This window comes from Watersipora subatra, chromosome 4 (genome assembly GCF_963576615.1).
Source record: "Watersipora subatra chromosome 4, tzWatSuba1.1, whole genome shotgun sequence".
In the NCBI taxonomy this organism is placed as follows: Eukaryota; Metazoa; Bryozoa; class Gymnolaemata; order Cheilostomatida; family Watersiporidae; genus Watersipora; species Watersipora subatra.
Window position 1 is genome coordinate 29,093,245 of NC_088711.1, and position 276,049 is coordinate 29,369,293.

Sequence of the window (276,049 nt, forward strand, 5' to 3'; positions counted from 1 at the left end):
GTATAGTGTCCATCAGTTTGTATATTGTATTATAGTAACGATTAGTCTGCCTTACCAAGGAAGGTAACAACAAATCGATTTTGCGGTGTCGCTTGTCAGGTGTCTTTGTTTGAAACAAAGTAGCCTGACAGACTTGTATTAAAGAAAAATTGGACTTTCTAGATAGGTTTTAGTTTATCTTATATATATGTATTTCTCAAAATTGGTCTGTCCGTGTGTTTGTACAGCTATAGCTATTAAAATCTTAACATAAAGAATTCATGGCACGGAAGATTTGATCTCAAACCCTTCCATTGGTCAGATGAATGCTTTACCAATTCAACCACATGAGCTTAATAGATTCACTAGGGGATATATGTCGCTATATAAGAGCAAATACGCTACCGCTCTCTGTTTTGATGGCACAACGTGATGGAAAGCGGTAGAATAATTTTATGCGTACTCAATCGTGAGAGCAAATAGTTAGTTCTTATTAGTTAGCTTACTCAATTTATCCATTGGCAATGTGCCAGGCTAATAGCAAGTGGCAGGCAACTACATTGCTTCTCATCTTTTATAAGCTGATTTTCAATATACGGGCAACATCGGGCATCTATTTAGTCTTATATATTGTATACTTTATGCCACTCCAAGGTTCACTGACGAGTTCTATCTGAAGGTTGTTTATTTGATTGTATTCTGATCATGATGACATGTATTAGCTCAATTTATTTATCAAGCAACCCTTAATTTTGAAAGTAAACATAAAATACATCACGGACATCTATTTATTGCTGGAATTTGATAGATTAGTGATTAGTATTTCTTTCGCCAAAATGAACAGTGCTTTGATAAATACCTTACTATGATTTACAGGACCTTAAGCTATGCAAGATAAGGACACAGCCAACAAGACTGCCATGGTACATGAAGTACTGAGGTTAGCCTGCAACCTTGTCAATCTTTCCCTAATGTCTTCATATCGGTCAAAGCAACATTAAACTTTTCATAACACTGTTCTATTAATCTTTTATATATTGTTTAGATGTGTACTTGCGAGTATGTATTGCCAATACTTACAATGACAAATTAACTCAATGTGTTTTTTTATAAAATAATTTTAATAAGATAATTGATGCAGTTTAAACAATGGTATATTTGCTGCAGGTGGAGAACTTGCCATTGTCATTTACACGTAGGTGAAGGTGCTGTGTGTAGTTCCAACCAAACATTATGTCTATGATTGAATTACCTGCATACTGCCTATTTCTGGGAACATTTTTTAAGCTATGCAAATGGCCAAAGAATTAATAACTACCATTTTATCTGATTGGAAAGCTAGTGCAGCAGCTAAACAGTTATGTACACTGTTACGAGAATGAACCAGCGACAGCAAAAGAAACGCTTAAGTAACTACATGTATCACTATAATTGTTAAGACTTGCTAAGAGAATGGACAGTGTACAGATATGATTTAATCAATTGCGTACTACAATAACCACTCAATTAGTCATTCCGTGCAGATCTGGCTATACCAGTAGTCAATCTGTATAAATATAACTTATGGAGAATATCAGAAAGATTGGCTGGTTGTCATAGCTTGCTAGATTTGATTGGTTCAAAGCTTGCACTCTATCTGCATTTTAGACAATGCAAAGTAAAGTATATTACCTATGGTTATTCGGTATGTATGTAAGCACGCATGTATGTATTAATACACATATGTACATGTGTGCGTATACATACACATACGTACACAGGTATGTATGTGTATGTATACGTACACATACACATGTATGTATATATACACATACGTACATGTGAGCATATGTATATATTTTTATTGGGCAGTCCATAATCAGTTTTAGAGAAAAAATGTTTTACATATGGTGCCACAAAAATAGCTGATGTGTGTGCAAAGACAACTCCTATTGGCATCGAGTTATCAAACATGTATCTTATTCGCTTATGCTATCTTTCCAAGGCAGACATCCTAAGTTACCTTACAAGTAACGGAACATTTGAATGGCTGTATATACTGTAAATCGATTCCAAACTTGTCGATAAAGTCACTGAGCTGAGCTGCATTTGAATCATTCCGGAAACCTGAGTCAGTAATTTAATAGAACAAGGAACATAAAATCAACTTATCAACTCTAAGTGCTGTAACATGCCCTCTATTTATTCGTAATATAGTAATATCTAATTGGGAGCTCAAGCTAATCATATGATGCAAATAAGACAATTAAGGCTAGCTGTAGCCATCCCTATAAAGAATGATGAGACACGGCCAGGAAGCTGTAGCCAATATAGGTAGGTGTACTAATTAACTGTCTCAAAGCTGTGACTTGTTGAGTCACAGATTTGCTTAAAGCATGACAATCACTTTTTGCATCAGAGCAGGAGGGAATCTATAAAACTATGATGAGATCACCACACGAGTATGTTATAAGCTGCAGTGTGGATTAGATAGTCTGCAACACGCTAAGAGTTATGTTTGAGAAGTCGATCTACCCACGCCCTTCACGCAGATGTGTGTTTATGGGCTTTGGTCTATTATATTACATATGCATTCTGTCCTTATTTAAATGCCTGCTTTTAGTTTGACAAATTGTATTGACGGCTGGCGTTTCTACTATTGATGATGTTTATAGCCATTGCAATCAGAAAAGCTTGGCCAAGGAATACACAGCGCAATCGACTTTCATCGAGCAGCTTATTTTTCCAATAACTTAAACGGCCAAAAATGGTGAATAAATTCTGCTCGGGAAACTATTTTAATTTTAACTGAAATTTACATAGTTCTTTTTTTTAATAAGCTATAATCAGAGTGAATGATGGGGTGAGCATGGCAGTGGTGGTTGGTAGTTGTCTCCTCTATGATGCAGACATAACGTATAAAAGCTATTTCTCGTTTAAAAAAAAACCACCTTAACTACCTGTATTTGTGTGTCTATTGAGACATCTTCAACACCATCAGAAGCTGATAATGATTAAATAATATATGTACCTGCACAATCAATCAAAAACCAGATGTAGTTGGCTAAAAACCTATTTAGCATCATTTGTTCAGCTTAGCTATCCATATAATGATATTCAGTGATGTAAAGCTCTACTGTCAATATGACTAATATTTAATGATGTTGAAATATGTCAGGTTTACTCAATATTTAACCCAAAGAAAGGGACATTTTATAGTTTAGATTTTTTTTCAATTCCAATACTTCATAAAATTACAGCTACTCATGAAGTCCATTTTTAAAAGCTGTGACCATGAAACACCTTCTAAGCATTAGTAAATTACACTTGTATGTGATCAGCTTGAATTATTCATGTGTTATAGTAATAATAATAATAATAATAATCATAATAATAATAAGTAGATAGAGTACAAATCTCTGCTCAACTAGCCTCAGTGAGGATACTGAGAAAGGTGTTGGATATCCCAGGTTAGGGGCCCTAGCCCGATACCGATGTATCATTGGCTGAAGAGCTGAGGAAATCAACAAGGACAGTAATAATAATAACAATAATAATAGTAATAACAGTAATAATAGTAATAATAATAGCAGTAATAATAGTAATAATAGTAATAACAGTAATAATAGTAATAATAGTAATAACAGTAATAATAGTAATAATAGTAATAACAGTAATAATAGTAATAGCAGTAATAATAGTAATAATAGTAATAACAGTAATAATAGTAATAACAGTAATAATAGTAATAATAGTAATAACAGTAACAATAGTAATAATAGTAGTAATAGTAATAACAGTAATACTAGTAATAATAGTAATAATAGTAATAACAGTAATAATAGTAATAATATTAATAATAGTAATAGCAGTAATAATAGTAATAGCAGTAATAATAGTAATAATAGTAACAATAGTAATAACAGTAATAATAGTAATAATAGTAATAACACTAATAATAGTAATAATATTAATAATAGTAATAGCAGTAATAATAGTAATAGCAGTAATAATAGTAATAATAGTAACAATAGTAATAACAGTAATAATAGTAATAATAGTAATAACACTAATAATAGTAATAATAGTAATAATAGTAATAACACTAATAATAGTAATAATAGTAGTAATAGTAATAACAGTAATACTAGGAATAATAGTAATAATAGTAATAACAGTAATAATAGTAATGATATTAATAATAGTAATAACAGTAATAATAGTAATAGCAGTAATAATAGTAATAATAGTAACAATAGTAATAACAGTAGTAATAGTAATAATAGTAATAACAGTAATAATAGTAATAATAATAATAACAGTAATCATAGGTCTACAAAAAAGTTAGTCAACTGCTCTTCTACTCTCTGCATATGATTCTACTCACTTCTTACAAAGTAACCTTATACTTATTTTGGTAATACAAAAGCTGAAATATGTCAATAAAAACTCAGTGAATTTGGAAGTGAGGTACTGCGAAAAGTGTAGGACCTGCCCCCCACCACTACCGATCAATAAGAGGAGCTGTAGTCGGCTGTTCCTACTTTTCCTACCTCCATGTATGAGTCATAAATAGTGTAACAGACGATGTACTAAACAGACGATGTACTAAAGGCTGTGGAAGCCTTTATAACGATGTGTCCGTTTCTATATTTGACATACACGCAGTCCATAATAACTGACCTAACTGAAGCGTGTAACACTTCTACTCATCACCATAGGATTAGCTTACCTCTTATCAGCGATGATACACGAGGGCTGGACGAGAATGAGTGCTCCATATATTCATATAATTGCTAATTGTTCCTCAAATCTAGTATATAAATGATATTCCAAGTCTCTAGATGACATATCTGGCTCTCACACCGTTACACAAGGTTCACTCTTTTGCTTGAGTTAAAATGTATTCAATTATAGTTTTAGCGCTCGCTCTTCTTGCTGGTATGTTCTTCGACATAAGCTAGTCTTTGTTTATAAGATAAATGCTTTTCGTATTTATTACCACTTTAGTACAATAAAAGATTGTTATTATGTTGTGTATTAATCATCTCGTTTTAATCTTTTTGGCATAGCGGAATATTATAGTGTAATCTGGTAAGGTTGGTATATACATGTACATGGAGCTGTATATTCTGCTGAAAATAGGTAATGGAAAATTAGGCATTTGCTTGACAACACGTCTTACAGTTTTGTTAACTCTATAATGTTGTTTTATGGTCATTTCTGTAGTACTCTGTTGATAATACTCGTAGAGGAAATTTCATAAAATAGACAATGGCAACTATCACCTAAAATGTTTCTTTCAGTTGACACCCTAGAGTTCAGTAAAATAAACTTTTACCAGTGTTTTTTCGATTTCAAGTAACCAAGCACTTCTGGCCAGGTCAAGTTTTTTGAGATAGTGAATTTGGTGCTTTATACATCTCAGTGTTTAGTGCGTTTTGTCTGTCTGCAGCATGCGACGGATTTTCCATAGTAAGTGGACCAACAACTACCACACAAGAAATTGGCTCTAGATTTACCCTGAAGTGCGCTGTTGCTGACAAGACCAGCTCTGACACCGTATTCTGGAAGTTGGTACGAGCTGCTTATTTACTATCTCCTTCAACTGATCCATTTTAGAAAACATTCAAGTTTTTTAAAACACACAGAGGCGAATAGGAATATGCAGTAACTCGTTATTTCCATAGCTCTGCTGATTATTATTACTGTTAGCAATAAAATGTAAATATAACTACAGCTAACACAAAATGTTATCATCAATTAAAACACCTTGTCAGTTGTAATGTTATGTTATGTCATGCATGGCTATTTAGTACCCTTTTAGCTCATAAAACAAAGTAAATAGTGAAAGATAGCCAAAGACCATTTGAAAAAATAAAAATTATTTTATATTAAAATTTTTGTACGGCGTTTTTGCTGCAAGTGTTATGAATGGGGAAGTGAAAAACGGTTATTAAAGTTTTACTGGTCACTAGTTGGGCTACATGAGAGCTTTTACCCCACAAGCCATCTGTAAGGATGCTTTACCATGGACAGGCTATGTGTAGTTAATAAATAAAGCATATGGCACTAATGTTGTTGCATTTGTATATTATAATGCATCAGGTATTATATAGATGTCTGCGAAAATATGACTAAATGAATAGCCTAAACTTGATGAGCCGTATACAATGTGTCTTAAACTTATTTCTAGTAGTATCTCATCTCAGGTACCGTTAACTAGATTTATCGATTATATCATTAAACCAAATTTAAATTGTTTGCAAAACTAAACTAAACTTTTTAAAAATTTCATTTGAGTCATTCTTTTAAATGCTTCCTGATTCCTTGTGCGTTATTGCTTTAACATTGATCACTTCTCCATGAAAGATGCATTGACAGGAAGTTGGTAACAGTTTGGTCTATTATCTTTAATAAATTTTAGCCTAGCTTATAAAAAATTTGGATATTATATTTTCATAGCATAATGTTTGACCCCTTGATCACTGACAACTAATGTACTTTTGACAGAAACCTGAGAACACAGCAGGCACGAAATTGCTGACCTTTAATGAGAACTCAAACAATGCGCCCTTCTATGAGATAGAGACGGGCACCTTCAACTTGATAGTAAAGAACGCCACATACGAGGATGATGGAATGTTTGAGTGCGAGGCTGGAGCTAATGTTGTTAGCGCTAGAGTATATGTCTATGGTATGTTACATATGCTATGTAAATGACATCTATGACAAGATACCTACTAGCTACCTACTGTCTTCCTACCTCAGACTATTTCTTGGAGACCTTTTGAACCAATCGAAAGCTTTTTGAATAATCTCTACCATGAGGCTAATTAAAATAAAAACAAATTGTATCAAAATAAACAGACTAAAATAAAGTAAATCAGCAACATGAAAGTCCCTAAATTCATTTTTGGTACAATTACAGCACTCTGGAAATTTTGAAAATTCAACCTAGAAAATTCACTTTTTATTGCTAGTGAGTCTTTTTTAAATAACTGTCATGGAAATTTATTGAAATATTCCTGTTTTAAACAATTTATCAAACTCAAATAATAAATGGACTCAAAAATTATTTTTATAAATTATAGCTTATTAAGTGATCGCATTTTAAAAAGCTGATGGTTATAGCTAGTGGATAGCATAACCAAGCCTTCCTCTCATCAAAGATTCTATGGCAAAACTCTTGTTGGTTTTTCATTGCGATTAAAGGAATTAAATTGTAAACTATTGCTATTTTCAGATAAACCAGAAAGCATGACCTTAGATTGGGAACACAGCATCAACAAACCTGATGCTGTAAAACCAAACGAAGAATATAAGCTAAGATGTTCAACCATCCACAGCCATCCACCAGCCACACACAGATACTTCAAAGATGGAGTCGAGCTCAACGGCTCTGGAATTGTCTACACATACATGAATGACACGGATACAAGTCAGTACTTGTTGTGGCCTAATTTAATGATTCAGCTGTAATTATTTTTCAAACAGAATGCATAGGAGTTTCTGCATCTTTGCTGACTCCTATGTAATAGCTTAGGTTGACTCGCTAGCCTCAAGTTCAGAGGTTATTAAGTGCCCTACAGCAAAACAGAGTTTAAAAATGTCGGTTGAAAACATTTTTACAATATGAAATACTTCCTTTTATAAAAGAAAGACTGCAGCGAGATTTGAACCTAGAACTCATTGCGGATATATTGGCTAGTCAACTTCCTCAATCAATCAGTACCCGTTGAACTTTGGGACATACATGTAGTTGCAATCTACTGTAGATTGCAACTGTGTCCCAAAGTTTAACTGCTGACATTATTTAAAGCTACCCTTGATAAAGTTTATTCACGTTCGCACAGGTAGAGGCTATGGGGATGTGACTAGCACTCTTCCATTCACTCCAAGCAAGGACGATATTGACAAAGTCAAAACTATCAGATGTGTCGCTGATTTATACAACAAGCTGAATGTCTCACATGTCGCTTTTGGTATCAACTGTAAGTATTTCAACATTTCTTGGAGTCAAGATAACTTTCTGTAAATAGTATTTGTTAGCATTGCAATCGTGTTTATACTCAGAATACAGCTTAGCTCTAATCTAATTTCTGACAAATACTTAATGTTGGTGACTTCCAAGTTATTTTTTTAAATACTTGATTCTTTGGCAGTTGAATAATTTCACTAAAGCTTTAATGGAGAGAGTCTGGTTTATGGATTTACTCTTGACATTTAACAGGGTCACTCAAACAATACAGAAATATAGACACAAACTATATCATCTGCACTTATGTCCATTAGCTGCATCTTTGAAATAACTATTAATAGTATGTAATAATAATAATACATAATATAATCCACGTTGAATTCTAGTATGCTTTGTAAACAAATTTCAATCATTTACAATAATCTTTATATAAAAACCATTGAATTACTACTATTGCTATTTCTCTTGTCAAATTTTTATTTAAAGAATAAACAACCAAATTTTTGATAACTTTGAGAATTGTCTGCTCTCGAAGCATTATGTTATGACCTATTTGTAACCCTTCTTTATCTATTTTGTAGCTGCTAGCAAGTTCACCTCATTCAGTCTTTTTACTGGTATGGTGATGCTTGTTGGAATTCTGCTAAGAGCTTAACGACCTCAGTCTATACTAAAGAATATTGCAAATGCATACATGTGTCAGCGCGACGAGTTTCTGAACGATATAATCTATGAGAAGACTTGACAACCAACAATCATCTCTTAGTGACTCTAACAACTTACAACAGAGTCCGTCTCTTTTGATACATCCTTATTCATGAATGGATTTTGTGTTTCGCTGTTAACTCTTGTATGACTTGAGCACTTGATGCAGGCACCATAATTGTTTTCTATATATCCTATAGAGCCATATGACAGGCCTCAGTCATATATCCTATAGAGCCATATGACAGGCCTCAGTCATATATCCTATAGAGCCATATGACAGGCCTCAGTCATATATCCTATAGAGCCATATGACAGGCCTCAGTCATATATCCTATAGAGCCATATGACAGGCCTCAGTCATATATCCTATAGAGGCATATGACAGGCCTCAGTCATATATCCTATAGAGCCATATGACATGCCTCAGTCATATATCCTATAGAGCCATATGACAGGCCTCAGTCATATATCCTATAGAGCCATATGACATGCCTCAGTCATATATCCTATAGAGCCATATGACAGGCCTCAGTCATATAAAGATTTAACATATTTAGCAGCTTTAATTATCCAATTTTAATGCTTTGAACCTCTACATGTTCATAGAGTAAACATTAATGAAGTGTTTAGATCTATCTAAATACTGAGTTGTCTACTTTTTCTAATCATGGAAACTTGCAAATTTATTGTTGAGCTCAAAGTTTTATTATTTGCTTCAAGCAATTTTGCATTTGATAATAATAAAAAATGAAAATTCTGAATAATTTTATAGCTTATTGATTTCCAACTTAACCCAATAATAGTTTGTTGCTAGTACTTATGCGGTTATATATCTGCTAAATCCTAAGTATTGTATATGGATTTTGTTTCACAGTATACATTGATTTCACTGGTTTCCTGTTGGTGCTAATTTGGAATTTTTTTTATTTTAGTTATAGTTTGTTAGTTGCTAAATACATACTCTGCAGTTTGCTAATTGTCGACGTAATAGTGCATGATTTGCTAGTTACTAAATATATAGCCTAGAGTCTGGTAATTGCTAAAATTATGGTGTGTCGATTGCTAAATCCCTTTCTAATAATTCCCATACTATCTATGTTATTTTATTAAAGTTATTAAATCATTCATGTTAACTATGTTAGTTCTATTAATATACATGTCATCTTGATATATTAAAGCACATTTAGTTAGGATGCATTAAAACACATATATTTAATATATTTCAAAATACATGTAATTAGCATTTACTAAAATACTTGTGCTCATAATTAACATATATAGCAGCGAATTATATTAAACACTGTATTTAATATAATTCACTGTATTTATGTATCATTACACTGAAATAAACACAACACCCAGAATACAGAGAAACACTGAGACTTATATATAGACTAGGTGTGCTTCTTGGCGTTGCCCGGGTATTAAAAAGCAGCTTATAAAAATGAGCAGTAATGAGAGTTGCCTGCCACTTGCTATTAGCCTAGCACATTACCAATGGAAAATTTGAGTAAGCTTACTAATGACAATCATTTACGCAATCACCCTGCATAGTACGAGAGGCCGTTGGGTATTTGCTCCCATATAGTGACATATATCGGCTAGCAAAGAAATCAATCTTTATGGAATAATTGATATGGCATCTGACTGGTGAATTTGAGGGTTCGAGACAAATCTTCTACGGTATGGATTCTCCATTCCAAGATTTTAATAGCTATAGCTGGAGGGGCACACATATCCACACAAAGTTTGAGAAATATATACATGTATATACATGTAGATATGGTACAGGATTTTAGATTCTATCATAACTACACACTTTGTAAGTACTGACCAATTGAATATGTTTATTTTTAATTAGTTTTATGTACATATATTATATTTATGTATTGTAAAACATTTAATGCTGATGCTGAATGCTGCCAGTGTATGATCTGTTGTTTACCACTGGGTTTAGACAAAGGAACAATTGCTGTGGGTGCATGCATGAAGCTAACTTGGATGTACTTACGGACCGATATAGACCAATGTTTGCAGGTTTTAACTCGAACCCAACTAGTTATGTAATGTCAACTTTGAAAAGTAGTTCCTTTGTTTTATATTTCATCAAAAGTTATGTGCATCTAGTCACACATTTTTTGCTGCCTTTTAAAACGTTCCATTGCATATTCATATGTAATATAATTTACTCTATCAGTATGATAGAACAATGAAAGTTTGATCTGTTGCTGCCGTGCTATCTGCAGTCCAGACATCGACTTTGCATACTAAAATAGACCTTAGTAATATTACAAAGTTTATTAAAACGACGGCAGGTAACAAATTCCTTAGACACAATTCCTACCTAAATGTAAATAGCTTATATAAATACAATTATACCAGATGTTTATGTACAACATGTGTTTTCATCAAAAGCATGCCAAAAATAGAATTGACTATTTATAAGCATTTGTCTTTTGAATATAAATAGAAAACCATCTAACACGGTCAACCAACCACTGTTTCTACCTGGTACCACTTTAGGAGTTACCTCATGCTAGCATCAAGAATATTAGTCACAACTGGAGTTATCCAACTCGGTAACCCTGTAGGAGTTACCTTATTCTAGCATCAAGAACATTAGTCACAACTGGAGTTATCCAACCTGGTAACCCTTTAGGAGTTACCTCGTTCTAGCATCAACAATATTAGTTACAACTGGAGTTATTCAACCCGGCAACCCTTTAGGAGTTACATCATTCTAGCATCAAGAATATTAGTCACAACCAGAGTTATCCAACCCGGTAACCCTTTAGGATTTACTTCATCTAGCATCAAGAATATTAGTCACAACTGGAGTTATCCAACCCGGTAACCCTTTAGAAGTTACTTCATTCTAGCATCAAAAATATTAGTCACAACTGGAGTTATCCAACTTGGTAACCCTTTAGGAGTTACCTCATTCTAGAATCAAAAATTTTAGTCACAACTGGAGTTATCTAATCCGGTAACCCTATAGGAGTTACTTCATTCTAGCATCAAAAATATTAGTTAAAACTAGTAGATAGAGTCGACAACCCTGTAGGTGATAGAATAGCCAACCCTGTAGGTGATAGAGTTGCCAACCTTGTAGGTGATAGAGTTGCCAACCCTGTAGGCGATAGAGTTGACAACCCTGTAGGTGATAGAGTTGCCAACCCTGTAAGTGATAGAGTTGCCAACCCTGAGGTGATAGAGTTGACAACCCTGTAGGTGATAGAATTGCCAACCCTGTAGGTGATAGAGTTGACAAAACCTTGAGCAAATGGAAGAAATATGATAATTAATAAGTTTCAAAAAGGAAAATTTGTATATAACAACATATAATAAAATATATAATAATTTATAACAAAAATGTGTAGTAATTGTTACTACTAGCAAAGAAACATTTTATTTTAAGCTGTTTGATTTTAAAAATTAAATTACTTCGTTAATAAAAACAAAATACACTTTTTCAAATTTAGTCTAGAAATGATGCTATCGCTATTCAGTTTTGCAACTCATTCGAATAAGCTGTTCCAAAGATGATGTGTCTGTACCTTACAGCTTTGCTTGTGCAATGCTAGAAGGATACGGCCAATAAATCTACTGGCTGGTCTCATTTCAATTGTTCAATTGTATTAATATTTTAATTAGCTAAAAAACTAAATACCAACTTTTCGGTCAAAATATTTTGATATGAATTAAAATCTTGGCGCCTGCATCAGTTAACTAAATGTAACAGTAAATACTGATTGAAACTATTCAGCGTCGGTTTAATGCGTATAACATTATGATAGCTAAAAATTGGACAGCATTAGATGGTCTTTACAATATTTTAACACTGTGGACAGGTCTCTCCGTTTTCCAATAACTTGATTTTTCTTGATAGTTCTATGTTTTATCGAGTGATTCATGGTCAGTCTTGTTGTACAGAGTTATATACATGTGACACGCTTACAAACTGCTGACAAATCTATAGAAACAATACTGGTGATTTAATAAGTTCATGTATTTGTCTCCGTAATCGCTGATTTACACTAATTACCTGTAAGTCACTCAGTGCATTTTTCAAAATAACTTAATTTTAGTAATCTAGCTAACTTCGAGTCATATGTGACTAATATAACGTCGACAGCAAAGGGCAAGATTGGCTAATGATTGACTTGAGAAACATCAAGTCAACCCTCTATTGAGCAGAGGTGTGAGCACTTACAGAAAGACAGTTGAGTTAGAGAACAGAATTCAAAAATGTTTTGTATCTTGGTAACTTTTCTGACAAGCATTGTTGGTAAGTCATCTATATAACTTGTCTTAATTAATGGAACATTTCAAACTACTTTGTTCAATTTTTTAATGTATTTCTCAATTTTAGTGATTTCACTGTAGAATGGATAAGATTACAAATCTGTCTATTTCGTATTAAAACAAATATTTTGTTATTGCGCTTCCATCTGCTCAATGTGTACAGGAGTCAGTTGAATGGTATTGTAATATAAGATTGAATACGTAGCTGTACTAAAATACACAGCTGTGCTAAAATATACAGCTGTACTACAATATACAGCTGTACTAAAATAAACAGCTGGACTAAAATACACAGCTGTGCTAAAATAAACAGCTGGACTAAAATACACAGCTGTACTAAAATATACAGCTGTACTACAATATACAGCTGTACTAAAATACACAGCTGTGCTAAAATATACAGCAGTGCTAAAATATACAGCTGTACTAAAATACACAGCTGTGCTAAAATATACAGCTGTGCTAAAATATACAGCTGTACTAAAATATACAGCTGTACTAAAATACACAGCTGTGCTAAAATATACAGCTGTGCTACAATATACAGCTGTACTAAAATAAACAGCTGTACTAAAATAAACAGCTGTACTAAAATATACAGCTGTACTAAAATACACAGCTGTGCTAAAATATACAGCTGTACTACAATATACAGCTGTACTAAAATACACAGCTGTGCTAAAATATACAGCAGTGCAAAAATATACAGCTGTACTAAAATACACAGCTGTGCTAAAATATACAGCTGTGCTAAAATATACAGCTGTACTAAAATATACAGCTGTACTAAAATAAACAGCTGTACTAAAATATACAGCTGTACTAAAATACACAGCTGTGCTAAAATATACAGCTGTGCTAAAATATACAGCTGTACTAAAATAAACAGCTGTACTAAAATAAACAGCTGTACTAAAATATACAGCTGTACTAAAATACACAGCTGTGCTAAAATATACAGCTGTACTACAATATACAGCTGTACTAAAATACACAGCTGTGCTAAAATATACAGCAGTGCTAAAATATACAGCTGTACTAAAATACACAGCTGTGCTAAAATATACAGCTGTGCTAAAATATACAGCTGTACTAAAATATACAGCTGTACTAAAATACACAGCTGTGCTAAAATATACAGCTGTACTACAATATACAGCTGTACTAAAATAAACAGCTGGACTAAAATACACAGCTGTACTAAAATACACAGCTGTACTAAAATATACAGCTGTACTAAAATATACAGCTGTACTAAGATATTCAGCTGGACTAAGATATTCAGCTGAACTAAAATACACAGCTGTGCTAAAATATACAGCTGTACTACAATATACAGCTGTACTAAAATAAACAGCTGGACTAAAATACACAGCTGTACTAAAATACACAGCTGTACTAAAATATACAGCTGTACTAAAATATACAGCTGTACTAAGATATTCAGCTGGACTAAGATATTCAGCTGAACTAAAATACACAGCTGTGCTAAAATATACAGCTGTACTACAATATACAGCTGTACTAAAATAAACAGCTGGACTAAAATACACAGCTGTACTAAAATACACAGCTGTACTAAAATATACAGCTGTACTAAAATATACAGCTGTACTAAGATATTCAGCTGGACTAAGATATTCAGCTGAACTAAAATACACAGCTGTACTAAAATATACAGCTGTACTAAAATATACAGCTGTACTAAAATACACAGCTGTACTAAAATATACAGCTGTACTAAAATATACAGCTGTACTAAAATACACAGCTGTACTAAAATATACAGCTGTACTAAAATATACAGCTGTACTAAGATATACAGCTGTACTAAAATATACAGCTGTACTAAAATATACAGCTGTACTAAAATATACAGCTGTACTACAATATACAGCTGTACTAAAATAAACAGCTGTACTAAAATATACAGCTGTACTAAAATATACAGCTGTACTAAAATATACAGCTGTACTAAAATATACAGCTGTACTAAAATATACAGCTGTACTAAGTTATTCAGTTGGACTAAATATACAGCTGTACTGAAATATACAGCTGCACTAAGACATACAGCTGTACTAAAATATACAGCAGTGCTAAAATATACAGCTGTACTAAAATATACAGCAGTGGTAAAATATACAGCTGTACTAAAATATACAGCAGTGCTAAAATATACAGCTATACTAAAATATACAGCAGTGCTAAAATATACAGCAGTGCTAAAATATACAGCTATACTAAAATGAGCAAAACTCCTACTTAAGCATTTATGAAGAGCAGCCAAAGCACTCCATAACTAATAATGTCACATTCCACAACTACTGATTGGTTGTTATCATGTTTTTCGTTTTTAACAATAAAATTCCACCAACCAAAACCAATAAACTTTAGCTCAGAGATTAAAACACTACCTTTAAATCCGATATAATGTTATAAAACATATCTCAAACCCAAATTACATACGTTATATATATATATATATATATATATATATATATATATATATATATATATATATAGGTTATATATAACAGACACATTACACACATTATATGTAACAGACATATTACATACGTTAAATATAGCAGACAAATATATACATTATATATAACAGACATATTACATACGTTATATCTAACAGACATATTACATACGTTATATATAACAGACACATTACACACGTTATATATAACAGACATATTACACACGTTATATATAACAGATATATTACATATGTTATATATAACAGACATTACATATGTTATATATAACAGACATATTACATACGTTATATATAACAGACATATTACATACGTTATATATAACAGACATATATACATACGTTATATATAACAGACATATATACATACGTTATATATAACAGACATATTACTTACGTTATATATAACAGACACCTGGTGCGATTGATTACCTGTCTATAAACAGCCTAAAAATTAATGGGGCAATTGCTATATGATTCTAACAAGTTATATAGAGAAACATACCATATTATATTATAAAACTATACTATTACACCTGGCATGCATATTTTATTACTGCAGAGACTTTTGATTATCCATAACTCATTGCATGTACATACATGTAAGTTTTTACTTTGCTGTGTGTTTTGCTTTATCCTCAAGATTTGGTGACAAAGTGTATACGTTTGGTTTGCCGTAAGTAATCATGTACCATCAAACCGCTAACAAAAGACCACATCTACTTATTTAAATTTAGATCTTGTTTCCCAAGAATTGACTCTTCGGTACACATACAGAGATTTGAGATGTTAGATCTTTAGAGTAGCGTTTCGATTGGTTGGATAGCACCAGGAAAAATCTTGGTACAGTTTTGAAGATCGATGACAAGATTGTAAAGTTGCCGCAGAGCAGTGCTATGCAACAGGAAACCATTTTGGGTGAATACAGCTGAGTTGTAGAATGAGTAGTCTTCAAGGCTTGACAAGAGTTCAAGCTTTTAAATTTCTTGACGCTGCTTAGTCAACTTGAAGAAATGAAATTAGGATGTGAGAGTGTAATTATAATGTATTTGCAAAACTATTTTTAAACCAACTTTATGATAATATGTGTAAAAGATGATATGCAAATCATTTGTCCAAAATTGCTAGTAATGCAATGTTTATATGTACCGTAGCATATGTTTAATAGTTACGATATAAATTGTATCGGTAAATGACTCATTCACTTTTACATCGACATTTAGTGGGTCAACTTACATTAATATGTCGAAAAACTGATTATGTGTGCTGATTCATCTGTATTTATGGCAAATTAGTTCATATCATTAGAATTTACCTGTATGTCAATAATGCCTCATATTACTATAATTAACTAAAATAATTTGTTTATTTTGCTGATTTACACATATTTAAGCACAGCTCTGTTCTCATAATTATAAGGCAATGTTGGTTTGATTGCAGCTTGTCAAGGTCTTACAATAGCATCAGGTCCAACAAGCCAGACGAAGGAGGTAGGGTCAAATTTCACTCTACAGTGTAGAGTTACTAACAAACAGTCTCATGAAAGCGTTTTTTGGAGTTTGGTGAGTTGTCTTCTCTACTCTTACTTTATAAATGAGTACCTCGTTGGTTCAATAACAAGATGTCATTTTTAGTTGTAGGAAATCATATTTTTCCTGGCAGTTGTGCCGGTCAATTTGATAAAAGAGTGGAACAATGCATCAAGTCAATAAAAGTGTTATTAATCATTTTGAGAACATGAGATACTCACAAACATACTCAACATACCTAAATAGAATAGTAAAGTATGTGACACAAATAAGTTGTGGAGTTATGCTCTCTACGAGTGGCTAAAGCAAAAATAGTTAGTCACATCAGCAGATTTATAGAAGTTTTACCGATTGAAAAAACTGAGATGATACCTAGTGATGCGTTTTCTCTTATATAATACTAGTATATAGTTATACTAACTGTGCTACCTGGCGTTGCTCGGGTAATAAAAATGTATTTGCATAGAAAATTGATTTGTATTTAACATATTACATCATTTACCATTCTAGCTTTCAAACTACATATTATAAGTGCTTTGTCCAGTTAAAATAGATTGAAAGAAAAAACAACTGTAAAGGTTTTCAAACTTTTTCAAACAACTGTAATTTTTAAACTTCAAATCAGGAGGAAAATGTTTTGTGCATGTCAAATAAAAAAATAAATGAAACAACTATAAAAAGGTTTAAATGTAGATGCGAAACAATTAACAAGTAATAGCTAAATTAAATCAGTTTTGCTACGATTACGATGAAAGATGATTCGGTAATGATACGATTAATATGAACTGAAAAAAACAAAATAAAAATCATGAATATGTTGAATTAATAATAACAATTCTTGCATAGAAGTGAGTGTGTATAAAAAGAGGCTACTGTTTCACCTGAAACTATCCATTAAAACTTTGAATACGATGATACTGGTACCTCTCGATACGGGTACAAATGTGAAAATGAGATATCGTACTGCCTTTGTCTAACCGAACGGAGAGAGAATGTCGAGGCTCTTCCTACGAAGATAATACAATTGTACATTAATACAAAGAATTGGCTTTGACAGGGAATATAGCAATTGAACCTTACAAAAAACTGAAAGTAGAAGTTCAAGAAAACACGAAAAAGCATCGTATTTCATAAAATTAATAAAATTCATAGAGTTTCAAATAATGCGTCATTTAGCATGTGCATACGCTATGTAGTATATGATAATGTCTTTGAAAGTAGAGATAATGTCTTTCAGTGGTAGAGTGGTAGATTTAAAACTTGCAGTTGCATCTCTGTTAGTTCAAATCCATTAGAGTTTGATTCCAAGTTTGATTCCAAATTTTAATTCCAAGATTTTAATAGCTGTAGCTGGACATACACAGTCCCAGACACACAAGCTTTGAGAACTATATATATATAGATAATAATTCTAGTTAATACCCGTGCGCCATGAGATGTCGTCATGTGTAGTAACTATGTGCACAAATATTTTCAGCTGTAAAAAGGTGGGTGAGGGAGCTGGGAGTGCACTCGGCTGAAAGGCCAAATATTCACGTGTAATGCAGCAATTGTTTTTCCTAATGACGGATGGATGACCACAATTCTTATTTTAGTTAAGATTAATATTATAGTAAAAATTTGCCACACGTGTTTCTAGTCATTTTTTTAAACTAAAGACTGTTAATAACTTTGACTGATCTATAGCTGGTCGATCAGTTAGCTTTACACATTAAAAGCCAGTTGTATGAGTCACGAATAACTCAGCAGTTATAAAAATCATAACTAACTCAGCAGTTGTAAAAGTCACAACTAACTCAGTAGTTGTATCAGTCACAACTAACTCAGCAGTTGTATGAGTCACAACTAACTCAGCAGTTGTATGAGTCACAACTAACTCAGCAGTTGTATGAGTCACAACTAACTCAGCAGTTGTATGAGTCACAACTAACTCAGCAGTTGTATGAGTCACAACTAACTCAGCAGTTGTATGAGTCACAAAGCAGTTGTATGAGTCACAGCTAACTCAGCAGTTGTATGAGTCACAACTAACTCAGCAGTTGTATGAGTCACACCTAACTCAGCACTACAGGTAGCCAGGAAGTTTTAAGTCAGCTCCAGTTCAGTTATGACCAACATTCAGTGTAAGGTGTGATAGTGAGAATTGTCAAACATTCGTTGGATAAGATATAAGATACAGAGTTGCTTCTAACAATGAGAACATGTGCTATCTATTTGTTGAATACAGGGTGAACCCTATTTAGCAAATATAGGTGACAGCTAGTAAATAGATTGCAAATATACTATACACTATAATAGTTCTTTGCGCTGTGAGAGATCATCAGATGTAATAACCATACAAACAATTATTCCCAACACTGCAATGTGGCTGATAATTGTAGATGTTAACGTGTCAGCCTAGCAGGATCTAGAGCAAGAGTTCATACCCCCCGCCATGTAATCCTTTTTCCAAACCTTTCACGGTGGTTTCGTACAGACGGACTGGCATGGCTCATGTTATAGTAAACAAGTATTATCAGCTATGAACTATGAAATTGAGAATCACCTTCTCCTCCATTCTTGACTAATATCAAGTAAAAATTAAACAACTGTTTGCCTCTCTGAGTTGTATTTTATTGCTGCTCATCAAACTTATAAGAATATCTGTTTGAACTAATTCGGCTCAAATGGTCAATGAACAGACCACAAACTTGCATATTAGTCTGCTCTAGAATGATGACCAGACGTTCAAACACAATCTATCATGTTACCTAAAACCTCACTAAAACTATTTAGCAAATGCAAGTCCAACTAAAGAGAATACTTGGTAATGGCTGGTTGCGCACTTATGATTTTGCTTACAATATAAGGGTGTATGTTGGAGTGATATAGTTATGTAGGTACCTCACAAAAATAAATTTTCCACAGCCAATAACATGCAGTTACTAATCACAAGCAGTTGGAAGGGATAACATTAGTACAGAACTTTCCTCATCGCTGGTAGCTCTTACGTTAAAAAAAATCATTGAAGTTTACTCTCTCTACTGTTGGGTACTTACCAGAACAGTCTTTGTTTCAGAATATCTCAGAGGCAGTCTCAGATTCACTATTTCTCAGATACTGAGAGGTTTTTATACTGACCTTGCAGACCACTGTTTGACCTGATTGGTCCGCTATCCTTAGTTATCGTATTGTAATCTACTTCAGAACATGTAAAAGGAAATAGCTGCACTATAACGATATGATATAAATATGTTATGATCCCGAACAAATGATATGCTACCATTATCCGTTGTGCTGAGAACTTCTATTGAGATATGATAAAGTTTTTCATAGACAGCGCTCGTATTCCTACCTTTTTTTTATATGCCAGTTGTCAGAGAATTCAGATAAAAATCCACAGTTGTTGCTTCTCGACACCATCTCTAAAGAATCCGGCCACTATTCCTTAGAAAGAAACTCTTACAACCTTGTTGTAACCAATGCAACCATAGACGATGATGGTGTGTTTGAATGTGAAGCTGGATATGACAAAAGAACTGCCCGCGTCTACATCTATGGTAAGTCACAGGTTAAATGGAATGGTTAGTATGTATCTACCAAAAATATTATGATCAATAAGATATACGCGCAGGTGTATATGTATTCGGTATATATTTGGTATATGGTATTTGACAAGGTATGCAGAGAATTAGCCCATATAATTTATATGCAATAAAGTATTTAGTTCATGGATGTGCAGTAATATTAAGAATGAATATTGATTGAACTCATACTTAATCAGTTTATTGCAGTTATTAGACTGTTTGTATTATTCATATGCCGCCGACCAAAGTACATATTATATTGTAACTGTGTGTACAACTATAGTGTATTCGACTGAAAGAAATACTAGGTATGTCTGAGGTAGACACACATTCTAAGTTGTCCACTAGATATGACTAAGGTAAACACACACTCCAAGTTATCTACTAGATATGCCTAAGGTAAACACACACTCCAAGTTATCTACTAGATATGCCTAAGGTAGACACACACTCCAAGTTATCTACTAGATATGCCTAAGGTAGACACACACTCCAAGTTATCTACTAGATATGCCTAAGGTAGACACACACTCCAAGTTATCTACTAGATATGCCTAAGGTAGACACACACTCCAAGTTATCTACTAGATATGCCTAAGGTAGACACACACTCCAAGTTATCTACTAGATATGCCTAAGGTAGACACTCCAAGTTATCTACTAGATATGCCTAAGGTAGACACACACTCCAAGTTATCTACTAGATATGCCTAAGGTAGACACTCCAAGTTATCTACTAGATATGCCTAAGGTAGACACACACTCCAAGTTATCTACTAGATATATATGAGGTAGACACATGGCGCTAGGTATTATAATGTTGTATCCTAAAAGCTGCAGGATGTCTAAAACTCTAATATTAATCTAAGCTAGAAGGAGATATTACAGTTTGTTTTGTATTAACTGAGTAACAGATACACATAAAATCGCTTTATTTTTATTACTGTTAGTGTAGTAATGAGGAATACTATATTTTTATTAATGTTAGTGTAGTAATAAGAAGCATTATATTTTATTACTGTTACTGTAGTAACAAGAAGCAATATATTTTCATCACTGTTACTGTAGTAGTGAGGAACATTGCATAAGTTGTTTTAAAAAACAAAAAAAAATTGCATGAATTTTTAAAAACAAAAACCAGCTGTTTTTCACTTGGTTGAAGCAAGCAGAAAGCCTCATCAAACAAGCGTGCACACAAGCGACTGTTTTCTGACATTCATAGTATGACATCCTTGTGCTAAGACATTTGTCTTAAATGTTTAGGCAAAATAGCAAAAAATATGCTTGTGATCATTTGTGATCCTTGTGATCACATTTTTACAGGACACCATTTTATCTGGTAAAATGATTTTTAATCTTTAGATTCACCAGAAAAGATGACTTTAGACTGGGAGCATGGTATTAACAAACCCGGTGCTGTGGAAGCCAATGCAGAATACAAATTGAAGTGCACAACAGTCCGTAGCTACCCTGAGGCCAGTCATAGATACTTCAAGGATGGAGTAGAACTCAACTATGATAACATGATGTACATCTATGAAAATGAGACTGATTCAAGTGAGATTTTGAGGCCTATTTAATAAAATGATAACTTCTACTCATTGACTATGTACTGACAAGGACCTGCTACTTGAGAATATCGTAAAGGTACTGATACATGAGTGATCACCATGCCTCCAGCTAAAAAGCTCTTGCTACTGGTGGAAGTGTTTAGTACAAAGGCAAATGTTGATGTAATAACTGCGATCCTAGCTCAGGATGCCATTAGCTCTAGTTATAGCAGTTTGTTGTAGATTAGGAATGCTCTTGCATTGTTAGTGTCTTATTGACAACTACTTCTGTTGACTGAAACAATTTTCACTACAAAAGTTGTTTGAACTGATGAGCCTGAACTATGACTCATCACTTCAAAGGACTATGACTCATCACTTCAAAGGACTATGACTCATCACTTCAAAGGACTATGACTAATCACTTCAAAAGACTATGACTCATCACTTCAAAGGACTATGACTCATCACTTCAAAGGACTATGACTCATCACTTCAAAGAACTATGACTCATCACTTTAAAGGACTATGACTCTTCACTTCGAAGGACTATGACTCATCACTTCAAAGAACTATGACTCATCACTTCAAAGGACTATGACTCATCATTTCAAAGAACTATGACTCTTCACTTCAAAGGACTATGACTCATCACTTCAAAGGACTATGACTCATCACTTCAAAGAACTATGACTCATCACTTTAAAGGACTATGACTCATCACTTCGAAGGACTATGACTCATCACTTCGAAGGACTATGACTCATCACTTCAAAGAACTATGGCTCATCATGTCAAAGGACTATGAATCATCACTTCAAAGGACTATGACTCATCACTTCAAAGAACTATGACTCATCATGTCAAAGGACTATGAATCATCACTTCAAAGGACTATGACTACTTTGAAAACAAGAATGTGTACAAATAATAGACTTGAACACTAAGCTTCATTAGGCAATTATCCACTAGACTAGAGTCGCTACAGTATCAGCCCTTTCTCCTTCGCGTCTTGCAACATCAGCCTGAGTAACCTTGATTTTGGCTTTAGGTGCTCTATATTTTAAACATATAATTCGTCTGATATATGAGGGTATTGCATATTTTTACACAGCTTATTGCAAGATGCTTCCTTATTGTAGACAATAGTCATCTTTAAGTTAAAACTTGGAAACCTTAATGTATCACTGCAGATTTCTTGTTAATCTTGGACAGAATGGAAAAACTAGCAAGTGATTATTTTGTATTTACAAAGTGTAGAGTGGTACTTGTTATACAATGACAATATATTCGATAGAATAAAGATGCTTTGGCTTTAAAATCATGATGTAATTTCTGTGGCTCTAGTTGCAGTGATGTTAGCGCAAGAAATCAGATACATTTAATCAGTTTTTGTTAACAGAGAAAATATCCTGCAATTCTATTGCTTACTTAGTAGCAGCAGCTTATATTGCAGATTACGTAAATGTGACAAGTATTCTTCCATTCACACCAAGTAACAGAGACGTGAACGAAATGAGATCAATCAGATGTGTGGCTGATTTATACAACAAGAAAAACGTCTCTTCTCTTGCCTTTGGAATTAATTGTAAGAAATGTTGAATGCTAACCGTACATATCCTGTATGTCCTGTATGTCTGTATGTCCTGTGTGTCTGCATGTCCTGTATATCTGTATGTCCTGTATGTCCTGCGTGTCTGTATGTCTTGTGTGTCTGTATGTCCTGTGTGTCTGTATGTCCTGTATGTCTGTATGTCCTGTGTGTCTGTATGTCTTGTGTGTCTGTATGTCCTGTATATTCTGTGTGTCTGTATGTCCTATGTGTCTGCATGTCCTGTATATCTGTATGTCCTGTATGTCCTGTATGTTTATATGTATGTGTGTCTGTATGTCCTGTGTGTCTGTATGTCCTGTATGTCGGTATGTCCTGTATGTCTATATGTCCTGTGTGTCTCTATGTCCTGTGTGTCTGTGTGTCCTGTGTGTCTGTGTGTCTGCATGTCCTCATAGCTCTTAATACATGTCCTGTATGTCTGTATGTTCTAACAGCTAGTAATAACATGTTTATATAGCTAGTGATACATATGCTGTATGTTTTTATTTATATAGCTGGTAATACATACGCTATAATTTTTTAGCTGCCACAAGGATCCACCAAGTCCAACTTGGAACAGCATTACTGATGTTAGCATCAGCCCTCTTTGCAAGCTAACACTACGCAAGCTAACACTCACAAAAGTCAGACAAGTTGAAAAATTGTTATTTAAAAAACTGTTGCGAATCTATCAGCTTGTTGAAATATTGAGTATTAATTTTTTGTTGTTCTTGAACACAAACTAAATGCTTGTTTGTTAATAGAATTTATTGACATCCATTTAAGATGAATGTTAGTTGACATATATAATAAAGTTGCAATGATGTAAACAAGGAACCATTTTTCTTCCTTATTGTCCAGATTTTGACTGAGAACATTTGTCACAAGAATGAATGCAATGTCATCTATGTCCGCAAAGCAGCCAACTGCAAAGTGCAATTACTGTTCCCTAATATATACCAGTAGCTATCAGTTGTGAGATCACCAAAGAAAAACTCTTCTGTCTGAATAATAGTGATGGGGATCTCAATATGACAGTAACAAGGTCTCTTCTAGAACATATGTAATAATAGGCACACCATATATCATTACAGTATTTATGTTTAGCTGAATGTCCAGCGTTGCATTACTCATGCATCGCTGGGTATTCAGCTTGTTTATATATATACATGTAGGTAAGCGAAACATTGCAATTCTGTTAAATTTAAAGACTAGTCTAAGATATACTCAGGAATCTTTTGAGTTTCATTTGAACAATTATTTAAGTCTATGTCATTGAAAGAAAATTGATTGCCAATAAAATTTGTACACAATCATTTAGATCGATCAAAAAACTGCAGGGTTGAAGAAAACCAGGTCTTGCTTCTGATGAATATGAAATATTCATGAATATTAGCAAACCTTAGCAAAGAGATTTCGAACAGACTCTAAAGTTATCGGAGATTTTTTAATCTTAATGGGATTAACTAGCGAATGGAGCTTGTGCAGCTATTGAGATGCCTTCAAAAATGGTCCTCAAAGAGAAATGTCTTGGCAGGTCACCACCCTTGTGTACAGGATTGTAATCTGAATATTGCTTACTCTTTGGTTTACAAACATATATAAAATAGCCTCAGCTAGCAGACGTAATAACCTGTACACTCACTCAATGCTTTTCATTATTAACATTGAGCATGTTTTACCCTGAATTATTCTCTGTTAGATAATTTTAGTCTTTTGCCTACTTGTAATTGGTAATAGTAGGCATTCTACTACTGCAGTTTGTGTTTAATCTGAATTTGTGGAGTGAACCAATGAATGTTTACTCCTTGTGATAGTAAATTTCTCTCCTAGAGCTATACAAATTTAAGCTTGAAACCTATCCCATAATGCAGTTGCAATATTACAACTTTCAATAATAGTTTAAGCTATGGAAGAACAATTAGTGCTTGATTTGTAAGATCTGAAGTTATCTTCTTTTTAGAGAAACACTGATAACTTCATCTATTTGTTAGAAAGTCTTAGATAAACTGCTTATTCTTACAAAGTGAGCTCATCAACCTAAAAAGTTAGTACCATAATTACTGACAAGATAGCGACGGCGAAGCGAATGTCACCTATATTTTGCTCTCTTTTTCCGGTGAAATGATATTGAAACTTTTGGATGCAATAAATCTGCTAACTTACCTCCAACTTGTCAAAGATCTCTCAATAAATATGCATTGAGAAACTGAGAAATATCTCTACCAGTTGATATCTATTGTTTGCAATTAACCTGCGATGATATTATAGCCTGTGTCCTCCTTTGCAAGTTGTTGGCATTTTCAATTTTTATTTCATTCTGAATTAAAAGAAATATTTTTGTTTTCTATCTAAATTTAACAATGTCGCATATTGCACTTATTGATATCTTTGTTACAGTTTGCAGCCAAAGCTAACTTTTTTATGTGCAATAGAAGTAGAGTTATGAGCATCGATCCATTGTAAGCCGTGTTAAGATAACCGTAAGTATGCTAATAAATAATATGCTATAAATCTGCAAATTTATAAGTTATATAACGATAATCTATCAAATGATACAAATATGTAATCATGAAAAAGTGACCTAAACGAACCATACTTGTATTACATGTAGAACCAAAAATTAATGTTTTTAAAACAAAAATATTTCTATCGTTTGCTCAGATAGCTGCGTTCTGATTGTTGCTTTTGTTGGAACGAACATCTTCTAGTTGTCCAATACCTTTCACAATACGTTCTGGCCTCAAATCTTCTTCTGCATTTCTAAACTAGTCGATATTAGTGTCCAAACTATCTTTTGGCATTGCAAAACTTTTACGCGATGCATTTAACACAAATGCAAAACGTAAAAGTTTGCTCGCTATAAATAACCTTTGGACCAAAACTTGCAAACCGATTTTATATGCGTGTTCTTCAAAGTATTTGTAAAACCGCGTTAACCAAGTAACTATTATTAGCCTGAAACAATTAGTAATTATTTCTATGGCATTGCTTTCAAAGTTCATCTACCATCGTAAATTTAAACTGTTTTTTATAGATGTGAGCTACTTCGAAGTAAAAGACCGCGTTAAACAAGGAACTACTTATTAGCCTGAAACAGATATTAATTATTTCTATGGTGTTGCTTTCAAAGCTTTAACGAAACAAAAGTGAGAAGCTTTGGAGTTGGGCAACAAAAGAATTGATTGTTGTTATAGTGGAATGTGGGGTTCTCAATTACTCAAACTAACCAAGGGGTGAGAATTAATAACAGAAACAAACTGACCCACACTCTATTACAACACAGACTCCTAATATTGGAGGTCGCTTGCAGAAAGAGTTTATTCATTTATTAACTTATTCTTAAAAGACACTAATTATTTTTGTTTTTAATTGAAGAAATATTCAAAGGAACGATTATTACATGAATACATTTATTATTAAATTCAAAATGAAAGTATACAGAATTACAACATACCTGTTATGTAGTGAGGGAGCACAGTGAGTTGATCACTCTTTCTGGGATTTACGCAACCCGTCACGACAAGCGTGGATTTTTGGTTTTGACGTAGTCAGCAGCAGGATCTCACGTCTAGTCACTAGGCATGAAAAAGAGAAAAGCAAGAGACAAAGAGCATCCGTAAGAGGTCTGACTTCTCCGAGCATCAGATGGTGTAGACAGGATCACTCAATGGTCACGACCAAGGGGCGGGGTGCGGGGGATGAGAAGTATCGGTAGACTACTCCATCAAAAAAGAACTTGGCTATCATAAATGATCCAAGACCGCTGGTGTCATTCTATTGGCTAAAGACAAAAATCGTCAACGTTAGGTCAATTCAAACATCAATCGCGATGTGAGATGGATAGGTACCAGTACCGTAATGCAATGCGAGCGACGCAAAATAACCCGGTGACGGCGCATTGCTCTATGAGCTATCCAAAGCAAAATGTCAACTCCAAGTCTCAACTGATAACTGAAAACTACCGAAATCAGATATAACATTGTTATTAATGTAAACGATTCATCATTAATACGATATTGGGAACACTTTTCTACTGATCACTTGATATTATGGGCTCATGAAGATCAGAGATAGTCAAAGTGGTGGTCAAATGGAGGTGGCGTTCAAATAGAGGGTTGCGCTCTATTTTTGACCTTTCTCTCGTAGTGGCATTCAAATAGAGATAGCTTTCAATTAAAGGTTTTACAGTATAAATCATTTAATCAGTTCTACATACATATATATATATATGTATATATATGTATATATATATATATATATATATATATATATATATATATATATATATATATATATATATTTGTCCTAGCAAATAATAGATATAGCAGTACTCAATGACTACAATATAGCCAGCGAAGAAAGAGAAAAGGTAGAGAAATATCTCCCTATTGGAGAAGAGATTGAAAACTGCTGGGATGTACGAACAACTGTAATTCCAGTAGTCATTGGAGCACTGGGCACAAAAATGCGCATAAAATGTGGCTTGCCCAAATACCGACAGCAATCAACTCAGGTGAGTTGCAGAAAAGTGTGCTATTGGGAACAGCTAAGATCTTGAGGCGAGTGCTCAAACTCCTAGGTCTCTGGTAGGAGACCCAAGTTAGAGCAGAAATTACCACCTATATGGGTTAACCAGGGTGAGGAAACAATATATATATATATATATATATATATATATATATATATATATATATATATATATATCAGTCCGGTAGATAACAGACTGATAGCAAAAAGCTGTAGAGTGTCAAAATTAAGCGAGGCATCTATCAAGGTGACTCCCTATCACTGTTGGTCTTCTGCATATGCCTAAACCCTTTAAGCAATATGCTGGAGAAGACTCAATATGGGTACTAGTTCAAGAGTGGCACCAAGATAAACCACCTCTTCTACATGGATGACATCAAGCTGTACGCTAACAAGGAAAGGGGCTGTGATTTGCTAATACACCTTACTCAAGTATACAGCAAGGACATCGGAATGACCTTTGGTATTGGGAATGCGGAAGGCTAATTCTCAAGAAAGACCATTCTGTGCTCACAGATAGCCTAAAATGCTAAATGGTACCGTCAAAGATACAGAAGAAGGGTACAAGTACTTGGAGATTATGCAAAGCAATATCAAAAATAAAGCCGAAGTACGTCACAAAGCCATTGCCAAATACAAGAAATGCGTTCGGCAGGTCCTACGAAGCCAGCTCAATGCCAGGAATCAAGTCATAGCAATAAATACCTACACACTGCCAGTAATGCGAGACCCAGTGGCATAATAAAGTGAATTGAGGAAGCCATCAAGGAAACAGATATAGCAACTCGCAAACTGCTTACGATGCATGAAGCACTCCACCCAAAATCTGATACTACTAGATTGTATCTCTATAGGAAAGATGGAAGTAGGGGACTCAAAAGTGTACACCAGACAGTGAAAGAGGAAGAACAAAGCATTAAATCCTATGCAGCTTCCATGGCCACCTCAGATGAGTTGCTAACTGAATTTCAATCGGCTGCTCTGACAATGGGAGCTTTGCAGTGATGATGAGGAACTTGACTGGCACATCAAACCTCTTCATGGTGCTTACCACCGACAAATATCTAGGGTTGGCAATCTTCACCAGACATATATGTGTCTAGACAAAGGAAACTTAACGGCCAATACAGAGTCGATACACATGGCAGCCCAGGAGCAAGTGCTCCTAACAAAGCAACTCCAAACAAAAATCTATCACACTAGAAATGATCCTAGATGCAGACTGTGCAAAGATGCACCTGGGACCATCCAACACATCATCAGTGGATGCAAGCATCTAGCAGGAAACGCATACACTGAGCAGCATAATCGAGTTGCAGGTGTTGCGTTCAGAAGTCTATGTAATGAGTATGACCTAATAAACCACAACAGTGATGGAAAGCTCCTGATAAGGTCAATGAAAATGATTGTGCTAACATCATCTGAGACTTCTACATCTGGACTGACAAGCATGTCCTAGCAAACCAACTATAGTGGTGGTAGACAAAGAGAATAAGAGGGCTACTATAATAGGTATAGCAGTACCTATTATACTAGTCCTAGAGCGTAAAAGGGGCGGAACCTAATGAAGAAAAGCACACTATTTATATATATAAATCTCAAAGTTAACTGTGTGTCTGCGCGCGTGCGTGTGTAGTTTGGTTTGAACTACTATAACTATTAACATGAAGAATCCGTATCACAGAAGATTTGATCTCAGAACCTTCCGTTTGCCCGACAAATACCTTACTAATTTAGCTACGGGAGATTGATAGATTCACCAAGTGATATATGTTGCTATGTTGGTGAAAATACACTACCGCTCGTCGTTACCACGCAACATAATTTTATGCTTACTCTCATGGCTCTTATTAATAAGCTTACTCAAATTAGCCATTGGCAATGTGCCAGGCTAATGGCGAGTGGCAGGCAACTACTCTACCTCTAATTGTTTACAAATTGATTTTAATACCCGTGCAACACTGTGCTTTCTGCTGGTATATATATAGAACTGACAAAAGTTTTTAGTAGTTTTGATGCATCGTTCCTGCATGCTTGTTTGTACTTCAACTTATAACTACCGTAAAACCTCTAGTTGACCACCACCTCTATTTGAACGCCTCCTCCATTTGGTTGCCACTTTGACAATCTTTACTAATTTATAATATCAAGTGATCAGTAAAGTGTCCACAAAACAGTATTAATAATGATTCGTTAGCTTCCATAACAATTGATTCTCTTGTTGTCCAACTCTAGAGCTTTTCGCTTTTTTCCATTGAAACTTTGAAAGCAACACCATAAAAATAATTATTAATGATTTGAGGCTAATAGTAGTTTTTTGTTTAACACGGTTTGATACTTCGACGCACATGTATTATATATAAAACTGTTTACATTTATGATGGTTTACGAACAACGAGTTTTAAGCTAAAGGTTGCGCTTGGCGAGTAAAACTTTTATGCGTTGCACTTAGGCTAAATGTCATGCGCAAATTTTTCTCAATCAAAAAATTATTTGGACACTAATATTGACTAGTTCAGCATTGCAGAAGAAGAATTGAGATCAGAAAAAATTGTGGAAGGTATTGGACAACCAGAAGATGTTCGCTTCATTGAAAGCAACAATCAGATCGTATGAAAAACAAAAAAATGATGCAAATATTTTTGTTTTAAAAACGTAATTTGTGTTTCCGCATGTATTATAAGTATGGTTCGTGGTGGATAAACCCATTCAGATGATTTGGGTTAAAGTCAAAGTTACAGCTTGGAGTTAGGTCAAGGCAAGCCTGCTTTTATGTCAGCTGTAAATGTCAAAAACGTTCTGTAAGGATCTCGCGTGCCAACCAACTTCACGTGACTGGATCCTGTACTCGACTACTTCTATTCATGAACCTCTCGTGGTAAGTTCAAATATAACATGGTGCAGCGCAGCGGGATAAGAGAAACATAATTAAATATGCGCACTTTTTATATATATATAACTTGCGAACAACATAATTTTTTTAAATTTCTAATTTTCATAGCGCATTGCTTTGTTGAAATTTTTATCGTTTTCCTGACAGTTTTCGATGTGTTTCGTGCATCGATTCCTCCTACGAAGGGCTGGCGGTAATGTGTGCTCTTGTTGGTGGCGTTAGTGTTACAGGTGTAGTGGTGTATCGTGGTGTATCGTGGTGCCAGTGATGGTGTGTATTTGTGGTGATTGTGGTGTATAGCTTCGGTGTAAGTGTCTTTTTCTGTGTCAGTGATTATTTTGGTGTCGTGTTAGTGTAATATTTTCTTTGTTAAACTTTGTGCTTACTGATTGTGGTACTCTACTCATGCACATTGTTAGTGGTGTTACTTTGAGATTGTTTATAGTACCATGTTTAAGTGTTGTGATGTTGTACCGAGATTTTCAATTATTATTTAAAACTGCATTTGGAATTTTCCGTCATGAGTACTAGGAGAGATTTATCATCTTTTCCTACGCTAATGTTTTCCCCTTCTGATATGACTCGATTGTTCAAGTCTTGACTATCACAATTAAAAATTGCTTTGAACTGACCACTTTGTCACTAGGTAAAGAAACCGTTTTAGCCGGCAAGTCAATAAGTTCTGTGATAGAACTAAATTGTTAGCGTTACTGGGTGCCATAGGCAGTGAGGGTATTGAATTGTTAGACCTTAAGATTTGACATCGAATCTGATGGTGAAAATGCTTATGGAGATGCTTTGAAATTGTTGCAAGATCATTTTGAGCGTGAAGAAAATATTTGTGTTAGAACTAAGAAATTTGTTACTGTAACACACGCTATGAGGGAAAATGCTTTAGATTACTTGCTCAAAGTTGAGAAATTAAGCAGAACCAAGGGTTTTGGAGAAAGGGAAAATTTACGTGAGTGTTTTTAGTAGCTTTGGCTGTAAACGGCCCTGGAGATTTGTCAGCTCATATGCAGTTGCTGCAAGAAAGTACTTTGTCGTGGAAAGATTTAGCTTCTAAATTGAAGAGCCTGGTGCTAAAATTTCTCAAGTCACAAAATGGCCAATTGCAGAAAAGCAAATTTAAAGTTAGAAACTTGTTGTGAAATCAGAGAAAGGTCACTAGGCACCCTTTACCTACATTACCAGGCTTATAACTATCACTACATTCACATTGTAAGTTCCTTAGATCTCCTTGTACTATTGGAATCATAGATATAGTAAACCCTACATGTATGATATAGAGTTGATATGTATATGGTATTTGTTTGTATATGATATCTGATATGTATTGATATAGGATAGGGTTGATATATATGATATCTATGGTTTACTATATCTATGATTGGATTGCAAAAGTCTGAGACGTTTTTTAAGGACTTGAGTACTTTTAGTGCAATGACTCGGGTTTTTGAAAGGATTAACACACGTTTATTCATGTACGATGACAATGAGAATGACAAGGTAAACAGCAGATGTAAAGAACAGCAATGTCAGATTAACAGGCTGCATAATAAAACATTTTTCTAGCCCATTCTCGATGAGTTTCTAGAGGTTTTTTAGCACTTGAAATTAGAAGTTCCGGAATAGCAGCTTCATCTAATTGCTCGGCCATTGTTGAATGTTCTGAACAGAGCCGTGTGATCACATGACCCAAAAGCCTCAATTTGATTGGCTGCTCGAGGACTTCAGTACTTTGACTGCATCAGTATAGAAAGTTTTGGTTTACCTTTGTAATTAATACAGGACTTGATTAATTTTTCATGCTTTCATGCTTATTTTTGGTGTTGTTGGATTTAGGTGGGTATGCTTTAACATTCTACAGTAAAAACTGCAGTTGGCCAAAATTGGGATGTGAGTATTTTTAACACTAGGCTCTTCAATTAAAAGCTATAAATTTGGCCAAATCAGACAAGTTGAAAAGTCTGTTAACTGAAATAAAAGCTAATCAATTTAATGCTACTAGTAATGTATCAGAAATAGATGCTGATAAATATGCTTATGGTTTTAGTTGCGGCACGAGTGCTGGCAATGAAGCCGGTGCTTATTCTGTCTCAGTAAGGCCACATAAGGGGTCTTCTAATTATGGCTCACAACAGCAGGGTCATAGTGGATATCATAAATATGATTACCGCTCTGGTTACAGACCTAAAGATTCTAGCAGATCTAGTGTTGAAAGCAATGGTTCCGATGTGAATAAGAATAAATATCCCAACAAGTATAGTAAAGATAAACGCTTTAGTTATTCTCATTATCGTTCCCGTGACTTGAGTGCTTCTAGTAGAAAGCAGCAGAGGAGGTGATGACAGCCACAGGTCACCTAGCTCAAGGTATTACGTGCGTTACAACTATCCTGTGTGAGACAGTAGAACTTGTTACCACTGTAAGAAAGAAGGAAATCAGGTAAGAAATTGTCTAGATGCTCACTGTTTTACATGTAATGTACAAGGACACACTTCCAAAGACTGTTCGGAAGAAAAGCGATCTAGTCCACAGAGGCAAGGTTATCGCAGTGATACTAATAAGAGTCCTGATAGACATTATCACAGTCCACATAGATAAAGTCATAGAAGTTATAGGGATAATAGTAAAAGTCCTTGTAGAGTGCGGTTTACAAAAGAAAATCAATGACTCTATGGCAGTAGTAATACCATAGTTAGCACTATAAAAGTGAGTGGTATGGATATAGATTTCCCTTTTGATACTGGTGCCAAAGCTCCTGTTTTGACAGAAAAATTTAGTCAATTCTTAAAGGTTGACTTGCAACAAAATTCACATTACAGTTATTTGGTATCGAAAGGTTCACCATGTCTTACTCTGCTGTGTTGTAGGTGCAAAATCTGTAGAAATGTAATTACAAGCTCTTAAAAACTAAAAAACGAACAGTTGACCGCAGCCATCATAAAAATACCATAGGTTGGAATCTCTTTATTTCGATGATGTACTCCAACATTGTGGTTTTTGTTTGTTGACACGTGATAATATCATGGGAAATGAAAGGCCAATAAAAGGCTCAATATAAAACGCCTCGTAGCACTAATTTATAACAAACGCTTCACGTTCTACCGCAAAGCCCTTGCCAATTATAGATGCTTGCTACTTTACAGTTTTGTTTCGGCTTGGTCTAATCATCTAGTCGTAACCTGATCATGTGATCCATACTTCCTGTCAAATGGTGCGAACAATTTTTGCAGGATTTTTTTGATATCACAGGTGACCAACAGGCTCTTCATGTTTATTAGAGGATGATATGCGCTCTTTCGAGCTAAAGTTGAAAAGTTTAACAAATTTTTACGGCATGTTTTGAGATACCAGTGCTCAAAGTGACAGCATTACAATGATGATGAAAGAGACTTGTAAGGACAATAGACATGATTTTATTGAATGCGTGAAGTATATTTGTGAAAATATTTCGCCGAATGAGGTTGCATGAAAATGTAAACAGATGCTATCGTGTTCAACTACAGTCTATTTGAGCCGTTTTATGCATTTATTACAGTCCTATTTACATGGAATATTAAAAATGAATGTATATTGAAACTCAATATATCTATCATTGTAAGACAGTCAGCAGACTAGTGCGATTTCTGTGTTTGTTTGGAGCTGACCATAATTTTGATGTTAGGTGTTGTTGTAGATAGGGCACACCGTAGGTCAGCTTCTACTTCCAGACGGTTTCTAGATTTGCTCTGTATGGTTAGCATTACAGAAAATGCTGACTCGCAAAGATATGTGGAAGCAAATGGTATGAGCATCTTGAAAGTGGCCAGGTTTATGTTGGGATACAATTTTTGGGCCTGAACCCAAACGTTCTCTATTGATAGCTCTTTGAAGTCATCTTTTATTGCAGAGTTGTTTGTCAGCTCCAAAAACTCCTTCTGAAGCTGTTCCGCAATCTCGTGGACATTGCGCCTGAAAGGGTTTCGGGTAAGGCTCATCAATTGCTCTGTCCTAGGATCTAACTTTGGGAAATATCTCTCAAACTCTGCTATCAAGCTGTGCAAGTGATGCTTTATGTCGGTTAGCAAAGAAGCGGAAGGAGCTTTCTTGTCAACTAATGAATGCGGAACTAGAAATGAAACTCTTACATTCCCAGTAGCCAGTCTTTCCACCCAGAGTTTGAGCTTGTCCTTGAATGCATTGATACTATCAGTTACATTCAACACATTTCTCTCTCTACCTTGCATCTTTGTGTTCACTTCATTGATTGAACCAAATATGTCAACCAGGTAAGCAAGACACTAATGGAAGCCTTCCACCTGCATTGAAGCCAGTAGTTTGGGTTTGTTATGAGTTTTCAAGAACTCATTGAGCTCTGCTCATAGATAGAAGAAACGCAGAAGCATGGTAACCTTTGATAACCATCGAACTTTGGTGTGGAACAATAGTGATGAGTGCACAGCATCCATATCTTCGCATAAATTGTGGAAAAGACGTGTTTGCAAGGCAGAGCCTTTGATAAAGTTTACTACTTTAATCACTGACAAAAGGTGTTCCTGCAATCCTTTGGAAAGAGTTTTTGCTGCTAGTGCTTGTCTGTGAATGAAGCAACAGGTACTCACCACTAAAGGATTCTTTTCTTTTATCAACTGTGCAAATTCAGTACGACAGCCAAGCATGGCTGCAAACTCCAATTAGTTTGCCCCAGTCCAGGTGTTCTTTGCTGAAGAAGTCGGAAACCATGTTCATAACATCAGCAGCTGTGGTGGTCTCTGTTAGAGGACTGCAGAGCAGAAATTCTTCCTCAATTGTCTCTCTGTGTACATAGCATGCAAACACCATCAGCTGTAAAATGCTAGCAACATCAGTGGACTCATCAAGTCGAATGGCGAACATGGGAGATGACTTGATCTTTTCAATTACTTGCCTCTTTATGTCCGCAGTCATATCATCGATCCTCGATTTCACTGTGCTTTCTGAGAGGGATAAATCAGCTATCTTTTGAGCGGCTGTGTCTCCGAGAATAATCTGAGTACACTCCAGCAGACAAGGTTTAACTAATGTTTCACCAATGGTGTGTGGCTTCTCATCTCTGGCGATACGGTAAGACAGAGCATAGGATGCCTCGGTAATGGCCTGTGCCTGGATATGAAAGCTGCCAGTGGAATCCAGTTTTGCTCGCTTGAGTTCTCTCTCTTTAGCTTCAAAGAACGGCTTTGATTTATCCATGTGTTCTGCATGTTTAGTTCTTAAGTGTTGCTTAAGTTTATGTGGTTTCATGGAGTCATTAGCGAGCACTTTCATGCACAAGACACATTGTGGTACTTTGATGCCGCTTTTAATCATACAAGTAAATCCATAGTTAAAGTAAGAATCATCATATGTTCGTCTTTTTGTCTTTGACATTTCTAACACCTACAATATGGGATATGCAATCAAAATATTTGAATAAAATTTAATGTTTGAATGAAATTTCAATATCTACATGAGCAAAACATCATACAAATGTTAGGCTACAGAGCAAATTGTCAAGATGTTATACGTTTATGCAAACCAAGTCGGTAATTGAACAATTAATATTGCAGGTATGTATATGCATGTAGTGTAGCAATCCTTACTTTTCCACAGTTTTAGATCTTGGCTTTGTTGAAACTACTGAAATTCATTGACTCCTCGCTGCCCTTTATATAAGAAAAATTGGTGCCACAGAAATCCCCTTTGGCAAACTGCCTAATTCCCCCCTTAAATCCCAAAATTCCACCCCTGGGGGGGGGTGGGGGGGGGGTGGGTTGACTTACCCCCTGGTTAAGAACCACTGGCATAGTTAGACATTGTTGCAAAAGTAATGAAGTTGTCTCCTCTTCGTGACGACATTTCCGTGTAGGAGGATTATTTTAGTGAATCAAATACTGTAATTTAAGATACTATCCGGTTGGTCCGGGACTTCCGTTAAAAGATAAATATAAGTAGTGCCTACGGTTTGCTGATACGCATCAATTTCTTTTATTATTTTTATTTGGTTGATTACCAGTCTAAAGTTACGTTTCAAAATGGATTACTGCGATTTTACACTAGCAAAAGTTACTTCTTAATGTGTAATGCGATGCATATCTCTTAGTATTGGATCATTTACACACAGCGTATCAGACCTTCACACAACCTTCGAAACATCAATGTGTTAAAGTTTATTCTATACAGAGTTAGCAAATCTGTTTTAAAGTTATTTATGAATTTTTTTTTTCTAAAACTTCGATGTTGTGTTCTTTCATAACATCGATTATAAGTGCAACTTCGATGATAATCAGTATCACTTATAATTAAATTTATGCCCAGGTTTAGCTTACTATGTCATATGCATCTTTTGTGTTTTTAATTTTAAATCTTTTGTTGTCAAAATTGCATGGTCATAAAGTCGTTTCAACTATTAATGCAGTATTACCATAGCTGTAATCGTATTTGTATCAGTTTGCTTTTGAGTGTGTAAGTTTTCAGAAATAACCCAATAGCCAATTTCGAGTTTACTAAGAGCATGCTGCGCTATTTCTAGGAAAAATCAACTTTGTAGGCACTAGCTGTCGCGGAAACCTAGTGTTTGATTTGGCTTAGCGAGTGTGTAATAGGTCTTCTCAATAATATGATTTGATTAGATTTTCTTGCACTGTAGATGGACTCTTTACTAAATAGACTTTCATCTAGTTATTCTTGTTACAACAAAATTAGTTGTTTTTTACTAAAAGTATGTGATTTGCAGCAACCTACGAAAGAAAGTCTCTTTGTAGACTAAGCTTTAATTACACTTTATTAGATCTTAACATTCAGAGTTGGTATCAGAGTTGCACAGAAGTATCTTCTAGTATCAGAAGTAAATGAATATAGGTGAAGGGCATCTAATAATGTATTTAAAATAATGAATTTATTTTTGTACAATCCACATAGATATTGTCAAAAGCTGCAATATCATTAACCACACTAATTTTTTTAATGGTTTTGTCACAGGTGGAACTCTTTAATAGCTATTCAAAGTTAGAAGTTTAGAGAAATTTTAAATGTAGTTTTTGCATTTTTGTATAATTAAATCCCTAACTGATAGACAGTCTTTTTTCTAGAACATTTCAGTTTAGGCTTCATCACTGTTCTCAAAAATTGACACGTTGTTTGAACAGATGATGTTTCTAACAGGTACAGCTTGGTTTTTGAGATTGTTAGGGGACTGCAAAAGGTCTAGGTCAGTAGAAAGCGCATATGTATTATGTAGTTGCTATAGATTTTGTTGTTGCAACTTATCACTCTGTGAAAAAATTTTGTAGTCTTATTTTTGTCAAGGAGTGCTCATGGGTCAGCTACCATCTCCCATTTTGCTGACTCCACTTAGCTAAAACTCAACTATGTCTCAATACTCTTCATTGAGGAATCTTGGAAACTTCAATGATGATATGGACATCCAGTTTGACAAAGATGTCGAGATAGCAATAGAACTAAGTCGCATCTCTGCTGCCCAGGAAAATGAACGTAGACAAAAGTTAGTGATAGCAGTACATACAAAACCATTTAAACAAAATATCATTATTCTTGGCATCGCTTGTTTTTGTATTAAGATTGGAATAAACAGATGTAATTTGGTCATGGTTAATATTACAGATTGGGTCTACCTTTATTGACATCTGACAATGGAAGTGAATTTCCTCGCTCGCAGTCCTTTCCTGATGCATTAAATGCTGAGCCAGTTACAGTCAAGCCTGGTTCTAGACCAAGGATACCCACACCTACCTCTTTTAGTCAAAATAAAATCACCCCAAATTGCGAAACATCGTTGAACAAACCTGCTGCACGTCCTCGTCCACGTCCATCAAGCACAGGTCGCAGTGCTTCTCCAGCGACAGTATCAGCAAGACCCGAAGGCATTATAGTCAATGCTAACATTGATTCATCTGATACGTGTGTAAGAAAATCATACCCTTGGGATTCTTTCTCGAGAAGTCCCAATCCTGTTGCAAATAGCAAAACTACTAATCAAATGGCATTAGGGGAAGCCTTTGAGATGAGTTCTGATACAGACCCATTCGCAGTTTCTCAAACATTACTAAATCCATTTAAGGTTCCAACATCAACGGAGTCGGCCGACACTTGCCCAGCGACATCAACGTCAACTGCAACTCCATTTGATTCACTGAATTTGGATACAATGTTCTCAAACACTCCCTTTGCGCCAGAGTCGAGTATTTTGGAGGTATGTATTCTGGGCTGAATATTACTTCATATATGTTTTTGTTTCGCAATTTCAATGCTAATAATCGATGGAAAATAGTTTGACAAGTTTCAACCAAAATTGTTGCGCAAGGGAAATATTAACGATTTGTTGAGCTTGAAAGTTCTAGGTTTACCTGTTTTAGATAGTCTAACCTATAACTACAGTATATTTGAATTCTAACAAAATTGCACTTGCATAGAACGTTGGTGAAAATGAGAAAAAAACCACCTGGGATGTTATGCATAGCCTGGGTGGTGTTTTCCCAAATGGATCTTTTAGTATGTATTGATTAAGGTTTGTATAACACTGTCACTGTTGTTAAATAAAGTTATAATACCACAAATCTGCAAAAATACACCCAAAAATGGTTCTGTCATGATAATTAAGGTATTTAATATACTAAACAATTGATAAATACATAAAATAACTTCTAAAGTACTGTATTTGATGTCTTTGATGTCGTCTAATAAGTAATATATTTCACCTCGTACATCAAAGCACACTGGTATCCTTTGTTATTTTACAAGTATCTGCGGGTAAAAAAAAAGTTAGGTTGTTTGAAAATTCCAAAAGCTGTTCTAAACATATTGTTAATTATTGTGTGCATAGATAGCACAAGCTGAAGGCGAACATTTGTCAATCACCAGTGGTAGTTGAAATGTATTCCAACGTATTCCATGAATCCAACAGCCTCACTTCTTTCCGCCACTCTATGTCAAACAAAGAGCTGCGCTAAATTTAATAAACCACACTTTAAGCATCATTTTTCACTTTATTGGCTAACAAAACACTTTGAGAATAGTATATGGAACAGAAAGTGAAAAGCTAGTAATATCCTTTGCAAATGTGAACGGATTAAATGGTTATTTCCTTTCTGTTGATGTGAGTTGTTGTCTTTTGTTCTGTGAGCTCTATTAAATACGAAGTTAATATGAAATGATATGAGGCTTTGATGCCAAAATGATGACTTTTAATGACAAATTTACATTTGTACCTGTAGATATATACATGTGTATATAAAATAATTTAAAACAAGATAAGAATTTTGACTATTATATTTACACTACTAATAGTTTCGTGTTAAAAAACAGCTTTTCTCACCCCAATTTATTGTTACTTCGTACTTTTACTATTGCCATCAATTTGTGAATTTACAGTGCTTGCATGCCTCATTATAAGATCACTGCCTAGCTTGTATGTTCCTACGTGTGTATATATAAGCTTCTGAGCATAAATAAATGTCACCTGATGAGTGTTTTTTAACACGAAACTATTAGTAGTGTAAATATAATAGTCAAAATTCTTATCTTCTTTTAAATTATTCTATATGCACTGCCTTTACGGCATTGAGCACTTTTTTAGTCAGGAGATTTCCCCTAGATATATTAGTACACGTGTATATATGATTATATGTATACAATATATATTAGCTTTCTACTTCTTGTTTTATATGCTATTATACAAGTGTTTAAAGGATGGTTTATTTAATTATATACCTGTATATACACACTTCGTTAGGTATAAATCTCATTTCATCAATATTTTTTGCATCTAAATGCGCACAGAAATGTTCAGATATTGTAGACTTGTTAAGTACTGAGAAGTGTTTAGGTAAGTCTAGGCTAGAAACTTTATTCCATCTCGACATATTATTCAGACAGTTCCTAACCGACCCCGTGCCGATTCCTCTTCTAATCTCATTGCTCTCTCTCCGATGAACAAAGAAAAGATTCAAACTCACTACAAACTTAACCTTGACAGCTTGTATGCGGCATCTAACCGCAATTCTCTTGGTAGTAACATGACGGCATTAGCACCTCTGACTGAATCACAGCAGCCCACAGGAACCTTGACTCAGTCCATGAGACAATGGCAGACTACCAACCGTCAGAGTACTCCAGGGTCTTCAGTCTTTTCTACCAATTCCAAAAGTGGTGAACAGCCGCTGCTGTTAAATTTCTCTTCAAATGATTTGCTGCATCCACGAAGCTCAGAAGACTTATTAACTGTCACGGATGACCCAGTGATAGACGAACCTTCATTTCCGATGCCTAAAACCAGAGCTCCAGGGCTGCCAATTCCTCCACCTTTACCGGCTAGGATAAAAATAAAGCCATCTTTACCTAATGACGACCTTTTAGACTTGAAACAAGGACTTGACCTTGAGAAAGTAAGTTGTGGTTTGGTGGATGCATGATTTGTTGCTTTGTACTTGATGAAGAAACAAAGACTTTACATTTGTAGCGTTCCGACTTTTATCATGCTTTAGTCTTTCACAGGTTTCGAGTGTTTCCCTGTTTGACCCTTTATTCTCTCCACCGGAAGACCAAAAAAAAGATTTCGATGAGCAACTTACCGATTTGAATGCAAGAATGAGTGTTAAATCGGTTTTTAAAGTGATAAGTGCAGAAGGTAAGTGAATATTTTGACATCAACATCAAGTATGTTTGTGGTCTGTGCAATGACATATGCAGCAGGCAGTTACATATACATTATTCACACTGCTTTAAGGCTTTATGTACTACGTAAGTATGAGACTAGAGAGGACTTGCAATGGACCTCTTGTTTTGGAATAGCAGACTTCTGTTGAAAATTTGCTACATTGTGTGTATGTTCAACATGTTTTGGTGTTTTGAGCTTATTCAAAGTGGTCAATATAGCATGTTATTTTTTGTTGAAAAGCTTGCACAACTAAATGTATGCCATGAATCGTTCCGCTCTGTTATAGAAGATGAAGACATACCGGAGTCACAGCTGCAGGATCCCTTCTCATATGAGGAACTCAGCATGTCTCTAATGACAACAAAAGTGCTCAGTAAGCGTATTAATATAGTTCATTATTTGTAGTAATGAATGGAAAGGTTCTAAACAAGTCTGAATTTTCCAATGTTGTCAAACCGCGCTTCTTTTAGGGAGCCATACTACAGTAAATGCTCCTACAACGTACATAATCGGTTCTGAGAATGTTTACAACATAAGGATTTGACAATATATCAACATTAAAATTCATGTAAATTGCCTAATCAGCTCCAAGGTGGTTCCAAACTCACCTCTTTAGCCTGTCAAGTAAGAAAAACTAAACTAAACCTTTTAATTTAATGACTTTACATTAGATTAAAAGGTTGGTGGTATTATTGGTTTGTATTGACCATTTTTTTCCTTATGTCTTTCACTTGTTGTAGGGTTAATGATTACAGTATTTTTTTGCTAAGTTAAAAGGAGGGCACACTTTCAATGTCTATTTCAATTGATTTTTTTCACTCACCTCTTGACAGCAAGGTTTGTGCTGCAAAGAAAAAACTTGTGTATGTCTGAAATGAATTATAAAAAATATACATTTACTATCGTAAGAGCTGTCTATCTGTAAGTCTGGTTTTCTAAAACCAGGATTAGAGGTTAACATGAAAGATTGATTACATTGAAACTCCAAATTATGACATTCAGATTGGTAGATCGACACACTAACATCTTCACCAATTGACTCCTTTAGGTATTTTTGAATAATAGTGTAGCTACGTATTGTCATTGCTTTATTTGTACTCCTGACGATATTGCACGTCATGCTAGACTTTGAGAGTACTAGTATATATTGTATAGTAGAGATACACACCTATACGTCATTTTCTCTCCAAATGCAGCAAGAGAGAAAGCGACATTTTCAAGGTTAACTATAGGACATTCATTATTATTATTGTACTCTTGTTATTATTATTGTACTCTTGTTATTGTTATTGTACTCTTGTTATTATTATTGTACTCTTGTTATTATTATTGTACTCTTGTTATTATTATTGTACTCTTGTTATTGTTATTGTACTCTTGTTATTATTATTGTACTCTTGTTATTATTATTGTACTCTTGTTATTATTATTGTACTCTTGTTATTATTATTGTACTCTTGTTATTATTATTGTACTCTTGTTATTATTATTGTACTCTTGTTATTATTATTGTACTCTTGTTATTATTATTGTACTCTTGTTATTATTATTGTACTCTTGTTATTATTATTGTACTCTTGTTATTATTATTGTACTCGTGTTATTATTATTGTACTCTTGTTATTGTTATTGTACTCTTGTTATTCAAATTGAATTTGAGGACTTGCCCAAACTTGATGCTTATGTCATATGAAAGTTTTTACGTAGTACGGAGCAGAAACTCTACATGAATTCATTGCGTTAGTGTTAAATTCACACTTTAGGTTTATGTTCTATAAGCGCCTTAAAGATGTCTACAGATACATGTATAATGTTAACACATTTGCTTATAAGGTTTTTGCTTAATATAATATTTAAACGCACAAGCTTTTTAGGTGCCAAAGAGCTGAAGACCTCCGTTCAAGCTCAGTTGGACGCTTGAACCAAGGTCTTCTATAAACATTCACAACAATTAGCTATGAGAGATCACATGACAAATATAATAATAATAATAATAATAATATCCAGCTAACAAAAATGCTTTTGATCATCATAAATGCTTCTGAGGTAATGCAGTCAGTAAGCTGGTAATGGTATGCTCGTAATGGTATGCTCGTAATGGTATGCTCGTAATGGTATGCTCGTAATGGTATGCTCGTAATGGTATGCTCGTAATGGTATGCTCGTAATGGTATGCTGGTAATGGTATGCTCGTAATGGTATGCTCGTAATGGTATGCTCGTAATGGTATGCTCGTAATGGTATGCTCGTAATGGTATGCTCGTAATGGTATGCTCGTAATGGTATGCTCGTAATGGTATGCTCGTAATGGGAACTCATGTCCATTCGACAAAGGTCACTGTGACAAACTTGAATAGGTCGTGTTTTCAACTTGGTTAATTTATTGGTTTTGAATAATTTTTGAACTGTTGCATGCTGCGTGTTGTCTGGTACACAACTAAACCGCTTTGTAGAATATGTAAGATATGATGTTCAAACTTTTCAAAACTTTCGTTTTTAAGAGAAAAAAGGCGGTGAAAATAGAAAAGAAAAACGTAATACTAGCAAAACATAAACATATACGCCACGTTTAAACTTCTCATAAAATACATCATATCTTATCACTATAGCCTTCTAACCTACTCATATCTTATCACTATAGCCTTCTAACCTACTCATATCTTATCACTATAGCCTTCTAACCTACTCATATCTTATCACTATAGCCTTCTAACCTACCCATATCTTATCACTATAGCCTTCTAACCTACTCATATCTTATCACTATAGCCTTCTAACCTACCCATATCTTATCACTATAGCCTTCTAACCTACTCATATCTTATCACTATAGCCTTCTAACCTACTCATATCTTATCACTATAGCCTTCTAACCTACTCATATCTTATCACTATAGCCTTCTAACCTACTCATATCTTATCACTATAGCCTTCTAACCTACTCATATCTTATCACTATAGCCTTCTAACCTACTCATATCTTATCACTATAGCCTTCTAACCTACTCATATCTTATCACTATAGCCTTCTAACCTACTCATATCTTATCACTATAGCCTTCTAGCCTACTCATATCTTATCACTATAGCCTTCTAGCCTACTCATATCTTATCACTATAGCCTTCTAGCCTACTCATATCTTATCACTATAGCCTTCTAACCTACTCATATCTTATCACTATAGCCTTCTAGCCTACTCATATCTTATCACTATAGCCTTCTAACCTACCCATTGCTGGCCCACAGCTCCATATGCCAGTTCCTAAGATAAAGTAACAATTATACAAGCTTTATATGTTCATTATTTATTCATTAATTTTGTTTTTTAAATATGACCTTTTTGCACTTGGTTTTTATGTAGTTTTGTATAATGCATGTATTTTAATGCTCTGTAATTATTTGCAATATTTGTTCAGAGCTTTTTTAGGTTACAGAACAGAGGAAGCAGTTTGCAGTGTATTCCTATAGTAATATTTGCTTCAGCCTACATTCATACCACAGTACTACAGTACTACATACATACTACAGTACTACATACATACTACAGTACTACATACATACCACAGTACTACAGTACTACATACATACTGCAGTACTACAGTACTACATACATACTACAGTACTACAGTACTACATACATACTGCAGTACTACATACATACTACAGTACTACATACATACTACAGTACTACATACATACTACAGTACTACATACATACTACAGTACTACAGTACTACATACATACTACAGTACTACAGTACTACATACATACTGCAGTACTACATACATACTACAGTACTACATACATACTACAGTACTACATACATACTACAGTACTACATACATACTACAGTACTACATACATACTACAGTACTACATACATACCACAGTACTACAGTACTACATACATACTACAGTACTACATACATACTACAGTACTACATACATACCACAGTACTACAGTACTACATACATACTACAGTACTACATACATACTACAGTACTACATACATACTACAGTACTACATACATACCACAGTACTACAGTACTACATACATACTACAGTACTACATACACACTGCAGTACTACATACATACTGCAGTACTACATACATACTGCAGTACTACATACATACTGCAGTACTACATACATACTACATACACACTACAGTGCTACTTACATACTACAAACATACTACAGAACATATAAATCTGGCCTAGGAACAAATAACTTCATACATAGAAGTTTGACTATGTATGGTATTAGTTCAAATTTTCCTATGGTTTGTTTTAAATATACACCTAGTGACACTTGGTGACACCTGGTGATCCTAAAAGTTATACATAGATGGAAACATTCTTCAAAAGATGTCCTGTAAGTTAATAAAATGTTGAATTACGGCTGACAAGCTCAAGTCGCAGTCACTCACCTTAAAATATGTCGAGCACAATATTTTCAGAGCTTGTTTTCTATTGCTACCAGAATTGATCAGAGCGAACGAAGATGGAGAAGGAGTAGACGAGGAGACCGTTGAAAGGAACAAATCGAATATATGCGAATCAACCAAGGAACCTGCTTCTGACAAACTTTCGGAATCTAAAGACCTCCCAGTCAGTTTTCAAAGAGTTATTTTCAGTTTACTAGCACTCTAAAAATTAAAGCTGCTTTTAGATTGCAGACGTTTGGGAAGTGGGTCTATAGAGTACATGCATGGCATATAGAAGAAGGATTACTGTGGTTTTTGTTATGAATGTGGCACATGATGGTGTGTGATAACTACTGGGTAAACATATACCCAGCAGCATTAGAAAATGTGGCCTCAGATCTTTCTAAATAGCATTTATTTGTAGGCAGTGATTGACAGGCGTGTTCAACACATGCTAAAAATATTGTTGGATTAGCTCTGCAGTTTTTCTCTAAGTTCTGCAGTAATTGCTGTGTCATATTATTGAAACTAGCATCCTTGCCATTTACTGTAGCTTGGCAGGTCTAATAGCTATACATGGCCATTTACTGTAGCTTGGCAGGTCTAATAGCTATACATGGCCATTTACTGTAGCTTGGCAGGTCTAATAGCTATACATGGCCATTTACTGTAGCTTGGCAGGTCTAATAGCTATACATGGCCATTTACTGTAGCTTGGCAGGTCTAATAGCTATACATGGCCATTTACTGTAGCTTGGCAGGTCTAATAGCTATACATGGTCATTTACTGTAGCTTGGCAGGTCTAATAGCTATACATGGCCATTTACTGTAGCTTGGCAGGTCTAATAGCTATACATGGCCATTTACTGTAGCTTGGCAGGTCTAATAGCTATACATGGCCATTTACTGTAGCTTGGCAGGTCTAATAGCTATACATGGCCATTTACTGTAGCTTGGCAGGTCTAATAGCTATACATGGCCATTTACTGTAGCTTGGCAGGTCTAATAGCTATACATGGCCATTTACTGTAGCTTGGCAGGTCTAATAGCTATACATGGTCATTTACTGTAGCTTGGCAGGTCTAATAGCTATGCATGGCCATTTACTGTAGCTTGGCAGGTCTAATAGCTATACATGGCCATTTACTGTAGCTTGGCAGGTCTAATAGCTATACATGGCCATTTACTGTAGCTTGGCAGGTCTAATAGCTATACATGGCCATTTACTGTAGCTTGGCAGGTCTAATAGCTATACATGGCCATTTACTGTAGCTTGACAGGTCTAATAGCTATACATGCAATTATTGTGTAATGTGAGTAGGTGGTTGGTGCGGTTGTTAGAGTGTCGGTCTGCCATGTCAAAGGTTGTGTGTTTGAATTCCAGAATGTTAGAATCCTTTTCCAACCTTCAGCCGTGGCTAGGCCGGACATGACTTTTATTATAGTAAGGATTGGTGTGCGGAGGATAATTCTAAAGTTTATGGATGCGGGTTGGCCTCGGCAATTGCTCACATAGTACCTTCGTTCAATGATGATACTATTCTTGAGTATTGCAGAGGGAACTTGAAAGCTCACTACATTTAGCTCAGCTTGACAGAGCTGTCTCGATTGAGGCAGCATTAAAAAGTTATTATTGAACTCTTTATAATCTTCTTAAATTTGAAATATTTGTTTGTTGGCGTCTCATTAACTACCTGTTCTAGCTTATTAGTGATTCCAAATCATGTCTTTAGCTCAACTAAACTTTTCAAAATGGTTTACAAATAGTGGTGACTCGGAATAAATAGTTGTAAAAGTGCAGTCTTTTTTTTCTACACCCTTTTGGGTGAAAAATATAATTTAACATCTTAATTATTCACACGTCTCTGTAACACATGTTGTTTCCTACTAGACGCAATAGCTGCGATGCTCGCAAATGTGAGTCAGCATGAAATGATATTTGTAGAATGATCAACTGGATGAGGGAGATATGGATGAGCTCACAGCATTCTCTGTGATGGTTGCCAGGTAACCTCGCTAAACAACGTTATTGTTGAAAACCGTGATAACCACTCTTAAACATGTAGATTCTGATGCTAGCATTCCAAGAAATGTTAGCTTGCCATAATGCTTTTGATTGCGTTATCAATATGAACCATCATTGAACTATTGTATACCCTCACAGATGAAAACTGAGTTAAAAACTGTCAGTTTTAAAAAAAGTTACCAAACTAAGAGGTCGGCTTATAACTTAATTCTGATCACACTCAAATGAAATGATGTTATGCTAACTTAATTCCAACAGCTATGACTTAACCATGCCAAGCATGTGGCTGGGAGCCTGTTAAGGTCTGCTTTATACCGTACTATTGGCTTGCGCTTGAAAAAAAGCTGCATGTAAAGGTTCCTTCAACAAATACAACAAAATAAGCGCATTTTGCCTTCTTTTTCTGTTCAGCTTTTATTTTAATGATAAGAGTGTGCATGCACACATGCGAAGCAGCGCTTGATAAAAGTACGCTATGACAGCGATAACAATCTGTGATTGGTTGGTCATACGCGTGTTTGCTTGCGTGTTTAGACTCGTCACATACAACGTTACATGCAGTTTATTTGCATTAATAGTACTGCTATGCATGCATTGGCAGTACATACTAGTATCGTTTGTGCATTGAAACAATTCCCCGTTATCAATAAAAGTAAGGCATAGCAATAACGGTTATTATGTTTTCTAATCCTTTGCTGTGATCGGTACGTATGACTCGGTACGAGCTGTAAGGTCGGCTTATATGCCAATTTTTATCAATCCAGAATTTTAGGGTCGTTTTTCTAGGGTTGGCTTATATGTGAGGGTGTACGGTAATTCATCTAAGGATGGCCCATATTGACGGTGCACTTGAGGTGCACACACACTACGTGATACAATAACAGGCATCAGTCTCCTTGTGAGTCTTTGTGAAATTACACTATTTTCAGAGGTTGATTCAGTAATTTTAAACTTAGCTGGTTATCTTTGATTCAATCCTAACATAGTAGCATAATAATATCAATCCGTTCTTAATTCACAATAATTCGCTGTCGATAAATTTTGCTTATGCAGTCGTTTCACTGGTCGTGATTTTGATAATTTGCAAAAGAATTTGTATGGCTGGACCTAGTCGTATGACATTTAAGATGCGTTGTGTTTTAACAGTGTATCCAGTTGGAAAGGCATGAGAGCGTAAAGCCCTCAAGCATGCGAAGGCACATGTTTGCTAGTGAATTAATACGTACAATAGTAAATTTTTAATTTAAAAACAATTATTTATTTTGTATGTAGCAATGATACCTTGGAGACGAGTCAGCGATCAGATGTGGGTTCAATAGTCATTTGGGTCAAATCAAAGATTATTATTAGAGTTCAACTCGCGATTTTAGATTGGTTGCAGCTCCAAGTCGGACGCTACAACTTTTATCTGCATGCTTTTAAATAGTAGTGGAGATCTGTCTCTTCAAAATTGTGTTCAATATGTCAGGTTATGCCAATAGACGTTTAAATTGCTAGTCAGTATAGATAGCACCAGGTATGAACTGTTGTGCATGTTTTTCAAGTATTAGCCATGCTGAACACAGTTACTAAGTTGCTAGTTTTTTCTCCGTGACTGCTAGACTCAAATCAGATTACAAGTATATATGTATTTGTAATCACTCCAGTCTCTATCACCTGTAGACTCAAATCAGATTACAAACATGATGATAAATACACCAACCTGGGAATTCTCTTTAGCCCAACTGTCAATATTTCCACACCTGATGGTCTCACTGTAGAGGTTACCATCTACACCGAAATGGCCTCACAACCTATTCACTTTCGAACTGAGGGTAAGCGTTACCGTTTGCTTGTCAACTAGTCAACTAGGTCTATTTCTGTCTATATGGGTAAGTGGCTCACCAACCTAAATATTGAAACTTTAGTCATCAAGCAACCATTAGTTGACAAAACGGTACTTTCAGTAAGTAATGTAAAGCGTAATTCTAGCATTTTGTTAATATCTTTGTCTATCATAATTAATTTATTTGTGCTAAGGAGGTGTACTCACCACTCAAAGAAAATGTATTTTCTAGTGACTACATCTATCGAGATTCTGATATGGAATGTGATGAGCAACATCAGTGGCAACTTCCTTGAAGTTTCCGTGGATGACTATATCCTTAAAGTATTCAACTGCTCTGAGTACCTCGTAAAGTGAGAATTTCTCGTGCTCAGTACTCCTATGACTTAACTCTCTCGTATTCTTCAACTGTGCTCAATACTACTATGACTTAACTCTCTCATATCCTTTAACTGTGCTCACTACTCCTATGACTTAACTCTCTCGTATTCTTTAACTGTGCTCATTACTCTAATGACTTAACTCTCTCATATCCTTTAACTGTGCTCATTGCTCCTATGACTTGACTCTCTCGTATCCTTTAACTGTGCTCACTACTCCTATGACTTAACTATCTTGTATCCTTTAACTGTGCTCACAACTCCTATGACTTAACTCTGTCGTATCCTTAAACTGTGCTCATTTCGCCTATGACTTAACTATCTTGTATCCTTTAACTGTGCTCACTACTCCTATGACTTAACTCTCTCGTATCTTTCAACTATATTTTCATGTATAGTAGCTTTTATATTTAGGTGTTCTGATAATATGTTTTTCACTATGTATATGCTAGGGATATGCTGTTAATTTAATCACCCTGTAACTCCATTTCCCTACACTCCTACATTTCTTTATTTCTTTACCCTCCAGTAACTACATGTATGTGTGTACCTGCACCAGTTAGAAGTCTGATGGGTATGTGTGTACCTGCACCAGTTGGAAGTCTGATGGCTGTCTTACTCGTATTTCAGTGATTCCAACCTCAGTGACTATGTGTATACCCACAACTGTTTGAAGTTGAAGCAGCCAATTAAGTTCTCCTTGCACAAGGTCGCTGTCCTTGACAAACCTTTTCTCCGGAAACCCGGTGATGACGAAGAACCAATCTACATGATCAAGGTAGAGCTTAGCTTTTAGTGATATCTCTACTATCAAGGCTGACAAAAGGCTGGCGACATCCGTAGCTTGACGCATTAGGATCTTTTGGAATGTTGATAATTGTTTCGTTACTAGATTCTTTTTGCTAAAGACTGTCAGTTGGTCGGAAAATTGACATAGCGTAATTTTTTGTCTCTGCCAGTATCAAATACATAATACTGCTTGTATCAAATACATAATACTGCCAGTATTAAATACATAATACTGCTTGTATCAAATACATAATACTGCCAGTATCAAATACATAATACTGCCAGTATCAAATACATAATACTGCCAGTATCAAATACATAATACTGCCAGTATCAAATACATAATACTGCCAGTATCAAATACATAATACTGCCAGTATCAAATACATAATACTGCCAGTATCAAATACATAATACTGCCAGTATCAAATACATAATACTGCCAGTATTAAATACATAATACTGCCAGTATCAAATACATAATACTGCCAGTATCAAATACTTGTACATAATACTGCCAGTATCAAATACATAATACTGCCAGTATCAAATACATAATACTGCCAGTATCAAATACATAATACTGCCAGTATTAAATACATAACACTGCCAGTATCAAATACATAATACTGCCAGTATTAAATACATAATACTGCCAGTATTAAATACATAATACTGCCAGTATTAAATACATAATACTGCCAGTATCAAATACATAATACTGCTCTTAAAACAGTTTGTGTAGACTAGGGAATCTCTGGTTCACAGGCACCACCACATTTTATGCTCATTATTTACAACTGTTAAGCGCTTCTCGCTGTTTTCAATCGAAGCATTTTTAATGCAAAGGATCATTCGTGCAAGGTTTTTAAGCGGAACAATACTAACAGGCGATTAATTTAAAAACCCAATCAGCTCTAAGATGTACAACTTCCTGACTGGTTTGATTCGTGATGCTTAACTTCAATCATTTGCATAGCCTTTCCCATGTTTTCTATCTTCATGTTATCATCAGACTATGTTCAGTCAGCTCTTTTATGGTATTAAATTTAATTGAGTCATGGCCTTACCATTGCATCATCAAGCCTCTTGGATTAGCTAAGTGATGTAGCCTATCTAATAAACCAGCTCCCTGGTGCACATATGAGCAACGCTTTGAAATAGATGTAGATGAACTATTACTATAGCACAGGCTATTACTATAGCACAGGCTATTACTATAGCACAGGCTATTACTATACCACAGGCTATTACTATAGCACAGGCTATTACTATACCACAGGCTATTACTATACCACAGGCTATTACTATACCACAGGCTATTACTATAGCATAGGCTATTACTATAGCACATGCTATTACTATCGCACAGGCTATTACTATACCACAGGCTATTACTATACCACAGGCTATTACTATAGCACAGGCTATTACTATACCACAGGCTATTACTATACCACAGGCTATTACTATACCACAGGCTATTACTATACCACAGGCTATTACTATAGCACAGGCTATTACTATACCACAGGCTATTACTATAGCACATGCTATTACTATACCACAGGCTATTACTATAGCATAGGCTATTACTATAGCACATGCTATTACTATCGCACAGGCTATTACTATACCACAGGCTATTACTATACCACAGGCTATTACTATACCACAGGCTATTACTATAGCACAGGCTATTACTATACCACATGCTATTACTATACCACAGGCTATTACTATAGCACAGGCTATTACTATAGCACAGGCTATTACTATAGCACAGGCTATCGCTATACCACAGGCTATTACTATAGCGCAGGCTATTACTATAGCACAGGCTATTACTATAGCATAGGCTATTACTATAGTACAGGCTATTACTATAGCACAGGCTATTACTATAGCACAGGCTATTACTATAGCACATGCTATTACTATAGCATAGGCTATTACTATAGTACAGGCTATTACTATAGCACAGACTATTACTATACCACAGGCTATTACTATACCACAGGCTATTACTATACCACAGGCTATTACTATAGCACAGGCTATTACTATACCACAGGCTATTACTATAGCACAGGCTATTACTATACCACAGGCTATTACTATACCACAGGCTATTACTATACCACAGGCTATTACTATACCACAGGCTATTACTATACCACAGGCTATTACTATACCACAGGCTATTACTATACCACAGGCTATTACTATACCACAGGCTATTACTATAGCACAGGCTATTACTATACCACATGCTATTACTATACCACAGGCTATTACTATAGCACAGGCTATTACTATAGCACAGGCTATTACTATAGCACAGGCTGTTGCTAAAGCACAGGCTATTACTATAGCACAGGCTATTACTATAGCACAGGCTATTGCTATACCACAGGCTATTACTATAGCACAGGCTATTACTATAGCACAGGCTGTTGCTAAAGCACAGGCTATTACTATAGCACAGGCTATTACTATAGCACATGCTATTACTATAGCATAGGCTATTACTATAGCACAGGCTATTACTATAGCACAGGCTATTACTATAGCACAGGCTATTACTATACCACAGGCTATTACTATACCACAGGCTATTACTATACCACAGGCTATTACTATAGCACAGGCTATTACTAAAGCACATGCTGTTACTATACCACAGGCTATTACTATACCACAGGCTATTGCTATACCACAGGCTATTACTATAGCACAGGCTGTTGCTAAAGCACAGGCTATTACTATAGCACAGGCTATTACTATACCACAGGCTATTACTATAGCATAGGCTATTACTATAGCACAGGCTATTACTATAGCACAGGCTATTACTATAGCACAGGCTATTACTATACCACAGGCTATTACTATAGCACAGGCTATTACTATAGCACATGCTATTACTATCGCACAGGCTATTACTATAGCACAGGCTATTACTATACCACAGGCTATTACTATAGCACAGGCTATTACTATACCACAGGCTATTACTATAGCACAGGCTATTACTATAGCACATGCTATTACTATCGCACAGGCTATTACTATAGCACAGGCTATTACTATAGCACAGGCTATTACTATAGCACAGGCTATTACTATACCACAGGCTATTACTATAGCACAGGCTATTACTATACCACAGGCTATTACTATACCACAGGCTATTACTATACCACAGGCTATTACTATAGCATAGGCTATTACTATAGCACATGCTATTACTATCGCACAGGCTATTACTATACCACAGGCTATTACTATACCACAGGCTATTACTATAGCACAGGCTATTACTATACCACAGGCTATTACTATACCACAGGCTATTACTATACCACAGGCTATTACTATACCACAGGCTATTACTATAGCACAGGCTATTACTATACCACAGGCTATTACTATAGCACATGCTATTACTATACCACAGGCTATTACTATAGCATAGGCTATTACTATAGCACATGCTATTACTATCGCACAGGCTATTACTATACCACAGGCTATTACTATACCACAGGCTATTACTATACCACAGGCTATTACTATAGCACAGGCTATTACTATACCACATGCTATTACTATACCACAGGCTATTACTATAGCACAGGCTATTACTATAGCACAGGCTATTACTATAGCACAGGCTATCGCTATACCACAGGCTATTACTATAGCGCAGGCTATTACTATAGCACAGGCTATTACTATAGCATAGGCTATTACTATAGTACAGGCTATTACTATACCACAGGCTATTACTATAGCACAGGCTATTACTATAGCACATGCTATTACTATAGCATAGGCTATTACTATAGTACAGGCTATTACTATAGCACAGACTATTACTATACCACAGGCTATTACTATACCACAGGCTATTACTATACCACAGGCTATTACTATAGCACAGGCTATTACTATACCACAGGCTATTACTATAGCACAGGCTATTACTATACCACAGGCTATTACTATACCACAGGCTATTACTATACCACAGGCTATTACTATACCACAGGCTATTACTATACCACAGGCTATTACTATACCACAGGCTATTACTATACCACAGGCTATTACTATACCACAGGCTATTACTATAGCACAGGCTATTACTATACCACATGCTATTACTATACCACAGGCTATTACTATAGCACAGGCTATTACTATAGCACAGGCTATTACTATAGCACAGGCTATTGCTATACCACAGGCTATTACTATAGCACAGGCTATTACTATAGCACAGGCTGTTGCTAAAGCACAGGCTATTACTATAGCACAGGCTATTACTATAGCACATGCTATTACTATAGCATAGGCTATTACTATAGTACAGGCTATTACTATAGCACAGACTATTACTATACCACAGGCTATTACTATACCACAGGCTATTACTATACCACAGGCTATTGCTATACCACAGGCTATTACTATAGCACAGGCTGTTGCTAAAGCACAGGCTATTACTATAGCACAGGCTATTACTATAGCACATGTTATTACAATAGCACAGGCTATTACTATACCACAGGCTATTACTATAGCACAGGCTATTACTATAGCACAGGCTATTACTATAGCACATGCTATTACTATCGCACAGGCTATTACTATAGCACAGGCTATTACTATACCACAGGCTATTACTATAGCACATGTTATTACTATAGCACAGGCTATTACTATACCACAGGCTATTACTATAGCACAGGCTATTACTATAGCACATGCTATTACTATAGCACAGACTATTACTAAAGCACATGCTGTTACTATACCACAGGCTATTGCTATACCACAGGCTATTACTATACCACAGGCTATTACTATAGCACATGCTATTACTATAGCACAGGCTATTACTATACCACAGGCTATTACTATAGCACAGGCTATTACTATACCACAGGCTATTACTATAGCACAGGCTATTACTATATCACAGGCTATTACTATACCACAGGCTATTACTATACCACAGGCTATTACTATACCACAGGCTATTACTATACCACAGGCTATTACTATACCACAGGCTATTACTATACCACAGGCTATTACTATACCACAGGCTATTACTATAGCACAGGCTATTACTATAGCACAGGCTATTACTATAGCACATGCTATTACTATCGCACAGGCTATTACTATAGCACAGGCTATTACTATACCACAGGCTATTACTATAGCACATGTTATTACTATAGCACAGGCTATTACTATACCACAGGCTATTACTATAGCACAGGCTATTACTATAGCACATGCTATTACTATAGCACAGACTATTACTAAAGCACATGCTGTTACTATACCACAGGCTATTGCTATACCACAGGCTATTACTATACCACAGGCTATTACTATAGCACATGCTATTACTATAGCACAGGCTATTACTATACCACAGGCTATTACTATAGCACAGGCTATTACTATACCACAGGCTATTACTATAGCACAGGCTATTACTATAGCACAGGCTATTACTATAGCACAGGCTATTACTATACCACAGGCTATTACTATAGCACAGGCTATTACTATAGCACATGCTATTACTATCGCACAGGCTATTACTATACCACAGGCTATTACTATACCACAGGCTATTACTATACCACAGGCTATTACTATACTACAGGCTATTACTATACCACAGGCTATTGCTATACTACAGGCTATTATTATAGCACAGGCTATTACTATACCACAGGCTGTTGCTATCGCACAGGCTATTACTATACCACAGGCTATTACTATACCACAGGCTATTACTATAGCACAGGCTATTACTATACCACAGGCTATTACTATACCACAGGCTATTACTATACCACAGGCTATTACTATACCACAGGCTATTACTATACCACAGGCTATTGCTATACTTCAGGCTATTATTATAGCACATGCTATTACTATACCACAGGCTGTTGCTATCGCACAGGCTATTACTATACCACAGGCTATTACTATACCACAGGCTATTACTATAGCACAGGCTATTACTATAGGACAGGCTATTACTATACCACAGGCTATTGCTATACCACAGGCTATTACTATACCACAGGTTGTTGCTATAGCACATGCTATTACTATAGCACAGGCTATTACTATAGCACAGGCTATTACTATAGCACAGGCTGTTGCTATGGCACCACTGTGGCTAGCAGTTGTATGAATAAGTTCAAGTCGTCATGATTTGTTGTGGTCCAGTCCATTTGTGTCATCCAGCATTTTGCAGTAGTCTCTTACTTTTGGTCTCAATAAAAAGCAGCCACGCTGAATAAGAATGTAGTGTTTAAAATAGAATTTCAAGATGCAAGGCTTATGTTTAAAGGAAAGGTCAACTGATAGATGTTACTTACCAACTGTCTTAGGGAATCCCGTCTGCGAGTAAGCACTTCATAATCTAAGCTGAGGCGAGTGGCTGCATCGTAAAGGCAAAGTAGAAGTCTAATTTTACTATTGGATAATAATATTATTTATTTAAAATGATGAAAAGAAAGAATTTACATTTGAAATCCTTTGTTATTATAAGCATTAAGATATCACAAGCCTACCCGTTTTCACCTTTGATGTATTTATAAAAACTTTATAGATCTATTTTTAAGGTCATTCAGACTTTTAGTGTATAATGTTAAACATTGCTATATACAGGTCTGTCCTTTAAAACTAATATATTATTAATTTATGTATTTATTCTTGTCTTTTTAGGATGAACTTCACGGTGACAAATCATACAAAGTGAATCCTGAAGGTTTAAGGGTTCTCCATGAGATATTTACTAATCAATCCGAGTCACTTAACAATGATGCCATAGAGGTAAGTTAAGTTTATACTTAACAATGATGCCATAGAGGTAAGTTAAGTTTATACTTAACAATGACGCCATAGAGGTCAGTTAGGTTTATACTTAACAAGGACGCCATAGAGGTCAGTTAGGTTTATACTTAACAATGATGCCATAGAGGTAAGTTAAGTTTATACTTAACAATGATGCCATAGAGGTAAGTTAAGTTTATACTTAACAATGATGCCATAGAGGTAAGTTAAGTTTATATTTATGAAGGTACAGTCAAATCTTGACTTACAATCTCCTGTAGATGCGAGTTCTTCAACATGTGCATGTATATGCCTATAATTTTTAGCAACAATTTTATTTTGCCATTTGAAGTAATTTTTAAAATACGATGTTCAAAAATATTCAAAGACTACAATTCTGTAAGTAAAAGTCAAAGAGATTGCGGAAAATAACATGTAAAGATAATGAAATTTATAAATTAGGTTAATTTGAATTATGGCTCGCATATGTTAGAGTATTCAGTGTATTCCTAGCACTCTCTCTAGTAACTAACCTACATACTCTTCTCTTCATGCTTCTCTAAAATATGTTAATAATAGCAACCTCTTCAGTTTTTAATATATTATTAGTTTAGTTTGTACATGTAATTCATATATTTAAATTTAGCTTTTCACTTTAATATATAATTCATTGGTTGTAATGGTATATGTGATTAAATAATGTATTTATTGGTATTTTAATTGAAATAAGATGTGTTCTCATAAGAATCCTTTCTTCAATATATGACAGTACTAGCTGTACTTACCGGTGCTGCCCAGGTAATAAAAGGTCTTTGGACAGAAAGTAGATTTGTATTTAACATATAACAACATTTTCCATTATAACTTTCAAACTACATATTATGAGAAAAGTGTTTTGTGTAGTTGAAATAATTTTAGAGAAAATAAAAACAACTGTAATGGTTTTCAAACTTTGTCAAACAACTGTAACTTTTAAACTTCATGTAATAAGGAAAATGTTTTGTGCATGTCAAATAAATTAAAAAAATATAACAACTATCAAAGGGTTTAGATGTAAATGTGAAATAAAGCAAGTAATAGGTAAATTAAGTCAGTTTTGCTGCGATTACAATAAAAGATGATTCGGTGATGATACAATTAATACGAACTGAGAAAAAAAAATCTTGTATTTGTTGAATTAATAATAACAATTCTTGCATAGAAGGGTGTGTATAGAAAAGGTTACTGTTCCATTAAAAGCTCTCCATCAAAACTTTGAATACGACAATACTAGTACCTCTCGATACTGGTACCTCTCGACACTGGTACCTCTCGACACTGGTACCTCTCGATACTGGTACCTCTCGATACTGGTACCTCTCGATACTGGCACCTCTCGATACTGGTACCTCTCGACACTGGTACCTCTCGACACTGGTACCTCTCGATACTGGTACCTCTCGATACTGGTACCTCTCGATACTGGTACCTCTCGATACTGGTACCTCTCGATACTGGCACCTCTCGATACTGGTACCTCTCGACACTGGTACCTCTCGATACTGGTACCTCTCGATACTGGTACCTCTCGATACTGGTACCTCTCGATACTGGTTCCTCTCGATACTGGCACCTCTCGATACTGGTACCTCTCTATACTGGTACCTCTCTCACTAGTACTAATGTAAAAATGAAATATCTTACTGTCTTTGTCTGCCCAAATGGAGAGAGAATGTCGGGGCTCTTCCAATGGAGACAATATAATTGTCCGCGTGAGAAGAATTGGCCTTGAAACCAGATATAATAATTGAACCTTATGAGAAATATTTCTTAATAGGAGAGTTGTAACACGTGGGCGCAATGCTAAAATAATTAGCACACCCATACTGCTATATGGTATATGATAACGTTTTAAATCATTACGCCTTGTATGGCTCAGTTGTAGAGCGCCAGAATTTTAAACTTGCGGTAGCAATCTCTGTGGGTTCAAATCCATTAGAATGCGGAATATTGATTCCAAGATTTAATAATTATATCTGGACATGCATACACACATACATACGACAAACTTTGAGAAATATGGATACTAATAACTTAACTCTGTATGTCAAGGTTTGAATGTAATCCCTTTGCAATACAGATCGCCCGAAAACAGATGCGATGCTATATAATTATTAAAATTGCTCATTTTTCATGTTGGTTTATCTAAAAATTGTTTGTTCAAAATCCTTATTCATGAAAGTACAGCATGCATTAATAAGTTTTTAACAGATGATTTCCAAAAGTAGCGTGATTGGAGATTTTCTTGTTAGCGCACTCCACGAGATGTATGCTTAAGCCAATTGAAATACTTCTATAACCACCCAGAAGTTAATGCGGGACATATGAACATGGTGTCGACCTTTTCAGTACTTGTAGAATTTGCTTTGACCTCATGTTATAATCATCTGCCAGGTTGGGTAACCAAAACATGGAGCATTGTAATTTGATCGGAAAATGTATTAGAATAGCAGGTAATAGAAGCGCTTTTGTTTGGCTTTCACTCATTGGCTCATTGTCGGCATTGACATCGTATACTTGTATGTACATTCATGCTTTGGCGAAGAATTGACAGCTTTATGTCACAGTTTAGAGCATGCATTGTGAGTGTTTTTGTCTCCGAAACTGGAATTTTGGCTTTTAACATGAGAATCATTGCTGAAGATTGAAATATCATTATATTGACATAAATAGATGTAATTTTTAAGTTTTGTCAGTTAAACTTTAAACATGTTTTGTTTTTTGCTATTTCAGTTTTTTTTAAATAAATTTTGAGAATATTTCATAATTCAGCAAAAGAATAGGTGTTTCAGCAGATGATTGTATGCTTTTATTTATCAGATCTTTCAGTCAATCATGGCTCAAACTGTCGCTTGTTTTGCTTTTTGCTTCTACTAGAAGATTACTTAGCGATTTGGATAATTTGGTTCACTTCCGCTTGCAGCTGCATTTCCGCTAGTCTGGCATCTGCTGGGGACTCGTACCTTACTTATTATAGAGTTAGGTTAATGATTAGTGAAGAGTATGGCTGAATCATACGAACATGTATGTCTGTCTAATGATTAGTTATAAATGAAGTATGTTTACACAGAAAGGTCTCCAAAACATATGCTTGAGCAGCTTACTTCAATCTGTCAAGGCCATCACCACTTTTCTCCTTGGAGCCGAGACTCTTGAGATCAAACTGGCTATGAAACAGATGAAGAAAACACTCTCAGAAGCAGACGGTATCAGCTGGTGGGTACCCTCAAACTCTTCTCAAATAACAATAGAGAGTCTATTGTTATAGAGAGTCTATTGTTGTAGAGAGTCTGTTGCTATAGAGAGTCTGTTGCTATAGAGAGTCTATTGTCATAGAGATTATGTTGCTATAGAGAGTCTGTTGCTATAGAGAGTCTGTTGCTATAGAGAGTTTATTGTTATAGAGATTCCATTGTTATAGAGAGTCTATGGTTATAGAGAGTCTATGGTTATAGAGAGTCTATTGTTATAGAGTCTATTGTTATAGAGAGTCTGTTGCTATAGAGAGTATGTTGCTATAGAGAGTCTATTGTTATAGAGTCTATTGATATAGAGAGTCTGTTGCTATGGAGCGTCTGTTGCTATGGAGAGTCTGTTGCTATAGAGAGTCTGTTGCTATAGAGAGTCTGTTGCTATAGAGAGTCTGTTGCTATAAAGAGTCTGTTGCTATAGAGAGTCTACTGTTATATATAGTTTATAGCTTTAAGTTTTCAAGCTTGAATCCCTTAGAATAAAAGATCTGCGAATGCGAAATTTGATTTTATTGAGCTGGAGTACTAACTACTCAATAACAATCAACCATTTTTTTGAAATTTCCAAAATTTAGTTAATCCTTTTTCAAGGATTTATGGAACTATCATGACTTTAATAGATACTAATAAGAGTAATTTCATCAACTTACTCGAGGTTCTTAAGGTACTGCAGCTTTCTATGTAATACAAACAATGTTGTATACAGCAATATATTACCTGTGTCATATGTAGTCCATACTATCAAATAGTACTCTTGTCAAATATGATTTTTTTCTCTTTTTTCTACTGTTTCTCAACTTTTACTTGATAACACATTACTGAATATTTGCAGCAGTTATCCATAATATTCTTTGATGCATAGCTGCTTCATACATGATAGACAATGCACTAGCTCATCGCTATTAACAAACCTTAAAAGTAAGACAAATGAGCAAATGAGTAAATGAGTTTATAGGACTGTGAATTGCTCACCTCTACAGCGCAGAGATTTTTCTTAGGGGTCCTTGTACATGTATATTCATTTGTTTCAAACACTAAGTTTGCTTTGTGGAGTTCTCAGCCACCTCATTTTGCCTACTATTCTTTATTCAGGTGCATAGTATTAAGCACGGTCGTGTGTGTAAAAGCAAACTACTGTAAAACCTCTAATTGAACGCCACTTCTATTTGAACGCCACCTCCGTTTGACCGACTTTTTGACACTATTTGATCTTTTCGAGTCTACAATATCAACTGATCAGTAGGAAAGTGTCAGTGATCAGTATCAGTTAATTCTCTCGTTGTCCAAATCCAAAGCTTTTTGTTTTTTTCGTTAAGACTTTGAAAGCGAAATCGTAGCAATAATCAATAACGGTCTCAGGCTAGTAGTAGCTCTCCATTTAACGCGGCCTTTCTACTTCGAAGTAGCCTACATTTATGAAAAAGGCTTAAATTTATGATGGTAGATGGAACTTTGAAAGCAGCACCATAGAAATAACTACTAAATGTCTTAGACTAATAGTAGTTCCTTGTTTAACGCGTTCCTAATACTTCGAAGGACATATACATGTATATAAAAACCAGTTCGCAAGTTTTGGACCAACGGTTACGCAAGCAAACTTTTAGCAAGCAAACATTTACGTGTTGCAATATTGCTAAATGCAGCACATGAAAGTTTTCCTCTGCCAAAAAAATTGTTTGGACGCTAATGTTTACTAGTTCAGCAGTGCAGAAGAAGAGTTGAGGCCGGAAGATATTGTGGAAGATATTGGACAACTATAAGATGTTCGTTCCATCAAAAGCAACAATCAGATTGCAGCTATCCGAGCAAACGATGGAAATATTTTTTGCTTTAAAAATATTAATTTTTGTTTCTACATGTAATATAAGTATGGTTTGTTCAGGTCACTTTTTCATGAATTTATATTTGTAGCATTTGATAGATTATTGCTGTATAACATATAAATATGCAGATTTATAGCATGTTGTTTAATAGCATCCTTGCGGCTATCTTAACACAGTTTACAATGGATCGATGCTCATAACTTCACTTCTATTGCGCATAAAAAGCTAGTTCTGGCTGCAAACAGTAGCAAATATATCAGCGAGTGCAATGAACTTTTATTCAACAATGTCAAGTATAGATATAAAATAAAAATATGTCTTCAAATTTAGAATGAAATAAAATTCTTGAAATTCCAACAAATTGCAAAGGACACAGGCTATAATATCATCACAGGTCAATTGCAAGCAATAGATATCAACTGGTAGAGATATTTCTCAGTTTCTCGATGCATATTTGTTAAGAGATCTTTGACAAGTTAGAGGTAAGTTAGCAGATTTATTGCATTCAAAATGTTTAATATTGGTCCACCTGAAAAAGAGGGCAAAATATAGGCAACATTCGCTTCGAACGTAATAGGGCTAAATTTCTCTTGCAAAAATTCTGAGAAGCCATTTGAAAAATAGGCCGCTAGCCTTTATTTGAACGTCGCCTTGAATTCTCTGCCGCCATAAAGGAGAGGTTGAAAAATAGAACGCCATGGCGTTCAATTAGAGGTTTTACAATACTTGTAGTTATGTCTGCTCACTTATAATTTGATGTCTTTATAGTGCTGATGGAAGGTTCATAGAGCTGAATGAGCAATTTCAAGCAAACATGGAAAGTCTTACTACGGGAATAAGAAACCTTCTGATTATGTACTGCGAAACATTTCGCGTTAGATACACACATCTTGATTTTCTTCATAAACGCAAGGGTACGATCTAATAAAATATCTGATAAAGTGAGATAGGCAGAAAGAGCTGATTTCGTGAAGCATAGTGTGATACAGCAAGGTGCGGCATTGCATGGTGTGACGTAGTGAGGTGTGACATCGTAAGGTGTGATATTGTGAGGTGTGATATTGTGACGTGTAATATTGTTAGTTGTGATAGAGCCAGGTGTGATATTGTGGGGTGTGATATTGTGACGTGTAATATCGTTAGTTGTGATATTGTGAGGTGTGATATTGTGACGTGTAATATCGTTAGTTGTGATAGAGCGAGATGTGATATTGTGGGGTGTGACATTGTGAGATATAGTGAGATGCGATATAATGAGGTGTGACATAATGAGGTGTGACATTGTTAGGTGTGATATAGTGAAATGTGACATAGCGAGTTTTGGATATAACGTGTTTAATAAAATGTGGTATGGAAAGGAACTTACCATGATATGCTATGATTACAGAGACCATTGATGTTAACGACTATCACGAAAACATTATAATCTATGTCGGCTCAGTTCACCGAATACCCGCCAAGACAATAGAGAAGTTTGACAAGTACAAGGTTGTAGTGAGTCTCTATTATGCAGGCGTCAAGGTTTGTGAGCCAACCAGCACAAAGATTGACTCAAGTCTCAACGAAGAAAATCTCAGAGGCAATATTTACTTTGGCGAGCTGTAAGCAAGCATTACCTGATAATATTGAAGATGCTGTAGCGAAATGAAGTCATTTTACGATATACATAGTGTTATAATATATGTTATACATAGTGTTATAATATATGTTATACATAGTGTTATAATATATGTTATACATAGTGTTATAATACGATATACATAGTGTTATAATATATGTTATACATAGTGTTATAATATATGCGGTGAGGTGTATTGACAAGAGAACAACCAAAGTTGGCTGTAATCATCCGGATATGATATCTTTAAAGGCGTATGTATGTCTAGTAGGTAAAATATGTTAACATATTTTTCAATTGTGAACTAGGCATACATCTACATAGTTGAGGCAACATTCATCATGACCTGCAGTGCTACCTGCACGTAGGATAGCATTTTGCTAGGTCACTTACAGCTTTTCATATGAAAAATTTTGTTAAAGTTAAGCTGTTAACCTGGCTTAGCAGTAAATGCCTTGTTTAGAATTCCTTATGAACAGTGGACATGTCTGTGTACATTTTGCATCAATGCGCCTGTGCTCTTGGTATGTCATTCAGAGGAATTCAGTACTCTCATCTGTGAAGGATATACACTAGTGTTGGGCACAAGTACTTCTTGGCCAATGAGTTTACACTCGCCTCTTCCGTTCGAGTTTGTCGAGTATTGGGTAGCTGGTAGTCCTTGGCACAAGTACTTCTTTGCCAACGGGTTTTTCGGGTATCAGGTTTGTTGATACGGGTTTTAAGTCTAAAATTTCCAAACATCAGACATGTCTTAAAATTTACAATGCAATTATAATTCTATTCAATTTATTCATTATTTTTGACTATTTTATATCGACCGATATTTGTGCTCGCAGCGTTAACAGGCAGGTTGTTAAACAGTGCTTAGAGCGCAGGGCGTTATAATCCGAGTTTTTGTCCACTCTACTCAGCGGATCCGTTTACCAAAACCTAAACCCGCAAGATCGAAATGCTCAAAATTTCTATTACCGCAGACTCGAGAAAAGATAGAGCTGCGAGTTCAATGAGTTTTATTATCGGTGCCCAGCACTAATATACAGTATATAATAGTAGCCTGGCTAGTACCAAGATAATCAGGGTTTTTACTCCATAATCTTAAAAGGGAAATTTTTAGGGTTGAGTTGAAACACTGATAACAAATCCAATTATTTTTGTAGCCTGGCTCATAAAAATATTTGCTGTCAAGTTTGCAAAACGAGTGATTTAACACTCATTCTTGCATGGCTAAAACTATTTGTAGTCGACCCTGTTTTTAAAAGCTGGCCATGAAATGGGCATTTTTCAAGGCTTTTTGTACTGAGAAATGTACAGTCATTCAAAGTGGAGCAGAAACTGTCTTTTTGATGAGCAACAACTGACATATGGTGTAACATATTCACCACACATAAGTTCCTTGCTAACAACTGACATATGGTGTAACATATTCACCACACATAAGTTCCTTGCTAACAACTGATATATGGTGTAACATATTCACCACACATAAGTTCCTTGCTAACAACTGACATATGGTGTAACATATTCACCACACATAAGTTCCTTGCTAACAACTGACATATGGTGTAACATATTCACCACACATAAGTTCCTTGCTAACAACTGATATATGGTGTAACATATTCACCACACATAAGTTCCTTGCTAACAACTGACATATGGTGTAACATATTCACCACACATAAGTTCCTTGCTAACAACTGACATATGGTGTAACATATTCACCACACATAAGTTCCTTGCTAACAACTGACATATGGTGTAACATATTCACCACACATAAGTTCCTTGCTAACAACTGACATATGGTGTAACATATTCACCACGCATAAGTTCCTTGCTAACAACTGACATATGGTGTAACATATTCACCACACATAAGTTCCTTGCTAACAACTGACATATGGTGTAACATATTCACCACACATAAGTTCCTTGCTAACAACTGACATATGGTGTAACATATTCACCACACATAAGTTCCTTGCTAACAACTGACATATGGTGTAACATATTCACCACACATAAGTTCCTTGCTAACAACTGACATATGGTGTAACATATTCACCACACATAAGTTCCTTGCTAACAACTGACATATGGTGTAACATATTCACCACACATAAGTTCCTTGCTAACTCTTCCCCGAATGAACATTATGAATACGATGTCTTGGCCTATGTGATGTTGCGATGCAAATTTAAATAACTTAGGGGACAGTAACATACATTATATAAATCTCAGCGTTTGTCTGTATAGTTATACTGATTGAAATCTAGGGTTGAAAAATCTGCATCATACTGGATTTTATCTCAGGACTTTGATGTTTACAGATAAACGGGTCTAACCATTACGCTGAGCTGTCCTTTTAATTATTTATAATAATTGTAGATAATTATAAGTTATAAATGATTATAAACTATAGATTATTTTATAAAATCTAATGCCAACAATAGATTTTATAAAATAAAATCTATTGGTTTGCCATTGTTTTCCTGCATCGGGTTGGCATGTTAGATTTGTAATACGACTTTTACTGCTAGCCACGATTGCAGGTTACAAGCCAAATATGTACGTTTTATTTTTTATTAATATTACTTGTTGCATTTGGTCTTTTGAAAGGTTTTTCAAAGCCTTATATTCATTTTCTTTTTTTTAAGTTTGTCACTTTCAAATATGCCGTTTCAATTTAAATTCCTTCACTTTCCGGTCCTACTAACAATCCTGAGATGAGTCACTCAAACTACTGTAAAAATTAGAAACTTTTCACAAGGACAGTTGTATGGTGAGTTATCTTGAATAGGACTTGCCTCCAGATTCTCTCTCCGTTCGGTCAGACTTCAGAACGTTCAGTCAGATGCTAAATAGCCATTCAGCTAGCTCTGTCCAAGCTAGTTTTCAATCTTCTTGGCTCGATAAAAAATTATGTTTACAAATAACTTCTTGAACTGTACAAACCACTTTTCTCATGATATGAAGTTTAGAAATTAGAACGGTAAATTTTGTATACGTTGATTGAAAATAAAATTTGCAAAAACTTTTTTATTACTTGAGCAACACGAGTCATTCACCTAGTCTAACAATAAATTCAAAATGACTTCTTTAGACTGAATAAAGTTTTTATTTTTATATTTGTATTATTCCTAACTGTTAATTAGTTGATATTCTTAACTGTTAACTAGTTGTTCATTCATAACTTGTTGCCATTTCACCATTTGTAATGATTAGTAATCAACAGGTTACAGATAGAGAACTTTCCAGTGTCCAAGGTGCCGGCTGAGGCACGAATTCTGTTCACCCTTTGTGCCATGAACACGTGCCAGCCTGTGCAGAGCGGAGGGAGCAATGCGCGCAACAAGTGGGTTGCCATTGAATGGGTCTCTTTCATGTTCTTCGACTTTAGAAGGTTAGTTTTTAGTTCAAAAATATCTATAACTGCTTTTAATAAGTCACTCAGATGCCTTTGCATATTAGTCACACATCTCACTGACTTCTAAACGTCATGATTATTACTCATGACGTTGAGAACATGAAACATCGCTTAGTTTGGGCCTTCAAGGACATCAATATGTGTAAATATTTTGTTAAACATGAAAAGCTAGATAGACTGTAGTTATACTAAATTTTGTGATATGTTTTGTTGACTTTCTATCCAAGATCAGTATTTGTGTTGATGCTAGTTTGGTAGTTTATGAAATGAAAGTGAAATTTTTTTTATAAATTTGAGTGCAGTAAGTGATTTGCTATGTCAACCTACTATCTGACGAGTTGGACTAGATTGTTGTTATGTCAACCCAGTAGTTGGGAGCTATTGAATGACGACAATTTTTGGGTTTTTGAAAGAATCTTTATTGATCTTATTTGCAATAGCTGCCAAGGCTTGTCCGAGTCAGCAAGTCTGGTCAATCAGGCATCTCACAGTTCACTATGCCATGTTGAATTGCAGAAATGTGACACAAGGGAACAAGTTGCTGTCTCTTTGGCATGGTGAACCTGACATATCAGGGGCTACTGGCTCCAACATCTGGCAGTCAAATACCGTTATTCTACATATCAACATGGAGTTCGCTTATAATATACAATTTCCTCCTCCCCTGCCTCAGACACCCAAGTGAGTTTCCTGCTGACTACTCAATTCACTGCTTTCAACCTTCACCTCCCTCGCATATGTGTTGCTTAGCTTATCTGGTCCAGTATCAAAGATCTTACTTTATTCATCAATGAAGTCAACTGTCTACAGTTTGGGCACTTGTGTTGTCAACACGTTAGCTTTGGTGCTCGGGTATTCTAGGAGACATTAAACACGTTAGCTTTGGTGCTGGGGTATTCTAGGAGATAACAACATTAAATAAAAATTTTAATTGTTATTTTATAATTATTTTGCACTTTTTGTTGGCTTTTGATCTTTTTTTGCCACCACTCAGGAGTCTGGGCCCGCGATAATTCAGGAAATTGTTTTTCCACCTAATTTCACGCCCGAGTAAACTGATCTGCATAGTTTTCTTTTGTTTTTTTCGCACTTTTGGTGTATGGATTTGGAAATTTTGCTCGCTTTGTGCCTGATATGTTTCTAGTCACATTCTGAAGTTTTAAGCTGATTGGAATATCAGTTCTTTAGATACGGAGAGCACTCCTCTAACCGACATTAGTTTCTTAATGATCCACGGGTTGAAATTCTGAGTAATTAAGGATGAAAATAGACAAAGCTAAAAAGCTTCTCCTCAGCAACAAAAGCTTCACACTAAAACTGTTTGTTTTTCTATCCGTAAATATACACACTCTATCAGACTCGGTGTACAGCAATCATTATGTTTCTTCAGTTACCTCTAAAAACATCACTTTTTTTAAAGAATGTTGAAAAAGCTGCTTACTCTAGTCCATTTCGGTTTTTTCATGGAGTTCTGCAAGCTTGGACTTTCAATATGATATGATATTCAATTCAAAAGGATTTATGCTATTCTAACTTTCACAGTTGATGGAAAGTTTGTAAAACGGTCTAGTATATACATGACTAGGTCTAGTATGAGGAGACTTGTTTGTATATACATGACTAGTTCTAGTATGAGGAGACTTGTTTGTATATACATGACTAGTTCTAGTATGAGGAGACTTGTTTGTATCATGTCTAGTCATGTCCGAGCTTGTTTATACCTGTAAATGTCTAGTCATGTCCGAGCTTGTCTATACCTGTACATGTCTAGTCATGTCCGAGCTTGTCCATGCCTGTACATGTCTAGTCATGTCCGAGCTTGTCTATACCTGTACATGTCTAGTCATGTCCGTGCTTGTTTATACCTGTGCATGTCTAGTCATGTCCGAGCTTGTCTATACCTGTACATGTCTAGTCATGTCCGAGCTTGTCTATACCTGTGCATGTCTAGTCATGTCGGACCTTGTTTATACCTGTACATGTCTAGTCATGTCCGAGCTTGTCTATACCTGTACATGTCTAGTCATGTCCGAGCTTGTCTATACCTGTACATGTCTAGTCATGTCCGAGCTTGTCTATACCTGTACATGTCTAGTCATGTCCGAGCTTGTCTATACCTGTACATGTCTAGTCATGTCCGAGCTTGTCTATACCTGTACATGTCTAGTCATGTCTGAGCTTGTCGATACCTGTGCATGTCTAGTCATGTCTGAGCTTGTCTATACCTGTACATGTCTAGTCATGTCCGAGCTTGTCTATACCTGTACATGTCTAGTCATGTCCGAGCTTGTCTATACCTGTACATGTCTAGTCATGTCCGAGCTTGTCTATACCTGTACATGTCTAGTCATGTCCGAGCTTGTCTATACCTGTACATGTCTAGTCATGTTCGAGCTTGTCTATACCTGTACATGTCTAGTCATGTCCGAGCTTGTCTATACCTGTACATGTCTAGTCATGTCCGAGCTTGTCCATGCCTGTACATGTCTAGTCATGTCCGAGCTTGTCCATGCCTGTACATGTCTAGTCATGTCCGTGCTTGTTTATACCTGTGCATGTCTAGTCATGTCCGAGCTTGTCTATACCTGTACATGTCTAGTCATGTCCGAGCTTGTCTATACCTGTGCATGTCTAGTCATGTCGGACCTTGTTTATACCTGTACATGTCTAGTCATGTCCGAGCTTGTCTATACCTGTACATGTCTAGTCATGTCCGAGCTTGTCTATACCTGTACATGTCTAGTCATGTCCGAGCTTGTCTATACCTGTACATGTCTAGTCATGTCCGAGCTTGTCTATACCTGTACATGTCTAGTCATGTCCGAGCTTGTCTATACCTGTACATGTCTAGTCATGTCCGAGCTTGTTTATACCTGTGCATGTCTAGTCATGTCCGAGCTTGTCTATACCTGTACATGTCTAGTCATGTCCGAGCTTGTCTATACCTGTACATGTCTAGTCATGTCCGAGCTTGTCTATACCTGTACATGTCTAGTCATGTCCGAGCTTGTCTATACCTGTACATGTCTAGTCATGTCCGAGCTTGTCTATACCTGTACATGTCTAGTCATGTCCGAGCTTGTCTATACCTGTACATGTCTAGTCATGTCCGAGCTTGTCTATACCTGTACATGTCTAGTCATGTCCGAGCTTGTCTATACCTGTACATGTCTAGTCATGTCCGAGCTTGTCTATACCTGTACATGTCTAGTCATGTCCGAGCTTGTCGATACCTGTATATATTAAAACTAGTTTTACACTTCCTTAAAACTCACTCACACTTATACATACATTAGATGCCAACAAGTTTATGTGCTAAAACCTTTTTGGACTCGTATGCATGTATTATAACTTGTACTTACTTATCTATTATGCCTTCAATAAGTAAGCATCTGTTGTAACTTATCAGCCTGTTTTACAACCTCTCTTCACTCTTTATATATATATATATGAAATATTGATAAAGTTTACTTTTACCGCTTGCCAGCTTCAGTCATAGAATGTCTGGTGGGTATTTGCCACTCTCTTCGTCTCTGTGTTTATGACAACGTATTCGCTGTGTAAGTTTATAAATGTCCTGCTGCCTGGTATCATGTTATCCCAGACTGAAGCTATTGAACCGCATCACCTGTCGCTGTCCTTTCTTGTTTTCACCTTTCGCTATTCAGTTGCCCAAATGAGATCATGTTTTAATTCTTTGTCAAGGTGTTCGAGATAATTAACTAGCGATTTATGATAGATATCTAAATGCTAGGAGAAGCTGCTTGTTTCTCTTTCAAGCAATGTAGAACTTCAAGCTACTATCGATTTCTATGCTCCAGCTGTTCACATATCACTCATAGAGCTGCTAAGATCGTTCGAAGAGAATGCCACTCACAGTTTTTTGCTTTGCTGTTACATTGGTCAAAATGGTTAAACATGATTGGTAGAGACCTACTTTCCGTTGTCCAATGAGCTGGTTGCAAAGGTATATAATGTAAGTTATCTAATGGCTAGTTAACATTTCTGTTAAATTTTTAATGATAGTGTGCTGCCAGACTGTTGGTCTGCTAGCTGGATTATGGCCATGTTAGCTCAAATCTGATTGGTTGTAGCTGGATTATGGTTATGTTAGCTTAAATCTGATTGGTTGAAGCTGGATTATGGCTGTTAGCTCAAATATGATTGGTTGTAACTGGATTATGGTTATGTTAGCTCAAATCTGATTGGTTGTAGCTGGATTATGGCTGTTTGCTCAAATCTGGTCGGTTGTAGCTGGATTATGGCTATGTTAGCTCAAATCTGATCGGTTGTAGCTGGATTATGGCTGTGTTAGCTCAAATATGATTGGTTGTAACTGGATTATGGCTATGTTAGCTCAAATCTGATCGGTTGTAGCTGGATTATGCCTATGTTAGCTCAAAACTGATTGGTTGTAGCTGGATTATGGCTGTTAGCTCAAATCTGGTCGGTTGTAGCTGGATTATGGCTATGTTAGCTCAAATCTGATCGGTTGTAGCTGGATTATGGCTGTGTTAGCTCAAATCTGATCAGTTGTAGCTGGATTATGGCTGTGTTAGCTCAAATCTGATCGGTTGTAGCTGGATTATGGCTATGTTAGCTCAAATCTGATCGGTAGAATCTAAATTATGGCTATGTTAGCTCAAATCTGATCGGTTGCTTCATGTTATACAAACTTTTAATATTTATAAGTAAGGTACATATATTTATATGCAAGCCACAATTATCATTAGGTATGCCGTTGTGGCTTCAACTACTGCTCTATTTGAAGTTGCCTGTCGAATGTGTTTAATCTCTGTCTATGCAATGTTGAACTGAACGCAATTGTTTAACCTTCGGTTTCTACACAGGTTTATTGAGAAAGATGGGGAAGACGTGGAACTTCCAGCTGGGGATTTGGCAGAATTGACTTCAATACTAGCCAAAGAAGATGGAGCGATGACTAAGGAAGACAAAAGGTTCATGTGGTCAAAGCGTGAGACTTTGTCTGGGGTATCAGAGGCCCTCCCCAAAGTACTTCTATCAGCTCCCCTATTTGGCAGTGAAGGTGGTAATTTTAGCCATTAATATACCATAGACGCGCTTATAACATTTACGGCCCTTTACTTAAATTCTGCTTAACATAACGAATTTATGTTGTTTGTGCTTCGTATTATTTCAGAAATTTCATATAACGCATAGTGTTAATCAATTCAGTGCAAGTGCTCGAATTCGATTTGAATGAGTCCTGTAGTTAGTATTGAATTAGCGTTTTATCTCTTGCCACACTTGGGAGAGAAAACGGCTTATATGGGTGTCTGTATTGTATACCCTGGCAATGTAGTGTGTGGTTAATCGTTAGGTGTCATGATAAAGCAGAGAGAATAAGTATGTGCGCAATTATTCAGAAACACCCACATGCGATCGATTGGTGCAGGTGTCAGTGTCGGTCTACCAAGCTGAATGTCACGAGTTGGAGTCTCGTTGAAAGCATATTTCATCCTAATTTCTAACCCTGGTTACGGACAGACAGGCAGACACCATTCTTATTATAGTAAAGATATATTTTTGTTTTACTTTTATTTTAGATATATTTACTATTTTTTCTCTGAAGCACAGGTCTTACTGTCATATGTCTTACTGTCATAGGTCTTACTGCCATATGTCTTACTATCATAGGTCTTACTGTCATAGGTCTTACTGCCACAGGTCTTATTGTCTAAGGTTTTACTTTCATAGGTCTTACTGTCATAGGTCTTACTGTCATATGTCTTACTGTCATATGTCTTACTGTCATAGGTCTTACTTTCATAGGTCTTACTGTCATAGGTCTTACTGTCATAGGTCTTACTGTCATATGTCTTACTGTCATAGGTCTTACTGTCATAGGTCTTACTGTCATAGGTTTTACTGTCATAGGTCTTACTGTCATAGGTCTTACTGTCATAGGTCTGACCGTCGTAGGCCTTACCGTCGTAGGTTTTACTGTCGCAGGTCTTACTGTCATAGGTCTTCCTGTCATAGGTCTTACTGTCATAGGTCTTACTGTCATAGGTCTTACTGTCATAGGTCTTACTGTCACAGGTCTTATTGTCTAAAGTTTTACTTTCATAGGTCTTACTGTCACAGGTCTTATTGTCTAAAGTTTTACTTTCATAGGTCTTACTGTCATAGGTCTTAATGTCATAGGTCTTACTGTCATAGGTCTTACTGTCTTAAGGTTTTACTGTCTAAGGTTTTACTGTCATAGGTCTTACTGTCATAGGTCTTACTGTCACAGTTCTTACTGTCATAGGTCTTACTGTCTTAAGGTTTTACTGTCTAAGGTTTTACTGTCATAGGTCTTACTGTCATAGGTCTTACTGTCATAGGTCTTACTGTCACAGGTCTTATTGTCTAAAGTTTTACTTTCATAGGTCTTACTGTCACAGGTCTTATTGTCTAAAGTTTTACTTTCATAGGTCTTACTGTCATAGGTCTTCCTGTCATAGGTCTTACTGTCATAGGTCTTACTGTCATAGGTCTTACTGTCATAGGTCTTACTGTCACAGGTCTTATTGTCTAAAGTTTTACTTTCATAGGTCTTACTGTCACAGGTCTTATTGTCTAAAGTTTTACTTTCATAGGTCTTACTGTCATAGGTCTTACTGTCATAGGTCTTACTGTCACAGTTCTTACTGTCATAGGTCTTACTGTCTTAAGGTTTTACTGTCTAAGGTTTTACTGTCATAGGTCTTACTGTCATAGGTCTTACTGTCATAGGTCTTACTGTCACAGTTCTTACTGTCATAGGTCTTACTTTCATAGGTTTTACTGTCACCGGTCTTACTTTCGTAGGTCTTACTGTCATAGGTCTTACTATCACAGGTCTTACTTTCATAGGTCTTACTGTCGCAGGTCTTACTGTCACAGGTTTCACTGTCACAGGTCTTACTGTCATAGGTCTTGCTGTCGTAGGTCTTACTGTCATAGGCCTTACTGTCACAGGTCTTACTGTCATAGGTCTTACTGTAATAAGTCTTACTGTCACAGGTCTTACTGTCTAGAAAAAAAATGAAGAAAATCGATTTAAATTGACATTGAAATTGTGTGCTCCCTTTAACGTAAAATTATCGTAATCATGAACCCTGAACTTAGTGTTAGGGATATGAAAAAAGAGATAAGTTGTTGGAACAGGCCAATAATACCACAGTTACTGTAGTCATTTAATGAAATAGCCAAGTCTAGTTTTTTCCTTTTTTAAAGGGCCAAAGGTGTGAGTTTGGGATGATATTGGAACAGATTAGGCTATTTACATGTATTATACGCTCCATGTAACATAAGATCTGTATAATGTAAACAGTCTCGTTATATATATATACAGTCAAACATGGATAACTCGAACTTCACGGGACCGATCAAAAGTGTTCGAATTATCAGAGCGTTCAAGTTATCAGAGCACTATCACAAGTCCATGTATTTACTTATTTATTAGTAGATACATGTACATATACAAACTATAATATAAATCAAAAGCACAAATGGCTTGTTTCAAATTAAATACTTCTAATGTAAAGTTTAAAACGTTTTTATCAAAAAGTATAGAGATTTTTCTATCACTTGAGATTGGTTTGTTGTTTGAGGTGATGTTATTGCCAGGACGTTTTTTAGATTGACATTGGCAAGGCTTGATCGTTGTTGAAATGCTCAAAAGAAAAGACATCTTTTTCTTTTGAGCGTTTTACCCACGATCAACTTTGCGGATTTTTCTTGAAGTTTATGCAAAGATTACTTACTTTACCTGGGATTCGTTAAGAGCAACACTCCGAGGCAGTTCACTTAAAAGTTTTACGACGTTTTACGGTACATTGTATATCACTCACGCTTTTTGAATGGATACTTATTGAATGTACACACGTATTCTGTGTTTAGGTCAAACGATGAATAGTTTTTTTTAGCTAAGACAATGTATACGTTTAATCACAACAATTTTTAAGACGTTTTAAACATTCAACATTCCGACGTTGATTCAACACGGAATCAACGTCGGAAAACTATTCGTCACGGGCTAGCCGGGTCACGCACTCAAGGATTTTCGCCACGCACATACAAAACAAAAACAGCATGCTGTTTTTGTTTTGTATGTGCGTGGCGAAAATCCTTGCGCGCGTGACCCGGCTAGCCCGTGCTATTCATCGTATAGCAGTATAAATCAAATTTCACCAAACCTTTAGTAAAGTCGTTGACAAAAATATTTTGCCGATGCTGGTAATAACGACGCTTATGAATTACGAAAAGATGAGGTTTACCTCTATGGCTTTGAATAAAGTGATTTTCTAAAGCGATAACAACCGTTTCGGTAGCCGTTGGGCAAAAAACAGTTCGAATTAACAGTGTTGAGTTCGAGTTATCTATAGCCATTTATCATTACGTGGGAACAGACCAAAGAAACTGTTCGAATTAACCAAGTGTTCGAGCTATCCGTGGGCGAGTTATCCATGTTTGACTGTATATATGTATATATGTATATATATATATATATGTGTGTGTATATATATATATATATATATATGTGTGTGTATATATATATATATATATATGTGTGTGTATATGTATATATATATATATATATATATATGTGTGTGTATATGTATATATATATATATATATATATACTCATGCTACAGACAGTACTGTTTCGGCTATTGAAGCCTCATCAGTGCAGCTCAGAGCTTTGGCAAGGGACACAAATCCCATTACCAATGAGAGTTGACTTCCTGCCATGAAACAACTAGGTTGCCTCACAGACTTTAAGAAAGTTAATGTGCTGGCACAAGAGTGCTCAAATCACAAAAGTTATGAGCTTTGCACAAAGGCAAATAGTGCCGCACCTCTCACAGAGTGCTCAACCAAACCGAAGTGAGGGAGCATATACTCATGCTACAGACAGTACTGTTTCGGCTATTGAAGCCTCATCAGTGCAGCTCAGAGCTTTGGCAAGGAACACAAATCCCATTACCAATGAGAGTTGACTTCCTGCCATGAAACAACTAGGTTGCCTCACAGACTTTAAGAAAGTTAATGTGCTGGCACAAGAGTGCTCAAATCACAAAAGTGATGATATATATATATATATATATATATATATATATATATATATATATATATATATATATATATATATATAACGATTACACTAGGCCACTTGCACTCATGTTATATATATAACAATTACACTAGGCCATCTGCACTCATGTTTCTCAAAATCTATCTCAAATTATTTTTTAGGGACACGAGCCATTCAGGATGTTCTCAACTGCTGGACTCCTCTGAGTACATTGGAAGCGCTAAGGCTATTATTACCAGATTTCCCTTGTCAGCAGATTCGTAACTATGCCGTCAAATGTCTCAAAACTGTCTCTAGTGATGAGATGTGTGATTATCTCCCTCAACTTGTCCAGGTTGGCTCAATGTCTTTTCTTTTATGAGTACTGTTGTGGAATGTGGTCCACTGGGAGCTGAGCATAGGGCTGAGTTAAGCCAAGCTGTGTTTAGTCAGGCATGTTAATGAGGTTGGAGTTCAGCCAAGCCCACCCAGAGCCATGCCGGGTCCAGCCAAGTAGAACCTAGGCGGAGCTTACTAGCTATATAAGCTCGAACATTTGTGTAGAAGAGCAGAGCTGTTCTGGGCCTGTTCATTGCCTGTTACTTGATTCTTTCTTGTACACTTTGATGAACTAAGCAGAAATATATGTATTGTACTCATGCACGAGTCTTGTACTAGTGGAGGAAAGTGAAGGTCGCACAAAACCTTTACACTGGTGGCAGCAGTGGGATTGGTAACGATCTCAGGAACTCCACCACAGGACTCGCATCTGGATCTCTGGATGAACTGGGCTGCCTGAAACACGGTGACACTGCTCCTACTGGAAGAACTTCCTGGCAACAGGAAGAAACCCAAAGAGAGCTGTGGAAAGCCCTACAGGATCGGATTCAGTAGATGCACTGCTCCGGGAGCAGAACCCTACTGAAGGCTCCGACAGAACTTATCTGAGGAGGCAGCAAGCTCCTACTGGAAGATCTTCCTACGGGAAGAAACCTAGAAAGAAACCAGCGGCCGCGGACACAGTAGAGGCACTGCTCTGGGAGAAGAGCAGAAACCTACTGGAAGCCAGACATGGCCAACAGGAGAGCCAGGAGCGCTGACCCGGGATCCGACCGACTAGTCGAGGCATTAGAGCGGGTGTTACTGATGCCAAGAGCTCAGGAACCGGCACCACGCTTCAGGACTCCCCAGTATACTGGGAAAGGAGATGCGGAGTAATTTATTGCTCGCTTCACAGAGGTAGCCAACGCTAACCAGTGGACGGACGGAGCAACGCTATTGCACCTCCGGGAAGCACTGGGCAAACAGGCTGAAAAGTGCGGGCGGGCCGATGACCAAGAGGCCATTTTCAATGCCCTCCGGGCAAGATTCCGGCTATCCGCCAGGCAGGCGCTAAGCCAGCTCAACACCCTTAGGTGAGAGGAAGGGACGAGCTGCAAGAGCATGCTATGGAGGTCGAGATATTGGTGCGCATTGCGTACGGGGACCTACCGAATCACCTCCGAAATAACATAGCTATGGAGACCTTCTGCAGCTCGCTGAGGGACCCTGCCCTGCAGAGACATCTGTTAGCCGTACCTACGCCCAAACTGGCGGATGTTGTACGGGCCGGGAATGACTACCTCCAAATTCAAGGAGGCGAGCCTAGACCCACTGGATCTTCAGTACGAACACTGGAAAGAGGAGCCTCTAACAAGGTGAACTCAGCCAAGACCGATGTTATAGGACAACTAGCCCGGCTGGTCCAAACACTCGCGGACAATGTGGAACGGCTCCAGGAGCAGATTCGCACTCAAACCGAGAGGAGGAGCCAGCCAGCTACTCTTTGCTGGGGATGTGGTCAACCGGAGCATGGACGGAAAAATTGCTCTCGCCACACCAAACCGGCTTCGGGAAACGAAGGACGGCCACAGCAGTAGCTCCGACTACTGGCTGTGTCAAGGCCAAGCAAACACGGAAAGACAATAGGATTTCGCGGGACTCGGCGGCGGCTGACGGCTAGTCTCAACCAGCAAGGACTAGGCCAAGGGAAGTTCGTGCACAAGAAGGGCATGTAGTGACACGGAACTATTACCAGTCCTTGGGTAAGACTAGTCTGGACGGCTCCCTGTCCCGGACACGGCCTACGCCCCTCCGTGCGAACGGCAGGGACGTAACCCGAAACGCAGGAAGGTGACCCCCAAATCCCCCCACCCCAGACACTGAGAACCATCCCCACTGGACCGGACAGTCGGAAGCCTGCCTTAAAAGCGGCAGAACCGACACTTTCTCTACCTTGGGGGTGGCAATCACGGGAGCAGCAGATTTGCTCCGGACGTGGGACGGCTCGAGGTACTGACCTCACCCCACCACGGAAAGGAAGCCTTCTAGGCCTCACGGAAGATGTCCTGGAGGATACCACTAGGGCGCAAGCCCTCAGCTTACCCCACTCCACCAGCTATTTCTTCCCTGGAAAAGTGGAGGGGCGGCCCATCCAGTTCCTGTTAGACACCGGATGCACCACCAATCTGATCAATAAACAAATGTTTGATCGATTGCCAGGAGCCGTGCGGGACCGACTCGAGGAGAGTGACAGCCACGGACTATCGGCTGACGGGACACGGCTCCCCTTCTATGGGATAATTCGTCTGACTATCCGCTTTAGGGATGTGAAGACAGAGGAAGTATTTGTAGTTAGCCGACTGAGCGAAGATGCCATACTCGGAATGCCGTTCTTCGTGGCCCATCAATGTGCTCTCGAGTTTGAGCAACCGGAGGTCCGAGTGGATGGCAGACAGCTAGTCTGCACGGACCGGCATGGGTGGCTGCTACAGAGCAAAGTACAGGTGATAAGGGGGTGGTGGTTCCCGCCTGGACAGAGATGGCGATACACTGTCGCATCACCACGCGGAACTATTGCCCCATGGGACTAATCGAGGGGCTCCCCGACGGACCTCCAGTAGCCTGAACTAGCCGGGACCCAAGTGACAGGTCATCACTCGCTGCATGAACACTACGGAGCGACCTTTGACCTTCCGGTCCGGAGCCACTATCGGCACTTACACGGGAGTGGAGACCCCACAGGTCGAGGAGGACGATCCGTTATTGTGTGACGCCGGTCCGACTTCAATCAATGGAGTGCCGGCTCACCTTGAGGAATTGTTCCAGGCAGCCCGGCCGAACTGTGAGGACATGGGACAAACGTGAAGGTTGGCATCCTTGCTGTGTCGGTAGGCCAGTGTTCAGTACAGGTGACGACGACGTGGGAAAGACCTCAAAGGTGGAACATTCTAGCACCATCGCCACCATGCCATCGCCACAGGAGAGGAGGTGCGAGCAGAACACCTGGAGGTCGGGAGCAGAGAGCTGGACATCCTGCATCACATGTGGGGCTCTCTGCGCATACGACAGGACGGCGTGCTAGAAGCACGCGTGGCCCCGCAGGGCCACGCCAAATGGTGCGCCATCTGCCCCCGGCCATGCGGGAAACCACGGTGTGGCAAACGCATGCCCTGGCTCACTCTGGGGTGGGAAGGACGATAGGTCGTCTCCAACTGACGTGGTACTGGCCCGGACTGACGTCCACAGTCAGACGGCTCATCAAGAGTTGCGAGGTGTGCCAGGCCGCAAAGCATGGAGGGACAAAGGTGGCCGGAGGAAAAAGGAGGCTCTACGCAGGTCGACCCTGGTAGAAGGTGGCCGTGGAGCCATCTGGTGGGGCCATTTCTTGTCACGCCAAGGGGGAACAAGTGGGTGCTCGTTCTCGCCGACCACTTCACCCGGTGGCAGGACGCCTTGGCACTACCTGACGCCACCGTGGTCGCCAACGCACTGGATGAGCGGGTCTTCTGTTACCTGGGATTGCCTGAGCAGATCCACACGGATCAGGGGGTACAGTTCGAGAGCCAACTGATGGCCGAACTGTGCCAATTCTGGAATGTGGGGAAGACCCACACGACTCCGTATGATCCACAGGCAAATAGAATTGTGGAGCGGAATAACCGGGGACTCAGGGATTCCTTGCGAGCGCTGCTCTTGGTTGGGGATAGGACGAGTTGGACCTACTGCTCCCCCAGCTGATGAGGGCATACAGAGGCACACCTCACTTCGCGACTGGAGAAACGGCCAACATGCTAATGTTGGGACGGGAGCTGAGGTTGCCAGACCAACTGGAAAGCCACCCTCCACCGACCGAGTTCTTTCCTGCCCACGAGCATGCTCTGGAGGTGCAGCGGAAACTGCAGACAGTGCACGAGGCACTACGGCGAAGCCAAATGGAGGTGCGGCAAGACAGAGAAGAGCCACCGCTCTATGCCCCAGGCGACTGGGTACGGCTCACGAACAAACGCTGGAGACGGGGAGAAACTCGCAAGCTGCAAGCAAAGTTCGTGGGACCATACCAGGTCCTGAAGGCCTGGGGGAACCACACATATCTGGTGGAACGGCAGGGCCAGTCTTCCATCCAGAGTGAAGGAAGGCTAAAGCCCTATCATGTTTGCCCAGAGAGGTTGGGACAGGCCCCAGCCACTCTGGAGCCAAAGAGGGGTCCCAACATGAAGGGAGCTCAACACGGCAGGCCGGAGAAAAGGCAGAAAGAGGCCAGAGTGGACCCTGTGCCGATAATGCCGCCCCCGAACTGGGAAAGGTTGCTGCTGGAGGCTGCTGAAAAGCATGTTCAGGAAGTAACTCTGGAAGAAAATCTGGCCGGACCGGAGGAAGGAGAATGCCAGGGACGCCAAGGACACTGTCCAAGTTCGGTAGAAGCTAATCCGTTCCCACTAGAAGAAGTTCCGGGAGAACCGAAATCAAACCCGGAGGAGACCGGAACGGCTCTGACACCGGAGACTTCATTGGAACCTGTCCGCCACAACCCAAGGCCGGCTCGGATTACTAGAAGGCTGGACCGGTACAGGAACGGAGTGTGCTACTCGATGGAGTCACCAGCAAACAATCCGGAGGTGAGACAAGAGGACAACCAGGTAGTTCTCACGGCCGCTACTAGGGCCTTTCTGTTGGAGCACTCGCTCACCCCGGACCCCCTCAGTTTGTTGGAGAACTTGAATGATGCATGTGATGCGTCTTTGCCAGAACTATTGGCTTCGGTCACCAGGAGCTTGAAAGAAGCTGAGGAAGCCCTAAGTGCACCGAAGCCAGTCGGTGTAGCAGCAGACCAGGGAGATCAGAAGTGGGAGAAGGCGGCCGCCGAGGCCGACACGAGCTGCCCCGCGGCAGCTGCCTCAGACACGGATGTGGAGGACCTGGGCAGAACCCTGACAGAAGAGGAGGAGGTCTGCCACGTGGCTACCGTGAGCTCTCTCCCAAGGTCTAGATTGGCGACCATGGTCACCAATGGAGGGAGAAGAGTGTTGTGGAATGTGGTCCACTGGGAACTGAGCATAGGGCTGAGTTAAGCCAAGCCAAGCTGTGTTCAGTCAGGCATGTTAATGAGGTCGGAGTTCAGCCAAGCCCACCCAGAGCCATGCCGGGTCCAGCCAAGTAGAACGGAGGCGGAACGTACTAGCTATATAAGCTCGAACATTTGTGTAGAAGAACAGAGCTGTTCTGGGCCTGTTCATTGCCTGTTACTTGATTCTTTCTTGTATGTACACCTTGATGAACTAAGCAGAAATATATGTATTGTACTCATGCACGAGTCTTGTACTAGTGGAGGAAAGTGAAGGTCGCACAAAACCTTTACAGTACTGCGTAACCTTGCTGCTCGACCATAATTTGTTCGGATTTGGTGCTTGAGCACCGAATTGTTCGAAAACTGAAACCTATTTTCCCATTAGAAACAATGGTCAGCATTTTAATCCTTTTTCATCCTTAAGAAAAATACCTAAATACCTTATTTTGTTTTATAAATATACTTAACAAGGTTGTATAAAAGCCCATTCCACTGATTGATATCTGCTACAGTTTGCAGCAATAACTGGCTTTTTATGTGCAATAGAAGATGAGTTATGAACCTTGATCCATTGCAATCCCAGTTTAAATAACAGCCTTGCTGTTGTCGAATCATTTGCTACAAGTCTGAAACTTTGTAAGTTATATAATAATAATCTATCAAATGCTACAAATGTATATTCAAAAGCAACTGATATAAAAAAACGTTTATGATGCATGCAGAAACCAAAATAAAAAGATTAGCATCGTTTGCTTAGTCTGAGCACCCAGGTGCTCGGAGTGCTGCTTTTCGGCTCGTTTCAGCTTCCTTTGGTTGTTCTCTAGTTGTCCACCTGTTGTCCTCTAGTTGTCCTCTAGTTGTCCTCCGGTTGTCTTCTAGTTGTCCTCTGGGTGTCCTCTAGTTGTCCTCCGGGTGTCCTCCAGTTGTCCTTTAGTGTTCGTCCAGTTGTCTTTTACTTGTCATCCGGTTGTCCTCTAGTTGTCATTCCCTTGTCCTCCAGTTGTCCTCCGGTTGTCCTCTAGTTGTCTTCCAGTTGTCCTCTAGTTGTCCTTTAGTTGTCATCCGGTTGTCTTTTACTTGTTGTCCGGTTGTCCTTTATTTGTCATCCGGTTGTCCGCTAGTTATCCTCCGGTTGTCCTCTAGTTGTCTTCCGGTTGTCCTCTAGTTGTCTTCCGGTTGTCCTTTAGTTGTCGTCCGGTTGTCCTCCGGTTGTCCTTTACTTGTCATCCGGTTGTCCTTTATTTGTCGTCCGGTTGTTCTCTAGTTGTCTTCCGGTTGTCCTTTAGTTGTCGTCCGGTTGTCCTCCGGTTATCCTTTACTTGTCATCCGGTTGTCCTTTATTTGTCGTCCGGTTGTTCTCTAGTTGTCATCCGATTGTCCTCTGGTTGTCCAATATATTATTTTTTAGACTTTTCTGATCTGAAATCTTTGTAACTGCTAAACTAGCCCGCTGCCCAAACAATTCTTTTTAGCTCAGGTTTTATGTGTAGACATTTGGAATACTTTTTATACAAGAAAAGATATTAGCCTTGGAATACTAGTACAGATTGCACAGGTGTGCTGAGTACAAATCTTAGCCTTGGAATACTAGTACAGATTGCACAGGTGTGCTGAGCGCAAATATTAGCCTTAGAATACTGGTACAGATTGTATCATAATTACTCAAGCCGATTATTAATTGTAATATAACAAATTCATAACTAAATAAAATGATTTTGAGAGTCTATCGAAAAGTGAAACCACTCGTTCTCTGGCTCGACTCGGCTAATTGGAGCACCGAAAATTTTATTGAATTGTGATGCATTTTCTACTCAAACTTTTTGGTTGAACATTGATATGCATATAAGTAAGGAGGAGGTCAAGCACCGAGATTTGCATGTATTAGCAATGCAATAGCGTAACGTGTAAGGTGCCTCTAGATTTAAGAAGTTAACGGCATAAAGTTGTTATACAGGTGCAGTATAACAACTGTCAATTCAAAATTTAACTCCATGTGGGCACTGGAAGTCTATAATCATACAGTTTATGTTAAGTACTCTGATGAAAAATACTATGACTACATTTATGCGTAGGATAACTCTATGTGAAGGATAATTTGTGTATGGATTTAATGCCTCGTTTTATTTTTTAGTTGCATTAGTTGAAATCACTCTATTTCTCAGCTGAACTGTTTATTTTTCTACTTGATTTGCCGGATTGATTATATCCGCTATTGACCGAATGGACTGTTATGTACAAGAGAACACGACCCCAGCTTGGCAATAGTCACTTAACATCGCATAGCCAGTCATCTAACCAGTGCTTCCTCACATCTAATAATACTAGTGTAGATACATTGTATGTTTAATTCTAGAGGAGAATCATAGAAAGTGTAGTATATCTAGATGTCTCTCCTTGTAGGTAATAAAATGTAGTTAGGATTAATATCTCTCCTTGTAGGTAATAAAGTGTAGTTAGGATTAATATCTCTCCTTGTAAGTAATAAAGTGTAGTTAGGATTAATATCTCTCCTTGCAAGTAATAAATTGTAGTTAGGATTAATATCTCTCCTTGTAGGTAATAAAGTGTAGTTAGGATTAATATCTCTCCTTGTAAGTAATAAAGTGTAGTTAGGATTAATATCTCTCCTTGTAGGTAATAAAGTGTAGTTAGGATTAATATCTCTCCTTGTAGGTAATAAAATGTAGTTAGGATTAATATTTCTCCTTGTAGGTAATAAAGTGTAGTTAGGATTAATATCTCTCCTTGTAGGTAATAAAATGTAGTCAGGATTAATATCTCTCCTTGTAGGTAATAAAGTGTAGTTAGGATTAATATCTCTCCTTGTAGGTAATGAGGTGTAGTCAGCTTAGATATCTCTCCTTGTAGGTAATGAGGTATAGTCAGTTTAGATATCTCTCCGTGTAGGTAATGAGGTATAGTCAGTTTAGATATCTCTTGTAGGCAATGAAGTTTGAAAACTATCATGACTCGGAGCTTGTCAGGCTGCTACTAGAGAGGTGCATAACCAGTATCAAGCTGGCTCAACAACTATTCTGGTCAGTGCATTCGACCTGCAATGGCATCTTCTGTCGCTCATTTTTTGTTTTTGGCTGTCATTTACTTTAGTCCTTTGTGTTGATAGTTCAGATGCTGCTTGTTCTTTTTGATGATGCAACCTCTTTGGAGAACATGTTTTTAGAACATTTATTGTGTTTTAACTAAATGCGTTTTGGTATTTCCCAGTTTATGGCTATGAATAAATAAGCAATACTTTTCCTGCTACGGCCATGATCAGCTCAACAATTATCCCTAATGATTGTTTGTTGTTGCTTTCTGTTTTCCTTTATAACTTGTTCATTGTTTGTTTAGTACAGCATCTTTTAATTGTAACATTTTGCTTGGTTTTTTAATGAATTTGCGAAAAACTTGAACGCAATTTTGATTTAATAAGGGAGACCCTTTATACATCGACATAGTTAAACAAAGTTAGATTCACTAAAAGTGAACTTACTTTATACTGTTTTTTATTTGTTAGCAGATTTTCTGGTTGCGGCATAAAGTACCATAGGGTACCATAGGGTAAGCATAGGGTACCATAGGGTACCTTGATAATCGGAAGACAAGTAGTAACCATTTAACATCTTTTATCTGTTGACAAACAAAACAAATATATTTTTCTTAGCTTATTTACCTTCTGAGTTTCCTTAAATGTGAAATATTTCTATCATTATTTACAAATAGTTTTAAAGTTTATGTATTTTTGTTGTAAACATAGATTACTAATAAAGTTATACCATATTAGTCATTGCATGTTTATCTAACTATTAAATAGTTTTTTAAAAATTAATCAGTTTCACTATTTTTCTTTGCATTAGTTTATTTTATTAAAAAAAGAGGACTAAGCTCATTGCTTAGCCTGGTATCCACAGGTCACTCAAGGAAGTCGCAGCACAACCCGCTTACAGGGAACGGTACAAGCTACTGTTTGGTGGTCTGGTCTCGGTCATCGGCAAGTCTTTAAGAGAGGAGATGGAGAGAGAGGAAACTCTTGTCCACCACTGTCACAGCGTGGCTGAGAAGGTCAAGCAAGCCAGGGGGGACGACAAGGTAAGTCTTTAGTTTTTTATGTTGATCCTTGTCATCATCAATGATGGCAAGCTGCTAGCACAGAAGTCGGTTTTACTGTACCAAGGTAGCTCATACCAAATACAAACAACATGAGGCTAAACTGGGCTTTAAACAATGGAGTTGTGAGTGCACCAAGGTAGCTCATACCAAATACAAACAACATGAGGCTAAACTGGGCTCTAAACAATGGAGTTGTGAGTGCGCCAAGGTAGCTCATACCAAATACAAACAACATGAGGCTAAACTGGGCTCTAAACAATGGAGTTGTGAGTGCACCAAGGTAGCTCATACCAAATACAAACAACATGAGGCTAAACTGGGCTCTAAACAATGGAGTTGTGAGTGCACCAAGGTAGCTCATACCAAATACAAACAACATGAGGCTAAACTGGGCTTTAAACAATGGAGTTGTGAGTGCACCAAAGTAGCTCATACCTAATACAAACAACATGAGGCTAAACTGGGCTTTAAACATTGGAGTTGTGAGTGCACCAAGGTAGTTCATACCAAATATGAACAACTTGAGGCTAAAATTGGCTTTAAACAATGGAGTTGTGAGTGCACCAAGGTAGCTCATACCAAATACAAACAACATGAAACTAAACTGGGCTCTAAACAATGGAGTTGTGTTTTTATAAATGAAGGCTAAATGAGAATTTGATTTCCCTTTTGCTTAAAGGTTGAGTTGCAACAAAATTCACATTACCGTTATTTAATATGAAAAGATTCATCATGTCTTATTCTGTTGTGTTGTAGGTGCAAAATATGTGTAAAGGTGATTACAAGCTCTTAAAAGCTCAAAAACGAACAGAAAACCGCAGCCACACGAGACCGCCGTAGTTTGGATTCTTTTTCCAAAACCACTCAAATGTGACGTAGTTGTGAGAGATGGTTTCTGTTTACACTTTCATGCAATCTTATTCGTCGAAATATTTTCACAAAGATACTTACACAAAGATAACCAACAGGCACTCCTTCGAGCTAAGGTTGAAAAATTAAACGAGTTTTTACGGTAGGGTTGAGATATCAGTGCTCAATGTGACAGCATTACATAATGATGCAATATACACGTGAGAACAATAGACATGGTTTTATTGAATGCGTGAAGTATATTTGTGAAAATATTTCAACGAATGAGGTTGCATGAAAGTGTAAACAGAACCCATCTCGTTCATCTATGTCGCACTTGAGCCGTTTTGTAAAGAGATTCTAATCTACGGCGGTTTTGTGATGGCGGCGATTAACTGTTCGTTTTTGAGCTTTTAAGAGCTTTTACTCACATTTCCACATATTTGGCACCTACAACCCAGCAGAGTAAGACATGGTGAATCTTTTGATACCAAATAACTGTAATGTGAATTTTGTTGCAAGTCAACCTTTAAAAAGTTTTGTAAACGTTTTTGTGATGTTGCAGAGGTGCAGATAACAGTTTTGCGGAGTACACTCTCATGGATTAACTTGTTCTAAAAACTTCATTGAAACTTCTTCATGATTTGACCTGAATATAGCAGCGCTCTGTTTGAATAGGTGATGAGTAAAGCAGTGCTCTCCATATGTGATCTGCTTAGTACAATGACCCTACGCCTTCCCACCAACCCATGCTTTGAAGTGAATGGTTTGGACACAAAGCTATGCACGTCTTTCAATTCAAACACGTTTCCACTGAAGCTAGCGTTTAAAACTGTCGACCACTCTGCCCCCAACCACTCTTTGATGTATAAGGTAGGATCTTTGCTCTCTAAGGTTTTTAAGCAAAAGGTTGTTTATCATGTTGGAGGGCCCTAGGATAAATTCACTGAGTTATGCAAATTATAGTATATACTTTCATATGCTGAATATACAGAATATATACTGAATACTTTCATATACTGAATATGCTCTCATTGTCTGTTCTCCACCAGATTGGGGATGACTTGAGGCAGGACATGATAGTCATGCAGCTCATCAATATCATGGACAAGCTTTGGCAGCAGAATGACCTTGACCTCAAATTAGTCACATTTGTTTGCCTTCCTACTGGAGACAAAAGAGGTGAGGATTACTATGCAGTAGACTCTCCTAGAACATAAATAATCTGTTCTGGAAAGGTTTATGTTATACGAACGGTAAAATTCATGTCAAATACCTAATCTGTTTCAAGATCGTTCCAAACCAAACCCCTTTTGGCCCTACAAATAGGAAGAACTCAACACGACTTTCTATGTAATGGTTGTACAATAACAGCTGTATTGTACAGGTTGTACAGTAACAGCTGTATTGTACAGGTTGCACAGTACCAGCTGTATTGTACAGGTTGTACAGTAACAGCTGTACTGTACAGGTTGTACAGTAACAGCTGTATTGTACAGGTTGTACAGTAACAGCTGTATTGTACAGGTTGTACAGTAACAGCTGTATTGTACAGGTTGTACAGTAACAGCTGTATTGTACAGGTTGTACAGTAACAGCTGTATTGTACAGGTTGTACAGTAACAGCTGTACTGTACAGGTTGTACAGTAACAGCTGTATTGTACAGGTTGTACAGTAACAGCTGTATTGTACAGGTTGTACAGTAACAGCTGTATTGTACAGGTTGTACAGTAACAGCTGTATTGTACAGGTTGTACAGTAACAGCTGTATTGTACAGGTTGTACAGTAACAGCTGTTACTGTACAACCTATACAATACAACTGTATTGTATCAACAATTTTTCTCTTTTTTATCATCACTTTCAGTTGGGTCAGGGTTCATGATTATGGTACTTTAATGTTAAAGGTTGACTTGCAACAAAATTCACATTACAGTTATTTGATTTTAAAAGATTCACCATGTCATACTCTGTTGTGTTGTAGGTGCAAAATATGGGGGAATGTGATTACAAGCTCTTAAAAGCACAAATTTGAACAGTTAATCTCAACCACACGAGACCGCCGTAGTTTCGATTCTCTTTCTAAAACAGCTCAAATATGACATAGTTGTGGTAGATGGTTTCTGTTTACGCTTTCATGCAACCTTATTCGTCGAAATATTTTCACAAATATACTTTACGCATTCAATAAAACCATGTCTATTGTTCTTACGCGTTCATTTTATCGTCATTGTAATGCTGTCACTTTTAGCACTGATATCTTATAACTTACCGTAAAAATTCATTTAATTTTTTAACCTTGCCTCGAAGGAGTACATATCAGTCTGATAATCATGACGAGTCTGTTGGTCACCTGTGATAATCGAAAAGGGCTGCAAAAATTATTTTCGAAGTATTGGGTCACATGATCAGATTACGACTTGACGATTAGTTCAAGCCGAAACAAAACTGTATAGTAGCGAGCATCTATATTTGATACGGGGTCTTCGGTAAGACCCGAAGTGTTTGTCATAAACTAGTGCTACGATAAGTTTTATATTGAGCTTTTTATTGGCCTTCCAATTCACGTGAGAGCATCACGTGATAAGACAATAACCAAACTGTAATGACTACGTCAGAGAAATAAAGAAATTTCAATCTACGGCGGCTTTTCATTTTTGAGCTTTTAGGAGCTTGGAATCACATTTCCACATATTTGGCACCTACTACACAACAGAGTAAGACATGGTGAATCTTTTGATACCAAATAACTGTAATGTGAATTTTGTTGCAAGTCAACCTTTAAAAGAAACTTAAAGTCAACCTTTAAGTTGGTAGAAGTTTAAACGTTCAATGTCAATTTTAATCAATTTTCTTTACTTTTTGCAAACAGCAAAGTCAAAGCTGCAAAGAAAAATACAAAATATTATGTACGTTTAAGATGAAATAAAGCAAATATATATATTTACGATTGTAAGGCTGGTGACTGTCTGTCAGTCCATCGGTCCGAAGCCAGGGTTATAGGTTACGATAAAAGATTGATGTCAACGAGACTCCAATTCGTGACATTCAGATTGGTAGACCGACAGTGTAACACCTGCACTGATTGACCTTCTTTAACTGTTTCTGAATAATTGTGCAGCTACTTTTGCTCTTTATTTTATCGGCACATATGATGATCTCTCATGGCGTAATAGACTGAAAGGGTACTAGTATATATACATTGTAATAGAGATACTATTTCCATGATTATTACTTGCTTATATATAACTAATGCTGGATGAGTTGATGACTGAGCACTTTTTAATTCAATGTGCCAGTGAGTAAATGTTGTATGCCATCCACTTTTGGGCTAGTGTTGCATAGTAGTCTCGGTATATTATATCTTAAAGGTTTGCCCTTGAATGCCCCAACTCGAGTGTACAAGGTCATCGGAAATCTCCCATCAACTTGTAACTGAGAACACCACTTTATTACCACTCCTTCACTACTCTATTACTTCTCCTTCACCACTCTATTACCACTCCTTCACTACTCTATTACCACTCCTTTACCACTCTATCACCACTCTATTACCACTCCTTCACCACTCTATTACTACTCCTTCACTACTCTATTACCACTCCTTCACCACTCTATTACTTCTCCTTCACCACTCTATTACCACTCCTTCATCACTCTATCACCACTCCTTCACCACTCTATTACCACTTCTTCACCACTCTATTACTACTCCTTCACTACTCTATTACTTCTCCTTCACCACTCTATCACCACTCCTTCACTACTCTATTACCACTCCTTTACCACTCTATCACCACTCCTTCACCACTCTATTACCACTCCTTCACCACTCTATTACTACTCCTTCACTACTCTATTACCACTCCTTCACCACTCTATTACTTCTCCTTCACCACTCTATTACCACTCCTTCATCACTTTATCACCACTCCTTTACCACTCTATTACTTCTCCTTTACTACTCTATTACCACTCCTTCACCACTCTATCACCACTCTTTCACTACTCTATTACCACTCCTTCACCGCTTTATCACCACTCCTTCACCACTCTATTACTACTCCTTCACTACTCGGTTACTACTCCTTCACCACTCTATTACCACTCCTTCACCACTTTATCACTACTCCTTGACCACTCTATTACTACTCCTTCACTACTCTATTACCACTCCTTCACCACTATATTACCACTCCTTCACTACTCTATTACCACTCCTTCACCACTCTATCACTACTCTTTCACTACTCTATTACCACTCCTTCACTACTCTATCACTACTCCTTCTCCACTCTATTACCACTCCTTCACCACTCCATCACCACTCTTTCACCACTCTATTATCACTCTTTCACTACTCTATCACTACTCCTTTTCCACTCTATTACCACTCCTTCACCAGTCTATCACCACTCCTTCACCACTCAATTACCACTCCTTCACTACTCTATTACCACTCTTTCACCACTCTATTACTACTCCTTCACTACTCTATTACCACTCTTTCACCACTCTATTACCACTCCTTCACTACTCTATTACATCTCCTTCACCACTCTATCACTACTCCTTCACTACTCTATTACCACCCCTTCACCATTATGTCACTACTCCTTCACCACTCTATCACCACTCCTTCACCACTCTGTCATCACTCCTTCACTACTCTATAACCACTCCTTCACCACTCTATTACCACTCCTTCACCACTCTATTACCACTCCTTCACCACTCTATCACCACTCCTTCACCACTCTATTACCACTTCTTCACCACTCTATTACCACTCCTTCACTACTCTATTACCACTCTTTCACCACTCTATTACTACTCCTTCACTACTCTATTACCACTCTTTCACCACTCTATTACCACTCCTTCACTACTCTATTACATCTCCTTCACCACTCTATCACTACTCCTTCACTACTCTATTACCACCCCTTCACCATTATGTCACTACTCCTTCACCACTCTATCACCACTCCTTCATCACTCCTTCACTACTCTATAACCACTCCTTCACCACTCTATTACCACTCCTTCACCACTCTATCACCACTCCTTCACCACTCCTTCACCACTCTTTTATCACTCCTTCACCAGTCTATTACCACTCCTTCACCACTCTATTACCAATCTATCACCACTCCACCACTCTATGACTACTTTTTCACCACTCTATTACCACTCCTTCACCACTCTATCACCACTCCTTCACCACTCCTTCACCACTCTTTTATCACTCCTTCACCAGTCTATTACCACTCCTTCACCACTCTATTACCAATCTATCACCACTCCACCACTCTATGACTACTTTTTCACCACTCTATTACCACTCCTTCACCACTCTATCACCACTCTTTCACTTGCTACAGGTATGGTAGAGCTGATAACAGAATGCGAGACTCTAGCTAAGATACAAGGATTCAGTGGAATAACTGGTTCATTTAAAGATCAGCCTCTGGCTAACTGGCTCCAAAAGCATAACCCTTCACAAGCTGAGTATCAGAAGGTTAGTTATATCTACTGGCTATGTTGAATTGCTAGTCATGATGTGTAAATTGCCTGCAATAGAGGCATCATTCGTAAGCAGAGCATGAACTGTGTCCTTGTAATAAAGACTCAGGGAGGCTGGAACTCCTTGCAATAGCGGTAATAGCCTCTGAGGCTGAGTAGACGAGAAGTTCAGTTATAAATTCATCATTTATATATTATATTGATAGAATGCAAGGCTTGAAGTATACGCATTATTCCAAGAGAGCGGGAGGATTGCATCCTTACAATAAACCTATTCTCTGGAGAATGGGGGGCGAAACCAAGCATTTAATAGATGTCATTCCAATAAACAGAGAATCTGTTTTCATTTGACTTATGTTGTCTCGCAGGCTGTGGAGAATTTTACTCTCTCATGCGCTGGTTACTGTGTAGCCACCTACATTCTTGGCATCGGTGACAGACACAACGATAACATCATGGTCAAGCGTTCTGGCCACATTTTCCATATCGACTTTTCCAAGTTTCTTGGAGATTGTGAGAAGTTCTTAGGACTGAACAGGTACTATTAAAATGCACCAGATCTTGTTCTTGAAACCTTCAGCAAATTTCAAAGAAATTTAAAACAGCCATCAGATATGCAATACTACATAGATGGGGAGTTTTCCTATCCTGGCTTTGCATCGCTGCACAAAGGAACCTGCTAAAAAACTTCTATGTGTGGCTTTACACGTACTAAACTATTGTGTAGGTCTGTTTACAGTTGAAATGACAGGAGTAGACTTTCTCGATAAATCTGGTTATTATTTTTTATTGTCTGAAAGATTTGGTATCAACACTGGCAACCAATTACATTGTGTGTTACTAACATCGCTTTTTGTGTAAGCATGAGGTAACTCCAAAATAGCGTATTACGTTCATTTTGCTTCTTGAATTGTAAGGTACTCGAAGTAGCCTATTTTTATTAGCAATGGCTCATACCAGAGACTAGTGTGAGTCATTAGTGGGAGTTGTCAGGTGCCATTAGTCGATGACTCAATTAGGTTTTTGCTATATAGCCGTCATTTCTACTCAATCCATGCAGTGACTTATTCTATTGGATATATTCTAAAAATCCAGCCTAAGTTCCTTGTATGAATCGTATTAATGGTACATGATGCATTGCTTATAACTCAAGTTTATTGGCAAATTGATAGGCTGGTTACCGAGAATTAATAATATAATATAATTGCAACTTAACATGGTGATAAAACGCTAAAGGCATGGCTTTTTAACTCATAGAGTAATGGAGACAATTCAACATGCTAGCTAATCCTTGCTAATCCTTCTTTCACTCACGGAGTAATGGAAACAATTCAACATGCTAGCTAATCCTAGCTAATCCTTGTTTCACTCATGGAGTAATGGAAACAATTCAACATGCTAGCTAATCCTAGCTAATCCTTGTTTCACTCATGGAGTAATGGAAACAATTCAACATGCTAGCTAATCCTAGCTAATCCTTTATCCACTCATGGAGTAATAGAAACAATTCAACATGCTAGCTAATCCTTGTGTGAAACACGAAGCTAATTTTTGTTTTGGTCAATGGAAAACTTAGGGGACGAAAACCCTACAGTGTGTATTAAATTGCATAGCTGAAAGATCTGGTTCAAAGACGTCTGACTGCAATAGTAGAGATAATGACAATGACAGCTGATATTGGTGCTGACAGAACGGCAGCAGTTTATGTTTAATATCACTCAATAACCGGACAATGATCAAATGCTGCTCAAATCTTAAATACTATTGTTAATTTGGAAGGAAAGTTCATTAAGTAAGTTAGTATTATATGCATTCATACACCGGCAGTCTAATTTGCCATAAGAGATCGTCAAGCATAATAACTATTCATATAATTATTCTGAAATTTCGATGGGTAGTCGATTGGAGCAGTCGTTAGAGTGTCAGCCTGCTTACCAAGATCTTATATGATAGTCTTTTTTCCAACTGTGGTTGTGGACAGACGGACCGACACGGTTCTATTTGTATTGCTTGCGCTCTCTCTATTTGTATTGCTTGTGCTCTCTTTATTTGTATTGCTTGCGCTCTCTCTATTTGTATTGCTTGTGCTCTCTCTATTTGTATTCTTTGCACTCTCTTTATTTGTATTGCTTGTGCTCTCTCTATTTGTATTGCTAGTGCTCTCTCTATTTGTATTGCTTGTGCTCTCTCTATTTGTATTGCTTGTGCTCTCTCTATTTGTATTGCTTGTGCTCTCTCTATTTGTATTGTGTGCACTCTCTCTATTTGTATTGCTTGTGCTCTCTCTATTTGTATTGCTTGCACTCTCTCTATTTGTATTGCTTGCACTCTCTCTATTTGTATTGCTTGCACTCTCTCTATTTGTATTGCTTGTGCTCTCTCTATTTGTATTGCTTGCACTCTCTATTTGTATTGCTTGCACTCTCTATTTGTATTGCTTGCACTCTCTCTATTTGTATTGCTTGCACTCTCTCTATTTGTATTGCTTGTGCTCTCTCTATTTGTATTGCTTGTGCTCTCTCTATTTGTATTGCTTGTGCTCTCTCTATTTGTATTGCTTGTGCTCTCTCTATTTGTATTGTGTGCACTCTCTCTATTTGTATTGCTTGTGCTCTCTCTATTTGTATTGCTTGCACTCTCTCTATTTGTATTGCTTGCACTCTCTCTATTTGTATTGCTTGCACTCTCTCTATTTGTATTGCTTGTGCTCTCTCTATTCAAGAATTTCTTCAAAATTGTTACTCTTATAAGCTAGCTTATTTTCTGTCTTACATACCAACCCTGTTTTTTGTTACAATTTGATTGTATTGTTACAATGGTATTATAATTGTATTGTTACAATGGTATTATAATTGTATTGTTACAGTGGTATTATAATTGTATTGTTAGAATGGTATTATAATTGTATTGTTACAATGGTATTATAATGGTACTGTTACAATGGTATTATAATGGTACTGTTACAATGGTATTATAATTGTATTAGTACAATGGTATTATAATTGTATTGTTACAATGGTATTATAATTGTATTGTTACAATGGTATTATAATGGTACTGTTACAATGGTATTATAATTGTATTGTTACAGTGGTATTATAATTGTATTGTTACAATGGTATTATAATTGTATTGTTACAATGGTATTATAATTGTATTGTTAGAATGGTATTATAATTGTATTGTTACAATGGTATTATAATTGTATTGTTAGAATGGTATTATAATTGTATTGTTAGAATGGTATTATAATTGTATTGTTACAATGGTATTATAATTGTATTGTTACAATGGTATTATAATTGTATCGTTACAATGGTATTATAATGGTACTGTTACAATGGTATTATAATTGTATTGTTAGAATGGTATTATAATTGTATTGTTAGAATGGTATTATAATTGTATTGTTAGAATGGTATTATAATTGTATTGTTAGAATGGTATTATAATTGTATTGTTACAATGGTATTATAATTGTATTGTTAGAATGGTATTATAATTGTATTGTTACAATGGTATTATAATTGTATTAGTACAATGGTATTATATTGTATTGTTACAATGGTATTATAATTGTATTAGTACAATGGTATTATAATTGTATTGTTACAATGGTATTATAATTGTATTGTTACAATGGTATTATAATTGTATTGTTACAATGGTATTATAATTGTATTAGTACAATGGTATTATATTGTATTGTTACAATGGTATTATAATTGTATTGTTACAATGGTATTATAATTGTATTGTTACAATGGTGTTATAATTGTATTGTTACAATGGTATTATAATTGTATTGTTACAATGGTATTATAATTGTATTGTTACAATGGTATTATAATTGTATTGTTACAATGGTATTATAATTGTATTGTTACAATGGTGTTATAATTGTATTGTTACAATGGTATTATAATTGTATTGTTAGAATGGTATTATAATTGTATTGTTACAATGGTATTATAATTGTATTGTTAGAATGGTATTATAATTGTATTGTTACAATGGTATTATAATTGTATTAGTACAATGGTATTATATTGTATTGTTACAATGGTATTATAATTGTATTAGTACAATGGTATTATATTGTATTGTTACAATGGTATTATAATTGTATTGTTACAATGGTATTATAATTGTATTGTTACAATGGTATTATAATTGTATTGTTACAATGGTATTATAATTGTATTGTTACAATGGTATTATAATGGTACTGTTACAATGGTATTATAATTGTAATAGTACAATGGTATTATAATTGTATTGTTAGAATGGTATTATAATTGTATTGTTAGAATGGTATTATATTGTATTGTTACAATGGTATTATAATTGTATTGTTAGAATGGTATTATAATTGTATTGTTACAGTGGTATTATAATTGTATTGTTAGAATGGTATTATAATTGTATTGTTAGAATGGTATTATAATTGTATTGTTACAATGGTATTATAATTGTATTGTTACAATGGTATTATAATTGTATTGTTACAATGGTATTGTAATTGTATTGTTACAATGGTATTATAATTGTATTGTTAGAATGGTATTATAATTGTATTGTTACAATGGTATTATAATTGTATTGTTACAATGGTATTATAATTGTATTGTTAGAATGGTATTATATTGTATTGTTACAATGGTATTATAATTGTATTGTTAGAATGGTATTATAATTGTATTGTTACAGTGGTATTATAATTGTATTGTTAGAATGGTATTATAATTGTATTGTTAGAATGGTATTATAATTGTATTGTTACAATGGTATTATAATTGTATTGTTACAATGGTATTATATTGTATTGTTACAATGGTATTATATTGTATTGTTAGAATGGTATTATAATTGTATTGTTACAATGGTATTATAATTGTATTGTTACAATGGTATTATAATTGTATTGTTTGAATGGTATTATATTGTATTGTTACAATGGTATTATAATTGTATTGTTAGAATGGTATTATAATTGTATTGTTACAGTGGTATTATAATTGTATTGTTACAATGGTATTATAATTGTATTGTTAGAATGGTATTATAATTGTATTGTTACAATGGTATTATAATTGTATTGTTACAATGGTATTATATTGTATTGTTACAATGGTATTATATTGTATTGTTACAATGGTATTATAATTGTACTGTTACAATGGTATTATAATTGTATTGTTACAATGGTATTATAATTGTATTGTTAGAATGGTATTATATTGTATTGTTACAATGGTATTATAATTGTATTATTTTAATGGTATACTGTGGCAATTATTATATAATTCTTTGGCTCTATGTCTTCCTATTAAAGGTGCGAAACAGAAATCTGATTCAAGGCTCCCTAATTCCTGCCATGGCATTATTATTGCTTCTACGCTTCTACCTTCAATAATTTTGCATTAACACTAAAAAATTACGGGGATGTTGCCTGTTAAATTATTTTTCTCGTAGCGTTCTGCATTTTGTTGCAAAAATGATAGAAGCTTTATGATAATCTCTAAAAAGGCTGTTATTATATACAAATGTTATTCGCGATGAAAGCGCCATGAACAAAGCATATCAGCTGGTCAGGTGCCATTACCTGACCAGCTGATGGCATCTAGGCACCTTCATTCATATACATATACATCTATCCACAGAGTCCTAGCTTGTACATTTTTCAACTATATCCCTTGCCATATATTTGCTCTCATTGCCATAAGTTGAATACCGCAACTGGCTCTGTGTCCAGACACCCTCTGTTTTGCCGCATTGTTTGAATATGGAGCCGGGCTCTGTGCCCTGGCACCCTCTGTTTTGTCGTATCGGTTGAACAGAAAGACAGATTTTATGCCCTGATACCTTCTGTTTTGTCGCAGGGATCGGACACCCTTCATCCTGACCAAGGACATGGTCTATGTGATCAACGGCAGCGATAAACAGGGCCAGAACTTTCAGGACTTTGTGGATTTATGTTGCGAGGCCTTTAATATTATCAGAGAGCAAGCTGATGGTCTCCTCACCCTCCTTGAGCTGGTAGGTTACCAGCGGCTGCAAGCTAAAGTTTGCAGTAAGCGATTTATGATTGAGTACTAGAGTAGTTGTGATAGCAAGTAAAATTGAATGTTAAGGATTAATCTTCCAATTTCTAGCTAGCTGCTGTCAGACCACTACTACGGCTACTACCACATTACCAGACAACATGAAACCAAACCATGTTGGAGCAAATATATTGCTACAAATAGGTTATATTTTTGGTTAATCAGTTCCACAGCTCAAATACTTACCAGTAAGTACTTCAGGTATATATTATGGTTTGACTGTGACTGTACATGTCAAGGTTTGACTGTACATGTCAAGGTTTGACTGTACATGTCAAGGTTTGACTGTACATGTTATGGTTTGACTGTACATGTTATGGTTTGACTGTATATATTAAGGTTTGACTGTACATGTCAAGGTTTGACTGTACATGTTAAGGTTTGACTGTACATGTTAAGGTTTGACTGTACATGTTAAGGTTTGACTGTATATGTTAAGGTTTGACTGTACATGTTAAGGTCTGACTGTACATGTTAAGATTTGACTGTACATGTCAAGGTTTGACTGTACATGTTAAGGTTTGACTGTACATGTTAAGGTTTGACTGTATATATTAAGGTTTGACTGTACATGTCAAGGTTTGACTGTACATGTTATGGTTTGACTCTATATGTTAAGGTTTGGCTGTATATATTAAGGTTTGACTGTACATGTCAAGGTTTGACTGTACATGTTGAGGTTTGACTGTACATGTTAAGGTTTGAGTGTATATATTAAGGTTTGACTGTACATGTTAACCCTTTCGCGGGCGAATTTTCAAAACTAAATCAGACTCCCATGGGCGAATACACTTCAAAAGGTTCATACACTTTTCTGTGTGTTATTATGTGCATATATCTATGTTTAAAGGTGCATATGTATACATGTATATGTTCATAGGCATATAAATATATTATAAACAAATAAAAATGTATAACAGAAAATATATGCTTTTCATAATAATTGTCTATTTACGAATGATATTTCCGAAAGCATTCTCCTTTACAAAGGCCCACATCACAGTCTTTGCACCATGTACTTATTCGTGTAACAAAGAACTCCCACAAAGATGTATTTCCTGGATTGACAGGCTCAAAAAACTTTTCAAAATACTCTACTGGTTGAGCATCTACTGGAGTAAATATTAGGCCTGTCACTGCTCTAAACTGCTGAAGTGTAGGAGATTTATCTCTGTTTATGTTGGTTATATTTTTCCAGGCACTGGCATCACTCCTACTCACATCCTCATCATTACTGCTACCAGCCTTTTCATCACTGTCACTTCCAGATGTAAAGTCATTCCACTCACAATTCAAACCTGATTCACTGTCATCTCTTGCTACTAAATCTAAAAAGTCACTGTCAGCTTTGAATCTCTTAGTAATTTCGGTACTAGTACTTGCTTTATTAGAATAATCTCGGGAAGTTCTTTTAGAAGTCGCCATGACAGTAAACTAAAGTCAAACTCTCGAAAAATTCGGTAAATAAAAGCTAAAACCGAAGCAAGAAAACTGAAAGTTGATAAACTATTTGGAACAATTTTCTAATTTTTTTCGAAAGTTTATTTATTCATCACTGCTAAAAACGATCATTTTTTTTTCAACCTTAAAGTCAATTTTTGAGGCTAACCGAAATTACTATATCGTAGCTTGCTATTGGTAAAAAAAGTAAACAAAAAACGGCATTTAGCTAACCAAAAACTGCAATAATAAAATACGTTACCGAAACGACAAAAACGTCGCACTGCCCATTAGCAGCCGTATCGCAAAGCGACATAAACGTCGCTCTGCCCGCGAAAGGGTTAAGGTTTGACTGTATATGTTAAGGTTTGACTGTACATGTTAACGTCTGACTGTACATGTTAAGGTTTGACTGTACATGTCAAGGTTTGACTGTACATGTTAAGGTTTGACTGTACATGTTAAGGTTTGACTGTATATATTAAGGTTTGGCTGTATATATTAAGGTTTGACTGTACATGTTAAGATTTGACTGTACATGTTAAGGTTTGACTGTACATGTCAAGGTTTGACTGTACATGTTAAGGTTTGACTGTACATGTTAAGGTTTGAGTGTATATATTAAGGTTTGACTGTACATGTTAAGGTTTGACTGTACATGTTAAGGTTTGACTGTACATGTTAAGGTTTGACTGTATATATTAAGGTTTGACTGTATTTGCTAAAGTTTGACTGTACATGTTAAGGTTTGACTGTACATGTTAAGATTTGACTGTACATGTTAAGGTTTGACTCCATGTGTTAAGGTTTCACTTTACATGTTAAGGTTTGACTGTACATGTTAAGGTTTGACTGTATGTATTAAGGTTTGACTGTATATGCTAAAGTTTGACTGTATATGTTGATGTTTGACTGTATATGTTAAAGCACTTTAATTACATAATTTTTTTATTATATATTTCAATACATCAGAGTCTTGGCTTTCGAATGAGCCTATATTCAATACACAAAGAATAATAGAACTATGAAAAACGGGGTGTCAAAAGTACGTTCTGCAAAAAAAACACCTGGTTCAGGTACTCAAAATGTGGCGTCGTAATTCTCATTTAGCCTTAGGTCGTCGATCCCTTTCGCTGCCATTGAGGCTGCGTTTTTCTGTGACAATCGGTGCTGTTAAACCCGGAGAGCGCTAATAATAAACTGAGATTCTAGATAATCAACAATGCCCAGGGATCATGCTAACGCCCCGACCAATACAAACACATGTTCTGGGTTAATTAATTATGCTTCAATAAATGTACTGTTGTTGATAAAGGTAATGAAATCACATCGATTAAATTATGACCTGCGGTTGCTGGCCCTAGGACTAAATGTCAATCGCACTTTCGCGAGATCACGCAATGCTTGAAATTAATTAGTCTCAGTCGTCACCCTTAACATCGCATTAAAAATAAAGAGCTAGTGCATAATATCATCGGAAAAATATAGTATGGTTCTTGGAGTCTGAGGTACTTATCATAGAAATAATATGTACATGGAGAACTTATGACACTGATTTCTTTGTCATCTTCATTCGTTCTCTGGAGTTGTCCTACCTTCGCCTGCCACTAGCGTCATTATCGTCGTAGTTGATAAATAAGCGGTAAGAGCACACAACAACGAATATGAAAATTGTGATATCTCAATTTTTGAGACTATGCCAGTAAACATTTTCGCGGTAGAGCTCTGGGGAAATCCTATAAACACCAACCAATGTCTGTCTCACCATGGCAAACAATAGCTCATTCGAAAGCCAAGACTGATGTATTGAAATGTACAATAAAAAAATTATGTAATTTATGTGCTTTAAGGTTTGATTGTATATGTTAAGGTTTGACTGTACATGTTAAGGTTTGACATAACATGTCAAGGTTTGACTGTATATGCTAAAGTTTGGCTGTATATGTTAAGGTTTGACTGTATATGTTAAGGTTTGACTGTACATGTTAAGGTTTGACTGTACATGTTAAGGTTTGACTGTACATGTTAAGGTTTGACTGTATATGCTAAAGTTTGACTATATATGTTAAGGTTTGGCTGTATATATTAAGGTTTGATTGTATATGTTAAAGGTTGACTTACAACAGAATTCACTTTACAGTTATTTGATATCAAAAGATTCACCATGTCTTACTCCGCTGTGTTGTAGGTACAAAATATGTGGAAATGTGATTACAAGCTCTTTAAAGCTCAAAAATGAACAGTTAATCCCTGCCATCACGAAATCGCCGTAGATCGGAATCAGTTTATTTCTTTAACGTAGTTAATCCATTTGGTTATTGTCTTGTCACGTGATGTTCTCACGTGAATTGAAAGGCCAATAAAAGGCTCAATATAAAACTTCTCGTAGCACTAGTTTATGACAAACACTTCGGGTTTTACCGAAGACCCCGTATCAAATATAGATACTCGCTACTTACAGTTTTGTTTCAGCTCGATCTAATCATCTATTTGTAATCTGATCATGTGACCCATAATTCCTGCCAAACAGCGCGAATAATGTTTGCAGCATTTTTCGATTATCACAGGTGACCAACAGGTTTGTCATGTTTAACAGACAATGATATGTACTCCTTCGAGCTAAGGTTAAAAAATTAAATGAATTTTCATGGTAAGTTATAAGATATCAGTGCTGAAAGTGACAGCATTACAATGATGATGAAACAAACGCGTAAGAACAATAGACATGGTTTTATTGAATGCATAAAGTATATTTGTGAAAATATTTCGACGAATGAAGTTGCATGAAAGTGTAAACAGAAGCCATCTCGTTCATTTCATCTGCGTTCCATTTGAGCTGTTTTGGAAGGGAATTCTAATATATGGCAATTTCGTGATGGCGGGGATTAACTGTTCGTTTTTGAGCTTTTAAGAGCTTTTAATCACATTTCCACATATTTTGCACCTACAACACAGCAGAGTAAGACATGGTGAATCTTTTGATACCAAATAACTGTAATGTGACTTTGTTGCAAGTCAACCTTTAAGGTTTGACGGCATATCGCTGTCTCAGTTCTCAAATCAGCTAACTGTGAAAATGGAAAAATTGAGATAATTGCATTTTTTGGGTGTTTATAGGGTTACAAATATATGGACAAATTTTCTTTGCCTAGTTTTTGTTTTCCTCTGAGATCTCAGTCATACAAATCAGCTAAATGGGTTTATTCTACAATTTCGTTAGAGCTTAAACCCCTCAACTGGTTTGCTCAATACAGACTATATGCTGGGTGTCCGTAAAGTCCTGATACAACTTAAAAAAACTCATTACTAAGCAAGTTGAGATATGTTAATCAGATTTGTTTTATTTTTTATCAGTGATTAGTAAAGATTTTTTGGTCAGGAAATCCCTTTTCCTTTGCAGTTTTGGTTTCAGACAATTAAAATAGCATATAGTGTTTTGTAAAAACTGCTTCATTGCATATACGCAACTCCCAATCAACACTGCTTCGTTGCAAGACTTGAACAAGCAGGGGGGTTGCAAATAAGAAGCAAAAGAAAAATTGTATTGAAAAAAGTGAAGTTTTAAACCAGATATTTAGATGAGTAGGTTTTGTACTTTAAACCATATTATTCAAAAAAACTGAATCTAAACTTTTACAGCATTTTTCGTCATCAATATTAAATCTTGTTTTTGAATACCGCAAAATGGTACTCGTATTACTATCAGTTCTCCTTCTCTATATACACTGTAGCATTAAATATGGTATGTTGTAGCAAACCTTGCAATGATGTTGGTACCGACAAAAAAAATTTCATGTTATTCGCCACTTACTCAATACAAAACCAAACAAGAAAACTATGGAAGTTACCCTTTGGGAAAAAAAACTTCAAAAAGTATAGTGAAATTACAAAAATAGGGCATTATAATCTGGTACGCTACACCAAGGTGAAGAAGCGGGGAAGAAGCTTGTTTACCGTGCAGCTAAGACCTCAAAATGTTTCTCATGAGCACAGGAATAAGCCCAGTCTAAAATTGGATTCTGTTATAAGTAAAACCCTGTCAATAGGATGCTCATCTGAGATCAGATTAGCCAATGCTCCAGAAGACAAAAAGGGTGATAACGTTAGCTGAAGCAAAAGTGGAAGATCTCGAGTCAATGCTTCCTTTTTTGGCAGAAACAAACAAATCATATGTGAATTCGCTCCTAAAATAGACTAAGTTTACTATCGTAAATTTGTGCTTATGTACCTTAATGTCGTAAAACTATCTGGTTGTTCATCTAGAGAAAGCAAATACAATATTTGTAAACTATTATATAAGAACTAGAAATTCCACTGTCATACAGCCCACGACCAAAGTGATATTGAAAAAAAGAAAGGATGGTTGAGAAATGCAATATTAGCAGTCAAATGGCACTGCAGTGCAATAGGATAACTGCAAGGGTAGCTGTAATGTACTAGGTGTGGGTGTTATTATACACAACAAACAGCAATAATGAAAGGAAAAGATTATATGTTTATATCTCTCCCCTTGCAATAGGAGAAATGCAATATTGGCCAATATTAGAAGTAAAATGCACTGATATTATTAGAATAATTAATATTATTAATATAGTAATAATATAAAACCAATGCACAATTTTGTTTACATTTCAAAACGTCATAGCTAACAATTTCAAGAAGTGATATTTATATAGATTTTTAGAAAATCTATTTAAAAAAAGTTTGGTCATGACAAACAGCAATAATGAAAGGAAAAGATTATATGTTTATATCTCTCCCCCTGCAATAGGAGAAATGCAGTATTGGCCAATATTAGAAGTAAAATGCACTGATATTTTTAGAATAACCAATATTATTAATATAGTAATACAGTAATAATAGAAAACCAATGCACAATTTTGTTTAGCTTAAAAAACGCCATAGCTAACAATATCAAGAAGTGTCAAAAAGAATATTCAAACTTAGTAATTGTAATACAGTAATAATAGAAAACCAATGCACAATTTTGTTTACATTTCAAAACGTGATAGCTAACAATATCAAGAAGTATCAAGAAGAATATCCAAACTTATTAAATATCGTAATAATCTTATAAGAATCGTTAGAAAAAAATATAATCGTCATTTCCTTTACTTACACTGCGTTGGACATCAGTTAAAATACCAAAGTACTCAAAATTGTCTAAAATGTCAGTTACTTTGAAATCGGCAAAGATGAAACGATTTTAGTACTCCTACGTTAATTACAGAAACCTTCGGCAATTCGACAATGCTATAGACTGGTGAAATGTGCACATTATTTTTTCGTGGAATGCGCACAACTTAATCGTTCTATTCTCTGTTGCTGGGCGTTTCAATTTCCGGTCTTAACTTTTATAAAAGTGAGGCTTAGCAAGTTTTAATAACGATTTTCGTCCAAATAAATCTGTCTATTTGTGTATAATCCGATCAGATGGGTAAGTTTTAAGATGTCGACAGTTTACAAAGACTTGGTAACATATTTAAATAGGCTTATATGTGTTTTGTATCGTTATTATACTTTAATGACTCTACAAAACGATGGTTAAATTTGTTGATGAAACTTCGAGACAAGGGTTCTTCTGATTGTTGATGAATAATTTTCGGGAGTTGTGTGCACATGTGCATTTATCATAAATCTCTCAACCAATCGTGTTTGGTCGTGGGACTATTATAAACCAATGTAATTCTATGCGCTTGTGCATCTTCAGATGCATTGTTATGCTTCAATGATATACCAGTTGGCTGCTTTGTGCTCTAACTTCTAAACTAGTTTGTGAACAAACCAGTCAACTGGAATTATGAAAATGAGTTTTAGCCACAATGAATACTGATAGGATAAAAATATTTTACTTATTCATTGTCATCTTTGTCAGGATATTGTTTACTGGATTTTGAAAATTCTAACTAATATTAAAATAGAATTACAGAAGACCAAAACTTGTAATCCATTTTGTGAATGTAGCTTTGTGTCCCACATGACTGGTTTGAGAACTCAGCCAGCGATATGTTATAAGGTTTGACTGTATATGTTAAGCTTCGACTGTATATATTAAGGTTTGACTGTATATATTAAGGTTTGACTGTATATATTAAGGTTTGACTGTACATGTTAAGATTTGACTGTACATGTTAAGGTTTGACTGTATATGTTAAGGTTTGACTGTACATGTTAAGGTTTTACTGTACGTATTAAGGTTATGAGTTTACTTTGTATCATGGCAGCTTTTCCATGTTGATGAAACAGAAATATTCAGCTTTTGAACACTTAAAATTTTGATCACCTATATTTGCCATTGGTGATTAGCCTAGCATAAGATTGAGCACTATTGTTAGATTTTACAGCCATATAGTTTATTTACCTTTACAAAGAACTTTAGTGATATCATTGCAGGCAGTATGAAAATAATTACTAGGAACTTAGTGAAACCTTGTTTCATGTTTCAGCATGTCAGCATTACTACCCAGTGATGTTAGAGATACCTAAAGAGCATCTTGCTCTTCTGGTCAACGAGGCATTTATTTCTAAAAGTTGTATACACTTTTCCCTTCTCGCAAAAAGTATTCAAAAGCATCAGACAGCCTATGCTCTGCATGCTTACACCAAATACAGCTCATCGTTAGTGTCTGCTTTCACAGATGACCAGTAGTGGAATAATGGGCTTGACTTCGGAAGCTGTGCAATACGTGAAGACAGCCCTTCTTCTAGAACAGACGAACTCTGAGGCTACAGTGTCCTTCACAAGGTTAGTTATCGTTAGCTCTCCGCATGACCGCTATGGAGTGCAATGCCCCCTGAATATGCTTTGTCCCGCCCATAGTAGATAGCTCTTCATAGTGAGACAGTGACACGTGTAAATAACATTTATGTAGTGCCATCACCAGTTCTATCGTCTTGAAAATGATTAAAGCACATAAATTTATATAATTTTTTATTGTATATTTCAATGCATCAGAGTCTTGGCTTTCGAATGAGCTATTGTTTGCCATGGTGAGACAGACATTGGTTGGTGTTTATAGGATTTCCCCAGAGCTCGACCGCAGAAATGTTTACTGACATAGGCTCGGAAATTGTGACGTCACAATTTTCATATGCGGTGTTGTGTGCTCTTACCGCCTATTTTATTGCTTACCGCTTATATTTATCAACTACGATAGTGACGCTAGTGTCAGGCGAAGATAGGACAACTCCAGAGAGCCAATGAAAATGACAAAGGACTCAGTGTCATTAGTTCTCCATGTACAGGTTATTTCTATGATAAATAACTCGGATTCCAAGCACCATACTATGTTTTCCCGATGATATTATGCACTAGCCCTCTCTTTTTATTGTGATGTTGAGGGGTACGACTGAGACTAATTAGTTTCAAGCATTTCGTGATCTCGCGAAAGTGCGATTGACATATAGTCCTAGAGCCACGCAACCGCAGGTCACAATTTAATCGATGTGATTTCATTACGTTTATCAACGACAGCACATTTATTGAAGCATAATTAATTAACCCAGAACATGTATTTGTATTGGTCGGGCGTTAGCAGATCCCCGGGCATTGTTGATTATCTAGAATCTTAGTTTATTATTAGCGCTCTCCGGGTTTAACAGCACCGAATGTCACAGAAAAGCGCAGCCTCAATGGCAGCGAAAGGGATCGACTACCTAAGGTTAAATAATAATTGTGACATTACATTTTGAGAACCTGAACCAAGTGTTTTTTTTTGCAGGGCATACTTTTGACACCCTGTTTTTTATAGTTCTATTATTCTTTGTGTATTGAATATAGGCTCATTCGAAAGCCAAGACTCTGATGTATTGAAATATATGATAAAAGTACTTATGTAATTTATGTGCTTTAAAACCCTCTTACCTCACCCTGACAAAGCATTGTAGATATTTGTAAGCAACTGGATTTTTCTTTTCTTCCTCTCCAAGTTTCCTTCTCATTGCAACTCTTGGAATTGCAACTTCTCATTTTTTTCCTTGTATACCTGCACTAAGTTAGCTCAATCATTGTCTTACTGTCACTGTCTCTCGCTATCAGGGACTGACCCCGTAGAAATATAGGTTTTATTATAAGTTTGGATAAAGAATTTTAAATAAATGATTATATATTATATTATATATTAGTAATAATAAAAGCAATATGTAATATGTTAAGCGAATGATACTCATTAACTAGATGCAATAACATCAACCTTTCCTTTATGAATAACAAGAATTTTTCCTTGTTGGTCACCTGTGATAGTCGAAAAATGCTGCAGAAATTTTTCGTGCTATTTGGCAGAAAGTATGGGTCACGTGATCAGATAAATTATGGACGGTTAGGCGACAGTCAATAGGGCGACAGACACTTAGGCGAAACTTTCGGTTCGAAAGGCGACAACTTCAGACGGAAGGGCGACACAGCGGACAAACAGGTGACAATTCTGGACATTGAGGCGACAATTCTGAGGGCAGGATTAATTCAAAATATTAAGTCCTGCTATGGCCTGTTATGTTGTTGTGAATTAGTAGTGAACACTAACAAGACACCAACTTTATTGATGCCCAGATCGGAAATCTTGCATTAGCATACTTTTTACGCATTGCTCCACCTTATTTCCTTGGCATCTATTACCTGCTTATATCCTCATTAATCTGATTACATTATTCTTTTACACACAGTAGAATTTCATATTGTATTAATGAATGTACCAAATATTTATTTAATTGAGATAGTTATTATTTAAAAAACTGCCGAGACTAATCTGTCTTTAATCACCCAACTATTCTTCTGTTCATCCTTTTCCACAAATTTAACTCTAGAGTCTGTCAACACGCTCAGAAGTCATTTAGCCAGTCACTATTTTCTTTTTCACTTCCTTCCTTGAATGCTTAGAAAAACTGGCAAGTTGCTTATCAGTGTGGCAAAAGTCTGAGGTTCCTTACCGCCTAATTTATGACATCATAGAGGTACCAACTTTTTCAACCCCTTTGAAGCGATGCATTCTTGAGTCACTAGCATACCGCTGTTGATGAGTCATTATACTACCTTTGGCTCATGTATCATGTATTAGGACCCTCAGTAGTAGATCTCAAATTAATGTATATTCTTGTTCTGGTTGCAGTATGAAAATAAATACATACATATAAGTTTAGCTTTATACATTTTAATAAATTTGCTTTTTGGTATATTTATACAAATATTAAAGCTGATTTTTATCATATATAACTTTCAAAAAGACGTATATCAATAGTTTTCAGCATTAATTTTTTTACAATGACTTTATACTGATTGATACTATGTAGATAAACTCATCTAGCGATAGAACTTCTCTTTCCTATCTGGAATGATGAGATCAGGTTCACGGTTATAAATTGGCAACTGAATATTACTTTCTACTAATTCTAAAACTTACAAGAAAAGATAATTTGAACTGCAGGAATATAATTATACACAGTGACTCGTATGTACTCAAACGCATTGGCACTTCCAATCATAAACAAAGATATTAGCAGGAAATTCCCTGCACCACTCTTTAATAAAGTTATCATTAAAGTACAAGCCAATGGCTGTCTATGTAATATCTTTTAATCTTTTCTGAAGTCTGTCCTTTGTTAAAATAGTTGTGTATAAAACATATTCATAGTGCGTGTTAAAATGCAAAATATAGTATATGATGTGGCACATGACAGCATTAACCTGCAGCTGAGTATATATCGCAAAGGTCTTTGAGGTGTTGATCACTCCTCATTGTCTCAAACTACGAGTTGTGTGTGCCATCGGGATCTGTGACAAGGGTGATTCGGTCAAATATCTCAAGTGGCTCTAAGGGTAACATGGCATCAGGACCGGTTAATTTCTATGCTTTGGAATGGATCATTTCTCCATAAGCTTTCTGTGATGCTGTTTAGTCTTCTTGCGACAAGCTGCAGAAGTTAGTAAAATATGGATATATCTTAGACACCTATGTCAGAGAAAAACCTTCATTCTTCATACTCCAATAAAATCCCAACAAACATAGATCAGTGTGAATCCAATTTAGCCTATTGAGTTTGCATTATAATGACATTATTATCATAATTGTAAAGAAACAAGGATAAGGAAATCGTTCTTTCCACAAGTAAATGAGAAATCACAATAATAGGGAATTGTCTTTTCATCTCACACAAAGAGCAAATTTCTCTCTCAGGCTGCTATGGATTTCGACGATCGAAACCATAAAACTATTTCTTTTCGAGGTGAGACAACTCTAAAGTTTCAAAAATCAGAGACAAGATTGTCGACAATTCAGCTGAGAATGTGATTTTTCGAACCGTTTTGAACAAACATGCTGATACAAAAACAAGTTTTGGTGTTTTAATTGAATAAGCTAGATGCATTTTTATAAAAAATAGCCTTAGTATTTTGTTAAATGTCTGAACTAGCATGATCAGAGAAATCCCACCAATGGCGTTTAAAAGTACAAGTTACTATTTGGATTTATAAAAGGTCTTTAAAAATAAAACAATAACACTGTCAAGGTTACGTTTCAAAAATGTACGTAAGCATTGCACACAACGGCAGAATCTCATAGTTTGTCAGTACATTACATAGCCTTCAAGCAAACCAATTTGTTGTCTTTTAGTCTGGAGTTGTCGCCGGTTTGTCTGCCGTGTCGCCTTTCCGTTTGAAGTTGTCGCCTTTTGAACCGAAAGTGACGCCTAAGTGTCTGTCGCCCTATTGACTGTCGCCCAAAAGTCCAGTTACCGATCAGATTACGACTAGATGATTAGACCAAACTGAAGCGAAACTGTTAAGTATCGAGCATCTATATTTGATAAGGGCTTTCCGGTAAAACCCAAAGTGTTTGTCATAAACTAGTGCTGCGAAACATTTTACATTTAGCCTCTTATTGGCCTTTCATTTCACGTGATAACATCATGTGTCAAAAAAATTACCACGTCGAGTTGATTACGCCATCAAAATAAAGAGGTTCCAAACTACGTAAATTTTGTTGCAACTCAACCTTTAACAATCGACATCGTTTATTTTGTAATAAGAACTCACTGTGCATCTCGCATGTGCGCACAGGAAGTTACATTATAGTCTCAAACAGGAAGTACAATATGAATGTAAACACAACAGTATATATAGGAGACTCAAAGTTAAAGATAAATTCACCTCCATTCTCCTATTTTCCTCTACAGCATAACGCAGCTGACGCCTGCCAGCTCTAACCATAAGCTGTCTGCCCTAATCTTTAACCACCTGATGCTCAGAAAACCTTGAGTCACTCTCGCTGGAACTAGCGGTATAGTTACAATTCTGTTTTTTGTTAATAAAATGTGTTGATGCAGTAATTCATTAAATTAACGATCTCAATTAATTCAGTAATGCCTGATCTAGTGATTGAGTAAAATCCCTAGCATCTTCAAAATGAGCATCTTCGAAATCACAGACAGCGCGTTTTACGAGCGATAACATTTATTATGACCTATATAAAAATGTCGTGCTGATGATCGGCTAAAGAAGAGATCTTATATTGATCGCTCGTGGACTCTTTTCACAGGTATCACTATACACGTCAAGAATAAAGCACCTGCTCGAATTTGATCGTTTTAAAAGATGGCCTCACTCAAACGCATATATCTCTGGACAGGGTTGGTCTACAAAGACAAAAATGGCACCAAATTGTAGCTGATGTTTTAGTCTTTTATTGGTCTTAATTTCACTTGATCAACCTTTTTGACGTAATCACATCTTTAAGACAGCTGAGCAGAGGAACCTGCTGCGGTCTATCGATTATATGATTAACACGTGTTCATCATATGTAGGATGATAGAGGTGAGTCTAAAGTCAAGGTTCGTCCAGTTGAACTTCTTTGTTCACAACTGGAGACAGCGCAAGTCTTCGAGACGTGATAAGGAGAAGCTCCTTTCCTTTATCCCATCCAGTTACAGCATGGCCACTGATGGCCGTATCATCAATGTAGAAATATTTGACTACCAGAAAAGATCTCAACCCGAAAAGCACTATGTGAGTTAATGCTTTTTATTTGTTATATTCCTCTTCAAGCTTAGCTTTGAGTCATTTTTCTTTTTAAAAGTTTCCTTAAATTTACTTATTTTTTATTAAATTTAAAGGTAAATATACATGTTAGGCAGGGTTAAGACATTTCATCACGAAATGTTTATTTTTCTGTAGATATACATAATAAAGGTACATCGTCAAAACCGGAAGGATCCAACTCTCGTGCTTCGGAGGTATTCTGAGTTTCAAGAGTTTTATGGCAAACTAGTTGATCTCTTTCCACTGGCTAACGTTCCAAGACTGCCTGGCAGGTGGGCTCACATATAATTACTATGGTTTCTTGTCTCTTTTCTCCTTATTGGATGAGTTGATAACTAAATACATTATATCAGTCTTAGTTTCAGCTGTCTCAGAAGAATTATATAACAGTTGTATTAAGGAAGCTTGTATGTCTGTATTCTATGATGAATGCGTACTCTATGATAAAATACGTACTCTATGATGAAATACATACTCTACGATGAAATACATACTCTATGACGAAATCGCGTACTCTATGACGAAATCGCGTACTCTACGATGAAATACGTACTCTATGATGAAATACGTACTCTATGATGAAATGTGTACTCTATGATGAAATACGTACTCTATGATGAAATGCGTACTCTATGATGAAATGCGTACTCAATGATGAAATGCGTAATTTATGATGAAATACGTACTCTATGATGAAATGCATACTCTATGATGAAATGCAAGCCACCAAAGAGAGGCATCTATGATTGTGAAGACCAGAAGTCACCAAATTGTAATATAGAATTCCGTAAAACTTCATGAGTAATCTACAGAGGTGCTATACTAGAAAATCACTGTATCGTTCCTTGGAAGGCACATTCGGTAGTACCAATAAATACTTGTATTATTTCTTATTCTATATTATTTCTTATTTTATGTTGTTTTATATGTAGGTATCAAGACTGTGATTGCTTTTATCAGTTTGTGTAACAACTACAGCTAAATGCAATGTTTATGGGAAAATTGATAAAATGTTAATACTACGCACTGTGTGAAAGCTTCAACACCGCTATAACTACGCACTGTGTGAGAGCTTCAACACCGCTATTACTACTCCTTGTGTGACAGCTTCAACACCGCTATTACTACTCCTTGTGTGACAGCTTCAACACAGCTATAACTACGCACTGTGTGAGAGCTTCAACACAGCTATAACTATAGACTGTGTGAGAGCTTCAACACAGCTATAACTACTCACTGTGTGAGAGCTTCAATGTATGAGCCCCTGATGTATGAGCCCTTAATGTATGAGCCTCTGATGTATGAGCCCCTGATGTATGAGCCCCTGATGCATGAGCCCCTGATGTGTGAGCCCCTGATGTATGAGCCCCTGATGTATGAGCCCCTGATGTATGAGCTCCTGATGTATGAGCCCCTGATGTATGAGCCCCTGATGTATGAGCCCCTGATGTATGAGCCCCTGATGTATGAGCCCCTGATGTATGAGCCCCTGATGTATGAGCACCTGATGTATGAGCCCCTGATGTATGAGCCCCTGATGTATGAGCCCGTGTGTTTGTCAAGTGTTTGTCAAGTCCTTTCAACGATAATTGGTTAAATCTATTATTCCTGAAAGTAGTTCCCATATATTGAACTTACTCAAAATGGCAAATTCGAAAAAAGGTTTATTGAAAAATATTCTTTTATACGAAGATTTATTTAAAAATATTCCACAGTATGGGTATTGTAAAATTTTTTATGAAGTATCAATAATATTGATAAGCTTGCTTGTCTAATCTAGTTACCTAGCAACCTGTCTAATCACTACAGTATCAGCACTTTCTTGTTAGGGTCTTGCAACATCAGCATGTACAGCTACCGCAGTATCAGCACTTCCTTGTTAGTGTCTTGCAACATCAGCATGTACAACTACCACAGCATCAGCACTTCCTTGTTTGTGTCTTGCAACATCAACATGTACAACTACCACAGTATCAGCACTTTCTTGTTAGTGTCTTGCAACATCAACATGTACAACTACCACAGTATCAGCACTTTCTTGTTAGTGTCTTGCAACATCAACATGTACAACTACCACAGTATCAGCACTTTATTGTTAGTGTCTTGCAACATCAACATGTACAACTACCACAGTATCAGCACTTTCTTATTACCTTTTTCCAAGAATAATGAGCTGAAATCACATGTGTAGCTTTGATCGATGCTTTGTAGGTCAAGGTAAAGTGGGCGTTTTCTACTTAATCAAGCTTCGTGACACAAAAAATGTATATTTGAGTATGTCATAGGAAGAACTGCGCTTAAGGTTGCATTTATTTTATTGATGTTGTTTGTCATGTAAAGGCGCACTTTCTTTGCGATACGTGGGAAAGTGTTTTTATAGTTAAACTAGCTGTGCTACCTGGCGTTGCTCGGGTAATAAAAGTCTTTGGACAGAAAATTGATTTGTATTTAACATATAACAACGTTTGCCATTCTAACTTTCAAACTACATATCATGAGAAGTGGTTTTGTGGAGTTGAAATGTTTTTATTTTCTCTCTTAATTTATTTCAATTTTAATAATTATTAATATTTTACGTTTTATATTGAGCCTCTTATTGGTCCTTTATTTTGTGTAATAACATCACGTGTCAAAATACTAATCACGTGGAGTTGAGTATGTCATCGAAATATAGTGCAGGACAATTAAATAAATTCAATTAATTTAATTGTCCTGCACAAAACCTCTTCCTCATGATAGAAAGTTTGAAAGTTACAGTTGTTTGACAAAGTTTGAAAACCTTTAGAGTTTTTATTTTTTCTCAATTTAACTGTAAAGGTTTTCAAACTTTGTCAAAAACTGTAACTTTCAAACTTCATATCATGAGGAAAAGGTTTTGTACAGTAGAATTAAATTAAAAATAAATAAAACAACTGTAGGCGTTTTCAAACATTTGTAAGTTTAAAATTTCATAACTTGAAAGAGGTTTTTGTTGAAATAAATTAGAAGAAAAAGTATAAATGTAAACGTGTTTAAATGTAAGTGTGAACTCATTAGAGAGTAATGGCTAAATATAGTCTATTTCACTACGATTGCACTCGAAAATTATTTGGTATACAATTATATGATTTCAGTTCGTTTCAGTGTTGGCATGCGAATATTTTGTAGGCTATAGACGTATATAGAGCGGTATCGAAACCCATAGTCGTAATTTAATGCAATCACCTCTTGGTAAAAATCATCATCATTAAAAATAGTACCAAAATACTATGTTAAACTTAGTAACTATAGGTACCTGCAATGACTTTGGTGCATTTTGTGGTTATGACCTGCAAGATAATATAACATTACAATGTACTACGTGGGGAGTTCTTACCTTTGAGACAGACGTGCAACCTAAACGCTGAATCTAACTTAAATGAATTTAGTTTACTAAACACATACTTGAAGGAAGTTTTAGTATGTATTTTATATAGCTGTGCGATATGGATTTTCTGCATTTCGATACGATATGTAATAAATATTTATGATATTGATATTCGATACGATATTTGCATTGCTAATGACTAAAGAATGACGTTAGGTTTTTCAGTGAGATAAATGAAGACTGTATTGTAATGAAACCGAATGTTAGAAAACAACTATTTTGAAATGAAAACAATTTACTCCAAACAAAAAACACCAAAACAAACTACTGCTCAACACAAATGAATACAACAAAATGGAAATCCAAGTACAACTTTCTACAGTTACAACAAATTTTTTCGCGAGGAACAGTCATTGCTGATTTCTAGTATTGCAGTATAAAGCCAGAGTTCCATCTCTCTCTTTAACCTCATTGAAAAACTTTCATGGGCGTTCGATGACTTTCTTGCTGCCATGATTAATGTGTAGTGGTAATAGCATTTCTGGCTGTGCATCTAATTAGTTTTGACACTGCAAGCAATAAATTGTGCATAAAATGTGGTAAATATTTATTGTTTAATTATAAATGATGCTTTATTAACAATATAAACAAATTGGCCAAAAATATTGCCCTATCATTGCCCTAACAAAAAAGATGAAGAAGCATCGTGTTGTATATGCTTAGATTCCAAAATATTTCTTAACAGAAACATTGTAATGTGTGGATGCAATGCTAAAATAATAGCTATAGCTGGACAATCACCACACACGAATACACACACAAACTTTGAGAAATATAGATGCTTGGAATACCTTTGTAAACTAGTAAAACTTTTCAAGTTCATCATTGATATGGAAGTTGCTCAAAGAGAAATCTGAAAATTGTAATTATTCCATCAGTTTTTTTTTCAATATGGTTTCTCTCAACGGTGATTCCCACTTACCACTTTCACCAGAAGGTAGAAAGGGTGGAATTTTAATGTGATTTGTTGTACAGGGTTGTGCTTGGCCGGACTCATGTGCAAAAAGTAGCCGAGAAACGCAAGGTTGAGTTGGAGATTTTCCTTAGAGAGTTGTTGATGCTTGCCAAAGAAATATCTGAGGTAGGCTGGCATCTATCTACTAGTCGTTTCACCACAACCCGCTCAACTTATTGCAAGTATGGCTTAGACTAGCATCTTCCTTCACTGTCTGTCTGTCTGTCTGACCACCTGTTTGCATTGTATTTGACAGCATGATCTGCTCTACACATTCTTTCATCCGATGTTACGCGATGAAGCTGAACCCGTAGTCGCCGAGGCAACTGCATTCACTGGTAGGTTAGGTTTTGATTTTATTGTCCATACCTCTTCAGATCGCTATGAAAAATAGCCAGTATTATAAGTATATATCATGCTAATATTTTTTCACATGATGCCTTAGTTGTTTCTCTGATCAAATATAGAGTTTTCAAAAATCTAGAGCTACATGCTTCTGTACACAGAGTGCAAGATAATCGCAGTTCTTCGATGCATGTTGTTACAGAGTTGTAGAAAACTGACTGTAGTAATAGTTAATTGATCAACTCAGTTCTTCAAATGTCTCAGTCAAGGAACAATAGTTTGTCAACTGTTTGCATAAGTCAACAAACTTGGTTCGCAACATACTATTTACTTCTGGACACTTACTGATTGTGTGACATTCAGCTCAATTCTAAACCGCTGGCTGTTTGCTCTGTTCACCTTTATGTAAAATACAATTCCAATACAGTAATTTTAATTGGTTATGTACAGAGGCCACTGTGCATTTGAGGCATTTACTGTATGTTACCAAGTGATTGTCCCACGACCCAACGAGTGGAGTGAAGTTTGAGAGTTTTTATGATAAATGCATGTGCACACAACTTACGAAAATTATTCATCAACATCGTCGCCAACCCTTGTATCGAAATCTCATCAACAAATTCAACCATTTTTTTGTAGTCGTTAAAGTATAATAACGATACAAAACACATATAAACCTATTTAAATATGTTACCAAGTCTTTGAAATGTTACTGAAATATCTTAAAACTAACCCGTCTGATCAGATTATACATAAATAGACAGATTATTTCGGCCAAAATCTTTATTAAAACTGACCAAGCCTTACTTTTATCAAAATTAAGACCGACAAATGAAACGCCGAGCGACAGAGAATAGAACCGTCAAGTTGTGCGCATTTCACAGAAAATAAAGTGCACATTTCACCAGTCTATAGCATTGTCGAACTGCCGAAGGTTTCTGTAATTAACGTAGAAGTACAGAAATCGTTTCTTTTTTGCCGATTTCAAAGTAACTGACATTTTGGAAACTTTTGAGTACTTTGGTATTCTAACTGATGTCAAAAGCAGTGAAAGTAAAGGAAATGACGATGATATTTTTTCCAACGATTCTTATGAGATTATTACAATATTTAATTATAAGTTTGGATGACTATAATTGAAGTGTAGTAGTCACACTAAAAACATCGATGATGGGCAATATGTTACTGTTATTATTTTTTCTAAATAGTTTTGTTAAATAGATTTTCTAAAAATCTATGTATCACAACTTCTTGATATTGTTAGCTATGATGTTTTTAAATGTAAACAAAATTGTGCATTGGTTTTCTATTATTACTGTATTAATAATATTGGTTATTCTAATAATATCAGTGCATTTTACTTCTAATATTGCATTTCTCCTATTGCAAGGGGAGAAATATAAACATATAATCTTTTCCTTTCATCATTGCTGTTTGTCATGACTAAACACTTTTTTAAATAGTTTTTCCAAAAATCTATATAAATATCACAACTTCTTGATATTGTTAGCTATGACGTTTTGAATTGTAAACAAAATTGTGCATTGGTTTTCTATTATTACTATACTAGAAATTCCACTGTCATACAGCCCACGACCAAAGAGATGGCCAGAGATATTGGCAAAAAAAGAAAGGGTACTGATGGTTGAGAAATGCAATATTAGCAGTCAAATGACCCTGCAGTGCAATAGGATAACTGCAATGGTAGCTGTAATGTACTGGGTGTGGGTGTTATTATATACAACAAACAGCAATAATGAATGGAAAAGATGTTTATATTTTCCCCCTGCAATAGGAGAAATGCAATATTGGCCAATATTAGAAGTAAAATGCACTGATATTCTTAGAATAATCAATATTATTAATATAGTAATAATAGAAAACCAATACACAATTTTGTTTACATTTCAAAACATCATAAGTAGCAATATCGAGAAGTTGTGGTATTTATATAGATTTTTAGAAAATATATTTAAAAAGTGTTTGGTCATGACAAACAACAACAATGAAAGGAAAATATTACACGTTTATATCTCTCCCTTGCAATAGGAGAAATGCAATGTTGGCCAATAGTATTAGTAAAATGCACTGATATTATATTATTAAAATAACCAATATTCCCACGACCACACGAGCGGAGCGGAAGTGTGGGAGTTTTTATGATAAATGCATGTGCACACAACCTACGAAAATTATTCATCAACAATGAGACGAACCCTCGTCAAGAAATTTCATCAACAAATTTAAGCATCGGAATTTAAAGTCGTTAAAGTATAATAACGATACAAAACACATTTAAACCTATTTAAATATGTTACCAAGTCTTTGTAAACCTACGATAATATCTTAAAACTTACCCATCTGATCGGATTATACACAAATAGACAGATTAATTTGAACAAAAATTGCCACAAAAAGCTTGAAAAGCTCGGTTTAATAAAAGTTAAGACCGAAAATTGAAACGCCAATAAAGCCGTGCGACCAATTGTAGAACTATTTAGTAGTGCGTATTTCACGAGAAAACCGTGCTCATTTCATCAGTCTATGACATTTTTTACTTGTAATCGAATTTATTCAAAGGTTTCTGTAATAAACGTAGACCGTTTGAGGCGTAGACCGATTTACACGTACGAAATTGTGGTACACAGTTTATCAGCCTGTGTTTTTTTGTCCAATAACCGAAGGTTTCATTATTTGAAACGTTAGCCGAAATTCTTTACAACTTATGTACAAGCTAGGGCCGAACTTCAACACCCCTTCATGACGAGAACATTTTTTATTTTGCTACAGTTTTAGACGCGTGAATGCTCCTACTGGCTTTCCGTTAAAGATCGCTTATCAAAACCATTCTACATTCAACGCAACCAACTTTCAAACTGTGTATAGTACACAGTAGCTTGCCATTTTACTTCTAATTTTGCATTTCAGAGTTATAATAAACATATTTCTTTATTGTTGTTGAATTACATACATTACAGTAAATTAGGCCTACAGCTTTATAACACTTTTATAACAGCTTTTATTTTGCTGCAGTTTGCAGAAATCTTCGAGACGCGTGAACGCTCATAGGTTTTCTATTATTGCTGTATTACTATATTAAAAATATTGGTTATTTTAATAATATAATATCAGTGCATTTTACTTATAATATTGGCCAACATTGCATTTCTCCTATTGCAAGGGAGAGATATAAACGTGTAATATTTTCCTTTCATTGTTGTTGTTTGTCATGACCAAACACTTTTTAAATATATTTTCTAAAAATCTATATAAATACCACAACTTCTCGATATTGCTACTTATGACGTTTTGAAATGTAAACAAAATTGTGCATTGGTTTTCTATTATTACTATATTAATAACATTGATTATTCTAAGAATATCAGTGCATTTTACTTCTAATATTGGCCAATATTGCATTTCTCCTATTGCAGGGGGAAAATATAAACATCTTTTCCATTCATTATTGCTGTTTGTTGTATATAATAACACCCACACCCAGTACATTACAGCTACCATTGCAGTTATCCTATCGCACTGCAGGGTCATTTGACTGCTAATATTGCATTTCTCAACCATCAGTACCCTTTCTTTTTTTGCCAATATCTCTGGCCATCTCTTTGGTCGTGGGCTGTATGACAGTGGAATTTCTAGTTTTAATATAGTAATACAGCAATAATAGAAAACCTATGAGCGTTCACGCGTCTCGAAGGTTTCTGCAAACTGCAGCAAAATAAAAGCTGTTATAAAAGTGTTATAAAGCTGTAGGCCTAATTTACTGTAATGTATGTAATTCAACAACAATAAAGAAATATGTTTATTATAACTCTGAAATGCAAAATTAGAAGTAAAATGGCAAGCTACTGTGTACTATACACAGTTTGAAAGTTGGTTGCGTTGAATGTAGAATGGTTTTGATAAGCGATCTTTAACGGAAAGCCAGTAGGAGCATTCACGCGTCTAAAACTGTAGCAAAATAAAAATGTTCTCGTCATGAAGGGGCGTTCGGCCCTAGCTTGTACATAAGTCGTAAAGAATTTCGGCTAACGTTTCAAATAATGAAACCTTCGGTTATTGGACAAAAAAACACAGGCTGATAAACTGTGTACCACAATTTCGTACCTGTAAATCGGTCTACGCCTCAAACGGTCTACGTTTATTACAGAAACCTTCGAATAAATTCGATTACAAGTAAAAAATGCCATAGACTGATGAAATGAGCACGGTTTTCTCGTGAAATACGCACTACTAAATAGTTCTACAATCGGTCGCACGGCTTTATTGGCGTTTCAATTTTCGGTCTTAACTTTTATTAAACCGAGCTTTTCAAGCTTTTTGTGGCAATTTTCGTTCAAATTAATCTGTCTATTTGTGTATAATCCGATCAGATGGGTAAGTTTTAAGATATTATCGTAGGTTTACAAAGACTTGGTAACATATTTAAATAGGTTTAAATGTGTTTTGTATCGTTATTATACTTTAACGACTTTAAATTCCGATGCTTAAATTTGTTGATGAAATTTCTTGACGAGGGTTCGTCTCATTGTTGATGAATAATTTTCGTAAGTTGTGTGCACATGCATTTATCATAAAAACTCCCACACTTCCGCTCCGCTCGTGTGGTCGTGGGATTAATAATATTGGTTATTCTAATAATATCAGTGCATTTTACTTATAATATTGCATTTGTCCTATTGCAGAGGGAGAGATATAAACATATAATCTTTTCCTTTCATTATTGCTGTTTGTTGTATATAATAACACCCACACCCAGTACATTACAGCTACCCTTGCAGTTATCCTATTGCACTGCAGTGCCATTTGACTGCTAATATTGCATTTCTCAACCATCAGTATCCTTTCTTTTTTCAATATCACTTTGGTCGTGGGCTGTATGACAGGGGAGTTTCTAGTGTATTTACTTGTGTCACTGTATACGTTACCAAGTGATTGTGTATTTACTTGTGTCACTGTATACGTTACCAAGTGATTGTGTATTTACTTGTGTCACTGTATACGTTACTAAGTGATTGTGTATTTACTTGTGTCACTGTATACGTTACCAAGCGTAATGATATTTCATAGGCAAGCTGTTAACTAGCAAAATATAAACAATTTGTGGGTAAATACTTTGTCTGAATGTCTTATAATTGAATGACACCATTGAATAATTACCATGAATTTTGGATTTCTTCGTTCTTGTCTATTCACTCATGTCTGGGTTGTTCTCTGAAACTGTTATTGCCATGCTTGCCAAAGACTAACTATTGTTACATCAGTGTTACGCTGTTGTTACACTCACCTTATACTGTCGTTACGCTGTTGTTACACTCACCTTATACTGTCGTTACGCTGTTGTTGCATTGTTGCGAACACTATTGTTAAAATATTGCTACACTCCTGTTACACTGTTAAACCATTATTACACTATTGTTACACTGATCCAACTTTTGCAAATTCAGTTATTAGCGTTTTCTCTAGATAATGCCTTGAGACCGAACATTAAGAATATCAAAGGCGAAGTGCTCTTGTCCATGCAGTACAAGTGGAACGCTCTGCACATTTTGGTCAAGCATGCTAGGGATGTGGTGAGTCTCCATAAAGCCTTTTTCCACTATCAATGCTTTTGTCTGAGATAATTTGGCATATAGACAAATGTCTGTGTGTTTATATATGGAAATGCTATGGACTATCAACTTACAGTTTGTTATATTTCTATCACTGTTAGATAAATTACCGTATGTCTCTAGTAAGACATGTAACAGTAGTAGGAATGTAACAGTAGTAGGACATATAACAGTAGTAGGACATGTAACACTAGTAGGACATGTAACAGTAGTAGGACATGTAACACTAGTAGGACATGTAACAGTAGTAGGACATGTAACACTAGTAGGACATGTAACAGCAGTAGGAATGTAACATTAGCGAAATCTGTAACACTAGTAGGACATGTAACATTTGTATGACATGCAACATTAGTAGAACATGTAACAGTGGTGGGACATGTAACACTAGTAGGACATGTAACAGTAGCTGGACATGTAACAGTAGTAGGACATGTAACACTAGTAGGACATGTAACAGTAGTAGGACATGTAACACTAGTAGGACATGTAACACTAGTAGGACATGTAACAGTAGTAGGAATGTAACACTAGTAGGACATGTAACACTAGTAGGACATGTAACAGCAGTAGGAATGTAACATTAGCGAAATCTGTAACACTAGTAGGACATGTAACATTTGTATGACATGCAACATTAGTAGAACATGTAACAGTGGTGGGACATGTAACACTAGTAGGACATGTAACAGTAGCTGGACATGTAACAGTAGTAGGACATGTAACACTAGTAGGACATGTAACAGTAGTAGGACATGTAACACTTGTAGGACATGTAACAGTAGTAGGACATGTAACAGTAGTAGGACATGTAACAGTAGTAGGACATGTAACACTAGTAGGACATGTAACAGTAGTAGGGCATGTAACACTTGTATGACATGTAACAGTAGTAGGACATGTAACACTAGTAGATTAGTAGAGTGTTTTATTTCAATCTCTGGTAGAATCGCGTAGAGGGGAATGATTGAATCACATATGGCATTATGTTCTATAATAATTAATTAAGCATATCGTTGGCAGTACCATTATAGTCATTATTATAGGGCAATGAGAGTGGAGACCGGCCTAACCCATATGTCAAAATGTATCTACTGCCTGACCCTACTAAAACTTCAAAACGAAAAACAAAAGTGTCACGTTCAACGTTTCATCCAGTTTACAATGAGATGGTAAGTAGGTTGTTGTTTACTGCGCTCTCAGATGGCACAGGGTCTATGGTAAGCATGTTTATGGTTGCCATTGCGTGAGCCAGTCAATGCACTCTGTATGATAAAATAATATGCTTTCATTCTGGACCCTAAACCATTATTGCTGATCGGCGACTTTTTATGTACAAAATTTGATGAATGTCGATGATTTATCAAAGTTTTGCAAACCTTGACAAGTGCCAAAATCATCAGATTTTTGGCAGAAATGAGTTTTTATGGTGACACTGAAGAAGCAATTGTTTGCTTTGGACTAGACTTCTCTTTGCTTCCGTGTGTTCCATATACTTCTATGTACTCCATATACTTCTATGTACTCCATATACTTCTATGTACTTCATATACTTCTATGTACTCCATATACTTCTATGTACTCCATATACTTCTATGTACTTCATATACTTCTATGTACTCCATATACTTCTATGTACTTCATATACTTCTATGTACTCCATATACTCCTATGTACTCCTATGTAGTCCATATATACACCATATAATTCTATATAATCATGTATACACCAACATTCATCTTATACACATATATAATCCATATATTATTTACTCCATTTATTCCTGTATACTCCATACATATGTACTTTTGTTCTTACTGTGTTATGTAAATTCACATCAGAATGCTTTCATAATTCCCCACAAATTTTTTTTATAGACACGGTAAAGTGTTATACTTCAAGATATATTTAGAAGGGTGCTAAACTTTGAGATATATTTAGAAGGGTGCTAGACTGAGGTATATTTAGAAGGGTGCTAGTCTTTGAGATATATTTAGGAGGGTGCTAGTCTTTGAGATATATTTAGAAGGGTGCTAGACTTGGAGATATATTTAGATGGGTGCTAGTCTTTGAGATATATTTAGGAGAGTGCTAGTCTTTGAGATATATTTAGAAGGGTGCTAGTCTTTGAGATATATTTAGGAGGGTGCTAGTCTTTGAGATATATTTAGAAGGGTGCTAGTCTTTGAGATATATTTAGATGGGTGCTAGTCTTTGAGATATATTTAGAAGGGTGCTAAACTTTGAGATATATTTAATCCTTTATTAGTTTGAATACCGACTGCCTATGAGGGAGGTGCGTGAGCGAACCCTTCAGGTGACGGTTTGGAGTGCAGAACTAACAGGAAATGAATTTCTCGGAGCTGTCCACATAAGTCTCTATGAGGCAGACTTATCAAAAGAAGGGCTGGAGTGGCATAAACTGTCAACTTTGCTTTGCATCAAGACCTGATTATCACAGCTTTACTTAGATCTATTGAGTTACTTATATATTTCAAAGATATTCAAACAGTTTCATGGATGGAAAGGTTGGAAATAATAACAAACTTGCTAAAATTGTTTTCATTTCAATCTCCATTTAAATTTTGATTCTACGAATCCTATGTGTAAGAATGTTTTGAATACATGGATGTCTGTTGTTGTATCTTGTGATGTGATCCACAAGTTATGAACTAATCTGTTTTATTTATTTATTGTAAAACTGTGCTCATCTTTTAAATTTAAAATTTACTAGCCTCGTATTGCGGTTGTTTTTTATACTCTATCTATATTACTCCAAAGTGCTAGGGCATTGTCACGTGTTTCATGCATTTAAGCAATGCTCATTCAAATCAATGCTCCACGTTTTGTTTTTATTTTCCATCTATTTTTCATTTGTGCTTAAGAAATACAATTAACAAGCTTCTGCCTCTCCAGCTTCTATCATCAATTAAAAGTCACTTTGTTCAAGCAATTTTCATCTGTGCTATCTAGTTATATGAAAAGTAGAGTATATGATATTTTATTGTTAAATAAATTAGGCATATAAATATATAAAATTGTCGGAAGACCGTAGAATCTTCACAGAATATCAAATATGTTAACCAGCGAGTAAGATATTATCGATAAGAACATTAACAAGATCTGTTCATTATGCTTTTGGTAGACCCTTTTTCATAAGCCTTATTCAGAAATGGATTGTTGTGGTATATGTATGTACGCAAATGAAAAAAATAAAAAACCGTATGTAGAAATAAATATACATGCAGACAATAAGTCAGTGTGTAGAAATATTGGTAAGATAAATGAAGCTTTCTATGCATAGAGTAGAAGGATAAAAATCACTTCCTGAAAAGGAAGCATGTGTTCCGCTGTTCAGCACTATATAGCAAAACTACTACTGCCAACTCCATATCCCATTTGCTGTTGCCATGAAGGTCTCCTACCTTAATGAGGTCATGCTATAATAACTTTTCTAAAATTATAGAGCAGGAGCGAGGACGTGCGAATGTCTCGGCGAGTTCATCCCTACAAATGAAAAATAAGCACCGTGTCAATAAAGATGCTGGGTAATAAATTGCATAACCACATAAAATCTTTAGAATACTATCAACATTTTCCTATTAAGTTGATTAATAGGGAGGATTAGTGTTACCACAATTTTTAACAAATAGCTGTTCTATTGATGGCTACGCGCACTGTTCTATTGATGTTTGTTCTATTGATGGCTACGCGCACAATACGCCATAAAACCTAATGACTTGAACAAACGTTTAATAAATTTTACAGGTTTGTTTTTGCACCCCACCTCAATTATTTCTTTAAGACCAATAAATACTGTACAAACAGGTAGTTAACAAATCACAAGAGTAGTTAACAATCACGAGGGTAGTTAACAACCACAGGGGTAGTTAAAAAGCACAAGGGTAGTTAACAACCACAGGGGTAGTTAACTACACAAGGGTAGCTAACATGCACAAGGGTAATTAACAATCACGAGGGTAGTTAACAACCACAGGGGTAGTTAAAAAGCACAAGGGTAGTTAACAACCACAGGGGTAGTTAACTACACAAGGGTAGTTAACAACCACAGGGGTAGTTAACAACCACAGGGGTAGTTAACAACCACATGGGTAGTTAGCAACTACAGGGGTAGTTAGCAACCGCTGTGGTAGTTAACACGCACAAGGGTAGTTGACGCTTCTGTCTACCTTATCTGTGCTCACATGTATATGTTAGTCTAGCATGAATGTGTAGACTGTGTGTGCATATCCACTCTGCAGTATGTTCGTTCACAGCGCCCAAGGCTATGCAATACAGGTGCTATACCCCCAGCTAAGCATTGCAAAGTACTGGAGCCGCACAGAGAATAAAACTTATATAATTACCACCAACGCTTCAACAGGGTCGGTCAGAGTCACAGCATCACCACCATTGTTGTTATCCTAAAACATACATTCACAACGTATTTATAAATATAGAGATAAAATCATTATTGGGGTAAAATTTCAACGAATAACCCAATGTGTTGCGATTATTTTAAAGCCAGGACCAATGAAACTATTTGAAGGTGTAAACTTCACTTTTTATCATTATCGAATACAGAAAATGCAAGCTTACTATAATGGCTATGGAATGAATCCAAATGTATGATTAATAAAGTTTACCTTCCAACTCTTTTACACACAACTCTATAAGACACTTACAACTCTATAAGACACTTACAACTCTATAAGACACTTACAACTCTATAAGACACTTACAACTCTATAAGACACTTACAACTCTATAAGACACTTACAACTCTACAAGACACTTACAACTCTACAAGACACTTACAACTCTACAAGACACTTACAACTCTACCAGACACAACTCTACAAGACACTTACAACTCGATAAGACACTTACAACTCTATAAGACACTTACAACTCTATAAGACACTTACAACTCTATAAGACACTTACAACTCTACAAGACACTTACAACTCTACAAGACACTTACAACTCTGCAAGACACTTACAACTCTATAACACGCTTAAAACTCTATAACACGCTTACAACTCTATAACACGCTTACAACTCTATAACACACTTACAACCCTATTACACACTTACAACTCTATTACACACTTACAACTCTATAAGACACTTACAACTCTAAAAGACACTTACAACTCTAAAAGACACTTACAACTCTAAAAGACACAACTCTATAACACACTTACAACTCTATAACACGCTTACAACTCTATAACACACTTACAACTCTATTATACACTTACAACTCTATTACACACTTACAACTCTATAAGACACTTACACCTCTATAAGACACTTACAACTCTAAAAGACACTTACAACTCTAAAAGACACAACTCTATTACACACTTACAACTCTATTACACACTTTCAACTCTATTACACACTTTCAACTCTTACACACTTACATCTGTCTTGTCGGGTGTTTCCGCTCGTAACTGTTCTTCATCAGCCTTCGGTGCTTGCTCATTTCCAGAAAGTTCTTTTTCTGCATCTCCTTTTTCCTGCTCAGAATTGTCTCGCTCCCTGGCTGGAGTAGTGCTACCTGCTGTTTCAGCCGCCGCGGTTTGTTCAGCTACTTCTAACTCCTGCGCTGATGCATGAGTGTTATCTTCAACACTACCTTCATCTGTGTGGCTATTATCTGCAGCAATATCGCCAGCATTAACATTAACTTTTGCTGTATTCAAATCGTCAGCAACATGTTCATTTGCTGTGTTCGAACCATCTGCAACTTGTTGATCTGCTGCGTTCGCACTATCTCCAACTTGTTCGTCTGCTGCGTTCGCACTATCTCCAACTTGTTCGTCTGCTGCGTTCGCATTATCTCCAACTTGTTCGTCTGCTGCGTTCGCACTATCTACAACTTGTTTGTCTGCTGCCTTCACACTATCTGGAACATGTTCATCTTTGGTACTTGTGTTTTTTTCAGCGTCTCCTTGGTTCCCTTTACTTTCTCTAACATTTGTGTTATGTTCTTCTCTGTCAGTATAATCTGCAGAACTTTTTTCTGTTTTAGCGTTACTGTCTACAACAGAGTTTTCTGCATTATCAGTGTTTTCCTCTCTTGTAAGGCTTTCTGCTACAGTCTTATCTTCTACTACAATATTTCCATCATCAGCCTTCTTTGCCTCCGCTGGAGCAGCAGTAGCAGACATAGTTTCATTCTCGGAAGATGCCCTATTATGTTTCGAGTTTCCATCGGCATTTGTTTCATCCGCTACCTTGGCAGCCTCTTCAGTAGTTTCTATGTGATGCGACAGTGGTCTTTCATTCAAATCCCGTTCTGACGTTTTCTTCAACTCATCATCTTTGTGAGACTGAGGAGATAATTGGCTCTGCCTAGAGTCCACAAGAGATCGCGTTGAGTTATTTTCGTTGAATCCATGAGGAGATGGAGTGTCCATTGGATGGTCTCTACTTGGGGAGACATGTCTGGAGTCTTCTCCTGCTCGCTCGTACTCAGACTTAAGCTCTGAAAGTAAATAAATGATTATTCTAAAAGCGAAACATAAAGATTTTGAAGGAACAAACAGACTACACAAAAGTGTTAATGCCACTCAGCTGTTCATCAAATCGCTAAATCCATTAAGCATGCTTTCCATACCAGTTAGAAGATCTTAACATCAACTTTATGTCAAAAAACGCAGCGGTATGTGGCTTGGCAGCTTGTGTTTAAACCGATAATCCACATGGTGAGGCTGTTCGAAAACTTCAAGGGCATTTTGGAATTAGCTCCTTTCAACAGAAGACTAAAGTTGTTAAAATTATTCTCAAGTCTATCCATCCCAAAAAATTTGACAAATCTCGCCCAGTAAAGGTTATAAGACGTTTAAAAAGGTTCTGTCTGCTGCTTCTTACAAAATATGAACAAAGTTCTACTCTTATGATGGCCACCGGCAGTAATTGTGATATAGGTTTTTATTCTATAGCTGATAGCCCAACACCATTGTTTGTGGCCTACATGAAAGCCATGCAACAAGGTTAAGGCAAGGTACGAATATAATAATGCGCTAAACACAAGAGCAACGTTTGCTTTACAAATTACTAATTGTGTGGAAAGTTGAGGATTTAATCAGACAAAACAAGTCTTTCTCAGTAAACTTATTAGGTTCAGTCGAGGGAGATTTAATGTGCCAGTCCCAACTGTTCTATAATCCCAACAGTTATATAGTCCCAACCGTTCCATAGTCCCAACAGTTCTATAGTCTCAACAGTTCTATAGTCCCAACAGTTTTATAGTCTCAACAGTTCTATAGTCCCAACAGTTCTATAGTCACAACAGTTCTATAGTCTCAACAGTTCTATAGTCTCAATAGTTCTATAGTCTCTACAGTTTTATAGTCCCAACAGTTTTATAGTCCCAACAGTTCTACAGTCCCAACAGTTCTACAGTTCCAACAGTTCTATAGTCCCAACAGTTCTATAGTCCCAACAGTTCTATAGTCCCAACAGTTCTATAGTCCCAACAGTTCTATAGTCTCAACAGTTCTATAGTCCCAACAGTTCTATAGTCCCAACAGATCTATAGTCCCTACAGTTCTATAGTCTCAACAGTTCTATAGTCTCAACAGTTCTATAGTCTCAACAGTTCTATAGTCTCTACAGTTATATAGTCCCAACAGTTATATAGTCCCAACAGTTCTAAAGTCCCAACAGTTCTATAGTCCCAACAGTTCTATAGTCTCAACAGTTCTATAGTCCCAACAGTTCTACAGTCCCAACAGTTCTACAGTCCCAACAGTTCTACAGTCCCAACAGTTCTACAGTCCCAACAGTTCTATAGTCCCAACAGTTCTATAGTCTCAACAGTTTTATAGTCCCAACAGTTTTATAATCCCAACAGCTTTATAGTCCCAACAGTTTTATAGTCCCAACAGTTCTATAGTCCCAACAGTTCTACAGTCTCAACGGTTCTATAGTCCCACCAGTTCTACAGTCCCAACAGTTCTATAGTCCCAACAGTTCTATAGTCCCAACAGATCTATAGTCTCAACAGTTCTATAGTCCTAACAGTTCTATAGTCCCAACAGATCTATAGTCCCAACTGTTCAATAGTCCCAACAGCTTTATAGTCCCAACAGTTCTATAGTCCCAACAGTTCGATAGTCCCAACAGTTCTATAGTCCCAACAGTTCTAACAGTTCTATAGTTAGTGAAATACCAATAAATTCATGAATCTGGTTTTTGAGTCATATGATGGCAATCACTAAGGTTTGTATGCCTGCTAAGTTCCTGGGCTTGAATTGTATTTGACGGTTGGTATCAAACATTGACAAATAAAAATAACCATAAAGAAGCACTCAAGTCAATGTTTTTATGCAAATCATCCCCTACTATGAAAGGAAATCGCGGCTATCAGCAAAACTCTACTAAATAACCAGTACCATCTTCACCGTGTCCAGCAGTACTAGGAGTCTTTTGTTCTAGAATAGGTGAAACACGGCGATTAGTAGCTGAATTGTCAAGGTGTCCATTATGTTGGGCCGGTGGACTCTCTTCTCTTGTTACATGTTCTTCGGGCGATGGGCTCCTCAGTTTGATAGGTTTTCGACGTGTTCTCTGTATAATGTTAAAAGTTTTGGTAAATACGATGCATTAAATAATCATGCTGGTTACTATTGGTCGAACCAAGCTCTAGCCTGTTCTAGTGTTTGTGGAGGGATGGAAAGAGTGCGGTCACTAAGTCCAACACAAATATACAGATCGCCAAAATTATGTCACCGGTTTCGGTCAATCCATAATCCAATATATAAAGAGAAAACTGTAAGCATACAAGTATAAGGAATATCATCCCTTGGTGTGAGTAACCACCACGTCAATTCAATTTACGCAATTATTTGTGATCTCGGTTACAGGAAATGACAACTTTGAAGAGAATACTTGCAAAAAACAAACCATTTTGATCACGGGCTTACTACTATGCAAAAAAGGTTTAAACAAATTTATAAAGAACCTACAGTTACTTTTAAATACACAAGACAGCACATAAATGAAGGCAGCAGCCCTTTAAAACATAGGTTACTTTAAAAGAATCCACAGAAGTGAAATATTCATAAAATGTCGAGTTTACTTTGGCTTACGGCACAATGTCATGTTTTAAGCATTTTCGTCAATATCAATTGCTATCAAGAGTGTCGAACTGCCATATTTTTCATAAAAATGTTGATAACCTAAACAAAAGTAATACAAAATAATATGTAGATCGGTGCAGCAATGAAGTGGACTGCACATTGTTGTGAGTTATTGTAATATAAGGCAATTTATGGCTTTGATCTGCTGCATGAAGGAAAAATAATGCTTTGAGTGTTCCTGTTTGTAGATACTTGACACCAACAAGGTGGTTAACTGACATAGATTTACAGGTAATCTGGCATCAGCATACAAGTAGTCTGATTTATGTTAACATACAGATAAGTTGACAAGCGTAAATGTACAATGTATGAGTGGTTTGACTGACATAGACACACGTGTAATCTGATTGACATCGACACAAATGTAGTCTGATTGACATCGACACACATGTAGTCTGAATGACGTTGACACACATGTAGTCTGATTGACATCGACACACATGTAGTCTGATTGACATCGACACACATGTAGTCTGATTGACGTTGACACACATGCAATCTGATTGACATCAACACACATGTAGTCTGATTGACATCGACACACATGTAGTCTGATTGACGTTGACACACATGCAATCTGATTGACATCAACACACATCTAATCTGATTGACAGCGACACACATGTAATCTGATTGACATCGACACACATGTAGTCTGATTGACATCGACATACATGTAATCTGATTGACATCGACACACATGTAATCTGATTGACAGCGACACACGTGTAATCTGATTGACAGCGACACACATGTAGTCTGATTGACATCGACACACATGTAGTCTGATTGACGTTGGTACACATGCAATCTGATTGACATCAACACACATGTAATCTGATTGACAGCGACACACATGTAATCTGATTGACATCGACACACATGCAATCTGATTGACATCGACACACATTTAATCTGATTGACATCGACACATATGTAATCTGATTGACAGCGACACACATGTAATCTGATTGACATCGACACACATGTAGTCTGATTGACATCGACACACATCTAGTTTGATTGACATCGACACACATGTAGTATGATTGATGTCGACACACGTGTAGTCTGATTGACATCGACACACGTGTAGTCTGATTGACATCGACACGCATGCAATCTGATTGACATCGACACACACGCAATCTGATTGACATCGACATGCGTGTAGTCTGACTGACATAAACACACATGTAATCTGACTGAAACGACACACATGCAGTCTGATTGACGTCGATGCATATGTAGTCTGATTGACATCGACACACATGTAGTCTGATTGACATCAACACACATGTAATCTGATTGACATCGACACACATGCAATCTGATTGACATCAACACACATGTAATCTGATTGACATCAACACACATGTAATCTGATTGACATCGACACACATGTAATCTGATTGACAGCGACACACATGTAGTGTGATTGACATCAACACACATGCAATCTGATTGACATCAACACACATGTAATCTGATTGACATCGACACACATCTAATCTGATTGACATCGACACACATCGAATCTGATTGACAGCGACACACATGTAATCTGATTGACATCGACACACATGTAGTCTGATTGACATCGACACAAATGTAGTCTGATTGACATCGACATGTGTAGTCCTATTGAAATCGACACGCATGTAGTCCGATTGAAATCGACACGCATGTAGTCTGATTGACATCAACACACATGTAGTCTGATTGACATCGACATGCATGTTGTCTGATTGACATCAACACACATGTAATCTGATTGACATTAAAATGTAGAACCTAAATGGCACCAACATGCAAGTACTCTGACACCATATCACATCCTATTAGGAAACAGAGGCCAATATTCAACAAGGAAGTAGAGAGCTTATTTGCATACCTCAGAGGTGTTGTGGTCTGGTTTCTTCCCGGGAGGTGCTGAAATTAGGAGAATAGCAACGGATTGAACAAGAGAAAGAGTGTCTATACTAAGAGTGTCTTGTCAAGAGACAAACAAACAATGAATGGCTGTTGCTAAGGGGCCAATGAACTCACAAACCTCTAGCATAAGTCAGGCGAGTAGACATTTGCCGTAATATAGGGCTGTTATTGATCTATCCTATGTGACTGAGCAAATTTACACAAAGAGAAACAAAGAACCAGTCAAACCGTCACTCAAGAAAAAGTGTTGTAATCTGTATTGCCTTAATTAAAAACATTCCCTTCCCACAAACACAACACCCTCCAAGCTAAATTGGAACCTCATATATATACATATAATTTTGCTTCTCGAGTGGCATGCTAAGAAAAGCGAAATGGAGATGTGTGGGCTCGCAATGCGGAGCGATGACCTGCAAGAAGTCCTATGAGATAAGTTGCAAGACTTAATTTCAAGCTCGCTAATATCGATAGCAAATGCTGAGACCAAAATATTAGCTTATGGGATTGGATAGCATACGCTGAGGAGTGAATTCTTCTTTAGATTTCTCAGTTGGAGCGGAAAGGGTTGGCTTCGGAGGGACCCTAAAAGTAGAAAGCTAAAAGTAGAACTACATAGCGAGTCAAATGTAGCGAGTCAAATGTAGCGAGTCAAATGTAGCGAATCAAATGTAGCGAGTCAAATGTAGCGAGTCAAATGTAGCGAGTCAAATATAGCGAGTTAAATATAGCGAGTCAAATGTAGCGAGTCAAATATAGCGAGTCAAATATAGCGAGTTAAATATAGCGAGTCAAATATAGCGAGTCAAATGTAGCGAGTCAAATGTAGCGAGTCAAATGTAGCGAGTCAAATGTAGCGAGTCAAATGTAGCGAGTCAAATGTAGCGAGTCAACTGTAGCGAGTCAAATGTAGCGAGTCAAATATAGCGAGTCAAATATAGCGAGTCAAATATAGCGAGTCAAATATAGCGAGTCAAATATAGCGAGTCAAATATAGCGAGTCAAATCTTTAGTAATAAAGTCAAACTCTATTGTGAATGAAAGACAAACTTCGCCTAAAGGAAACCAAAAGCGTTAAAAGAAGGATCAGGTACAAGTGAAGATACAGTAGGTCTAATACAGCGAGTTGTTTACAAAGCGCATGAATCTAATAGCCATGTTAAAATCGAGTAAAGATGAGAGACGGCAGAAGTTCTGTATTTGCTAGTTTACACGTTTAGTAGTTGAGGGTTTAAACGTTTAATGTAAACTACCGAAGAGTCTACATCTACAACATACAATAGATATCTAATTCCAGACCTGTTTGCACTTGACATTAAATGACGTTTCCCACTTTTCACATTTCTATTTGCAGTAGCAACTGTTAAATAGAACAATTTATCAAGGCTTTTGTTGTCAACACTTGGCCTATAAACGCTATGCACTTAAAAAATACCTTTAAATACTGTCTATCGGCGCCACTGCTTTCGTCATTTTTAAAAGCTAGGAATGCGTTCAAAAACTAGTCTAATAGAGTGGCGTGTAAATGTACACTCATGGAATTATACAAAATCAATATACGTAGTGACCTACCACAGCATGGTAGGTTCACATGGTTCACTTATTTTTCCACACTGAAATCTTAAATTTTCACGTTTTAAATGTTCAAGTTTTCCATGTTTCATGATTTTTGTTCAAATTTATATCAGTTATTTTGCACGCTATACTAGGATTAGTATGGTTGCTACCGGATATACCTATGGAATTGATGCTTTAGTAATTTAGGGAGTGAGAAAGAGTGATAAACTGCCTAGCTAAGCAGATTCTGGGAGTTTATAAAATGATATTAAAATCCGAACTGACTAAAAACCGCGTTACATCATCATCAAATATTTAAGCTAGCATAGAAAGAGAACAAAAGAACTAAGACAAATGGGTACAACGGGATGGCTGGCATAGCATACCTCAGGGCTATATAGAAATGCACAATCATTTAGGATTAAACATCCACATAACATCTTTAATAAAACAGTGACTAGTGTGTGGAGACCATTTTTTATATACAAATATAACAGGGCAATATTTGGTAGGTGCAAGAATGTAAATCATTTACAACTTTCCAAATCCCTGATTGAACAGAATAATACTGTCCTATCAGTATACTAGTTATTGCATATTTGCAATTTTGCAAGACTTCCCATTTGACAGAATTTCATACTTCCGCAGATTTCCGCAGATTTCATATGAAAGTATCGTTATTTTTTATCTTTTGCAATTTTTTTTGATGTTTGAGGTGATCTGACTGCCAAGATTTTTTAAGATTAAAATCGACAAAACTTGATCGCAGTTAAAATGCTCAAGCTTAAGCGAAAGTGCGATTGTGACGACACTTTGGCAAAGAGACCGACAGAATGGAGACGTGTGCAGCAACTTGGTGTAACAGCGGATATCATTACAAGAGAGAGCAGTCGGGTAACTAGGGACGTCATTTCGGTGTCTATTTTCCTTCTGACCATTTTAACCGCGATCAAGTTCTGTCAATTTCAATCTTGAAACATCCTGGCAGTCAGATCACCACAAACATCTACAACGATCTCAAATGATAGAAAAATACCGATACTTCCTAATAAAAGCTAATCAAATTGTCTGAAAGTTTATTTTCAAGTCAAGATCACTTTTTATCATAAATTTAACTAAAAGAGCGATAAAATTAAGTCAAAACGCTTGGTGGTGCTTCAATGTCAAGGTTAAATGTCTGCAGTTAGAATCACTGCTGCTAGCTCACAATAAAACAGTTTTATAAGTGTTCTCAGTGCACCTACTTATCTGGACATGAACGCTTGGTTACTTACTCTTGCTTGTTTTTAGGCTCTACTGGTGGAAGTGTAGGATATCGTCTGCAATTATACATGTTTCGAACATAAAATGACAAAGGCGTTTGTAACAACAAAGGATAAACCTCACTCTAGCTGTTTAAACATGCATCAGAAAACCTCCTATTACTAAACATGCATCAGAAAGCCTCCTATTACTAAACATGCATCAGAAAGCCTCCTATTACTAAACATGCATCAGAAAACTTCCTATTACAAAACATGCATCAGAAAGCCTCCTATTACTAAACATGCATCAAAAAGCCTTCTATTACTAAAAAGTCAGACTTGTATTTTCAACATATGAGTAATAGTTGTATCAAGTATATAATAATAGCACAATCAGTAGATGTGCATATAACAATGTAACTATTCAAGCTAATAGCACAATCAGTAGATGTGGATATATCAATATACCTATTCTAGCTAATATATTGTCAGCACTAGAGTATGTTGTCAGCACTAACATATGTTGTCAGCACTAGCACATGTTGTCAGCACTAGCATATGTTGTCAGCACTAGCACATGTTGTCAGCACTAGCACATGTTGTCAGCACTAGAATATGTTGTCAGCACTAGCATATGTTGTCAGCACTAGCACATGTTGTCAGCACTAGCATATGTTGTCAGCACTAGCACATGTTTTCAGCACTAGCACATGTTGTCAGCACTAGCACATATTGTCAGCACTAGAATATGTTGTCAGCACTAGCATATGTTGTCAGCACTAGCATATGTTGTCAGCGCTAAAAGGGTTAATTTGGAAATTGTATTTTGTTTTATCAACTTTTCAACTTGCTTCGATTGAATATTAGTTGTTGTTTTAAAAACATAAAAATAGCAAAAATATTATTTTTATTGTAAATCTAAAAGATTGAACAAGCACAAATTAGTGAATAAAGCAGTAAGTCCTACTTTGCCATCTGCTGTTTTGGTGTGAACATGGTGGCACTCAGTCCATACTCATAGTCTTTAAACTTCTCAGAGCCACAAGCTACATAGTACTGTTGATCCTCGAGATCAGCTCCAAAGGAAACCTTAGACTTCGTACTTAGTTCAACTATCCTAAAATAAACCAATTAGAATAGTGTATAGTTAACCAGCGAGACCATTCAATCAGTTTTTTTAGTCTGTTTATGTCATAAAGATATGAGATATTCATAGCCTGTAGCTACTTTTCATGTGATCTCTTCAAACATTGCCAAGGCTGACAATGATGAAGAGATCAATTTGAAAGTTTGAGATATTTTTGCATTGATCAATCATTTGTTTTGCTGAGGCTCACTCTGCAAGAGAAGAATGGCATAAAGAAAGAGAGCTGTGAGCAACTCCTGACCCTACTCTTCCCGCTAGCGCTAGGACCTTACTTAAAGGTCAAACACTTTTTGGCAATGAGAATACAACAGTCACTTTTCATCAGAGAGATAAAAACATGGTTGTGTAAAAGATTTATTTTTTTCCTAACCATTGCAAAAAACTTGCTACTCACTATCTTAAAATAGAAGTGAGTTTTTTACACGCTCAACTTCAGTATTGAAGGTCACATTCGGGAAAAAACCTAACAAGTGAGAACTATACGCTACAAGAAGGTACTTTGCGAAATGATACTAACAGCATGATTTTGTGTATGAGAATCACGAGCTGTATCAACTCCATTCACTCCATCCACTCCATCAACTCCACCAACACCACCAACTCCACCAACACCACCAACTCCACCAACACCACCAACACCATCAACACCACCAACTCCATCAACTCCATCAACTCCATCAACTCCATCAACTCCATCAACTCCATCAACTCCATCAACTCCATCAACTCCATCAACTCCATCAACTCCATCAACTCCATCAACTCCATCAACTCCATCAACTCCATCAACTCCATCAACTCCATCAACTCCATCAACTCCATCAACTCCATCAACTCCATCAACTCCATCAACTCCATCAACTCTATCAACTCTATCAACTCCATCAACTCCATCAACTCCATCAACTCCATCAACTCCATCAACTCCATCAACTCCATCAACTCCATCAACTCCATCAACTCCATCAACTCCATCAACTCCATCAACTCCATCAACTCCATCAACTCCATCAACTCCATCAACTCCATCAACTCCATCAACTCCATCAACTCCATCAACTCCATCAACTCCATCAACTCCACCAACTCCACCAACTCCACCAACTCCACCAACTCCATCAACTCCATCAACTCCATCAACTCCATCAACTCCATCAACTCCATCAACTCTATCAACTCTATCAACTCTATCAACTCCATCAACTCCATCAACTCCATCAACTCCATCAACTCCATCAACTCCATCAACTCCATCAACTCCATCAACTCCATCAACTCCATCAACTCCATCAACTCCATCAACTCCATCAACTCCATCAACTCCATCAACTCCATCAACTCCATCAACTCCATCAACTCCATCAACTCCACCAACTCCACCAACTCCACCAACTCCACCAACTCCATCAACTCCATCAACTCCACCAACTCCACCAACTCCATCAACTCCATCAACTCCATCAACTCCATCAACTCCATCAACTCCATCAACTCCATCAACTCCATCAACTCCACCAACTCCATCAACTCCATCAACTCCATCAACTCCATCAACTCCATCAACTCCATCAACTCCATCAACTCCATCAACTCCATCAACTCCATCAACTCCATCAACTCCATCAACTCCATCAACTCCATCAACTCCATCAACTCCATCAACTCCATCAACTCCATCAACTCCATCAACTCCATCAACTCCATCAACTCCATCAACTCCATCAACTCCATCAACTCCATCAACTCCATCAACTCCATCAACTCCATCAACTCTACCAACTCCATCAACTCTACCAACTCCATCAACTCCATCAACTCCATCAACTCCACCAACTCCATCAACTCCATCAACTCTATCAACTCCATCAACTCTATCAACTCTATCAACTCTATCAACTCTATCAACTCTATCAACTCTATCAACTCTATCAACTCTATCAACTCTATCAACTCTATCAACTCTATCAACTCTATCAACTCTATCAACTCCATCAACTCCATCAACTCCATCAACTCCATCAACTCCATCAACTCCATCAACTCCATCAACTCCATCAACTCCATCAACTCCATCAACTCCATCAACTCCATCAACTCCATCAACTCCATCAACTCCATCAACTCCATCAACTCTATCAACTCTATCAACTCTATCAACTCTACCAACTCCATCAACTCCATCAACTCCATCAACTCCACCAACTCCATCAACTCCATCAACTCCATCAACTCTATCAACTCTATCAACTCTATCAACTCTATCAACTCTATCAACTCTATCAACTCTATCAACTCTATCAACTCTATCAACTCTATCAACTCTATCAACTCTATCAACTCTATCAACTCTATCAACTCTATCAACTCCATCAACTCCATCAACTCCATCAACTCCATCAACTCCATCAACTCCATCAACTCCATCAACTCCATCAACTCCATCAACTCCATCAACTCCATCAACTCCATCAACTCCATCAACTCCATCAACTCCATCAACTCTATCAACTCTATCAACTCCATCAACTCCATCAACTCCATCAACTCCATCAACTCCATCAACTCCATCAACTCCATCAACTCCATCAACTCCATCAACTCCATCAACTCCATCAACTCCATCAACTCCATCAACTCCATCAACTCCATCAACTCCATCAACTCCATCAACTCCATCAACTCCACCAACTCCACCAACTCCACCAACTCCATCAACTCCATCAACTCCATCAACTCCATCAACTCCATCAACTCCATCAACTCCATCAACTCCATCAACTCTATCAACTCTATCAACTCTATCAACTCCATCAACTCCATCAACTCCATCAACTCCATCAACTCCATCAACTCCATCAACTCCATCAACTCCATCAACTCCATCAACTCCATCAACTCCATCAACTCCATCAACTCCATCAACTCCATCAACTCCATCAACTCCATCAACTCCATCAACTCCATCAACTCCATCAACTCCATCAACTCCATCAACTCCACCAACTCCACCAACTCCACCAACTCCACCAACTCCATCAACTCCATCAACTCCACCAACTCCACCAACTCCATCAACTCCATCAACTCCATCAACTCCATCAACTCCATCAACTCCATCAACTCCACCAACTCCATCAACTCCATCAACTCCATCAACTCCATCAACTCCATCAACTCCATCAACTCCATCAACTCCATCAACTCCATCAACTCCATCAACTCCATCAACTCCATCAACTCCATCAACTCCATCAACTCCATCAACTCCATCAACTCCATCAACTCCATCAACTCCATCAACTCCATCAACTCCATCAACTCCATCAACTCCATCAACTCCATCAACTCCATCAACTCCATCAACTCTATCAACTCTATCAACTCTATCAACTCTACCAACTCTACCAACTCCATCAACTCCATCAACTCCATCAACTCCACCAACTCCATCAACTCCATCAACTCCATCAACTCCATCAACTCCATCAACTCTATCAACTCTATCAACTCTATCAACTCTATCAACTCTATCAACTCTATCAACTCTATCAACTCTATCAACTCTATCAACTCTATCAACTCTATCAACTCTATCAACTCTATCAACTCTATCAACTCTATCAACTCTATCAACTCTATCAACTCTATCAACTCTATCAACTCTATCAACTCTATCAACTCTATCAACTCCATCAACTCCATCAACTCCATCAACTCCATCAACTCTATCAACTCTATCAACTCTATCAACTCCATCAACTCTATCAACTCTATCAACTCTATCAACTCCATCAACTCCATCAACTCCATCAACTCCATCAACTCCATCAACTCCATCAACTCCATCAACTCCATCAACTCCATCAACTCCATCAACTCCATCAACTCTATCAACTCCACCAACTCTATCAACTCTATCAACTCCATCAACTCCATCAACTCCATCAACTCCATCAACTCCATCAACTCCATCAACTCCATCAACTCCATCAACTCCATCAACTCCATCAACTCCATCAACTCTATCAACTCTATCAACTCTATCAACTCTATCAACTCTATCAACTCTATCAACTCTATCAACTCTATCAACTCCATCAACTCCATCAACTCCATCAACTCTATCAACTCTATCAACTCTATCAACTCTATCAACTCTATCAACTCCATCAACTCCATCAACTCCATCAACTCCATCAACTCCATCAACTCCATCAACTCCATCAACTCCATCAACTCCATCAACTCCATCAACTCCATCAACTCCATCAACTCCATCAACTCCATCAACTCCATCAACTCCATCAACTCTATCAACTCTATCAACTCTATCAACTCTATCAACTCTATCAACTCCATCAACTCCATCAACTCCATCAACTCCATCAACTCCATCAACTCCATCAACTCCATCAACTCCATCAACTCTATCAACTCTATCAACTCTATCAACTCTATCAACTCCATCAACTCCATCAACTCCATCAACTCCATCAACTCCATCAACTCCATCAACTCTATCAACTCTATCAACTCCACCAACTCCATCAACTCTATCAACTCTATCAACTCCATCAACTCCATCAACTCCATCAACTCCATCAACTCCATCAACTCCATCAACTCTATCAACTCTATCAACTCTATCAACTCCATCAACTCTATCAACTCCATCAACTCCATCAACTCCATACTCCATCAACTCTATCAACTCTATCAACTCTATCAACTCCATCAACTCCATCAACTCCATCAACTCCATCAACTCCATCAACTCCATCAACTCCATCAACTCTATCAACTCTATCAACTCCACCAACTCCATCAACTCTATCAACTCTATCAACTCCATCAACTCCATCAACTCCATCAACTCCATCAACTCCATCAACTCCATCAACTCTATCAACTCTATCAACTCTATCAACTCTATCAACTCCATCAACTCTATCAACTCCATCAACTCCATCAACTCCATACTCCATCAACTCTATCAACTCTATCAACTCTATCAACTCCATCAACTCCATCAACTCCATCAACTCCATCAACTCCATCAACTCCATCAACTCCATCAACTCTATCAACTCTATCAACTCTATCAACTCCATCAACTCCATCAACTCCATCAACTCCATCAACTCTATCAACTCTATCAACTCCATCAACTCCATCAACTCTATCAACTCCATCAACTCCATCAACTCCATCAACTCTATCAACTCTATCAACTCTATCAACTCTATCAACTCTATCAACTCCATCAACTCCATCAACTCCATACTCCATCAACTCCATCAACTCCATCAACTCCATACTCCATCAACTCTATCAACTCTATCAACTCCATCAACTCCATCAACTCCATCAACTCCATCAACTCCATCAACTCCATCAACTCCATCAACTCCATCAACTCCATCAACTCCATCAACTCCATCAACTCCATCAACTCCATCAACTCTATCAACTCTATCAACTCTATCAACTCCATCAACTCCATCAACTCCATCAACTCCATCAACTCCATCAACTCCATCAACTCCATCAACTCCATCAACTCCATCAACTCCATCAACTCTATCAACTCTATCAACTCTATCAACTCTACCAACTCTACCAACTCCATCAACTCCATCCACTCCATCAACTCCATCAACTCCATCAACTCCATCAACTCTATCAACTCTATCAACTCTATCAACTCTATCAACTTCATCAACTCCATCAACTCCATCAACTCTATCAACTCTATCAACTCTATCAACTCTATCAACTCTATCAACTCTATCAACTCCATCAACTCCATCAACTCCATCAACTCCATCAACTCTATCAACTCCATCAACTCCATCAACTCCATCAACTCTATCAACTCTATCAACTCTATCAACTCTATCAACTCTATCAACTCTATCAACTCCATCAACTCCATCAACTCCATCAACTCCATCAACTCCATCAACTCCATCAACTCCATCAACTCCATCAACTCTATCAACTCTATCAACTCCATCAACTCCATCAACTCTATCAACTCTATCAACTCTATCAACTCCATCAACTCTATCAACTCTATCAACTCTATCAACTCTATCAACTCTATCAACTCTATCAACTCCATCAACTCTATCAACTCCATCAACTCCATCAACTCTATCAACTCTATCAACTCTATCAACTCTATCAACTCTATCAACTCTATCAACTCTATCAACTCTATCAACTCCATCAACTCTATCAACTCTATCAACTCCATCAACTCTATCAACTCTATCAACTCTATCAACTCTATCAACTCTATCAACTCTATCAACTCTATCAACTCCATCAACTCCATCAACTCCATCAACTCCATCAACTCCATCAACTCCATCAACTCCATCAACTCCATCAACTCTATCAACTCCATCAACTCCATCAACTCCATCAACTCTATCAACTCTATCAACTCCATCAACTCTATCAACTCTATCAACTCCATCAACTCTATCAACTCCATCAACTCTATTAACTCTATCAACTCTATCAACTCTATCAACTCTATCAACTCCATCAACTCTATCAACTCTATCAACTCCATCAACTCCATCAACTCTATCAACTCCATCAACTCTATCAACTCTATCAACTCTATCAACTCTATCAACTCCATCAACTCCATCAACTCTATCAACTCTATCAACTCCATCAACTCCATCAACTCCATCAACTCTATCAACTCTATCAACTCCATCAACTCCATCAACTCTATCAACTCTATCAACTCCATCAACTCTATCAACTCCATCAACTCTATCAACTCTATCAACTCTATCAACTCTATCAACTCTATCAACTCCATCAACTCTATCAACTCTATCAACTCCATCAACTCCATCAACTCTATCAACTCTATCAACTCCATCAACTCTATCAACTCTATCAACTCTATCAACTCTATCAACTCTATCAACTCTATCAACTCCATCAACTCTATCAACTCTATCAACTCCATCAACTCCATCAACTCTATCAACTCTATCAACTCTATCAACTCTATCAACTCCATCAACTCCATCAACTCCATCAACTCTATCAACTCTATCAACTCTATCAACTCTATCAACTCTATCAACTCCATCAACTCCATCAACTCTATCAACTCCATCAACTCCATCAACTCCATCAACTCTATCAACTCCATCAACTCTATCAACTCCATCAACTCTATCAACTCTATCAACTCCATCAACTCTATCAACTCCATCAACTCCATCAACTCTATCAACTCCATCAACTCCATCAACTCCATCAACTCCATCAACTCCATCAACTCCATCAACTCCATCAACTCTATCAACTCCATCAACTCCATCAACTCCATCAACTCTATCAACTCTATCAACTCCATCAACTCTATCAACTCCATCAACTCTATCAACTCCATCAACTCTATCAACTCTATCAACTCCATCAACTCTATCAACTCTATCAACTCTATCAACTCTATCAACTCTATCAACTCTATCAACTCTATCAACTCTATCAACTCCATCAACTCCATCAACTCCATCAACTCTATCAACTCTATCAACTCCATCAACTCCATCAACTCTATCAACTCTATCAACTCTATCAACTCTATCAACTCTATCAACTCTATCAACTCTATCAACTCCATCAACTCCATCAACTCCATCAACTCCATCAACTCCATCAACTCCATCAACTCTATCAACTCCATCAACTCTATCAACTGTGACGCCTAATAGGTGTGTCACAGCTAACAAATTAGTGGAATAATATTATACAAAAACCATTACTTGCGGTAATATTTAAGAAACAGTGAGAGCAATAAAAGCCAAGATAGTGGATGCATGACAAATAATATGAGCTAAAATTTCAACTACCAAAATTTAATAGTATCAGGCATCAAATATCACTACATGCAAGTTATCACTTGTATGTAGTACTCCAGAAACTGAAAAAAATTTGATATTCATTTGCAGACTTTTACACTCTTCTCTGTCATCATGGGTAACAGCACTCTTTAATCTACAAATAATACAACTTTTACAAGGACAAATGCGCCTGACCTATGACACGTTACTAGATCTGAGAATCACTATAAAGTAGCACAGCCGGACAACATGGGTGCCCTTTTAAAACAAGGGTTGTATTGACACTCCCACCCTTCTTAATACATGGATGGTAACAATACTTCTCACACATTATACAACAAATTACAAAGCTTAAGGAACTTACTTTCTAATGGCTGTTTTTATTTTCACTTTGGAAGCAATTTGCTCAAGGACATTGTCCCATGTTTTGTGTACCCATGGCTGCAACAACACCCTCTTGGCTGGTGTAAATGGCTCACCATTTACAAAAACACTAAAACAAAATAGTTCGCCTACAGGCTATGTAATGAACATTGGCTTTGGCTAAGTGATTTTGAAAAATATTATATATTATATGAGATATACCACGTATGAGATAGCGTCAGCGCTTAAATTAGTGCTAATATTTGTAGCTGTGACACTCTTACTTAGTATAATGTAGGTCTCACTACTATAATGCGGGTTTGATTACTATAATGTAGGTCTGACTACTATGTTGTAGGTCTGATTACTATAATGTAGGTCTGATTACTATAATGTAGGTCTGATTACTATAATGTAGGTCTGACTACTATAACATAGGTCTGATTACTATATTGTAGGTCTGATTACTATAATACAGATCTGACTCCTATAATTTAAGTCGACTTACTATAATGTAGGTCTGATTACTGTAGGCAGCCTTTTTATTTATGACAACAATCACATAAATATTTTTTGAAATATTGTATGAGCTATATTATCAACTGCGGATTTAGGGCAACTTATATTATCCTGCCATGAAATAATTTGAAATCTTATTTACTCTTGATAAAAATCAGTATATGTATAACATATGAACATAAATAAGAAAATATAAAATAAAATAAGCCTAAATAAAACTGCAGCAACGGTATTTTTAGAAAACAACACATAATTTACAACTTACTTGATCAATATAGGTTGACGAACTATTTTCCTTGCTCTGCCTGATACGATTATTCTTTTGAACTAAAAGGGAAACATGCAGCAATTATTAAAAGTCATAGACTTAACAGCAACAATTGTAATAGACAACAATAAGAAAAAGAGGTTTATCGTAGTCGCAAAAGAATACTAGAAAAGCAGAAATATTTGAAATCACATAAATTAACTAAAGAACAAAAAAGAAGCATGTTGATGGACTATTTACCTCTCCAACCATAGTGCCCTAGAACAGCAACAAATAGTATAATATCCAAGCTATATTACTAAGATGTAGCACTATACAATGACAATCTTATTCTAGATTAGAGAAAACATTTTAAAATTAATATGAAGAAAACTTTGCCTGCTAACAAACACCACAATTATCTAAAATTAAGGAACTATTATAGCAGTATAATTGTATGTTGATTCCATAAGTTTTGTGGTTATGCAATGTGCTCATTGCATAACCGCATGCTTACATTTGTTCAGCACCATTAACCTACCTCTCTTGGTGAGGCTAATGCATGTCCTCCTTGAGCAATTGTTTGCAGTCTTGCGGAGATGTCAGAATAACTGCAAAGACAAACTACTCATGCAAGCGTGACATCAAAAGCAAGTATATTTCTAATTAAAAGGTTTTTATTACCTCCTACTCTATCTGACTTGAAGCAAATTGTAGAAGACAAATTAGCTTTCACGTTGTAAAAAACATCATAATTTGGACTTACTCTAGAGCTTGAAACTTTTTGCCATATGCTACATAGTTAGCACCATTCTGTAGCTCCTCCAAAGATTTTACTTCCACGAGTCCATCTGGTGTTTTAAGATGCAAAACAGCACCAAACCTAGGATTCAAGATCTCTGTAAGTCTAATTAAAAGTGCCTCAAAGTTTCTTGTTGACTTGGGATGCACAACGACGGCTTTTGCCTCAAAAAAGATGTCTCCATTAATAAATACGTAAATAGTTTTCCCTTTTATAATCTCTCGGTGCGTGTGACTGTGCTGCATTGTCGCTGCCACACCAAGAAATTGTTTCAGTGAGAGGTTGTTCGTTTGTTATGTAAGTTTCCGAGAGGCCTATAAACGATTATTACCACGGTACTACACTTTATGTTTAAAAAACGGTAGCTTGTTTAAATGAAAGGCTGTAAATTTTCAAGTTCTGCATGTCTAAGACTTCAGCAAGCTCGAAGAACACAACACAAAATTTCGGCTATAAAGCTAATAAATTATAGCTAGCTATTCGCTCTATCAAGCACATGTACTAAGCGACGCAAAACAGGAAAACGGAACATTGCTTAGCAACATCGATTCCCTTGAAGCGATTAACGGCGAATCGGCCAATAAACTGAAACCATAGAAGATAACGAGACTTTACTCGGTGAAATATCTAAATATGTAATTTTAATCTCAGGCTAAAACGCTGCCATCTAATTCCGATAGAAAACAATTCCAAAGTAATTTAATTAGCTAATTCATTTACGCTTTTGGGATTCATTTAAGCTATCTGGCGTGAACCTGAGTGCAGAACCCGTAGAACATAGAAAAGTATAGACAATCATTTGGCGGATTATAGTGCTCCGGGTTTGCATAAACCGAGTTATATTTACAAACTCGAATTTGTAATAATAAGATGCATTCATAGATATAGTAAACCCTAGATTGGCGAATAGCTATCATTACAATTATTGAACTTAAAACCTTCGGAATGGCAATAACGGGACTTTTACGTTGATAGTGATACGTGACGTGTGCGCCATATTGGAGAGCTAATCGAAAGCTAGTTCCGTTTGTAAACAAACGGTGAAAAATGACAGAAATGTACATAATGAATAGTTATTTTCCAGCTGGGTATTAATGAAAACTTCTCCTAAACAACGTTTAGAGTGCCCTGATAGAAGAAAACCTGTTTATAACATATGGAGTGGGATATATCAAATGATAAGTAGATGTAAAATAGATTTTCGTGGACCGTGTTATTCATACAAACTGTTTTATTACAGATGCATAAACCCAGCAAATGATATATTCAGGCAAATAACAACTGTTCCATTATATTAAAATTTATATTACATATGCATAAATGCATATTGAAAAAAATTGGCACATGAAGTATTTCGATAAAAACAACACATAGGTATGCTACTAAAACAGAAACTGTTTTCAAGATTTAAGTGATAATAGCTTATGAATGTATGATATGTATAATACAGTATCTGTAAAAGATGGAATGAAGTACTGCAACAACTAAACGGAAATTAATAACACAATTAAACTTACCGTTTAATTGGTAATAGTAATGTTAAATGGTAATGTTTTATGGTATACATACACGTTACAGAAACGTGTAAAAGGAGATTTGTATCGCACTGGATATTGAGCCAAGGTGCATCAGAGTTTCTTAAAACTAAATCAGATTAGGAATAACAGCGCAACAACAGCTGCAGATGAATATTACAGTGATTACATTGTTACTGGCCTTTAAAAAGTACTACTTTAGTACTGTATGCCACAAAGATGCACCTTGCAGTTTGAGTGTAGGATTTTAGCATAATGATGCCGTGGGAGATCATAAAACGACTGAATAAAGTTTTTCATCAATGACGCAGTGGTAGGATATGCCATCTGCCGTATCCGTAAGATGTTTCTCAAGGTATAACACATCACTAGATCGTACACTACTGATAACACACACCACACAATGGAGTGGATCTGGCTTTGTATTAATATGAAAGTATTGATCTGTAACTAGCAGGATCCTGATGACACCGTCTGATGGACGCACCAATCCTCCATTGTTTTGTAGCTCAAGTAAAGTATAGAGATGTCGGTACTGGATACTTGACTTAGTGGTAACCAGCGACTGACGGCCAATGTCACGACAGCACTTTAGTTAGCTTTTGCTCCACGTAGCCAGCTATGTAGACTATACTGTTGCCTATAACAGAAATTTGACATCTGAAATCATTGAGTTCCACAAACTGATCAACTTCTGGAGTAGCCTGTATGATGAGAATCTCGTTTTGAGCAGTAACATTACATGTCTTACCAGCATCTAATTTTGCACCACATTCGCTGATAAGTTTGCGAAAGGTGCTGATAAGTTTGTTTAAACTGAGTAACAGTAGGATGATTATTCCAACCACCTAAACACAAGCATCAATTTTAACAATTACATAAAATCAGCAAAAATGAATGTCTTATTCACATAAACATAGTACCTTTAATATACAACAATACAACTAATAAAATAAACGAAAATAAAACAGCTCAAAATGCTACCATATCCCTATGTACAATGAAAATGTGGCAATTTTCACTGGAAGTCATTCACACCCATCTTAGGCATAAAGCTTAAAGGTTGACTTGCAATAAAATTCACATTACAGTTATTTAGTATCAAAAGATTTGCCATGTCTTATTCTGTTGTGTTGTAGCTGCCAGATATGTGGAAATGTGATTACAAGCTCTTAAAAGCTCAAGAACGAAAAGCCACCGTAGATTGGAATCTCTTTATTTCGATGACGTAGCCATGAAATTTGGTTATTGTCTTGTCACGTGATGTTCTCACATGAATTGAAAGGCCAATAAAAAGCTCAATATAAAACTTACCGTAGCACTAGTTTATGACAAACACTTCGGGTTTTACCGAAGACCCGTGAACCTCGCAGCACTATGCTTGACTACATGGTTTTAAATTCAATCACTGAAAAGCATCATTCAACATTAAAAAATTTTACCTTTAAATGACTTCAGCCGAACGTTTTAACCTGTTGTCAAAACATGGATCATTGAAATGTTCGCATTCAATAAATACTTCGGAGTTAGGATAAATCTCATTGTTGAAAGAGCTAAATTCAACAAACTGACACAAGGTAGTGATTCTATAGATGTGTTTATTCACAACCTACATCGCCAAGCCGAGTTTTGTGACTATATAGATCTACGGGAAAAGCTAATACGTGACAGATTAGTAGTGGGTGTTACTGAAGACAAGTTGAGTGAAAAACTACAAGCCGATGCAGATCTGACGCTAGATGACGCAGCGATGATAGCTAGACGCTTTGAATCAGCTAAACAAGCACCGTCAGTAATCAGAGGACCAGCTGTAGATGTACATGCCAACAGATTCAGTTCATGACAGCCACAACATAGCCGAAAGAATGACACATCTAGCTCAAACCGAAACTCTTACTTAAAAGGACACAAATCATCGAATACTGGTAATATTAGACACAGGCCGACAACCCAAGGACACGCCAATAGCTTTGACAACACTTCTGCAAATAATAAGGTTGCCTCATCTATCCCTAAAGACCGATGTAAACGCTGTGGAAAAGCCCCACACTCCAGAGACTCCTGCCCAGCATTGAGATCTATTTGTACTGCATGTGGCAAGAGAGGCCATTGGAAGCAAATGTGCTTCTCTGGAAAATCTGTGACTGAAGTCAAGCTGTTTACTGGAGAAATCAAGAACAGCGATAAAAATGGTAGTAAACCATGGATGGCCAAACTAGCCATTGACATACAGGGATATACCAATACAGCAACATTTAAACTAGATTCTGGTGCTGCAGCAACTGTGTGTAGACCAAATGCTATATCCGCTCCATTGCAGCCCAATACTAAGAGACTAAGAGGTCCTGGTAACTTAGAAATACCTTGTATTGGTCAAACTGATGCAATTCTTACACATGGCAACAAATCTATATCAGAAACAATTTACGTTGTGCGTAATCAAGATGTGAACCTATTGAGCAAATTTGCATGTCAAAGTCTTGGTTTGCTTGCCTGTAATGTTGATAATGTTGATGATTTTGCGAATGGTGTTGATAATTTTGTTGATAAAAAACTTTTTCAGGGTCTAGGAGCTGTAAAGACTGAATGTGAGGTCAGACTGACTGATGATGCCAAGCCGTACAGTATATTCGTGCCACGAGCCGTACCCTTTCCATTACTTGACAAAACTAAGCTAGAGTTAGAGCGTATAAAAACTTTAGGCGTTATTGTAGAAGTGAAACAGCTTACGGAATGGTGTGCACCGATGGTCGTTGTACCTAAACAGGACAGTGTTTGTATCTGTACAGACTTTACACAGCTAAATAAGTACGTACGACATGAAGTTTTTCCCATGGCAACCGTCGAGGACAGTCTGTCAAAACTTAATGGTGGTCACATATGTTCAAAACTAGATGCCAACTGTGGATTTTGGCAAATACCATTGTCTGCCAAATCCCAACATCTCACCATTTTCTTGACACCATTTGGATGTTTCTACTACCGTAAATTGACATTTGGACTAAAATCAGCTCCAGAGATATTCTGCAGAGAAATGACAAAAATATTAGAAGGTATCGCAGGTGTCGTAGTACATATGGATGATGTATTAGTGATGGGTAATGACGAGAGAGAGCATAACTCCCGTTTATCGCAAGTGCTACGCCGCATGCACGACGCTGGTCTGACGTTAAATCATGCCAAGTGTGCTCTAAAGAAAACGTCAGCAGAGTATTTAGGGTATCCCATTGATGCTAGTGGTATTCACGCAGGTGAAAGAATATCTGCATTGCTTGACTTTCCGACACCAACATGTGTACGTGATGTTAGGAGCTTCCTAGGCATAGTCAACCAATATGGCAAGTTTAGTTCTGCTGTAGCGCATATCAGCCAACCGCTCCGAGAGCTCATGTGCAAGAAGAGTTGTTGGATATGGAATGATTCCCAGCAAAAAGCGTTTGATTGTCTCAAAGAGGAGTTTAAATCTACACCGATTCTTGCCCCGTATGACCCAAATAAAGAGACATATTTGTCAACGGATGCGTCTGACTACGGGTTAGGAGCTGTCTTGAGTCAGAAACAGTCAGATGGCACCCGTCGACTAGTAGCTGCCGCAAGCCGATCTCTGCCCGAAACTGAACGTAAATATGCCGTAATAAAGAAGGAGGCATTGGGAGTTACTTGGGCCGCAAAAAGGTTTGCTCGATATATCATTGGTATACTTGACCTTACTATAGAGACCAACCACAAACCTTTAGTGTCACTGCTTGGAGACCAGGAAATCAGTAAACTGCCAGCTCGAATACAACGATTCAGGCTAAAACTAATACGTTTCAAATACCAGATAAAGCATATTCCTTGTAAGAAGAATGTTTCTGCTGAGGCAGTGTCGAGATACCTGTGCGCCATTCCCACAGAGAATGATACTCTATTTGTAGAAAAAGTAGACACGTATTCTCGTCAAGCTATGCTCATGCCAAGCACAGATATGCATGTCGAAAAGCTTAGGCTGTCTCAAGAAGCGGACGAAGTGATGTGCCAGGTCAAGAAGTATGTAAACTCTGAATGGCCACACTATTTGTCCAGTACCGATTCCATAATCAAACCATACTTTGAAAGCAGAGGGTATATTACGCTGTGCAATGATTTGTTGACTTATCAAAACCGCATAATTATTTCACAAACAGAACGTCTGGAAACTTTAGCCAACCTGCATAAAGGGCATTTAGGATTAAATAAATGTACCGAGAGAGCACGTCGATGCGTTTGGTGGCCAAACATGGCACGAGAGATAGAGGAAATGATTAAAAACTGCAGGGTATGTAAAGAGACCGCTTCTGTCACTAAAGAACCTTTACTACCTACAGCCACTCCTAGCCGACCATGGCAGATAGTAGGCACCGACTTATTTTATCACAATAAAAAGCCTTATCTACTCATGACTGACTACCACTCTCGATACCCAGAGGTAGCCCTACTACCCAATGAAAGCAGCAAAGTGTAATCAACCAGATGAAAATCATTTTTGCCAGGCACGGAGTACCCGAAATGGTTCTGTCTGATAATGGACCACATTATTCTTCACAAGATTTTAGAGTCTTTGCAAAAACCTACAAGTTTCAAAGTGTGACTTCATCGCCTATGTATCCCAGAGCCAACGATGCTGCAGAACGAATGGTTAAGACTTAAGACAATAAAGTCAATACTTCAGAAATCTGGAGATTTGTACCTAGGACTTCTAGCTTATCGTACATCGCCGATACATGGAGGAAGATCGCTCGCTGAGTTGCTAATGAACCGTAGTCTTCGTACACAGGTTGCTCAAATTCACTATTACACAACCAGCCAGGTAGATCACAAAGCGTTCCAGTCTGTCAATAAGGAATACAAGGTGAAAATGAAAGAGCGACATGACCGATCACAACAGGTTAAAGAGTTGCCTACCCTACGAAAAAGTAGCCCCGTATTTGTACGTGATTTACAACGATATGGACAAGTGAAAAAGGTGTTACCTAACCACACGTACATAGTATCTGCAGGTAGCGAGATCCGCCGAAACCGAACAGCACTTATTGACTCTCCGCCCAATACTGACAATTCAATACCTGACAATCCGGATTCACACAGTTCTCTGTCAAGTTGTGCCCAAAGTATGGATAGCATGCCTACGACTTCGAGACCTCGTCGTACAATCAGACCGCCACATCGACTGATTGAAGAATGCTAGGCATCGCCAGTCAGTCAGATTATAGCTTTTATATGTTATTCATTTTGTAGCTAATTGCTTACAGTACACAGTGTTGTATTACACAGATGGAGAGGATGGCTTGGATTATAACGAGAGCGATATAAGATCGTTTTTCTTTAATTTTGTATTTAACCGAAAACGCATGGTCATCTCCAGACATGAATATAATGTGCTCGTTAAATGCAAGAGTTGTCTACTCTTAATGAAAACATAAACATGAGAGGATAACTCGCACTTGTACTAATATCATTACAACACACAGTGCATTTCCCTTGCTAGTCATGTTAGTCATATCACTTTGTTGCTCATGTTTGGTTTTACTGATTTCAAAGGCATTATCTGTTTTACTCATTGCTTCAAACATACTTAGGAAAGGAGATGTGCTATATTCGTGTTATGTTACACTGCATTGTATAACACTAGGAGTTGTGTACCTCCGGGTTTTGTGTTAAAGGACGTCAAATAAATATAGACAGTTGCGCTCGTTACAACGGCAATGGCTACTTCTTTATTATCAGTGTTCACGTGCAGAATAAATAATCTCCTACCATCTAACTAGTAACAACTACACAGTAGTAATCTCATTAGTCTGTTCCTTTGATTTAGCGGTGTATTCGTGATCTTCCATAGCTATTAAATCTGAAATTAGATTTCTTTTTCACATTGAACACAATGAAATTAACTCAAATGGTAACTGAAAATGGCGTCGGCCGGATTTCCGTACTCGCGAATGACCTCTGCCATTCCAGGGGTTTTGAGTTCAATGATTACAATGGAGCAACAGTGAGGCCTATAATAATTGGCTGTGGTTCTCACGACGTTACGTCGCAGTGATGTGCATCGCGGCAACAGAGCCTTCAGCTGAGCAATGAGTTTAGTAGTGAAAGCATGCTTGTCCTACTAGTTTGTAAGTCATAAACGTTACAATAAGACCAAATTCGTGGTGAAATGTCATCAAAGGAGACTACAACACAACACCCCAGATATTTGAACCCACAATAAAAATTTTAAATACTTGGCAAACTCAATGATATGCGGGTTACTCAACTCTTGACAGGGTTGCCAGATGTCCTGTATTTGACAGGATTGTCCTGTTTTTTTGGTCTGTGTCCTGTATTTGACCCTAACTGCCCTGTATTTGAGTTTCAGGTGAGCATTATTTTTTATCTGTTACTATTTTCTATAAATACATGTACATGTATTACATAAACAACAACTATTGCAGCTGTATTGGCTATTGAATCAACTGGAATATTATATAATAATAACCGACAATGATTAGTAGATATATACATGTAATATAGGTATCTATGCATATAACAATAGCCAAACAAACAGCTGTAATTAGTGGAGAATTTCCTATCTATCTATTGTGGAGTTGGCAATGGAAAGAAGGGAAATTTCTCTCCCCACCCCACTGATTCAGGAAAGTGCCAGCGAATTATGAAATTTTCAGCCACAGCCCACAATAAATTTGTTAGCATGATCAGTCAGCATGTCCAAGGCAAGTTCTTTGACAGCTGAATATCTTCACTATCTTCCGCCAAAGAAATCCAAGCGCTTGACAGTACGTATATAGCAAAACATGGGAAAAGAAATTCATGTGGATAAAACCTGTGAGCAGAGATGATTACAAAGCATGCTGCAATCTTTGCAACAAAGACTTCTCCATCACATCAGGAGGAACAGCATGAAGAAACCAAGTACCATAAGATAAGTGTAAGCTCAACTAATGATTATCAGCTGTTGTCTACGTTTTTTGTATCAACAAAAAGCTCTCAGCAAAGTCAAATAACTGCTGCTGTACTTAACAAAAAAAAATATTTCACACAGTAAAATATAGCTTGAGTTATAATTTATTGGACTGTGATATGAAACTGGATAGGATTATATACTCTGGGAGTGTTGTTGCAAAGCAGATATCGTGTGGGTGAACAAAGCTGAAGCTATTGTCAAGAATGCATTGGCAACATACAGTGTATGTACAGCTGTGCAAAAACCACGAGATGGGTTGCTACCATTTAGTATTGTGAGATGCTAGTAATAAAAGGAACCAAAAAGTGTTTCCAGGGATGCTGAGATTCTATACACCACATGATGACATTCAATCTGTTTTATTGAATTTCTATGAAGACCCTAAAGAAGTCTCTATAAGCATAGCTACTAAAGCTATTCAGGAATCGTTAGCTAATTTCAACATTGATATGTCGAAGGCTACAGCGTATAGTGCTGTCAATGCATCTGTGAACTATGGAGTGCACCATTCTGTTTACCAACATCTGAAGGTAGAACAACCAAACTTACTAAAAGCTAACTGTTGTGCTCATTTCGTGCATAATTGCTTAAAGAATGCTGCTTCAAAATTGGGTGTGGATGTGGAGTTAATAGTAATACGGTCTTCAATCATTTTACTTCTTCAGCAGGCTGAAGACAGCAGCTTGAGGAGCTGAATTTAATGAATTTATTGATATAGAGTGGTGTGAGCTACTAAGACATATGCCCACAGGATGGCTGTCATTAAAACCTGCAGTTCAGAGATTACTGAAAGTTTTACCAGCAGTGAAAAGTTATTTTATCTCACTCGGGAATGATTGCCCAACTGCTGTTAAACAGTTACTGAAACTCGAAATGGACATGACTGACAATCCTCAAGCAAAGGAATGCATTGTGGAACTCTATCTGAGCTTCATATCAACTATTACTACTGTATTTAAGAAGGCTGTTCTGCAACTCGAGAAGGACAATGGTACAATAATGGAGCTTTATGGCATTATGAATGGACTGAGAGGCTCCTTGAAAAACAGATCGGAAAACAAATTTTTTGTAGCACAGTGAGAACAATATTGAGTAAATTTAGCACCAATGAACACTGGATAATCACCACAGATCTTCTTGGATTCCTAGGCAATGGTGTGTATGTATATGATGTATAATGCTGCATGCTATGATAAATGATTACTTCCAAAAATAACAGTCATTTTATTTGACACATTTTGGATCAGTTAGAAAAGGCGTAAATGGGTCACATACATGCATACAGCATACAATACAAATAATGCAGATTACAAAATTGTTCGTGTTTTTTAGCTATTGCCTACCTAAAGAAATGGTTTGACTGCACAGAGGACTTTTATTCGTACAAAGCAACTCAGTTCGCACCGATAGAAGGCATCCCTAGCTACCAACACATGCTTGACTTAAAAAATGATTTCAATCTAAGCCATGTGGATGAAGATGTATTGTACGAGGGGCATAGCGGTATCAGAAGAATTCCCTGGGATAACATCAAGTCCTTAGATAACATGAACTCCACTTCTCAGCTCCCCAGCTGAGAAGTGGAGTTACATCTTGAATAGCACACCACTATTTCCGGAAACAACTAAGCTTGTATCATATATACTCTCCATACCAACCAGCAATACCGGTCCTGAGCATGTATTTTCACTCATGACAGCCAAATGGACAAGAAAGAAATAGAGCATCAACTGTACTTGTAAAATCAGAGCTGTAAGTGGCATGCAATATGAAAATAGACTGCAAAGCATTTTATGCTGCTGTACTAAAAGGTGATGCATTGCTAAAGAAGTGTAGACAATCAACAAAATATTGTGAGTAAGACTGAAGAGAAGAGAAGAAAAGACAATGCATACTAAGTAGGGTCTAATATACACTACTGTACAGCATTATATGCATGTATATCATTATTATATTAGTATATATATCATGTCATCATATCATGCATTTACCATTTAATTATATACAAGACATTATACGCTATACACTTTCAAATACAGAACCCACTACCCTCCACCATATGTCCTGTGTTTTTTGTTCATCCATCTGGCAACCCTAGATATACAGCCCCCCATCCTATACAGCCCCGTCCTATACAGCCCCGGCCTATCCTTTGGGGGCTGTATATCATTGGTAGACCTAACCTTTGCACGTGTACTGTACCATTGGTTCGCGTTGTAAGAAACTACTGGAAACAAACTAACTACCAACTCAACTGATCTTACTTGTCTTATCATGGTCTCATAACAATGAACATACCTTTCTATGATTATTCTGAATTTAAATGAAGTGAATGAATGCTTGGGACTATCAAAAGAAAGAGTGTCTAGACTCTAGACTGATTACAACAACATATATTACAAACTTGTCTCTCAGCTGATAGGGTTGTAATCTAGCTTGGCATGATTGATCAAATACCTTTTTTGTCTCATTTCAAGTAATTTAATGATATTCATTCTACTACATGTATGTATTGTTAATGTTTAGGCTAAGAAAAAGTCAAGCCCCAGCTGGTGCCGTGCCTAATGATGTTCAAGCAATCATGAGAAATGCCCAGATATGGCGTTTCACCGCTTTCCAAACGAGAAATGAGCTGTAATGCTCACCGATAATGTTTCGGTAAAGGTGGTGCCAAGACAGGATTGGACTCCCAACATCAAGCTCTGTACTATGCAGTGAACAATTTAAGAAAGACTGCTACAAGGTTCTGCCAGATATTGGAAGAAAACCAATGCTACAATCTGGCGCAATACCTACATTATTTACAGCTTATCCAACCTAATGTCAGCCAAAAGCTGTGAAAAGACGGACACCAACCATAAAAACAAAAAGCCTGCCGAAACATGGAAGAACATCTCAGACAGCAGCCAGCACCATAATACCTGACCCTGAAAATGCTACACCTGGTGATACTACTATCCATGATGATGAGTTACCTGCAGCTTTTGACAATCAGGACACACCTACAGCCTCGACAACGAGCTGCCGATGTGGTGGTAGACCTAAACAGCCTGCTGTCACATGTATCTCAATAGTAAAAAGAAGAATCAAAACTCTACAGCAGAGAGTTATTAGTTTAATTTCTATTTGGTCACTCTTTGTATTATCGATGATATAGAAGCTTCCAAATCATGGATATTATCCATTACTATGTGTGTAAGATTCTTGCCTTTCTCATCCAAAGTCAGTTTTATATATTATCAATAAAATATGCAGTCGCACATGCAGAAACTGGAAAAATTGAGCAGTTTTTAGTGTTAAGCCAATATGAGTTCATTGATCAGCTGATTCACTTTACACATCACCATGACGTTGTTGCATCATGCTAATTATAGGCCTCACTTGTTTTGATTATTCACATATCTAGGGTTTACTATATCTATGGGTGCAATATACTGGTATTACGGTAGCATAACCGTAGATATGGTTATATTAACGATGGTACACCAACAGGCACCGGTTAGCTAATAGAAATCAAACTATGTATGTACATGTACTATAAAACTTATTGCTCTTACCAGGTTTACAACTCACTAGTTATAAACCAACTTGAAGAACTCGGCTTCTGCAAACCGCGTAAGACCCGAGTTACTGTTTCGGAGTTGGCAATGATCCAATTTGCTCTAAACAACTCAATTGTTCTCATTATCTCTTTTTTAATGATTTTCTCTAGCTAAAATTTTTGACATGGAATTTCTTTTGGGTGCATCATTAAACGTCCTTGACATAATTTTTATGTTCGTTCATTCAGTTTTTTGCCAGGCTTTAGCACAGGTGTCCTTTAGTGAAATATTGCCGAAGCTGAAGCCGGGCCGTAGTCTACACACACAAAAAACAATGACTTTACAAATTTTTCATTTAATTTTGCAGTGTCAGCTCTTCTTTTCTTATTTGTAGCTAATACATTCTTTGCCTGTCTGAGGGCCAGCTGTTTCACTAATGACTCTCTGTGATACAAAGCAGCATTGTCCTGTCTGTTATCCAAAAACCCTATGCAGTGTGCAAGGAGACACACAGTGTATTCACAAGCTTCTGTATCAACCCTTGACAGGTTTTTGGTTGATCCAACCTCTGTTAGATTCCATGATGGAGTACGCTGCGCTAACTCCTGACTGGCTGACTGGGTTGGCACAAATGGACAAAATAGAACCTAGGTACCTTTTATAGTTACTTCAGAATCAACTGTGTTTGACAGTTTGTTTAAAAAATATATTTTTGTGTATATATTGACTATTGTGAGGTTATGAAGAAAATAATATTAAAATGTAAACAAAAAATGGCTATTTTTGTGTTTGCTTTTTGTGGGCAGGCATGGGCAGCTGGAGATTGCCAATGGTCAGTATCAATGTTGGTTTTTAGTATTAAACACTGTCTACCAAAATGCTGTAACAGAGAATATGTTACATTTTCCAAACCTTTTGAAAAGTACTAACATTTCAAATGAGAAAATTTGAATTTGACATCATTCAAAAACTCAACATTTTTTAGCGTTAGCAATAGCCTTGTATCATTTGAAGCTTGATACCTATTTTTATTTTCTAATTTTTTTCTATTTTTGTAATTATTTTATTCTTTTTAGTGGTTAATGTTCTACTCTGCAAATATTGCTGAAGCTGCAGTTATTGCTAAAGAAGCACAAAGGCCATATAATATGTTTAAATGTTTCCTTCAAAACACACCAGTTTTGGAGTTGTAAATCCTGCACCATCTTCTGTGCAGCTCTTTTAATCACCACTTGTGTAAATGATGGTGAAGCTTTAATCCAAATAATACGAAATTATTTCTATCGCTTGCTCCTCAGTTTAATTGGTGGGGTGCTCAGCAGGTTGGTGCAATGCCAGCTCATGGCCTGTCTATTTATAGATGCACTAATCATCTTTTTAGAAGAGGTAGTATTTCTGATGCAGCAACAATTGGTATGTAATTATTTCTTGTGAAGAGCATTTCTTACATAAATATATATTATACGTAGCAAATAATCTACCACTTTTCCTGTTTTAGATCATTTATTAGTGCTAGGATTGTTCAAGCAAAGATGATGACTTTGAAAGATTTGTTAAAGGTTTCTGCGATTTTTTACATGTGTCTGTAAACCTGTTCATTGTTTATTATCCGAACTGCAATATTTTTTGCCAGAAAATAAATTTTGTTTTCACGAAATGAAAGTATTAAAAAGTTATTACTAGTAAGTTCACAAAGTTAAAAATTAGAAGGACTGTAAGTAAAATTGTAAAGACTTGGTCAGAAAATAATCATGTATTGCTATGAGAGAGACAGGCAAAAGGTATTTTTCTATGCCTTTTTATGCAGAGCTGCCGAAACAGCACCCCCAATAATTTTTGCAACAAAATATAAAAATTATATCAAAATCCATTAACTTTTCAATGTCTAGTTTTTTTAATAGAGTTGTCCTCTCTTTAATAAGAAAGTAGACAATTCTGAATGCAAATAATAGCTAGCTTCTATTATAGTGACTTTAATCTGTGTCTTATTCTACATGAGCTTCCCCGCTGTCTTCTCTTCTACCATCCTATCCTACCTACTGATGAATGGTTGTGGTTTGGTTGGCTATTGGTCAGTGTAGGTCATAAGTATGTTCTGTCTTACTACCACATAAAGTGAAGTTTAAAATGGCAAAGAAAATAGGCTAGTCAAGTATTGTGTGTATAATTATTATAGCAGTTTTACTGGTCTGCTGATACCACAAGCTACTGACTAGAGCATGAAACTTCACTGATGAATGTTTGTTCAGAGAAAGTTATATAATGTTTTTTTATTTATGTATATTTTCAACTTCCACACAAATAGCTTTGAATGAAACACGTGAAATCTACAAGATAATGGGTTTAACATAAGATAAGCCCATGTAATAATGTGATAATATGAAATTGAAAAATTGACATACAAATCGTGTATCGTATAACATAGTAAATAACTTCTCACAAAGAATAATAGCCAAAGTATGACATGAATGTTCGTAAATAATTGAATAACAATAGAAGTAAAAATAAAACAAACCTTTTAGCTCCTGTTTAGTAGCTTGGTCTATCTTGTTGACTTATTTCAAATTTACTTGTAAATATCAATGCAGAACAGCAGACGCATCCTCAGCTGATGGCTGCATTCAAACTATTGCTCAAACCACCAGTGTTACTGAACTATTTGGGTTTGCAAAAAGAAAGAAGTTATTTACTTGTTTTTAATTTGGCTGCGAAGAGGGGCACCATTTAATTTAGACCAATGCCCACCTGGATGGCTGCCACATGATGGTTTTGTCCGACTCATCTTTAGACAAAGAAAAACATGGGTATAGCTCTTTTTAATGAGGTGTCAGTCCAGTTGTGGCTACAGCTTGCATTAAAATAAAAATGAGAATGCAATTCACTATAATTATTATAAAATTTTCATCGATCAATGAGTTGTCTTTATCAGTATGTAAGTAAAGTTATATACACTATACCAAGAGAGAAAAAGAGACATAGTGTGGGTTATACGTAATGTATTCTAGGGCCATTTTAACCCGCAACGAGTTTTGTACAAAACTCAATACAATGTCAGTTCAAACTACAATACAATGACATATTTAGTTATTTATTTACATGGTTTACATGGTTTCTTTATTTCATGGTTAATTGTGCTTGTCTCACCCTCCCCCTCCTACTTCTGGTGAGTCTATCTCAGCCCCCAAACTCAAATATGTTTCTACAGCCCTGTCTTCATGCAATTCACTTTTTGGGTAGATGGCCTGTCTCAGATAAACTTGCATATTGAAACTTATTTTATTTATTTACTTATTGTTTTTGTCAGTATTCCATCTTCTTTCTTCTAATTTCATAAAACTTTAGCCTCGGTGATCTAAGAACTGGTCAGAGTTAAGGGCTTGAAACTTTGAGCATTGTTAGGTAGAACATCCAACCTTGATAATTGGTTTCTTTTATACACCTCGGGTGTCTCTGCAACAGAATTGACAGCAAAAACTGTTTGCTTTTTATTATGTATATCTGAAAATATTTTTGGAGCGATTAACTACTTTTGACTTAAATTTTTTTAGATATACTTGCCAATAAGGTATATTGAAGCACCATGCATAGTGTTGCTTGAGCAAACAGCTTTTCTTATATCAATAGCGTGTTAGACCCCACAGAAGGCTTCCGGATTATATCTGGAAAAATATTGTTTTTGTTATTTCATCTTCTTTCTTTTTATTTCATAACTATTCTCACTTAGTGATCTCAGAACTGGCCAGAGTTAAAAGCTTGAAGTTTGAGCTTTGGTAGATAGTATCTCAAACCTTGATAATTGATTTTTTTACACACTTAGAGGGTCACTGCAGCAGCATTGGCAGCCAAAACTGTGTTCTTTCTTTTAATTATGAATATCTAAAGAGCCGTTGAAGTTAAGGGCAACAAATTTTGTTAAATAATAGACATTATAATATTCTACAGATCATTATTTATGATGTTGTCATCAATCCTTTTCTCAATACTTTGTTCCAAAGTTTTCGTTGTAACTCCATTGCTCGCGTTTTCGGGTAAGTTTGCTACTTTTGACTTAATAAAACTTGGACATTAGCCCAATAGGTATACTAGATCAACTTGGCTTTACCTAGCTCGATCAAACAACTTTGTATATTAATAACGTGTTAGACCACCCTTAAACCTAAAGCCTAGATTCATATCGGATATTATATTCCAGTAAAGTGCAGTGTTTGCTGTGGTGCAGTGGACACTGTACTTGCCACTTGTGATAACAGGTGTCAGGGGTTTAATTCTCAATATACATGTAGCTGTATTGCATATATACATTTTTTTTATGGCTCACAATATTAGTGCAGGAGATTGTGAGTTTAAATTTGTCGGTTTAAATTTATCAGTTTTCCTTCTTGAATTAATTTTTTTCATCTAAAATCATTGGATTTTTGTAGGAAAGACAATATCAATATTTTAGAGTTGAAACGGCAAGTTTATATCTGGAAGCCTTTTGATTGTTTGTTTGACAACCAAATATCTAGTTTATTTTGCTTTTTTCTGTTTGGCACGACATAAACAAAATTATTTTATAAATTATAAACTAGAAATTCCCCTGTCATACAGCCCACGACCAAAGTAATAATGGAAAAAAAAAAGGGTACTGCTGGTTGTTGAAAAAGTAGTTACAAAAGGTCAGAATTCTACAAAAGTAGAATTCTTTAGTTAGATGTTGTAGGCGAAGCCTACAACATCTAACTAAAAAATTCTCTTAACCAGATGAGTTGTTGCTATTATTTTGAGTAGCGTGTTGTTGAACATTAGCATTCTCCTTCTCCGTAATAATTGGGAGACACGTGGACGGCCAATGCGACGACGTGGTGTTCTGGGGGATTGTATGTTCATGATATTTGTCAAGTTGTTTTGAAATGAAATTCAAAAGGACAACTATGCAAAACCAAAAGTTGTATAAAAATCAAACCTAATCTACTATTATCTCAAACCTATGTTTTCCAACAATAAAATAAATATTAATTCAAGCAGTAGACCTAACCTACTGTACATAATTTAATTAACAACAGCAATAAAGAAATACGTTTATTATAATTATCTCTGAAATGCAATATTGAAAGTAAAACGGCAAGCTGTCGTGTAATATACACAGTTTGAAAGTTGGTTGTGTTGTGAATGTAGAATGGTTTTGACAGCGATATGTAACAGAAAGCAAGCATTAACATTCACGCGTCTAGAAGTTTTCTGCAAACTGGAGTGAAATAAAGAAATATTCTTGTCATAAAGGGGCATTGTAGTTCCGCCCTAGCTTGTAGATAAAATGTAAAGAAATCTGGCTAATGCTCTACATAATTAAAAAAACCTTCGGTAATTGGACAAAAAACGTAGGTTGATAAATTTTGTACCACATTTTCGTACCTGTAAATCGGTCTACGCCTCAAACATTCTACGTTAATTACACAAACCTTCGGCAATTAAACAATGCTATAGACTGGTGAAAATTTAATGTCCACGTTTTTCTCGTAAAATGCTAGCGACTTAATATTTCTACATTCTGTCGCACGGCTTTATCGGCGTTTCATATGCTAGTCTTCATTTTAATTGCAATAGGCTTGTAAATTTTTTATTTTGATTTAAGGCCAAATTAATCTGTCTATTTTTGTATAATCCGATCAGATGGGTTGGTTTTAGGGTTTTGCGGTATCCTTTCAAAGACTTGGTAACATATTTAAAAAGGTTTATATGTGGTTTATATCGTTATTATATTTAAACGACTCTACACAAAAATGGTAAATTTGTTGATGAGATTTCAGTACAAGGGTTTGCGACGGCCGTTGATGAATAATTTTCGGGAGTTGTGTGCACATGTGCATTTATCATAAATCTCCCAACCAATCGCTCCGCTCGTGTTTGGTCGTGGGATTATATTGATCCCCAACAAAGTATAAAAAATTGTTTCCTCACCCCGGTTACTCCGTATGGGTGGTAGCTTCTGCTCTAACTCGGGTCTCCTATCAGAGACCTGGGAGTTTGAGCACTCGCCTCAAGATCTTAGTTGTTCCCAGTAGCGCACTTTTCTGCAACTCACCTGAGTTGATTGCTGTTGGTATTCGGGCAAGCCACATTTTATGCGCCGGTGTTATTGCGCCCAGTGCCCCAATGACTACTGGGATTACAGTTGTTCTTACATCCCGGCATTTTTCAATTTCTTCTCCAAGAGGGAGATATTTCTCCACCTTTTCTTTTTCTTTGCTGTCTATATTGTAGTCATTGGGTACTGCTATATCTATTATAGTAGCTTTTTTGTTCTCCTTGTCCACCACCACTATATCTGGTTGATTTGCTAGGACATTCTTGTCAGTCCGGATGTAGAAGTCCCAGAGGATCTTAGCGGATCATTTTCATTGACCTTACCAGGAGCTTCCCACCAGTGTTGTGGTTTATTAAGGCCATACTCATCACATAGACTTCTATACACAACACCCGCAACATGATTATGCCGCTCAGTGTATGCATTTCCTGCTCGCTGCTTGCATCCACTGATGATGTGTTGGATGGTCTCAGGTGCATCTTTGCACAGTCTGCATCTAGGATCATCTCTAGCGTGATAGATTTTTGTTTGGAGTTGCCTTGTTGGGAGCACTTGCTCCTGGGCTGCCATGATTAGCGACTCTGTATTGGCCGTTAGGTTTCCTTTGTTCAGCCACATATATGTCTGGTGAAGATCGCCAACCTTAGATATTTGTCGGTGGTAAGCACCATGAAAAGGTTTTGTGTGCCAGTCAATTGCCTCATCATCAAGGCGAAGGTCCATTGTAAGAGCAGCCGATTGAAATTCAGCTAGCAACTTATCTGAAGTGGCCATAGAGGCTGCATAGGCTTTGATGCTTTGCTCTTCCTCCTTCACTGTCTGCTGTACACTTTTGAGTCCCCTACCGCCATCTTTCCTATCGAGATACAATCTAGTAGTATCAGATTTTGGGTGAAGTGCTCCATGCATGGTCAGCAGTTTACGAGTTGCTATACCTGTTTCCTTGATGGCTTCCTCAGTCCACTTTATTATGCCTGCTAGATATCCTATTACTGGCAGTGCGTAGGTATTTATTGCCATGACTTGGTTCTTGGCATTGAGCTGGCTCCGTAGGACCTGCCGAAGGCGTTTCTTGTATTCAGTAATGGCTTTGTGACGTACCTCGGCTTCGTGGTTGATGTTGCTTTGCATAATCTCCAAGTACTTGTACCTTTCTTCTATATCTTTGATGGTACCATTTGGCATTCTTAGGCCATCTGTGAGCATAGAATGGTTTTTCTTAAGAATTAGCCTTCCACATTTCTCAATACCGAAGGTCATTCTGATGTCCTTACTGTATACCTGAGTGAGGTGTATTAGCAAATCAATGTCTCTTTCTTTGTTAGCGTACAGCTTGATGTCATCCATGTAGAAGAGGTGGTTTATCTTGGTGCCACTCTTAAACTGGTACCCATATTGAGTCTTCTCCAGCATATTGCTTAGAGGGTTTAGGCATATGCAGAAGAGCAGCGGTGATAAGGAGTCACCTTGATAGATGCCTCGCTTAATTTTTACACTCACCAGCTTTTTGCCATTAGCCTCCAGTTCCGTCTTTCATTTAGTCATTGACATCTTGATGAATGCCACAGGAGCAGGGTGAACATTGTACATACTGAGACACTCAAGTATCCAACTATGGGGAATTGAGTCATAGGCCTTTTAGTAGTCGATCCAAGCCATGGCAAGATGGCAAGTATATATATATATATATATATATATATATATATATATATATATATATATATATATATATATATATATATATATATATATATATATATATACTATATATATACTATAGTATATATATATATACTATAGTATATATATATCTACTATATATTTGAAAAATTATTGCGAAAAAAGTAAACTTTTAGTATTTGCGTTACAAATCTGTTTCGTGCGAAGCACTCCTCAGACGCAATTGTACTAAAATGAAAAGCTTTACCGAATGTGCCAAAATATCAGAAATGGGCTCGCTGTGTTAATAATGTAATTTAGTGCTAAGTGTAACCGAGAAGATAACTCCTAGCATGTCTGCAATTAGAAGTCAATTCATTTCTTTTATTTAATGTGCCTAAGTGTGGTTTGCATATTATGAAGTATTTTTCAAGTAAACATAATTTGCATCGTTTTGTCTTGTTTGTATATGGTTGTGCTTGAGCTAATATTTTCCATGTTATGTTGTATGTTGAGTTGTTTTCTTTCAACTTCCAAATGTGTTTGCTCAATTCTGTGTGGTGTTGTTTGTTTTTGTGATTAAACGAGGCTTTATGGTTGCTGTATCTAGTTTTGAATTCGGTTGAGCAAAGTCCTATGTAGGTCGCTACGTGGTTGTTTGTATTGTTGCTGACTGTTGCTTGATATATCACATTTTTGGCTCTGCATTTTCCTTCCAAAGGGCAGTTGTTCTTTTGTCTGCAATTGCAACTTTTTTCATTGTCTTCTTTTTGTAGTGTACTGGTTTTATTAAGGGTTTTGTTGCTCCCATCAATGATTGTTTTCATGTTTGGCATTACTGAGTAGCTCAGTTTTAAGGTTTGTCTATTAAATATTGCTTGGAGTGGGTGTTTCTTTGGAAAACATGTTGTAACTATGTTGAAGAATTTTTGTCCAATATTGGTTGCAACATTGGCGCTGAATGGTGGGTTGTACCATGTAATTTTTCTTTGTCTGTTACGTTTTTTAGGTTTATTCATGTTGGTTTCATATTGTAGTTTGTTGTTGTATCCACTCTTGTGGAGTGCTTCTTGGTATGGTTGCACTGTGCTGTTAAATTGTTGTTCATCTGATGAAAGTGCGTTTAATCGTTTGTTTATGTTGTCTGGTAAGTTTTTCAATATGGAAGGTGGATGGTTGCTTTGTTTGTGCACATATAGTATTGTGTTGCCGGATTTTTGGAAAGGCTTGAAGCTGCCATCTTGTAGATTTAAAGTTACGTCAAGAAAATTCACTGATCGTTTGTTCGCCTCAATAGTAATTTTCAAGTTGTTCTTATTAAATATGTTGCATATTAGTTTCTTTGTTCTCTCTATAGCTTGGGGTGTACCCTTGCAAACCGCAAGTCCGTCGTCTCTGTATAGTCCAATGCTGCAAGTCAATTCTTTGGGTATTTGGGTCAGTAAGTAAGTCCCTACTAATTCACAAGTCTCCGCTCCGTCGTAGCTACCCATAGTCACGTCAAACAATTTATTAGAGTTCTTCTTTGACCAGGCCGTGTCGTTGTGGAATACAAGCGATCTTTTTGCATGTAGTATGATTGCCTTTTCGTCTTCTGTGATATTTGTTATGTTGCTTGCAAAATCTAATGCTTTTTTTAATAGTGTCTCTGTTATTGAAGGGTAAAATTCACAAACGTCAAAAGTAATAAATGCTTGCTGTTGCTTTTCCTTTATTTCTCTAAACCAATTCAGTACATCACCCGTACTTCGCCATAATTTTACACTAGTTTCTCTTGTCACTTTTTTGTTGATACCTGTGAGCAGAGTTTTGCTTATTTTTCCTATTTCAGATTTTGTTGGATTGATTAGTCTACACGTGGGGTGGTTTGTGAAGTTATCTTTGTGGTCTTTTAACGTTATGAATGGTTGCTTCTCTGCTATTGTCTCAATTCTTTTCTCAAGTCCTAATTTGTGCGCTATTTCTTTGTCTTTTGATGTAATTTGATTTACTGCTGTCTTGTCAGCTTTTTTGTAGGTTTTAGTCACATTATTTTGTAACATTTTGCTGTATTCATCATTTTCAAGTCTGTAAAAGTTGGTTGTTTTGTCAGCTTTGACAAGTATTTTATTGTTTGCTTGTATTGCCTTAGTGTCTTGAAGTAGTTTTCGTTGAAGTTCATTGTTGTATGGCTTGAATTTGATGTTTTGTATCATTTCTGTTATCTTACTTTCAAAATCTGACATTTCTTTTATAAAAGGTGGCAGTTGCTTTGTTTTGAATCCATAGGTTTCTTTTTGTTCTGATTGCTGATTTGGGTTTAAGTAAAAATGTGCTTTCCATCTCATTCGGTGAGTTAACTTCTCGGTCATTTCTATTAATCTTTGTAGGTAATTCGATTTTTTTGGCATTGGTATGTTTTTCATAGAGTAACCAAAATTTTAAAAGTAAAACCTCAAATCATAATATATATATATATATATCTACTATATATATATATATATTATGTTGTTCTGATTTTATAAGAAATGTGTTTATATAATAGTGTTGAGTAGTTGAACAAGAGAGTAGGCAACTGCAACAATAGTAATGAGAATTATAAGACATTTTTCTGCCTCTCTTCCCGCAGCCGCAAAGAAAGCGTAATTTATCATAGCTTGAAGGAGTACATATCATTGTCTGATAAGCATGACGAGCCTGTTGGTCACCTGTGATAATCGAAAGTGCTGCAGAAATTAATCGCGAAGTATGGGTCACATGATCAGATTACAACTAGACGATTAGACCAAGCCGAAACAAAACTATAATGTAGCGAGTATCTATATTTGATACGGGGTAATCGGTAAAATCCGAAGTGTTTGTCAGAAACTAGTGCTACGAGAAGTTTTATATTAAGCCTTTTATTGGCCTTTCAATTTAGGTGAGAACATCACGTGACAAAACAATAACTCAATGTAATGACAACATCAGAAAAATCTTTTGATACCAAATAACTGTAATGTGAATTTGTTGCAAGTCAACCTTTAAGTAACATCTCTTTTCTCATTTTATCATCATTCATACCCATTATCTAAGCCTGCACTATTAGATCTTTCTCTAACTCCTCCAGCCTGCATTGTTTTGCTGCCCCTTTTGTTCTTTCTAGAAACCTGCATAAATCTTCACTATCACCTTGTTTCATGGGAAATAATCTGTGTCTTGTTGCTACTATATTCTCTTTCTCAGAAAAATAATCGTCAAATTTTTCTTTGATGACATCATATTGCATGGCATCAACCTCTATCTTCCATTTTTCAAAAATATCATACCCCTTCTCTCCCATGCAGTCTAACAGAAACGCTGCCTTCTTTTGTTCTAAATCAAAATTTTCTGATTCTACTTTTCTTGCCACTCTGGTGTGTTCCTTTCTTTTCAATCCTGCAGACACTATCGCTATCTCAAATCACTTAATAAATCTCCTCCATCCTTCCAATCCAGCTTCTGCTTCTAGTCTCAGTTCGGGTGTCTTGACCCTCTTCCTAAAAATACTATTATTGTGTCTGCCACTCATTCTCCAGGTTATTATCCTCAATCATTAACTATTGTATAACTTATAATTTTCTATTTTTCTTCAACTATCATCCTTACAAATTCTCTCTATTATCATCAATTATTCACTATTGCCTAATCTTTTTATTATTATCGCTACTATTATCATTGACTTACTGATTCTCTTTGTAGTCACCACTCTTGACACCATCTAACGTACCTGGTTCTTAGTTCCTGGTTATTGCTTCTTCCTCTTCCGGTTACTCGCACTCAAGATGCCGTAATCCTCTCCCAACTGTCGTAAACCAGACATCCGGTGTCCCGCATCACAATATTATCTAGCCATTACTTCCTGATTGTCTCACATTGAAACACCTTTACAGTTAGTTTTTTTTTTCAACCTATTTTAACTGGACACAGCACTTATAATAATTATGTAGTTTGAAAGTTAGAATGGTGAATGTTGTTATATATTAAATAAAACATAAATTTTCTATGCAAATACTCTTCTATTACATGGGCAACGCCAAGCATTCACCTTGTACAGAGGTCCAACCTTTTTAGGGTGGGGTCATTATGTAAAGTCAAGCCTAGGCTGGGGGCCACACATAGTTGCTGCGTATATCACAAATAATTGAACTACCATATTTTTAAATATTGAGAAACATACTCCATCCATCACGTGTAATTCTCATTCTCCACATTCAGTATATATATTTTAACTAAATGTAATTACAAAAAAACCAATAGTTCAATATATTGGCTTTAACTACATGTAATTACAAAATTACAAATGCGTCAAAATATTAGTTTTAAATACATAGGCCTATAGGCCTACATGTTATTTCAAACAGAATCATGAAATTGATGTGCAGTGTGCTTAATGAAGAGATAGGCATATTGCAGTGCTAAGTTTTCAATGGTAATGGTACTGGCCATACTACTCTCAGTGAGCCACTTGGTACTGCTTCTCTCGTACAATCCTGTCTAGGTCAGGTTTAGTGTCTGAAAATGAAACCCTGAGCTGCTGAGCTAGATGCTCGTCGGTTAGTCCGGTGCGATATTTGCTTTTGGTATGCTTCATGCGACTGAAGAACTGCTCACATAAGTAGGTAGAGCCGAAGAGGCTGACCATTCGAAGAGCATGTTTATGTAGAGCTGGATATGTGCCAGCTGAAAAGAAATCATGATAAAACTCTATGAGTTCATGGCTGAAATGTTGTTTGAGACGTTTGTCAGCCTGCAAGTCAATGAGCTCCATCTGTAACTCGGCTGCTACGCTGCTAGGGTTGACAATCAAGGGCAAGGGTTTGACAAGGCTTGATATCTTTATCTTCTTTTCTGTTTCTGCAAACTGAAAAAATCTTCTTTCAATATCAGCTGATAGATCTGACAAGATGTAGGCGTATTGCCTAGAGTTGACCTCAACGTATTGGCCATTCTGCTGATGCTCTGACAGAGTTTTGAAGCGAGCATAATTCTCCTCTCAGAGTTGCTGCTTCCACAGCTCAAGCTTTGTCCTGAATGCAGTGATGTATCTCCAGAGTTGAGGTATGTCTTGTTTCTTTCTCTGTAGCTGAAGGATTACTACTGACATATGCTCTGTGATATCAGCTAGAAATGTCAAATCAGTGATCTAGAATTGATCTTTGAACTCATCACACTCATGACCCTTGTTTCTCATGAATCAATCTCTGGTAGCAGACCGTAAAACCTTCACAGTGTTTTAGCGCTGCTGAGCCACCTGACTTTACAATAATATGCTACATCTTTATATTCACATTCTTCCTCATCAAGCATAATTTTAAATTGGCGATGGTTCAATGCTCGTGATCGAATAAAGTTAACAGTGGATACAACCAGACCCATAACATGATCCATCCTCAGGTTTGCACTGCTAAGTTTGTTTGATGTATGACACAATGGTACACCACGAGAGGAACATCCTAGCAGTGAGAGCTGAGCAATAGACTTATTAGTCCAGCGGCGTTTCCCTGCCATGGCAGGTGCTACTTCAGTACAAATGCCAGACATATTCTCCAGTGGTAGGCTGAACTCAGCAAGTTCTTTTAATAGACTCTCATAGACATCTATTCCAATTGTTGTACCATGGAAACTACTCATTGTTGGGAGATCCTCAGTGACATTGAACTCATTATCAATGCATGTATCATAATTGCAAGCTGAGAGGTGTCAGACAAATCTGTGCTCTCATCCAATGCTATGCTGAAATAAACAAACTTCTTAATCTGGGCTTTCATTGTACCCTCAATGTCCTTACTCAGATTTTCCACTCTTCTTGCAATGGTGGTTCTTGACAGAGCAACACTTTCTAAATTACTCTTTTTATCAGAGCAGAATTCATCCACAAACACTGCGAGTGCCTGAAAATAATAAAGCAAGGTAAAGATAAATGAAATTGATAGTTACTAAAATATAATGACAATGGCAAATCACACAAACTTTTGTTGAAATTTTCATTTTAGCTTTAGGTATATCAGGCTATGCAAGGAGTTATGCTTGCCTCGGTTTTTTAAGGTCTATACAACTCCACGCCTATAGTTGCTTTATGCAACTCTCTTTTCTGACATAAATTAAAAAAAATGCTTACCTCTTTAGCAAATTCTCCATGTTGAAATGGTAGTTGTCTTTGACCAATTAGTTGAGCAATAGCGAGACTGCATTTTGTGGCTTTTTCACTAATCTCTATATATCTTATAAAATTTTGCTGCTGTTGCTGCAGATTGAATGATAGTGAGTCGTATTTCTCCTGTCTGTCACGACCTGAGTATTGCTCATATGCGCTATGACGAGTTGTATAATGCCGCATTATGTTATACTCTCTGAGCACAGCAATTACTTGATTGCATATGACGCAGATTGCTTAGCTCTCCCCGTGGTATTTGACAAAGTATTGCAATTTCCAACTGCTATTAAATACTCTTCCCTCAGGTCAACCTTCCTGCGTGTAGCCATAATTGTAACTGAGCAATACGTATTGAGCTAGCATCCAGCAAGCTGCAGAACATTCTCCAGCTCAGATTGGGAATTCTGGTTTGAGATGTTCAATCTGCTAATAGAAATAAAGGCTGTAAAAGAATTTCTAAAAAGCAGATAGGGAACTTGAAATTTTCAATAATATTAATTGGTGCATTTTTATGCGCACTACCCATAGCTGCGGTGTTCGCTAACTATAGCCTAAGAACAAAGATAAACTGGTAAAAAAATATTTTTAATCTGCTGGCCTTCAGGGGCCACAAAAAATGAAGCCGAGAGTCAGGTGTGGCCCCAGGGCTGCCCGTTGGACATGCCTGACCTAGTATATATATATTTATAAACATTCCCTACAATTGTCTCTCTTGCTTCACAAAAAATTTAATATCTTTTGGATTTTTCCTTTTGTCAATGTAGCCTTAGCCTGTAGCTAAAGAAAGCCATAATAAGTGTGGTATGCATGACAAACAAGCAAATATTTATGTCAATGAGGCAAATTTTACTCATAGCATTCCCAAAGATAGTTTATTGACTAGCATTAAACAGACGTAGTAATATGCTAATAACACAATTTGAATAACTTAATACACTAGAAATTCCCCTGTCATACAGCCCACGACTAAAGTTATATTCTCCTGTCATACAGCCCACGACCAAAGTTATATTCTCCTGTCATACAGCCCACGACCAAAGTGATATTCCCCTGTCATACAGCCCACGACCAAAGTGATATTCCCCTGTCATACAGCCCACGACCAAAGTGAAATTCCCCTGTCATACAGCCCACGACCAAAGTGATATTCCCCTGTCATACAGCCCACGACCAAAGTGATATTCCCCTGTCATACAGCCCACGACCAAAGTGATATTCCCCTGTCATACAGCCCACGACCAAAGTGATATTCCCCTGTCATACAGCCCACGACCAAAGTGATATTCCCCTGTCATACAGCCCACGACCAAAGTGATATTCCCCTGTCATACAGCCCACGACCAAAGTGATATTCCCCTATCATACAGCCCACGACCAAAGTGATATTCCCCTGTCATACAGCCCACGACCAAAGTGATATTCCCCTGTCATACAGCCCACGACCAAAGTGAAATTCCCCTGTCATACAGTCCACGACCAAAGTGATATTCCCCTGTCATACAGCCCACGACCAAAGTGATATTCCCCTGTCATACAGCCCACGACCAAAGTGATATTCCCCTGTCATACAGCCCACGACCAAAGTGATATTCCCCTGTCATACAGCCCACGACCAAAGTGATATTCCCCTGTCATACAGCCCACGACCAAAGTGAAATTCCCCTGTCATACAGCCCACGACCAAAGTGATATTCCTCTGTCATACAGCCCACGACCAAAGTGAAATTCCCCTGTCATACAGCCCACGACCAAAGTGATATTCCCCTGTCATACAGCCCACGACCAAAGTGATATTCCCCTGTCATACAGCCCACGACCAAAGTGATATTCCCCTGTCATACAGCCCACGACCAAAGTGATATTCCCCTGTCATACAGCCCACGACCAAAGTGATATTCCCCTGTCATACAGCCCACGACCAAAGTGATATTCCCCTGTCATACAGCCCACGACCAAAGTGATATTCCCCTGTCATACAGCCCACGACCAAAGTGATATTCCCCTGTCATACAGCCCACGACCAAAGTGATATTCCCCTATCATACAGCCCACGACCAAAGTGATATTCCCCTGTCATACAGCCCACGACCAAAGTGATATTCCCCTGTCATACAGCCCACGACCAAAGTGAAATTCCCCTGTCATACAGCCCACGACCAAAGTGATATTCCCCTGTCATACAGCCCACGACCAAAGTGATATTCCCCTGTCATACAGCCCACGACCAAAGTGATATTCCCCTGTCATACAGCCCACGACCAAAGTGATATTCCCCTGTCATACAGCCCACGACCAAAGTGATATTCCCCTGTCATACAGCCCACGACCAAAGTGAAATTCCCCTGTCATACAGCCCACGACCAAAGTGATATTCCCCTGTCATACAGCCCACGACCAAAGTGAAATTCCCCTGTCATACAGCCCACGACCAAAGTGATATTCCCCTGTCATACAGCCCACGACCAAAGTGATATTCCCCTGTCATACAGCCCACGACCAAAGTGATATTCCCCTGTCATACAGCCCACGACCAAAGTGAAATTCCCCTGTCATACAGCCCACGACCAAAGTGATATTCCCCTGTCATACAGCCCACGACCAAAGTGAAATTCCCCTGTCATACAGCCCACGACCAAAGTGATATTCCCCTGTCATACAGCCCACGACCAAAGTGATATTCCCCTGTCATACAGCCCACGACCAAAGTGAAATTCCCCTGTCATACAGCCCACGACCAAAGTGATATTCCCCTGTCATACAGCCCACGACCAAAGTGAAATTCCCCTGTCATACAGCCCACGACCAAAGTGATAATCTCCTGTCATACAGCCCACGACCAAAGTGATAATCTCCTGTCATACAGCCCACGACCAAAGTGATAATGGAAAAAGAAAGGGTACTGATGGTTGAGAAATGCAATGTTAGCAGTCAAATGGCACTGCAGTGCAATAGGATAACTGCAATGGTAGCTGCAATGGTAGCTGTAATGTACTGGGTGCGGGTGTTATTATATACAACAAACAGCAATAATGAAAGGGAAAAATTATATGTTTATATCTCTCCCTGCAATAAGAGAAATGCAATATTAGAAGTAAAATGGCAAGCTACTGTGTAATATACATATATATATATATATATATATATATATATATATATATATATATATATATATATATATATAATTATATATATTGCTGGGGGGGCTGTATATCATTGGTCATAGCAACCAATATCAAAAAGTTGTGATATTTATCTAGATTTCACTATTTATATCTAAAGAGTTATGCTGAATTTAAAAATCTAAACAGATGTTAGTTGGTTGTCATAGAAATATGTAGATGTATATCTATAGGAAAAGTAGGCCTATTACTTAATTTTGCAGATATTAAAGACGGCTTGGCAGTACCACAATATTGAGCACAGCCGTAGTACCATCAACAAAATCTTTAGAAAATAATAATAGTAACATATTGCCCACCATCGGTCACTATATACTTCGATCTTGTAAATTCGAATTATTATTCTTATAACTAAATCTTATAAATGTGCACGTTTTTTTCGTGAAATGCGCACGACTTAAAAGTTCTACTATTTGTCTCACGGCCTTATTGGCGTTTCGTTTGCCGGTCTTAATTTTGATTAAAGCAAGGCTTGGCAAGTTTTAATAACGGTTTTTGGCCAAATTAAGCTGTCTATTTATGTATAATTCGATCAGATGGGTAAGTTTTAAGATATTGCGGTGACCTTTCAAAGACTTGGTAACATATTTAAATAGGTTTATATGTGTTTTGTATCGTTATTATATTTAAACGACCCTACACAAAAATGGTTAAATTTGTTGATGAGATTTCGGTACAAGGGTTTGCGACGGCCGTTAATGAATAATTTTTGTGAGTTGTGTGCACATGTGCATTTATCAGAAATCTCCCAACCAATCGCTTCGCTCGTGTTTGGTCGTGGGATCAGATAGTTTAGAATCCTGCAAATGTTTTCAACGATAATCACATTTAGTTAGCACAGAATTTGGGGCAATCTCTCCTCACATTCAAAACTAGCAGGTTCATTGTCAGAAGCCAAGAGTAAAAAAGTCGTGTGTAAAATCTTGAAAGGCCTTTATTTGCTGTACTGCTTCATACCAGATCCTTTTATATAGCCTTTAGTCATTCTGTGAAGATGCCTCATCCTCACATGTGTCATCTCGCTATTTGCTATATGATCTCCATCGTTTTCTAACTATACAGCTAGGTAGCTTAATCTCCCTATTTTATGGTGTTTTATCAGTGTAAACAGCAATCACAGAGTTCAAGTTGTCAAACTTTGTCAACATACCATAACTACGTTTGAGCGTAAATTAATTAAGCATGGGCAAATAACTCCAGCTTTTGACGCAGCAAAGACGGAAGGTCTTCTATAAATGTGAGAAAAGTTATAAAATTGAAGTAAATGTAAAAGAAACATTCAAGTAAATATTTAAAAAATCTTGAAATCATCAAAAATAAGTTATAACAAATTATATTTATTAGAGTTATAGTTGTATTAGAGCAAGATTACTGAAGAGTGCGCACCGAGACTAAACTCAAGTACAGCATATATCTTTAGTAGTCATAACATATCCTTTCTCCTAAGCTTGTTAATCTTCTAATTCTTTGATATTTTTATAATTCTAACATAGGATATAAATCTGAAACATGTGATAAAAATTAAAAGCTAAAAGAACATGCATTTCATTTTATATGATCATGTAGTTACTATAAACTTGTTATATTTCTTTGGAAAATTTAGTAAGTATCCTCGCGCTATCATCGATTGTGCCAAGTTTCAGTTTGCTACTATCGCCTTGGCTTGGTGTATTCCAGATCTGCAAGACTGCAAAGCTTGTGCTCTAAAAAATTGGCAGAAGCACTTTAAGGCATGCCAAGTGTCAGTTCAGAATTATCATTTGCCCGCTCAGCATTTCCAACTGCCAGTTCTGAGTTGCCAATTGCCAGTTCAGAGTTGCCGATTGCCAGTTCAGAGTTGCCAATTGCCAGTTCTTAGTTGCCAATTGCCAGTTCGGAGTTGTCAACTGCCAGTTCAGAGTTGCCAATTGCCAGTTCAGAGTTGCCAATTGCCAGTTCAGAGTTGCCAATTGCCAGTTCAGAGTTGCCAATTCCCAGTTCAGAGTTGCCAATTGCAAGTTCTGAGTTGCCAATTGCCAGTTCTGAGTTAGTCTGTTCACAACATCAATTTAACCATGTGACTGCGTGATGTTATTTTTTCTTTAAATTTATCGGTCAGCTGGTCATACTTAAAATGCCAAAACCTTTTTTATCGATGTGAATATGCTTTCTTGTGACAATTTATTTAAGCACTTGCCAGTTCAGCTTGTGCTCAATGATCTTTGGTCCGTGGTGTAAACGCCCTCTTTGTCTCCTTTGCTACTACTAAAGTCAGTAGTCAAAGCTACAGGTTATAATTAGATTAATTACTCTTAAGAGGTAATGTTTGTTTCTTGCCAGGGATAGGTATGAGTCAGTTGTGAGCATACAAATGCTACGAATTGGTCACACTAAAGAGTGTGGTTTCTATATACTTATATACTATATATGTATGTACATATATATAGTGTACATACTATATATGTATATATATAGTGTATATGCTACATACTCATATTTTTAGCCTTCTGCTCTTTATAGTTGCCTCAATGTCTATGTAGTAATCTCTATGTGACTAACTTGCTATCTCATCAAGAGCTAGCTGCCGAAGGACTTTGTTGTGTAATAATCATAAAGAATAAGAACAAGCCTCTTGCATCATTATACAATATCCTTTTCAAGAAAGTATTTTGTCATACATGGAAGCATGGTTTAAAATGTCTTGCAAGTTATGGTAGTAGCATTTAACCCTTGTGTTTCACAACTCAAGCGTGTCAATCTTGTGTTGCTCTGCTCCCTATCAATTGACATATGACCTTTATGGCTAGCTTACTCACTTTGGCTACTATTAGCACGAGTGCATTTGACAAGGAAGTGTAATTTACATGCCAACTAATGCTAACTAAGTCCAACAGCGGTGAGACAGAACTTTCAAGTTTGCCTAGAGGCAGCAAGCAGGCGCCTTTATCACATTCAGGTCATCACTGAAACCAACATGGCGGATTTGTTCAGCAAAATTTCTATATGTTTCATTATCGGGGCTATTTCTGCTTTGGACACTACTTCACTCGGTAAGTATTTGCTTTATACGGTTGTACAGTGTATATCATATACTTACGGTTGTACAGTGTATATCATATACTTGTGGTTGTACAGTGTATATCATATACTTACGGTTGTACAGTGTATATCATATACTTATGGTTGTACAGAGTATATCATACACTTACGGTTGTACAGTGTATATCATATACTTATTCATAATAGATTAGATATAATGAGTGCTAGGATCTTGGTTCATACAGTGGAATAGATGGAACAGGCGGTTGTTGGTTAGTGATAGCCTACTTGGTAACGGGAAGAAAGGTTTTTTGAATTTCTCACATACATCAGTCCCTATACTTGTGTACTCGCTTGCCTCACTATCATTTTCTTCCTTTGGTTGGTTTGAGGAGAGAGTAATTCAAGGCATTTTGAGGCCTTTTTGGGAATTGAACCTAACCTGGCATTTGTAGGTCAGTCGCTTTAGATAACCGGGTTGATGACTACATGTTTTTCCCTGAGTGATTCATGGTATTGCATAAACTTCAATGGCTGGAACTTAATACTAAAGGGTAGCATAATGATTTACTGAAATCAGAATGATAGCCTACCTTGTCATTTCATAGAACATCCTAATGGCACAAATGCTTTAAGGTTTATCTATGCTACGTTTGATTGCAAGTAGCTGATCAGCAGTAATATGATGGACAGAAAATAAACAAGTAAGAAGGTCACTCGCAGGCCAGTGGCGACAAGGTCTTACAGAGGACACTTTGTCGAGGTCTGACCAGCAGCAGGTCAAACAAACCATGACAAGGCAAACAGTTTTAGCGAGACTCTGTCTAGGAAAGGCAGTTTGAAGGCACTACACTGTAATGCTAAAGCTGTCAGGGTTAGCATAGCTTGCCAAAACAGGAAGTTTTTTGCTAAACCTGGCCAGCTCGTGTGCATGTATGTATAGATGCGATGTATAGATGCGATGTATAGATGCGATGTATAGATGCGATGTATAGATGCGATGTATAGATGCGATGTATAGATGCGATGTATAGATGCGATGTATAGATGCGATGTATAGATGCGATGTATAGATGCGATGTATAGATGCGATGTATAGATGCGATGTATAGATGCGATGTATAGATGCGATGTATAGATGCGATGTATAGATGCGATGTATAGATGCGATGTATTGTGGAGGACCGGAACATACCTGTGTACTATTTACTGCACTCATATATATATCCGCACTATCATTTAACCGAACCTCTCGAACTTCCTTTATTGCATACTTGAACTGCCTTTTTATTATTATATAACTGTATTACTGAACTGCCTTTTTATTATATAACTGTATTACTGAACTGCCTCTTTGTTACATAACCATCCTGTTATATCTGGCATATCCTTTGTGATATAAATAGATCAGTAGGCGGAGTTAAACGATAGGCGCTGGCTATATAAGCCAGCGCGGTAGACAGGCAGGGTGTGCTTGATTTCACTCATACTTGTGCATACTTGTATTGAAGACATCATTAATAAACTGCTATACACTCATACGAACTGCTTCTATTGACGCCTGCCTGGTTGGCTCACCGATTGTACAAGCAGGCTCAGTGCAACCAACAGACGGAACTGCCAGGGTGACTCTAAGAAGGCTAGGAGGCGATCCACGGCCTTGTCTAGACTCGATCGGGTGTGCCATGGCACAAGAGATCCAGTCTTAAGACCAGCCACTAGTGGATCCAGACTAGCCTGAGATAGAGATCCAGAGGCAGGCCGGGGGTTTGGTTTCGGAGCAAGCCTGACTACTAGGTTCTTGTCTTGGACTGACTTGACCGCCACGGGCAGGTCAATCAGGCCTCGGACAAGGGCAGCCAGTAGCCCAGGTTGCGACTCCCTTGTTAGGAAGTAAAGCTGACTCAGCTACCGGAGTCAGATCCTTTACACTGGTGGCAGCGGTGGGATCTGCTTAACCCACAACAGGACGACTAACAGGGACCAAAAAGACGACGCAGGTATGACCAGACGGGCTCGCAGCGCGGAAAGACCGGAAGCTCTCCGAGAGGAGGGACTAGGAGGTCTAGAGCGACTGACGGGTGTCTTGGAAAGACTGCTCGTCAACCAGGGAACACAGAGACCCCCTGCACCAAGAGAAACATTCAGAGCCCCAGAATATGACAGGAATAGCGATGTAGAGGCCTTCATCAGGCAGTTCAACGATGTAGCCGTTGCAAATGACTGGGGGCCAGGATCCGCGCTGTTACACATCCGAGAGAGACTGCGAGGGCAGGCTAAGGACTGTGGACACGGGCAGACCATACACGGCGTATTTAACAACCTCCGGGCCAGGTTTGGACTGACACCCAAAGAAGCCAAAGCAAAACTGCAGGGCCTAAAAAAGGACCAGCAAGCAACGCTATTTGAGCACACCACCCAAATAGAGAAGCTGACCGACATCGCGTTTGGGGAAATGTCAGATCGCCTGAAAGAGGAGATGGCCGTGGACACGTTCTGTGGTACGCTGGGCAATGTTTATTTGCAGCGACACCTGCTAGCGGCGCCTACTCCTACGTTGGAAGCAGCCGTGAGAGCAGGGAACGAGTACTTACAGGTTCGACCTAGTATAGCGTCTCACCAAGCCCAACCCTTCAGGTCGGACGTCAGGGCAGTCCAGCCAGACGAGACAGGACAGGGCGAGGGAGAACGGGGCCCCGAAGAGCCGATTGTGGTGGTTAGGACTACCCCGAATACCCTCGAGCTGTTATTGACCTCGGTGACGGACCTAGCCAAAGAAGTGGCCAAGTTAAAATTGTATATCCATCGACCGCAGTCTATTACAGAAAGCGGGACCAAGAAAAAGGAAATGGCGAGATGCTGGGGGTGCAACCAGGAAGGCCACCAGAGGAGAAGTTGTCCGCGGAGGCAGGCAAATCAGAGGACACCCTATAGGCAGGACCAGGGAAACGCCTAAGGCCCGCAGCAGTAGGTCTACCTGCTGGCTGCACAAGGGCACCCGGACACGAAAAACACAGACAACGTAACAATACAAGTCGAAGGGAATCTGGGGTTGATCCGGAGGGTTGGCAGCATCCGACTAAAACGGCGGCACCGGTCAAGAGACCCCCGGTAGAAACGATTCCTGTCTACAACCCATACCAAAGTATATGGGAACTGGATGAGGAGGAAGAGGGATGCGAGGCGAGCCCCAAGGACTCACCGCGGGCGGCCAAACAGGCGCAGCGGCAGTACCTCCACCAGATCCAGAGACTGGACGAGAAACGAAGAGTTTATGGACGTACCAGAGAACCAGAGAGGCCAGGGCGGAAGGGAGGTCCCACTAGGGCCGAGCACCCCGAGCGATCTGGACAGCAAGGGTCGGGACAGAGAGCGGGTTCAGTGGTAACTGAAGCTCTCGAGAGACCAACGCTGTACAGATCAGGAAGAAGGGAGCTTGCGACCCAGATGGAACCCCGCCGTAAGCCTAGACAGGTTAGGTCAGAGAGAGATGGCCCCACCGGCGCTGATCCGTTCAGGAGATCCGTATCAACTGGATCGGGATGGAACGAGGACCCAGCAATGGCGGAGCATCTCCAGAGACCGGAGTACCATAAACCCAGAGACGAAAAGGGCTGGAATGAAGCCGAACCCCCGAGACGGGGGCCGACCCGAGGCGGCCATCTCCGAGGAGGGAATCTAGGCCAACCCACGAGTCCGGTGTCGGGTCCGACAGGCCGGTACGGGGAGAGCACAAGGCCAGCTACTCCCGAGGAAAGCCTGGAGGACCAGCTCAAAAAGAGTCCACCACCGGACAGGCCTAGGGGACGTCCGAGGAGGAAAAAATCGGAAGAGATGCTCGATACCGCCGCAACGGGGGAAGGGTTGCCAAGGGTTGGAGCCTTGGAAAAACCCCATAGGTCGAGCTACTTCCTACCGGGAAAGGTAGAGAGGCAAGACCTCCTGTTCCTCATAGACACCGGCTGCAACACTAACCTACTCTCCAAAAAGGTGTTCGACAGAATGCCGGAGCGAGTGAGGGTGCAGTTAGAAGAGAATAACCGGTACGGACTCATGGCAGATGGTAGCAAGCTCCAGTTTTATAGACTGATAAGGCTAACCGGAAGGATCAGGGACGTGGCTATAGAGGAGAACTTCCTCGTAAGCCAAATCAGCGAAGACGCTATTCTGGGTATGCCTTTCCTGATCTCCCACAAGTGTCAGATTGAATTTGGCCGACCCGTCATTTCCCTAGGGAATAGGCAACTTACTTGCACCGACAAATACGGGAGGATAATGGTGTCCAACGTTCACGCCTGGAAGAAAGTTACTATCCCTCCCTTGTCGGAGGTAAGAGTGACGTGGAAGATCTCCGCCAAAAATTACGTCCCGATGGGCTTGATAGAGGGCTCTGATCCACACATACCCGTGGCATGCAGCCTGAACAGGCCTGGAGAGGGGGGTGATGTCACCATACGATGCCTGAAACCCGGACGTCAACCGATAGAGTTGGGCGCCGGACACGTCATTGGCTCATACACGGCTGTGGAAGAAGAGGACATACAGACGGATCTCTGGTCTGGGCCGGAACACGGGAACCTCGACGAATCAGGAGTGGGGTGTGCAACTGTAAGGACGGGGGAAGCCGTCCCGGGTCACCTGGTTGAGCTATATCGGCAGGCCCTCCCAGGATGCCGGCACGAAGGAGAGAAGCAGAGCCTGGCCCATCTTCTGACCAGGTACCAGGACGTGTTCAGCAAGTATGATGGCGACGTAGGAAGGACCGACCGGATCGCCCACAGCATACCCCTGATGGAGGGTACCAGGCCGGTCAGACAACCCCCCACCGGTTGGGACCCCTCAAGGAGGCAGAAGCGGATAAACAAGTACAGGAACTACTGGAAAAGGGTTTGATCGAGCCTGCCAATGGGGCATGGAGTTCCCCGGTCGTCATGGTGAGGAAGGATGGCGGATGGAGATTTTGTATTGATTATCGACAGCTGAATGCGGTCACCCAACAAGATGCGTACCCCATCCCTAGGATTGATGAAAGCCTGGACGCCCTGGCAGGAAGCCGATTTTTTAGTACGTTGGATCTGACCAGTGGATACTGGCAAGTACCGTTAGATCCGGACGCTCAAGAGAAATTCGCCTTTGCCACGAGAAGCGGGTTGTGGAAGTGGAAGGTACTGCCCTTCGGATTGACGTCGGCCCCCGCCACCTTCCAAAGACTGATGAAGTCTGTACTTCACGGGCTCCATTGGAAAACCCTCTTGCTATACTTGGACGACATCATCGTAATTGCTCCAGACTTCGAGACCCATTTAGCCCGTTTGGGAGAGGTCTTCCAGAGACTCGCCGCCGCGCAGCTGAAACTGAAGCCCTCTAAATGCGAGCTCCTCCAGAGGATAGTGAGGTACCTTGGCCATGTGGTGAGCCCGGAAGGAGTGTCCACGGACCCAGAAAAGGTAAAAGCAGTGGCCGAATGGCAGACCCCTCGAAATATCAAGGAACTGCAGGCCTTCCTGGGGACCACAGGGTACTACCGACAGTACCTGCGAGATTACGCCACTATTGCCAAGCCACTCACGATCTTGACTAGCAAAGGGAAGCCTTGGAGGTGGGGAGAAGAAGAGCAGCAGGCATTCGAGACCCTCCGACAAGGCCTGATCTCGGCACCAGTGCTGGGGTACCCCAACCCAAAGAGTCAATATACTCTGGACACCGATGCCAGTAATGTGGGAGTGGGGGCCGTCCTGTCTCAGAACCAGGGGGCAGGGAGACCGTAGTGGCATACTACAGCAAGACCCTCAGCCCAGCCGAATAAAATTACTGTGTAACGCGCCGAGAGCTCCTGGCAGTAGTAAAAGCTGTCAAGCACTTCCGGCCCTACTTGTATGGTCAACAGTTCGTGCTCCACACGGACCATGCCTCCCTGAGATGGCTGTGTAGGAGGAGGGAGCCGTCGGCTCAAGTAGCTCGGTGGCTGGAGATTCTGTCGGAATTCTCGTACTCACTGGAACACCGATCAGGGGTCAAGCACGAGAATGCCGACGGCCTGAGTCGACAGGACTGCCCAAACGACTGTCGACAGTGTATCCGAATAGAGGAGCGAGACGGGGGCCCTAGCAAACAGGCATTGCTGGAAGGAGAGTCCGACACCGTGGCCGCAATTAAGCTACCAGGAGACCGAAATTTCCGACAGCTGGTACAGAGCCAAATGGAAGGGACACAGGCCGTGGCCAGGATGTACTGGGCAGTAAAAAATGATCAAGAGCTATCAGAGGAGGAGCTGACTCTAGGGAGTAACGAGCTCCGGGTCCTACACAAGAGACGGGAGGCTCTGAGGTTATCCCCCAACGGCGTCCTGGAGGTCAGACTAACGACGAACGGCCACCCCAGATGGTGTACCCTATGTCCTCGGGCGGACCGGAGCCGGGTAATGTGGGACACGCACAGGCTTGCCCACGCGGGGGTTCACAAGACTGTAAAAAGATTACTGCTCAATTGGTATTGGCCGGGACTGAATGCCGACGTGAGACGACTCATCAAGACGTGTGAGATCTGTCAAGTGGCAAAAACCGGCGGGAATCACGCAACTAGGAGCAGACACCGATTGTACGCCGGGCAACCGTGGCAGAAGCTAGCGGTTGACCTGGTGGGACCAATGCCAGTGACTAACCGAGGGAACAAGTGGATACTAGTGATAGCGACCATTTCTCCAGATGGCAGGATGCAATAGCGATCCCGGATGCAACTGCCCCGGTGGTAGCCGCAACCCTGGACGAAAGGGTGTTCTGTTATTTTGGCCTACCCGAGGAATTACACTCCGACCAAGGGGCTCAATTTGAGTCTAAACTCATGGGAGAATTATGTAGTCTATGGAACGTAGACAAAACACGGACTACACCATACCACCCCCAGGGAAATGGCATTGTAGAAAAAAACAATCGGAGCCTAGGAGATTCCTTAAGAGCCTTGCTCCTGCGCCGTGGGCCTACAGAGTGGGACTTGTTGCTGCCACAGATAATGAGGGCTTTCCGGGGCACTCCCCACTCCGCCACGGGAGAAACCGCGAATTACATGATGATGGGCAGGGAACTGCGATTGCCAGACCAGCTCTCAGAACCCGTTGCAGTCATTGGTCAGGCGGTACAGCCCTACGTACTGGAACTGGCCAGCCGGCTGGAGGAAACGTATGAAATTCTCCGAGACCGCCAAATGAAAATCCGGGTGGAGGACGACGAAGAGCCCCCATCGTTTGGGACCGGTGACTTGGTGCTGCTGGTCAACAAGAGACGTAGATGAGGAGAAAACCCCAAGTTACAGCCCAAATATGTGGGACCCTATACAGTCACTAGGTGTAATCCCAACCATACGTACCAAGTAGAGAGACAAGGACAAATATCAGTACAAAACGAGGAGAGATTAAAACCATACTACGCGTGTCCAAAGGCCGATGGGAGGGCCCCGGCCACCAAGGAACCCTCCAGGAGGCCAAACATGAGAGGTGCCACTGGACGAAGAGAGAGGAGGCTGGAAGAGCTAGGGGAGATGCTGCCCGCAGTAGAGTACACTAGAAGGGAGCCCCCCCCCCCCCCCCCCCCCCGCCAACACGGTAGGAGAGGATGGAACCTCCCCCGGATATGGACAGTAACACGTTCAGGAGACGACTTCTGGAGGTCCTGGCCAGAGAAAGAGGGTCTGCCTCGGGCAGTCACGATCCCACCGGAGGGGTTAGGGAGGCAACAGAGCAAACCGGTATATCTAACGCAGAACCAGAGGAACCAAGTCTCGGGCCCTGTTCCGAACCCCCGGTGAAGCCCTCCGGACAGGATTTGACAGAAGGAGAGACAGACAATACCGCAGTCGATGAGACCTCCGACTCCGGAGTCACCGAACAAAGGGATCCGCCCCCACCCGAAGTTTCTACACCAGCACCAGCTGAAGAAGAGGTGCGAATGAACGCAGAACCAAGGAGAACAGAAAATGGTATGGGAGAAAGACGAGACGGGAGACCCCGGCGAATGGTGGGTCCTCCTATCAGATACGGCGAGACTGTGTGCCACCAAATCGACCCTGAAGAAGAAGGACCGGAAGCCAGAGAAAGACAGGCCGAACTCAGGGAACGGTATCAGTCTACCAAAGCTATGGTGGAACAACTGGAGACCTTGATAGAGAGGGAAGGTCTGAGGACGAACTTAGAACTGATGTCTCAATATACAATTCTAAAAGAGTCGGTTGCCGAACTAGAAGAGATGATGGCCGCAAGCCGCCACGGAGGAGAGCAACCAGATACAATCATACCAGACCGAAATATCCCGGGAAAGGAGGCAGAGACGGAGGCAGACGAAGAAAACCAAGCAGGAGAGGAACCATCCGGCAATGAAGGCCTTCGACAGCAGACTCCGAACGGCAGAACAATTCAGGAACAAGAGCACGGCAGGACCGGAAAGCGGCCATCTTATGAAACTGAGACAGCCTCCAGTCACTTCAACCGTTGCGCACTAACGAATAACCAGCTCTCTCCACAAACCTATATCACGAATATGAGACCAACTTCAGATGAAACCAACGCCATCGAGGATCCAGAACTGCAGGAATTATTAACAGAATTGGATGAGATCCTGGAGGAAACTGAGATAACGGCAGAGAACCAAGACGTCGATCAGGTAAAACTACCTGGGAATAACATAGCCAAGAAAAATATCGCACCCATTGCCTATAAGGGAGCGAGGCCGGTAGAACCGGCGATAACCAATACCAGGATGGTGCAAATGGTAGGGAACAGGGCGCCCCAGGACAAAGCCAAGCCAAAACAGGCCAGGCAAAATTCTGAGGGCCAGAGTTTCCAAGTCAGGAGCGGAGGTAAACCACTCCAGGGTGGCCCTCCGCTAGAGACTAGCCAGAGGCACCAGTTGGATACTCGACCACGATCAGGACCAGTACAAGCCTGCTCGATAAACCTACCAACGTTTCCGGTCGATCAGAAAAAAGAGAACGGACTGCTCGAGAGAAGAAAAAGCCGGGAAACCCTCGACGGAGTAGCCGAGGATATCTGGTACTCCCCCACTTCCTACGCAAGGATGGAGGCCGCGGAAGACCGCCAGAAGGGAGAGTGCAGACTCTGTGGCTTCAAAAACAAGGACAGTAGGGTAGTAAGGAGACATATTCGGCAACACTTTTGGCGCTACTGGTGCAAATGTCAGAAAAATTCATCGTCATTCTTTAGTATATACAAGCACCAAAAGAAAGCCAAGGATTCTGGACTACACCCTAGCATTGTATACCAAGTAGATCAGGAGTGGTACACCGATTTTTGTACATACATGAAATGGACAGAGTGCCCCCCGTTTGGAACCTGCCTTCCCATAAAGGATGGGAACGGATGGGTACGAGGTAGAAGAATAGGACAAAAACGACTAAGGACAGAGTCACCAGAAGAAAAGGGGTGTACTGAACAGGAGACCCTCCAGGACGACGGGAGGGACGGACAAGCCGACCTCCGCGTCCATTTAAACCGATGCCGAACCGCCGGAGGAAGAGAGGAGCGGGTCCAAAGGCCTTTTCCCCAAGGGTACGTAATCCCAAGGGTAAAGCAGAGGAAAGCGAGACTCATCAACCAGGAAATAAACACACCGCCTAAGGGAGCTGGGATAGAGGTAGCAGGAGAAAGCGAGACTGCCCTGGAGATCCACGTCAATGCGGACGACATCGCTGGGGTATACGCCGAAGCCGATGGCAAGACCAAGGAACCTACCAGCAGCAGGGTAACCAGGGCCATCGAGAACACACGGGCCCGGCGAGAAGAGTACAACCGTAGAGCGGGAAGAGAAGAGGACCAATACCAACGTTACATCCGGATGGCCGAGGAATGCCGTATAGAAGCTCAGAGGTTGAGAACACAAGCGCGACATTTCCACTGAGAACACTTAATTGTTCACCCCTGGCCAAACAATTGGGGGGGGGAGAGTGTGGAGGACCGGGACATACCTGTGTACTATTTACTGCACTCATATATATATCCGCACTATCATTTAACCGAACCTCTCGAACTTCCTTTATTGCATACTTGAACTGCCTTTTTATTATTATATAACTGTATTACTGAACTGCCTTTTTATTATATAACTGTATTACTGAACTGCCTTTTTGTTACATAACCATCCTGTTATATCTGGCATATCCTTTGTGATATAAATAGATCAGTAGGCGGAGTTAAACGATAGGCGCTGGCTATATAAGCCAGCGCGGTAGACAGGCAGGGTGTGCTTGATTTCACTCATACTTGTGCATACTTGTATTGAAGACATCATTAATAAACTGCTATACACTCATACGAACTGCTTCTATTGACGCCTGCCTGGTTGGCTCACCGATTGTACAAGCAGGCTCAGTGCAACCAACAGACGGAACTGCCAGGGTGACTCTAAGAAGGCTAGGAGGCGATCCACGGCCTTGTCTAGACTCGATCGGGTGTGCCATGGCACAAGAGATCCAGTCTTAAGACCAGCCACTAGTGGATCCAGACTAGCCTGAGATAGAGATCCAGAGGCAGGCCGGGGGTTTGGTTTCGGAGCAAGCCTGACTACTAGGTTCTTGTCTTGGACTGACTTGACCGCCACGGGCAGGTCAATCAGGCCTCGAACAAGGGCAGCCAGTAGCCCAGGTTGCGACTCCCTTGTTAGGAAGTAAAGCTGACTCAGCTACCGGAGTCAGATCCTTTACAGTATAGATGTGATGTATAGATGCGATGTATAGATGCGATGTATAGATGCGATGTATAGATGCGATGTATAGATGCGATGTATAGATGCGATGTATAGATGCGATGTATAGATGCGATGTATAGATGCGATGTATAGATGCGATGTATAGATGCGATGTATAGATGCGATGTATAGATGTGTGCTTAGTGGCGACTGGACAAGCCATGAACCAATGTTTCAGAACTTTTTTATTAAGTAGCTCCAGTCTCTTCTATCAAAACGGTATAGCCTGTGGAAAACATAGAAGTGCATATCTAAGGCATACAAGACATCAAAATACAGACATCTGTATCCTAGACACAGCATTTATGCGCAGGCATCCTTACGTTCATATGTTAATCTACCAAGTGAGTACAAGCAATACTCGTTCATTTGCCAACTCCTCGCTGTATTACACTTGTTGGAGTGTCCACTGCGCGTTGTGTATTACACTTGTTGGAGTGTTGACTGTGTGTTGCGTATTACACTTGTTGGAGTGTCCACTGCGTGTTGCTTATTACACTTGTTGGAGTGTCTACTGCGTGTTCTAGTGTTGGGCCGGTATTGGGTTATCCGCTCTTACCGATACCGAGGGATTCTCGGTATCCGAGGAAACCAATCATTTTCGGTGACAGCTAGGTATCCGCGGCCGGTTTGATATCATCGGTATTTATCTGTTAAAGCCTACCAGTAAATGGTTTTACGGATATCCGAAGAGATTTTTGAAACGCTTCGTGACGAACATGCTAATCTCAGCACGCATTGGCGAACAAATTCAACGAAAATTTCCACGCTTACTGTATCTATTATTATATTACGTTACATTGATAATGCCACCAGCCTCGAAGGTTTGGGAGTTCTCCACAGATGGGAGGATGTATAAAGACTTTAACGGGACTGGACTCTAATTGGACTGCGTATAATTATGTGATTACATTACCTGATTACAATGTGTGATAGTAAGATTTCTGTAAACTGTTTCAGTATATTTATCAAAGAGAGACCCTTGCCATTATCTATCTGTTCTTTATTATACATAACGTTTGTATCAATAACTATATTTTTTAATAGAATAAACAATACAAACATCTATTATGAAAATTATATTTCCATCTTTCTTTTCTTTTTTGGCTTTCTAAAACAAGGAGTCTCTTTGCCGCAACAATATACTGCTGACTAAAGAATGTTTTTTGCACAACGATAAAAGTTGTTCGAGACAGTTCTGATTTAAAGTTTAAACCATTAAACTTTAAACTATTTAAAGACACACTGATAACCACATACCGAACAATAGTACCGACAATACCGAACTTTCTTAGTTGGCCAAGGATACCGAAGATGGTAAATACCGAGGATACCGATACCGGGAAACCCGATAAAAATGTGCAAGGATATCCGATCCGGCACTAAATTAGATACGGCCCAACACTAGTTCTGTATTACACTTGTTGGTGTGTCCACTGTGTGTTCCGTATTACACTTGTTAGAGTGTCCACTGCGTGTTCCGTATTACACTTGTTGGAGTGTGGACTGTGTGTTCTGAATTACACTTGTTGGAATGTCCACTGCGTGTTCTGTATTACACTTGTTAGAGTGTCCACCGCTTGTTCCATATTACACTTGTTGGAGTGTCCATTGCGTGTTCTGCATTACACTTGTTGGAGTGCCGACTGGTGTTTCGCTTCATTAAACAGTTATTCTTTGCTAGTCTGGAATGATAAGAACTAGTTAAAGATGTGGTTGTGTAAAATTTGAATTGATTCTAAAAGAAAGCATTTTTTTGTCTATCAGTTGATACCTAGTTTGTTGTGCTAGGAAATCTCCATTGTCAAGATATTGGAAGAATAAAATCGAAAAAATTCGATCACGGTAAAAACGCTCAGGCCAAAAAACATGCCCAGACTTGCCCAAAATGATGTAACGCGTGATACAACCTGTCTCTACCTCGTGTATTCAAATCGGCTATTGTGATAAAAGTCTAGTCCTACGTGGCTCTATTGGCATATATTTTATCTTGTATTTGCTCGTGTTGGCTAAAATAAAATTTTAAATCTAGCTACAGATATATTATTACCAACGTCTTAAAGGCCTCAAACAAAAAAAATTAAAAACTTGTCATATTAGCTTCTTCTAAATGCTGTGTAAACATATTAGTACCGACTACCAATTCTACCGGTCTACGGTAATTCGGTCGCTAAACACACTAATGATATACAGCCTCCCAAAAGCCCCGCCCACATTATGCCCGTCGCCTATCCTGGGGGGACTGTATATCATTGCCCACACCAAAAACTAGTTTCTTACTACCGTAAGTAAAGTTGTATAGTCGACTCTCAACGTTATCGAGTCATTATTGGTATCAATGTGTAGAAAAAACATCCACTGGTCACATTTGATTAGTTGATTCAAGTACTAAACAAATGGTCGAGCTATGCAAAAGTGCCTGTCCATGCAGCTCTGATTGCACTTCATAAATCCATCTATCAGAAAAGATTTTAGCACAGGTGTCAACGGGGCTATGATATGTTCAATGTTTTGCAAATCATGTTTTGCATTATCTTCAACAATATTATTTTATTATATATATTTTTACAAGCAAAAAAGTTTCATCTCGGCATAAAGATCTTATTTAAAAATATCTACCCATAATCTAAGTCGTGGCCACTCACATAGTTTCAGCTCATGCAATAAGACAAATTCATCTACTGCAGCAAACTCAAACAAAGCATGGTTTATGCAGCACACATTCAAGTCTCTCTTTCCCATTTATGGCAGTTTCCACACTGACAAAGCTGCTACGGCTGGTGGGACCACATAAACATCCTGTAATCAGTAAAACAAATGCAATAAATATATGTCATTCATAGATATGTCATTCTAAAGCGTATCTACTAAAAGCTTTCAAGTTAGGAGTTAGATAGATTGTGAATGCAATTTTCAAAATGAATAAATGTTTAACAAAAGCATAAGTATGCCAAGCCAACAATTCGAAGCTTTGGTTCTGGAAGTTAAAAATTTACATTGATCAATCGATTTTCTTCACTTTCTACATGTGAGGAGTGAACATCTAAAGTCAAATCATAAATCTAATTTACTAGATAAAACTTCCAAAGAAAATTTGAAGCAACTATAGCTAGTTGAAACGATAAAAAAGTATAAAACGATGATTGGTGATTGCAAAAAGTTATAATTTTATTAATTAGTACTAAAGATATTACCTTTAGCATATTCATCAATCTAAGCCATTGTATTGCTAGATGCAATGGATTAAAAAGAAGCCGTCAAGAACTCACTGTGCATACGTATCTCGCACGCGCAGGAAATTACATTAACCTCAAACAGGGAAATATAATCTGAATGTAAACTCAACAGTATATCTATAGGAGACTCAAAGTAAAAGATAAATTTACCTCCATTTTCCTATCTTCCTCCGTAGCACTTTAACCACCTGATGCCCAGAAAACTCGGAGTCACCTTCGCAGTAACTTTACAATTTTTTTGTTTGTCAATAAAACTTGTTGATCGAGTAATCCATTACGTTTTACGAGTGATAACATTTATTACAACCTATATAAAAATTTCGTCTTCATGATTAGCTAATGAAGCGATCTTATATTTATCGCTCGTGGACTCTTTTCAGATGTATCACTAGTTACGTCACGAATGAAGCACACGCTGGAATGTGAGGGTTTTAAAAGATGGCCTCATTCAAACGCATATATCTCTGGACAGGGTTAGTCTACAAAGATAAAAATGACATCAAATTGTAGCTGATGTTTTAGCCTTTTATTGGTCTAAATTTCATTAAATCGACCTTTTTGACGCAACCACATCTTTAAGACCTCATTCAGGTTATAAAACTATGCAGCAGGTTTCCTGTAATAACCATAATGAAAAACATTCCCATAACTGGCAGTGCCGTTATTGTGTGTTTGAGTAATTGTGCTTTAAATACATGCCACAAACAAATCTGAGAAGGACTTTTACCATCTTAGAGGTTTCAGACCTAAAACTAATACCAATATCAGATCTCTTCTGTTACAACACTAGTACAACCTACATCTTGAGTATCTAAAGATTTTTCAACATGCCCGATTAGTCCAACTAGAAGGTCAATGCACTTGAAAAGCGACTTGAATCCTTCATCTTTACTCAATAATGTGTGTACATGAAAGTAGGCTTTATGGAAGTCTAACATCAGAATCAAACAGGGTAAGAGTATAAGACATAACAGTCACATGTAATGTATTGTAGGACTAAGTGTAACGTTGGCTGCAACATGAGTAATAGTTGTTACTCTACTCGAGTACACGCTGCCATCGTAGCAAATCTTATCTCTCGCAGCTTCATCAATTCTTCCATGATCTGTAATGGCACAGGCTTTGAGGTCTACATTTTATGCCAGATATGTTTATGAGGGCTTTTGGTGTGTACTGTTACTGGTTTATCTCATGACTCTGGTTGCCTGTACCATTATATGTAAGTCTAAGTTCTGTTATATCCTAGAATATAAGCATGCGCCTTTCTAGATGTTATCCATTTCAAATCTTGTTCAACTCCCTGGCAATGAATAATCAGATATGAACCTTTTCAGTTTCTTCAGAGAGCAGTACTCCATAGAAACATTTCTGACTCTATCCAATTCATCCAATCTTTGGTTTGGTCCATTTTTACCAGTTCTTACAAGTTCTCTGTTTGAACAATGAAATTATTTAAAACATTTTTTGCAGATCTTCGCAAAAGCAGTAATGGCCTCTATATTTTTTTCTGCGTAGTAGCCAATGAAATTTATAAGAATAAAGTTTTCTGAGTAAGAGAGCATAATTTTCAATCTTAAATACATCTGCTAGTTATTTCAGCAATAACCTTCTTGGCGGTCTACAATTAGAAATACTCACTGAGACCTATTTGCTCTGACACACACGCTATTATTATATAAAGACTTTGTTTGCATTTTTGTGGCTTTCATGAGATTGTTTAGCAAGAGTTTGTGGCAAACTTGATTGTTCTTGACACAAGGTAGTTTTTGTTACCTTGACACAAGGTGGTTTTTGTTACCTGCTTGTACTAGCGTACTAGCGGAATGTCTGGCGATGCATGGATATTAAAAATTTGCTTATAAACAGTGACAGGTAATGTAGTTGCCTGTCACTCACTATTAGCCTGGCACATTGCCAATGAAAAGTTGCAGTAAGCTAGTTAGGTATGCCGAGACATTGCATCAGCATTGTCCATCTATATGCTATTCTAATAGTAGCTATAGCCGAGGGACACACATACATACTTTGAGATGTATATATATATATATAGATGAAGAACAAAGAAAAGATATGATTAGCTCAACATCATCCTAATGTGGCGTTACCAACACCGTGTGAAATAGTTTGATCGCATTTGTGTAGATAAGCAAACAGAGAATCACATGATTTGTAAATTGAATTACTCCTAACCAAAATTGCTTTTACAGATGAGGCATCAGTAATTCGTTCCACTGCTTTAACACATATAAGCGCATATACATGTAGCCTTATCTGGGCGATATTCTATGGAAATTCTATTATTTCTAAAATGCCGAAATGGAGCTGTCTTTTAGCCAGAAAAATGATCGCTCTATTTCAAGGGTCATCTCTACTTTATGATCTATTAAAATTTATCTAAAGGTTGCTTGTGATTCATAAACGGACAGAATTTTTTATTAGTATTAGCTTTATCCAGTTAATGAAATAATCAGATAGCTTACATCCTTACATTGTTTCTATTTGAGTTCATTCCTCCACCGGAGTTATCCTCCACCGGAGTATTCTTCCATAGACAAGGTTCCTCGTGTCGTCATCTTTTCCAATAATCTCCATTCTCTTTATCTCACTTCATTCTATAGTAAGACTGTCTGCTCTGTGTTTCATCGATCACCCTAATTCTCTACTTTCCTTTAGATCCTTCACTTTCCGTTCCCCTTCTATTCTTCTTCTCATCTCAGCTTTCATCCAGCTCTCCAGCAGAATGTGCCCAAACCACCATCCCTTTTCTCATCTTTATCGTATCTACAAGGTTTAGCCGTGGTTCTCAACCCCTACAAAGGGCACCTTCACATTTGCTCATATCCTCCTTATTGCATTTATACGAATAGATATTCATATTTAAATAACTAGAAATTCCCCTGTCATACAGCCCACAACCAAAGTGATAATGGAAAAAAGAAAGGGTACTGCTGGTTGTTGAAAAAGTAGTTACAAAAGGTCAGAATTCTGCAGCAGTAGAATTGTTTAGTTAGAAGTTGTAGGCTTCACCTACAACATCTACTAAAGAATTCTTTGAATCAGATGAGTTGTTGTTATTATTTTGAGTAGCTTGTTGAACATTAGCATTTGATATTGATGGTTGCTGTGAGGACCTCCTATTTCTACTCCTCCGTAATAATTGGGAGACGTGGGACAGCCAGTGTGACGACGTGGTGTTCTGGGAAGTTGTATGTCCATGGTAGTTGTCAAGTTGTTTTGAAATGAAAATCAAAAGGTCAATTATGCAAAACAAAAGGTTGCATAAAAATCAGACCTAATCTACAACTATCTCAAACCTATGTTTTACAACAATAAAATAAATATTAATTCAAGCTGTAGGCTTAACCTACTGTACGTAATTTAACTAACAACAGCAATAATGAAGTATGTTTATTATATCTCTGAAATGCAGTATTAAAAGTAAAATGGCAAGCTGTCGTGTAATATACACAGCTTGAAAGTTGCGTTGGAAAGTTGAAAGTTGGTTTGTTGAATGTAGAATGGTTTTGACAGCGATATGTAACAGAAAGCAAGCATTAGCATTAACGCGTCTGGAAGTTTTCTGCAAACTGGAGTAAAATAAAGAAATATTCTTGTCACAAAGGGGCATTGTAGTTCGGCCCTAGCTTGTAGATAAGATGTAAAGAAATCTGGCTAATGTTCTAGATAATTTAATGAAACCTTCGGTAATTGGACGAAAAACGTAGGTTGATAAACTGTGTACCACATTTTCGTACCTGTAAATCGGTCTACGCCTCAAACGGTCTATGTTAATTAAAGAAATGTTGATATGTCGATGTTGTAAATTCTAATGATTATTCTTATAATTAAATATTATAATAATTTTTTTATAAAATCAAATAATTAATTCGAATAATAAAATCGGCAAAAGAGAAACAATCACTTTTCAGTACTTCTAAGTTAATTACAGAAACCTTTGGCAATTGAACAATTCCATAGACTGGTGAAATGTGCACGTTTTTCTCGTGAAATTTGGACGACTTAATAGTTATACTATCTATCGCACGGTCTTATTGGCGTTTTGTTGGCCAGTCTTGATTTTGATTAAAAAAGGCTTCTCAAGTTTTTATTTCGATTTTAGACCGAATTAATCTGTCTATTTATGTATCATCCGATCAGATGGGTTAGTTTTAAGATTTTGCGGTAACCTTTCAAAAACTTGGTAATATATTTAAATAGGTTTATATGTGTTTTGTATCATTATTATACTTGAACGACTCTACACAAAAATGGTTAAATTTGTTGAAGATATTTTGGTACAAGGGTTTGGTAACGCCGTTAACGGATAATTTTTCGGGAGTTGTGTGCACATATGCATTTATCATGAATCTCCCAACCAATCGCTTGGCTCGTGTTTGGTCGTGGGACAGCCATAAAAATTAAATTTGTTTGAACGTTTTTTATTCAGATTTTTATTATTTGAACATCAGATAGTTATGATGATGGTGATAGTGATGATGCTCTTGCGTTACTATTATTTATCAATTGTTTTATTTATAGCCAGACAGACAGACTCAGATGAACACAAAAGTTACTGAATCTCTAATGAATAATTCTTTTTGTTTGTTACCAGAGACTTCAACTACTATTATAACTACTACGAATAGCAGCAGTGATATGAATATGACACATTCGATATCAGTTTCTCTACCAACGGAACTACCAATAGAACCACCCATACCTTCACATCGGTTGCGAAAAGTGATAGTACCGGTAAGTGTACAAGTATTGTGTGTACGTATGTACATACGTATGTACATATATATGTACATATATACATACATATGTATGTACATATATACATACATATGTATGTACATACATATGTACCTACGTATATACAACTATACGTGCATATATGTATGTACGTATGTATTTACATACGCATATACAGTAGACGCTCCTATAACGTAAATTCCAGATAACGTAAAAAATTTATGTGAAGTTTTGGTTTCCTACTGCGTAAGAAATTCCATTTAACGTAAAGTGTCAAGTCGGGCGAGTTTTCGAAATTGATTTTGATTTCAAATTTGTTTATTTTGCCGCACTTACGGAAGCAAAAACGCCGTGCTGTTAGCGTTATATCTATTATGTATAACTTTTGCAACATTCTATTTCGTTGTAATAGATCGTTAACTGTTTCGACAAAAAGGAGAGTAGGAATGCTGCGAAAATGTTCATAAATACAAATGCGATCGATTGGTGCAGGTGTTACACCATCGGTCTACCAGTCCGAATGTCACAAGTTGAAGTATCATTAAAAATTATCTTAATCCTAACCTTGACCCCTGGATAGTGATAGACGACAACAAGTAGAACTGCTTTTTATAGTAAAAATAGTTTTGCCTTATTGTAGACGTACAAAATTTTTGTTATTAAATTTACTTTGCAGAAGAGACTTTGCTGTTTAGAAAAATAAGCAAATCATTATAATTGAACACGCAAATTTGCAGTCCCTATCAACTTGTTGTAAAAGTTACCGCAAACATGGTCTATAAAACCAGTGAGATTGATAATAAAAAGGAAAAAAGTTGTCGATGCAAACCAATAATTGCAGTTGCGGTACAACCTACAAACTAACAGAGTTCGGTAAAGTACCTACACATGTATGTACGTACGTACATATGTACGGATGTGTGTATGTAATATGAAATATGTACATATGTACATATGTACATATTTCAGTAATTCATTCCACTGCTTTAACCCTTTAGCGACGGCCGGCTTACGGCTGGGAAAGTACCAGCGGACGGGGCAATTACTAGGGCGATTTGAGCTTTCGACATGGCTGCATAAAAACTGCAATAATTTTCATCACAAATGTGGTAATTACATCAATTATTATGCATAAGAAAGCTGAGAAATTTCTCCACAAGCTGATATTTTCTCTATGCAGATAGCTTGCAAATGCTTACCAGCAAAAATCTCAGATTGTTGAAGCAATGATTTTTTTATTTTCATGTTTCATTTTCCATTGCATTTTTCTAATTGTTAAAGGTAAATGACAATATTGTATAAATACTGGTTGCAAAGATTCATAGGTTCACAACAATTTGCAAAAGAAATTGGTCGTTGGAGAGCCTTGAAAGTGGAGTTATGAGCTCTGAAGCATTACGGGAGGGCCATGCGAAATTCTCAGCAACCAACCCAAAAGACCAGCAGAAAAGTGAGGCCTGACATGGTCGCCTAAGCTTCGCTATAACTTACATGCAAATTGGTATGAAACTGCAAATGAATATGCATCTGAAAGCTGAGATATTTTCCTACAGACTGAGATCTTTTCCTCCAAGTAGCTTGCAAGTCTTTACATTTCGAGATCTATTTATTCGCAGTTATGATTTTCTGCAGTCAGATTTATATGTATTTATTGAAACTATAGATATATGTACCAGTAACAATTTTGCATATAAACTCATTGCACAGATTCATGTGTGCTGCAAAAAAGATTAGCTGGTTGTGTACAAGAAAAATTGAGTGGGGAGCCTGTATTCACACATTTGGTGAAGCAACAAAAGACAGGAAGCAACATTTATTATAAGCAGAAACAACAAATCATGGACTGCTACATTGCAAAACAATATAAGAACTGAACTCTTTGATTAGGTGAGTGCTCTGAGGAGAGCAACAAACCACAAATACAACATACTAATGCACAACAAATACAATAGAATATGACATTTCAGCGAATGCAACGATGTACAAGCTAGCAATGCGAAGCAATGAAGCATTTGTAGAAACTAAACAAAATACAATTTGTAAATAAATCTAGTTAGCATGACAAGGATCAAAACATGACTCGCACAAAGATACTCCACAAGTGACTCCACTGCGCTTTCAGCTTGCTCTCGCTCCTCACCCATGTATACAGACAACTTGTGCACGTAGCGAGAGACAGCATCACAGAGTGCAAATAACTTTATTCCAAATCTAGATCTGTTAGATGGAATATACTGCCTGAAGCTGAGCCATCCTTTCCATATGCCAGCTTTCATCTATAGATATAAATTTACCAAACAGCAAAACAGAATATAACCGGTCGCATATCATGGCAAAAACATCTTCCAACTTGAACAATTTATTGCCAGCAGGCTGTTCAAAATAGTCAGCAAAAAGAAAACCTGTTTCTATTTTGTTGCTATTTTTAATTTTTATTAAAAATCAGCGTAGATAATAAAGGATTGTGGAGCAGTAAGACAACAGAGTAGGCTTTTCGAGAATATATATGCTTAGCTAAACCAATAACTCGCCAGATGTATTTACCATCAACAGGGTCCGAAGCATCGCAATGTTTTTGAAAGCCGTATTTATTCGTTTCGTTAATTATAACATTTATAATGGCCGATGTTATAAAAAGCTTTAAATGATAAAAAAACTTACCTGTTTAAAAATTCAAACTTACTCCTGCCAAGCTGTCAGCAAAACGTAATTATTTTGGTTTTAAGTCAGCTCCTCTTGGAAATCCGTAAAAACTCCCAGTTTCATCGCCGGCCGTTTCACTGTCACTTTCGCAATCCAATTCACTCTGTTGATCTTCTTTTTTAATTCCATCGTCTTCTCCACATTTTTCTGACTTAGTAACTTCTTCTTCACTTCCAAACCAGCCGATGTCTTCCTCTAAACAAACTTTTTAGCAGAGCTTGAACAATCGCGTGTGTACACGATGAATAACTTTCCAAAAAGGAAGATCTAATCTAATCTAATCTAAAATTTTCCCACTACACCCTTCTAGAAAGAAGGAAAGGCGTGGGAACTCTTTTATTACAAAAATTCTTTACTAAAAACCTCTCAGGTCTCGAGTTGTTCTCGGCCAAAAAGAATTAAAAAACACATTTGTCCGGATTGTTGGCACAAACAGACCTGCTTTCTGTCGAGTGTTGTGGTGCTTGATAGTATTTTTAAAATCAGGGACCGTAAAGTTCCTTTCCACTGCTTTTAAATAAAATGCACACCTAATATCTTTTCGCCGTTTAGCTAAACTCTCGATCCCTGTATTTGCTCTTATTTCTGTAAAACTGACTTGCCCCTTTAGTTTAAAAATAAACCTTAAAGCGGTGTTCTGTATTTTCTCAAATCTTTTGATATCTTTTTCCATAAACGGGTCCCATACCGTGCAACCGTACTCTAAAAGTGGCCTCACCAAAGAAAAATAAGCAATCTGTCGAGTTTTTGTGTCAGCATGCTTTAAAACTCTCCTTAGCATATGTAATGTTCTATTAGCTTTGCTTATTATTTTTACATAGTGAATTTCCCATTTCAGGTTATTTTGCAACTCAATGCCAAGATATGGATGTGAATCAACATTGTCTAAACGTTGATCACATAAAAAATAACTTGCTTTTGAATTTGACTCTCCAACTGAAAGAACAGCACATTTAGAAACATTAAAAGTCAATTGCCACTCATTAGAATACTTTTGGAGTACCCTAAGGTCTTGTTGCAATACCGCTTTGTTGACGCGGGAATTAAATAAAAAAGTATCGTCAGCAAACAGTCGGCATTCTGACACCATAAGGTCTGGCAAGTCGTTAACGTACATTAAAGATCAAATCTTTTACAATGTGTTTTGCTTGCACATGCGTATTAGTGATTATTTATAGCCTCAAACAAGTAGTATAAAGCCTACCAAATTTGATGGAACTATTAATTTTAATTTTTAACGATTTTTTTTAAAGAATAAAATATTTTAAAAAAGGCCTATCGTAGACTGAATTTTAATGTGATTTCACGGGGTTCGGCCTCTGAGACATTGCCCGTTTGACGGGCTTGCACGGGCTTCGTCCTTAAAGAGTTAACACATATAAGCGCATATACATGTAGCCTTATCTGGACAATATTCTATGGAAATTCTATTATTTCTAAAACGTTGAAATAAGAAAGGATCGCGCAATTTCGAGGGTCGTCTCTACTTTATGATCTATTAAAATTTATCTAAAGGTTGCTTGCAATTCATAAACAGACAGACTTTTTTTATTAGTTTAGTTTTGGTAGAATTTTCCAGAAATATTCAGATGACTTACATCTTTACATTGTTTCTATTTTTATGTACATAAATATATATATATTCTATATATAAATATATACATAAAGTTGATGCTGCACAAAGCTAGATGCTGCATCAATTTAGACATTTTATCTGAAGAGTGTGATACTTATTGTACCACATGAAACTATTAGTAATAAAATGTTTAACTGATAGAGTGAAGTTCCACTTATACATATTTTATATATATATAACTGTATGTATATATATATATATATATATAACTGTATATATATAACTGTATATATATAACTGTATATATAACTGTATATATATATATATATACATATATATATATATATATATATATATATATATATATATATACAGTCATACTTCGACTTACGAGCTTAATGCGTTCCGAGACTGAGCTCGTATGTCAATTTACTCGCATGTTGGGGCAATTCATTTATATATAGAACAATTAAATATATATTGATTGGTTTCCATACTCTAAAAAATGCAAATAAAACTCTCAAAACAAGATATTGTAACAGAAAGTACATGTTGGTTATTGTCCTAACTCACCACATGCTTTCAAAAAGCAACAAATAAAAAATAATGCAAGGAAATGTGATAAATTAAAATGTAAAATTAAATACATACAATAGCAGCTAACGCTAGCATTAGCCAGAGAGGGAGATATAAGTTATCCTTCATTACAACAGTTGACTTTGATAAGTTTGGATTTTATTAAAGTGTTAAAAGACAAACTTAGAAGCAATTCTAAAAGCACACTTTCATTTTCAACTTGACGTAATTAAAATTTCTTCGGCGTTCATCGCTTGAAGTTTCTCGCTGATGAGCTAATTTTTCTTTTTTTTCGCTTTCACGACTAGCCGGCCGTTTTAAGATGAACCTATCTAAGGACGTTTGCCTTTGTCGCCCTTTCAACATGTCGCGATTAGGACGAACACATGTGTCGTCACAAATGTTTAATGCATGACCACTAGCCAACTTGTCCGAATGTCTATTTTTATAGTTTTGATAGATAGCACCGGCCTTTTCAAATGACGTCGTTTCAGTTACGCTGTCACCGGCCAATTGTTTATCTTTTATCCAATGCCTGAGCGGTCTCTCCATCAGCGGTCGTGAAGATCGCTGCGCCGTTTAGAAACTATGGTTAATCTTTTTGCGAGCTAAATGCCCTGAATATAATCCTTCTGTTTGATAATTGTGGATGTATTTCTGTCCTATTGCTGAGCTAGCTCAATTACGCATACACATTTCGCATATTTTTCAATAATTTTCTGTTTAATATCAATTGTTATCATTTGCTTTTTTTTTGCATTATTTTTCATTTTACTGGCAAACTTTCGGTCTACGCACAATACTTCTAATTCACATAATTCTGCACTTAAAATCGGGCACAAAAACACGGTACAAAAGTATAACCTGAGCAGTTGAAAAATACAGCTTGATGCTGTTGTCATAAAACACCTCCAGCATACTTGGCAACTGACTCACGTGCTCGTATCTCAAACATGGCTCGTATGTTAGTGCTAAAACTTGCTTAAAAGCTGGCTTGTATCTCAAGTTTCTCGTACGTTGGAGCACTCGTAAGTTGAAGTATTACTGTATATGTGTGTAAATGCTCCCTTACTTCGGTTTGGTTGAGCACTCTGTGAGAGGTGCGGCACTATTAGCCTTTGTGCAAAGCTCATCACTTTTGTGATTTGAGCACTCTGGTGCCAGCACATTGACTTTCTTAAAGTCTGTGAGGCAACTTTGTTGTTTCATGGCAGGAAGTCAACTCTCATTGGTAATGGGATTTGTGTCCCTTGCCTAAGCTCTGAGCTGCACTGATGAGGCTTCAATAGCCGAAACAGTACTGTCTGTAGCATGAGTATATATATATATATATATATATATATATATATATATATATATATATATATATATATATATATATATATATATAACTGTATACATATACAGTCAAACATGGATAACTCGAACTTTACGGGACCGAGAAAAAGTGTTCGAATTATCAGAGCGTTCAAGTTATCAGAGCACTGTCACAAGTCTATGTATTTACTTATTTATTAGTAGATACATGAACATATACAAACTATAATATAAATCAAAAGCACAAATGGCTTGTTTCAAATTAAATGCTTCTAATGTAAAGTTTAAAACGTTTTTATCAAAAAGTATAAAGATTTTTCTATCACTTGAGATTGGTTTGTTGTTTGAGGTGATGTTATTGCCAGGACGTTTTTTAGATTGACATTGGCAAAACTTGATCGTTGTTGAAATGCTCAAAAGAAAAGACATCTTTTTCTTTTGAGCGTTTTACCCACGATCAATTTTGCCGATTTTTCTTGAAGTTTATGCAAAGATTACCTCACTTTACCTTGCTTCCGAAGGGCGATCGCTAAGCGGATGTTTGGTATAAATCAAATTTCACCAAACCTTTAGAAAAGTCGTTGACAAAAATATTTTGCCGATGGTGGTAATAACGACGCTTATGAATTACGAAAAGTTGAGGTTTACCTCTTTGGTTTGGAATAAAGTGATTTTCTAAAGCGATAACAACCGTTTCGGTAGCCGTTGGGAAACAAACAGTTTGAGTTAGCAGTGTTGAGTTCGAGTTATCTATGGCAATTTATCATTACGTGGGAACGGACCAAAGAAACCGTTCGAATTAACCATGTGTTCGAGCTTTCCGTGGGCGAGTTATCCATGTTTCACTGTATATATATATATATAACTGTATACATATATATAACTGTATATATATACATAATTATATACATGTATATATATAACTGTATATATATACATTTGTATATATATATATACATATTTATATATATGTACATATATGTATATTTGTATATACACACGTATGTACATGCATTATGTGTGTACGTACATACATACGTACATGATTGATCATATGTATGTACATAATTATGTAGGTACACGTGAATATGTGTGCACATATGTGCGCATGTATATACGCACATATGTACATACATATGTATATATTCATGTACTGTTTGTATGTAAGTAGCAAGAGCGAAAGATGCTATTAGATTGCATGGCTCAATGGAACTTACATTCACTACTCTATCCTGGACACATTTAGCTTATTTATTACTGCTTGATGAAACAATGTGACACCAAATATTAAAAATGATCAAGAACTATTTTTTAAGATCTGATTGATTTCAAAAATCTATTTGATTTTTTATCTGTTTAGTAATAATACCATAGTATATACCATAGTAATCATTTACCGTGATGTGCATTAATAACTGTATACTATACTTATTGCCTTTGAGATTATTTATAAAAAAATAAGCAGATATCAACTAAAAAAAAACAAAAGAATTACAAAAATGTTTTGTTGCTCAGTATTCAGATAAACTTGGTAAATTAATTATAAATTGAAGGATGCAAAGTTTGTGGATTATCAACATTTTAAAATAGCGATACAAGCCTACTTCCGGCAACAGACAGCAGTAGAGAGTAGGTCTAGATTCATTAACGATGTGTGCAGATGTGTACGTAAAAAAGTACAATTATTACTATCAGCGTGTTGTTTTCTTTGTATATATTTAATGGTTTTAGAGAATGATTTAAAAAATGAGGCTAAACCATAGTACAGAGTCGATCCCATTAAAGGTTAACAGTGATGGTTACAGGCAGTTTGGCCTTGTCTTTGAGAAGAAAACTCCTAAAATAATAAAAAACCGCTAGTATCTGTTATAAAATTCCTGAACTCGTATGCTTAGCTGTGTACACTTTCAATTGTGACTGAGCAGGGCCCACCATTTTCACTTTTAATATTTTATTAATATTTTATTTGATTGTTCTGCCTATAATGGAAATAATCAAACTAATAACAAAAATATTAAAAATAGTATTAGCAATAATAATAAAATTAGTAATAGTTATAAACACTACTAATAATTTTGTTTGTCTGATGATCCTAACCTATAGTTTGACCATTGTGTGAGCTAAGAGCTCAATTTACGGGAATGTTTCAATAAATAAAGCGTGTGACTCGAGTGAAGGAATAATGATACCTCCTACCAGGGAGAGCAATACCTTACAAGTGTTTGAAAGCATAAAGCTAACTGCGAGGAACACTACCATAGTTACTCAGTTACCATAGTTACTCAGGCTTGCTTTGCTAGCAAAGAGCGAAAAGAATAGATATGAACTTCATTATCACTGGTCAAGGTCATTTAAAGCAGATTATACCATGGGGCGGCTTAGCCGCCCAGCTGAGCCACCCCAACTTTTTAGTGATTTTTGGTGACTAAGTACTAAGAATTGCAGTCTAAGCTCATTCACTTGGAATTTCCAACAACTAATTAACTAGCTCATTCACTAGAACGCACCTAGGGCGAGTTCAGGCCCGTATTCCCTGGGGCGGCTGGCCGGCTGAGCCGTCCCAACTGTTTCGGAACTTTCCGCGGCTAAGTACAGTCAAACTCGGATAACTCGCCCTCGTATAAATGTAACATTTCATCTCAAACACAAGGTTAACTCAAACGGATTTGTTTGGTCCGTTCCCACGCAATGATAAATTGCTTCAGATAACTCGACCTCAACATCATTTATTCGAAAAGTTATTTGCCCAACGGCTATGGAGACGGTTTTTATCGCTGTAGAATATCCCTTTATTCGAAGCCATAGAGACAAACATCAACTTTTAGTAGTTCTTAGGCGTCATTATTATCATCATCAGTGGCAAAATATTCTTGTTAACGACCTTTATAAAGGTTTGCAAAATATCAAGTTTTACCAAACATCCGCTTGGCCATGTCCCATCGAAAGCGTGGAAACTTCTGGATGAACTTAAAATAAAATCGGCAAAATTGATCTTTGTAAAACGCTCAAAAGAAAAAGATGTCTTTTTTCTGAGCAATTTAATTGCGGTCAAGTTTTGCCTATTTTAATTTAAAAACGTTTCGTCAGTCACATCACTTAAAACAAAACAAATCTCAAAAAATAGAAAAATGTTGATCCTTTCCGATAAAATTTTGAAAACTTCACACAAGAGGCCCGGCTGAGGCCCTATGTAAGAAAAACCTGTTGGGGGCTTACACCGCCCCTCCCCCTCAACACCCCCAGGTGTTCATAACTAGTCACCTAACATTAGCCGCTCCAACATTGCAACCAGTGAATACAGGCCTGAGTTCAGCCGAGTTGCGCTCTAGCGATGAAGTGGAGAGGCTCACTAATCTAGTATTGGTTTTGCCTGCCACTAATGCAGTGAGTGAGAGATCCTTTTCTTTATTGAAGCAAATCAAAACATCGATGAGGAGCACTATGAGGCAGGCTCGTCTAAATAATCTTCTAATATTACACATATATAAAGATGTTGAAATGGATACAGAATCTGTTGTGAAAGATCTTTGCCATGGACACATTGACACAACAAGAGCTATTGCAATAAAGACCTAATACACATAGCTCTTGTTCTGTCAATATCCCTTTCAGAAATCTGTAAGGCCATGAGTTTTATATTGTTATATCTGTTGGGGGTTTACACTGCCCCCAAACCCCCAGGTGTTCATAACTAGTTGCCTAACATTTGCAGCCTTAACTTGCAACCAGGGAATACAGGCCTGGATTAGACCTCAAGACAAAAAACAAAAAATAGTAAAGTAAATTATTTGTATTGAGAGAAAAAGCTCTTTGCCTATAACAAAGCTCTTTGTCTATAACAAAGCTCTTTGCCTATAACAAAGCTCTTTGCCTATAACAAAGCTCTTTGCCTATAACAAAGCTCTTTGCCTATAACAAAGCTCTTTGCCTATAACAAAGCTCTTTGCCTATAACAAAGCTCTTTGTCTATAACAAAGCTCTTTGCCTATAACAAAGCTCTTTGCCTATAACAAAGCTCTTTGCCTATAACAAAGCTCTTTGTCTATAACAAAGCTCTTTGCCTATAACAAAGTTCTTTGCCTATAACAAAGCTCTTTGTCTATAACAAAGCTCTTTGTCTATAACAAAGCTCTTTGCCTATAACAAAGCTCTTTGCCTATAACAAAGCTCTTTGCCTATAACAAAGCTCATTGCCTATAACAAAGCTCTTTGTCTATAACAAAGCTCTTTGTCTATAACAAAGCTCTTTGTCTATAACGAAGCTCTTTGCCTATAACAAAGCTCTTTGCCTATAACAAAGCTCTTTGCCTATAACAAAGCTCATTGCCTATATAGTGGAGCAGCAGCCTACCATAAAGTGCTAAAAAAAAGTGATTTATTTTATATTAGGATGGACAATATGCTGAAATAATGTTTTAGACCAGAATTTTATGCTGATTCTGAATATCTAGTTTCTACACTTCTAAACTAGCCACCAGATTAATGATAATGTATTACGTGATACAATAAATTAATAATATAATTTTTATAATTTACAAGTTCGACCAGTACAGAGCGGGACTGTGATACATCAAACTAGATCCAAATTTGTAGCTGATTTCAAATATCATATAATGAGATTTCAAAAACGCATGGATTTGAATTTATATTACATAATATTATTATGTAAGTTATATGCATAACTTGAAGTATGTATTAAATATAATTGTGAATACCACTCAATTCCATGTGTTTTTGGACCAAAATTTGGAGCTTGTTCCGAGGATATAAATGACAATTCTCTCAACTGGCCACAACATTTTCATAATGTATTATGTAATACATGAATTTAATGATATAATTTCAAATTTCGCCAGTTTATCATTTGGGGAAAGCAAAGAGATTGCAATACATCAATCAAGATCAGAATTTGTAGCATATTTCATATTTAATATTTATATCTTTCCAAGTTGCATAGAGTTTAACATATACACAATATTATATAACCATTTATTTCGATGAACATCCTGTCTTACATCGACAAAACATGTCTTTCATCACACCAGAAGGCGATGGGTCTGTGTCATCCATGTGATTTTGAGATTTCCATTATACAAAGTCCAGCCATGATTAGTGGGTAGGGGTGGATCAATTGTTGGCTGCACAGCTCTACACCATATGGCTGCTTGGTAACCAGCTCTCATTACATGCAGCCTCAATTCATCTTGGGTTGGAGGAAGGTTAGCTTGGGAAATCCTTGAGGAGTGCAATAAACCAAATATCTTGCTTCATTGACCTTTTCAGCCGTGTCAATATTATAAAGTCTGCATATGAGTTTCTCTATAGAGTGCTGAGTATCATCATCTACCTCAAACTCTAAGCCCAAAGATATACGTTAATACGTTGATGAACTCAGGGTTCTGATTGAGCAAATTCAGAAAGGATTTCTTTCCCTTTGAATGAAATGCGCTGATACTATCACAACCGCTGAGTGCATGTAGACCCAGAAGTGCCTGGCAGTAGGGCGGTGTTAGAATACCTGATACATTTCCAGTGTGTATGCATCGCATTCGTTCTTTCTTCCCACAAAAGTAGTACAATTGATCTGATGGAAGCTCATGTACCAAAGATATACAAATCATAAACACATCTGTATCTTGACACTTTATCATCACCGTACAGTTCGATCCTTTGTCTTCCATGATGGACATTATATGTGCTATCATTCTTGTGTCAGCTTTCTCATGATCTGATGCTAGACTCACTATATTTTTGTTACTGGTTTTCCCATCCATTTGAAAACTGATCTTGTTGCACTTGGAAGAAAATGCTATGTATACATCAAGATCCTGTTTGATCTGTGCACTGCTCCACTCCTTACTCAAGAATGGCATAAAGTATTTCCGGTACGTTTCATTGTATGGATCTGATTCTCTGAAAGCATCAATATAAAAAGCAATGAAAAACTCTCACCAATGACCACAAAAAGCCCAGAGTAATCAGTCTATTTGGCAAAGTAATGTGCCATTGCTAGATAGCTCTATTTTAAGATAATATAAGATATACAGTATATGTTCAAGTTAGATTGATTGCAGACAAACAAAATGGCTTACCTTTGTACGGCTGGCTGTGTTGTCCTAGTGTCTTGGCGGGTAAATTCTCTGAAACATACTTTGTGGTATCTCGCTTCCATAGCTACCAAGTCAGGGTCCTGACCAATTAAATCCAATACCTTTTGTCCATCTGGCCGTCTTCTGGCGGAGTCAATCAGCAATCCTATAAAAAAGTGAATGCCAAAAATTAATGTCGATTAGTTACTTTGGAAGTAATAGAAGGCTGAGTAGGTCGTCATAATTATGCAGCTTATTTGTAACAAGACTTGATTCATCACCTGCTGTCAAGGTTTGTGCTTTGACTAGTGTATCTCTTACAGTTTTCTTTCCCGACTTCTTCAACCATTTATCTTCTGACATATGATGTACAACTGAGGTAAAAGAGGACCAGTTCCTCTAACAGTGCCAAATGACCTTGTTCTTTTTGTGGTTGTCTAGAATAAACCCATGACACAAATAATCAGTCATTGTAACAGTGCATGACTATAACATGGACGGAAGTAACCAACATACCTGCCAACTCTCACGCATTGGGCGTGAGACTCACGCAATCACCCCAAAGAAAAAATGAAAATACGTGAGATTTTTGCCCCAATTTCCACAATTTTACACATACTATCATTGATACATCAATTGCCCCAAAACCAAATCTCACGCATTGCCCCACTCTTGGGTTGGCAGGCCTGGTCACCAAACACCATGTGGACTTTCAAATAAGTTAACACAAATGGGGCACAAATGACATTGCTTTGCTCTTACTAAACTTGTAAAACAATATGAATATAGAGACTTATTAATGATAAATATATAATTTATGTGTATCACAAACTCACAACGGCAATAAAAACAATGAGGAGCAACATTATTCAGTGCCCAGTGGTGAAATGGATTTGTTAAATACGTGCACTCACCAAGAAATCCACAAGGGAAAAGCCTCGTCTGCTCTTTGTCCTATATATATATATCGCTGTAGTCGTCTACATGGCCGACTCCTATAGGTCCACGAACTTGTGGCGTGACCTCTCAATGCCGGGCTGGCATACGTAACCTAAGGTCCTGCAATACGAATGGGCACGAGGCAGACACACGCATATACAACATGCCCTTTCTTTTCAAGTTGGTTAGACAGGCGCAATGCCGTACACAACCAACCAGCACAAAAACCTGAACACATTTAAGGAAGATGCGTTGCAGATAAAAGGAACGTACCTTTGATTTGCGCATGTTCCATTGAGAGGTATCGGAACCCTTCCTTACACATACACCGGTTTTCCTGGTTCAGGAATCTTCACCGAGGTTATCGGCGCCTATAGGGTCTTCATTGGTGACCTCACAGAAACTCATCATTACCTAAAACCCGGTACTCACAGTTCAGGAGTTATCCTCCGGTCTCAGCGACATCCATGGACACCGTCCCTTCACCATCGCCATCCATGTCAGACTCTTTCTCACTGGAGTCTCGATTACCTACAAACTCAGCCTCGCCGAAGCTTGGCTCCATAGACAGTGCCTCTGTAGGCAAAGCCTCCGTACTCTCACTAATGTGAGAGTCCCTGTGAACTGGCGTTTCGACCAGTTCACCCTCACTGGCAGTCACAGGCATCTCCTGTTTCTTTTGCTCAGTGTCCTCTGCAGCCTCAACCTCACCGGCCCAGGATCTCTGCGATCTGATACTCGGTTCATCGGTCTCATTGGCCCCACCGACCTTGTCACCAGCGCCAACCTTGTCAACCACTGTGCTACCCGGTGCATCTTGGCTTTTGCCCGTGTTGCCACTTGCAAATGCCTCGTTGCCCTTAGCACCTCCACCACTCTTACCAACCCTGGCAGCGGTACCTGAAACCTTCTGGGTAAGCTTTTTCAAGCTATCCAGAGCCTCGGACATCTGGCGATCAGCATCAAGCTGGCGAACCAGGTCGTCCTCCTCCTCTTGAAGCTGGGCAAGAGTCCTTTGGTAGGCAGCTAGGGCCTCCTTCCTCCTTCTGGTGATGTCAGCTTTCCTGGCAACAACCTCGTCCTGTGACAAAAAGTCAAACTGAATATCAGCCAAAAATGACTGGACCTTATCGACCACCGGTCGCCTAACTACCTTACCACCTGCTGCGGCCGCGTAGCTAATGCTGCGGGTGGGCATCTTAGGCTTGGGAGCCATATCCTCAGAGCTGGTACTAGCTCTACTCTCCTCCGGAAGCTTCCTTCCTTTCCTGGTGAAAGAGGCTCCTCCAGCCGTGCACTTAGTCATCAGGTGCCCGACTTCCCCACAGTAGCTGCACACTGACTCCTTGCACTCCTTTGCCCAATGGCCCTTTTCTCCACACTTCCTGCAATAGTTGCTAGGGCAATCTATTGCATAGTGGTCCCTTTTACATCCGCAGAACCAACAGAACAGCTTGCCCTCTTTGCCGCAGATCTGTCTGGCCTTCCCTTTAGGCTTTTGTGTGGCCTCCTTACCAGCTTGGCCGGTAGTCTTAGCGGGGTGTCTGTCCGCTCCTTTCCTGTCGCCAGGCCGATCCCCGTCTCCGGGTCCTCCTCCACCAGAGGCAACAGACATCAGTCTATGTATGTAATTGGGTAAAGTATCTGAAACCATAATGTACAGGTTGAGTGTTAATAAACGTAGTCGGGATTACGACTGCATCTCACTCGTCTACCACTTCTCGTAACCACAACACCATCACTCACATTCTGGCTGGTTGAGCCAGCTGTAGTGTCATCCTCCCACATATCAGGGGGGGATGTCACATTCATACTTTGTCCTACTGACTCCTTAACTAAAGTTGGTAGGTCTTCCAAATCATCACTTTCCATACTCTCCCCTTCAGGGTGGAGTACAAAGAGGTGTTTTCTATTTCTACGGATCTCACTTTGTCCGACCCGCACCCAATAACTCTCTGGAGAGTTATCCTCTCTCAGTACAACACCTCTCGACCCTGAGTCTGTAGGTGCCCTAACAAAAACCGTCTGACCTGGGCTACAGTTTACAAAGAAACTCTATATTTCTTGTCCCATTTACGTTTTAAATTCTTCATGCGAGAATTCTCCAATTCCTCAAACTGACTATAATCAATGTCACTTTCATATGGTATGCCCAATTTAGACCTTACTGCCCTGCCAAACATAAGTTCACTAGGTGTGAACCCCGATGGTAATGGGGTAGTACGATAAGCCATTAATGCTGCATATTTGTCAGTAGTTTTTTTCCATAAAGACTTAACAATTTTTACAGCGCTTTCTGCCATACCATTAGAACAAGGGTATCTAGGACTGCTAGTAATTAAACTAAACCCTTGATCCTCGGCGAACCCCCTAAATTCGTTGCTATCAAAGCACCTTCCGTTATCTGATCTAACTATGTTAGGTATGCCAAACCGAGAAAATAATTCTCTCATAACAGTAATTATTGCTCCGGGTGTTTGTGAGGCCACGGGTAACGCCTCTATCCACTTGGAGTAATAGTCAACTGCCACCATAAACACACTGTTCCCTAGAACAAACAAATCTGAACCGATAACCTCCCATGGTCTAGAAGGCAACGTTGACTCATGCATAGGCTGATGTTTTATTTGCGAATGCATAATACAAACATTACATTTACTTATGAAGTCTTCAATATCACCTGAACAACCCGGCCACCAAAAATGGCGTTGGGCTCTCCTACGACATTTAGTGACGCCTTGGTGTCCCTCATGGCACAATTCTAGGTATTGAGGTCTTAAAGATTTAGGTATATATATCCTAGAATTATACAACAACATGCCTCCGTATGCACATAAGCTATTTCTGGCTGTATATAGCTTAGACATTTCACCTTGTAAACAGTCATGTTTATCTGGCCATCCGTTTATCAAATATTCCATACACAGACTACCACACTCGTCATTAGCCATGGCGCTGACCACGGCCTCCTCCCTCACATCTGTATGTGTGCTGGAAGAGACTATGTTGTGCACATAAGCTTCTATCGAGTCACTCTTAGACTTCATCTCACTATATGTATTGCTGTTAGGACGACTCAAAGAATCAGCTAAATACATATCCTTACCTGCTGTATGAAAAATATTGTAATCATACCGCATTAACCTTAACTTAAAACGTTGTACTCTCGCTGGCAAGCAGGAGAGATCTTTTTCACCTAGAATCGAGATCAAAGGTTTGTGATCTGACTCTATTTCAAATTTCCGTCCTACTAAGTAGTAGTCAAACTTTTCACAAGCCCATGTAATTGCTAAGGCTTCTTTTTCAACCATAGCATATCGAGTTTCCGTTTCTGACATTTTCCGTGATGCATACTCAACTGGTTGCCATTTATTTTCGCCAGCTAGTTGCAGTAAAACGGCTCCAAGAGCATTTTTACTGGCATCCGCAGATACCCGATGTTTAGCTCTTAGATCAAACGTACATAAAACTGGTTTTTTAGACATTTCTTTTTTTACGTCTTCAAAAGCCTGTTGTTGGTCAGGCCCCCAATACCATTCAGACTTAGAGCCTGAAACTTTATAAATAGGAGTACAAAGTTCAGCTAGTTTTCTGCTAAACTTCATTAGGTAATTAACCATACCGGTAAAACGCCTCGCTTCGGTTTTGTTTGAAGGAGGTAACATGTTAACTATAGCTTCTATCTTACCAGGATCTGGCTTGATAGTACTGCCACTAACTAGATGTCCGAGAAATTTTACTTCCGTTAAACCAAATTCACATTTTTCCTTTCTCAAGGTCATCCCTGAGCTTTCTATTCTTTCTAAAACTTTGTGAAGTCTCGCCCAATGTTGTGATGGGTCTGAACCATACACTAAAATGTCATCCATTAAACAGATAACGCCTTTCAAACCATCCAATATTTTTTCCATTGCTCTTTGAAAGTATTCTGGAGCTGAGGAAATTCCAAAGGGCATTCGCCTAAAGCAAAATCGTCCCCACGGTGTTACAAACGTGGTCAGTAATTTACTTTTAGGGTCCAATTTCACCTGCCAAAAACCAGAGTTGGCATCAAGTTTAGAAAACATAGTGCCTTTAGACAGTTTGCATAACATATCTGAGATCTTAGGTAAAGGGTAAATTTCCCTTTCAACTCCTTTATTTAAATTGGTTAAATCCACACACATTCTGATTTTACCGCCAGATTTCGGAGCTATTGTTAGACCCGAACACCAATCCGTAGGTATTTCTACTTTTTCTATAACCTTATCAGTGAGCATTTTATCAAGCTCTTTCTTAGCCTGAGATCTTAACCCAGCTGCAATTGATCTTGGGGAATACAACCTGACGGGTTCCGCCTCACCCCTCAAGGTGATGGAAAACATACCAGGCATAGTACCCAAGCCTTCAAACACTTTAGGAAATTTCTGAATAGGATCAAAATTATCCGTACACATACCATTAATGACGGCGAGTAAATTAAGATTTTTAAGTTCTGTCATTCCTAAAAGGTTGCATCTAGAACCTTTCAACACATATACAGGAGCATCAGTAGTACGATACGAGCTTTCTATATTTACTCTACTGAATCCAAGAACTTTTAGGCTTGAGCCATCAGCACCACTAAGGTGTCGATCTGGCTCTTTCAAATTCAAACCGAGTTTACTTGATGTCTTAACAGTTAAAGTAGAAACATCAGCACCTGTATCAAATGTGAAATCAACTTCACTACCGTTTACCTTCAAGGTCCTAACTATTTTATTATCTAGTCATTTAGGACCTGCAGATGAAAACCTTACACTTCTACTTGGGGAGTAAAGACGTGTACTATCTCTATCCCTATTATTAGGGCTTTTGCCCCTACTCCGATCACTTTCCCTGCTACTACTTCTGTTGTAGCGGTGTCTATATTCACTTTTCCGAGTAATATCGGCGCCATCTTTCTTACAGTCAATACTAGTATGACCTTTCCTATTGCATACAAAACATCTAGCTGCAGGGCAACTACGTAGCCTATGATCTCCACTTCCGCAGTTGTAACATTCATCATCACTCTTAGGTGACTGTCCATCTTTAGACTTAACACGCCAGTTGCGGTTATACCTATCAACGCTAGAGTCTCTTGAAGACCTGCTAGAGTCTCTATACCTGCTCCTACGATTATATCTAGGAGATTCGTAACCGGAATTTCTACTCCATTTTCTAGAGTATTTATTCTTGGACCTTTCATCGTAATGGCTTTTACGTTGCCTTTGTGAAATTCTGTTAATTTCACCATTTTCACAAGCACTTGAATCAGAACTTGAATAACGACTGGCTCCTCTTACTTTATATTTATTTCTAGGAGCTTTTGTCAAAATTTCCGAAACACTAAGTTCGCTAGTTTTACATCTAGCGTCTTCCAATATGGCGTCAGATTCTCGCGCGAGTTTTCTGGCCCTCAAAGTATCCGTTAGAATTTTCCAATTCAACTCCGTTTGTTGCATTAGTTGCCTACGTAAAGAACCTTCTCGCAAGCCATTAACAGCTATTGCAAGAGCAAATTCTTTCCTTACATCATCATTACCACCAAAATTAACATTTCTACTGAGTTTTTCAACTCGTAGTAAATAATCACTTTCCTTTTCACAAGCCGTTTGTGAAATAGTAACAAATTTCATCGTTTTAACGTAAACCGTTTCATCAGTACCATAAATAGTAACTAAATGAGCCATTGCCTCATCGTAGGTAGAGTTTTCACCAAACATATTAAAACCAACAGAGCTTAGAGCATCTCTACCATCACTACCTATTGCGTGTAATAACGCAAGAAGTTTCGTACGGCCACTATATTTATAGTTGCCGTCTTGATCTTTACCCAATCTCATGCTAACCATTTCTCCGACAATTTTAAAACTGTCAAACCATCTTTTCCAAGAACCGTGAACGTCACCACTATCCAATTTTAACGAAGGAAACTCATTAAAATTAAACGCCATAATTGACGCGTAACACGACACGAACACTACACCAGTGTTAAAAGCACCACCAAGTTTATCACCACTAACTAAGCACCACTGCACCGTAAACACAATATTTCACTAAACACCACAACACGGTAAACACAGAAACCACACACGAAACACTTACCACGAGGTATAGAACCTGTAAAACACTGAACACAATGATCACAACACAAATCACTTTTAACAACCACGCATCGGCGATCCTGCCGACTGCGCCATGTTAAATACGTGCACTCACCAAGAAATCCACAAGGGAAAAGCCTCGTCTGCTCTTTGTCCTATATATATATATATCGCTGTAGTCGTCTACATGGCCGACTCCTATAGGTCCACGAACTTGTGGCGTGACCTCTCAATGCCGGGCTGGCATACGTAACCTAAGGTCCTGCAATACGAATGGGCACGAGGCAGACACACGCATATACAACAGGATTGACACCACAGTACCCACCTCTTCAGAGCTGACAGTATCCTCTGCTGATTTTCTCTTCGTATGTCTGGCCTCAGCTCTTTCCAAGAGTAACTTATTGCAGTATTTTTTGTGGCATGCATAGTGACAGACAAGGTTTGCGTGTGAGTCATGTTCAAGAATGTTAGCTGCAATTACTATGTTAAATTCATCATCCAACTCGGTTCACTTCTGTGTGTAACCCTGAGCAGTTTTTCACTGCTGTGCTGTGACTCTAACCAAGGTTTCCCCACAATTTTTCCAAACAATGGAAGACACACTCCTTATCCTCTATGTTTTTTTAACTCTTAAATGTGAAAACTTGACTCGTAGCAGTAATTTCAAACAGAAAAATACCGATTTTCCGAAATTTTAGGAGTTGTCCTCCCTCAAAATAAAATCGTCCTAGAACTTCTAAATGTGACCAGTTATAGGTGTAGAAACTATATCATTGAACTCAGCATAAAATTCTAGCCAAGAATCTGATCTTACTGTATTCTCCATATTTATATAAATAAGAGTGAAAGATAGCTCTGGGCTGCTTCTCCACTAATAACAAAGCTCTTTGCCTATAACAAAGCTCTTTGCCTATAACAAAGCTCATTGCCTATAACAAAGTTCTTTGCCTATAACAAAGTTCTTTGCCTATAACAAAGCTCTTTGCCTATAAAAAAAGTTCTTTGCCTATAACAAAGCTCTTTGTCTATAACAAAGCTTTTTGTCTATAACAAAGCTCTTTGCCTATAACAAAGCTCTTTGCCTATAACAAAGCTCTTTGTCTATAACAAAGCTCTTTGCCTATAACAAAGCTCTTTGTCTATAACAAAGCTCTTTGTCTATAACAAAGCTCTTTGCCTATAACAAAGCTCTTTGCCTATAACAAAGCTCTTTGTCTATAACAAAGCTCTTTGCCTATAACAAAGCTCTTTGTCTATAACAAAGCTCTTTGCCTATAACAAAGCTCTTTGCCTATAACAAAGCTTTTTGCCTATAACAAAGCTCTTTGCCTATAACAAAGCTCTTTGCCTATAACAAAGCTCTTTGCCTATAACAAAGCTCTTTGCCTATAACAAAGCTCTTTGTCTATAACAAAGCTCTTTGCCTATAACAAAGCTCTTTGCCTGTAACAAAGCTCTTTGCCTATAACAAAGCTCTTTGCCTGTAACAAAGCTCTTTGCCTATAACAAAGCTCTTTGCCTATAACAAAGCTCTTTGTCTATAACAAAGCTCTTTGCCTATAACAAAGCTCTTTGCCTGTAACAAAGCTCTTTGCCTATAACAAAGCTCTTTGCCTGTAACAAAGCTCTTTGCCTATAACAAAGCTCTTTGCCTATAACAAAGCTCTTTGCCTATAACAAAGCTCTTTGCCTATAACAAAGCTCTTTGCCTATAACAAAGTTCTTTGCCTATAACAAAGCTCTTTGCCTATAACAAAGCTCTTTGCCTGTAACAAAGCTCTTTGCCTATAACAAAGCTCTTTGCCTGTAACAAAGCTCTTTGCCTGTAACAAAGCTCTTTGCCTATAACAAAGCTCTTTGCCTATAACAAAGTTCTTTGCCTATAACAAAGCTCTTTGCCTGTAACAAAGCTCTTTGCCTATAACAAAGCTCTTTGCCTATAACAAAGCTCTTTGCCTATAACAAAGCTCTTTGCCTATAACAAAGCTCTTTGCCTATAACAAAGCTCTTTGCCTATAACAAAGTTCTTTGCCTATAACAAAGCTCTTTGCCTATAACAAAGCTCTTTGCCTATAACAAAGCTCTTTGTCTATAACAAAGCTCTTTGCCTATAACAAAGCTCTTTGCCTATAACAAAGCTCTTTGCCTATAACAAAGCTCTTTGCCTGTAACAAAGCTCTTTGCCTGTAACAAAGCTCTTTGCCTATAACAAAGCTCTTTGCCTATAACAAAGCTCTTTGCCTATAACAAAGCTCTTTGCCTGTAACAAAGCTCTTTGTCTATAACAAAGCTCTTTGCCTATAACAAAGCTCTTTGTCTATAACAAAGCTCTTTGTCTATAACAAAGCTCTTTGCCTATAACAAAGCTCTTTGCCTATAACAAAGCTCTTTGCCTATAACAAAGCTCTTTGCCTATAACAAAGCTCTTTGCCTATAACAAAGCTCTTTGCCTATAACAAAGCTCTTTGCCTATAACAAAGCTCTTTGCCTGTAACAAAGCTCTTTGCCTATAACAAAGCTCTTTGCCTATAACAAAGCTCTTTGCCTATAACAAAGCTCTTTGCCTATAACAAAGCTCTTTGCCTATAACAAAGCTCTTTGCCTATAACAAAGCTCTTTGCCTATAACAAAGCTCTTTGCCTATAACAAAGCTCTTTGCCTATAACAAAGCTCTTTGCCTATAACAAAGCTCTTTGCCTATAACAAAGCTCTTTGCCTATAACAAAGTTCTTTGCCTATAACAAAGCTCTTTGCCTATAACAAAGCTCTTTGCCTATAACAAAGCTCTTTGCCTATAACAAAGCTCTTTGTCTATAACAAAGCTCTTTGTCTATAACAAAGCTCTTTGCCTATAACAAAGTTCTTTGCCTATAACAAAGCTCTTTGCCTATAACAAAGCTCTTTGCCTATAACAAAGCTCTTTGCCTATAACAGCGCTTTTTGCCTATAACAAAGCTCTTTGCCTATAACAAAGCTCTTTGCCTATAACAAAGCTCTTTGCCTATAACAAAGCTCTTTGCCTATAACAAAGCTCTTTGCCTATAACAAAGCTCTTTGCCTATAACAAAGCTCTTTGCCTATAACAAAGTTCTTTGCCTATAACAAAGCTCTTTGCCTATAACAAAGCTCTTTGCCTATAACAAAGCTCTTTGCCTATAACAAAGCTCTTTGCCTATAACAAAGCTCTTTGCCTATAACAAAGCTCTTTGCCTATAACAAAGTTTTTTGCCTATAACAAAGCTCTTTGCCTATAACAAAGCTCTTTGCCTATAACAAAGCTCTTTGCCTATAACAAAGCTCTTTGCCTGTAACAAAGCTCTTTGCCTATAACAAAGTTCTTTGCCTATAAAAAAGCTCTTTGCCTATAACAAAGCTCTTTGCCTATAACAAAGCTCTTTGCCTATAACAAAGCTCTTTGCCTATAACAAAGCTCTTTGCCTATAACAAAGCTCTTTGCCTATAACAAAGCTCTTTGCCTATAACAAAGCTCTTTGCCTATAACAAAGCTCTTTGCCTATAACAAAGCTCTTTGCCTATAACAAAGCTCTTTGCCTGTAACAAAGCTGTTTGCCTGTAACAAAGCTCTTTGCCTATAACAAAGCTCTTTGCCTATAACAAAGCTCTTTGCCTATAACAAAGCTCTTTGCCTGTAACAAAGCTCTTTGCCTATAACAAAGCTCTTTGCCTATAACAAAGCTCTTTGCCTATAACAAAGCTCTTTGCCTGTAACAAAGCTCTTTGCCTGTAACAAAGCTCTTTGCCTATAACAAAGCTCTTTGCCTATAACAAAGCTCTTTGCCTATAACAAAGCTCTTTGCCTATAACAAAGTTCTTTGCCTATAACAAAGCTGTTTGCCTGTAACAAAGCTCTTTGCCTATAACAAAGTTCTTTGCCTATAATAAAGCTCTTTGCCTATAACAAAGCTCTTTGCCTATAACAAAGCTCTTTGCCTATAACAAAGCTCTTTGCCTATAACAAAGCTCTTTGCCTATAACAAAGCTCTTTGCCTATAACAAAGCTCTTTGCCTATAACAAAGCTCTTTGCCTATAACAAAGCTCTTTGCCTATAACAAAGCTCTTTGCCTATAACAAAGCTCTTTGCCTGTAACAAAGCTGTTTGCCTGTAACAAAGCTCTTTGCCTATAACAAAGCTCTTTGCCTATAACAAAGCTCTTTGCCTATAACAAAGCTGTTTGCCTGTAACAAAGCTCTTTGCCTATAACAAAGCTCTTTGCCTATAACAAAGCTCTTTGCCTATAACAAAGCTCTTTGCCTGTAACAAAGCTCTTTGCCTGTAACAAAGCTCTTTGCCTATAACAAAGCTCTTTGCCTATAACAAAGCTGTTTGCCTGTAACAAAGCTCTTTGCCTATAACAAAGCTCTTTGCCTATAACAAAGCTTTTTGCCTATAACAAAGCTCTTTGCCTATAACAAAGCTCTTTGTCTATAACAAAGCTCTTTGCCTATAACAAAGCTCTTTGCCTATAACAAAGCTCTTTGCCTGTAACAAAGCTGTTTGCCTGTAACAAAGCTCTTTGCCTATAACAAAGCTCTTTGCCTATAACAAAGCTCTTTGCCTATAACAAAGCTGTTTGCCTATAACAAAGCTCTTTGCCTGTAACAAAGCTCTTTGCCTATAACAAAGCTCTTTGCCTATAACAAAGCTCTTTGTCTATAACAAAGCTCTTTGCCTATAACAAAGTTTTTTGCCTATAACAAAGCTGTTTGCCTATAACAAAGCTCTTTGCCTGTAACAAAGCTCTTTGCCTATAACAAAGCTCTTTGTCTATAACAAAGCTCTTTGCCTGTAACAAAGCTCTTTGCCTATAACAAAGCTCTTTGTCTATAACAAAGCTCTTTGTCTATAACATAGCTTTTTGCCTATAACAAAGCTCTTTGCCTGTAACAAAGCTCTTTGTCTATAACAAAGCTCTTTGCCTATAACAAAGCTCTTTGCCTATAACAAAGCTCTTTGCCTATAACAAAGCTCTTTGTCTATAACAAAGCTCTTTGCCTATAACAAAGCTCTTTGCCTATAACAAAGCTCTTTGCCTGTAACAAAGCTCTTTGCCTATAACAAAGCTCTTTGCCTGTAACAAAGTTCTTTGTCTATAACAAAGCTCTTTGCCTATAACAAAGCTCTTTGTCTATAACAAAGCTCTTTGCCTATAACAAAGCTCTTTGTCTATAACAAAGCTCTTTGCCTATAACAGAGTTCTTCGCCTATAACAAAGCTCTTTGCCTATAACAAAGCTCTTTGCCTATAACAAAGCTCTTTGCCTATAACAAAGCTCTTTGCCTATAACAAAGTTCTTTGCCTGTAACAAAGCTCTTTGCCTATAACAAAGCTCTTTGCCTATAACAAAGCTCTTTGCCTATAACAAAGCTCTTTGCCTATAACAAAGCTCTTTGCCTATAACAAAGCTTTTTGCCTATAACAAAGCTCTTTGCCTTTAACAAAGCTCTTTGCCTATAACAAAGCTCTTTGCCTATAACAAAGCTCTTTGCCTATAACAAAGCTCTTTGTCTATAACAAAGCTCTTTGCCTATAACAAAGCTCTTTGCCTATAACAAAGCTCTTTGTCTATAACAAAGCTCTTTGCCTATAACAAAGCTCTTTGCCTATAACAAAGCTCTTTGCCTATAACAAAGCTCTTTGCCTATAACAAAGCTCTTTGCCTATAACAAAGCTCTTTGCCTATAACAAAGCTCTTTGTCTATAACAAAGCTCTTTGCCTATAACAAAGCTCTTTGCCTATAACAAAGCTCTTTGCCTATAATGTGAATTTGTGAATTGACAAGGTGTTAGTGTCTGGTATAAGGTGTAGTTATTTTTTGAGACAGTAGGAATTTAATGAATGGTCAGGCAGATTAGAGATACAATTTAAATAAATACTTTAAACAGCAAAAATCTAAAAATACCTTTAGCTCTTCAACATTACGGGCATTTAGGGGCTGGTCGTAACTGTCCATATCAGGTAGTATAATTCTAAAACATAATTTCTGAAAGCATTCTAATTTTTCTTTATCAGTTTTCGATACCAAAGGGATACCAGCTCGAAGCGTAAGACAAGATGGACAATATACAATTCTGGTAAAAAGTGATAGGCCTTTTTGTTGTGCGCCTAACATTTTGAGCTAAATTACAGTGTGGGTATTAGAGCATTTGCCTCAGCATTAGAGGATGGCTCTAACCAACTTCAGGAGTTATCCAAAACTTTGATGTAGCCACGATTCACCATAGCCACACTTACTTTATGTAATGATTTGAGGACCTGATAAATAGTGTGATAGCATCATGGTATACAGTATAGCATCATGGTATGCGGTATAGCATCATGGTATACAGATTAGCATCATAGTATACAGTATAGCATCATGGTATACACTTGAACAGCCCCCACAACTATACAGTATAGCATCATGGTATGCGGTATAGCATCATGGTATACAGATTAGCATCATAGTATACACTATACAGTATAGCATCATGGTATACAGTATAGCATCATGGTATGCAGTATAGCATCATGGTATACATATTAGCATCATGGTATACAGTATAGCATCATGGTATGCAGTATAGCATCATGGTATACATATTAGCATCATGGTATACAGTATAGCATCATAGTATACAGTATAGCATCATGGTATCCATATTAACATCATGGTATACAGTATAGCATCATAGTATACAGTATAGCATCATGGTATACAGTATAGCATCATGGTATACAGTATAGCATCATGGTATGTGGTATAGCATCATGGTATACAGTATAGCATCATGGTATACAGTATAGCATCATGGTAGACAGTATAGCATCATGGTATACAGTATAGCATCATGCTATACAGTATAGCATCATGCTATACAGTATGCCATTTTAGTTAATTGAAGGTCATAATTTTTGGTCTACTTGCGATTCAGTTTTGATTTCTGTTTTTACTCATGTTAAAGTGCTTTTGATTTCTTATGAAAGTTTTAGTCTGTGAGAAATTAGAGCAATATTGTGTGCGTCTGTGGAAACTGATGTCAAACAATTTCTTTTATTAAAATTCGTGAAGAGATTTGTTATTTTACTCTGAAAACAACTTATCGAGTACGTTCATCGCACAGGTTGAGTTAAAAATGCATTCCTTTCAGCCAGTCATCAGTGAGACATATCGACTTGAACTTCATTTCTCAGGCAGCACTGCGGCAGCACAAACAAACGTGTAAAACTAATCCATTTCGCAAAGTAGTTAAAGATTCAATATTTGTAGAATATAATGGCTGGCTGATACTTGCAGTTCATATATTCACTCTCAGGACTAGCCTGTCTTGACAAACTGTTGTTTTTGTGGAGTTGTCCCCCGTTAAGCGGGGCGAGCAAAACAACAGCTTGTCACAAGACGCACTGCACCTGATGCATCAGCTGTACTGAAAGGGAGTTGTTCTCTTCCGTCTTTGCGGCTTGGCTGCGATATTATGTCGGTCGCTCCATTGGTAATCATAACGGATTTTGCGCAAAAATTTACATAGAAAAAATAATATTATTACGTTTAATCCGAGACCAGTCTCTGCGGTAAACTTTAGTAGAACTTAAGAACTTAGGCAACAACAGCAACTTAACATGTCGTTATTTGTGCGCTCAGTCAGTTTTATTTGTATTTTGATTTTATTTTTAATTTATTTTATTCTTTAAGTTCTACTAAAGTTTACTGCAGAGACCGGTCTCTGGTTAAACGTTTTTATCTTATTTTTTTCTACATAAATTTTTTGCGCGAAATCCGTTACGATTACCAATGGACCGACCAACATAACATTGCAGCCAAGCCGCAAAGACGGAAGAGAACAACTCCCTTTCAGTGCAGCTGATGCATCAGGTGCAGTGCGTCTTGTAGCACGCTGTTGTTTTGCTCGCCCCGCTTAACAGGGGACAACTCCGCAAAAACAACAGTTTGTCAAGACAGGTATCTCAAAATGTATGTACCGTATATATTTCCACTAGAGTCATGGCTATAACTACTCCTTGGAAAAGGTCAGTCGATGTGACCTATTTTATTCAATTCTTATCAGCTACAGTCAGTTCCGTGTTGAGATGATTCATTGCTTCTCAATTTACCACTAAAAAGATATCTGGCAAAAACTGCTGTTCTGAAAAGTCAGATTAGAGGTCAACTGAAAGGCTATGAGCAGCACTTCTCTACGAGTCACCTAAAGATGGCTGTTCAATATTTGTGATCGCCACTGCTCTGCTGTGTGCTACTAAATTATTGACAAACTTTTGAGTCATTTAAAAGAAACATACCGTACAAACTCCAATTAAACGCCACGGTGCTTTATTGCTCAACCCTTCTCCATGTAGTGGTCAAATAGAGGCTGGCGTTGTATTTTTTAAACGGCTCATCAGAATTTTGGGGAAAAGAAATTTAGCCCTTTTACAGGTGAAGCGAATGTCGCCTATATTAACTCCTTTTGAATGCAATAAATCGGCCAACTCACCTCCAACTTGTCAAAGATCTTTTCATAAATATACATTGAAAAGCCGATAAATATATCTACCAGTTGATATTTATATCGCTTGCAATTAACCTGTGATGATATTATAGCTTGTGTCCTGCTTTTTAATTTGTTGGAGCTTTATTTTATTTTATATTTATATTTAACAATGTTGCATAAAAACTCATTGCACTCATTGATATGTTTGCCAGTTGGCAGCTACACCTAGTTTTTTATGTGCAGTAGAAGAGAAGTTACGAGCGTCAGTCTATTGTAAGATCAGATTACTGCATTAATGCTGTCAAATAATAAGCTACAAATCTGCAAAGTTATAAATTAAATAGCAATAATCTACCAAATACTACAGATATATATTTATGAAAAAGTGACATAAACGAACCATATTTATAATACGTGTAGAAACAAAAGTTAATGTTTTTGAAACAAAAATATTTGCATCGTTTGCTCGGATAGCTGCGTTCTGATTGTTGCTTTCGACCGAACAAACAGCTTCTAGTTGTTCAATACCCGTCACAATGTCTTCTGACCTCAACTCTTCTACTGCACTGCTGAACTCGTCGATATTAGCGCCATTTGGTGCTAATATCGCGCTAACATCTATATCTCTGTAAAAATTGTTTTGAAACAATTTTTCGCGTTGAGAAAAACTTTTATGCGTTGATTTAGCACAAATGCAATGCGTAAAGTTTTGCTTACTAAACACAACTTGTAGCCTAAAACTAGTCGTTCATATACCATCTTAAAAGTAAACTGTTTTTACATACATGTACTTCGAAGTATCAAAACCGCTTTAAATAAGGAACTACTATTAGCCTGATACAATTATTAATTATTTCTATGGGGCTGCTTTCAAATTTTTAACGAGAAAAAAAAAGTTTTGGAGTTGGACAACAAAAGAAATAATTGTTATTGATGCAAACGATTCATTATTGAGGCAATTTTGTATTCACGTTTTTATCGATCACTTGATATTATGGATTCGTAAACATCAAAGATTGTCAAAGTGGCAATCAAATGGAGGTGGCGTTCAATTACAGGGTGGCACTCTATTTTTCGACCCTTCTCCCTTAGTAGCGATTAAATAGAAGTGGCGTTCAAATAGAGGTGGCGTTCAATTAGAGGTTTTACGGTAAGTTTGTTAATAAGGTTTTTGTACTGAAACAAAATAACTCGCTTAATACACATGTGAACTCATCTAATAATTTTCAATTTTCAATCTGTACTATTTAAATGCAATAGAGTTATGTCAAGTTAGTGCAATACAACATTGCATAATCTTTTTTCTAAATACACTCGAGTTTATCAATTATCATAACAAGAATTTGTTTTTCCGTTAAATTTTCACAAAACAATGAAAGCATTTAACACTCAGTCATACTTAGCTTGTAATTACTACATATTGCTAACTAGGACTGTATCTTTCCGCAAAATGACTTACCCCTACAGGAAGTTGTATACTCCTGAGATACTAAAAAGCGGACAACTTTGCAATGTTTTAAAAAATGTGTTTCAAGGCAGCTAATATCTGAAAAAAATTCTTGCGCAAATTTTCATTGTACCAAATTTGTTGTTATATTTTGTGCGAACGCTTCCCATTTAAAAATAAGTTTAAATATGATTGTTTTAACAACAACAACCATTTGGCTGTCAAAGTTGTACTGAATACAGACTACAGAGTGCTCAATACACATCCAGATGTTACATTATTCTATGAAACTTTATCATAGGAAACAAAGCTATTTGTTTGTATTGAGTAGGCTTTGATTTGAGTTTGATATAATTGTCTGTACACAACACCTTACATCACCTTAATTTTTTAAGGGAGTATATGACTCCATAACATTTAAGGCATGTTGTTTGTTTATCTTTTAGTCTATATAAATATATATATATATAAATATCAGTGGCACCATTTCATATAATAAAGTTAAATAAGGTAATATAGAATCTAAGACCTCCTGATATCATGCTCAGAGTCGATGCAAATACAATGTTGTGTATGGTAGTTTATCCAGATACAATGTTGTGTATGGTAGTTTATCCAGATACAATGTTGTGTATGGTAGTTTATCCAAATACAATGTTGTGTATGGTAGTTTATCCAAATATAATGTTGTGTATGGTAGTTTATCCAAATACATTGTATTATTGGAATAACTAGGATCTCAATAACGTCATTGGTGTTTCCTGAAGTTTATAACATAAAAGTAGATACATGTGTTTACGATAACACCAACAGAGGCAAATGTTCAGACAAATTTTAGGCCAGTTTATTAAAACTCATTGTGAAAATAGCATAACAATTTCTGTAAATTCTTCTTTATGAAAAACCTTCAGGCATTCTTTCGATGTCATTTTATTTCTAAAAAGTATCACATGTGTGCTACCTTCTGCAATGTACTCAGTGAAACAGTCTTGTGATCCGAATGTTTTTTTTTTCAACAACCTTTCACAACACAGATAATAATGTGTCTGTTTTAGGTAGTTGTGGTGTGCAGCATAGTCATCATAGCTATTGTTCTGGGATTATTGTTGAGGCGGTACAGACAAAAAATAAAAAGCAAGCAGGACATAGGTACAGGGCTACAGGAAGTGAGACACAAACCTGAAGTTGTGGAAGATCCAGCTGCACATGCAAAACTGTTGTCGCAGAAACCAAAAGTCGAATCAGATGATGAAGAATGTTATTTGGTACCAGAGCCACATCCTAATGGTACCACATCAATTGTTGTAGAGGTAAGTACACTTCTTAGCTTGAGATCTTATAATTCATCCATAGACTTGCCTATAGGCCTGCCTAAGGGCTTTGTCATTGGTTAAGAAGCTGGGTCCTCAGGGGAGAGGAGAGGAAGTAGATAAGTGAACCATGAGGAAGGGTGCTTTGTGATTCTTTAGAGGGTCACGCGCAACAACATTGTAGAATGGAATATGTGATGAGAACTTGTTTGGTCTTACTCATATTTATAAACTTGGAGTTATCTTCACCATACCATTTTTAGTGATATTTGACCATCGTGGTGGTTACTCTAGTAATGGGCCATGAGCAAATTCACTAAAACATTTTGAGCATACATCAAAAGTGTGGTTGTAAAGCAAGCATTTAGTTATCACTGCCTAAACCAAGCATTAAGTTATGGATGCCTAAACATTAAAAATATTTATGAAAATCTTAGGTCTAGCGATGCGCCACATCACACCCTTGTCCATATCCACTGCCAATAGCCCTGCCTGACTCAGTTATTTTATACCTTTGTGTACTCTAATCAAGGCAAAACTACCATTGTTCTACAAAAAATATCGGAGGTGGTCCAGGTTGTACGTGATTGAGCATCTTAAATATTCCTTCATAATTTACTCTACACATAGAGAAGCCAACTACACTGTAAGAGGCAGGCAAGTGTGAGGAATGGGTGGGCTATCAAGCATTGCTATGCACTAAAGAATCGCATATGTTAGACCATAAGTGTACTATATACAACTAAAGTGTACAGTCCTAACTTATCTTGTGTACTATATACAACTACAGTGTATGGTCATATCTTGTCTTGTCTACTATATACAACTAGAATGTACAGTCATATCTTTTCTTGTGTACTATATACAACTAGAGTGTATGGTCATACCTTGTCTTGTGTACTATATACAACTACAGTGTACAGTCATAACTTATCTTCTGTACTATATACAACTACAGTGTATGGTCATATCTTGTCTTGTCTACTATATACAACTACAGTGTATGGTCATATCTTGTCTTGTCTACTATATACAACTAGAATGTACAGTCATATCTTTTCTTGTGTACTATATACAACTAGAGTGTATGGTCATACCTTGTCTTGTGTACTATATACAACTAGAGTGTACAGTCATACCTCATCTTTCGCACGTCTCAGATCTTGGCCAAACCAAATTTGGATCAAAAAATTCAACACTTTTACGCCTCAGGCTTTGACAAAAAAAATTTGACTTTCGAGCAGACTGAAAGAAGCCGAGGCTAGTCTTTATTATCCTGTACTTTAGATGTTACAATTGATACAAACAAAAAAAATTGTTTTACTGTGTTTTTTTATTTCACATGAACTTTGCTAGGATACGTTACTGGACTCTTTCGTTGGAATATTTTAGATTGTAACCTTATCATTGGCATTCGCTACTTGATTGCTTATGCCAAACTGGATGAAAATAAAACATGAAATATTTGTTTTTCAATTATTAAAATAAATCACAGACCGTTTCTACACTTTTATTTATCGTATACAGCTCACAAGACGCTGTGTAAATGAAACAAAGGTATGACTTGCAACAGATACAGTAGTACTGTACATTCCTACACTTATCCCAGTTTATTAATAGATTTTATGTGGCAATCACTATATTGTACATATTACCTGTTCTCACATTGTGTACAGTATATGATGTAAAATAAATTAAAAAAAACACTTTAAAAGCGGTTGTTTTGTTAGACTTGTAACAGATTAAAATTATTTACATGAATTATATTGAGAAAAATATTGTCAAATTTTGAACAAATGAAGTTTGACGGAAATTTGAAAAGTTGCAACATTAATGAAACCGAAAAGCTGGCCATTTATGATAACCTGGACTTTTGTGTATAGGAAGTCCAGACACCAGACGGATCAGAAATAGATATTGATTATGTCGGTCCAAGAATAGGAGACGAGACAGACGAGACATATGTAAACATACATCTACCAACTAGCGTGTATGAGAACATGAGCTCGACCCAAAACAGCAGTGTTGGTAGCTCGGATGATGAGTACTATAACATTGTATCGTCAGCACGGTGAGCAGCTGTACGGATGACCCTGTGCTTATTAGAGACCGAATACAGAAGTACCGAATACTGGTTTCTAGGGCCATATGTAACTATATCATATGTATCGATGTCAGGTTTGAGGCAAATCTATTTTCATTCATGCCATTTTCTGGTTTACATGCTTTGAGCTCTTGTTTGTACAGCAGATTCATACAATAACAGTCAGCGTCTTTAGGCAGTGACATCAGACCCGATGAATGTAAAATAAATGTTCTGTATTTAAAGTTCATTTAAAATAGCATTGTCATAGCCATATATCTATTGTATGTGTGTGATATCAATACATATGCTGCGGTTTTTGTTATAAGAACAACTTGTGCAATGTGAAAAAATATACTCTTTGCTATCATTAATCTTGCCATGACTTGCACAGATCCAAAGACTCTATAGACCTATTAACTATTAACTGTATAGTTGATAGTTGATAGGTCTATGCACAGATCTATGTTATCTGTCCTTTTTTGTAAATGTTTCAGATGGTAGTTTGACTGACTAAAAAAGTTAAAATTGAACTTATCATTTCAGTAAAACCAATTTAGTTTTAATTAGCATGTTTTGTTTTTGTGAAGAGATAGTAGAATCTATAGATATAAACATGAATGCACTTAGCCTTGGTTCTTTGATTCTATGATTTTAAGAATATGCTTTCAACTTATACATGCTGTATTTTCTAATCTAAGGTGGTTTTTAATTATATTTTAATGTATGAAAATCTTTGTATACAAATAAATCTGTATATATACTATATATACATCTGAGTGTTTGTTCACTTGTCTGTTGTATGTCCAGTTTACAGTGATTAGTCAAAATCCATACACTTGCAGTGCTTGAACTACTAGAAGCACACTGCGACTACTAAAAAAAAAATGTGCCTAGACTTGCCCAAAAACAACGCCTGCAGCTGGATGTGCAGCGAGATATCACCCTGTCTAATGATTATAGGCCCAATTATTCCATAGCTGACTATCCCACGGTAGCTGCAGAGCTATCGAGTGTACACTCGATGGCTCTGGGTAGCTGTATAGTCTAGTAACTCTAATCACTCTAGTGCAGTGGTTCCCAACTGGTGGTCCATGGACCCCTAGGGGTCCACAGGAGGTTTTGAGGGGGTCCACAGGCTGGTGCCAGTAATGGTTTTTCTAGCTAGATATTTACAGCTATTTCTGTGATAGTGTTTGGATCAATGATATAAAACCCTAAAAGGATAGATTACGGCTATCATATGGGCAGGGTTTAATGATCGAAGTCTGTTGGGATTGTGCTAGCCTGGGTTTCCGGGCTAATGCAATTCCCGTGGGGTGGTCGCGTTGTCTTGTTAGGTTTTTGAGTCTAGATTTTTATCACCTATGTGCGTCAATCGCTGGATAGTACCTGATTTCTGGTTAGTAGTACAAAACAACACAACCTGTAACCAGCAAACACGTAATTCTTTCTTTCCCTCTTCAATTTCAGCGATATGCTAAGATCCATGAAAAATAAAACATTTAAACTTACTTATTTTTACCAATTTTCAGATTGGTAGGAGTCTTAGTATATGCTCAAATTTAAATATAATTAACCCGAAATCATCCAAACAGCGGCTTTTTTTCCGTAGTTTTTAATTAATATTTTTCCACCTATAATATAAATTAGCAAAGTTTTTTGTCGTTGTCACATTGTTTGACCTGGCCAATAAGATGGGACAGCAGCAAAGCTGTGCAGTTTAGTTTTCATACTCATAATCTAAATGTAAAACCAAATTTGGGTCATTTCACAATGGCGACTATTAATATTACTAGAAATTCCCCTGTCATACAGCCCACGACCAAAGTGATATTGGACAAAAGAAAGGGTACTGATGGTTGAGAAATGCAATATTAGCAGTCAAATGGCACTGCAGTGCAATAGGATAACTGCAATGGTGGCTGTAATGTACTGGCTGTGGGTGTTATTATGTACAACAAACAGCAATAATGAAAGGAAAGGATTATATGTTTATATCTCTTCCCCTGCAATAGGAGAAATACAATATTAGAAGTAAAATGCATTGATATTATTAGAATAACCAATATTATTAATATAGTAATACAGTAATAATAGAAAACCAATGCACAATTTTGTTTACATTTTAAAACGTCATAGCTAACAATATCAAGAAGTTGTGATATTTATATAGATTTTTAGAAAATCTATTTAACAAAATTATTTAGAAAAAATAATAACAGTAACATATTGCCCATCATCGATGTTGTTAGTGTGACTATAACACTTCAATAGTCATCCAAAATTATAATTAAATATTGTAATAATCCCATAAGAATCATTAGAAAAAAATATCATTTCCTTTACTTTGACTGCGTTGGACATCAGTTAGAATATCAAAGTACTCAAAAGCGTCTAAAATGTCAGTTACTTTGAAATCGGCAAAAAAGAAATGATTATTTTTCAGTACTTCTACGTTAATTACAGAAACCTTCGGCAATTCGACAATGCTATAGACTGGTGAAATGTGCACGTTATTTATTCGTGAAATGCGCACGACTTAATGGTTCTATTCTCTGTCGCTCGGTGTTTCAATTGCCGGTCTTAACTTTGATAAAAGTAAGGCTTGGCAAGTTTTAATAACGATTTTCGGCCAAATTAATCTGTCTATTTGTGTATAATCCATTCAGATGGGTAAGTTTTAAGATACTGTCGACACTTTTCAAAGACTTGGTAATATATTTAAATAGGTTTATATGTGTTTTGTATCATTATTATACTTAAACGACTCCACAGAAAAATGGTTAAATTTGTTGATGAGATTTCGGTACAAGGGTTTGCGACGTTGTTGGTGAATAATTTTCGTGAGTTGTGTGCACATGCATTTATCATAAAAACTCTCAAACATTCGCTCAGCTCGTTTGGTTGTGGGATGAATGCTTGTTAATGGCAGCTGACTGATCATAATTGTGACAATATTTGGCAACTATATTTATTTGACAAGAAAATGAAACCAGCGGATCGTTAAAATAACCAAAAATGTTTATGAAAATAAAACCATTGAAGAATTTTGGCCTTCAATGATTCATCCATATCCACAGACAGCCAAACACGCCCTTCGAACTCTGCTCCCATTTGTGTCTACATACTTATGCGAGTTCACTTTCTCCTTCATGGCTGTTCTCAAATCGAAACAATGAAACCGACTGGGACTTTGTCAACCATTTCCCCAAAGATTGAGAATTTGGTGAAAAACAAGAATTATAATCTATCTCATTAACAAACTGAAAATTAACAGTCAAAGCAATTTAGTATAGCATTGCTTTATGTAAGTAAATAAAGAGAAACATGTCAAATTTATTGACTCTTACATGTATATTATTCTAATTTATAATGTACGCCAATTTAAAATGCCATATTAAACAATTTCCAACAACTAATTAACTAGCACTAGAACGCACCTAGGGCGAGTTCAGGCCCGTATTCCCTGGGGCGGCTGGCCGGCTGAGCCGTCCCAACTGTTTCGGAACTTTCCGCGGCTAAGTACAGTCAAACTCGGATAACTCGCCCTCGGATAAAATGTAACATTTCATCTCAAACACAAGGTTAACTCAAACGGATTTGTTTGGTCCGTTCCCACGCAATGATAAATTGCTTCAGATAACTCGACCTCAACATGTAACAATGCAGACGCCATATATTATGATGTTTATAAAGGGGTCCATGACTTTGAGATAAAGAGCTCAGGGGGTCCATGGCTCCAAGGTAGTTGGGAACCACTGCTCTAGTGCATGGTTGGGCAATCTTTTTGGGCGTAAGTCAACTTTCAGATGGTAATAGGATAAGCCACCATCACCTATGTCCTATAACTTTTAATGACCAGTGCAGGCTAAACAATGTTTATCTCCCTATATCATCGTTTCTCAGAATGTCAATGCTCATAGAACGACTTTTCAGATATTGCTTCAATATGATGAAAGTTTAGAAATTTATGGAAATTGGAAGAAACCCAACTTCTTCCAGTTATTGCAATGACTGTATTATCCGCCTTTAATTCTCCTTGAATGTAAATAAACATGAATTAGTATGCAAAGAAAGAATAAATAACATATAGTTAGCATGATAACAGCAGTTTATGGTTACACACGACTTCTTTAATGAGACGCTTGGCATTGAATGTTGTTGATGACTTGAGTGTACCGTGGCCAGCGGCGTAATGCCTGTAGCAGAAGGGTGAAGAATGTCGTTGATATGCTCATCCGTGAGACTTTTTCTGTATTTATTTTCGACTTAATGCGGTCAAAAGAAGAGTTGTTCACACCTATAAGCGCTTCCATGCATGCTCATGATTCGTGTAGCAAAGGCCTTCAATTGTGGGTATTTCAGACAGGGAAGCATACGATAGGCGTGGGTGAGATCTTGGCCAGGGTTAAACAGCGGTGAGTAAATGTGATCATTTTTTTAAATCAATAGTTTCTAGTTGAAGATGAGGTGAAATGTCTTTTACAATTAGCACCGCTGAGAACAGACAGAGCTCTCTTTTCATACTGTTGAAGTCTTGAAATCTGGCTTCAAATTCTTGCGTTAAATTACAAACAACACCAGCATACCTTTCTGGCTGGGTTCACTTGTCGATCACAAAGCCTTGGAAAGCTTTGTACATCAACGTTGTCCTCTCTCAACTGTGATTCCCACTATTCAAGTCTATCATGCAAACCAAGAACAGCGTGGTGCATGTTACTGATCAGCTGTTTTGCACTTTGCCGTGTGGTGTTGAGTTCATTAAGGTCCAGCATTATATCCACAAGAAAGGCAAAGTCATCCAAGAATTGAACATCCGGAAACTCAGGCAGCTATTTCTCTTGCGATCTATAGAATTCTATTACCTAAGTTTGCAGGTTGAAGGCTTGAAGTAACATCTTTCCCTTTAATAACCAGCGTACTTGAGCAAAATATAGAACATTTTTAAATTCTGATTCGATATCATTGAGAAACTGACGAAACCGACGATGTCGTAATCCTTTCTGTCGCAGATATATGACAACATCGTTAATAACACTTACAACATGATTCAGTTCCATTGCCTCAGCAGCCAGGTTTTGCTGATGCAGAATGCAGTGGAATTGTAAGGGAAGTGGAATAATCTCATCCTTCTTGAGCTCCTCCTTTAGCAAATTACCTAAACCACTGACACGGCCAATCATAACATGGGTTCCATCTGTTGCTGTGGAACATAATTTGAAGAAATCAAGATTTCTCTGCTCTACCACTTTCTGTACTTTGGCCATCACAACTTTTCCTGTTGTACGACCATGCATGTTGCACAGAGCAACCAAGTCTTCAGTTATAGTGAGCTCTCTGTCTAATCCACAAATAAACCCACCTAACTGGGCCGTATTTGTTGCAGATCTGTTGTTTTATCGAGTGCATCGGAATATGCTGTAAAACCTTGAAATTTATCTTGTAGCTGTCGCTGCACATCCCGACTCAAAACTTCAGTTCGACAAGCTACTCTATGACTGGAAAGGGGTATACCTTCATAAGTTTTCTTATTTCTTCATACGAGCTTATAACACGAGCCGCATCTTCAATACACTCTTTGATGAACTCTCCATTTATAAATGACTTTCTGTACCTGTTGATTCAGTAGACTATCTTCTTGCTCGCTAAAGTAGCCTTTTGACTGCTCTCACTAGGAGTCCTCATCAAACTGCTGTGTTCTCCTATCGCTCAGCAGTGTCGCAATTCGTGCCTTTTAAACACCATTAGACATACGTCCATATACTGTTCCATGCTTAGCTTTGAAATGCATCTTTGCATTGGTATTTTCATGGTCTTTATGATGTCCAAACATTCTCAACATGACATTCCATTCCTGTTTGGCAGTTCCATCATAAGAAATTCATCAGTCCACTCTTTGTTGAATTTACGATTCTTTTCACTTACTGAATGCTTTGATTTCTTTGCTGCACTTATCATTGCTGCACCTGAAAACCCACTGCCACAGAGTTGCTGAATATTTTGTTGTGAAAAGGAACTGTTGGAGAAGATTCCCCACGCAAAAAGAGGATTTCATTTTTCTGTAGGACAAGCTCAGTGATAACCCATTAGTGCTGCATTATTCCATCAATTAGGGAAGCAACTTCTTTATGATACCAGGCTGACAATCGATTTTTGCAGTATTCAGATTAAAAAATACATTCAATTTTTTCTCTTTAGGCAGCAACAAAAAAACCGCATTGAAGCAGCAAAAAGGTCGCAGTGGCCTGGAGGCCACACATTGCCTATGTCTAGCTGTAGTGTGCTTCACATCCATGCGTGTGAGGCTGGATGTGAAGCTGAATCCATAAATGTACAGGTTTGATTCCAGTGAGGTACAATCCTTTTTCTTAACACCTGGATGGAAGGACAGACACAGCTCTTATTAAATATAATAAAGATTTAGACCAGCTGAAGTTACTCAAATCTATTGGGTAAAGAAACCATAAAGTTATTTCCCCCTAGAGTGATAACTGTGCCTTCAACAACACGAGCATTTCCGGTGCCAACACGGAGCATTTAGGCCATGCCCTTTTTTGTGCTAGTCAAACGTAGTGATTGACAGAACAATAACATCAGCCATGAGAATGATCATGAATTTTCACAGTTAAGATAGTAATTAATGCTCATATTAAAGAAATGATGATTATAGTTTATTACTCTAATATATGCTTATTATTTAAAGCAATTCAATACCTACATGCCTTGCAAAGGCACTGAATAGATAGTAAGTGAGTTAATTCAATCAGTTACTCCAATGATATACAGCCCCCCCCCCCCCCCCCCCCCCCCCCCCCCCCCCGCACATGGGGGGCTGTATATCATTGGTTACTCATAGATAAGATAGATAGTCATACTGAGGTTGTATTACATTGGTGTGATGGGAAGCTAATCGGCTGCCATCAACTCAAAGTATTGACATTGTATGGTGATGGAGTGATTCATTGACACCACAGTTCACAAACAGCCCTTGCATGTAATATTAGATTTCAATACATATCAATCAAATACATAGACTAGCTTGAAGCAAAGATGTCCACTAGTTAGTGGACATCTTTGCTTGATGTAAGCAATCAAAAAGTTTGAAAGTTAGAGTGGCAAATGTTGTTATATGTTAGATAAAAATAAATTATACTTAATTATACTAAATTATAATTATTTAAAAATAAAATAGACATTTTTATTACTTTTTTTATTAAATAATTTTTTATTGTAATCATAGTTAAACAGATTATATTTAGCCATTATTGCTAATTATTTTACATTTAAACACATTTACAGTTTTATTTTTCTTCCTAATTTATTTCAACAAAACACTTCTTTCATGATATGAAATTTAAAATTTGTAGTTGTTTGAAAAAGCTTGAAAACCTTTACAGTTGTTTTCTTTTTCCTCTTAATTCATTTGAACTGCTTAAAAATACTTTCTCATGATATGAAGTTTAAAAGTTAGAAGGGTAAATGTTATATAAAAATAAATTTTCTGTCCAAAGACTTTTTTATTACTCGGGCAACCCGGGTAGTACAGCTCATAGTTGATGGCAGTCGGTTAGCTTCCCATCACACTAATGTAATAAAACCCCGGTGACTATCTATCTTATCTATGAGTAACTGATTGCATTAACTCACTTCTTAACACTCTCTATTCAGTGCTTTTGCAAGTCATGTAGGTGTCAGGGATTACGTGTATGTCACAATTTCCATATCCATTGTTCATTTCCATATTATTTCCATTTCCATAACATTTCTCTACTTTATTTCCATAGCATTTCCATATTAAAATTTCCATATTATTTTCATTTCCACCCATTTTCATATTTCTAAAATAAAATTTCCATATCCATTTCCCTAAAATTATGGAAATATTTATGTTTATGGATATGGAAAAGTAAACATTTCCATAATATGTTTAGCGATCCCTGGTAGGTATTGAATTGCTTTAAATAATAAGCATATATTAGAGTAATAAACTATAATCATCATTTTTTTAATATGAGCATTAATTACTATCTTAACTGAAGATTCATGATTCATGTTTAACCCTTTTCATGGCTGATGTTATTGATCTAGTCAATCACTACGACTGACTAGCACAAAAAAGGAGCGTGGCCTAAACGCTCCTTGTTGGCACCGGAAACGCTCGTGTAGTTATCACTCTAGGGGGAGATAACTCTATGAAAGAAACTTAGCCAATGACAACTACATTACCTGCAACTCTTTATAAGCTTTTAAATCTTGGACAAATAACTACATGTAACATAAAAAATTAAGAAGTAAGAAAGATTTTTTCAGCAATCTATTTTAGCTATGTCTCAATCTTTTAAATATTTGAATTATGCATTGACCAGACACACACAGAAATAAACAAACACTTTCATTTAAAAGTTGGAATGGTAAATGTTGTATATGTTGATTAAAAATAAGTTTTCTGTGCAAAAACTTGTTTATTACTTGTGCAACGCCGGGCATTCAGCTAGTATAAGAACATAAACTAAAGATACCATCACACTTCAATAGCTCCAGGTTAGATTAGACTACAAACCCTTTCCTCACAACCACAGCTGCAATAAGGACATGTCTTATTTCTTTGGCTAGTTCAAGGATATCATGTAACTGTTATAATAAACTCGACCTTGATATAGTCTAATACCAATCATAAAAACCTTGATCTCTCTTTAAAATTGAGTTCTAATGCCCTGACCTCTATCTGAAAGGATACACAAATATGTCTTTTCTATAGCCTTTCGATAACGCCCACCCAGAATCTCTCAATCGGTTTGGCTAGTGGAAGAGGAAGTGCTATTTATAAAAGCCAATAAATGGATACGCTTTGTAGACCAAAGTTCCAATGAACCATTCCTATTTAAGGCAGACCTTTAAGAACTTTGAAAAACCCAAAAATGGCAAAAGCGTGTAATCTACTATATGATTGCTCAAACAACAAGAGTTACCGTGTTGAGAAGTTACAATTTCATAAAAGAGATTTACAATCAAGTGATAAGAATTATTTAATAATATCACAGTAGGAGACAGACGCTGTTTTAAAAATTGACCTACATTATAGTGTCTATAGAAATGTGGGACATTGACCTACATTATATTGTATCTATAGGAATGTGGAACATTGACCTAAATTATAGTGTCTATAGAAATGTGGAACATTGACCTACATTATATTGTATCTACAGAAATGTGGAACATTGACCTACATTATATTGTGTCAATAGAAATGTGGAACCTTGACCTACATTAAATTGTGTATATATAAATGTGGAACAGAGTATTGATTCACAAGCTAGGATGTGAGTAAATAATATCTTGGACCAATAACACATCTGGTGTATGATTGGTAGGATATAGCTTGACGAAGCTCTATTCTACCAATCATATGCCAGATATAAACTACGAAGCTGAGCCAGATACATGAACCAGCAACAGACCAACTAAAGATTAATTGATAGTATTAAAAATATGCCGACTATGTAGAAATTGAGCTGACAAAGTTGACAACTCTGTATTGCCATACACTTGGTGTGATATTGTGAGTTGAGCTTCTATTTCCTGTTGCATAACTCTGATAGTCAGTTATTCTACTCGGTAAGTGACTCTGATTGTATCCTTATAAAGAATAGTGAGACAACCAAACAGTCTGTCAGGTGCTGTGTAATCTTTCAAAAAGTTCCAGTTTTATAACAGACTATCTCACTGTCCAACTTGCGTTTTTTGTTGCCAACGGAGAATGCTTGTTGCATTAGAAACATCTGCTGAGCATTAAGAGATGTAGTTCGACATCCATAAACTCCTGAGACAGTGTTTGGAACGGGGCCAGAAGAAAATCGGCTTTCGTACTTTGGTAACTCAGATGGTGTGATGAGATTACCCTGAAGCACTGTTGAGGCACTTACCCTAAGCAAAGTAAACATATGTAAAACAGAAGCAGTCAACCGATTTTAAGGAGTTGTTTTCTCTCAAAAAGAACACTGAAAAGAGCTCAGACACAGCGAACCGAGGCTTTTGTTCAACAGTAGAACACTAACATGGGCTCAACTTCAATGCACTGAGGCTATTTGTTCAACAGTAGAACACTAACATGGGCTCAACTTCAATGCACTGAGGCTATTTGTTCAACAGTAGAACACTAACATGTGCTAAACTACAATGCACTGAGGCTTTTGTTCAACAGTAGAACACTAACATGGGCTCAACTACAATGCACTGAGGCTATTTGTTCATCAGTAGAAAACTAACATGGGCTCAACTACAATGCACTGAGGCTTTTGTTCAACAGTAGAACACTAACATGGGCTCAACTACAATGCACTGAGGCTTTTGTTCAACAGTAGAACACTAACATGGGCTCAACTTCAATGCACTGAGGCTATTGTTCAACAGTAGAACACTAACATGGGCTCAACTTCAATGCACTGAGGCTATTCTTCAACAGTAGAACACTAACATTGGCTCAACTACAATGCACTGAGGCTATTTGTTCATCAGTAGAACACTAACATGGGCTCAACTACAGTGCACTGAGGCTATTGTTCAACAGTAGAACACTAACATGGGCTCAACTTCAATGCACTGAGGCTATTGTTCAACAGTAGAACACTAACATGGGCTCAACTTCAATGCACTGAGGCTATTGTTCAACAGTAGAACACTAACATTGGCTCAACTACAATGCACTGAGGCTATTTGTTCATCAGTAGAACACTAACATGGGCTCAACTACAGTGCACTGAGGCTATTTGTTCATCAGTAGAACACTAACATGGGCTCAACTTCAATGCACCAAGGCTTTTGTTCAACAGTAGAACACTAACATTGGCTCAACTACAATGCACTGAGGCTTTTGTTCAACAGTAGAACACTAACATGGGCACAACTTCAATGCACCAAGGCTTTTGTTCATCAGTAGAACACTAACATGGGCTCAACTACAATGCACTGAGGCTTTTGTTCAACAGTAGAACACCAACATTGGCTCAACTTCAATGCACTGAGGCTATTTGTTCAACAGCAGAACGCTAACATGGGCTCAACTACAATGCACTGAGGCTTTTGTTCAACAGTAGAACACTAGCATGGGCTTAGATACAGCGCACTGAGGCTATTTGTTCAACAGTAGAACACTAACATGGGCTTACAAATGAGAAGGTTAGTTTTTGCCTCAACTTTCAACGCTGACAGAAAATTTCAATTGAATGTAATTTACTATAAACTTTGGATTTGTACAATAAGGTTTTTTAAAATATTTAAGAGAGAGATAGGGTGACTCATAGACTTGCAGGGCATTCAGAAAAGAAGACACAAGAGATCTTTAAAAAGAAAGTCTGTGGTTATATAAATGGCTCCTTTATTCTGCTGTTGTGTTTGAAAATGTTGCTTCAATCTGATTTGCTCTACCTTTTCATCATACTCAAGAACAAAGCTCCAACTCTCTTTCCATTTTTTACCGCATTGCTCTCATCTTTTACCGCCTGTCGCCATAGCTTGTCTTCCATGACTACATCTCATTAGTGTAGTCAAGTACTGCAACTGTCTTGCCGCTCGGCTCAAACTGAGGCTGCCTTCGCTTCTCACTAGGTATGCAAGTCTCATGGTACTGACTAAAAATAATGGAAGCAATAGATAGTAGAATTATCTAACTATTAAATGTTTTACCAAATGGTAATGATACTAAGCTACGAGTTCAAGGAAGGATAGAAACCAACTAAATCTTACTCCAGTATCAGATGGTTTTTAGAATAAAGTAGTTTGTACATAACTTACAATTGGTTGGATTGAGATTTAGTTGGATTCAGTCTGCTGCTTTACATTACGATCAGCCTCAAAGCCTCAAAGCAAGAGTTAGCAAAGCATAAAACTTATAATTCTCTTTATCTAGCTTTAAAGTTATAAATCGGTTGGCTCTGCATTTTTTGCAAAGAACCAGTTATTTATATTGAAAATGATGCATTGAGTTACATTTTGAGTCGTTAATTGACTTGTACTAAAACAAATCAAAAGGTGTAGGTAGGCGGTAGGTACGTGGTGGGTAGGTACGTTGTGGGTAGGTACGTTGTGGGTAGGTAGGTGGTGGGTAAGGGGTGGGTAGGTGTGGGTAGGTGGTGGGTGGGTGGTGGAAAGGATGCTAGTGCAAATGCTGGCAACTAAAGAGTTAGTGTTAGGTTAGTTAACAAAGGGTTTTCTCTAGGACTGCCTCGAACGAACGATTTCGATTTTTTGTTTCAGTTATGGCTAATGTTCTGGTACACTTGTCGCTAATTCTCTGTTATAGTTAGGGTAGTATTCTATTGCAGTTATCGCATATGTTCTGTTGCAGTTGTAGCTAATTTTCTATTGTAGTTTTGCATTATTATTTCACTTGTCAGTCATAATTACTTCATGGCAATTACTTTGTTAGTTGTACAGCCAAGTTATATGTTCAATTTAGTATACTCAGTTGCCATACCAATTTAGTATACTCAGTTACCATACCAATTTAGTATACTCAGTTACCATACCAATTTAGTATACTCAGTTACCATACCAATTTAGTATACTCAGTTACCATACCAATTTAGTATACTCAATTACCATACCAATTTGTTAATTGACTGTTATTTCGTTGATTGTTTTTATAGCCAATCACTCAAATGCAGTTTTGTGACATTTAACCATTGCATTTGACATTGTAACTTTGAAACATATTCCAGATTATGGTTGTCAAGCATGGTATGTAGTTGCTACAGTAACAAACTGTAATGGTCCATATACAAAAAACTACTTAATATGTGAAAGATGCCAGTGGAATATCATTTGAAGCGCTAAACTTGAATGCGAATTATAGAGTATTTGAATGTCACTTATATAGAGTAACTAGCGGAATGCCGGGTATTAAAAATCAGCTTCTAAACAGTGACGGGAAATTTAGTTGCCTGCTACTTGCCATTAGCCTAACACATTGCCAATGGCTAATTTGAGTAAGCTAATTAGTAAAGTTATTAGTAAACTTACTAATAAGAGTCATAAAAGCAAGCTTTAATGGCTTTCATAACGCAGCCAGCGCGGTATGCGTATTTTCTACCACCTAGCAACATATATATATCTATCGATGAATCCATCAATCTTGCGCAGCTTAATTGGTAAGATATTTGCCTGGTGAATAGGAGGTGAACAGTCTTTGGACAAAAATTTTATTTATATTCAACATACCGTATACAACATTTACCATTCTAACTTTTAAACTTCACATCATAAGAAAATATTTTTAAGAGAAACATGTTTTTTTGTGCAGTTGAAATGAAGTAGGAGAAAAAATAAAACAACTGTAAAGGTTTTTAAACTTTTTCAAACAACTGCAGCTTTTAAATTTCATATCATGAAAAAAGTGTTTTGTTACAAAAAATTAGGAGAAAAAATAAAACTGTTAAGGTGTTTAAATGTAAATGTGAGACCATTAGCAAGTAATGGCTAAATATAGTCTGTTTTGTCGTGATTACAATGAAAAATTATTTGGTATACGATTATATAATTTTAGTTCATTTCAGTGTTGGCATCCTAAAACAAAAATATTGTACAAACGTATAGAGTGGTATAGGCACCCATAGTAATTATCTAATGCAGTCACTGCCTGTTAAAAATCATCAAAATGATCATCATTAAATAATAGTAACAAAACAATATATTAACCTTAGAAATTATAGTTGTCTACAATATCTTTAGCGAATTTTGTGGTTATGATCTGCAAAAAAATGTAACATTACAATGTACTACCCTAGGACACTTATGTATTCGCGGCATCTAAGTTTCACGTTTTCGCGGTGTAATCCTTTCGCGAAAATTTAATGAGCGAAACTAAACTATTATAACGAACGAGCGAAAACGCGAAGTTAAATAGCTTTGTTCATTGATATCCACAATAAAATCGTAATATTAGAAATGCAGGCAACTTTCGTCTGTGGTTAGGATAAATGGGAAATTTCTAGTAAACTCATTATAGCTAATACACCAACTGAGCAGCATGGCAAAGCAATATCAGTTTAGTCACCGAATTTGTAACTGGTGAGAATGAAAGTCTGGTAGGTGAAGTCGTAAAATTGAAGAATAATTATTGCAGTGATGAATTTTATTACCATCCAAAACAATATCAACCCTCATCAGGTCCAACCACATTATCTCTTTCACTGCCAATCATGTACAAATTCGTTACCGGCCTAGTGCCAGCCATTTTACCGAAATTGCCGATATTGCTTCATGATATGTATACAGTATTTTTCAAGTTCTACTTTAATTATCTGTATAATCACGAAAATCTAAACTGGCTATTATGTCATCAACAACTAATTACCTGTTTTATGACTCGCGCGGGGTAGTTAAAGAACTCACAGAAAAATGTTCGTTTTTAGATTAGAAATTCTCAAACAAAAGTTTAAAATTGCTTCGTTGTTTTAGGCTGATTTTATAGAGAAATCTTCGGACAACACAGTCAATTTCATAAAACACTTAAAGACCGTGGGTTATGTGGTCAACAAATAATAAAATCAAGTTACCAGACAATTGCTGAGAAAGTCAGAAAATGCGTTTATGTCAGTGACCCCTAGAAAACGCATAAATGCGTTTATGGCAACGTAAGGATTATACAGTTTTGGTTGTGAAGTTGGTTGTTACCTATCTATTTTCTTCTTCTTGGGATTAGAGTGTGAAAGTCACGGCAGGAGGGACCTAGACGTCATTGATAGTCTAAGAAACAAATGGCAGCAAGTGATCAAATTGAATTGTCGATCTCACCCACACATTTCAACCTGTGGTTTACAAATACGAACTATTCCCAAAATGAATTTTTTTCTTATTAGTGAACTGGACCTGAGGAATGTAATGTTTTTTCCACTGCATTTATTTTCACACCACTATATTTTCGCACTCATCAGAGCCACGAAATTAAGTTGCAGCGAAATTTTATTCTGTGTGCTACTCACGAAACTAAATACTAGCGAAATATAAGTGTCCTAGGGTACTTCAAAAATGATATATTATCATGCGCGCATTGAAATTATAAATATGATGTCAAGATTTCTTGAGTATATGGGAAAAACATCTGCCACACACTAGGAGTATGGGATGGGAGTACTTGCTCACGGGTGTATCTTTTAAATTGAGAGGTATCATGTAAAATGCTGTTCAATAAGCGATGATACAGTCGTTACTTTATGTGATAGAACAATTTGCTGGTGAGCCCAATAACTAATCTTGTATCATGTACTGACCAAGTCAGTTACTGTATATGACAGACAGTGCGCCCAATAACTAAACTTGTATCATTTACTGACCAAGTCAATTACTGTATATGACAGACAGTGCACCCAATAACTAAACTTGTATCATTTACTGACCAAGTCAATTACTGTATATGGCAGACAGTGCACCCAATAACAATGCTTGTATCATTTAATGACCAAGTCGGTTACTGTGTATGGCCCAATGATGAGCCCAATAACTATACTTGCTTCCTTCTCAGAGTGTGGCATGTATCTAACATTTAGTATAGGTCAAGCAAAAGATCTCTTAACACTATGATGCATTGTATTACACTCTTCTTTAACATATTTAAGCCGAAATCAAAATCAAACACTCAGCCACTCGGCTAGGGAAAGAATATCGAATATAAGAAATGTAGCGCTAGAGGCTCATGGCAAAGGTGAATAGAGACCAAGGAACAAAATATTAAAAGATAATTCCAGAAATACACAACTGACAGGAAAAGTAAAGAACACAATGGTGACATTGTTTTCTTTGCTTTTCATCAGATCCAAATTGTCTATTCAATCAAATGGATACAAACCTATCCTACAAACCTAAATAAAAATCTAATAACAAATTGAAATAGGTTTAACCAGTTTGCAATGGGCCGAGCAGTAATTGTAAAGACATTTGACTAGCATTGCACTACATACTCCAAGTTACATCTAGCATTGCACTACATACTCCAAGGTACAACTAGCATTGCACTACATACCTCAAGGTACAACTAGCATAGCACTACATACTTCAAGGTACAACTAGCATTGCACTACATACCTCAAGGTACATCTAGCATTGCACTACATACTCCAAGGTACAACTAACATTGCACTACATACCTCAAGGTACAACTAGCATTGCAATACATACTCCAAGGTACAAATAGCATTGTACTACATACTCCAAGGTACAACTAGCATTGCACTACATACCCCAAGGTACAACTACCATTGCACTACATACTCCAAGGTACAACTAGCATTGCACTACATACTCCAAGGTACAACTAGCATTGCACTACATACCTCAAGGTACATCTAGCATTGGACTATATACTCCAAGGTACAACTAGCATTGCACTACATACTCCAAGGTACAACTAGCATTGCACTACATACTTCAAGGTACAACTAGCATTGCACTACATACTCCAAGGTACAACTAGCATTGCACTACATACTTCAAGGTACAACTAGCATTGCACTACATACTCCAAGGTACAACTAGCATTGCACTACATACTCCAAGGTACAACTAGCATTGCACTACATACTCCAAGGTACAACTAGCATTGCACTACATACTCCAAGGTACAACTAGCATTGCACTACATACTCCAAGGTACAACTAGCATTGCACTACATACCCCAAGGTACAACTAGCATTGCACTACATACTCCAAGGTACAACTAGCATTGCACTACATACCCCAAGGTACAACTAGCATTGCACTACATACCTCAAGGTACAACTAGCATTGCACTACATACCTCAAGGTACAACCCAATACAACCCTAAGGGATTCCTTTCACCCCTGATCAATGTTTCACTCTCTCCCTTCACATCCCATATACATGCATATAGGCCTGAACATTACTAAATCTCATCATTTAAGTGCCCAAACATTGTTTTGGCTTGCACTTTATGATTGTACCACTTAATAACACCACCAACAAGTCTAGACTAAAGATGTATTGCTTTGTTTCTGACGGAATGCTTTTGTAACACTTACTCATCAAAAAAGCTAATTTGTGCAACTTTAATAACTGCCTTTATTTACCTGTACTCCACAATGAACTCATATGAAAATGTCCATAATAGCACATGCCTGAACAAATTTGATATTTCACTTGAGGGACTTGTTAAACTTATTAAAGAGATAAAGCTTGGTAAGTCACCAAGACCTGGCGAAATACGTAAAGAGGACCTAATGGTTGATCTCATATTTACTGGTAAGAGTCTTACAACCATATATAAAGGATCAGCCTCTGCTTCGGAACTACCAGCTGAATGGAAGTTAGCACCACAGCACAAAATAGGTGCATCAGACCAAGCCAATAATTTCCGACCAATCTCTCTGACAAGTATTCCGTGTAAGCTACTAAAACTATAATTCCACATGAGCTCAAAGCTGTTTTAGATGAAATATATGTACTGTATGACCATCGTCAACATGGATTTAGAAAAGGAGTATCCTATGAGGCAAAACTACATATGTGATACCTTTCATGAACTTTCTGAAAACGCAGATAAGGGTGATACTACTCATGCTGTAGTACAAGATTTGGTGAAGACAAGTGACAAAGTACCCCACAAACTGCTGATGCAAAGGTTATCTGCAGTACAAAACATCAGCAACCAAACACTGATGCAAATATAAGTAACTGTCCCGAGTAACCATAAACAAAAGTAGTCATTAAAGGTCAAACGTCTCTAGAACTCCTATTCCAAAAGGCTCTGTTCTTGACCCTACTTTATTTCTAGCTTACATCAATGATTTACCTACTCATGTTAACTGTGGTATCAGTCTATTTGCAGATGATACTCTCATCTACCAAGTAGTAAATAATCACACTGGCAAACAGGTCTCTCAAAAAAACATTAATGCCTTAAAGTCCTAGGCTTCAACCTGGTGCATGTCTTTCAATATAGGGTAGGCAAATGTTCATCTTCGTCTTCGTTCCAAAGCATAAATCACCCCAGGAAAATTACACACTACCTCATATCACACTAGAATTTGTGCAAGAGACCAAATACCTTGGCGTTATCCTACAATCTGACTTAGAATTTACAATTCACATTGCCAAAAAGTATCAAATATAAAGCGCCAACTTGGTATGATCAAACGTACTTTGTTCAATGATCTGGAGCAGGCTAAACTACTGGCCTACACAAGTCTGCGTAGACCGCATTTCGAGCATAGTGCAACAGTGTGGGACCCATATCAACAGTATCAAGCGTACAACCCATAAATGGGGTAAAATACAACTGTATGATTCAGTTCTAATGTAAGAAAAAAGAAAGCATAACCAACGTTTGTGAGGTGTTGAACCTAGAAACTCTAGCATCAAAGCACTACAACATTAGACACAACCTTCTACATAGACATTTAACAAAGGAAGAAAATCATTCACATTTTATCAGCTCATACAATGAATTGATGAAAAGTGACCCACCAACAGCATATGCAAAGACTTCAACCTTTTATAACAGCTTTTTACCAAAAACTGTACGTGAATTAAAATCCATGCTTGATATAGCAAACTAGTTGCCAATATGGCAACAACATTGTAAACAGCACTGGCTAAGAACTTAAAACACTGAGGCATACTCCTTGCTACAAGCTCTAGTATGTACTAAAGAAGAATAGTAAGAGTACTCCAATAAGAATGCATGACTGACATCCTCCTACATCAACTTGGTTCTGTAGAAGCACAACTTACTTAGCTCCAACCAACAAGTATTGACTCCGCCAAACTTCTTACTTGGATAAAAAATCAATAACTCATTGCTTTGTCATGTCTTTTCAGGTTGTCTTTAACAAATCTCTTGAAACTACACAATATCAGTGTTTTGGGGCCTGCCACCTAGATTTCCTATAAATTAAAAACATTAAAAGCATTGTTAAATGTGATTTCGTCACAGCAACACATTCCCCAATAAAATAACCTTATTTATTAAACTACAAGTGTGGGCTTATGCAAAAATACGAGGAAAGAAACAACAGTAATATGATTTGTTTTTCGAGTATTTTCACTTGTGCCTGATAGTACATCATACAATATATTATGTTAAATGATAACATAAAAATCTTGCGTTTTATTGTTAGCAATTTAAATAGTATTGAAACTCTATTTACAATAAACAGTTACAATCAGGTTCTATTTAGAATGCTACATTAATTGCAAGGCCCATCTACATCTACGATGGTAAATGCTATTTCCTATCCAAAAAATCTTGTGGTCGCAGTGCGCGGTATATACGAGTATATACGGCAATATAATTTCTCATCCCAAAAGTCTCACAACAACCAGCATAATCTCTCTCACTCGAATTTTGTGTGTAAATAATAGAGGAAATGATAAATAACCGTAATTTATTCAGAAAAGTGTATCATCTTCCTTTTGCTACTAGCCCGACGTGAGATAATTAGTGAGTGGAGCCATGTTGTACAATAATAAACCAACACCAAGTCTGGCTTGCATACAGGAGTATCCACAGAGAGAGAGAGAGAGAGAGAGAGAGAGAGAGAGAGAGAGAGAAAGAGAGAGAGAGAGAGAGAGAGAGAGAGAGAGAGAGAGAGAACACAAAGTTCAGCAACAATTTTTATTGAGCTTTGTGCTCTCCTTCTGCGAGTTAAATTGAAATGAGACTTAAGGTAGGAACGGAAATTTCTTTACTGTATATGCCGTTTACCGTGGCTATCCCCCAGGACTTTTCGGATAAGAATTAAATTTTTCCATCTACAATTGGTATCTAGAGATTACGCCTGCAAGACACTGTGCCTACAAGTGATTTTGCCTATTGGAGATAACCGTCTACGAGCTGAGAGATTATGCCTACGATCTAGGATATCACGCCTACTCTAACTTTCTGATGTATAAAATAAAGAATGACACGTGCATGGGTGGATATGGATAGTAAAAGTGATGCGTCTAGATCAATGATCATTAAGAGTAAATAGTGCGGCCTGATTTTACGATTATTATTCTGTTCTACTCGGAGTGCGCTATCTCTACTTCATAATTTAAACCGGAAGCTTTTATATATTGTAGAAACAATATTAGTCGACTCGTTGGAATAACCCAGTTATACAACATCGCCTTTCAAAGCGGGTAACTATCTAAACTACATAAATGAATTGCAATATCACTTTGGAAAAACTAAATCAAGTCATTTGTTACAAAACATGTTCTTTGAACAGTTATCACCCCTGAACCCTCTCCCTGAATTGATTTTCGTTTTTTTAGCATGCAAGCTCAATGACAAAAAGGTACCACAACTCCGTCAAGATAACATAACTCCGAATAAACTTCCAAGTGCTGCCGACAGCAGCAGAATGGTTGTACAGGGTGCAAGGCTTAATCTTATCACCACTAAGGCTAAAACAACTAGTTCAATTCAAAAAAATGCATATGTTGTAAAAGGGAATAGAAATTATTTTTTTGTGACAGATAGGGTTATCCTGCTTGTTATATTATAGGATTTGTTCGGCTCAGGCTATATTGACTCAGTGTCTGAGCTCAAGGCAGTACATGTGGTCTTGGCAATTACGGTAAGTGCATAAGCTGGATAAAGCTCGTGGGTAGAGCTAGTAGATTAGGTAGTATAAGCAATGATATATAGCCCCCACATGGGGGGCTGTATATCATTGGTATAAGGCAGTATGGGGAGGATATGAGGAAGTGTAATAGAAGACGGACGCTTTTCTTCATATTCACATCAATACATGTAAGTGTACATATTTATACAACACAGTTGACGAAGGTCTAAATTATTTTTTTGTGTGTTATCGTTAAGTGATAATTTTTTGGTTTCGGTGTAAGTTTAACGTTTGACAAGACCCTTTTACCGGCGTGCAGGTGAGGTGATCTCTTTACTCTAGAGCTGAAATTTGACCTATTACAGATATATAGCTTAAATGGTAGCAAGGAACTGCTAAGTTAGCCATCAGAGATGGACGTGTATTTGTATGCAAGCAAGAATTTAGTCAAATCATAAATTTCTATTCTATTCAAGCTAAGCTATTTTATTCCAACACATATATATATATATGGCAGAAAAATTAAACGAGAGGGTAAATGGTGAAAAATGCGGAAGTGCACAAAAATTCTCAATACCCTCTTTAACCTGTAAAGTGCTTTCATTCAGTGAATGATAAGTCAAGATTCTTAGATGTTGAAGCAAACTTGAATCAATTGAACAACATCAGAAGGTATTTTTGTCGAGTTCCAGCCTCAGATTTCATTTGTGTTTCTCATGTCAGGCTAGAGATGATTTTAATGAACATGACAAGAGAGCATAGGGTAGTTAAGCAGTAACTGTCACGTATGACTTATATTACATTTCTTAGGTAAATCAGACATGCTGACTCTGATTTTCTACTCAAAATAACGATTGATCCATTAACTTTCAAAGTCATGAAGAGATTTTTACAGCGTTTCAATATCGGTCTCGAAAACGACACATTCGCCACAACAAGCTCCGCCCATAAATATGTGATGTATGCTAGCTTTTTAGGAATGGAAGTTGGGGATGTTTACTCCGATTTAGAATGATTGAGATGGGCGTCTTAAACCCATTTTTATCTAAATTCAGTCTTCAAAATAATCTCAGTCTTTTATGAAAGGTAAATAAACTATTTAAAATTGCTCGTAGCTTGTTACAGGATGTTTAGTAAGCTGAATGATTTTATCACATAATAGCGTTGTTACCGCGCTTTTTTGAGCTCATTTTTCTAGGCGTTCAGCCTATTAAACATCCTGTAACAAGCTACAAGCAATTTTAATAGTTTATCTACCTTTCATAAAAGACTGAGGTTATTTTGAGGGCTGAACTTCAATAATAATGGGTTATAAAACAACCATCTCTATCATTATAAATCGGACTAAACATTGCCAACTTCCGCTCTAAAAAACTAGCATACATCACATATTTATGGGCGGAGCTTGTTGTGCCGATTGTGTTGTTTTCGAGACCGATATTGAAACACTGTAAAAGGGCCTTCATGACTTTGTAAGTTAGAAGAGTAATCTTTATTTTGAGTTCAAAATCAGAATTAGCGTGTCTGATTTACCTAGCAAAAATGATGAAAGTTGTACATGGCAGTTTTGGTTTAATGAAAGGAGTATTAGAGAGGTTGAGAGGCTTACAGCTTACCGATTTCAATAACAGAGTAACTATTAGGATCATCAGCTCGGCTAGTTGGTGTAACCTTACAATTATCCAAAGCCACTTCAAGGTTAGGATCGCTGCTGATCACACGGATATTTCAGGGCTTCCTTCCCTCGGACACACTTACAGCTCCTCTGTTATTTAGTAATTGCTTAAACTGATAATCAGAGAAGACATTTAGACTGAAAGATTACAGAACTCTTTAGCCAAAAATCTGTAATGGCAAGGTCTACTTCTGTACCAGGCACGCATCAAACTATCTATTATAAAGGGCTGACAATGCTCTCGGAGACTGCATGCTAATACATGTATATGTAATTTAAAGGCATGGTTTTTGTCAATGTTTACTGTGTTGCCTTTGCTAAATAACTTTGGTTGAAATGCAAAAAGAAGTTTATATGCAGGTTTGTCTTGTTCTCCTACAAGCTTTGGGTAACGATTAAGATTGCTTTCAAAAAGCAGCCACGTATGTAAATATAACAGACATGTAGGTATGTATAACATACATGACATACAGAATATATAGAGATATGCATCTGATCAAATGATGGATTGTTGCAAATGCAAAAAAATGTCTTGGTTTATGGTAGTGAGGAACTGATCTGAAAAGTTATTGCTATGCTGCTAGCGAAGCATAGTATCATCGTGTCCTAGTATCATTGTATCACTGTGTCCCAGTATCAGCGTGTCCCAGTATCACCATGCCCCAGTATCAGCGTGTCCCAGTATCAGCGTGTCCCAGTGCCACCGTGTCCCAGTGTCACCGTGTACTAGTGTCACCGTGTCCCAGTGTCACCGTGTCCTAGAGTGTCACCGCGTCCCAGTGTCACCGTGTCCTAGTGTCACCGCGTCCTAGTGTCACCGCGTCCTAGTGTCCTAGTGTCACGGCATCCTAGTGGCACCGCGTCCTAGTGTCACCGCGTCCTAGTGTCACCGCGTCCTAGTGTCACCGTGTCCTAGTGTCACCGTGTCTTAGTGTCACCGCGTCCTAGTGTCACCGTGTACTAGTGTCACCGTGTCCCAGTGTCACCATGTCCTAGTGTCACCGTGTCCTAGTGTCACCGTGTCCTAGTGTCACCGTGTCCTAGTGTCACCGTGTCCTAGTGTCACCGTGTCCTAGTGTCACCATGTCTTAGTGTCACCGTGTTCTAGTGTCACCGTGTCCTAGTGTCACCGTGTCCTAGTGTCACCATGTCCTAGTGTCACCGCGTCCTAGTGTCACCGTGTCCTAGTGTCACCGTGTCCTAGTGTCACCGCGTCCTAGTGTCACCGCGTCCTAGTGTCACCGCGTCTTAGTGTCACCGCGTCCCAGTATCACCGCGTCCCAGTATCACCGCGTCCCAGTATCACCGCGTTCCAGTATCACCGCGTCCCAGTATCACCGCGTCCCAGTATCACCGCGTCCCAGTATCACCGCGTCCCAGTATCACCGCATCCCAGTATCACCGCGTCCCAGTATCAGGAAGACTGAATGTGTCAAAGCTCTACCACGTACTAGCCAAGAAATAGGAAGACTGAATGTGTCAAGGCTCTACTGTGTACTAGTCAAGGGATAGGAAAACTGAATGCCACCACAAGGCGTACTAATCAACGAAAGAATGAGACAAGAAATAGTGAGCCTGATAGTCTAAAAATACTACGACCAATTTTGGTCAAAAAGGGAAATCTACGAACTAAAACATACTGAATGATTTATCATCGAGAAATATTGCTGAAGAGTCTAATGAACCAGAAACACCAGCAGACCTGTTTAGAGAAGAGATAGGCTAAGATAAAGCCTTAGCTACCAAGGAAGACTACCTCAAATGAGTAGAGGCACAAATGAATATCACTGAACTGAGGCTAGAGAACAAACAAAGATGTTACAAACTGATTAAATTGATATCGGAATAGAAGTAGTTGGCTCCTCTGGACTCTTACAATATACAACTAGTTTTCCACTCATACAAACATCCGCTGCTGCATACACAAGCAGGTTAGTCTTGGTACTACATGCAGGTTACAAACTACATAACAGCCATAACAAAGGTCTACCAACAATCGCAATGCCCAATCAACTATTAGCTTTTCTGTTAGATTAAGCCAATAGCTTTATAAAGCTGCTAATCGTGATGTGACTATTCACCATTCAGTTTCCGCTTCAATCATCCAATGGATTTTCTGAACGTATAATATGTTTAGAATAAATAGGAGTTGTCTATACTTATACACTAAAGTAATAAGTTATAGAGGAGTTCGATAAACATTTAGTTTATTTTAACTGGTAAGTACGCGCCATCTTCTTTTGAAAGTGATTAGTTTATAGAGCGAACAAAAGCATGATGATACAAACATGCGTGAAGCCTTGTCAACTTGAAGACTTTGTGTCAATATAATTTGTGCTTTTGAGTTAAGATATAAATGTAGGTATTTCTATAAATAAGATAGTTGAGATGCCAACCGCAACAGCAATTAACCAGATGTCTTGTATAACTTTGAGTTGACAGAATAGCAATAAGGCTTAGAAGATGGAGAGCTTCAGGTGATAAACCAGGGCTGGACGGAATACATATTTGAGAGCAGAGCAGCCCTTGACACTGTAGTTACTCACCTGTTATATGTACTAAAGAGTGGAAGCATGTTGACAACTTGCAAATTATAATTGAAAAAACTTTTCAAACCCTTGAACACGTTTGCCCATACAAAAGCATATTGATCTGCAAAATATCTTTTATCGAATCTGGCAAATATAACAAAAACACAAAAAATCTACACATTTCTCAATATATTAATCAGAACCACTAACCTATAAAAATAAATCGGTAAATTGTATGGAGTTGGCGTTAGTATGGCAGGGGGATGGCAGAACTAGTAAAGGTGTTGTTGACAAGTTTCGTCACAAATCTTAATAGCTTGTGAACCTATCGGCCACCATTCATAGCAGTTGCCTTTATGATTTGCATATTGGTGACCTAGTGGAAGATACAGATCATATGCGAATTTGAATGGAATGGGACTAGAAAATGTGGGAATGCAATCCGATGCATAGCATATATGCAGACTATCAGACATATAGCACGCTCACTCACAGGCACACATGATGACGAAAGGAGATTTATTAATCCATAGATATATAAACCTAGATTGGCCAATAATAGCTATTCCCATCGGTTGCCTTGTCAGACTTAAATAGCATGACATTTGATTAAATTAAATGCTAGTGGTGACTGCATTCAAGCATGAGGTGCAATACAGCAGTCATTGTATTGCACCTCATGCTTGATTGCACTGTTGTTAAAGGTTGACTTGCAACAAAATTCACATTACAGTTATTTGGTATCAAAAGATTCACCATGTCTTACTCTGCTGTGTTGTACATGTAGGTGTATAATACGTGGAAATGTGATTACCAGCTCTTAAAGGCTCAAAAACGAAAAGTCGCCGTAGATTGGAATCTGTTTATTTATCTGACGTAGTCATTCCAGTTTGGTTATCGCCTTGTCACGTATGTTCTCACGTGAATTAAAAGGCCAATAAAAAGCTTAATGTAAAACTTATCGTAGCACTAGTTTATGACAAACACTTCGGGTTTTATCGAATACCCCGTATCAAATATAGATGCTCGCTACTTTACAGTTTTCTTTCGGCATTATTTAATCGTCAAGCCGTAATCTGATCACCTGACCCAATACTTCGCAAATAATGTTTGCAGCTCTTTTCGATTATCACAGGTAACCAACAGGCTCGTCATGATTATCAGACAATGATATATACTCCTTCGAGGTGAGGTTAAAAAGTTTAACGATTTTTTACGGTAAGTTATAAGATATCAGTGCTAAAAGTGACAGCATTACAACGACGATAAAACAGACGCGTAAAAACAATAGACATGGTTTTATTGAATGCGTGAAGTATATTTGTGAAAATATTTCGACGAATGAGGTTGCATGAAAGTGTAAACAGAAACCATCCTGTAACAACTACGTCATATTTGAGCCGTTTTGGAAAGCGAATCCAAACTACGGTGGTCTTTGTGGCTGCGATTAACTGTTCGCTTTTTAGCTTTTAATAGCTTGTAATCACATTCCCATGTCTTTTGCACCTACAACATATCAGAGTAAGACATGGTGAATCTTTTGCTACCAAATAACAGTAATGTGAATTTTATTGCAAGTCAACCTTTAACAATGGAGCTAATCAGGAGAAGGTGGCAAAATCACATTTATTTTCTCATAAAAACCTTCTTGAATACATAATCTAGTAATCTAAAGCAATTATGTGATAATATCTGATAACCACCATAGATTAAAACTAAAAAAGCTATGAATTGTTGCACACAAAGCATGAGCCATCTGGGCTTTATTTGCCACCCTCTCCTATCCCCATTCTCTCTTTTCTCCTTCTCCAAAGAAGAAGTGAGAAGGGGAAAACAGAGAAGGGAGGAAGGAGAGGGGGCAAATAGCCCACCCACTCCAAGAGCCAGACCCTGGCAAAGTAAATAGACTAATATCTTGCTGAACTAAACATGACTAAATATGATGAGTATGCAAATATGTCTTAAGTCAAAAATGACAGAATGATTATTTTACAGCTGGCTAGGTCACCAAAGCTGAAGTGTAATGATTGTTTCACTAGCATCGTGGATGTTACCAACTATGATGTAAACCAAGCAACAAATTCCCTAATCACAGTTAAGAATCGTCGTGGCTTGACTTTGTCTTCGCCTGTGGTGATTGAGGTTTGCAACCACAGTGAGAAAGCGACGAGAGTGTTGCTTAGTAGTGCTGGATTAGTGAAAAACTTTCCCAGGCTAGCACTAATTGCCACCATGGAAAAGTTGCTGAGATTCAACATCATGCTATTATTTAAGTGTAATCATCAAGCTAGTAGCCTAGCTTGAGAGATAGCAAAAAGATATATTTCGATTAGGGCGCATTATGAAGCTAAGAATAGAGCTGGCACGGGTAGCTCGTCTGGTCTTGACCCACCGGGTCAGAGGTGCCTGGGTTGGGCCACCCGACCCTCGGGTCTTCCTATACAAAGACACAGGTAGGTTTATGGCTAAACAACAGTGGTTGTATAGGCCTATCGCTTTTTAAGTGTGATTGAAATTGAATCGCATATAGTCCTAGAGCGGAAGGACCAGGCGAAATAAAACAAGGTGAGTTAAGACTATTTTTACGTCTGCGACAATAGTCTTTGGACTATAGGTTTCACAACGTTTTTCGGCAAGAAATAATCAACATTTCGGTGGTCTGGGAGTTCATGAAGAAGCCAGTCACGAAAGGAAAATACCAAGTTATTTGTACAATATGCAAAAGCAAGTTAAAGGTTGACTTGCAACAAAATTCACATTACAGTTATTTGGTATCTTAAGATTCATCATGTCTTACTCTGTTGTGTTGTAGGTGTGAAATATATGGGAATGTGATTACAAGCTCTTAAAAGCTAAAAAACGAACAGTTAATCGCAGCCACACGAGACCGCCGTAGTTTGGATTCGCTTTCCAAAACGGCTCAAATGGGCTGTAGTTGTTACAGGATGGTTTCTGTTTACACTTTCATGCAACCTCATTCGTCGAAATATTTTCACAAATATTCTTCACGCATTCAATAAAACCATGTCTATTGTTCTTACGCATCTGTTTTATCATCATTGTAATGCTGTCACTTTTAGCACTGATATCTTATAACCTACCGTAAAAAATCGTTAAACTTTTTAACCTTAGCTCGAAAGAGTACATATCATTGTCTAATAATTATGACGAGCCTGTTGGTCACGTGTGATAATCGAAAAGTGCTGCAAAAATTATTTTCGAAGTATTGGGTCACGTGGTCAGATTACGACTTGACGATTGAATAATGCCAAAACAAAACTGTAAAGTAGCGAGCATCTATATTTGATACGGGGTCTTCGGTAAAACCCGAAGTGTTTGTCATAAACTAGTGCTACGATGAGCTTTTTATTGGCTTTTCAATTCACGTGAGAACATCCCGTGACAAGACAATAACCAAACTGGAATGACTACGTCAAATAAATAAACAGATTCCAATCTACGGTGTCTTTTCGTTTTTGAACTTTTAAGAGCTTGTAATCACATTCCCATGTATTTGGTACCTACAACGCAACAGAGTAAGACATGGTGAATCTTTTGATGCCAAATAACTGTAATGTGAATTTTGTTGCCAGTCAACCTTTAACCTACAAAGAAGGGTCCACCTCAATACTATTGAGGCATTTACAACGAGGGCATCCTGAGGAACTTAATAGCGCGTCTAAGAGCCTTCAATCCAGCAAGTTTATTTTATTTTTAGTTTCTTTCACTAATACCAGAAGTTTTAGGGAAGTGATGAATTTTTGCTTTCCACTATGCTGGGTTATCTATTTCTATATTTGTAAAGTATTTCTTAATTAATCTCTTGTTGATTATAATAGCAGTTGAAAATAAAATCTGTAATAAAAACACTAGCCAAATCATGCCATTAATCTATCACCCATTGAATAGCATTGATCCACCAATGTCTAGCCATAATTTGTAGATTGCATCTATAAACCAAGCCACAAAATATAATGATTGGTGTGATAATGGTTTCTTTTATCTTAGTTTATTGATGTAACAACATTAGGCTGTAATAGAACTATCTCTTAATCTTACATGAATAAAAAATCACGCGTGCTGACCCGGTCCGACCCGATCTTGGCCCTCATTGCTGACCCTGAGTCTGGTCCGACCCTGCATTCCTTGGTCTGGTTCAGCTCTAGCGAAGAAAGCCATTGATTCCATTTCCCTGATCAGATCAAAACTTCACACGCTCATCATATTTAGTCATGTTTAGTTCAGCATGATATTAGTCTATTCACCTAGCCAGGGTCTGGCGCTTCGGGTGGGTGGGCTATTTGCCCCCCTCTCCTTTCCCCCTTCTCTCTTTTCCCCTTCTCACTTCTTCTTTGGAGAAGGGGAAAAAAGAGATTGGGGATAGGAGAGGGTGGCAAATAAAGCCCAGATGGCTCATGATTTGTGTGCAACATTTCATAGCTTTTATACTTTTAATCTATTGTGGTTATCAGATATTATCACAGAATTGCTTTAGTTTACTGGATTATGTATCCAAGAAGGTTTTTTACGTGAAAATAAATGTGATTTTGTCACCTTCTCCTGATTAGCTCCATTGTTAACAACAGTGCAGTCAAGCATGAGGTACAATACAATGACGTTACGTCATGCTATTTAAGTCTGACAGGCTTTTTCCCTATTGGCCAATCTAGGTTTATATATCTATGTATTAATCTAACACAAAAAGGTACCGTTCAATGGTGAACGAATGACAACTACAATGTTACCAGTCGCGGTTTTAATTGGTTCAACACCCAAATGAAACCGATTCATTTGGTCCAATTGTAAAATATAGCATTTATCATTAGCGAATGAACAACAGGTTTGTTCGCTTTTGATGAAATGGATCGTAGAACACGTGGAACACAAAAGCGATCTTGTGGTTAGCGGCTCGATTAAAATATAGTTGGACAACACGCTCTATAAACACCAACTCTGCGCCAGCATTTCGGAGTTCAAATACCAAACGGGGTACATATTAACGCGTACCTAATCTTCACCTTCGTACATTCATTTTTATTTTTTTCTAATTCATATAGTAAATGCATGTATTTGGCGTTACTATTGCTATATTCATTAGTATTTTTTGAATCGTTATTAAAAACAGGATATCTTTAATTGATAGTTATATCCACTTATATATTATTTACGCAAAGATTGTTGTAACTGCGATGTAAGCAAGCGTATCTATTGATCTATCGTTAGAGCAAGTGAGCACTACCCTACTGTATAACTTGATATAATGTGTATTTTAGTGGTTGTAAGATATTTTGTAGCGTACAATTTAGTAAGGAAGTTTTGGATATTTGCGTTGAAAATATGAGAGACCAGCAGTCTCCGATTAAGATTTTTCATCGATTGGTTTACGTGTGAACTATTGCGTGTGGTTCATACCTTTTAATATTATGTTAGACTCATAGTATACGCTTTTAAACAGAGTATACTTCACACTTTTTAAACAAATAGCGAGTGATGTTGATAAGCAAGGTTTACCTAATTTGGCTTACAGGCTATATTGTAATTGTAGGCCTATGAGTAATTTGAATAGCACAGTAGACGGTAGTTAAACAATTTTATAGTTACCTCTAATTACTGTATCTTTTGCAACTTTTGGGCATTGTTTTCATGTGCTCTCAGTAGTCTTTCTTCTACTTTGCAGGCTAGCCACAAAAATGCCAGCTTCTCCATTGAAATGGGCATCTTATCCTAATCCTGAACTTGCAAACATATATCCTATTAAGCGTAAACCTTCAGAATATAGCCCCTCTGTTTTGGAGGATTGTTTTGTTTCCGAGTCTCAGGTTAGTCTGTTCAACTACGCTGTAACTTTCAGGATGTTTCTGAAGAAACATTAGTCAAACCTCTAATTATGTCTTTTTTATCAATATCTGTGTTATTATAATAAAATATATGTGTTGTTGCAGCTGCCTTGTAAGCGAGTGTGTCTCCTCTCACACCACAACGAAAAAATAAATGAATCTCAAAACGTAAGTGTACGTATTTATTCTGGACAATGCTTTTGATGTGAGAACACCTAAGATACTTGTAGAGACATACAAGCTGCTCGAGGCTGTTTATATGCCAAGTGCAGCGAGTTCAGTCTTAGCATTATATTAAAGTTTACTATAAGTTTTCAACTTCTCTGAGGCAATATAATTTAAGATAGCTTTTATTAACAGATTTTTGGCGGTGGTTGTACAATGGAGTCATCCGAGTATCCAACTAGTGATACAAAAAATGGTGCTTCTTTTCCACCAAATCTAGCAGCACTGCAACAGCAACAAGCTTCTACAGTCTATAAACAATCTGCAGGAGCTCAAGCATTCCCAGCAATAGCTCAGCAACTCCCCGAGTTGCATCAGCAGCACGCAGCGTCTGAGCTCATGGTAGGCTTTCACTATAATTCATTACCATTATCGATGTTGGCAGTTTTTGCAGCTTTAATACCTCAGGACTTTGTAAAGTATTATTTTTTCCTCAACTTTGTGTCACTATGAAAATAGGAAATGTCTGAACTTCAATTTCTTGAAGTGTGACTTCTCTCAGTCTGGTTAACACACCAGCTAGCTGCAAACAGTCAGTGTATATGGAGCTGTATATGAGCTCTGATGAGGAAGTAGAACCTAGTGCTAATTCACCCTGTTAGTAATGGGTTTATTAGCATGTTGCCATTCAGTCATTTAGTATCAAGTTTGACAGGCGATATTTACAACCTCATAACATTTTTATCAAAAAGTCAAGAATAACACAGCTTTCTGGCATCTTCATAAATGTACTGATGCATCGCTTTTATGGTGCATGACAATCTATCTATTCATTCTCTAGTGAAAGCTCATTGGCCAAATATAATGTCATTATTAATGACATTATATCTTAGCAATCTTATATCTTAATCAATCCTTTGTTCACGTGATCAGGCAGGTGGAATTACTTCTTTGTTTCCATTCAGTGTCATTGTTCTTGGTCTCTAACAAATATGATGATTATTGAAAAACACAGAAAGTGTAGCAAAACGAAGCAAGTTGTATGAATTATTTGATAATGGTTTTTTAGTAATTGTGCACTCATATGTTTTAAACCCTTTGCTAGAGTATGTCTGTCTAATCATTGAACACTTGAGGCCACTTGAGGGCTGATTAACCAGCATGTCTCTCTGTATATATGCGGTCTGTATTAACAAAGATTTAGTTAAAACTTTTAGGCAGCTATAAAGGGTGGCACCTGATCTTATTAACTATAACACAGGATGTACTACTGAATGATCGGTTATTATACACATACTGGCACTAATTATAGCTGGTGTTTGATGTACGTGCATCATTATTCATAAGCGCAATACCTTACTGATTCCTGTCTACGTCTTATGGTATGTTATTGCCTCATCACCTTTCTTATCAGCAGTTATATGATTGCTAATAGCTATTACTTCTGCAATTCATCATACACTTTGACTGACTAGAATTGCTTGATTGCTCATCGGGTGCTCTAAGCGTCTCCGATTCATTCAGTTGAATGAAAGCAAGTTTCTTTGTCAGTTTCCTCTCAATTGCCTTTGCAAGGGTGAACTTCATCCTCGAGTACATTTGTTTACCACAAGTACATTACAGGATAATATTTTAATTAATAAAATTTTTTCAAATATAACTAAATACGATAACTTTATATATATAATAGCATAGCTTTACTTAGCATCATGATACTAGAAGTTGGTGCTAATCGTCTTGTTAGTCTTTAGGCCGAGTTCAGAAGTTGGTGCTAATCGTCTTGTTAGTCTTTAGGCCGAGTTCAGAAGTTGGTGCTAATCGTCTTGTTAGTCTTTAGGCCGAGTTCAGAAGTTGGTGCTAATCGTCTTGTTAGTCTTTAGGCTGAGTTCAGATTTAATAACCTCAAAACTGATAGTTGCGCAAGAGGAACCTCTCATATATGCTCTCATAGCATTTAATAATAATTTAGCTCAATTTCTAACTGTTTGTAGTCTGTAAAACATCTTATTCAGTGGTCATAATTCAAGCATGCGTTTTCGCTAATAGTTTCACAAACTATTAACGAAAACGCATGCTCAAATTTTCAAACCCAAGCACAAGTTCAAACCCGAGCACAAGTTCAAAGGTATTGTGCTCATTGAGAAAACTTATTTATTTGAACCATTGTAATTATGTACAAATATTATCAATAATTGCATATTGATGGTGTTTATATCACAATATTATCAATAATTGCATATTGATGGTGTTTATATCACAATATTATCAATAATTGCATATTGATGGTGTTTATATCACAATATTAATGTATTGTACTGATTGTTCAATTTGATTCCAAAACTTTACCGAATTCATGTACGAGTGGATATCTGTGATGAATATATGTATCAAAATATAAGTAATTTTAATAGAATTAAATGCTTATCAGAATTTAACACGCATGTATGTTATTTAAAAAATATACAATATTATGTTCAATGTTATTATTGAAATATCTTTTGTTTCAATTCTTTTTGCACCTTTTTAGCTGTTTTACATTTATCAGAAGTCAAAAGGAGTCACCATTTGTAATCGGTGGAGAGCTGTGATAAAATTAGTGTTTTTAGTTGATTAGTTGTTGATGTCTTACTTACTCTCAATTGCAAAGGATGGAAGTCTTTAATTCATCAGGTTTTTTAAATGTAGTCCCTGAAGCATTGGCTGGAAATCACAAACTTATTGAAATGTAGCTAGTTACTGAAGGGTACGTGTAAATCTTTCAGTATTAGATTCTCAGTGTATGTATACGTGTGAGCTGATAACCAGCAATCTCCTGCTCTAGAGATTTTTAATGTCTCACTGCCAATATTACCTTTCAAAGTCGACCTCTACTTCTTATTATATAAGTTTGCTTCAATTTTCTGTAAAAACTTGTCCATCATGCTCTAGCTGACCTAACCAACCTTCTAGCTATTACATGTCTATATGATATTTTTGCCTTATGATGCCAACACTGAAATGAACTAAAATCATAATCATACACCAAATAATTTTTCATTGTAGTCGTAGATAAACAGACTCTATTTAGCATAATTTGCTAATGATTTCACATTTCCATTTAAACAGTTTTATTTTTCCTCCTAATTTATTTCAACAAAGACCTTTTTCATGATATAAAATTTAAAAGTTAGATTTTAAAAACCTTGAGTTGTTTTCTCTTTTCTCTTAATTCATTTGAACTGCACAAAAACACTTCCCATAATATGAAGTTTAAAAGTTAGAATGGTAAATGTTGTATATGTTAAATAAAAATAAATATTGCTAAACTTACTAGTAAGAGCCGATAGAGAACAAGCTTTAGTGACGCTTTGTAACGCAGTGTGTGTGAATACTCTGCTATTATACGCAATGCTATGCGTACTTTAACCGACATAATGACTCATATCACCTAATGCATTCATTGCATTTCGTGTAGCTTACTTTGGAAGTTTATCGCCTGGCCAACGGGAGGCTCTGTGATCAAAGCCAGCCCGAAACGGATATCTCATTCTTAAACTTTAATAGCTATAGCAGACACACCGAACGACGGACTTTGAAATTTATATATGTACTGTCTGTAGGCTACTACCCGGCGTTGTCAGAGTAAAGGTACGGCCACACATAACAAATTATTTGTCAATCTGACCGAATTCACGAAATTCACAGATTTATTCGGCCGAATATCACGGAATTATCTGAGCTGTGCATGCTCACCCAATTCGTTGATGAAACACTTTTAGTTGGCTAAACAGCATGATTCTAGTAGCTTTTGCAATTGGTATAGTCCAAGACACGTACCACAACACACAATAAAAGTATCAGCCCAATTTGACATAGTACATATGATACAGCTGCATTAATTGTGCTATTGTTATTTTTTTATTGTTCGGACATCGTGGTTACAAATGTTTTTTTTAATAATAATAATTTTTTTTAGCAACAGAAGTCTCATAATAGAAAGAGTTGCCATCTTTAGCGCAATCAAGTTAGATGCATCGTATTTACTATGGCGAATTGTCGTAATATTTTTTCGCGTGTCATGTTATTTGCCTCGGACTGGATAAATTGCAAAAGCTGCTAGAATCGTGCCGGCTAACCAACTATAACGCATTTTAAGCAGCTTCATCGTATGTACTATGTTGAATTGCGCTGGTACTTTTATTGTGTGTCATTATACGTGTCTCGGACTATACTAATTGCAAAAGCTGCAAAAATCGTGCTCGCTAAAAAGATTGTTTGGCCAATTAAAAGCGTTTCGTCGACGAATTCAGTGTGCATGCACAGCTCAGATAATTCTGTTCATTTCGTGTTTCAGTCAGAATGAACGAATAATTCGTTTTGTGTGGCCGTACATTTATCAAAAGTCTTTGCACAGAAAATTGATTTGTAGTTAAAGGTTGACTTGCAACAAAATTCACATTACAGTTATTTGGTATCAAAAGATTCACCATGTCTTACTCTGTTGTGTTGTAGGTGCCAAATATGTGGAAATGTGATTACAAGCTCTTAAAAGCTCAAAAACGAACAGTTAATCGCCGCCATCACGAAACTGCCGTAGATTAGAATCTCTTTCTAAAACGGCTCAAATGAGACGTAAATTGAACGAGATGGCTTCTGTTTACATTTTCATGCAACCTCATTCGTCAAAATATTTTCACAAATATACTTCACGCATTGAATAAAACCATGTCTATTGTCCTTATGCATCTATTTCATCATCATTGTAATGCTATCACTTTCAGCACTAATATCTTATAATCTACCGGGAAAATTCGTTTAATTTTTTAACCTTAGCTCTAAGGAGTACATATCATTCTCTGATAAACATGACGAGCCTGTTGGTCACCTTTCATAATCGAAAAATGCGGCAGAATTTATTCGCGCTGTTTCGCAGGAAATATAGGTCACATGATCAGATTATGACTGGACGATTAGACTAAGCCGAAACAAAACTGTAAAGTCGCGAACATCTATGTTTGATACGAGCTCTTCGGTGAAACCCGAAGTCTTTGTCATGAACTAGTTCTACGAGAAGTTTTATATTGAGCCTTTTATTGGCCTTTCAATTCACGCAGAGAACATCACTTGTCAAAACAATAACCAAATGAATTGACTACATCAGAGTAATAAACTGATTCCAATCTACGGCGATTTCGTGATGGCGGCGATTAACTGTTCGTTTTTGAGCCTTTAAGAGCTTGTAATAACATTTCCACATATTTTGCACCTACAACACAGCAGAGTAAGACATGAACCGATCAAAACATGACATCTTTTGATACCAAATAACTGTAATGTGAATTTTTTTGCAAGTCAACCTTTAACATATAACAACATTTGCCATTCTAACTTTCAAACTACATATCGTAAGAAAAGTGTTTTGTGTAGTGGAAATAATTTAAGAAAAAATAAAAAACAACTGTAAAGGTTTTCAAACTTTGTCAAACAATTGTAACTTTCAAACTTCATATCATGAGGAAAATATTTTGTGCAAGTCAAATAAATTAAAAAAAAAACAACGATAAAAGGGTTAAAATATAAATGTGAAATAGTGAGCAAATTATAGCTACATGTAAATTAAGTTGGTTTTGCTACGATTACAATAAAAGATGATTAGGTAATAATCCAATTAATACGAACTGAAAAAAACAAAAAAATAAAAAGTCCTGAATATGTTGAATTATTAATAACATTTCCTGCATAGAAGTGTGTGTATAGAAAAGGTTACTGTTCCACCAGAAGCCTTCTATCGAAACGTTGAATACAACGATACTGGTACCTCTCGACACTGGTACAAATGTAAAAATGAGATATCGTACTGTCTTTGTCTGACCGAACGGAGAGAGAATGTCGAAGCTCTTCCCATAAATGTCTGCGTGAGAAGAGTTGACCTTGACCCCGTATAGTAATTGAACTTTACGGAAAATTTTTCTAAACACGGGCATTCTAACGTGTGGGTACATTGATATTTAAAATAATTAGCGTGTGGTTACGGTGTATCGAATATGATAACGTCCTAGAGCATTACGTCTTCTATGGCCCAGTGGTAGCACGTGTGAACTTCAAACTTGCGGCAACAGTCTTCATGGGTTCAAATCGATCAGAACGCGGATAATATTAATTCCAGGATTTTAATAGCTATAGCTGGACCTACCTACAGACATACAACCAACTTTGAGAAATATATGTATAGAGATATGTGCATCAGAGATAATTCCATTGATTCTTATGTCTACCATAAATAATTCTATAGATACTCACATGTCCACCATAGATTATTCTATAAATAATGTACTTGTATGTCTGTCTTGAATAATTCTATAGATATGTATATTTGTGCACCATAGATAATTCTATAGATACTTATATGTCCACCATAAATAATTCTATAGATACTTGTATCTCCACCATAAATAGTTTTATAGATATTTATATGTCCATCATAGATAATTCTATAGATACTTATATATTCACCATAGATAATTCTATGGCTGCCACATTCATAATTGAGTAATGAGTCAGCGAGTCTATAAGATGACCATGTATATATTATAATTGATTCAGGATTACATAGACACACAATCAGCAATGGTGATGAATATTAATGATGATGATGATGGAGAGATGAATGACTACACTTCTGCATGTGATGCAATGGACGGAGAGGGGGCTGTAGACCCTCAACAATATCGAGCCAAGAACACTTGCCAAGAGCAGGAATGCTTGTAAATATTAACACTATCCTAGTATGACTGAGCAGCTGGTAACTATAGATATAACTAGTTATAATCAACACTACCATAGTATGACTGAGCAGCTAGTAACTATAGATATAACTAGTTATAATTAACACTGTCATAGTATGACTGAGCAGCTAGTAACTATAGATATAACTAGTTATAATTAACACTACCATAGTATGACTGAGCAGCTAGTAACTATAGATATAACTAGTTATAATTAACACTGTCATAGTATGACTGAGCAGCTAGTAACTATAGATATAACTAGTTATAATTAACACTATCAAAGTATGACTGAGCAGCTAGTAACTATAGATATAACTAGTTATAATTAACACTACCATAGTATGACTGAGCAGCTAGTAACTATAGATATAACTAGTTATAATCAACACTACCATAGTATGACTGAGCAGCTAGTAACTATAGATATAACTAGTTATAATTAACACTGTCATAGTATGACTGAGCAGCTAGTAACTATAGATATAACTAGTTATAATTAACACTATCAAAGTATGACTGAGCAGCTAGTAACTATAGATATAACTAGTTATAATTAACATTATCAAAGTATGACTGAGCAGCTAGTAACTATAGATATAACTAGTTATAATTAACATTATCAAAGTATGACTGAGCAGCTAGTAACTATAGATATAACTAGTTATAATTTACACTATCAAAGTATGACTGAGCAGCTAGTAACTATAGATATAACTAGTTATAATTAACACTATCATAGTATGACTGAGCAGCTAGTAACTATAGATATAACTAGTTATACTTTCCTTAACCTTTTTCATGTTGCCATCTTAGAAGTCTTTTTCAATTTCAGGAAAGCAATTTTTTTATCGCGCTGTTAACAGCATCTTTGAAGACACCATTGCGTCATTTTTAGAAAGTCATTTATTGCCTTAGAAAACCGGGCTTCAACACCAATCTTTTGCAGCATTTTTTTCATAGATGTTCACAAGTGGCTCCTGATAAGTTGGTCTGAGAGAAAAGTTTAAGAGTATTCGGTATTGGAAGATGACTTGGTTTTAGCAAGACTCGGCTGTATAAGATGCACCAAGTGCTTAAAACTGTATATATCAGGCCACAGTCCGGGCCTGTCAGCCAATCATGTTTCTGTTTTTAAGGCGTCTTGATTCTTTCTAACGGTGTACATCAACCAACTTAGATAATCCTTATAGTTAGACTCTGGTTTTTGACTTCCTCTACAGATTAATATTTCGGTGTATGAGACTAAATTGGAGCAGCTATTTGTCCCTGCGTATGGAGTAATTAACACACAACATCCGAAATTGGTCAAAACAACAGTTTCATAAATAAAAGTAAAAAAGATTTCTTTTTGGCTAGCAATAGTCCAGCTTCTAATAAGTCAGCAACTTATTAAAGCTGACTTTATCACTAAAAATAAATGACACTCAAGACAAAGCTCAATAGTACGTATATAATTATAGCTTTGCATCTTGTAGAGTGGTCTCAGACCTTAACATAAAGTTGTGTACTCATTAGATGTATGTGTTTATAGAAAATGTCGAATAGAAAAACATCGATGAATGTTAAGTTTATACGGAATACATTGAGAAGGTTTACTAGAATATATGAAAGATGTATGGGGATGTAATATCTCTCAGGCTTTATGTTTCCCATGTTTTAGTGGAGCAGAAGAAAGCCCTACCAGTGGAACCGTGCGCTGCTATTGTCGTCCAGCATGGGGCAACCTTTCCAACTCTCAGTCATTTTTCTCTGACATATATTGATCTATACATGACCTTTTCTTGACCTCTACATTTGACACAGTTGACCTCAAATTGAGACAGTTTGTCATAATATTAATCTCTGTATGTGCCACATTTTACTACTACTGTCAAGAGACAGTAGTAGTTTTTGCAATTATCTTTTGAGTTTCAAGTTGGCCCTTGAAGTGTTTTCCTAGTTTGTGTCAATCAGTCATGACCCCAACTCATTCAGCATTGCACCTGTAGGTTTCATTTTGCATAGCAACTATAATGAGCACAGCAATTCTATTATGTAATGATCTCATGTTTATCAGAATTATCTATTTTTTAACAGTTATACGCACATCATTGTATATTTTGTTTATATTATTCCTTTGTATGCATCTGTGTCTAGGTGTATGAGTGCAACTAGGTTTTGCCATAATTGCTGTGAATTCTTATACATATCATGCGTAGATGTTGTATGCATTTCGATGAACTCAGATAAACAATGTCAAGTTGCTTAACTTCAGGCTTGTCTATAATAGTTGCGCAATCTCATTGAGTAATTGCAAATTCCTATATGTATATAAAATGCTTTCATTGGTTTTTTTGCGATATGAGCTTCAGAGTAATAGCAAGCTTGCAATTGGTATAAAATATAAGATAGCTTACCATTGTCATATCGGAGGTATTTATCGAGCCCTAGTAGGAAAAAGCAAAAAAAAAGTTTACGGTTTAAAAGCTATAGCTGAGATATTTAGGGCAGTTATTGTGGAGTATTGACTGAGCAATGAGGCAGGTTAAGTACTGTGATAGCTTACGTAAGGGAAGAACACCATTAGCGCTTGTTTTTAAATTAGTAGGTGGTAAGCGATGGTTTTCATGGGGTATGATAATATAGTCTGGCAGTATCAAAGTTCATAAGATGACAAATGTTATAAAATAAAAGTAGGTTAGATGATATTTTATTTGAAATGAATGGGATGTGGTCCAGGCATGATAAAGAGTCGTTGATGATAAAGCCAAGTAGTTTAGAAGTAGATTGTCTTGTTAGGGTACTGTCGAATATAGAAATTGTCAGAGGGAAATTCGATGGTGGATTTACTAAGATATAGTGAGATTTTGAGATGTTAAGAGACATTTTATTTGTCATCCACCATTGTTGGATAAGTGTTAGGTCTGCATTTATTTTAGATTGGAGGCATGCAGGGTCAGTTTCGGATATAGAGAATAAGGTATCGTCAGTATAAGCATGAGGTGTGCTGTGGAATGGTAATTTAAGTAAATCATTTATAAAAATTGGAAACAGTGTGGGTGCAAGAATTGAACTTTGTGGAACGCCAGTAGCTATAGGAAGATCATCTGAGCAGATACTTTCTATTTTTACGCATCGGTGCCGTTCATTCAGATATGACCTGATGGTGACAAGAAATTTACCAGTTACTCCTCTGTTTGCAAGTTTTGAAATAAGGATATTATGATTAACCATGTCAAAAGCTTTTTGAAAGTCAAGAAAGATAATGACTAAAGAGAAGATGAATGGTGGTAATGCAAGAGTGGTTTTTTCTAAATCCTGAGTGTAAGCTGCTTATAGTTTTGTTGCTATCTAAGTGCATTTGAAGCGTAGTAAGTATATGTCTTTCGTAAATTTTAGAAAGTATAAGAAGCACAGATATGGGTCTATAATTAGATAAAACTATTTTGATCACCACCCTTGTGTAGTGGGGTAACTATATCAATTTTCCATAGTTCAGGGAAAGTTACTTCCTTAATAGCTCTATTAATGATAATGTATCTGTGAGCGGAATGATTATGAATGGCAGTGATATGAGAAGAATTTGAATTGAGATATTGTCAATACCTGCAGTAGCTTTGTCCGAACGAATGCGATGCAGTATGTTTAGTATTTGCTTACTACCTCGGTTGTATGTACAGGTGAAATACTATCTGAAGCATGTGAATAGCTTTGGGAACTAGGAGTCCAACTGTGTTCGTTTTTAATATTTCAATTTCTAGGAGCCCAATGAGCGTTCTGGGGTATCAGTTTCTGATGATATATATATACGAATTAGTGTTATTTTTGTTAGTGTTGCGCATAACTTACCACAGTTTCTTGATTTGCTTAGCTTTTGACTCTGAAATTAAATTACAAATATAAAGTTTCTTTTCTTACGTATCAGATTTGTTGTGTAGTTTCTCTGTGTTTTATATTTGTTACGTAACTGATGACTTTTAAGTTTATCACTCAGGTTTATGTTTCAGGATTTCACTGTCTAACCAGGGAGGAAGAGTTGAAGACTTGACAAATCTGGTCTTGGTTTTTAAGTGATGCAAGATAATCGAGTTTAGTTTAGAAGTAAATGAGTTAAGCATAGTCTCAACGGAAGGTGATTGGTAAAGAGTTAGCCAGTCAGCTTCTTTTAATTCTTTTTGAAAAGCTTGAATTGAGAAGCTTTTCTAGTCATAATATGTTATTTTTTGACGTTTTTTAGGTCCTGTTGTTGAGGTGCCTAACTTACGAGATGCAAAGATTAGATAATGATCACTCATAATAGTTTTGAGTAGGCTACGCCTGATTGATGAATGTTATCTGGTTTTTGTGTATACATGGTCAATAAGAGATTGAGATTTTTTCTGGACGTGAGTGTTTTATTTGATGAACGGAACTAGATCCAGTTGTCTTAAAATATTACTCTATTTGAGATTGGGAGCATGTAGATTCCCTTAGGTCCCCTAAGATGATAAGTTCATGACAGATGTCTTTACAATTTGCAGTATAAATTTCAAATCTAACCATGTAACAGGAGAATTGGGAGGCCGGTAAACAACTGAGGTGAGAAATGGTCTCGAGTATAGTTGAGGGATTTTAATAGTAATAGATTCAGGTAGAATGTTATCAAGATCAGGTAGCGAGATGAAGTCGATAGAAGAGTGAACATAAGTCAAAACACCACCACCCTGCCTACCTATTCTATCTCTACGCTGTATTACATAACCAGGAATAGACAACAAGTTACTATCTATTGAGTGGCTTAACCGTGTTTCACAAATATCAAAAAATTTAAAATTGTATTTATTGCAGTTCGTAATACCAATGATATAAACCCCCACATCATTGATAATACGAGTTAGTTAATTCTTTATTTTAAACAATTAACAAGAAAGAAAAAATAAAATTACCTCTATTTGCAGGCCTGATATTACATAAGATTTATAAAATAAATTTATATTTACACTCACATATATGCATATATTACTTCATGAGTATATTTATGCAGCATTATATAATTGTATTATCTTTACTTAAAGGAGTTTTAATAGTATAGGCATTCTGTTTTGTCGATGAACTTAATAACAGTGTTCCATTTCATAGTGTTTGGATGTATCTGTTGTCGAGGAGTATTATAATCTGAGCATTGGTAGATGTAGTGTAGGCCTATACTAGTTTCGTCTTCCAGCAAACATGTGCATGTAGGTGTATAGGTTGCTCCGATGGTATATTGGAATAGCTGCATCTTGTTATGACCAGTTAGCAGAGCACAGTGCAACAAGTGCTTTTCTTTTTGTCTCTAGAGGTATTGGGTTATTGAATCAATGGTCTACTAGGAGAGTTGCAATTAGGCCTAGTGGGCAATTCTCATTAATTAGTTGCATCTTCCACCTTCTCAGTCATTCTGATTTTGTAAGATTGTTAATGTTTGTTTTGCGGAGCTTTTTAGAGTTCATATTATCAACTTCTACATTTCTGGAGATTATCTTCCTGATATCAGCTTTTAATGCTTTTATCAGTGAGCTGTGACGAGAAGAGGTAATGATGTTCGACATATCTGATTTAATCAGACACCGCATTATTTGTAGCCTTACTCTTGTCATTTGAATATTTATTGGGGGTATCCCAATAAATGATTCTGTAATGATAATAAGTGTAATGATTCTAAAGATGGATTTAAATGAGCTACAAGAAGGAGTTTGAGGTGAGGATGCAGTGAGACTTTTTCAGTCAAGTTCCAAAGAGAACATGCATGTAGAGCCTTGGGAATAATTGCATGAGTGAGAATCGTTTTTGCTGTTTGACAGCTCATTCCTGAATACAGAAACGGTTTTAACATGTTCATTTTTGTATTCATTGCCTTAACGCTGTTGCTAATCTGTTTCTTAAATTCTAGACCCTTATCTACCCAGATTCTAAGTACTTGTGTGGAGTCTACAATTTCAATGTTCTCATTTCCCATGACTGGGGTTTAAGATGACCATGGAAAACTAATAATTCTGCTTTTTGGTAGTTAATTTTTAATTTCCATTTTGTCATTCATTCTGGGATAATATTGCAATTTTTGTTGCATGTGGTTTGAAGCTCTGACGACGAATGATCTGACATCAGTATGTTACAATCGTTGGCAAATTGCAGACCAGTGCCTTCTACTTGTAGTAGCATATCATGTATGTATATAATGAAAAGCAATGGAGAAAAAACACTGCCTTGTGGAAGTCCTATTGTGCATTTTTGTGGTTTGTGTATATCGTTGTTTACCGTCAGTACCTACCTTCAGTTCAGTTTACCTTCTAGTATTTTTCCCACATGGGAGCTGATGGTTATGATCCTACATCAGTGTAGTCTGCTTTACCAGCTTTCCTAAGGGATATTACTAAGTTTGATTTATCCCATAGCCATATTTGTGTGTTGAGAACCGCATTGAATAAGCAGGGTAAAGCTTTGAGAAGAAATAGACTCGATTGTTTTAGCATCTTTGGGTAAATGCCATCGCAGCCTGCACTTTTTCTTGATGATTTCAGCTTTCTAAAAGCAAGTTTTATCTCTGCCATTGTGATCGGTTCATCAAGTGAGCCAAATTTCTCTACATTTTCAGCTAGAATACCTTGATTTGTTTTTGTGTGAATGGCATTGCATTCATATTCAGGTGACCACCTCTAAATATATGGTCAAAGAGATATTTTGCCTTGCTTTCATCTCTGTGTAGAATATTGTCATGTTTATCTTTCAGGTCGCCTATTAAACGATCTTCCTGGTGATAGAAAATCTTCTTGAATGTTTTCCAAGATTTGGAATTGTCTGCTGAGTTTATTTCATTAGATTGTTTTTCAATGTACTCATTTTTAGCTTTGTTCAGTTTGAGATTGAATTGCTCCTTGTGACAATCCATCTTTGATCCATTAGCAAAAGAAGAATGATATTTAAATTATTTCCTTCTTGCTCTCTTTTTTTAAGCCCCCCAGTGAAGTCCGGGACGGAGCTCTGCCGCTAAAGCCTACAGGGCTTTAAAATCATGTA

General features: G+C 37.3%; 12 protein-coding genes across 13 annotated transcripts in view; 6 read left to right on the forward strand and 6 right to left on the reverse strand.

Annotated features, from left to right (window-relative positions):
* Positions 1 to 1,548, forward strand: part of LOC137393376 (prosaposin-like) — a 29,121-nt gene extending 27,573 nt beyond the window's left edge. Inside the window, exon 17 of one of the 2 annotated variants that reach the window (XM_068079906.1) lies at positions 856 to 1,548. In XM_068079906.1, the coding sequence (XP_067936007.1) occupies positions 856 to 918 (63 nt within the window). In that variant the 3' untranslated portion in view covers positions 919 to 1,548. The remainder of the gene's footprint in view (positions 1 to 855) is intronic. The other variant, XM_068079905.1, reaches the window with a different exon arrangement.
* A 707-nt stretch (positions 1,549 to 2,255) lies between these two features.
* On the forward strand, positions 2,256 to 8,594 carry LOC137394130 (uncharacterized). Its single transcript, XM_068080850.1, has 6 exons — positions 2,256 to 2,292; positions 5,414 to 5,535; positions 6,472 to 6,655; positions 7,205 to 7,399; positions 7,815 to 7,952; positions 8,521 to 8,594. Exons 1-6 carry the CDS (start codon positions 2,256 to 2,258, stop codon positions 8,592 to 8,594), a joined length of 750 nt encoding a protein of 249 aa, XP_067936951.1.
* A 9,141-nt stretch (positions 8,595 to 17,735) lies between these two features.
* Positions 17,736 to 24,315, forward strand: LOC137394131 (kin of IRRE-like protein 1). The gene is made up of 5 exons (XM_068080851.1): positions 17,736 to 17,750; positions 20,340 to 20,526; positions 21,916 to 22,110; positions 23,560 to 23,691; positions 24,242 to 24,315. Exons 1-5 carry the CDS (start codon positions 17,736 to 17,738, stop codon positions 24,313 to 24,315), a joined length of 603 nt encoding a protein of 200 aa, XP_067936952.1.
* Positions 24,316 to 34,740: 10,425 nt separating this feature from the next.
* Positions 34,741 to 35,352, reverse strand: LOC137394132 (zinc finger BED domain-containing protein 5-like). Its single transcript, XM_068080852.1, has one exon. It carries the CDS (start codon positions 35,350 to 35,352, stop codon positions 34,741 to 34,743), a length of 612 nt encoding a protein of 203 aa, XP_067936953.1.
* Positions 35,353 to 35,764: 412 nt separating this feature from the next.
* Positions 35,765 to 36,511, reverse strand: LOC137394133 (zinc finger BED domain-containing protein 5-like). Its single transcript, XM_068080853.1, has one exon. It carries the CDS (start codon positions 36,509 to 36,511, stop codon positions 35,765 to 35,767), a length of 747 nt encoding a protein of 248 aa, XP_067936954.1.
* Positions 36,512 to 46,285: 9,774 nt separating this feature from the next.
* Positions 46,286 to 126,035, forward strand: LOC137393482 (phosphatidylinositol 4-phosphate 3-kinase C2 domain-containing subunit alpha-like). The gene is made up of 28 exons (XM_068080056.1): positions 46,286 to 46,409; positions 48,172 to 48,233; positions 49,915 to 50,066; positions 50,310 to 50,430; positions 51,088 to 51,235; positions 58,018 to 58,125; positions 61,235 to 61,380; positions 64,007 to 64,152; positions 64,626 to 64,839; positions 68,095 to 68,262; positions 68,803 to 68,967; positions 73,137 to 73,333; positions 77,533 to 77,705; positions 85,680 to 85,774; positions 86,648 to 86,825; positions 88,374 to 88,568; positions 88,748 to 88,877; positions 93,080 to 93,216; positions 93,590 to 93,759; positions 99,104 to 99,260; positions 107,404 to 107,510; positions 112,559 to 112,760; positions 112,929 to 113,065; positions 117,175 to 117,280; positions 117,411 to 117,492; positions 122,981 to 123,087; positions 124,173 to 124,298; positions 125,396 to 126,035. Exons 2-28 carry the CDS (start codon positions 48,196 to 48,198, stop codon positions 125,576 to 125,578), a joined length of 3,888 nt encoding a protein of 1,295 aa, XP_067936157.1. The 5' UTR covers positions 46,286 to 46,409; positions 48,172 to 48,195; the 3' UTR covers positions 125,579 to 126,035.
* LOC137392969 (uro-adherence factor A-like) lies at positions 52,363 to 55,333 on the reverse strand (the record flags this gene model as incomplete). Its single annotated transcript, XM_068079344.1, has 2 exons — positions 52,363 to 52,378; positions 54,774 to 55,333. Coding segments are annotated over 2 exons (576 nt in total), but the record flags the coding sequence as incomplete, so codon positions are not given.
* A 183-nt stretch (positions 126,036 to 126,218) lies between the features above and the next one.
* Positions 126,219 to 129,486, reverse strand: LOC137394804 (protein starmaker-like). The gene is made up of 3 exons (XM_068081573.1): positions 128,558 to 129,486; positions 127,494 to 127,550; positions 126,219 to 126,633 (listed from the first exon to the last, which is right to left on the reverse strand). The coding sequence occupies exons 1-3, from the start codon at positions 129,305 to 129,307 to the stop codon at positions 126,628 to 126,630; spliced, it is 813 nt and encodes a 270-aa protein (XP_067937674.1). The 5' UTR covers positions 129,308 to 129,486; the 3' UTR covers positions 126,219 to 126,627.
* A 5,214-nt stretch (positions 129,487 to 134,700) lies between these two features.
* On the reverse strand, positions 134,701 to 148,303 carry LOC137394951 (doublecortin domain-containing protein 2-like). The gene is made up of 7 exons (XM_068081726.1): positions 147,942 to 148,303; positions 147,717 to 147,786; positions 147,194 to 147,255; positions 146,411 to 146,539; positions 137,984 to 138,133; positions 137,047 to 137,091; positions 134,701 to 134,800 (listed from the first exon to the last, which is right to left on the reverse strand). Exons 1-7 carry the CDS (start codon positions 148,220 to 148,222, stop codon positions 134,710 to 134,712), a joined length of 828 nt encoding a protein of 275 aa, XP_067937827.1. The 5' UTR covers positions 148,223 to 148,303; the 3' UTR covers positions 134,701 to 134,709.
* A 23,912-nt stretch (positions 148,304 to 172,215) lies between these two features.
* Positions 172,216 to 174,099, reverse strand: LOC137394134 (EPM2A-interacting protein 1-like). Its single transcript, XM_068080854.1, has 3 exons — positions 173,881 to 174,099; positions 173,536 to 173,653; positions 172,216 to 172,721 (listed from the first exon to the last, which is right to left on the reverse strand). The coding sequence occupies exons 1-3, from the start codon at positions 174,097 to 174,099 to the stop codon at positions 172,216 to 172,218; spliced, it is 843 nt and encodes a 280-aa protein (XP_067936955.1).
* A 5,821-nt stretch (positions 174,100 to 179,920) lies between these two features.
* On the forward strand, positions 179,921 to 232,262 carry LOC137394631 (uncharacterized). The gene is made up of 4 exons (XM_068081382.1): positions 179,921 to 180,124; positions 198,713 to 198,852; positions 229,157 to 229,411; positions 231,295 to 232,262. The coding sequence occupies exons 1-4, from the start codon at positions 180,049 to 180,051 to the stop codon at positions 231,484 to 231,486; spliced, it is 663 nt and encodes a 220-aa protein (XP_067937483.1). The 5' UTR covers positions 179,921 to 180,048; the 3' UTR covers positions 231,487 to 232,262.
* Positions 232,263 to 261,469: 29,207 nt separating this feature from the next.
* On the forward strand, positions 261,470 to 271,303 carry LOC137394717 (uncharacterized). The gene is made up of 6 exons (XM_068081485.1): positions 261,470 to 261,494; positions 261,944 to 262,085; positions 262,209 to 262,271; positions 262,464 to 262,670; positions 268,851 to 269,011; positions 270,696 to 271,303. Exons 2-6 carry the CDS (start codon positions 261,957 to 261,959, stop codon positions 270,796 to 270,798), a joined length of 663 nt encoding a protein of 220 aa, XP_067937586.1. The 5' UTR covers positions 261,470 to 261,494; positions 261,944 to 261,956; the 3' UTR covers positions 270,799 to 271,303.
* Positions 271,304 to 276,049: the final 4,746 nt, after the last annotated feature.

Excerpts from the sequence above, each read along its gene's own strand:
- LOC137394951 (XM_068081726.1), bottom strand. The coding sequence starts at position 148,222 with ATGCAGCACAGTCACACGCACCGAGAGATTATAAAAGGGAAAACTATT. Across the intron at positions 137,092-137,983 it reads CCAAAACAGCAGATGGCAAA|ACGATATCCTACACTTCCAC; the intron begins GTAGGACTTACT and ends GTATAATTGCAG. Across the intron at positions 134,801-137,046 it reads GAGCCTAAAAACAAGCAAGA|GGTCCCTCCGAAGCCAACCC; the intron begins GTAAGTAACCAA and ends TTCTACTTTTAG.
- LOC137394133 (XM_068080853.1), bottom strand. The coding sequence starts at position 36,511 with ATGTCAAAGACAAAAAGACGAACATATGATGATTCTTACTTTAACTAT.
- LOC137394130 (XM_068080850.1), top strand. The coding sequence starts at position 2,256 with ATGATGAGACACGGCCAGGAAGCTGTAGCCAATATAG. Across the intron at positions 5,536-6,471 it reads ACACCGTATTCTGGAAGTTG|AAACCTGAGAACACAGCAGG; the intron begins GTACGAGCTGCT and ends TACTTTTGACAG. Across the intron at positions 7,953-8,520 it reads TGTCGCTTTTGGTATCAACT|CTGCTAGCAAGTTCACCTCA; the intron begins GTAAGTATTTCA and ends TCTATTTTGTAG.
- LOC137394631 (XM_068081382.1), top strand. The coding sequence starts at position 180,049 with ATGGCGGATTTGTTCAGCAAAATTTCTATATGTTTCATTATCGGGGCT. Across the intron at positions 180,125-198,712 it reads TTTGGACACTACTTCACTCG|AGACTTCAACTACTATTATA; the intron begins GTAAGTATTTGC and ends GTTTGTTACCAG. Across the intron at positions 229,412-231,294 it reads CCACATCAATTGTTGTAGAG|GAAGTCCAGACACCAGACGG; the intron begins GTAAGTACACTT and ends TTTTGTGTATAG.
- LOC137394804 (XM_068081573.1), bottom strand. The coding sequence starts at position 129,307 with ATGTCTGCTACTGCTGCTCCAGCGGAGGCAAAGAAGGCTGATGATGGA. Across the intron at positions 127,551-128,557 it reads AAACACCCGACAAGACAGAT|GATAACAACAATGGTGGTGA; the intron begins GTAAGTGTGTAA and ends TGTATGTTTTAG.
- LOC137393482 (XM_068080056.1), top strand. The coding sequence starts at position 48,196 with ATGGATGAGCTCACAGCATTCTCTGTGATGGTTGCCAG. Across the intron at positions 68,263-68,802 it reads ATGTTCTTCGACTTTAGAAG|AAATGTGACACAAGGGAACA; the intron begins GTTAGTTTTTAG and ends GTTGAATTGCAG. Across the intron at positions 86,826-88,373 it reads AAGCCAGGGGGGACGACAAG|GTGATGAGTAAAGCAGTGCT; the intron begins GTAAGTCTTTAG and ends CTGTTTGAATAG.
- LOC137394134 (XM_068080854.1), bottom strand. The coding sequence starts at position 174,099 with ATGCGGCATTATACAACTCGTCATAGCGCATATGAGCAATACTCAGGT. Across the intron at positions 173,654-173,880 it reads ATGGAGAATTTGCTAAAGAG|GCACTCGCAGTGTTTGTGGA; the intron begins GTAAGCATTTTT and ends TATTATTTTCAG. Across the intron at positions 172,722-173,535 it reads TCTGAGTAAGGACATTGAGG|AGCATCAGCAGAATGGCCAA; the intron begins GTACAATGAAAG and ends AAACTCTGTCAG.
- LOC137394132 (XM_068080852.1), bottom strand. The coding sequence starts at position 35,352 with ATGCAAGGTAGAGAGAGAAATGTGTTGAATGTAACTGATAGTATCAAT.
- LOC137394717 (XM_068081485.1), top strand. The coding sequence starts at position 261,957 with ATGCCAGCTTCTCCATTGAAATGGGCATCTTATCCTAATCCTGAACTT. Across the intron at positions 262,086-262,208 it reads GTTTTGTTTCCGAGTCTCAG|CTGCCTTGTAAGCGAGTGTG; the intron begins GTTAGTCTGTTC and ends GTGTTGTTGCAG. Across the intron at positions 262,272-262,463 it reads AAATAAATGAATCTCAAAAC|ATTTTTGGCGGTGGTTGTAC; the intron begins GTAAGTGTACGT and ends TTTTATTAACAG.
- LOC137394131 (XM_068080851.1), top strand. Across the intron at positions 20,527-21,915 it reads TGCCCGCGTCTACATCTATG|ATTCACCAGAAAAGATGACT; the intron begins GTAAGTCACAGG and ends TTTAATCTTTAG. Across the intron at positions 22,111-23,559 it reads TGAAAATGAGACTGATTCAA|ATTACGTAAATGTGACAAGT; the intron begins GTGAGATTTTGA and ends CTTATATTGCAG.